This window comes from Pocillopora damicornis, chromosome 4 (assembly GCF_964200805.1).
Source record: "Pocillopora damicornis chromosome 4, jaPocDami1.2, whole genome shotgun sequence".
NCBI lineage: Eukaryota > Metazoa > Cnidaria > Anthozoa > Scleractinia > Pocilloporidae > Pocillopora > Pocillopora damicornis.
Window position 1 is genome coordinate 7,657,908 of NC_142673.1, and position 281,764 is coordinate 7,939,671.

Here is a 281,764-nt window from a genome sequence, read left to right on the forward strand (position 1 = left end):
TACCTTTCTATGCAGACTAAATGCCCACAATAGGTTAAGATTAGAAGATTTATCATGGCATCCGCGTATGATCAATTAAGTCTCCTCCCTCCACCCCTCTCAATCTCCAGTAACTAAAAAAAGAAGAAAAATATAATAATGCGTGTACTGTTGAAGTTAAAATGACCCTATGTTTATTCTGTAATTTTAGCATCTCTAAGTGAGGCCAGTTTATACTCCAGAATTCCTGTATTTAACCAAATTGTTCAACTCAGCAATAAATTTACTTTTCCAAATAGTAACAATTGCATAACTGATCACTCTTCAAAGGCAAATTGCGTACAGTCAAAGAATTAACTACATGCCGAGCGCAACTTCGCCAGTTAAGAGTTTAAGGTGTATGAACTAATTTTAGGTTCAGTAGTCGTGTCACTATTAATCAAATTTTTTTATTTAAGTTGTAGGTCGAACTCACTTGCGACTCTTAAAAACTCCTCCTAAAATAAATATATCCTTTCTCCATTACGAATGAGAGTGATACCAATTCAGACCTTACTATATTTTGCGTAATACGTTTGGTTAACATCAAAAATGATTTATTGATTGTCCATCCACTTCTGATGGTTAAAATCTTTTAATGGAATAGTATCCCTGAACAAAAACATTTTCGAAACGGAACAGTTGAAAAAGTTGTATACAGGTCATTGTTCTCCAACTGTCCGTCGCAGACGATGAATCTAGTGAAAGGTTTTTATATATGTACAACAGAATGTTATTCTATAATCACTAATTGATTTTGAAAAGTAGCTACACTTTTTGTGTTTGAGTTTACAACATTTTGATTGTGCAGTTTTAAGGTCACTTTAAGACCATGCCCTCCCTAACTCTCAAAAAATAGACAACTTATTCGAGTTGTGAACATTTCAGTTACTGAACCTCACCAAATGCCTGATAAGCCATTGAAAAAAATTCTTAAGGTAAAAGCGCGCACATTCAATTTCGGATTATGAATTCACTTTGAATTCTCTAACGATAACGTTGAGTAGAAAACTTAAACTAGCCTCCTATGTTTCTGAGCATTTGATTTTTGTGTATCAACACTTTTGCTTGAAGCAACTGTTCGCATTATCCGTGACATTACAGGAAGTTACATCCTCAGATAACTGACTTCCCGTTATGAGACGAAACAGGTGAAAGAAAATGAGAGAACAGGTGAATTGGGGGACGTCACATAACCTTATTAAGTGGTATGAGAAACGGTGAGGTTGTTGGAAATTTCTAACCATCCTTACTTTTTTACCCTCCTTGAAGTCGACATTTTTTGTGGAACGTTATATATTCACTCTTTGAATGGTGCGTCAACTGAGATCTTGGAGAGAGAATCGCTTCTAAATATAAGCAACAATTTGAACATCATGTTTTGAATAACAGGCTTAAAATTAAAAAAAAAGAAGTATACTAGGACCAATTATATCCGCGACCAACGTTCATGATTCTTCTCCTTTCCTTCATTGTTACTGAAGCTCAGACGAATAATTTTCTGATACTTAAAGCACCATTGATAATGGTCTTGAAGCAATAGGAATGTTTTCAGCTTTCTTGTATTTGATGTAGTCCCAGCGTTTTCCTTCTCTTCTTTTAATTGGATCATCTGCACGTTCGTCAATTCCAAACATCTAATTTCTTTTAGTTTTATAGTTGGTTAACTAGATGCCTAAGATCATTACCAGAGACAAGTACTCTAATATATTAGTATGCCAGGCACTGATAAATAAAATAATAAGAATCTTTTAAAAGTTCTTTTAAAGAAGCGTCACCCGAGCTATTACAGGTCCTCTTGCCTGGGTACTCGAAAGTATAAGTATTTGTATTTTAATCGTAAAATCCGAATCAATGATGATTACTTTGACTTGGCTACCCAAGCGGTTCACTGACTAAATTAAGAAATTTTATTTTACAATCTATTGATCTTTGTCGAAAAATTAGTTGTTTCAGTGGCTGATGCAACTGAGAAATGCAGGGGAATCGTTTGCATATTTTAAAAAGTTTAACTAGAACAATATTTCAGAAAAGGGTTTTTTAAGATCGTTCTCAAAAACTATTTTTTCCTGCATACCAATCCCACATATGTTTCGTTTCGTAAATGTCTATCAACATGCCAGAGGCATTAAGCTATGAGAACTGAATGACGAAAATAAGTTAATTTGACCACCATCTGAAACAAACCCAAAGGATGCTGATTTCTCAAGAAAGTAAATCCCGAGCCATGAAACATGACGGTTTCATCTTTTAAAGACCGGAAAATTTAGATAGTTTTGGTCCGTGGTGGATATATAAGAGTCTATGATGAGAAGGTTATACATCAATACTGAGCAAAGGAAACGTTCAAAGATACCTGTTTACGAGAAGACGTAAAACAATCACAGAATACAAAATGTTCATCAATCCAAAACAGGTGTGGTTATCACCGTTTTTTCTTTAGTCGATATTTTATTTATGTAATGAAACTTTGATGACATGAATCATCTTCTGTTACTTTCTCATGCATCTCAATTAACTTATTACCCGAAACAATATAATATAAAAACGATGAATACAGTCTTTTCTCTTCAGTGATAGGCCTCTCGTGAACAGGCCACTATAGTTCGTACCTCACCCCGTATTCGAACATTAGAGTGTCAATGTTGAATGATAAATGATCAATTAATTTTCTCGTCGAGACAAAGAGAAAATGGTCAAATAATAGGTGATTTATAAAGGAGGCATTGAGAAACGTCCGATGGGATCACCTCTGACAAATAGGAATATTTCTTCCACTAGAATCTTTCTGCAAAGTCTAATATCGCCCATCTAGTGTTTTTAGTAAGTAAATTCTAATCAGTATTTCTATGAAAATCTACGAGAGATCTCGATACTTTAAAATGTCAAGTTTTATGTGCAAAAGAACCAGTTCACTCTGAGATTTCTCAAGATTTTCTCTCCTTCTGTCGTAACGTTTGCTGAAGAAGAAAAGCAGAAAAGATGAAAACATTTAAGCATTATAAATATAACTACGCCCCGTAAAGAAGGGCATAGGGTAAAACGTGGACTGGACCATTAAAACCTGGCACTATTGGACTATTTTTGAGCCTTTTTTTTTTTGGACCATTTTTTGGCTCATTAAAAATCTTTCGACGTCTCTTTTAGGTCACGCTTTCGGAAAGCAATGGCTTAATACAATAAGTTAAGCTAGTAAAGAAAATACTAATCTCTTTCTTTGATTTTAATTGGTATCTGCTGAGTCTTGACTTAAGTCATAAGTCATAACTGTCGCATATATAATAAGGGTTGAAATATGATGAATATATTTCTTCCTTTTCTAAAAAATTTGCCATGAATTCGTGATCTAAAGAACTTGATTAATCATGACCCCGGAAGAGAAAAAAACAAAAATGTGTTTTGATCCACGTCTAAATGCGTCAGAGAAAGACATTCCTTGAGACAATTTCTCTCTCCCTGGAAATCTTTCATCTTATGTCCATTTAAAATTTACCTTTCAAAAAGCATTTGAGCTTTATTTCAAATTGATAAGGACTGCTTTTTATTTGCTTCTTTGACGGATCGGTTTCAACAATGAACATCATGTTATTTTGTCTATAGACTGGTCGAGAGAGAAATCAAAAGAGGACCTTAACTAGGCGCAGAACTTGACACCATCTCTCAACTAAATACACCATATATTCACATGAAACAAAAAGCCAAATATTTTTGTAACCATTGTGTTTTCTACTGGTTGTTTTAGATTGTTGTTACCATGTTGTTGGCTCTCTCATTTGGTGCTATTAGCCTCGTGGACGCCAAACCACCATCTTTCTCGCCAGGAAATGGAAAGGTTACTTGTGCAGCAATCGAGGCACAAATCTTGGCTCAAGCACCCATAGCTGTGACTGATCCGAAGTCGTATACTCAGACCGTTAGATCTCTTGCTGTGTGTAACATACCATACTTTTAGGAAAAGCATAAGCTGTAGACGGCTCTTGCCTGTGTATGCAATGCACAACTTTACCCATTGTTTTCCAAACAATAGCATAAAAACACTAAACTGCGGGTTTCCCATTAGCTGTTGCTAAATAGAAATAAAAGAAATGCAAAATGAAATTGAAACCAATTTATACCTATATTCCAAATGTATTTTAAGAAGTGTAAATGCGAATTTTAAAAATGTAGTTTAATATTGTTATCTAAATGTTTTGCAATAAAGTGTAAAGAGAAACTAAGCTTATTGCTCGAAAACTGACAGAAAGACGGCTTTGAAAACTGTAATTCCTCTATTAAAAATCGAATCTAGGAAATAAAGATCATGCAGTTGATTATCGAACGTTTTGCGTTTTGATGAAAACTGTAACAGCCACTTTTCCACTAATGGCCACAGTAATATTTATGCAATTCCTGAATGTCAGGAAAAAGGTTTTCGCGGCCATTAGAACCCCATATTCGATTCGAGCGTCATCTAGATGTAAGATTATAATTTAATGATGGGACACACTGTGAATATCGGCCCGAGGTCATGATAGTTCGGACATAAGGCCAATATTCTTTAGTGCAACTCGAGCAAGCGAGGTTATTTAGTAATTTATTTTATGGAACTCGACCAAAACTTGTTTCTATTCAATTAGCCTGCCTCAAAGAAAACACACGGTTTTAGACCGTTTCTATTTGTTGATCCGGAAAAAGTAACGGTACATCATTAGTAAGACTGAGAAATTAACCTTCATGGCATGCCTCTATCGAATTTATATATCAAAGAACATAAGACTTTCGTTAACTTGATAAAAGACTCCCATGAAGCCAGGTCGTTGGTATTCTTATTATGTAGCGTGACCTAAAAGAGACGTCGAAAGATTTTTAATGAGCCAAAAAATGGTCCAAAAAAAAAGGCTCAAAAATAGTCCAATAGTGCCAGGTTTTAATGGTCCAGTCCACGTTTTACCCTATGCCCTTCTTTACGGGGCGTAATTATATTTATAATGCTTAAATGTTTTCATCTTTTCTGCTTTTCTTCTTCAGCAAACGTTACGACAGAAGGAGAGAAAATCTTGAGAAAGCTCAGTGTGAACTGGTTCTTTTGCACATAAAACTTGACATTTTAAAGTATCGAGATCTCTCGTAGATTTTCATAGAAATACTGATTAGAATTTTCTTCAACTCGCGCTAAGCACGTGATGGTCGACGTTATAGCATCGCAATTAGCACCTTTCTTTACTTGAGCATGTGAGTCAGATCTCAGAGATGTTTTTCGTTTTTTACTGCCGTCTCTGTGAAAGAAGGAAGTGCACCTTCCAACTAGTTACATATTCAATTCACGTTTAGGTAGACTCTACTTGAAATGTTCGTCTCACCGCAGGAATGTTGATCATATATCGGATGTTATAGTTGGACACACGGGACAGGAGGCTCAATCAACAAAAACAGTGCAGTCAATGCCGTTGACTTCGCGTAGGGTATTCCTTGCACATTGATTGTTTACAATGAATCACGTTCCATGTCATCTCATGGTATCAAGAAAGTTTCTTATGGCTTCTAAGTTCAACTAAAGTTGCTAACTCTGTTCCCCTTTTAGTGGGCACTTGAGTCAAATTGTGCGTGGCGCTTCTTATCTCTGAATTCTTGAGCAGTACAACTCTGATTTCAGGTATCCGCTTCGGCGAAAGCCCCAATTATTCTTATTTCAATGTTTTGAGGGGTTCTCACAGAGAGGGGTTTTCACAGAGAGTAAACACATAGTGACACCACAAGTTATAAACATAGTTTTATTTCTGTTTGAGAGTATACACACTGAGCATCGTGGAGGTTTTTCTTTTCCCTGTTTCGGTTCGACAAAGAAAATTTTGAACAAGAAATAAACTAATAACTCCCTAAGAACGAAAATTCATCTTGTGCGTATCTTGCTTAATCATCGCTTAAAGTGTCAAAGCCCATACAAAAGCTGATCCCCCCCTTAAACACATACACAAAAATTTTCTTCTTGAACATTCGAACCCTTTTAAGGCCGTGGGGCGTTAGAAAACAAAATTAAATAGCGCCTTATTATGGAGCGTGTAGAATTTCATGTGAAACAATCCCCAAAAGCGTAAAAACTCCACGTTTACGAATGTACAGAGATGACAATGGGGAGAATAGATTGTTTGGATAATTACCCATAGCAATGAAAAGTTAAGAAACAGAATATGTCTTGAAAGGCAAAATCAATTCACATTTTGTCCCCATTTGTTTTGTTGCTGAAGTTGTACTTTTTTCGTCGGTGTAGAAAAGAAAAGAATTGCGACGAACTCTTAGTTACATATTCAGTTCACGTTTTGGTAGACTCCAAAGTACTCCGACAGTTGAGATGAATAGCTAATAATACCAGTGACACTGTTTTAGGAGCTCATTTGAGAGTCATTCTGGAGCCTTCTTTGCTTTATCCATTTCCCTGAAGGCTTTGTACTTTGACTTAAACCTTCAAGTGTCGATCAAGTCCTGAAAAACATGTTTTCATAGCCTTTGATTCGACAACTGACAAACTCATACTCCAACATGAATCGTTCATCTACCAGGTGAACTCCTGGACATATGTTGCGCCTGTTAAAGGTTAAAAAAAATTATGGGGAGTCCGATCACAAATGATTTAAAAATAATCCTTAGTAGATACTCTTTCCATAGCCAGTTTTGAGAAGTATCCCTAGTATCAACATGTCCTATCGATCGATCCTTTGGAAAAATGATCAAATTAAACAGACTTCGAGCAAGTAAGCACTGCTTCAATAACACGTATCACTTACAATCACTGTTATGTAACTTCACCCCCTGAACTCCTTTCACGTGTTTTCCCCCTTCTAAAAGCAACCATAGAAGTCTCACCATAAGGGGTTTGGGGCGGAGGGGCTGTGCTGATTCAATATTCTGTCCTTCTTTCACGATTCTAAGCCTTAAAACGTCAGAGTTTGTTAGCAGCGTAAAAACTTCGGTTTAAAATTGGTTTTCTTGACTTAGTGCCCTTCCAAAGAAAGAATATGCATATTATGATGTTAGAAAATGAATCTTCAGCTTTCCCGTTTCAACCTTTTTCTGTCACTGCCGAGGACAACCGTAAGAGATCTAAATTTCTCTTTAAAGATTATAATGGAGCGGATGTAAATAATAAAAAGTGCTGAGTAATAAACTTAAGACCCTTCTTATGATGAAGATATGATTTCTGACGCAGTCTGATTGATCATTTTGACAGCGAGATTAACTTAACCCTCGGCACTCGTATAAACTGGACTGGGATTCTAAACACAGCTTAGAGAACTCAGTTCCAGGTCTCAAAATTTCTATAAAACGTCTCGTTTAAACTCGAACAATGACTGAAATCACATTTTACTTGCCATTCTATGAGATAAAGGGGATGAGAACAAACTCCTTCTCTAAAACTGATTCCAGCTGTTTTTAAGTTTTAGCGAGTAAAAGCTTACATCAAAATACACACAAGCAAAATTAACGAAAAACAAATAAACTTTATCCAAATCAATTTTTATTAGAAAGGATTGGACAGATTTTATTTCCTGAAGTGAAAAAGAACAAATGTGAAAGTACAGTAGTTGTACTTTAATACAACTATTCCCTGATATGATATATAACTAAGCACTATTTATCGAGTCAACGTAAACAACGAGACAGCTTGAGTTCAACAGTCAAGAAACAGTTTGTTGCAATACAGACTTAGCTTTATAACTAGCAACTCCGGGACCTTATAGAGCTATTATTGCTGCCTTTCTCCATTACTGTTGTTCTTTTCATTTTAAATTTCCAAAATATATGCAACTTGAATGTCTCGCTCCTCCCATAACCAATAATCGCCGCATTTCCTGCGAAGTAGACTCACGGTGTAGGGGACCGCCTTGCAACGGACGTCGCAGCCACTGCATGTGGCATAGGAGACAAACCTCGGCACTGTGTCTATGAAATCTTTCATTGCGAACGTGAAAGGGCATCTTCCAGAGTAAATCGACCTCTTCGTATAAGAACCTTGCTTTTGAGTTGGGGGGTTGGACGGAGGGACGATCATATAACCACGTCGATGAATGAACCGGATGATATCATCCGAGAAACTTTTGTTTAAATCCATGCCAAGGCAAGTGGCAAGTCTGCTCCAATTTTTGCTGCATGGCAAACTGCACACAGCGACACAGTAAGTCAGCAGTGCTAAAACCTAAATTTAAAGATGATATGGTCATGTAAACTGAGTTTAAAACCATGACCCTATCCAACAGAAGGTTGAACTCTCAAAGAAACGTGTTAGTAGTATTGCTATGCTTTTCTAATCAGCAAGAAGGCTACGGAAAATGAAAATTTAACGTTGCAATGCCGTTTAAACCGACGTGCCGGCGATGAAGCGATTTCTATATAACTTGTGAGTTTTGAAAGTAGATGGCGGCTGCTTTGATATTACTTTATTTCTCTTTTTTATTGGCTTTAGGAACTCATTACATATTCAAAAACTCATCTAAAGCACCAAACCAATTGTTTCTCTTGCCCTTGACACTAGTATTTTGAATTATCCATTGACTTCTTACTCTCTCGAGTGGTGATTCCAATTGCTCTGGTTTCAGTTTTCTTCCGCTTTTCAAAAGGCTTTCTGTGTTTCAGGCTTGATGGAAGAATATACCATTTTGTGATTATGAAATAACAGCCGTTTCAAGAACCATGCGTTTTGGAGGACAAGCAACCACCTGTCAAATATGGCTAGCAATTAACATGTTCTAAATTGATTTGACTCAGAAAATTAAATGCGCTAAATCTGTTATTTGGCTTTGACTGCATCTTAGGTTATTGCCAGAAAATTTGGATAGATAAAAATAAAAACCAAAAAATATACCTCGAATAAATCCGCTTCCATATCTTAACCATTGTATAGAATTAGGTCTGAACACAACTTACCGCAAGTTTGTACATTGTTGTATGTATTTCTTTGTTTGTTCGCGAAGACTTGCAAGTGACATCTGGCTAAGCTGGGCATTTCAAAGCTTATATAGCCTTAAGCTTCGAGGCACAGCTGAAACGGCGCTGTAACCAAAGTGGAATTTTTCGATAAAATGATGCTATTTCTAAATCTAGGAAAGTTGTAATATCAAAGCAATAAGTACTCCGAGTCTATATGCCAATCTTTAGATTTGGCGACCTTCAGAATATGTTTACAAGATATTCCTACAGTGATTGTTGTTCTTCAATTCTTTTACTGATCTTTATCTGCAAATATTACAAGATCAATACCAGTGAACCCCGAGTGGCCTGAACTGTTCAGGAACACAGAAATAAAGTGAAAGCCTAAATGTACATGTACCTTGAATAGGTTTGATTCCTTGAGCCACATCTAAAGTATCACAAAACTTCTAAAGTAAATAAGCATGTCCGAGTATGTAGTTATTTTCCTTCTACCGTTTCCAAACACTGATTTAAATCAGCGTGGGTATGTCAGTTTCTAAACCACAATAACAAACAACGCCTTGATGAAAAGTTTAATGGTTCTGTATCAAGTAACATAATTGTATCTACTGCAGTGGCAGAGGCATTAATGCAGACGAACTCGATCTTCTGCGGGAGTCTCCTCACCTGTATCGGTGTAGCAAGCCATTTCTTCCCTGTCTTATCATGTTAATTTGTTGTGTTGACATGGTTACCAATGTAATCTCTCGACCCTAACCATCATCACAAGTTTCGTTTTAGAGGTGTTACACAGGCGGTATTCATGCATTTGGTGTTGAAGCCCGAGGCAAAGTATAATATCTGATTCTCTCAACCGATATCACCACGAACTCTAACGATCTTAGCATCCATTCATTTTAGTCTGATAGCGAAGAAGAACTCAACCCTCCTATTTCAGATAAACCAATATCAGATTTGTTTTACTCATTGCATATTTTAAATCGTCTAAATGCTCTGTCTCCCTCCAGAGAGTCACAAAATTCTTATATTGATATGAATTCCTGAAGAAAAAGAGTTTAAAAATATATCATCCATAAATGTCCACAGTAAACAAAACACATGGTAATTAATTCAGTTTAAATTTAAGTCATTGTAAGTGGATGTTGTTAATCTAGGTCAAGAGTTTCCCCTCTGAACCAAAAACAAACCGAACGTGGGGATACTTGTAACATCATATAAGTAGAAAAAGAGAAGATAGAAATCATGCAAAAGATAATATGACATATTTTGAAGTAATTTTAAATATTTTTGACATCTACTTCTCTTTCTCAGACATTGGGATCACAAACAGTTCGGCGCTGTAAAGCCACTCGATAAAATATTCAGACGTAAATTTATGACGTCATACTTCTTTCAAGGTCTACACCAGATTAAAAAAAGATTGTTTTTCAGTTTTCATACCTAATCAAAACTGAGCCACTTTTTTTTTGTAACAGTTTACACATGCACGCGCCTCGCTTACTATTTGCGTTAACAGATTTTTCTTTTGTATGTAGAATTACGCTGTGACTTTCGCGAACGAAACTAGGTCTTCATTAAGAAGGAGCAAAAGTTGAAGCGACTAGTTTATTATCAGTTCTTAAAAATCGAAAACAAGCCTTGATGATACATCGATATTAAGATACAAGGTAAAAGCGCCGTCCTTAAGCTTTAAGGGCACTAAATTGATCGGGACGGTATACCTTGGTCGAGTGTATATACTCTATATATGTGCTTGAAAGAACAATATAAAAAAAAAAGCCTTGACTTTGCTCTGTTCTGTTTTAAAGCACGCTGGAAGCGGCTAGAGCAAGGAAGAAGAGTAGGGGGAAAGATGACACGTAGTCGAGTGTTTCTCCTTACTTCTTGAGTGTTTTTTTCTGTTTTGTTTTTTAACACGAAGCGATATACACTATACGAGTGTTTGCAATGTTGAGTTTTATTTACCTATGTCAGGTTACAATATCACTGAGTGTGAAAACCTTTAAATCTCGCACGGTCCAGTTCTCTTTTGGCCTCTGTTCACGTTATGCGAACGTCAATTATCGAGCTTGGCATGTTTACAAACCTTTGTTCAGTTCTTCCGTTGCTACTGGCTCGCTTGTTCTGAAATTTCCCTTTCAATTAACAAAAAGAAAAAGCTGGAGTGACGCCCGGAAAATGGTCGGATATTGTACAAATTGGCAGATGGCGTGAAAGTTTTAGCTAAGCTTTGTGTTTTGTACTCTAATAAAACACACGCTCAGCAAACCAATGACACTTGATAAATTCAAGTGAATCGAAGCTAAAAGCTAAAAAATACAATATAAAGTAATGACTTTTTGAATCGTTGATAATGTATGTAAAAATTTTTTTTAATAATCCATGGATATGAAAGAATACTGAAACTTTCTGAAAAGCGATGAAACCCTTTCCCTGAAGACACATATATCGATATGTCTGTCACTATAATTATTTTGAACCGTGGAGAGGGAATTAGGGAAAGTATCATATTTTATGTTGGAAGGAATATTAACAACCAGGCTACAGTGGGCCTCACTTGAAGCAACAATTGACACTAATCAACGAAGGTTCTGTTGGCCTGGAAATGGCACGTTTCTTCGATGGCTGAGAAATAAAGATTTCTTAAAGCTACCTCTCACCTTCCGTATTTCATAGAGTTCACATCAAAAATAGTTACATCTAAAATATCTTTTTATAGCTATGAACTCAAACATAATTATTGCCACACTATCCATCAACCATCTACATCTAAACTGTCTTTTTATATTTTTTATTTATATCAAAATAAGTTAATTGAAATGAGTAAGCTTATGATCCTATTTCTCAGAGCCCATAACAACATTAAAACTGCTGTTTTTTTTTTGTTTTGGTTTTTTTGTTCTATTTTTTTTTGTAAAAAAATATATAGTCTTATACCAATCTTCTATAGTCCTAGAAGATTGGTGAATGCTCTAGGACAATTCGCACCCAATTCGTTGAATAGCTGTATACTATAGATTTCCTGTAAAAGAAAGTACATAGCAAGGAATGCTTTGTAAGCATGAGCTGTTCCAGAATGTTATTGATTTAGAAGATTACGAAGAGTAAGAAGAATAAATACTGGATGAAACGATGTCCCGACATCCTTTAAGAAGACCTTTGAAACAGATTTCGAGTGCTAGGAAATCGTGACGATTTCCTTTCACACGAGCTAAGTGCTGCCTTAGCGAGCTATTTCCCTTCCTCGAGAGTTCCCACAGAAGTCCAAAAGTGTCAGTGCAGCCGAAATAAAGAAAAATTCCGTCACATTTGGAGGAGAAACGCATTCCTTCAATAATCTTTTTAGGAACGTCTTTAGTATTGACCATGTAATGTTAGTGGATGCGGTTCAGTAAAAAGGACAAAGGACATTGTCCCATCACTTGAAAATGCACTCTCTCGTACTTGGGTACCTACACAGGTACACTGAAAGTGTTCATAGCACCGATATCTAAGTGATAAATATTTATGTCTAGGTGTGGTATTAAAAGGTTACTATTCGGCCAAGCTTCAAAAGACTTAGATGTCACGGGCAAGCCCTTGCGAAGAAATGTACACAACTGTGATAGGTTTTGATCAAATTGTGTCTAAGCTAATCCTAAGCTATTGTTCACATCTGAAACCTAATGCCATCTGTTCATTTTCATTGTTCACCATCTGTAAAATTAGGTAAAGTTTTAGATAGCGTTTAAATGCGCACAATTTTTAAAGGACATAGTGCTGTTCAACTTCTTGGAAAAATCATTGGCTAAACTTCATACCCCGCAACTGAAATGAACTTTCAAATCCTGCTACCGCAGTCCCGCAGTCGACATAATTTACATACTATCTATATCAAGTTCTTTCTAGAGTTACGCATTCTGCTTAAGAGTTTCATGGTTGTAAACTCACTTTCAAACAACATGATTATCATTTTTGAATTTTAGGTTTTCTTATGGCTGATTTCCTGCGTAGCAGTATGCAGTCTGCCATGTGGTCAAAATAGGAGCGGGCTATCAACTTGCCTTGACTTGGGTACCAATAAAACATCCTCAGATGACATCCTTCAGTTCATCCACCGTTATGGTTACATGATTGTTCCTCATTCGAATCCTCCAACTCAAGGCAAAGGTTCCAATACGTATACCTTGACAGATTTGGTTGACACAGTGCCGAGGTTTTTGGGCCATGCCACATGCAGCGGTTGCGACGTCCGTTGCAAGCCTGTCCTCTACACCGTGAAGGTACTTCGTAGAAAGTGCAGCACTTATTGGCTGTGGGAGGAACACGACATTCAAGTTGCTTATATTTTGGAGATTTAGATTGCGAGGACTAGTTGTAAACAAGTAAGGCAGTAAAGATAAATCGCTAAACAATTATTTTTTAGGCAAAAACTATCTTAATTGTTTAAGGAATAAATATGATCCTTAGTCCACAACGGCGAGATTACGAGAGCCACAAAGACAAGATAAAGGTCTAAGTTTCGCTATTTACGCTTTTTGATATACAGATTTAAAAAACATTTGTGGATACAGCTAGTTTTGCTTTTGTGTTTGGTTTTTAATTGCTTATTATAAGGCTCTCAGGTTAAATTGAATAAAATGTGATATGGTTTTGTGAAGTGCCATCACTTCTTCCTTGGTGCCTGTCACTGAAAACAAGAGTCAGATGCTGGGGATATACCTTCACAAACATTTGTGAATCAGGAATTTGCTCGAGCTTTAACAACCAGGGAAAAAAACAAGGCATGTACTATGCCGGAATTTATTAAGTCAGCATATACATTTGTTATGCAAGAGAGAATACTTCTTGAAAAATATCATGGGGAATGTTGATGCTTCAAAAGCCTCTAGAGGTCAGAGGAGACGTAATTAAATCATTTTTAGTAGTGGAATGTAACTGTAAAAAAACAAAAACATGTAACAAGCTAAAGTAAAACTGAAATTATGTTCAGACGTTCATTCTCTAGTGTGAATAACGACCCCAAACTATCGCCAGTTCCTCGCGCAGTCGAAAGAAGGGTACACACAAGTGAGCCGCACTTTACAAATATCTGTAGGATATATAAATTTCTTCAGTTCGCTCACTTAAGGAAAAGGAAAACATTCCAGTGGAGAGGAATTTCGCTGCGCAAAAAGAGATTATCAGCCGAGAAAAAGCAGAAAAGGAACTTATCAGTGACCACCCTCAAAGACTCTGAGTTTCGTTTCCCGGGAAAAGAAAAAAATTTCATCGCTTTATTTATAATTATCCTCTCGTGATTGCGCGCCGCATAAAAGGTTAAGGTTTGAAAGAGAGAACGAGGGTGATGACCTGTTCAAATAGCACACTCAAGCCATACCCTACGATTGCTACAAAATAGGCCCTATGGTAATAAATATGTAATAATAGTTAAATATTTGTCTTATTGACCAAAAATTAATGGCAATGATTAAACAGTAAGGGCCCCTGTCATAATGGCATTTAGCATGAAAATGTGTCACATCGTAAATATCCGGATAATTTTCCCTTTTAAAATTAAACCAAGCCCTGATGGATTTTTCAAATTTTGTTGTTTAACTAAGGATCGTTGCTTGAGTTAACATCTATGTTAGCGTAAAGAAAGTGGTATGTTGCTCGCATCAATCAGATCGTTTAGGGTATGCATCTCGCACCAATCAGATCGCCGCATTAGAGTATGTATCTCGCACCACTCAGAGCGTCGTTTTTGTTCTTTGGTTCAAGAGTTGTTCAAAGTTCAACGAAGTAATGGGGGATTCGGAGAGAGCGGGTCGTAAAATGGAATCATTAGAACGAGAAATGTTGGCTTTTCTGTGTTTTTAACGTGCATTTTGCCGCACTTTCAGAGAAATGCGATACTAGTGGACAGATGCAAGATATCAGATTATCTATAGTAAACATGTTACTCATGCTGTGAAAATGGTGGATAGTTGTTCGAGAGAAAATGGAGTTCTGTGCACTGTAACACGATCATGGTTATTGTTCCTTCATGAAGAGAGTGAGTGGAAAAATTTTGAATCAAATATTGCTTGAGGTGTTGATGAATTGCACCAAACATTTTGATTTGAGCAGTTCTTCAACTGCAAGCTGTGTTGCAAGATTCATGATTTGTTGAGTGTGCCGATTATATTTTTCTGGATCAGTTTGCTCGGTGCTATCTCTAGATAAATGTCTGATTAAAATTAACTATGGATGATTCTGCGTATGTTTCCGATGCCTGGAGAAAGTGATCTTGTGGAGTCGTTTGAGTTTGGCCAAGGACGAATTTAGATACCATCGTTAGCATGTGTATTTGTTATCTGGAATAAATGATTTACGGAGGTAAGTTAATATGATGTGATCTACTAACGTCGAAAATATATCAAGTCGAAGGAACAGTTTTGGTCTCGGTCCGCATTTTTTTCAAAAAAATAAACACATACCGCTTAAAAAAAAAAATAATACGGACCACGTGCAAAGCTGTCAATTGTTTCTCGAATGTTGCGCGTGTTAAATATTCAATAGTGACATCTCTACAGACAATAGTGCAAATAATCGTAAAAGCTGAACGCGGATTGCGTGAGCTCGTTAAGTTGTAAGATTACATGTTATCACAAACAAGACGAAAAAACTCTTTAGATTCTCAGTCTGCATTTTGTACCCACTCTACAGTCTGCAGTCCATATTTTGTACCTAGTCTACATTTTGTATCAGGTCTGCAGCCTGCAGTCTGCATTCTCTACTAACAAGTATCCGTGGCACCAATACACTTTATTTTTGGTTACAGTTATTTCCGTAACACACACAATCTACCACAAAATATCTGCATGTGAGTTAATTCGACATTTTCGTTCTTTTCCACGTTAATTCTCTTCTTTCCTTTGGTAAAAATGTAGACATCACTTACAATGTTTCAAGTAATCCACCCACGCCCAAAAAGTAACTGTTGCATGCATAGCATGCCTATGTTTTACTTTTAGGGGTTGGGAAGTAGATATTATTAACTTAAGAAAAATATTGAACCTGGATTTACAAAACATAAATGCAACTTGACCTATCGAGATCAACCTAAATTTGCCGAATGTGAAGGTGTTTTTTTTTTCTATTTTGTAAGTAGTTCAGGGAAGGGGGCAGAGTTCAATTTGGTTGAAGTTGAAGAAAGAGTAATCACCTGTAGCTTATTCATTTAATCATACCATTTCTGCTAACTCGTTGAAAACTGTTAAAAGGAAAAGCACAGTGCTTTCTTAATTTAAAAAAATGGCTTCAACAACAAAACGAATTTTCAACAGAATTCAAAAGCACCGAAATAAACAAAATGAAGAATGTTTGTCCAAGTTTTATATATCCGTGAGTAGAAAATGGTAATTTTGACAAGAAAACTAGCTGTTGTTATTGTGAGCGGATCTTGACCGTCATCAAGTCATTTGTTTTTGCTCCGATAGTCAATTATGCTAATACAATCACTCACCCAAGGCTCAATGAATATTGTTGAATATTTCCAATTCTAAAATCTCAACAAAATTAACTCCACCTTTCGGCGAATAATTGTTACTGAGTTAATCAAGATCACTGTCTATTGATACTTCAACCTAAATTGCATTGGAAGATCTCTGAGTGAGCCTAAGTCCATTATGCCATGGGTTTTCCTTACGATCTTTCCTACTATAACCACCTACTATTATCGGCTACGGAGACTACCCGATAATCATTTCCGTTGCCCTTGAGAACGAGTCTGTGAGGTTCGAACGCTGAAACAAATGTTTCATTCCGAGAAAAAAAGATTTAACATGCTTTCTTCGTTTGTTGACAGAGATAACACCTCTACAATCTCTTTTTTTGTTCGTTTGTTTTTCTTTGTATTTACTAATTTGGAAGCGATTTGTTGAGCTAACATTTTGCATTGTGATTAATGTTTTAGAGTTTGGTGAGGAACACGTATTAAAACGCCTTCCGGCTAGCCTCAAAAATTAAAATAACCTTTTTATTACGAGGAAGCGAATTTGTAAGTTTCATCCTGTTAATACAGCATGCTACTGTGCATTCAGTTTAGTCAGTAATCACAGCGTGTGATGAGTTTCGGAACGGTAGATGATGAGTTTTATTTCACAGTAAATGTGAAAACTCCCGTGTGCTGGATTGCAAAAAGCCGAGTGGTGGAAGATAAAACTGTTGCTTTAATAGTTACTGAAACATGTAACATCACCTACCAAGTGAACTCTTGAATAAACTTTGTAGCTCTCCAAGGCAGGTTATAAATGATTTAATATGATTTGGTCCACAATTTTCTCATGGTTTCTGTTTTCTTGTCGGAGAAGGATACTTTTGACAATAACTCTGCCAAAAATCATGGAAATTGGGAAAAATTTGAACTAGATCACTTTGGAGTGCTTCATCACTCACCATCATGACCATACATATTTTAAAATCTTTTTCTAACCTTCCCCTCCCTTCCTGATATCCAATTATTATTGGGTCAATTAGTAACGAAAATTATTTTGAGCGAAATTATTTACTGCTCTCCTGTCTGTAACTCAACAACATTTGTTTCAAGTTTTTAAAATATCTAAAGATCTAAAAACAGGAAGTGTTTCCTCAATATTCTACATGTTGTATTTTGCTCTTCTGCCAGAAAAAGATAGTTTTCAAAGTAAACGACGTCTTCTCACCCTCAATTTAAGTTTCAGTCCATAAAAAACTGACGCCCTTCAATGTAAAAATTAAAGGTTACTACCACGATGTTCTACATCATATCTCACAAGTCAGTGCCAACATAGTAACTGGAAGAGAGCCCCCCGTCGGTTTCAGCGCAAACAAGAAACTGTTTAACATATAGGCATAACCTCTTTTTTTCCAAATTGAAAGTCCCTTAACATATGATTTATAGTACGTTTAATATGGTATGACATCTTTGCAACACTTATCCATTCCGTTGCTTAAGAAAACCATGCATGGACTAATTTTAATAGATAACATCAGTTAAAATGAGGTGATGTTAAACAATAAAACACAATTTGGAGCTAACCACTTCCGCATTTTCTATGTACCTAAAATATCAATTAATAAAAATATAGCTTTCCTCTTGCAAGAAAAGGGAAATTCAAGAACAAAAGGTACAGTTAAAATTCATAACTGATCTGTATCGTAGCTCAGTTTCAGTGACTTAATTTTGTTGTGTTCTTAGAGTAACCGGAAAGTAAAGTTCTATATTCGTCCGAACATTTTAATAAGAGATGGACCGTCATAAGCCTATGAAGCACAGGCAAAAAGAGGATATTTTAAGTTTATTTTCGAGCGTATATAAGGGCATGGGTTCAGTAGAGTCCACAGCAAAAGCCGCCAGAGGTTGACAAAAAGATACCCATATTCACGAAGAACTCAAAGAGGGACAAAATGGTCTGTTATCCAAAGCAAGTAAGGCTTTTAGTTATTTTTGTTTCTTTTTAACACAGATGCTTCTAGTTTAACTAGTGTCAGTTACTTCCAAATTAGGGCAAACGCTGACATTACTTTGGATTTGTAGAGAGGTTTTACCGCAAAAATGTATGTTCGCCGAGGTAGAGTTTTTTTTTTATTGAAAACAGTTTAATCTTGACGCGATTAATCCTGACCCTTAGAGAGAAGTGCATGAGAAATATAACGGGATGTCAGACATTTCATATCGAGTTGATCTTCTTCCTTCCCGTTTTTTTTTTCTGAACGGATTTCTACTTTTTTTCTGTTTCTGTTTTCATTCCCTGATTCATGCTCGCCAGCCGTGAAATAGACCCTTCATAATCACTCAACACAACACAGGGCTAGAAATTACGAATCTAATCTTACCGTGTCTTCTTCGTGTTCTACTCTAGGTCCAAGCTTTTACAGTCGTTATGACAACCGCTCTCCTACTTTGTACCTTTAACTACGGTGACGCCAGACCACAGTTGAGTCCAGTACCTTCTATGTCGGTTGTGAACGGAAGCGTCACTTGTAGAGTAATAGAGGCACAAATACTGTCACAAACACCCTTATCAGTAGCTAACTCGTGTACTAAGAAGATCAGGGCTGTTCGTGTCTGCAACACACTTGTAGTGCACCATGAATGCAAAAGAAATCTTCATTGTTCACGGCCGACGACTGTAGCTTACGACTTCAGTTGCTTAAAACCGAATCTGTCTTGCGGGTTTCCTATCAGCTGTTGCGGCACAAAGCGATCAAGACAAAGTCCTGGAAAATAATTATTTTTCTCCTTACCATGGATATAACCTGAAAATTTTATGGATGACCAGAAGCGTAATAGCTGTAGTATGGTAGAAAAGAAAATTAAAATGAAAGATGTATGAAATTTAGCTTTAAACTAAATGAGAGAATCTGTTCAGACCGATTATTCAGTGCAAATAAATATTTAAACCTTCATTTGAATATAAAACGTTTTTTTTCCGGTAACGATTTGTAACCCATTTTTCTTAGGTTTCTCAATAACCAGCCTTTTCCTTCATTGGTGGATGCAATCCCTAACAACCATCGGATATTCGATTAACAATTTCTTTACCAGCAGGAAGTAAAAAGAGTTTACATCGAAGAGACCAGTTTTTTATCGACTGAAATTTAAATTTTGGCTGAAAAGAAGTTGTGTACTTTGAAAACTTTCTTTGTCCGGCAGAAGAACGAAACATAACATTAATTCTAACGAAGAAAATATACCCACTTCTAACACAACATATCTTTTAAAGTATAAGTAATCACATGATTTCGAGTACAATTTGGAAAAAATAAGCACGAATAATAAAATTGCAATTTGCAATTTGTGGTCTTTGAACAAAATTTGTAAGTGCTTATTTATTCCAAATTGCGCGAAAAGAAGCAAAGCGCGCGCATTAAGTGAAAAAATAACTTATTCAAAAGTGTGCGTTCGGTCAAAACAAACGCGTACTATCAAAACAATAATATACAATGATATTTTCACATCTTTAAGGCGCAAAAAAGTTCAAAGTCCAGCCAAAATAGTTCAAGGAATTGTTCAGCCTGGTTTGTTACTTCTTTGCACTGAATTAACCCTTTTCTGCATTGAATTACCTGAAAACTGCATTTATCTTAACCAATCAGAACTGAGTAATTCTTTCATCTTATTAATCACCTAATAAGATACATGAAATAAATTACGCAACGAAGCCCTATCGCAGTGACAAGAAGCTCAAATAACTATATTTGGAACATTTCAGTACGTTTTCCTTATCTGTATATCCTATGTTAGCGCAATTAACAGAGAAAGACTGACAAAGATATTTACAAAGAAATTTCCTTATAACAAAATTTGCTTCACAATGCACCATTATTTAATGAATGAATAAGGTAGATAAAAGGAAAGGAAAAGTGAGAAAGAAGATACCAATTACAATGCTCACTTGTTCTGAGTGAGCCAATTGACGATTTTTTTTTTTCAATTTGTGGAAACGTTAGAGGTAATTTTTATGAACTTAATTAAATTTTATTTCTGTCAGCTTATATGCACTACGATAAAATCGTGGTTAGAGAGTCTACATGTTAAAATCCTTTTTTTCAGTTATTAAAGATTCATTTGATCATTAGGAATTTCATATTCAAAAAGCACAAAGTTACATATATGTCTGCAGTCCTAAATACACATATATCTTTTGATGAGGATTACTTTGAGGCATGATAAATACACATACATCTGTTGATCAGGATTATTTTGAGGCATGATTATTCTCAAGCATTTTTGGCGTTCACATGTTTCCCTTTATTTGTTCCCTTGAATCCAATATAAGGAAAAACTTTCTGACAATTAAACTCGCTCACCCACTTTAAGCTAGCTAGTATATTTTTCCTAAAATGTCGATTTCATGGATTAATCAGCATCCATCAAGGCGGTATGTGCGTAAAGCAGCCCACTTGAAATCATGAAAGATCGAATAAATCAAACTTCTCAACCATGAAATACTGCAAAATTTATTTCTTAAATACATGTCGATCCTGGTTACCTATGCGTTTTCTAGTAAAGTGTTTTAAAACGTACATTCCATCCACTTAATTAACAACAATCATAGGTAAACTTGCATGTCAGAGCTTGATGAAAGCAATTTGAAAAGTCGATGGCGACGTTTTTCCCTCGACAATTTTTCTTACAAACACGGTGGATTACAGGTATGTTGCAGACTCTCATGGCTCTTATACTTTCAGTGCAAGAGTTTGACACGTCCAGCTGCAGAGTTGTTTGAGTTTTGATGAATGCTTCGATTATTCTGCAAGTTACATTTCCTCGTGCAGATTGCAATGAACTTTGAGGTCTGGCGTCAATATTTCCAATGGTACCAAAGGATAGAACCAACAACAGTGTAAGAGTAAACGAGTGGACGACCTAAGGCGCAAGTGGTGCAAAGATTGGTTAGTGTCTTGATGAATCTGGAATCAACAAAGTCCTCACTAAAACTGAGCTGGGGACTGATTCCGCTCAGAAAGTGACCAGGTCACTCCATTCATTATAACCTTACCACCAGCCTACTTGACAGAAAATTACCTTATTCTAATATAAAATCACATTTGAACCGACGCGGTGCCAGTGCACTAGGCAGGAGGTGTTCTGCAAGTCTAGATATTTACTTTTTTAATGAATTCGTATAGGTCTTTCCTGTGGTTCTTTCGAATTCTTTCATAGAGATTGTCCCTCAGGAACTGAAAATTTGAGAGAGTATCTTTACCTTTACCAATTGTCCTATGAAGTCCTATGTACTTAGTGCAATAGGTTACAATTGCAAAATCACAACATTTAAAAATATGATGCATACGACAAAAATGACAGCAACTTGTTGCGAAACTTTTTTCGATTAAAGAAAAATTATGACTGGGAAAAATGGATCATGTAATAGGTTGAACATAAACAAACCGTTCTGAGAAACCTTAAAATCAACAAACAAAAAACAGAATGAACTGAGGGCCAGTGACCCAATAGGTTATTTAATTGCAAGACAGCCGTCTGGAAAATACGAAAAGCCTGCAAAAATATTTTTATTAAAATGGGCATGTATGTACTAATCTAATTCATCGTTTGATGAAGGAGCATCCATCATCGGTTTGTATTTTTCCGGCGAAGTCAATTTAAATCTGCTAAATCATTAACTAAAATTTCAACGAAGGTACAATATTATTCTTAGATAGGGACTGATTCTCAAAAAAAAACAGTACCACTCTCACCATATTCACGCGTGTTAACTTCTTGGATACAATGTCTTCGGTATTCTTCTCAAATGCTGTCAGATTTCACGGATGATTTTCATCTAAATATTGCTGTTTATATACCCCTCAAAATTAAAAATATACCAAAACCTCCTGCAGTGCCCTTGGGTTCACTACGCCATAGCGAACTATTTAGACCACCCGCTATTCTGAACCTTTTTTTCCTAAAAGGGTTCGAGTCAGTCAGGTTCAACTGCTGAATCAAACGTTCCGCTTAAAAACAAATCATTCAATGCTCATTTTTCACTAAGTAATTAAGATAAAATTACTGTATCTAAAAGTTGCCTTAAGATTGTTCATGTGTATGTGTGGGCGAAATATGTTTTATGCCACTCTCGGATAGCCTTCAAAATAATAAAGAGCTATACGTACGGGGAAGTGGATATATGAGGTTATTGCCTCATCGGTAGATATAGCACGCAGCTGTGCATGCAGACTGCTTGACGTCAGTGAATCACCGATCCATGAAAACAGGGAAAAGGGGGGTTTCGGAACGGTAGTAGAAAATTTTGAAGTAGAAATTTTTTAATAGGCTTGGATTGCGGACAGCTGCTGGTAGAATTATAAAGTTTTCGCTCCTAAAGCATGCCACATCACCCAACACATGGGCTCACAAATATATTCTAAAGCTTTTAAATACCTGTAGCCAAGTGACGTTTTTATTACTTGACCCACAACTTTACACAAAAAAATTGTGACAGAGGGTCTGTGACGCTTCGATTCGTTTTTACTTGGTTGCTCAGCACGTTATTTGTTTCGATTTTGATTTAAATAAAGATCATCATAACAGGAAGTGTTTAAGATTGTCAACTCAATTCACGAATTAGTTCCGAAAGACACCGGGTTAATCGCATATATACTACTTTGAGGTGTTTCGGCGAAAAAAAAGATTGCCCTTACTTTAGGTCTAGATTCGTTTTGTCAACTTTGAAATTCCCCTTTTCCATTACTGAGGACAACCATGCATGGTTTAATTGGTAAATGGCATAACAGGCTGGATGATGATGGGAATAAAGTGATTTTGTAAGTGTTTAATCAATACCCGAATAGAAAGAACTCAATTTTCAATTGACTTCTTCCGCAGCTTTTCTGTTTCTAAATTGGTTAACAATTGACGAAGGAAAATAGAAACATTGAAAAGGCAAATGACTGTGGTAACTGATTGTTATAATTGGTCGATTTATTTTTTATAACTTTGTTATATTCTGAAAGGAAGCCAAAAGGGAAAAAAGCTTTTCGCTAACGTTTAAACGCCCCAGTTAGCGATGAAACATTATTTATTCCCAGTTGTTGGCCTACAACTAAAATATTTTTAGTATTTTTCTAGCGTATATAAAGCTATGAGTTTACGACGAGAACCACTCTCCAGAAGTTGAGATAAAAGATTACTTTTTGCCAGAAGAACCCAAAGAAAGACAAAATGGTCCTCCATCTACATCAAGTAAGGTTTTCAATACTTTTTTTTCTTTTGAAATCTTTAGCCTGAGTTACGTTAAGGAAAAGCACTTTTGACCTATAGGTAAGTAACGTGGGTCAAAAAAGATGTGTTTGCCACATCAATGTATATTCGTCGAGTACAACTTTTGATTAAAAACTTTGTAATCTTGACATAACAGATTTTAAGCCTTAAAAAGAACTGGTGGAAAGTTACCGAGATGCCATACATTTTACTAACAGGCGGTTCTTCCTTTGCCTTTTTGCTGCTTTAAACTTCTCTTCCTTTCTCGGTTTTCTATTTTTTTTCTTTATTCTTGCTGAACACCGATGAAATAGATCCTTTCAGAATCATGCAATACAACAAAGAACTTAATGAAACGAATCAAATCTGAATCCCGCCGTGTTTCTGCGTTCTTTTTTAGATTCATTATTTCACAGTCGCCGTAATGTTGGCTCTCTCACTTGGTACCATTAACTATGTTGACGCCAGACCACAGTTAAGTCCAGTACCTTCTATGTCGGTTGTAAATGGAAGCGTCACTTGTGGAGCAATAGAGGCACAAATACTGTCACAAACACCCTTATCAGTTGCTAACTCGTGTACTAAGAAGGTCAGGGCTGTTCGTGTCTGCAACACACTTGTAGTGCACCATGAATGCAAAAGAAATCTTCATTGTTCACGGCCGACGACCGTAGCGTACGACTTCAGTTGCTTAAAACAGAATCTGTCTTGCGGGTTCACTATCAGCTGTTGCGACGCAAATCGACCAAGAAAAAGTCCTGGAAAGTGATTATTTTTCTCCTTCTTATGGATATGACTGAAAGTTTTTGGATGACTAGAAGCATATTATGCTACTATATGGCAGAAAAAAATTAAGAATGTAAGATGTATGAACTTTAGGCTTTAAACTTAACGTGAGAATCTGTTCAGGCTCATTATTTAGTGCAAATAAATATTTAAACCTTCATTTCAATTTGCAACGTTTTTCTGCGGTAACGATTTGTAACCCATTTTTCGTGCGCATTTCGATAATCAGTCCTCAGCAACACACTTGTAGTGCACCATGAATGCAAAAATAAGCTGCATTGTCCACGACCGACCACTGCAACTTATGACTTCATTTGCTCAAAAAAGAATCTGTCTTGTGTGTTTGCTATTAGCTGTTGCGAGACAAATCAAACACGACAGACAACAAGAAAATGAATGAATAATTTCCTCGGTAGCGTTATCACTATTAAATGTATTTGTCGACCAAAAGCATATCATGTCATAATACAATGGACAAAAAGAGAATGTTTAAGAATATTCCAATAACAAGTTTCAAATTTAACAGGCAGGTCTGTTCCAGACCATTGGCATAGAACAGATAAGTATTTTGACCTTACTTGCGAATTTTTCCTGTCATGACTTGTAATGTTTTCCCCAGACTTCCTAGTTAAATCTTACTGATGTAGACTTTGATTGCATTTTAAATTTATCGAAACTATTGTTTTCCTCATCATTGGAACGAATCACCTATTAAAAATAACTGTACTTTCAATAGTGATATGGCAAATGAGTTGGAATCCTTACATAAATTTAAGTATTATAATAAAATGGACTTACGTCGCGAATCCAGACGATCATACTCATCTATGAATAGATTCACCTTGATGACCTTTTTAATAAATCCAAGATTTTAGCATTTTATGCAAGAAACATCGAGAATTTGGAGGTTACTTGCGCTCGTTGTTACTGAGTATGTTATTGACAAGAAACATGCACATGATCAAGTCATTAGATCACAATGGACAATTGTATAGTTGGGTTTTTTTAGGTCAGTTATTTAGAGATGGATCACTCGATTTCTGCCAGGGGAGTAAAAAGGTCTTAAATCTAAAAGTAGAGCAAAACGTGCTATTGCAAGAGATCTCTTTACTGATTAAATACCATCAAACTTTATCAATTGACGCATATTCCTTAACTTCTCTACAGTACTGAGGCAAAATTCACGGTAAGGTAAAGAATTATAGTGGGAATTTAATTCAGCGAAAGTTGAGAACATTTACTCAGCAACGTTAGCAACAGGAATTCAACGAATCCATCAATTTGTAGTTTTAGTACTTACGGCGTTTAACAGAAGATGGTGGGGTAGTTACCGTTTAAATTGGTTACAGCAGGGGAAAGAACTAAAAGATTCTTTGAGAAATTCAATTAAAAATCCAGAGAGCAACGGACCCTTTCGCAAGGCAAGAGCCTCACTGTCTCTCCTCAGGACATCTCGGTTCTTTTTTCTTGCATTATTTTCTGTCCGCTGGAACAGGTCAGAAATGATCTATACTTTCAAACTGATACTGTACTTTTTCAAGATATTTGCTTCGGCTTTATGCCGGCCCCAAGCAGAGTAAGAAAAAAATTTCAGCCAGCTCATGATGTAATGATTAAGAAAATGATTAACGAAGAGAGTGAATAAAATAATGGAACATAGAAAAAGAAGAAATCTCAATGAAGATGCTGTGGTCCAAATTATCTTTAAAATTTCAACTTAAGTATTGAAAAGATCACGTCGACCATTAAGGGAAAACCATCGTTATTCTCTTAAGTAGAAGAATTAAATTTAGAAGCAAGTTTTAATCCATTTGGGCGCGATGTCCGATCAAATAATTAAAAGCACTTCCTTGGAGAACGAGCAATATCCGAAAATACACCTAAAACGCTAAATAAGCATCATTTCATTTTGTCCAAGACATGAAAAAAGTAAGAGAGTACACCAGTTTTCATGCAAACGTACAAGTTGTTTCCTTCTATAAGACTCACAAGGAAAGGTAAAATCAACAGTATTCATATTAAGTTATTTTAATCTTCAATCGATTCTGAAGTTTGCACAGGTAATTTGTTGAAAAAGCGTCGTTTTCAACTACGAAAAAAAGGAAAAAAATTTGATTTACATGAACCTTTTTTGTGATTTCTTCTATGGGTGTTGGGTTGATCAGCTTTATGACCAGCAGAGGATAACATAAACTTTCTATAAAATATTTGTTTTCTTACTCAAATATCATTTTCTCCAGTCTCATAAAATTCTCTCCCAGTTTTGTTTTTCAATCAATACATTTTTCAAGTTATTTATGTGAAAATTTGTACTCAAACATTTCGATGCGTAGCCTTTGGCTCTGAGGGCCAGCTTTACAGCAATTATTTTAAAAAGTTTTTGCCAAACTTGAAGTCCTTGTAATAAGCGACATCGCCTTGCAGTTTGATGATAATATTGTCATAGAGATTTTAAAAAGTCACGATAATTCTGTATCTTCATAAACAATGATATAATCATTACTTAGCACAATTTTCAAAATAGTTTCCTTAACACTGCATATTAATACTTTTATTTTCTTTAAGAGAACGTCAAATTTTAAGCTAAAATGTAGCCAGAGATGGAAATTTACTGAAGAGAGAGGTTTTCCTAATTTAAAACTCTCAGATGGATTGAGATAGCAAAGTACTTCATCTTTTCAATTAAAATCAATATTGATATGAGCAAACATAGGTATTTAAAGCGTTACGTGAATTCTCTTCCTTATATAAGTTAGTTAAAATCAAATATCTATTGATTGCGTTCCTTCAAAAGCAGAAAAATGTTTTTTCTTCAGACTCTTTTAAAAGGAAACAACATTTTACCTCAGTAGTCACAAAAAGCCGCCATTTTGAATGTAGGTGCACAAAGCGCAAGTGAAATCATACACAGCAAAGATTTGCAATGCAGAACCATTGACGATGCATATTTTCCTAAGAAGCCTGACTCGACAAAAATAGTGAAATATCATCAATATTATTGCATGCTACCGTTTTGATTATCTTTATCACTTCCTACTTATAATCTAAAAAAAAGTATTTAGATCCATCCCGTGATATTACCAACAAGAGAGTGGGTTGCATCGGGGACTAATATTTCCCTGATATCAGCTCTCTTTCCTTAAATTTTTCATAATCCCTGAAGTTATACTCAATTCAGTGGAAACTTTTTTGTATTTTGGGCAGCCCTTTGCTCCATTAAAAGGTTTGAATACCATCCTATTCCTTTTCTTTTCCCTTCAGTTGCCGTGCGTTTCATAATGGTCCCGTATAGGTTTAGCGAGAAGAATAGGCTAGATTCTCCTACGTTATGTTGGTCACGTCAATGTGTAATAGCAAACCTAGAACATTACTATTGCTCACGATGATCTCTCATCTGTAAGCAATGCTGCTTTTGGAAATGCCTGTGGTAATTCGATTTCAAAAAAATTTTTGCAAGCTCACTAGTCAATTGCTGTATAATTTTGAGCTTTTAAGTTGTATAAGCATATAAACATATGCTATATCAATTTGATATTCATAGGCGGTAGTTCGTTTAACTTAATTCATATACATATCTGGTGAAGAAAATGCCTGAAGCCAGATGATTGTAATTAGATACAAAGTATTCCTTTGTCGTCCTAATTAGGTAATATGTGAGAAGGGAATTAAATACAACGAAGCTTATCCTTTCTCCTAATTTTTTGTCTTTCCCAATTTTTACTGTTTTCAAAATGAGTATTTTCAGAATTTCCTTTCGCCATTCTCAATAGAAATCGGACTAAACTAATAAAAGCAAAATTGGAAATATGAAAATTAGGTAATATGTGCGAAGCAAATTAAATCAACGATGCTTATCATTTCTCCTAAATTTTTTGTCTTTCCCAATTTTTACTATTTTTAAGATGAGTCTTTTCAGAATTGTCTTATGCTATTCCAAATAAAAATCGGACTAAACTAAAGCAAATTTGGAAATATGAAAGTTAGAAAGAATAGGTCGGCAGATTTTAAGTCAAGATAAATGAGAGAATTCTAAAGAAAGTACGTTAGATAACGAGAGGAACACAACATTTGAAGAATGTTCTGTTTTAATGTATCTTAAAACTGCTTTCTCCTTAAATTAAAGTTTGAAGTAAGCTTCCTCATTAAAACTTCAAAGAGGTAGATAAAAGTAAAAGTTTTGCTACAAGTACAGCCACCTCGATATTGATTGATTGCGCTAAATTCAAAATGACGCACACCTTTTCTCACTGTAAATTCTTCCCAAAATATGGTCGATAAATAAACTAGAAATTATAGAAAATACACGAGGAGTAGTTGGCAAGAAGGTTCCTGCACAGAAATCAAGACAGGCAGAGATAATTACATGATCATGGTGTCACCGAACAGATTTTCGTCTTCTCTGAAATGGAACCTAATTGAAACATAGCTTACTAAACTGCGAATACAGTTATCACGATAAACAAAGATCTTTTCTACGCCACAGACTTTTGATTACAAACTTTTGTTTATTACCAAATAAAAACAAAATGTCGTGAATAATGTATCAAATAACAAACTGAGAATTGGTTAAAAAGCCAACAGTTAGTCCTCCATCTACAAGACAAAGGCGACTTCCAGTGTCTTTTCCGTCCACATCCAGTAGTCACTGCATTTGTTAAATAATACCTGATGAGTGTACATCACGGGCTTACAGCGTGCATCACAACCATCACAAGTGGCTTTGCTCAGAAACCTCGGAACGGTGTTAACAAAATCAACAACTGTCATGTTGAATGGACATCTATCGGAACTACGCTGCTTAACGGAGGAGCGGAGGTCTCTCCTGTTCTTTCCAGGAGTCTTTGATAAAGGCGGTACAATTATTTGTTGAGGTGCTGGAGGATTTGATGGTGGCACGATGAGGTAACCATTCCGGTGAATGAAGCGCAGAACGTCACTTGCGAAGGAAGCGTTTGTGCGTCGAACAGTACCTGCACCGGCTATCTGGAGACACTTTGCAAGACCTCTCCAGGTTTTTAACTTTTGTTTTCTTTTAGACGACATTACAAAACAAGTACTGGCTAAAAGGATCCCCAAGACAATCTGTAAATGAGTAAATGAAAATCTGCATTTAAGCGCATTGTGTGATCTCTAACAAGAGTAGTCCTGGAAAGGCCTGCTATTGGGAATAGTGACAAACGTTTCGATAAGTGGCTGGAACTGAAATTCATCTGCAGAGTCAAATCAAAAGTTCATAGAGAGTGAAATTTTAGAGGAAACCTCGAATGTTATCACTTTTCGGCAACATGTTTGGGCTGCAAAACTCAAGAGGTGTTCCTCAGTTTATTCAAAGCTTCTTAATTGCATTTATCTGTGTTTGTCTTGTGTCTGTGTTCGTTTTCTCAGCCGAATAAACATATATCTGAGGTGGGAATACTTTTGTGTGTAAACATGAGACACTTATTTAAACTAATTCTGCTGTATACCTCTACCTTAATTGCTAAACACTTGGCATCACATCAATCGAAAGATTCAATCATGTTTACTTGCTCACGAAGAATGATGCGATGAGAAAGGGAACGATGAGTCAACAACAGCGTTTGATAAAAATTGCCCAACTGTATGGATCTTAGTTCAAACTTCAAAAATTAGATAAACTTTACTACCTCTGGTTAAGAGCTATCATTGAATAACAGGAGGTGCAACAATCTCTTCTTACTGAGTTTTAGATAAGCGTATCTAACGCTTTCAGTTAACAAATTTGTCAGTCAGTTTGAGCGATTGTTGTACAAGAACAAAGAGTGGAAATATAAAGATGAAATCTAACTTCAATGTAAATTACTTGGTTCAAAGGAAATTACTTGTCCAAAATATATTCTAAACTTACCACAAAAAGGGCTTTAGAAGACATCGTTCAAAGCCTGGGTAACTGTTAGTTGACGACTTCAAGTTCTCGGCGATCGATTCAGTGAAAGCGTGGTCGACGACTAAGTTTGTAGTCTGAATTTTGGCGTGGTCGACGACTAAATTTGTAGTCTGAATTTTGGCCGATATTGGTGCGCCAATGGCTTTTTCTTCCTTTTATGAACTATACGTCATTTTTAAACGATATATTTAGTCGAAAGAAGAATTCACTGGCTCAGCAAGTTTGTAATTACAGAGATAGTTGACGGTTTCGAAACGAAACTACCCAAACGATGATTAAGCAAGACACGCAGCGGTGTCTTTTCTTTTCTAATGAGTTAGTAGATTATTTTAGGTTAAAAATAGTTATTGTGGAAAGCAAAAGCAGAGAAAATAAAAACCTCTCGAAAACTCAATGCACATGTTCCAAAATGTAAATTAAAACAATGTTTAGAACTCTAGTGTCATTAGGAATCCGCTCTGTTTGAGAATCCCTTAAAGCATAAGCCACTGAAAACCTCCAATTAAGAGTAATTAGGGGTTTCCCCGAGGTGAGTACTTGACATCAGAGTTGTACTGCACGAGAATTCGAAGACAAGGAGTGCCACGCACAATTCAACTTAAGTGCCCACTAAAAGAGGAACAGTTGTGAAATGACATGGATTGTGAAACGATAAAACAATCAATGCGCAAGGAAAAAACTCAGGTGTTACCTTTCACCGCTGTATGATCGACATTCCTGCGGTTAGACGTACTTTGGAGTCTACCAAAACGTGAACTGAATATGTAACTAGGTGGAATTTCTACTTCCTTCTTTCAGCTGGTCTAAAGAACGAAAAAACGTCCTTCCATCTTTTTCCTTTTCTAAGAGAACATCTGCTTCCGTTCTGTGATCATAAAGTGCGCGATTATAATCATGCATGCGATTACCGACAATTGCATGTATCATTATACATAAAACTGTGTTTCTGAGATCTGATCAACTTGCTTTCAAGACTAATGTAAGTTGCGGTCGTTACTTCTTTGACCATCATGTAAAGCGCGTGTTGAAGAAATTCGTCTCTCATCCTCACACTATAACACTGATATTGTCCTGTTTCTTCATCCGTTCATTTCTATTGTCATGATTGTGAATTAACATGCTCTGAACATTCTGATGATACTCTGTCATTATGTCGTAGCGCTTGCTTGCATTATAAGCAGTAGCAATAACGAAGAAAACTACAAATAGAGATAAATGACTTAATAGATAAAAACAAAACAAAAAGGAAAAAGAACCTGCGAAGGCGCAGGTGCTCATCCACAGATTTTATCTCTGTAGGAATAGGAGAGGTATTTACCAACTCCACGAAGCAGATAAACTCGTGTAAAAATCAGAAAGAAACGTCACAGCCATCACAAAGAGAATCCATTCGAGAATGCTGTTTGTTTTTAAAACGAAATTATAAATGGATACTAATTTATTTCATCACTGCAATCTCTCGATCCCATCATGGCTACTACTTGCTCCTTCAAAAAAGGCTAAACATTCCTGCAAAATTGTCTTCTAATCATAAGAAAACCTCGGTCACCAAATCAGGCAGAAAGTATTGAAAAGCAGAAATACCTAATTTAGGCGAACAAAGCAATGAAGCGGTGTCTCTTACTCTTTGATGAGTCGCTGGTGAGTTTAAGCAATACTTAACTTCGCGTGAGAGTATATTGTGAGTATGGTCCTCGACATTAATAGCCCTTAATTGCTTGCCTTTTTTGTGCCCTCTCGAACCAATTTATTTGAAGTATGCCGCAAAATCATTTGGAGTGTGTTGTCAATTCAAATACCTAGCCGACTTACGTGGGCTTGTTCCTACCAAGGGACTCATTAAAGACCTTTTGGTTACTCTTTTAAGTCACGCAAGCATTAGATTCCTGACACCCTGGGATGTTGGTAATGTTTTACGAGCTGGCTGTAAGTATTTTCTGTAATCTGAAATATTGCATTCCATAAAGGCAAAGCTCAATGATAAAAAGTTAAATTTCTCAGTCCTACTGACATATAACTTCCGTACCATAGGGTGACTTTTTCCCCTTCGCACCATGACAATAGTATATATCGTAACACTGATTTTTATCTTCATACCAAGTGATAAATATCCATATTTACCCGAATTAATTTCTTTAATTAATTCCTATATCCACAACCGAGAGTCATCCCTTATCATGCTATTTAACCCTATTTAATCGTAAACGTCGGTATGTTCACCATCTCAGCTACGTCTTTAGTTGCTTACGTCAGTTCCAACCATCGTGGCACGCATGTATTCATTACGCCAAATACTTGAACTTGACTTCTAAAAATACTTATATTTATAAGGTTTTGAAAACCCATTGTCAAGCGTGGGTGACTAATGTTTTACTGATGATGTGTGTAATATGGTAGATTAACGTCTCATCGAAAGTCATGATGCAACATTCTAATAAGACAACTTTCTCTCATTTTGCAGTCGTTTCATATCTTCTTCCTAGCCTATTAGCCAGGCCTCTTACTGCAGCTGGTCACAATGCTCGACGCTGTTTACAAAAATGCGCAAGATTGGTTGCAAACAGCGAAAGCCAGGTGAAAGAAAGCCTGATTCAACAAAAACGGGAAAAAATCGTTGACATCACACTGCATCCTATTGTTTTGACATCCTATGTCAATACCATCATAGAGTAGGAAGTATTAGATAAGATCGAAGACTGAAAATAATGCGTTTAATTATATGACTAAACACTTGCCGATAAAAGCCAGCTAAACTTTCAATACGAAAATGCGAAGACCACTGGAAGCAACGAAGGAGACGGAGAAGAGAGTAAGCTGGACTGAAGATTAGCAACAATGTGGAAACTATTCATCCCAGTAAGCTTCGTCTCTTTATCTTATATTCTACTTTTTTTCTCTTTTACATATATCTTTTCATTTAGAGCCTTTTGTAGTGGGCTTCCCAAAATTAATCACCTGGTAAGTTCTATTCCGGTTTATATAGGTGATTACTATCGTTAGATCATTCATTTTCTAAGAGCATCAGCTTTGCAAATGAAAATTTCACTTCAATCAGCAAAGCTTGGTATACATAAACGTGTCATCGCTGAACATATCTGGAAATGATGCTCGTAATATGCAAAGGAAGAAATAGTGCTTCGGGAAATTTCAATTCCACGAATTTTCGCGATAATCTAGTAGTACTTGCACGTTATTTATATCATGACAAAAACGGATGACATCGCAATTTTTTCCTCTGTCGACTCCGACAAAAAAAGTACAACTTAATACAAATTTAATTGATTGTGCCTTTGAAGGCATGTACTGTTTATCAACTTTTCTGTGCAATAGGTATTATCCAAATAATCTAATTTCCCCATTTTCATCTCTTTTTACTCTCGTTGACGTGGGGTTTATACGCATTTCAGGGAATTTTTCTATATTAAATTCTACGTGCTATAATTATAATTAGGAGCTATTAAATTTTATAATCTAACGCCCCGCAGCGTTAGAAGAGTTCGACTGTTCACTAAGAAAATATCTGTTTGTTTGTTTTTTCGTGTGCTTTGTTTTACGGGAGAAGGATGGGGGAGGAGTCAGCTTTTTTACAGGCTTCAAAAAAACTCTTATGTTCTCAAGCTGGTAAATCGTGTGTTTTATGCTCTTTAGAAAACACACATTTTTTTCGCCTATACTATAAATTGGAAGAGGAAGAATTCACTGGCTCAGCAAGTTTGTAACTATGAAGAAAGCGGAAAAGTAAATTCATCTGACGGTTTCGAATCAAAACTATCGAAAATATGTTTAAGAAAGACACTCAAGGGATGTCTTTTCGTTCCTAGGGAGTTATTTGTTTATTTATTGTTAAAAATGAAAAAGGGAAAAGAAAAACCTCCTCGAGGCTCAGAGTGTATACTCTAAAACCGAATAAAAAACAGTGTTCGGAACTTCAGGTGTCATTGTGTCTGCTATCTGTGGGAGCCCCTCTCAGTGAGAACCCCTCAAAGCATGTGCTCCCAAAAAGCCTTGAAATAAGAATAATAAGAGCTTTCCCTTACATCAGAGTCTTTACTGCACGAGAATTAAAAGACAAAAAATGACGTGCACAATTTAACTCAAGTGCCTACTAAAAGGGGAACAGAGTTAGCGACTTAAGTTGAACTTAGAGATCGATACGAAACTTTCTTGATACCGAGAGATGACATGGAACGTGATACGTTCAAAACAATCAATGTGCAAGGGAATATCCCACGCAGAGTTAACGGCATTGACTGCACAGTTTTTGTTGATTGAGCTTCTTGTCCTGTGCCTAACTATAGCGTCCGATATATGATCAACATTCCTGCGGTGAGACGTACATTTCAAGTGGATTCCATCAAAACGTGAACTGAATATGTAACTAGGTGGAAGGTGTACTTCCTTCCTTCAGCTGTTCTAAAGAGAGGACAACATGTCATCTCACCTTTTTGCTCTTCAGTTAAGTACCTCGAAATTGAGACGGCAGCAAAAAACGAAAAACGTCTCTGAGATCTGACTCACTTGCTCTAGTAAAGAATGATGTTAATTGCGATGCTATAACGTCGACCATCGCGCGTCTGTTAATTTAAGGTGTGCCGCCAATTTATTTGAAATATGTATACAGCCGACTTATGTATTTTCTTTGCCCTATCAAGGGACTCATTAAAAATCTTTCGACTTCTCCTTTACGTCACGCTACATTTAAAATGCTGACAGCCTGGCCTCATTTGCTTTTTTTGTCGAGTTAACGAAAGTTTTATGTTCTTTGAAATATCAAATTCAATAGAGGCATGCCTAAATAAAAAAGATTAATTTCTCACTCTTACCAACAGTATACTTTCACTGGCAATTTACTGTACCCTAACTTTTTCCTTCTCCGTTGGGAACACCTCACAATAGCGGAACTCGGTTTTTTTAATCTTAATACCACGTGATAATTATCCTTTATTATAAGAATTATTGGATTAATTCGTATATCCACGACCGTTAGCCATTCTTAATAAAACCATTTTGCCCTATTTAAACGTAAGTGCCTGTAAGGAACCCATTTCGGTTATATGTTCAGCCGCTTAAATCAGTTCCAATCGTTGTGGCACGCGTGTTGACATTACTTCGAATACTTAGACAATATTTCTGTAATTACGCCAAATTTTGGCAAGAAGTGCGGCATTGCTTGACTAATAATGCTTTCATGCTTATGGTTTCGAAAGCGTGTTGTCAGGCGAGGGCGTTTCAAAGTTTACCAGAGCAACGTAAAGTATACCGTAGTATAGTTAGTAATATATTTAAGTGTTCTTATTATTTACAAATTGTAATGTGTTTAATGTTTGTTTAAAAATCCTATAAGTTAGCCAGGGAGTACCTATTTGGAAAAAATGAAAGGTAGATATTCTGATAAGGACCGGATGTCGCTGTTGGAGGAAAGGATGCGAGACTACCTCAATAAAAACTCTGTAAATATGTTCTCGAAAATTTTTCCAGCCAGAATTTCGTTATGTTTGTGTTTCTATATGTGTGTATTTGTGTGTTTTGCACCTTTCAGATCCCTCTTAACCTTTACATCTGTTAAATCAATTGTTAGCAGCCTCCCACAGAATGCTCCCCTTCAGATTATTACTGAAGACGAATTACGATGGGCTCTTGTGATTTCAAAATGTTATCTTTGAATGTAAGAGGCTTGAGTAACTTAAAGAAACGACGTTCAATATTTGCATGGTGTAGAAAACAAAATGCGAATAAAATTTTTCTTCAAAAATGCATTCCACGCGCGATAAAGAGAACAAATGGAAAACTGAATGTGGCGTTCCTTTAGAGCTCGCTCATGGGAGCAATAATGCAAAAGGTGTTGTGATCTTATCACGAAATGGTTTTGATTGTAAAATAAAACAAAATTTCGTGGATCCTGCCGGTAGATATATTGGTGTTCAAGCACAAATTAACGATGAAAATTATTATTCATTTAACGTTTACGGTCCAAACAATGATAATCAAGCTGCACAATTTTATGATCATCTCCTTGCCGTCCTGAAAAAAAAGACCTCGCTTATGAAACCAGAGGTTATTGGAAGGGACTTTAACTGTCCAATGAATCCGATGTTAGATAAACAAGGTGGGATAATAAGGACCAGAAAGAAAATCGTTGAAGGTATTGAAGAAATTTAAATGACCTTTAATTTGCATGATATTTTGTTAAATGATAAAATTACAATTATAGTTAATCTACAATATCGTAAGGGTTTTCTGTATTGGTGTTAGAAAGAAAAGGAATGGAAATATTATATTATTCTAAGTCATTTAATGTAAATTATAAAAAGGGCAGGTTGATTACTTCGTACGCCTTCTTGGCGGTCTTATCTTAAAGGTTGAGTTTAATCACGTTCTTCTTGTGAGTTTGGCCGCGTTCACCTAGTGAGTTGAATCACGTTTTCTTGATCGTGAGGTTGACATGGAACTCGTGATAAGCCGTGTTCTTAAATAAGTTAATTTGTTAGTCCAGGAAGAGTAAATCTCCCTGGCAATAGGTCGCGTTCGACGCCTTCGGTTCCCAGAGGTAATTTAAGGGTAAACAGGTGATGCCCCTCATGTTTTCTCAACAAGAAGCAATTTGGGGGCGGTACTTGTGAGCGCCTTTCTTCTTTAACTCTTGTGACCAAGATGTTGTTATGTAACAATCTTTAAAGGTGATTTTCTCTTAAGATACACTTTTAGGTATAAATAACACTCTACACCAAGGTTATTTTTAATTTTTATATTGTCGATCTCGTTTCTGTTCTGGCCGATCTCAACCGTAAAGATATGAAAATTAGGGAAGAAATTGATTTTGTAACTGCGTAGACAACCCTAAGGTGCTTACTCAGTATGTGGGAACTATAAGACGTAGTCAAGCGTGATTCGCTAGTTGAGATGGTACGATGACGACACAAGAAGATCGACGGCTTAGAAATGTCATCCGCAGTGACACCTTTATAAGCGGAGACACTAGTTTTCCCTGAGAGATTGAAGCTAGTCCCCATTGTAGCAACTTGAGAAGAGGAGCAAATAAAGAAGGATCAACCAACCACAAACGAGTGTTAGAGAAATCAATTCTAACAATTTGGAGTTTTCGATCCCCTATAAAGTTGCAAGTGAAACTTATATCTGGCCTTTTCAAAATAAATTATTAAATAACATTCTGTTAACAAATACCAAATTATTCCAAATTGGGTTAATTGTGTAGGAGAAGTGTTCCTTTAGCGCAATTTACAAAGAATACCTATAGCAATGAGCATCTCTTTTATGACTGCTCCTATGTGCGCGTCTTTTGGAAGAGGTTTTGCAATTGGTGGTCTAATATTCTGAGTTAAAACCTAAGCTTATCTGTCAAAGATGTTATTGTTGGTATTTAAATAGAAAAGATATATTAAGCTATCTGATAATTCTAAGTAAACTATGTATATGGGATTGTAGAAGAAACAAATCAGTCCCAAAGTTCAATCTGTTTCTACACAAATTAAAGTAGAAGCCAAGCAAGAGACTGAAAGGCTCATTGCCACAAGAAATAAGAAACTTCAAGACTTAAGGAAAGGATGGGAACCATTATCGTGATATTTTTCATATTTATCTATTTTGTTTTATACCACACGGAGAGAATATGTAGTTGACTCATTCAAAGTCAGTACTACTTTTTTTTTTCTCTTTTTTTGTTGACGAACTTAAGCTCCGAAATGTAACTGAAGGATCTGAATTGTGTCTATGTTGTGCTGTAGTCTACCTCTCATAAAATGTAAAAGGCCTCACCTAATGTGAGTAAATATTATTTAGTATGTAGAGTAAGCTAATTATTGATTTAAAATTCGTAATGCAATTAGGGTAAGCAGCATATAATTTGTGATGTAAGCTAGTTTAAGAGAAAAGTCCTTCTGTAAGTGGTCCTAAACGTGAGAATCGATAAGTATAAATAGATATAGGGGTAGTAATGTAAGTAACGTGTGCATTGTTAGTATCGTAATTACTGTAAGTGTTTTTACGTAGTGTTAGTATTTCTCTGTTGTATGAAAGTTAAAAGCTAGTCAATAAAGACAATTTTAGAAAAAAGAAACGTAAAGTAGTCAGGTTAAATTCAAATCAGAAGTTACGATGCGTTACTCTATTTGTAACTGCAACACTCTAATAAGGAAATATCCTCCCATGTTGTAACTGTCTCACATCTGTAGCTTGAGCGATAACCAGACGTCTATCTGGACGCAATCAGCTCAAAACTGTTTACATATCTTTTTCATCCAAGCTTTGTTGTAAATTGCAGTAAAACCCAGGCGAAACGTTAACCGGATTTAATAAAAACTGGAGCACGGTTATGGAATTTCTAGCCTTCTGATTAGCTGAACGGAGCCTTGTTATGAGCTTGTAACCAAGCTCAAAGCTCATAACCTAGCCCCGACAAACATGGTCAATGAATTCGTCAGCGAAGATCGTTTGTCGTAAGAAATTAATTTATGCTATCAATTCCTATTTAGATTATTTACTCTTAATTATAACTTTTGTGCACTACGAAAAACTCGAGTTTGTTAATTTCAATTAATTTATTTAATTATCTTTTATAAATAAAAAGAGACCTACAGGCTAAACTACGTACGTGTAGGAGTCGGTAAGTGTAAAACCGACCGGCGATGGGAATAATATTTAAAATAACAGGAGCCATAAAAGGTCACTGTGTGTAAACCGCACAACCTCGTTCCCATGGCCTTTCCCTTACTTGGGCCGCCACCCCTTAGTAAGGGGAAAGGCCATGGGAACGAGGTTATAAACCGCACAAACAACGATAAAAGATAATTAAAATGTGACTGAAATTAACTTATTCAGAGAACGAAAGGTTGTGTGCGAGAGAAACAGAAGATTTCGAACGACAGCAGCGCCAACCTGAAGAAAATTTAGCCTCCGGGGAGCAAACTTTCTCGCGCGGTGGAGGAGGTGTAGGAGTAATTTTACAAAATCATCCCCCACAACCAGGGAAGGCTTGCTCACAAGCTTATTGTGAAGGATCAGCTAACCCTAAGTTCGACCTATTCTTGGTCTAGTCATCATTGATGGAAGCAGATCACCGCACTGAGTCTGTTCGGGTTACAAGCCAAACTAAGATACCCTCTCCCCTTCGCAACTGTAAGCAATCAAACTTCACCAAGTTTTGATGGATTCCTTCCTTGCTCCCCGCCCACCTCCATTCGTGCATTGGGGAATATTAAAAAGAGTATCGCGCCGTGGGGTTACCTTCTAGGAGTTTAATTCCGTTTTCTTACAAAAATTTTCTTTGTTGCAAAGTCTTTACTATCAATTCTGAGCAAATGTCACGGTAAAAAAAAAATGTAAATTAAAGAACGGAAAGTATAATAAAGTACTTGGAAATATTTCTCGTTAAACATCAGTTTACTTATCTATTTAAGACAATCTGCAAAACAGGCTTAATATTTCTCTGATTGCATGATTGACTTTTTTAATCAAAGAATATTGCAAAAACAAAATAAAACAAAACAAAAGAGCGACAACAAAAGGTCTAACATCTAATTAAGCGCATAAATAGAGTCATTAATGCTGGCGACCTGAGTATAATGCAATGTTGTTCGTTCGAAACTAATAGGGGAATATTTCATGAGATTTGCTCAGTGCCAAAATGATTGATAAATCGGCTTTCACTTGGCAGGAACATAATGAAACTCAGGATGGATCTCAAAATGGCTCGGGAGACGTCGATGGGGCTGCATGAACAGTGCGCTCTTGTTTGTGATGAAGTCTTCGGTGGCATTCATGGAACGTCGTTTGGAGTTCTTGCTCCTCGTCAGGGTTGGGCATTTAACTGCTTGTTTGTCTTTTGACAGCTTTTGGCGAATGTGATCGCTAATCGCATTTCGACCAGCCCTGAGAGAGATAAAAATAAAAGCAAAAATCCTAAGAAAGGTTCAGCATAGAATCGTGCGGATGGTAAAGCAGCTGTCAGGAGGCCTGAAGAATTGATAAACCATAGACCAGAAACCTCATCAGGAATGGAGTGCGTAGCTGTTTGTGTCGCTGCGGGGGTGGGGGAGGGGAAACGGGGGGTGGAGGAATGTTTGGGGGACCATCTGGTTTTCAGGGGGAACGGAGGGAGAATCGGTCGTCACCAACAGAGTAAAGGGTCGGATTAAAGAAAGTCCATTGCCAGTTCATTGCCACTGAGGGAGGGGGGGGGGGGTCATAAGAATGTTACAGAGCTAATGGGGGATCAGTACATGTCATCGTGGCATCGTATGTTTCGTGTTCGATTTCATCCTTTTCATCCTGTGTAGTCACCTTCCCCTCTGACATGCACATTCTCAAACTGAAGACGACTCGGCTTCTAAACTTTTGTCTAGAACTGGGTGTCCGATGGGCTTTCCTTTTCAGGTCTCCTAACCAAACCTACCTGGATAACTCTGCCGTCCTGTTCTTGTCGATACAGTTCGGCAATTTGCAAGATTTTTGATCCATCTCCCAATCCTGACGGTTTCTTTTCAGCTTGTTAAGAAACCTGAATACAACATCGCGATCTGAAAGGTAAAAAGGCAAGGCCATTGCAAGGATCTCCAAATTTGAAATTTTTTCTTCGTCCTCAGAGCTTCCTGATCATTTTCTTGGTTTTCGTATAAAAGGTCTAGTGATGCCGCCCTAGGCCAGAATTCAAGGCTCTTAGCAGGGTGAGGGTGTCGCAAGTGGGTGTAGCGAGCCCTTACACTTTCAGCGAGCCAAGTTTGAGACTGAATTGAAAAATTGTCTCAGCTTTCTGTGTTTTTGCCTCAGTAGATTTTATTCCGATTCGCGCTTAGCTGAAACTGAACACGAGCCGCCCAAATGCTGAACCAATCGAAATCAATAAGGGTCCACTTGCTTTGGCGTTTCAATTTAAAACGCTAACGGGGCCTCATTTGTTAATTGATTTATAAATAAAATTCTTGAAGAAAAAAAAACCGCGAGGCGACCGTTATCCTTCGAGTTAGCTGCCAAGGAAGGCTAAGTATTGCAGCACGGTTATTATAATCGTCGCTATTCCACCCGTAAAAAAAGATGAGAAAAATAAAACCAACAAACAAACGGCAAAAAAAAAAAGAAATAAATAAAGAAAATCAGTCATCACCTGTCTCATCTTGAAACTTTAGCCACTGGTGTATGGCAGGTATCGCCTCTGGGCGAACAACGTGTGCAAAGTTCTGCGGAAAATTCTTTTTATTAGTATTATCATTATCAGATTATCATTTTTAATGTTGCAACCATTGTCATTATCATTTTCATTATTATTGCTATAATCATTTTTTAAAGCGTTACTGATAAATTAATTAGCGAAATATTAAACCAGCAGCATCAAACCTTGTCTAATAAAACGAATGAAGGTTTAAGAATTAAATAAGATTTTAAAATTCAAAACAAAAAAGACAACAGAGCGTAATGATTAATCGTTTACCCTTCCCATGTATCCGATATCTCCAGCGTCTAAACAACTCTCTATAATGTTTTTTTCTAAAAATAAGGAAAGAGATAACGTGACATAAAATGTATATCACGTATATATGCTTGTGAGCTCGAGTGGTATAATATGAAACGTCAAGACAATATCAACTGATATTCTTGATCGATATTGATACTCTTTTCAGTAGAAATATCCAATAGAGGCTCTACTGTTTCATACTCAAGCCAGCGTTCAGGCGAGTTTTTATCACACTTAGCAGCGACATAGTTGGACTTGAAAAGCGTAGAACGGATTTGGCATGGTGAGGAACGAGGACGAGAATTTGATATGGGAACCACTAGCTTAACCTTTTCAAAAAGATCGTTTTTTTTGCCAAAAAAATAACTTTGCCTACAGCTTGTGTTGCTTAGCCACTAGAATCACCCTCCTGACGATGAAAGAAAGAAGACTTAATTCATCGTTAATTTGGTCAAGTCTTACCTTTTGTGGGTGCTCTGGAGACTAGAGAATCATACTCGTTTCCTGCGTCTTTAGAAATACACAGAGGTCGCATCGTGCGCTGGAAAATAATACACATGTTAACCCCGGTTTCGATAAAAATTATAAGATAAGGCAATGGAAGGCAGGAGTTGTTGACTAAATTTACGTTCTCATAATTTTTTTTTTATTGTTGTGATAGGCGTGGTTGACTAATGGTTACTGCGCTGTAATCCGGTGGGATATTTACGTCCTGTTCCTGGACAAGACACTTTGCGCTTTCAGTGCCTCTCCACAGTTCAGAGTATCAATGCATGAGTACCAACCGATTTCTAGGGAACCACGAAAACACAAATGCTAGAGGATAGTAATACAAATGCTAGAGGATTGAATCTCATCTGGAGGAAAGAAAAGCATCCCTGTGAGTATGGAAGCGACCTTCTCAGTAGTGAACACAACTAACTGAAAAAATTCAGACCTGTAGGGGATTTTAACGCATGACATCTGAGATACCGGTGCAGGAAAAGTATCCCTAGTCGCTTACAGTCAAGTTTTATGAAACTTGAACCGGTAAAAACTTCGGCCAGATGAGCCTATGTGCTCACAAGGTGACTTTTACTACCAACAATAATGATAATGTCGGAGGGCCTAACACAATCAGTGGTCTTAAGCAACCCGAGTTCCAACGGCAATAACTGCGCTTTAATTCAACCAACCACCTGGAAAACCATTCTCGAAGCAGTTCAGACTAAAGGGCCTCAGAAGCCAAAACTTTCGAAAATCTCTTGTTTTCCAATTTCAAATTACAACTTTTCTCTTCCTCTGCCCCTTTGTAGGGGTAGAGGAAGAGTCACGTCAAAGAACTCTAACCTTGGCATGGGAAAACTGACGTGGACATTTTTCGCTTGCTTTTGCTGTTTGTTTTCACGGAGTTTAGTTGGTTGTTTTTCATTTTCATTCGCGCAAATTTGTTACCCCTTTTTTCGGAATTTTAAGAAGATTCAGAGTTACTTATTTTCTACGGAGTTTGGACGCTAGCCTCTTTTTTTCTTTAGCCAGAAGTATCTCTAAAGTTAAAGCTAATATTTATGATGAGAAATTAAAGTCAGCAATTGTATGTTTTTATTTAGAATTATAACACCACTCACCCTGCGAGGGCAACGGCGTTCCTCGTTTAGTTTGTCCTGTAGGCCAGCTCTTTGAAGAAGCCTATGTCCTATAAAATAAAGCGTTGTTACCAAACCGAAAGTGATATTTTTAAATTTGCGGAAATGATTTTTTCTGAATTTCGCTTCTTAAGTAGGAAGGTGAGGTAATTCTATAACAACAATACAATAGCCTTTTTCAGGTTCTGATCTTACTTGGAAGACGACAAGGAGGAATAGGCCCAACTTCCTCACAAAGCTCTTGCTTATCCAAATCTGAGAAAAAAAATGAAACTGATACGTTGATGTAATCAGTGCACAACGAGATGTCAGAAGCGATGTTCACACTGTGATAACCAGGTTAGTGAAAACTTAGTTTAATTAAAAGAATTGACCTGTGATAATGTTTATCTCAACCAAATAATCCCCCCAATCAAAAGAATGCCAGAGAATACACAAGAATGCTAAGTTTTGTCACAGCTTGAAAGTTGAACTCGGGTTTCCGATCCTCTTTAATAACCTGAAGACGGGTGCAACATATTTAAGGGCGGGAGTCGAGAGTTAAAGGGGCACAAAATTACGGGAGGCGGGAGACTCTGACCCCCTATCCCCCCCTCCCCCCCCCCTCCCCTACAACATAACAGATCATCAACCAGAAGTTTACAAAGGTTGTTAAACTACTGCAGAGAACGCGTTTTAATCTTTCATCCAAAAGAGAAGCACACTTACCAAAACTGCCAACATAGTCGTCGTAAAATCGTTCCTTGGTTTCCAAGACTGCCAAATTCAGGAAAGCTTCGTCTGCGTCCGAAGTTTTAGGGCCCGTTAGTGGTCTTGAAGGAATGCGCCAGTTGAGAAAATTCTATGTAATTAACAAATAGATTGTGATCTGTTCTGTTGCAAGGCACGCAGAAAGAAGTGTAGAGAGAAACAAATACCAGAGTAAGCTCTTAGTTGTTTATTGGAAGGGCGGCCGATGTAATTTCTGAGGCTTGATTCAGTACGATGACCGAAGAAGACCATGATGAGCTATCCGCGATGAACTTCAGCACGATTGCAGTCGCTCTGACACCGTCATGATTAGTATGAACTTAAACAGTTATGCCCGGTCTGGCTATATTTTTCATTATTCCTGTTTTGTTCTGTTTCAGTTGTTTTTTAAGTATTATATATACTACACGAGTGTTAGCTGTGTTTGATTTTTATAACCGTACGTAAGCTTGCAATCTAACTGAGTGTGAAAACCTTCAAAACTCGAACTGTCCATTTCAGATTTTACGATAAAATAACATCAATTACGGCGCCTGTTTATAAACTGTTGTTTGGTTCTTCTCTTGCTATTTCCCGGCTTCCTTATTCCAAAATTTCACTTTCAGTGAGTGAAAAAAAGCTAGAGAGAAGTCCGGAAAATGGTTGGACTTAGCACATAATTTGGCACATGGCGTTACAGCTTTAGTTGCCTTGCTCCATGTTCTGTACTCTGATAGAGCACGCTGTTTCAACCAATGACAGCGCGCGCTATATCCGAACTTTATTATAAATGATAGTAGAGTATTGGAAAGTGTATCTGTTTTTATTAAGTTTTCATACGAAAATATTCCCACCACTTTTTCGACGTAAGGCTTTCAGAGTTCTGACTAAAACTGAGTATAACGCCCTCCTCAATTATGATATTTAGTTTTAAGTATCTCAAGATTTCATTGGAAATTTGGAAATGTTTTTTGTTTGCCGCTGAGACGCATTCATTAAAAAAATACTCAGGTATCTAGCCAAGGTTTTAGGATGAATTAAAATTCCTGCCTTATAGTCGTTATGGATAAAGAATAGCACACGTATACTGGGAAGGTAATTCAATTTTCTTTTTTACTGCCACCGGAGGCGTGAAAGTTTCTTATTACGTCTGTTTGTGATTCAGTTCCATGGTTTTAACAAAGAGTGATTATTAAATTGGTCAACAAACCTGAGATGGATGTGGTCGGTTTCTTCTTGTGGCAGAACAAGGTCTGGGCAGCGCTGGTTTTCCTTCTTTTTTGGCGAAGTCGATAACGTAAGACGTGATTGCACTGTTCATATCATCACTTTTTCTGCTACTAGGATAGATATGCGCCGAAGAATCGTGGACCTTTTTCCGCTGCTGGGCAACGAAACGTCCGGGGGGATTAAGCAACGCCGTCATTTTGGTGATAGCGGAAGGAATTAGAGTTTATGTCCTGGCTTTTGTACTAGCGGCATGGTCTCACTGCAATTAATCTTTGCGCATAATTATTGCTTTTTACAAAGGCGTCATAATATATTAAGTTTACGTCATCAGTTCGATTTTTCATTGTATAATTAGCTGGCGGATTCCATTTTTCAGCATTTCTGTCCAGTTTTAGGTCGCAGAAGACGTCAAAATGCTGATAGAAAAACGAGAGACTTAAAAGTGGTACTCATGCCGTTGGCAAGTGAATCACTTATCCTCTTTACAATATTTTGACGCCGCGCCCACCGTGATTTGTAACCGAAGAGACACGGGAAATAGAATATACCTGCTGGTTTATGAGGAAAAAAATTTAAAATTCGCTTATTTTACAGAAATTTTCCAAACTGTGGGCCATATTGGGCAAAAAAAACGTCGTCAGCCGTGTGTCTATATCCTTAGAAATCATAGGCAACTGCCTATCACACAGTGTGATACTTATTTGCGGTGAATGAAAACAGATTATATTTTTTCCTAGTTGTGAAACGACTGAACATTTACCGAGAAAATACGTGTTAGGGCACTTCACGTAAGATATGTCAGAAAAAGAAGAGAATTATGTTTTAAATTCATAATTGTATGCTTACTTTCAAAGAAGTCAACCACGCGCATATGCCGCGTTCAGACCGCGCATACACAACGTGGCAAGTAGCATATAAGCCCGCGAACGCAAAAAAGCCAGCGGTTAATGTCATGGCAGTAAACATTACCTTACTGTACTATGGATTCAGTAAGAATGGCGACTACCTCCTTGGTTGAAAAGTTTCGTGAAATTCAACTATTTCCCGAAGTTTCGGTCAGTTAAAGTGTTTATTAGATATTATAATTGTGTATCAGCACAGTAATGGTGTTTAAATTTGTTGTTTCAGGTTAATCTAGTCATAGGAATTGTATTTATTACTGCAGTCATCATTGCTTTTTATTGTATCAAGACATATAGAAGAAGAGGTGAGTACTTCACATAGCCTTTTTTTTTACCTTTTCTCGAAGTTTTGTTCGATTTCGAACTTCCTCTTATTTTTTCCTTTTTCTCTCTGGTAGTTGAAGTCCCAAATGAAGTTCCGATGAATCAAGAGCCGAGATTTCGCAAACGCGATAAGATGATATTTTACGGCAAAAAATATCTGCGCAAGGTTTGGATGACTATATCTTGTATCATTAACATACTGATTAACTTGAAAACATCTATGGAGGCTCACTATTAATTATATTGTTGTTTATTTAGCGTGCAGTCTCGGGCTTCGTTTAGTTGTTTGCCATCTCGAGAGCCAATCGGCTTTGCTGATCATGTTATGTTATTCTCTTAACACAAAAATCATCAATTGACTTGTACTCTCCGGGGAATGCCTGTTTGGGTAAAAACAGCTTTTGTTCTCTAAGAATACTTTATTAAGAGTTGCGTTGGCCGTCTCCTTTTTCATTTTGGTGGCTGGCTGCACGTACAGCACCAGTGTGAGAACCAGACGGAAAGCATAGTATACCCTTTTAATGAGGATAAATACCAACAAATATTAAATAAAGAAACATGTAAGTTTCCTTCGCGATCAAATCTTAAGGTTTCGCTTTCACCCACACTTTTAGTGCTTTTGTTTATGGAATGAGAAATTGGTGGATGCATGCAGTGAGCACATTTTGCTCTCTAAACCTACTATGTTAGTTGACGTCAGGTAGTGATACAAGTTACCTGATTTTACTGAAAGTGATGTGAAATCCATCCTCCAATAAAAACTTCCCGAAAGAATTAGTGGCAAGCCTAAATAGTCATTTCATGTGGCTGTTAAGAACTTGGTTTTACATGTACCATACGTGCCGTCATTTCTGTAAATATACCACTTGGTAGTAATATACCACTTGGTAAAAATGAAACAATGATGTGTCAAGTAACGAGTCTCCAAGGCCTTGTCTCAGTCAGTAAACACCCCAAAGCAGCATGACCTCCAGATAATCAAAGATAGATTAAGCTGTTTGACTGGGCTCTTACAGAAGGAATAAAAAGTAGTTATCTAACATTAATTGATACAAATTGACCACCTTCCTCATAATCATGAAAATATCAATGATAAAATATGTATGACTTTTATACAAAACCAAATAAATTTTTTAGGACTCACTGTCCTGATCAGATCAGTTTAATTTCAGAGAGTGTTATTTAACTATGCCCATAATATTCTCATTTGCACAGATTTTTTACATTTTTATAAGGTTCAATAATAGGGTTCATTAACTCTGTAAACCCTAAGAGTGATCTGTTTCTTAATTCTCTATACAGCAATAGTGCTGAATCATTCATTACAATTGTGAAAATAAAAGAGAAGCTTGGATTGTTTAACAAATTTTCGTTGTCAGTCCTAGAGGAAATGTATGAAGAAGACCTGATAGAAGGGTTAAAGGCTTCCTAAATTCTCTCTTAAATATGTTTTTACATTCTCATACCTGTTTGTGCTTCCTGATCCCATTACATGTAAAACAGGGTAATTAAGTATTATCAACTGAGTTGAAAATGTAAATTGGCCACCCAAAAGAGTTTTAAAACTGACACTGAAGAAATGTAAAATGGTTTCCGTGTTTACATAGCCTGATGCAAACACGTGGGAGGTTGGGAGAACATGAGATAAGTGTAGGAAACCACGACATGAAGTGGAGTGGTTTCCAGCTTATTGAGTGTTCTCCCAACCTCCCAAGTGTTTACATCAGGCTATGTAAACACAGAAACCATTTTACATTTCTTTTATAAAATAACTAATGAAAGAGCCTCTTCTTGCAATGAAGGAAAGTGACGTGCTTGTTGTTGTTGTTCATTTGGCTTTTTGGCCGTTTCTTAAATACTGGGAAAATTAAACTCCAAAGAAAAAATTAGGAAAATCTTCTTCTTCCATTACTGTACTCAAAACAAACTTAAAGAAACTGAGTTACTGCTAAATAAATAGCAGGGAGAACTCCACAAGAAGATTCAGTATGAAAACCGTGTTTACATACACTCATGTAAAATGGTTTTTATGGCCAATCAGAGCACACATACTATTTGAATTATTTTATAATTCAAGAGTTAGCCCTTTTTCAGGGCATACAGGGGCCAAGTTACGTTATCAACTTAGTTGATAATATTAAATTACCCTGTTATACTCTCTCGTTGATGCAGCTCTACAGTTTCTTTAGAAAGTTACCCTGTTTATCCATTACATGTAAGTTACACTGTGGAGACTGGATAGAGATCCCAGGTAAAAGTTGTTGTTCAATCAAGATACTGTATCGCTATCAGGAGTTAATATTACAGTGTGTGATTATGTTGATTTGTTTTTGTAACAGGTGAAACAGCTCTCACAACCACAAGATGGTGGATATAGAAGGACTATAAGAAAAAGACAAAAAGTCATGTTTAACTTTGGAAAAGAGTAAGAACAGAAGTTATAATTTAAGTAATTATTTTTATTTTCACTCAACACCTTTTATCTACAGTGTATATAATACAAGTATTGGTGTAATGATCATATTATTCCCAGTCTGACCTGTTGAGAGAAAGACCCCTTGCATGCTTATAAAATTTTCTGACCAACACAGTGATTATGAATTTTCTCTTTTCCTTTTTTGATCCTATTTGGTTCATTTGATAGGAACCTTTTCTAGTTACACCCTTAATCAGTTCTTATGACTACTGAAGGAGGTGTGGAAAGGGAAAGGGAGGATGTTTTCACCCCTCAAGAAGAGCAATTTATTTCTAAGGGTTGCCTTAGAGTAAAATCGGTTAATTTGGTTTATAATTTTTCCACCAACAAATAAATATTGAAATATAATCTAACCATATCTGAAGCTCATCCTAACTTTTTAAAATGATATGGTGTTGTCTAGCTGTAGGAAGGTTAAGGACTACTTCTGAAAAAAATGTAATATTTCTTGAATTCAGAGGTACAGTGCATGATGTTTCGGGTGTAAGTTTTGTGTATTACTTAACTCTTGTCAGAGTCTCCCTTTTTTAACGAGTCACCAACACATTTTTTTTTTCAAAGTGAATGTGATTCAATAACCATTTCAATGCTGTATTGGAGCAAAGTTATCAGCTCTATTAATTTTATTGATTTGTTTGTTTTTAACATAATGGAGGAAACAAATTAAGAACAAGAAAAACAACATCTTATTGCATGAGTGAGGATGGACAACATTCTCAAATTTTCCCTTTATATTTATATTAAAGAAAGGTGATCACTTGTAATGGCATATTTAATTAGGCCCTGTTCTTTCAGTTGTTCTGCTCAGAACAGTGTTCCCTTATAGGTGTTTGCTGCTTCAAGATATAATAATTAATGAATTTTATGAATGGGCAGCTAAAACACACATGTTACTCTTAATGTCTGTCTGATGAGAAATCCCATAAACTTTTTCTCAAAATTATTTTTCAGTTCCCATGTTACCTGAGAAAACTAAACTTTTACTACAAAACCAAATTTGATGAAAATTTTATAGGATGTGTTTAACTAGTTCTTTTTTGGATGCACTTGACTACTAGATTTAGATATTCCAACTGCTGGTTGTTAGGGGTGGGGTTTTTATGGTGTTTAAAGAATATTAGAAGCCTTTACCAGTTGTTGAGAATGTAGCACCTGCTGTATTGTGTAAACTTACCTTTATGTGCAAAATGTTGGAGCTTAATGCAATTAATTATTGATCACCCATCAACCAGCTGTCCACAAGCTTACTTGCTCAAAGATTTCCTTACATGCTGAATCTGGGTTTCAGAAACAAATCTTTGGTTGCTATTTTGCAACCTTTGTAATTTGAAATCAAGGACATTTGCAGTGCTGCATTGAAACAGCATTCTGGTTACTACTATAGACAGTTGTGTTTGCACCTTTGAAAATTAGACTACCAGTCATGTAGAAAAGTGGCAAATCTAGCTGTGTCTGTGAGTCCATGGAATCAATTCCAGATTTCACCTGGGATCTCTTTAGTACTTGCTTGGACTTTAATGTATTTGAAACATGTGTTACATGGCCCTTTAGGTAAGGAGGGAACAGTTTTAAGTAACAATACTTTAGTTGTGGCCTTATCTTTTAAGCATTTACCTTATATTTAGTTTTAAGAGGCAGCTGCTCTCTTCAGAGCTGAAAATGAATTTAGGGCTAATGAAGGATAACCCTGCTCTGAGGCTGTTTCTTGCAAAAATTCCTAACAGACATTTAATTTTTAAAATGCATAAGTTGTACTACTCTTCATTTATGGAATAACATCATATACTCTGTGTACTTACTGTGCATTATCCTTAAAATATTATTTTAATCAATATGACTAATCAACCGACTGGTATTTAAATCATTTTAAGACAATATCTAAAACACATGGAGTGTAGTGGACTGAGCTGGTACTGTGTGTTTTTTCTTGTGATAATCAAATGATTGGGTCCCTATTACCTGGAGATTTATGGTATTATATTCATCCTGCAATTTGATATAAGGGTTACTGTTCCTTTAACTCTGTGATTTTCATTGAGTTATAGATAATTTTCCTCAGTCTGTTAAAATTTGCTTTACATCTTGTTCTTTGAAAAGTTTATACTTACATTTTCTTGAAAACGATGTCTAATCTCTTCTTTTATGGTGCTGAATTTAGGTGAAAGGGTCTCATAAAATAATGACAGTTTTTTTTGTTTTCTCTGCAAACAAACAATTTAAATCTACATAAATTAAAGCAATTTAAATCTACATTGTGTTCTGTAGCTCTGAACATTGCATTTGTGCCACGAAGTAGTATGTTCGGTCAGGTTATGAAAAGTTTTCTCAAAAAGTTTACGATAAATGTTTTGAAGAAAAAATACATGCAATAGGAACTTTGTATGTATGCGTGAGGCATGGGTAGTATTCCTGCTTAGTCTCCCATTTCATTTTCAGGCTTTTAAGGTTCGACAATAATGAGCCTGGAAGGCAACTTAAACAGCCACCAGCAGCATTCCTGGAAGCTGACTTGGCTGAGGTGAGACCTGAGAACCCCTTTTTTTGAAAACCTTCAAATCAGGATTTCTAAAATTGATGAATTGCCTTCCTATGTGACAGAATATATACAGAATGTGTATGTGCAATGGAATGTTACTAGTTGTAGGAGTCAGTCCTCATCATGTAGCTAATCTGTGAACAAGTATGTGTAAAACCTGAAGGGTGTTCATGTGTATTTTTGATTACTTTTTTTGTTGTTTTTACACGTAGGTTGATATCAATGAACCTCGTCTTCCCCCAGAGGTTGTGTACATGCTGAAGAGCGTAAGGTAAATTCTACCATCCTAAACCTTCTATTCCCTCAATGTTTAGGTCCAAGGTTTCTAAGGAACCTTTTTGCAATAACGAAAGATTGTTTCACTTGAGTTGAGAATCTTTAATAGCCTACTGAAGGTATATGGAAGAGGAATTGAGTTACAGCTTTGCCATAATCTTGCTTACAGTTAAGTTGTTGTCATCCACAATGTATGTGCTTTCTAGAAGGGAAGAGAATAATGGAGTTTAATTTAAAGCTTACATTATGCTGAAAAGACTGACTTGGTGTGTTGCAATTAAATGAAAACACATGCAGCACACACTTTGACAACTACATTCACAAACCTCATAGCAATTGGAAGGGCTCCAATGTCTCTTGAATTTGGGAGTTCAAATGAGTCCTGAACTTTACCTAGAAATTAGGGATAAAAATCTGTTCAACTTAAAAGTTCTAATTCTACTTTCAGGTCTCATTTGAGTTTCCAAAATTTGTATTTCCAAATTATACTTAGTGAAAATTTTCCACTTTCTTGTTTTTGTTGTCTTAAAGAGTATTTGGTCATTTTGAGAAGCCCCTTTTCTTTGAGCTGTGCAAATACATTCAGACTAAGTTGGTTCCAGCCAATGCTCTTCTATTTAAACCAGGGCAGGTAAGACAATTCATAAGTACTAGAAATTGCAAGTCTACATACAATAAGTTATAGTTAGTCTAGTCTGCTGATTCACCCCAACTTCTCTATTATCAATGATGCATAGTGTACATGAAACAGCCCCACAATCTAAAATCACAGGTGGACTGAGGGGTTTGCCATTTGCAATGATGACTGTAAGTCAACATAGTTACATGCAAAGAACACAATAATTGTGTATTTAAGTGTTGACTACTAGTCCATTTTCGTAGAATTTTGCCAGGTTTCTTTTATAGAACGTGACCTCGCATTCTCACACCAAGGTGCATTAACTTAGCAAAGAGGTGCATTGCACCTTGGGGAAAAAATGTTTTTTGTGTCATATTGAAGAAGGCTCATTGAATGACAAAGCTCAAATCATTTTGTGCACTTGCCTCCTGCATCAAAATTTAACCTTTTCACTCCCAAAGATCTTGTTAGTCTTTCTCTTTGCTGTCTGTCATACAATTCTAATGATGTTGATTCTGAAAATTTGGTATTGGATCAACTAATAATCAACTAATGGATATTTTTCTTTATTCTCATCACTTGTCTGCTTGATATGGTATTAATATTGTAAGGAGAAATTCTGTCTCAATCACTAATGGAAGTGAAAGGGTTACCATATAAGTATGTAACTGTGAGACATGATCTTAAAATAGTGAAGAAGATATAATTTTTTTCAGCATGATGATAGCATATACGTAGTCCAGAGTGGAAAGCTCTCTGTCTCTATAATTGAAAAGGTGAGTGCTAAAGATAAAACAGGTTAAGTCATATGCCGAAATTAGTCACCAGACCCAGCTCCTGGTGTGGCTCTGAACCTGCCAAAATGTCCCAAAATATGACTTACACAGTCAAGCATGTGTTTGTAAATCAGGCCGTTAAAAGATGATGGGATAGAAATGAAGAGTATCGTGTGTATCAGGCAGCCTCAGTCGATATAGTGGATTTAGTTGTTACAACATGTACTCCGCCAATCGGTACATCGGACGATAATCGGTCGTTTATTGTGTGCCCCAAGACGATCGATAGTCGAATGACACTCGACCAGTACTCGGTTGATGTTCGGGTGTAGTTGTCGGCGAACTATCGCCACACCGAAATATGGATCGACTATCTATCAAGTGTCGGTTGACTATGAACGGACTGTCATCCAACTGTTACTCGACCATTGGCTGACTATCGCTCGACCATCGACCTATTTATCGACCGACTATTGACTGATGAATCGACCGACTATCGACAAATATATCGACCAATTTATCAAAAGAAGATCCCCGATGGGTTACCACACCTGCTAATAAGTAATTTTAACTGATCGTCAACTTGCGTCTCGCATGCTGTGTTTTTACATTAACAGGATGGCACGGAGGTGTGCATGAAGGAAGTTCTCACTGGAGAGAGCATATACAGCGTGCTTACTATACTGGACGTTCTTACGGTAAGTCACGGGATTGTGTCGTTTTTAACTTAATAGATGTTACAAGATAATGCGGTTTCATCAACTGAGTTGAAACCAAGGCAGAGGTTTCGAGCGTAAGCACTTCGTCAGAGCTTCAACCTCCCATCCACACAGCATCACAGTTTCTTTAGAAACTTCCCCCCCCCCCCCACCTTACTCATTCCTATTAGACATTGAAAGGGACATTTCAGGAATATATAAGGTTTTTTTGTTGGCATTTTTCACCATAACCAAGTTTTGTGTGGCTGTGTTCCCACAGCAGTACATTGTGTGCGTTTGCGTAACCGTGATCTGTTGGTATATGTGGGTAATCGTGATCTTTTGATGTATGTAGGTAGTCGTGATCTGATCTATTGGTATTTGCAGAGAGTCGTGATCTGTTTTGGAGGCTTTATGAAGTGATAAGACGTAACGTGAGATCTACTTCATGTATCATTCCATGCAAAAAGAGTGGCCTTGTTGATGTGAAAGATCTGCCCATAAAACAATCCTTTATATCCTAATATCAGTATGCATATTCTCCATACTGTTTTCCATACATTTCCTAGGGTGCTTACGAGGAGAATTTGTTTAGCAATCAAGAGCTTCTTCAGTTGGCGATCGTTTCCGTTATCCTTGAAGCCTTAATGTTCGATTCAGGAGTGATATTGTAAAGAGAAATCAGATGTTAGTCACTCTGAGAGGTTAAAGGGTCAAAAGACTAAAACTTTAAAAAAAACTAACTGTTTTTATTCGTCTCTTATAGGGTCATCATATGACCCTTCCCCAAATATGCTGTCGGGCAGTTGTGGATACTCATGTTCTTAGGTGACTACTTTTTAACCATTACGTTTACATACAAATATTTCCCCTTGTCAGTGCAGCAAATGCGAGTCTTACAAGGGGATAGATATTTGGCACTTCTGTTTCTCAAAGGGATTCATCCTCAAGGTTGCGACGCCGAAATTAAATGTTCACTCCCCTTTCAAGCATTCACTTTTTGCCATTCGTTGTGCCCTTATAGTACGCTTTGGCGCTTACTGTTAAGACTGTGGTATATTTTTTCCAGCTGTCATGTTGAGACAATCATTGCAGTCATGCGTGGGTCATTTGTTTTGCACCAATATTATGTCTCAACCCTAGCACAGTTTCATGAAGCTATTTTGATGTATTGTGCATCAATTTTAGTTTAATGATTTTCTCTTTTTAATTTCCTGAATGTATTTTCCAGGTTGCCGGGCAAAGCTTTTCAAACAGTGTTTGAGCAGCATCCAGATTCCTTGGTCAGAGTTGTGCAGGTTTGTCAAACTCTCATGCTAATTCCCACTGCCAAAGTTTCAAGATAAATGGCAAAAATGTTTCAGCAGAAAAACAAATCAGAACTTAAGTGTTCTGCTTAAATAGCATGGAAACGTTAAGTATTTAAAGGAAGAAGGTTTAAATTCCAGCCTATTTGCGTGAAGCTTGTGTGTCGCCTCTCCGCAAATTATGTAATTATTTTTAGTGTTATCGGTTCCTGTTTTATTAAACAAGGGAATATTAAAAATGGTTTTGATGTTCCCTAGATTTTACTAAAGAAACGTATCACCTTTACAGGGTATTTTTGTTAGTGTGTGTAAAGTTTCAAAGGAGCGTCAATCGTTAGACCAATTTGCCTGTTCTGCGTTTAAACTGGAATGTCACGGCTGAAATCTATTTCTTTTTTTCAGATTATTATGCTTCGTCTTCAGCAAGTTACATTCATGGCGCTGCACAACTTCCTGGGACTTAGCTACGAGCTCATTGCGAGTGTAAGTGTACATGTACTAACCTTCACTGAAAGTTCGCGATAAACTAAGAAATCTTTTGCGACGACAAATTACTTACAGGCTTTTTGTGACATCTTCGCTTTTTACCAAAAATTCTGTTACAGGGACAAAATATAGTCCTTACCTTGAATTTCATTGAATAGTTCTTGGGCTACATATGTTTATGATTTTCACCTGCGTTTGTATTGTCTGTGATTTTACCAACACTCGAAACACCGACTGCATGCAATTTTCCTCAAGTCGACGATTTTTTCTTCCTTGAACAATTTAACTCCCAAGATCTGATTGATAATTCTTCCCTTTAGCTGCCACACATTTCCTTGTAAATTAGCTACGAGAATTTGGTGTCAGATCAAGATAACAATCTCTATCTGATTAGTTTGTGTATTCTCATTACCTGTTTGCTGGATTATGTATGGATGTTATGAGGAGAAGTTACATGTGAATCACTTCTGGGAATTTAAGGGTGAAAGATCGGCCAGAGAGCCATTTCTGTTTTCGAACTTTCACCGGACCCATTTAAGTTCCCTGATTGGTGCGGTCGACGACAAAAATCAATTCTAAACGTGTGGTGGAAATATTATTCAACAAATTGATTTTGTGTACATTTGTTCAGAGCCCAGCGTCGCGACGGAGGCCGTCAATTTATGGAATCACATCAAGTCCAGTAAAAGGAAAGACGACAGAAACTCCTGCGGGGAAAGAGAATCAAACGAAGACGACCAAGAAGATTCCTCTAGAAGTTGACTCTGGTGCGAGCAGCGCTGCAAGTAGTAAAACAACGACACCTGATTCAGCCGTCGGTAATCCTAAGGAGAAGGAGAATAAAGGTGCTTAGCTCAGAAGTCTGTTTTACTTTATCTTTTGTCTGAAGTGTCAGCTTTGTTCACGGCCCAAGTTAGTCGAAGGCTGTATTTAAAAACCATGCAGAAGTAACAACAACGCATAAATTTGCCTAGTCAGTATTGTGGATGTGAACGGGAAGACGAAATAAACTTGAAACTCTTCGAAATTACTCTACGTCAAGCATGGCGCCTTCGGGGGTTTAATAATAATAATAGTAACTTCTGCTTTAAATTCCATGTTCATCCGAAATCGTTTGTGTAAGTGAGGTTTTTCCTTCCGGTACCGTTCCTAAGTTTGTTTACTTGAAACGTCAATGTTTTGTGTCGTGTTCGACTTCAACAGAGCCACGGGGAATCTTGGGAAAGGAAAACAGTAAGCCAATCCCAGTGAAGAAAGTGCCGTTACACAGGAGTGTTAGCTTCACGGAGCCTGAGCACGAGCGAAAAGTTGACAAACAAATTGGACGCTGTAAGTCAGCTGCCACCCTGGAAACCATGTTGGGTTTTGGAAGCGATTCAGGTGAGTGCTGTAGATCACGTTTTCCTGAATTCGTCTCAGACCAAGACTGAGAAAGGAGAGAGTCCCCTTTCTCTCTCTTTGTCTGATCGTCGGTCTGTGTTTTTGGACGGCTTTTTTGTCTCCAGGTTCGGCTACCGGTCTATAAAGAAATTTTCAAATCCTTACTTTTACGGCAAACGGTAAAAATTGACTTTCAGTATTCAGCCGCTTGGTACTGGAACGAAAATGTTTGCTTTTGTTGTGTAGGGTTGATGTAGGAATTATAAGAAAAGTGAATGAAATAAGGTTTAGTTTTGCAAGGTGCTGTAGCCCTAATGTCATGCATGAAGTCCCAATGGTTAAAATAAGTGGAATAATATGAGCTTATTAACTCCTATATTAAATTCTACCCCTCAAATTGAACAAAACGTGACCAATATTGTTACACCCAAATTGCACAAAAAAAGTCCTAGGCCTATTCCCATAGCAGGATTACCTGCCTACCGAGAGATGCTAAACCGTTTCTTCTTGCTTGCAGACCTTTCTGATTTTGACGCGGCCCTTGGCCGTGCGCGCTTAACTGGTTTTCCAGAGTCACCCAGCCGCACAGCCATGTTCGACTTGGAGGCCAGCGACACAGAAGGCAGCCCCTCTTCCTCCTTGGAGGGTCGTTTTGACTTCCCTGCAACTCCAGTAACTGAGGACCTGTCCAAACAGTTTCTCACTATGGACCCTGAAGAAGAAGATAAAATGATGAAGACAGCGGCAAGCGAGATCGCTAAAAGTCTTGATTTACCGGTACGAAAATTGTCATCAGGGGAATACAATAGTTGTCGTGTCAAATTATGAAGTGTGACGTTATTGATGTGTTGTCGCGGCCGTTCCTCGGCCCGTGGACCACCTTCGGGGAGGGGTGGTGGGGTGGAATGTTTTTCCCCAACTCGCATTCATCCAACATGGCAGCCACAATTTTCGATATTATTTTACCTCCTGGAAGTTTGCTAATAAATGAAAAATACTGACCTGCGTCATTGGCTCATCACTTTTAACTTCATCCGCACGATATTCAACCAGGCATGCATGTGTTACTAGCTGAGTATTGAATTTTTTTGTTGGTTTTTTCAGGACTCCTCACTACTGGAAGGACTTCTTTCAGTTGCATGTATTCCTTCTGGAACGGTCCTTATCAAACAAGGGGACGTGGTGAGTGAAATTTAATTTTGTTCCTTCTGTCTGAAACCCCTCTTTTTATTTTACTTTAGTTTCTTCGTTGAAAATTGTCCGATAGAATTCCAACAAGGCCCGCTTTTCTCACCGACAGGATTGCAGTTTGTATTTCGTGGTGACCAACTCCTTGGAAGTAACACAGAAGAGTCTCAGTGGCGACCAAGAGGTAATTAACATGTTCAGTCTGTTGTGGGTATGGTTGTTTGTACCTATCGCCTTTTGCGTTAGTGATCTACATAGTCTAAGGTATAAGCGTCCCCCCCCCCCCCCAAATGCATTCGTCTGTTTTTCCTCTAAGTTTGGTGTTACCGATTTGTACTCCCGGTGGATAAAGACATTGTGAGAGTAAAGTTTTTTGCCTAAGAATACAGCAAAATTATCAAGGGGCTGTCCCTGATTCCATCTAGGTGAGTGTTTCTCAAAAAAAGAAGAAAGAGAATTATCTTCCATACATTCCATACATTTTATTTGCTTTTGGTCTTAAATTTTATTCTCAGTACCACCTGTACACGGCCCTCCCCGGTGAGTTTGTTGGCGTCTTGGCAGTTGTCACTGGAGAACCTTCCTTCTTCAATGTCAAGGCAACCAAGCAATGTCACGTGGTTATAATCAGCAAGGCCAACTTTTACATGTAAGTAACAAGAATGACTTGGTTGGAAACTTTTGACTTTAGTGTCCATTTTATCTCAGCTCCAAATGATGTCTAGGTGTTTTCGAGGTAAGGAATTGGGTACAGATTGATACTTCCACCTCACTCCCTTGCTGTTTGCCTCGACACTCGTATCCAATTCTCTCACGGTTCTTTCAGAGTACAACGTTCAAGCTTTTCGGGGGTGGGGAGAACAGCTGACTACTTCCACCCTACCCAATAACTCTTGGTTTCCTTTACTCTCTGGCTCATTTCTTTCGTGATTCTATTTACTTATCATCAAACTAAAATCAGTAAAATATGAGAAAAAATTTTAACAGACAGATTGAACATGATCAAGTCACTGAGTAATCTCAGCCTGATTACCGAAGCCAGTTATTGGACGGTGATAATGATTTCGCGATGTGTGATATGAGGTTGCATGAGTTTTTGAGATGCCCATGGGTCTTTTTGTCAGCGGCGGGGTTCACTTCATAAACCTATTCATTTATTTTCTTCTTCTTTATCGTGTGACGAGGTCAGGCGTTCCATGAGCCAAGATTTATCACCGATTGTGTATCGCTGGTTAATAATCAAATTCAGAATGTTATGTTTTATTATTTGCCAACAAGGAATCGGAATCAGTACTTCCGACACGGAAACATCTGATTGATTTCTCGCCCCAAGCTTTCGGTAGCGCAGATTAAAGTGCCGCTCAGTAGTGACTTTTAAAAAAAACGTTATGAGCATTTTGAACAAACGTTATTGGCAAAGAGTTCCCAAGAAAAAAGAGTTTGCCCGTCTCTGTTTTTCTCATTGCGGAATTTTTTTTTTTCTTTTTGCTTCGTACGTGCCATTCAAGGTCGTCTTAACGACTCATTCGTCTGTGGACCTCCGGTCATTCTACCTGACTGTTTAAAAACATCAACGTCAGATCCATGTCTGGCGTTTGAACACTTTAGTCGAATGACCACCGCCATTAGGTAAATGTTTGCTAATTCTAAGAGCCGATGTCCGCAAGTTGTCAAAGACGTGCTCAGAAAACAGACAAAAAAAAAGGCCCAACCATTGATTTCAGCATTACTTGATAAAGCATTTGTGATATTTATAGCAGGGTTTTGTCCGAACGGTTGTAATCAGCATATCTTTCAATCACTAACCGGACTGAATTTTAAAATGAAAGATAATCTCGTCGAAGCTGTAGAATAATTTGATTAGGATGCGTCATTATAGCGTAGACGCTCTTACCATTTATGATACAAAATATATTTGTTGTGTATTTTTTGCTTACAGAAGTTAAAATAAGATGAGGTCTGAAGACAGAAACTAAGATTTAGTGAAATAAATGAGTTATCTTGTAAGCTAGTTAAATTTTACTTGAAAAATAAGCTTTTATGATACATATCCCGGGTTAAGAAAAAATGCAGCAAATAAGATTTTAAACGAGGGAATGGCTGGTTTCTACTTCACGTCCACTCTTTTCGCATTTTTTTTTCGTAAAGAAATTCGTTTAGTTGCGAAAGCGCGTTTCATTCCCTTCCTGAATTCGTCGTTTCGTAGTGAATATAACCATGGATTTATTCCGGATGAAGAGAACGCTATTAGCTCGACCCATAGCCACACTGAACGCATTTGTCGCTTCAAGCAATGATCACTCGTTGTCAAATGGATAAAGGACGTAACTAGACTTGGTAGCCACGAGATGATAAACAACGCTACGACAAAGCCTACCGTGGTAGCTGTCTTTCGGTTCCGAACTCCCTCGATGACGAGCTCTACGCCTCGCTGGACGTTGTGCTTCGCAATTATTACATATTTTTTTTTGGCAACATCCAAAATCCGGTAGTAGCAAAAAATGATTAAAACCATCGGGATAAGAATTGTCACAACCGTCACACACATCCATAGTGCCGGCAAATTTGCAGGGTTTGTAACAAAGATCCTTGAAAGTCCAAACGCCAGAGATGCCAGCCATACAAATACTACCGCCATGCAGCATCTTCTTGTTGTGACGATCTGATTGTACAGAAGAGCCGACCGTACTGCGATGTACCTGTCCAAGCTCACAATACACAAGCTAAATGTTGTGGTTACACTCGTTTGAATCCATAGCGAGTCGATGGCGATTTTAAACGGATTATGATACGGACGCCGTGGTAAGACGCACCTTGCGATCCACAGTGGATCAATGAGTAGCCCCACTAAAAGATCCGCCGTTGCTAACGAGCTCAGTAGAAGGTTGGAAAAAGTTCTGATAGTGCGAGCTTTGTAGATAACCCAAAGAAACACTACGTTTCCAAGGATGGCGGGTAGCGCTACCACGCCGTATAATGAAGCCAGAGTAATCGATGTAGAAAACTTTAGTTCTGTTCCAAAACAGGGATTCGCCATCTTCTATTGATCCAACTTCATTTTAGACTGGTCGATGTTTCAGTTAACGCGAGACCACCTGCCAAGTCGAGGAATTGAGCGCCTGACTGTGGAAATGACACCCTTTTCTCTCAGCGCTTTCTGTTTTCTTTGATTAACACGGTTCGAATAAACCGTCTTGAACGCTTAAACTGCCCAGTCTTTAGTCTGACTTAAAATATCTTTCCCTGCAAACATGAAAGGCAAACAGGGTTCCAGCTGATACCTTCCATCTATAACACGATGCAGAATTTCGTCCTCACAGAACTCATTTAGTTGCGTCTTGTTGGCGGTTTTCGCTCAATGAACTCTTTAAAACTGGCGTTGGCGTGGGTGTTTTTCGGTTAAGTAAAAAAAAAAAACTCGATCATGATTTCCATATAAAGACGTCACAGTGAAAAAAAGGGCCCATTAACATCTGCTTAACTGGTCACACGCTGGGGTTTCGCTCTCCGAAAATTCACAGGTAGCCATATTTCTTCCTGAACAGAACATACTGTGTCATATTTCTTCCTTTCGAATGGAAATACACGAGTGTTTCGTTTTTTATTTAACAAGAACAGATCACTCGATAAAGCTAACAAGATACGAGTTTGACGTGCTAAGTGGCTCCTAAAGAAAGGGTTTTGCTTTGAGGTTTTATTCTCAAAATTCATATTTGGAATCTTTCCTTTGAAGAAAACTTAGTTTCATATGTTTTCCATTTTAAAGATTATATTCCAGCGTTTCCTTCCCACATTTACGCGAGAACGTGTTGCTTAAAATAGATCAATAAATTTCTAAGAAAGTTGCTCAATGGCTTTTAAATGAGTGATGACACATTGGGATTTCAATCTCAAAATTCATGCTTTGAATCTTATCTGAAATTACGCCCTCACACTTTTTTCCAAGAGTGCAGCACTTATATTTTAAACAGTACAATTTTCAGTGAGATTTGCTGGATAGTATTTATTGGGCACCGAGTCGTTTCAATAAAAAATGTCTTGTTGGAAATTTTTCCTCAGCATAATGAAAAGTGCCAAGTTACTCCCATTTAAATGATGTTCCGACATTAGTGCCTCACTCTAAGATTGGCATAATGGACGGTATGGCACTCAGTGTTATATAGCGAATGGAGAACGCCTTACCCCTTGACACCGAATCCGTTCCTCGTAAAGGGCGTAAAGGTCCTTTGTAGGATGAAAGTCCAACTTTGACTCGATTAAAGTGAAAAACATCTAATCTTTTTTTAATTCAATAATAATTTTGTTCGTTTTGTTGTAACGGACGTTTTAAAACGTGAGATGAGAATGAGTAAGATTACTCGCAGACAGACGGGTTGACAGACAGTTATACAGTTACACTGACTGACTGACTGATAGATTAACCGATGATTGATAGACTGATTGACTTCCTGATTGATTGATTGATTGACTGATTGATTGATTGACTGATTGACCGATTGATTGACCGATTGATTGACAGATTGATTCATTGGTTGATTTAATTCTGTGTTTCAGCGTTATTCGTCACAAGCCCAGAGTCATTCTGAACGTGGCTCATTCCCTTATTGGTCATCTTTCTCCTTTCCTGAGACAAATCGACTACGCTTTGGACTGGATGCATGTTGAAGCCGGTAGAGCAGTTTACAGGTACACTTGTTGCATATAACAGGTTTTTTTTTTTTTTAAATTAAGCACGTGTGTTCAGAGCTCATGACCGACACTAGTGCTCTACTTTTTCAAGTCGGTTACGCGATGAACGACTTCTCGCTGTCTGTTGAAGTTTGTGGCGTAAACTCCCTTTTTAAACTTGCATTTTTCCTTGCATTTTTTCTTTCAGTTTGTATTAGATTTTGGTCGGCAAGCGTATTCACGATTCTGTGCATGCGTTGTTAGTTTATGCAAACCGCGATATTTCTTTGGCGTACTTTTAAAGGAAAGTGAATCCACGTATTCTGTAAATTGTATTTCAGGCAAGGAGAACAATCGAACTGTATTTATATTGTGTTAAATGGCCGCCTTCGTTCAGTCGTGACGTCAAGCAATGGCAAGAAAGAACTCGATCGCGAGGTTGGCCGCGGAGAAATGACGGGAGTGGTGAGTATCGTCCACTTACGTCATGTACACAATTGTCACGAATCTCGTTCCCAGGGCATTTGCCTCTTCTACCTACATGGATAGGATTGTGAATATTGAACAAGGAGACTCAAAAGCCCCGTGTGAATCCCAAAGATTCAAACCCTTTTAAACTATTTCTAGATTATTCCCTGCTTTAGAAAACTCCAAGGAATTTTTATCACGTGAACATCGCATCGTACGTTTATTTGTTTTCCACGCGATTTTATGTGTTTTATTCGCTATTCCCACGCGAAAGCCAGATACATTCAACTATTCAAAGGATTCGTTCTCTTTTCTTCCTGATTTTGGTGAAAGGGATCGTAAATGCTGTTGTTGGTAGACTAGCAGAAAAAAAACTCTCGTTTATTGATAGAATTTCCGACTTTCGCGTTTTTACCTTTCAAATTTCTGTTGTTTTACCATATTTAGTTCACCCCACTGACATCCCCCTCTCTAACTTCATAAAGGGTCTCGCATACCAGAACAGTCTAGGCAAAGCTATTCACTCGATAGCATGGTCGATGTTGTTAAAAACGAATCTTACCACTCTGCCGGTTTTGACATACCTATGTCAATGATGTAGGTTTATTCCTTGTTTATAGGTTGAAGTGCTGACACAAGCTCCGAGGGCGACAACAGTTCATGCTATTCGGTTTGTAGATCCTTTTGTATGTATGATTCTATGAAGGGCTGTTTATTTTCTACAGATACATCTAAATTCCTTTCGAAGACAGCGATTGCGATCGTATACAATACAAATACAACAAAAGAATTGAAACAAAAACAAAAAACTGAACTACATTAAGAAATTAATTCACCAATGTAACAGATCAATATAAATGAAGTGTGTTCAAGTGCTATCTGTACTTTTATTAATCGGATGTCACTGAAAATAAGTTTTCTAATTATGTTGTCTGACGTTTGGTTGACATCAGCCCATAAAATGTTTGGGTGACGTCTCGACAACCTGAGCAGTACTCATCATGGATCAATGTCAGTATTTGAGAAACTGCGCACCTACCCCTCCCCTAACCTTAGCAGTTGCTCAGATTCTGACATTGATCCGTCATGGATCAATACTGATACAGACATTAATCCGTCATCACCGGAGTCACCTTATTTTAATGATGACTTCCGTTTAAGTCGTCGAGTCGTCAGACATTGTCAATGGCATCAGTCCTTTTCAGGACTACGCTCAAGCAGAAGATTTGACCTCAATATCAATTTTTACCATCAAACCATCTATTAAAGGATGGTTGTTTTTAATAGTTGCAACCGCTCAATAGGTATAAAAACCGTCAGTATAGCTCTCAAGACTGCAACTGAGGTATTTTGTAAACTCGTGCTCATTGGGCCTGTTATTTAAACAAAATTTAGCCGTTGTTTCTCAAAACAGCGTTGTAAGCCATCTTCGATTGAGCAGAACCTTTTAGCTGAACATTTACTTTTGTGAACAGTGTTAAGAGAGCCGAAAACTAACAGTGGAAGGACATTTATTTAATTAAATCAACCCTTTTATATAGAATCTCTTAGGCCCACTGCGTGCGTAAAGCCGCCGTATAGGTTAGACCTCGTGGAAATAACCGGTCTTTCATGTTTCCACACACAGGGACACTGAGCTGGCAGTTCTTCCCGATGGGTTGTTGAACACAATCAAAAGACATTTCCCTCAGGTAAACTTGTAATTATCGTTAAACAAAATGACCAACACCGTTTTATTCTGCTGTCAATTGTATCTGTGCAATGTACTTTATAGCCCATGCTGTCCTCTAAGACTTAACAACATGCCTATTTTTTCTACTTTCGAGTGGGATCTATAATCATCCCCTAAAGAAAGAAATCGTAAAAACGTTTCAGTTTGGTTTCTCTTTCTTTTACAGGTAGTTACTCATCTGATTCATTTACTTGGTGAACGGCTGCTGGGACAGTACAGACGAAGTTACGCAAGAAGCGAAACATTGCTTGGTATGAAGATACTTCTTTACTGTGTTGTGAAGCGTACGTGTGAGAACGAAGATAAAAAAAGTTAAAAGTATTGTTCACAGCACCGAAGTTACTAATTAACGGCAAATTCTAATCACCTCAGCAGATTGGACAGTCTGGTCAACTCTTGAATGTTACTTTTTGATTTTGTAATAAACTCTTTGAGCGCTTTGACCAAAAATAAATACCTAAAGAGGCATTAGTTTGTTCATTTCCAGCTTCACTAGTTTACTGGATTTGGTTGTACGTTCGAGTTTTGATCTCTTCGTTCCGTTCTCCGTTGTTGGGTCGAATACTCGTTTGCGTGTTCGTATCGTGATGGTTGCCGTACTTGTTCTTAGATTGTCTTTGTTAGTGGTTAGCGATTTTGCTTCCTGCTGTGCTGGGGTGTTTTACACGCTCAAGGAAGCATTTTTAGATCTATGTTTGTAAGATGCTTGGAATACTCTTTTCAACTCATATGGTAAACACGTTTTGATACGCAGAAAATCACCTCCCGGTTGATAATCAGATATTCGGAGGCTCAAATCTCGGCACAGTTGCCATCATCCCTGCGTCAGAGGATGTCCCAGTCTCAAACTTCTCATTTGAACTCAGCTTAGCTCTTCATACTATCGGTAAGTACCTAATGAAGGAGAAGTTGGTTTTGCTCCACCATACTCTCTGATTGGACAGCAAATTTCGCGCCAAAACTGAAAGCAATCGCGACATGGTCACTCTTGTTTTCCCGCGCTTAAGGCAGTTTGCTTGTTCTACATCGAGTTCTCATAGGCCGCTTAAGATGTTTTTCGGCCAGTGTGATTACCTTGATTGTAGGTTTACGGTACTCGGTCGAAGTGACATATAGAAAGTAAGCCAGTGGACTGAATTGCTACATACAGATGGTCTTATTCCAAAGGTTAAAGTTATTTTAAATTTTAGGAATAACTAGAAAAGATGTTCAGGGTCAACACCGGAAAGACTGTTACTCTAAAGTGTAAAACCATCACAAAATCTCGGTGTGGGTTTGTTATTCACCTGCATGCAGGTTTACTGATTTGGAATTTGTTTGTTTGTTTGTTTCAGGCCCCACCTTGTTGCTGACCAGTTCATTGGTCCGAAGCAGGCTTGGTAGCTCAGCGATGGACAGGTATTGAACTGCTTGGAAACTTTTTCGTGGCAAGTGTGTTCTTCAAGAAAGAAACGTTCTTTTTTTCATTCGGAAATGAAAGTTTATCGACGACAGCAGCGGGAGTAGAATTTAATCTTTCTTGGTCTAAATTATTAAATTCCCAAAGAGTGTGTGTGTGTGTGTGTGTGTGTGGGGGGGGGGGGGGGGGGAGGGGGGGTTTAACCACATTTTTCCCTGCACAAGTATTTTTGTTCAAAAATTTTCATTTCGCCGTTCGGAAAGGGCGACTTTTCTCTGAGGAAATCTTTTATGTATTTGAGTGCTGCGTTGGAAAGGAATCGTGCTAATAGAAATTTGGCCCAATAAATGTTATTATTAAAAGTAGAATTTCCTTTTGCGTACTATTTAACTTTCTTCTGTTTTGTGTTCCTAGCATGAATGAGTACCGTTTGTCCAGCTGGCTTGGACAACAAGAGGATCTTCATCGTATTGTGTTGTATCAAGCTGATACATTTATGTCTGCCTGGACAAAACGCTGTATAAGACAGGTAGAATGTCGGAAAGAAATTTTTTATTTTATTTATTTATATATAACGATTTAAAACGCTAATGTGGTCTTATAGAAAATCGAAAAAAAAGGTATATAGATAATGGTAAAAAAGGCGTTTTTTTTATATTAGTCCTATTCTGTGGAACTTGTATTTAGCGTTCACCCTTTATTAAGTGGTCACCCTTTATTGAGTGGTCACCCTTTAGTAAGTGATCACCCTTTATTTAGTGGTCACCCTTTATTAAGTGGTCACCCTGTATTCAGTGGTCACCCTGTATTCAGTGGTTAGCCTGTATTAAGTGGTCATCCTGTATTAAGTGGTCACCCTGTATTTAGTGGTTACCCTGTATTAAGTGGCGACCCTGTATTAAGTGGTTACCCTGTATTCAGTGGTCACCCTTTATTGAGTGGTCACCCTTTATTAAGTGGTCACTCTGTATTCAGTGGTCACCCTGTATTCAGTGGTCACCCTGTATTCAGTGGTCACCCTGTGCTCAGTGGTTAGCCTGTATTAAGTGATCAACCCGTCATTCCCCTAGCTTTTATCAACTTAGTTGATCAAACCGAATTATCTTGTCATACTCCCACCGACGCAGTTCTTCAGTTTCTTCAGAAACGTACCTCCTTTACTTGTAATGAATCAGATGTTGTTGATTTTTATTCAACTTTTTCAGTTTGAAGTCTGAACGTTTTTTAGCTTAGTATTGAGGCTGCAATTAGTATTCTTCCGAAATAGACACTGAAGTACGATGGTGGTCACTGGGGTTGGTAAAAAACCTTAAGCACCTTAATAGGAATTAGAATTAAGCAAATTAAAAGCTATTGAAATTTTTAGAAGCTGCGAAGGTCAGGTGAATGTGACTCCCAGCGAAAAACATGAACTGACTTTGACGCACGGGAATGATAAAATGACAAGTTGAACAATAGGCAGTGTGTGAAATGACACCGCAGCTTCTAGTGGCGTGCCTGAGGGGATGGTTAATTAAAATTTTTAAAACATCTTGACCACAGTAAGTATTAAGAAAACTGAACACTTTGCCGATACCCTTTACTAACGTTCAGCAAATGGCTTCAAATATTGGAAATTGGCAATTTGGAAAATATTGAAAACTTCACTAGGACTCTTAATGGAAGTTCGACGAGCGTCTCAAAAACTTGAAGAAGTTTATATTTCATAGACACATGGGCAAGTAAACAAGGAATAAGTCAATGAACCGTCACAAAGAATTCAATAGAGCATTTGTGAGAATATTGAGAAATGATAGTCAGTCCCAAGCAATCGATTTTTATTTGTTTTTGCGAAACTCTCTTGGATGAAGAAATTTAAGGGAAAATAGTTAGAGGTTCCATCAACTCAATTACGGGAAAAATTTTTAAAAGTTTGTAATTTCGGCTTATCCTCGGTTCTCACCTAATTAGATATGCAAATTTTTGTGTTTCTTTTAGCGTTCACCAGAAACAAAAACTATCTTAAAAACATGACTTTGCGTACAAGATATGCTATCCTTCTACATTAAGATGATGCGATTATCATTCGCAAATTTTGTTTCAAACTTCTGTAAATCATCCTACTTTCGTTTGCGGACTGTCACCGAGGACCGAAACTCATCTTAATCTTCCATAGTGTTGAAGTTGATGTCAGCATTGCGTTTGCCCAAGGGAGGAATTAGCTCATCTTTGTCTTCAACAGTGTTGAAGTCCATGCCGGCACTGCGTTTGCCTGGGGGAGGAATAAACTTATCTTGGTCTTCCACAGAGTTGAAGTTGATGCCAGCACTGCGTTTTCCCTGCGGGGGCGGGGGAACAATAAACTTATCTCGGTCTTCCACAGAGTTGAAGTTGATGTCAGCACTGTGTGTGCCCGGGGGAAAACCGAACTTATCTTGGTCTTCCACAGTGTTGAAATCCATGCCGGCACCGCGTTTGCCATTGGGAGGATGGAACTTAGCAGGCTTAGAATCCATTGTTGGAAATGCGATGAGGAAAAAGGGGAGCGAAATCACCAAAGGGAACTTCATGACTTTAAATTATCGTGCCACCTGGTACAAATGCAAATAAACATGTTTCTTTTGTAATAAGCTTGCATCTTGCTGGGTCGCTTGAACACACTCAACAGAATTAGTACTGGCGGTATACATCTAGCCGCGTAAGACGCAACATTGTGCCGAAAGGAACGATAAGAGTTAAGATGCTCTTTGTTTATTTGTTTTCCTTTAAGTTAAGTATTTAGTCATTCAGCCGTGGTATGACCAACAATTTAGGCCTTCGTGAAATTTTATAAACGTTCAATGAAAGATTACTCGAGGTTGGGACAGGGAGATAAGGCCCGTGTAGTTATTGAGGATTCTGAACCACCCGAACGGTCACGGTTTACAGTCGGATACTTTACTAAGTGAACGACAGTAGATGGCGAACAGTATTGTTTGAGGAATTTTTAACTTAGAGTCTAAACACTGAAAGACGCCATGAACATTCAAGAGTTTGACGATGCCCAAGCGTAGCCAGACTCTCTCCTAAACTTCCCAAATTATGCTTCTTATTAAACCTTTCTTACCTTTCGATGCTGTACTTCAAAGCTTCTAGCTTAAAGTTTATCTCAACTCAGTTCTCGTCGACGAATATTTGGTCTTTGTGAGAGAACAAATCCTTTACATATGCTGGAGAGCAACACGCTCGCGTTGCGTAGCTAGACCAAATAACGCTGGAAGGAGACTTAAGGGAGTGTTCTTGCTCTGGTTCAATGATATTGTAATTTTTGTTTAATTAACATGGTTTTTAATTTAACATGCATAATATGCTTGAAATGCTTTTCAAGTCCCGGCCGTCCTTGAACTTGAAAGAGTCTTAATGTCTGAACTGTCAAAATAAGTTTCGGTGTTCTGTTATTAGATTTCATCAGACAACTATGGAAAGTGGATTCCTAAATGATGTGAGCTGTCTGAGGGACACTTGCATTGTCACACCGCAAGTGATCACATTTTGGCCACCCCTAACCGGTGTCCATTTTCAGAGTAATTATACGAAAATAAGGTTTCTGTGACACAGAAATGAGATTGTGAACGTGACTCAGTTTTAAAAACTGTCAACTCATTGCTCCTTCATCAAAAGGAGTTTTTACTAACATAGACTGTGAATAACTCACTTTTAATGAGCGAAGGGCTAACGCTCGAAACTTTAGCTGTAGAAACTCTTTACAGTGGCCAATTTACATTATCAACTCACACCGAATTATCTTGTTACTCCCCCACTGACACAGCACCACAGTTCCTTGAGAACTTACCTCCTTTGCTTTTAATGAAACAGTTTTTGTTGATTTTGTTTACCTTTGCATAGACAAGATTTATAGTTTGAAGTCCGAACGTTTTTAGCTTAGAACTGCAGTTAAAATTAGTGTTCTTCCAAAATCGACACTTAAGTACGATGGCGGTAAAGCGCCTTATTAGGAATTAGAATAATGGTGTGTCTGATGGCATGACTGATTAAAATATTTAAATTACCTTGTCAAGAATCAGTGTTAAGAAAGCTGAAAACTTTGCCGATACCCTTTAGAGACGGTACCCTTTAAATCCTGGAAATTGGCAATTTGGAAAATATTGAACACTTCACCAGGACTCTAAATGGAAGTTCGACAGGGGTCTGAAAAACTTGAAGAAGTTTATATTTCATGGACAAACGGATAATTTAACAAGGAATTAGTCAATGAACCGTCACAAAGAATTTAATTGTGCATTTGTGAGTTTATTGAGAATTGATAGACAGTCCCAAACAATCGATTTTTATTTTGTTTTGTCAAAACTTCCTGGATGAAGAATTTAAGGAGAAATAGTGAAAAGTTCCATCAACTTAGTTACGGAAAAAGTTTTAAAAGTTTGTAATTTCGGCTTATCCACGGTTCTCACTGGCAGGTTTTCAGTTTGAAGTCCGAACGGTTTTTAGCTTAGTATTGAGGTTGAAATTAGTATTCTTCCGAAATAGACACTGAAGTACGATGGTGGTCACTGGGGTTGGTAAAAAACCTTAAGCACCTTAATAGGAATTAGAATTAAGCAAATTAAAAGCTATTGAAATTTTTAGAAGCTGCGAAGGTCAGGTGAATGTGACTCCCAGCGAAAAACATGAACTGACTTTGACGCACGGGAATGATAAAATGACAAGCTGAACAATAGGCAGTGTCTGGAATGACACCGCAGCTTCTAGTGGCGTGCCTGAGGGCATGGCTAATTAAAATTTTTAAAAATATCTTGACCACAGTTAGTCTTAAGAAAACTGAACACTTTGCCGATACCCTTTACTAACGTTCAGCAAATGGCTTCAAATATTGGAAATTGGCAATTTGGAAAATATTGAAAACTTCACTAGGACTCTTAATGGAAGTTCGACGAGCGTCTCAAAAACTTGAAGAAGTTTATATTTCATAGACACATGGGCAAGTAAACAAGGAATAAGTCAATGAACCGTCACAAAGAATTCAATAGAGCATTTGTGAGAATATTGAGAAATGATAGTTAGTCCCAAGCAATCGATTTTTATTTGTTTTTGCGAAACTCTCCTGGATGAAGGTATTTAAGGGAAAATAGTTAGAGGTTCCATCAACTCAATTACGGGAAAAATTTTAAAAAGTTTGTAATTTCGGCTTATCCTTGGTTCTCACCTAATTAGATATGCAAATTTTTGTGTTTCTTTTAGCGTTCACCAGAAACAAAAACTATCTTAAAAACATGACTTTGCGTACAAGATATGCTATCCTTCTACATTAAGATGATGCGATTATCATTCGCAAATTTTGTTTCAAACTTCTGTAAATCATCCTACTTTCGTTTGCGGACTGTCACCGAGGACCGAAACTCATCTTAATCTTCCATAGTGTTGAAGTTGATGTCAGCATTGCGTTTGCCTAAGGGAGGAAAGAACTTATCTTGGTCTTCCACAGTGTTCAAGTCAATGCCGGCACTGCGTTTGCCTGGGGGAGGAATAAACTTATCTTGGTCTTCCACAGAGTTGAAGTTGATGCCAGCATTGGGTGTGCCCGGGGGAAGACCGTACTTATCTTGGTTTTCTCCAGTGTAGTCCATGCCGGCACTGCGTTTTCCCGGCGGGGGAGGAAGAAACTTATCTTGGTCTTCCACAGTGTTGAGGTCAATGCCGGCACTGCGTTTGCCTAGGGGAAGAATAAACTTATCTTGGTCTTCCACAGAGTTGAAGTTGATGCCAGCATTGGGTGTGCCCGGGGGAAGACCGAACTTATCTTGGTTTTCCCCAGTGTTGTAGTCCATGCCGGCACTGCGTTTTCCCGGCGGGGGAGGAAGAAACTTATCTTGGTCTTCCACAGTGTTGAGGTCCATGCCGGCACTTCGTTTGCCCGGGTGAGGACGGAACTTATGTTGGTCTTCCACAGCGTTGAATTCCATGCCGGCACTGCGTTTGCCTGGGGGAGGACGGAACTTATGTTGGTCTTCCACAGCGTTGAATTCCATGCCGGCACTGCGTTTGCCCGGGTGAGGACGGAACTTATGTTGGTCTTCCACAACGTTGAATTCCATGCCGGCACTGCGTTTGCCTGTGGGAGGACCAAACTTAATTTTGCTTACGACAGTGTTGAATTCCATGCCGGCACTGCGTTTGCCTGGGGGAGGAATAAACTTATCTTGGTCTTCAACAGTGTTGAAGTCCATACCGGTACTTCGTTTGCCTAGGGGAGGAACTAACTTATCTTGGTCTTCAACAGTGTCGGAGTTGATGCCGGCATTCAGAGGACGGAACTCGTCATTTTGGTCTTCCACAGGGTTGAAGTTTATGCCGGCGAAACGTTTGCCCGTGGGAGGTTTAAACTCATCATGGGCTTCTACACCGTAGAAGTTGTCGCTTCCCTATAATTTGATTTCAAAAAAAAGAAAAAACTATTGTTTAAAGACAAATTGGTATCTAGCGAGAATTTTCATAATAGGTGTTTTTTGACTTATTTGAACGTTTAAAATGAATGGAAATAATATATTAGCACAAGCAACACAGTAAAAGTTATAATAAGCCAATTGATCATTTCTTATTCCTTTTGGCGGTCTTACAGGTATAATTTAGCACGCTCGACACCTCTTTTACTTAGAGGTGACTTAAGGTGTAAACATATAGTAATTTTCATCTTCCGCACTGAATTTATAATCAGGTAATTTATACGCATAGCACGTAGCTCTTTTGGGGGCGGAACCTTGGGTACGCCCTTTCTTCTCCGAATTTTCTGTTTGTTCTGTCGTTATGTGACAGTCTTCGAGGACCATTTTCTCTCAGGATATTTCCTCAACTTTGATTTTAATTCTGTCAGTAAGTTTATTGTAATTTTTATATTATCAATCTGGTTTTTGTTTCGCTCAACCTTGACCGTAAGACTAAGAAATTTAAGGTAGAAAGTCATTTTGTAAAGCGTAAACATCGCGAAGGTACCTACTTAGTATGCGAACTCCGCTCTGCATAGCTTAGCGTGATTCGCTAGTTAAGTATAAAAGTATGACGAAGGTTAGAGATTGACAGCACAGTAAGCGTCACCTTAATATGCGGTGACCCACACTTTCCTAGAGAGACCAGAGCCAGTCCCCGTTGTATTGACTTGCGTAATAAAAGAGAGAATAAAAGAAATAGTCAACTGAACGACGAGTGTTAGGAAATTACTTCTAACACTATAAAGCATCTTTTTAGTGAAACAAGTCAAAACAGCGATCTTACCAGATGAATTTAAGGACAGTCCACGGTTGTTAGATTTCTTACCTCTTCGTTGAGTGATGCCCGTTTCGAACGCTTAGAATCCATTGTTGGAATTGCGATGAGGACAAAGAGGAGCGAAATCACCAAAGGGAACTTCATTTCTTTAAATTTTCGTGCGACCTGGTACAAATGAAAATAAAAACACGTTTCTTTTGTAACGAGCTTACATCTCGCTGGGTCGCTTGAGCGCACTCAACAGGATTACTACTGGCGGTACACATCTAGCCGCGTAAGACGCAACATTGTGTCAAAAGGAACGACAAGAGTTGATATGCTCTTTGTTAATTAGTTTTCATGTAAGTTAACTATATAGTCATTCAGCCGTGACACGACAAGGCCTTCAGGCCTTCGTGAAATTTTATAAGCGTTTAAAGAAAGATTTTAAGCATAATGCTCGAGCTTAGGACAAGGAGAAAAGACCTGAGTAGTTATTGAGGATTCTGAACCGTCCGGACCGTCACGGTTTTCGGATATTTTACTAACTGAGCGATAGTCGATGGCGAACAGTATTGTTTGAAGCATTTTTAAGTTAGAGTCGAAACACTTAAAGACGTCATGAACATACAAGAACTTGACGATGCCCATGATCCGATGATCTCCTAAACTTCCCAAATTATGCTTGTTATTAAACCTTTCGTACTTCAAAGCTTCTAGCTAAAATTTTATCTCAACTCAGTTCTCGTCGACGAATATTTGGTCCTTGTGAGAGAACAAAGTCTTTACATGTGCAGGAGAGAAACACGCTCGCGTTGCGTAGCGGGACCAAATAACGCTGAAAGAAGACTAAAGGGAGTGTTCTCGCTCTGGTTCAATGATATTGTAATTTTTGTTTACTTAACATGGTTTTTAATTTAACATGCCTAATATGCTTAAATGTTTTTCAAGTCCCGGCCGGCCTTGAACTTGAAAGAGTCTTAAGGTCTGAATTGTCAATATAAGTTTCGGTGTTCTTTTATAAGATATCATCACAAAACTATGGAAGTGGATTCTTAAATGATGTGAGCTGTCTGAGGGACACTTGCATTGCAGACCGTAAGTGATCACATTTTGGCCACCCCTGACTGGTGTTCATTGTTAGGGTAATTATGCAAAAATGAAGTTTCTGTGACAGAGAAATGAGATTGCAAGCGTGAGTCAGTTTTGGAGGGTGGTTTTAAGACATTTTTAAATTGCTCCTTTACCTAAAGGCGATGTCACTGACACAGACTGTGAACAAATCACTTTTAATGAGCAAATGGCTAACGAAGGGCTAACGCTTGAAACTTTAGCCGTAGAAACTCTTTACAGTGGTCAATTTGCATTATATATCAACTTAGTTGATCAAACCGAATTATCTTGTCATACCCCCTACCGACGCAGTACTTCAGTTTCTTTAGAAACTTTCTTTAGAAACTCCTCCTCTACTTGTAATGATAAGTTTTTGTTGATTTTTCGTCCGAACAGTTTTAGCTTAGAATTGAAGTTAAAATTAGTATTCTTCCAAAATAGACACTTAATTTCAATGGTGGTCACAGGGGTTGGAAAAGAACCGTAAGAGCCTTGATAAGAATTTGAATAGTGGCGTGACTGATGGCGTGGCTAATTAAAATTTTTAAAATACCTTGACATGAATTAGTATTAAGAAAAGTGAACACTTTGCCCATACACTTAACTGATGTTCAGCAAATGGCTTCAAATCTTGGAAATTGGCAATTTGGAAAATATTGAAAACTTCACAAGGACTCTCAAGGGAAGTTCGAAAAGCGTCTTAAAAACTTAAACAAGGAATAAGTCAATGAACCGTCACAAATTCAATAGAGCATTTCTGAGAATATTGGGAATCGATGCAGTGTTAGTGTTGAAGATGATACCAGCACTGCGTTTGCCTGCGGGAGGAAGAAATTTATCTTGGTCTTCCACAGTGTTGAAGTTGACGCCGGCACTGCGTTTGCCTGCGGGAGGAAGAAATTTATTGTGGTCTTTCACAGTGGTGAAGGTGATGACAGCACTGCGTTTGCCTGCGAGAGGAAGAAATTTATCTTGGTCTTCTACGGTGTTGAAGATGATGCCAGCACTGCGTTTGCTTGCGGATGAAAGAAATTTATCTCGGTCTTCCACAGTGTTGAAGTTGATGCCAGCACTGCGTTTGCCCAGGGGAAGAATAACTTATCTTAGTCTTGCACAGTGTTAAACTTGATGTTGGCACTGATTTTTCTTGGTGAGGAATTAACTTATCTTGGCGCTCCATAGTGTTTAAGTCCATGACGGCGCTGCGTTTGCCTACGGAAGGACTTAACTCGTGTTTCTTTCAGCGGTCACCAGAAACATAAAAACTATCCCAAAAAAACATGACTTTGTGTACGTGATGCTACTTTAAGATGATGTGATTATCGTTAGAAAATTCTATTTGCAACCTCTTTAAATCATCCTACTTTCGTTTGTGGGTTGTATTGGAGGACCGAAACTCATCTTAATCTTCCTTAGTGTTGAAGTCTATGTCAGCATTGCGTTTGCTTCTGGGAGGACGGAACTTATTTTGGTCTTCCACAGTGTTGAAGTCGATGCCGGCAACTTGTAATTTAGGTCGTCCACAGTGTTGAAATTTATATCAGCGATACGTTTGCCTATGGGAGGTCTAAACTCATCATGGGCTTCCACACTGCAGAAGTTGCCAAAAAAGAAAAAAAGTATTAAACATCCACCAAGAGAAACAAGTCCAAACAGCGGTCTAGCTCGGTCTTACCAGATGAATTTAAGGACAGTATACGGTGGTTAGAATTCTTACCTCTTCGTTGAGTGGCACCCACTTCGCAGGCTTAGAATCCATTGTTGGAAATGCGATGAGGACAAAGAGGAGCGAAATCACCAAAGGGAACTTCATGACTTTAAATTTTCGTGCCACCTGGTACAAATGCAAATAAAAACATGTTTCTTTTGTAATAAGCTTACATCTTGCTGGGTCGCTTGAACACACCCAACAGAATTAGTGCTGGCAGGATACATCTAGCTGCGCAAGACGCAACACTGGGTCAAAAGGGAACGACAAGATTTGATATGCTCTTCGTTTATATGTTTTCCTGTAAGTAAAGTACTCAATTATTCAGCAGTAGTATAACCAACACTTCAGGCCTTCGTGAAATTTTATAAACGGTTAAAGGAAGATTTTAAGCATAATACTCGAGCTTGGGATAAGAAGGAAAGACCTGAGTCTTCATTGAGGAGTCTGAACTCGGATCGTCACAGATTTACGGTGGGATACTTTACTAACTGAGCGAAAGTCGATGGCGAACAGTATTATTTGAAGCATTCTTAAGTTAGAGTCTAAACACTTAAAGACGCCATGAAGATTCAAGAGTTTGACGATGCCCAAGAGTAGCAAGACTCTCTCCTAAACTTCCTAAATTATGCTTGTAATTGAACCTTCCTTCTCAACTCAGTTCTCGTCAAAGAATAGTTGGTCCTTGTGAGAGAGCAAATCCTTTATATCTGTAGGGGAGCAGATCATCAGTTTCCCTCATTGGCCAATGTTAAACGATAGAAAAACGAATCCACAGAGAGATAGGATGTGCAGTGATCGAGTTTTTCTATTACTTTTTGATGTATATTGAGCCCGGTCCAAGTTACGATGGAGTAGGAAATAAGGGGGGAAATCACCCTCTCTGAGAAAGCTTACTCACACGTTAATTTGAGGGTCGTTGTCCACGAACTGAGCTGTGCATTAACTTCTTTGTAACTAAATTCTGCCACAACAATGAGCCAAGAATGCTAGCACAGTCATCAAACGTTAAGTGTTGTGTACAAGGTCGATTGCATGATTTAATAATAATATTTCTTTGTTTTCCTTTCTTAATTGAACGTATTATTTTGTCTTCCCCTCTCAGGCGGATTCCATTGTCATTGTTGGTGTGGCAGACGGAAGCCCAGCAGTTGGTCAGGTATCAGCTCCAGCAATTTTATTTGGTTTTTATCGATTAATCCTCTCATATTTCAACTTTCAATTGAATTTTGGCTATATAGAGGACTACTTCGTTTTCTCTTTATTACGCCCTCTCACTTGTCTTAAAAAAACTCGATGCCCTCTCGACCAAAACTAGTCAGGATTTTCCCACGCTCCAGGAAGTCTTCTTTGTTTTTTCCTTAAGTTCTTATTAACCCTTTACACCCTAACATCAGTATTCACATTCTCCATACTGCTCTCTGTACAGTTACTAAGGTGCTGACAAGGAGAATTTGTCTAACAATCGAGAGTTTCTTTAGTTGGTGATCATTTCCTTCATTCTCATGACATTGATGTGTGATTCAGTGGTGATATTGTAAGGAGAAATTCGATGCTGGTCACTCTTGGGGTGAAAGAGTTAAGTTCTGATATTTTCCTCTCTTCTGATAAACCTTGTGATAACCTCGGTTTTTGGTTTTATCACACTCGATCGAAAAGCGCTCTGATTTGGAACAGTTTGTTCTTTAAGCACTGCTTGGAAAACTTCTATTCTGATAAAGCATATATACCTTACCTGTTTTGCCATTTCACATATTTCTCAGATTCAGCTTGGAGTTTCGAATGCACTTCTTTCGAGTTTCGCTTAACCAAAGCTTGTTGTTTCTCCCTCACCCAAGTTTACCCACGCTTTAATCCGGTCGAGAGTGAATATTTTGAGTTCCTGTAAAGGTTCGCTAAGATCATGTCCTTTATTCTGACTAGCGGTTTAGATTATCTTAGTTTGGCTCACGGAACACTTAAAGGGCCCACATTGATTGCAAATATGCGAAAATCATGTATGTGAAGTAATATATCAAACACGAGGAAGAGTGTTTCATCCGATATCCAAACACAGAGAAGTGGTTGAGAATACGAGGTGCAGCCGAGTTTTTTTTAACCAACTTCAAGGTGCTTGGATATCGGATGAAACACCCTTTCGAATGTGATATAGCTTCTCAAACCATTAATAATTCTTGGAGAAAAACGGGATTTGAACTCATGACCGCGGCGATACCATTGCACGCTCTAACAACTGACTGAACAAGCCAACTGGAACTGGTCATTATGTTGGTTTCCAAATAAACCCTTGGAGTGGTGTGAAAATGACTGTAGAGATATGAAAATCATACATGTGAACTGCGGACAAAGAAATGAACGTGATCTTCGCAGTAATGAACAGTACTTAAGCAGTAGTGAAAATAAGGCCCTATATTTTGCGCAACAAACAGTGTAAATGCATCAAACTATTCAACTCTTTGACATACATGCTTACTTGGGGTATCCTGGATTTTTAATCTCCCGTTTAAAGGCTTAGACAAGATATAAAGTTCTGATGTACATGTACATTGTAGAGTTAATCGTATTTCAGTGCGTTGTGATCATTCTGTTATATTTACCTCCCTTTTCAGCTTGAAAAACAGCTGGAGAATATTGGTGTACGATCCCAAAAGGAGCTTATTCTCTTACACCGTGAGGATGGCGCTAAAGGTTTCCGAATTTCACACACAGTAGATTGGTTGAACGCGCGCGGCTGGATCTGCGCTCATCATCATGTAAGACCACATTTAAGAGCAATTTATTTTGAAATGAGTGTTGGAAGTAATTCGTGGTTGCTTTGGTCTCACTTCACAACACTCTTTAATGATCTAAAAATTCCGCATTGTCCTCCCGACCAATCAAATGTAAAACTTACACAAATCGAATCGTTTCCCTTATTTTCCTGCGCATTCGACAGTTTGCTTGTTTTAACTTTGAGTTCTCAGTTAAATTTCCCTTTTCGCTTCTTTTCAATCTCAGATAAAATTACTTGCGTTAGATTTTTCCAGCTCACAATGGAGTACACTAGTTGAAGTATAAGTTCACTTTCTAACGAGATATAGTAGTTCCACTGTGCCTTGTTGATTGTTAGACTCGTATTGATTACTTCCTCACTTGTTATTTCTAGGTTCGATGCGCAAAGAAAATCTTTGGACGACGCCCGTTGTCTGAAAGGGTAGGAAGGATTCAAAACTACCGCATCAGTCATTTTGTTAGCGTATCATGACCGTTTCGATTTGATTCATTGTTGATGTGTCATTTATTTGTTTCTTCATTCATTTTAGTATGCACAAAATCCTGCAGCGTACCCATTACCAGAAAGGTGAGTGTTGCTCTACCTCGATATTATAGTGAGAGCGCGTTTTGATAGAGGCTCGTTAAACCAGAATGCCAAGTGATCACAACAAAGTAGGACATTTAAAAGTATCACAAGGTGCCAATGAGCTCTTAGAGCTAAGGCGCGTGACCGGAGTCAAACACGAGAAAACACACGTCATCTAGTCGCCATCGGTTCAACGGGATAATTAAGTATTATCAACTGAGTTGATAACGTATAAATTGGCCACCATAAAGAGTTTTGAAGCTGACGTGCGTTCGCCCTTCGTAAGAGCGTATGACATTCGGTCTGACGAAGGGCTAACGTACCAAACGTCGGCTTTAAAACTCTTTCTGGTGGCCAATTACGTTCATTTCAGTTGTTAATACTAAATTACCGTGTCCCTCTCCCACCGACGCAGCATCACAGTTTAGTTAGAAACTTACCCCCTTTATTCAGCTGTCGGTTTAAGTTTTAAATCTGATTGTTTGGGAAGATGGTGCGATATTTCGATACCAATGACAGAGGTGAGCAAAGCATAGCAGAACCTATGCAATCTCTAAATACTTTCGACTCTCAAGAGAAAAATTTTTCTTTGAACTCATTAATCTCTTTGTTGGAAATCCATACTATCCTCATCTCACTTTATGTTGGAGCCTAAAGCTGATTGCGAATGTGCCCTAACTTTCAATCTCCTGATAAGATAAAGTAAGATTTCTCTTAACAACTTGGGCTAATTTCTTTTTATTTTACTCTCAGAAATTCTGATTTTTCCCGACTTGCGCGAAGACTTACAGGGACCTCCATTGGATTAATTCTCGGAGGAGGCGGAGCCAGGTAAAATTTTATAGTACAAATTACTTTTTCTTTGAGGATTTCCTGATAATAGTACATTTGCGCGGGGGGGGGGGGGGGTGACAGGGTTGCGCGCGCCTCCTCTGGTCGAGGAAGACGTGGTATCTTTCATAAGCCATCTCGTGTGAGGTGATTATAGCACTTACTTTTCGGTTTGTCAACCTTAGGATTTTTTCGATGCTTCCTAAAAACAAAAGTTAAGGAAAATGCATTCATCAAGATATTTGATAACACAGGGCAGCAGTTAGTACCGAAATAAATACTTTAACCTGGCTTCCAGAGTCCAAAAGCGCACATCGGTCTAGGTATAAGAGAGAGACCGGAGTATGCAGCTTTTTTCCTTATGTAAATGTCTTTAACCTAAGAATTTATTTCCCAGGGGATTATCTCATGTTGGAGTCATCAAAGCATTAGAGGAAGCAGGTTAGACCTTTCACCTGCTTTGTACGTTTTTCTTTACATGTATGTGGACTCTTAGACCAGTGAATTGAATGAGATAGATAATTAATTTTGAGTTCGGTCTTAAAATAAAGAAGGAAGATGTTTCCCTTAGCGCTCGAATACCAGATTTTTGTATTTCACCATCCAGTGTTCTACTACTGAGCAACAGAGAGCTCGGTGACGACCTAGGCCATTCCTAAATTCAGTTGTGATAAACTGCATACTACTCCGATCAGTGATGTTAAAAGCGTCGTATGTGTAAATGTTATATCAAAGATGATAAACTTTGAGCTCAATTGTGACAAAACGAACAGTATCTTTCTCTACCTTCTATTAAAAAGCCTTTTAAGTTAGAAAAAGCGTCGTGAAACGTGTGAAAGATGTTACGCTGTGAATTTCTGTAGGCTTTGGAAAGCTTGGTTGTCAGGTATTTTGTCACTCCCGAATCACACTTTCAGGTTACGAGAATAAAGGAAATGATCAACATTTTAATAAGCTTTTGATTGTTAAACAATTCTCCTTGTCAACGCCTAAGGAAATGTATAGAGAACAGTATGGAGAATATGCATACTGATGCAAGAGTGTAAAGGGATTGAGCCACTAAAAGCAAGTTGTGCATCCTTTCCGTAACTGCTTTAATTTCCTTTCGGCTTATGTTCTGGGACTCTATACCCTGAGATCACAAACAGTTGCAATACCTGAGGTCAGGTCTGAGGTCAGCAAAGTCCAACAAGCGGTTGACGAACTCGCGACGCAAGCTTCTGCTGACAAGTTCCAATTAAATGAAACCAAGTGCAAGGAACTGCGCATAACATTCAGTCACTCTAGAAAGAACTTTGATCCAATTAAGGTTAATGATCAGGACTTAGAGTGTGTAGAGCAAGCAAAGATCTTAGGTTTGCAGATATCTTGCGATCTTACGTGGAATAATCACGTATCCGAAGTTGTAAAGAAAGTAAACAAGCGCCTGTATTTTTTGCGTCAGCTTAAGCGTGCACAGGTCAAGTCGGGGGAACTTTTGCTCTTCTATTTGACTTGTGTTAGGCCTGTCACTGAATATGCATGCCCTGTTTATCATCATAGCCTCCCGCAATACCTTTCAGTAGATCTTGAGAGATGTCAAAGGCGAGCTTTACGTATTATCTATCCAGATTGTTCGTACAATGAGGCACTTCTTTTGACTGGTCTAGTTCCCTTACACAACCGCCGCGAGTTCTTATGTGATAAGCTTTTTAATTCCATCCTGTCTAATCCCTCGCACAAGCTCTATAGCTTACTACCTCCCAAGAATGAGTGCGAAGTCAATTTAAGGAGTCAGCACTCTTTTACTACACGGCGCCTCCACACCATTCGTACTCGAAATAGTTTTATCCATCACTATGTCCATAAAGCAATGATGTAATATTGGTTTCCTCTTAATTATATATTTTTGTCTTTTTAATTAGTTCTTCTTAGCCATGTATTTTTTTGTAGTATATATTGTTTTTGTAAATCAAACGTAATTCAGCCTGTGGCTGCAAGGTTCTTGATAATAAACTATCTATCTATCTATCTATCTACCCAAATATTGTGAATCGGGAGTTGACATCAGATGTATCTCATTCGTGTATGCTTTTCTTGTAGGTATACCTATAGACATGGTAGGTGGCACCAGCATGGGATCCTTTGTCGGTGCAACATACGCCGAGACTGCTGACGTCAATAGGATGTGTCAGAAGGTCCGCGAGTGGTCAATGGTAAGAACTTGTAGAGCAACACTTGAGTGAAACCCAAATAGACATATAAGGATTAACCATCTTTTCCTTACAACGTGATTTGTAACCTAAAGGTTTGGTGTAGTAAGCTGTGAAGAAATTCGCATTAAACTTTGTCTATTCACTTTGAGTTAGTTTTAGTCTTAAGACTAAACAAACGAGAGCTATTCGTACAAATTCCTACCTTTATTGGTTCAACAACCACCTTCTCCAAGGCTCGTAACTCGGCCATACCCTGAGGGAGGAAAGCGTTACGAGTCCTAGGCTGATCTGTGGGTTGTTTGCTAACAAGACAATGTTACTCTCTTTACACTTTGCAGGACATGACGTCCTTATTTAAGAAGATCCTTGATCTAACGTATCCGTTCACCTCCATGTTTTCTGGTGAGATTTTTCATGTAGTACACTTAATTTGAATCTGAGAAAAGACTGAGCCTGATATCTTCTGACATTTTAAAATTTTTTTTCCATTTTATATATTTTATTGGTTTGTTGTTGTTGTATTTCTTTTAAGATTAGTTTGATGTAATGCAGCCATTTATCCTTTCTTCTATTGCAGGAAGTGGATTTAACGCGAGCATTAGAAGTAGTTTTGGAGAGCGTCAAATAGAGGTACAAAGAAAAAGATACCTTGATTGTGTTATCGCGATAATTAACTGCATACAAACTGTATGGTAAGAGATTATTCTTTACCTATCGAGTAACTCTTAAATAGAAAGAATAACAGCAAAACAAACTGATGTTCTTTGTAAACAAACACAAAATCACGTGGAGGAAAGTGGAGTTAAACACGACATATCTGGCGGGTAGTCTTCAATACTGACTTTGAAAATTTACCATTAATGTGACCTGTGTTTATCATTTATTTGCAGGATCTCTTGTTGCCATACTTTTGCATCACAACTGACATAACGTCTTCGAGAATGAGGGTACATACCGATGGTAAGTAGTGCTATATTTGTCTCATTCCGCATCTTTCAATATATTCAACTTTTTTTTCGCTTTTTTTTTTTTTTTTTTTTTTTTAGCTTCTTGACAGACCCAGATCCCAATTGGTTGGATCATTGAACCCTTTAATTCTGCGATGTAGCTCACACCACAAAAAATACTCACTCCCTCTGAAAAATCTTTACCGACCTATGAAAACGCAATTAACCTACCAAACCAGATTAACTCCGCATGAAGCACATTTAAGACTACCCTATTATTTTTTCTTTCTTTCCTTTTTCCTTTTGTTTTTTATGTGACACAATGAAATTTGTGCTTTCAAAATATAGGCCAATTCCCAGTGCAGAGGAATTTAAAATCGTCGGAAATGTAGTAAATGTAGTAAATGCTCTTAACCGTTGCCAATTGTGCGCCACCGATCCTTTACAACCAAGTGGGTCTTCCCTTTTTTATTTCAACATTTAAGTTCCTGTGAAGTTTATATGAAATAATTCATATTTGTACTGCGGTTGTAGATGAAAGTGAAATGTGATCGTCGCAGTAAATTTTCCAATTTAAGCAATTGGAAAGAAGAAGCCTGAAAAAAAAAAAAAAATCAGGACTTCAACGGGATTCGAACCCGTGACCTCCGCGATACCATTGGTATCGCGGAGGTCACGGGTTCGAATCCCGTTGAAGTCCTGATTTTTTTTTTTTTTTCAGGCTTCTTCTTTCCAATTGCTTAAATTGGAAAATTTACTGCGACGATCACATTTATAAGGTATCGCGGAGGTCACGGGTTCGAATCCCGTTGAAGTCCTGATTTTTTTTCAGGCTTCTTCTTTCCAATTGCTTAAATTGGAAAATTTACTGCGACGATCACATTTTAGGTATCGCGGAGGTCACGGGTTCGAATCCCGTTGAAGTCCTGATTTTTTTCAGGCTTCTTCTTTCCAATTGCTTAAATTGGAAAATTTACTGCGACGATCACATTTCAGGTATCGCGGAGGTCACGGGTTCGAATCCCGTTGAAGTCCTGATTTTTTTTCAGGCTTCTTCTTTCCAATTGCTTAAATTGGAAAATTTACTGCGACGATCACATTTCACTTTCATCTACAACCGCAGTACAAATATGAATTATTTCATATAAACTTCACATCATTTCACTGCACGGGAAGATATGAACTCAATAAATTGACCTCGCTCCCAATGTGTGGCTTCATAGCTCAGTTGGTAGAGCATCGCACCGGTATCGCGGAGGTCACGGGTTCGAATCCCGTTGAAGTCCTGATTTTTTTCAGGCTTCTTCTTTCCAATTGCTTAAATTGGAAAATTTACTGCGACGATCACATTTCACTTTCATTTAAGTTCCTCTGAGATGAGGAGTCATTTGGTTAACAAAATTGAACTACTTACTTCAAAAATCCTCTTATAAATTATATTCGAAGGGAATGAATTTAACGTAACAGCCTCTTCCCTTTACAGGCTGTTTATGGCGTTACGTTCGTGCTAGTATGTCTCTGTCGGGTTATCTACCACCACTTTGTGATCCCAAAGACGGACATCTGTTACTGGACGGTGGATACGTCAATAATTTACCCGGTGAGCAAGAGTTACCGTTTTAATTAAACCACTTTTCCTGTTATGTTTTTTGAGGAGCCTGTAGCTCGCATAAACCTCTCGGTTTCTCTACGAGTTTCCTCGCCACGTTATAATTACAAAATGGCAAAATAAACAAATAGACAAATTTACAGCCGACTCACGTGTTATTTCAATTTGTAGCGGATGTAATGAAGACAATGGGAGCACAGACGATCATAGCAATCGACGTAGGATCGGAAGATCCCGATGATCTCACGAACTATGGCGATCAGTTATCAGGCTGGTGGCTTCTGTGGAACAAATGGAATCCTTTTGCTGAAACTGTCAAGGTTGGTGAAATTATACGAGAAGCGATTTTTGTTGTTTGATATTCAGTGCAATATGCTCTTAATTTTTTTCACTTCGAAAGATTCCAGACATGGCCGAAATCCAGTCCCGTTTAGCCTATGTATCTTGTGTTAGGCAATTAGCGGAAGTTAAAGAGAGCAGTTACTGTGAATACATAAGACCGCCAATCGACAGGTATGTCTATGGAGAATCCTTCACACAATTCAAAACACTTGGAAAGAATAGTCAAATATGGTTTTAGGGTCCGTGCAGTACATGAAAGTGCATCGAGGTTTCTCTGTCGGTGATCGATAATGTGCGACTGAGCTGTTTGGTTGATCGAATGAGTCAAAACTGACTGGTGGACAGGCTGACTGAAGCTGACCAATTGACTGATCAACTGATTTCCTGACTCACCAAACGACTGGCTGCCTCACTGACTGAATCTGAAAGACTTGGCGACTGACTGATTGACTGACTGGCTGACTCACTGACTATTTGACTGACTGATTTATTGATTGCAACTGATGGACAGACTGATTGGTGTATTAATTGATTGGTGACTAATTTTTAGATTGGTTGAATGATTTATTGTGTGCTTGCCTGCTTGCTTACTTTCTCGTTTGACGGCTGAATTGATAGATTGATTTGATTAATGTTCGACAGATTTAAGACTTTGGAGTTCGGCCGCTTCGATGAGATAGTGGTGAGTTGAATTTGATACATCAAAAACGTTTCATTACCTTGTTATTTTCTACCAATTAAGCTCTCATCTCCCTGATTGTTGCTGTTTCATTGAATTTTCTCTGCAGGATGTGGGATACCATCACGGTAAGACTGTTTTTAAAGGTTGGGTCAGAGGAAACAAATTACCCGACATCTTCAGAGAGCATCCATCTAGGAGTCACATGACCCACGCGTATGCTACTGGGCAACCTGTGGGGAAGGTAAGAAATCAAACTGGAAAAAATTATCTCGCTCGGCAGGGCGTGATACTATGCATCGTTCTAACCCTATTAAGTTTTATATTCAATGAGGCTAAATTTGATCATTAAGATATATTGTCGTAGAAAAGGTTGTGGTTATTCATCGTGGTGAATAACAACAAAAGCTAAGTTTTTTCGTTTGTCTCACGATGTAGTCACGTGTGATGTAGATCGCGACGTCTCGACTGCATACTGCTAGTCTTCCTTAGGCGATGAAGAAGACTAGACACCGTTTTTTCTCTTTGAAGCACACTTGACACGATAAAACTAGTTTTGAACATGCACTTTGAATTGTTTTCGAAGGCGTCAGAGCACAGTACCTTCACTAACTTGGCGGAACAGATTTCCCGGATTGAACCTCCGTACACTCACGAGTGGTTACCATTCTCATCCTCGGATGAACTGCTAGGTTCCAGTTCCCCACCCGGTCACCACATGTACTCGGCCTCTGAGGAAGACGACGAGTACGATGAAGAAGAAGAGAATCTTGTTCGTGTCAGACCAAGAACAGGTTCTCTGTCAGAACACGAAGATTTACTGGCCCTTAAGACGGCTCAATTCCAAGTTGTTCGGCGCGAAGAGGCTGGATATGATGTTAGTTTCATAGTTTTGCTTAAACCTTTAACTCCCATGAGTGACCAAGACAGAATTTCTCCTTAAAATATCAATACAATATCAAGTAGAAAAGTGATGAGAATAAAAAAAGTATTAACTAGAGATTACTAGTTGATCCAATACCCAATTCTCCAAACTTACATCACAAGAACCATATGGCAGACAGTAAGAAGAACTACTAATGAGATCTTGGGAGTGAAAGGGTTAAAGACGTCAGTGTCGTGTACGGTAGATCTATCAGTTTCACGTAACAACTCGTAAGTTATCATCTTGAAGCCGATATAGTCCTTTTTACGTGCGAGTAGATACTGCAGTGCGTCAGTGTACAAATGGAAGCGACCTCCTGGCTCTGAGTGGTTTTATACTTTTATTTGGCCTGATTTCTTGTTGTTCTTTCTCAAGTTTAGTTATGGTTTTGAAGCACTGAAAAATACGCCTTATATAATCATTGTAAGGTTTATCTTGACTGATTTTTTTCTCAAATGTTTTTATTTTCTCAGTCGGATGACACTCATGTGAGAAGAAGACTGGGCTTGCATCATCAACCGAACAGTGAACCATAGAACAAATACATGGACTCTTAGGGATGGTAGTCATGGAAACGCCAACGCAACCCTCTAAAAGAAAGGAATAGCACCTGATATATAGTGTATTTAGATGACGAGTGTGATTTGGGAATGAAATTCAAATTGTTTGTGGCATGCATTCATTGTCAAATGCAATGCGTGTAATAGTGATAACAAAGCTAACACGGGCGATAGACAGGTCCAAAATATTTTGCACGACCAACAAGGGGGCCTCTCCCCTCAACTAAATCATAAATAATCGATTAATGGCGATCGGACCATTTGCTGTTAAATCCTAGGCTGGGTTAAGAGTCAAGTCAAATTTACCCCTGTAAAGTGTATCAATTTTGTGGAGAACATTAACCGTTTTAATAGGAAGTATGGCAGGTTTGGCAGAGATAATTCACCTCTCAAGTTACGGTGTGCGTGTGAACTCCAAGTTTAGGAGGTTTGCCATAACATTTACGTAATTTTGTTCTCTTTGTAATAAGGGAGTGTAGCTCATAATGCCATTGAGGCAACGTTGAGAACTTTTAAGGAAATAATCAGGAATAATAAATAGTCCCCCCCCCCCACCCTTATGGAGATAGTGATGCGTTTCCTCCAAGATAGGAAACTTGTATTTGCATAACAATCATTAACTTAATCATTAACTTATTTGATATTCGAATAAAACCTTTTCCAAAAGTGCATGACACTACCCAGCAAAGGTCTTCGTCGCAGCTGTTATATGTAAGTAATACGTTGAGTACAGTTGAGTCCTTAAGTACCAGAAGAACGACATGAAATTAGTTCAGTTTTAACAGTTCCAGATGCAGCAATCTTAAAACCCTTCCCTCCTCTTTCTTTTTCTTTCTCTTTTTTTTCATAACAAAATGTATTGTGTTATCAACGGCTTGACTACAGTTAATAGTAAGTATTGCATTTATGCATTTATTCAGTATCGTTGTACTCAGTGACAGTTGAAAACTGACTCGTCTCCAGTCGTCCACGCCTGGTGCAGTAGATCAAAATAGGGGAGGAATGAGTGATGGGAAGGGGTCTTTGTCTCTTTCATTTTCTCCTCACACAGCTTGCGTTTCCGTGCCGCCCATCTTGGCCGTTTTCGGTATAAAGAGAATTGGGAACGAGTATGTGAAAAAAGTGCTGTGTTGACCGTAGAAATCATATTTTACGAAGCGAATCTGTGTCAGCCTTTTGTAAAGTTGATAAGACAGGGTCAACAGATCTGTAGTCCTCAATGTCGCTAGTGAATCGGCAAGTGTATTCAACAGCGTAGCAACAGCTGTAAACGAGATTCCTAATTTCTTAGCAAAAGAATCAGAATAACTTTTCCGTTTTTAAAGTTGAAATGCAAATTCGAATCATGAATAAGAGAATATGGATTTTTTCTGACTTATCTCCACGGAATTTGTAGCACTTTTAAGGACAAGTTCATTGCTTATTGATAAAAATGCCCTTTAAGATCAGTTTATTTTTTCTCATTCCTGCATGAATTTTTTTCACTGACATGCAAAGAGAAGACAGATGCTGACTTATTTTAGTACTAAATGTGGGAAAAACATACTAACTGAAGTAGAAGTGGAAAATTGCTACACATCACTTGAAATGTAAATGATTGATATTTGTAGTAAAGAATTTTGTTTGCTTATTGTTGGTTGTTATTATGAGTTGTAACCCCATGGAGTGAGTCAAAATGAAGTTATGAAATGCATCCATCTCCAGTTGTTTCCTCGTTATGGATGAGTTTTATCGAACACAATGTAAACTTACTGATGTATTCGTGAGTTTCCCCTAAGGAAAGATTGTAATAGGTATAATGAGGTAACATGTGGCTACTATGCCTAGAGTGCATCAGTTTATCGAAGGTTTCACCCTGTAGTGAAACATTTAGCAAGATGTTGCTTGACTCTTGGTCTCTTGGGATTAATTTTTTTTTCTAAGATCGCTGCAGATAATTAAGATTTGTGTATTGATAGCCGTTTCAAGCTGTTCCTCTAGCGTGCCGATTATTTCTCACGACTTGCAAGGGAAAACGAAATATCACGTGAAATTTAGTAGATGCCATAATTTTTGCCTTATCTTCGAAGGGTAATTTCCGTCTAGAGAGAAGAAGAAATTCGTAAGAAACACAAGGTGCTATTTTTATTATTCACGGTTTGTTTACGTTGTGGTCGTCTAACACAACGAAAGTAAGTGAAAACAAGTGATTATATTCTTCTGGTAAAAATTTCAATCTTTTTTTTACTTATTTCAAAACTTGAGAAGGAAAAGTAACATGGAGGGAAAGTTCATGTTTCCAAACCGCAGGCCTTTCCGGAAAAAGTGAATCGCGTTCCAAGGAAACATGCAAGGCTCTGAACCTCCTGATTAATTGTACAAACAGATGGGAAAAAAGGGGGATTTGTAAAATACCAACTTACACTACATGATAAGTTTTAGTAACGAGGCAGGTGAATTTTGAAGTTAAAACCAGTTGATCGAACTCTTGGTAATATTTGAATCACCGTATATGATCGGATATTGCATGAAGAAAAGATAAATTTAATGTGTTGACTTAAATAATTGTGGCGTCTTTGGGGAAGTACTTCACTGCATTGTTTGACGCTGAATGAGACAACAACATTTAATGCGCTTTCTGTGCATGTTGTACGTATCAGACTGGTTTATTCCCATCGGCGAAAAAAATTAAGCTGAGTAAGATTAATTACAAGTCTGATGAAAAGGTATTTGTTTTTGCAATATGACAATGAGAAACAACTTACAACAATTTCGCAATTTTCAGTAAAATTAGAACTATGATTTTGCTGACTCCAAATTATCTTAAACACTGAATAATTTTCATTTAAACAGCTGCTTTCTTATGTTTCTTTTTCACACACAAATGAAAATCTTGAATAATTCCCAGCTCGTATCTGTAGTTAATACCCAACGGTGAATGTTTTACTTGGAATACCATAAGCCATCTAATTCATATTTGAACCAATTTTGCTTCGAAACGAGTTTGTATGTCATATATTCGATCTTCATTTGCTCAACGCTGATTACAAGTCGAGATCAAAACAAAGGATACATGAACAATATGAAACTAGAAGTAATAAAGTTTGTATTGTGTTTTCAATTTTAAAATGAATCCTCACGCTGAGCAGACATTAATCATTTCTCACTGTTAACTCGAGCATGAACAGTTTGCATAGTTTGTTGTTCAAAGTGGTGCACGATCAGCCTCAATCGACATTGCTGAGTAGATTCACCCGTGAAACTAATGTCTTCCCGAGTTCAACAGAAATTAAAGCTAACATTTTTGTTAGTTAACGTATTTGTAACAATAGTGCATCTAGTTTCATCCAGCCCCGAAAGGAATAGTAGCAGTGATAATCCAGGGCTAAATGAAGCTCAGTTTAGTAACTTGATGAGATACACGAAGGATGGTAGGTTTCTCCACGGTATGTATAATAGATTTCCTATTTTTTTCAGCAAATTTAAACCATGCTTGAATGAAAAGCTCGGTATTCTGTAACGGGGGAAACGGTATAAGGAAGCATTTAGACATGTTGAAGGAGTTAAATTGTTCGCGTTGGACAGAACAGGTGTCTCGATGCGCACTGTTTCTGATTGTTATGAAAAAACAGCGCTAAATTTCTAAATGAGCTATGGGCTTATTATACTGATAGTTTTTTTAGAAACAGGGAAAGTTTTCCACTTTTAATTTTTCTGGAAGGTCTTGATTAGGACTAAGCCTATAATACGTAAACTTTGCCCGTCAAGACCGCAGCGCATACTCATTTTCAAATTTTGGGTCGCAAAGAAAAGCAGTTTGCGTTTTTGCTGTCTCTTGAATTCACTCAATTATCACTGATAATTTTATCTTTGTAGAGCGCACACACATTTTCAAAGTTTGGGTCGCAAAGTTTGTTCTGTCTTTGCATTCATTCAATGATTATTGATAATCTTGTATGTGTAGATCTTGAGCCACAAGAGAAGTCTACGCAGTTTTCTCACAAAGACAAACCTAGGACTAAAAGGGATATCACTATAGGAAGTAACAGGTCAGTGGATGAGGATCCTTTAAGTTGTCGGCGTGAAACTTCTTGCGTTGGCAAATGCAGGAAAGGGAGAGACCCAGGACTAACCACTGAAGAAATCAAGTGCTTCTGTGATGAATACTGCACAGTATTCCTCGATTGTTGCGCAGATTACGAGCAGTTTTGCCTTCTAGGCAAGCATTCCAACTCATCAAAATCTCTAAACCATGAATTCTGGAAGTGTCATGACAGAGGTGGGTCTACGGTGCCCTTTGCGAAAGGTGTGAGGATGATCTCTGCTTGTCCTGCAAACTGGACTCATGATGAAATCGCTACAAAGTGCACAAGAGATATGCCAGAGATGTCCGAAGGCTCTCAAAGTCACACTACACCGTTGATCGATGCGAAAAATAACACATACAAGAATCGCTTTTGTGCAGTTTGTCACGGCGTTGAATTCAACACAAGCCGATTCTACGATCATGAAACACGGTCGATTCAACCCGTTAGCTATACCAAACGGGAGAACACTACTAATTCGACATCTGTGGTCTTTAAATCTTCAATTGTAAAATGGAAGCCACCTTTAGGCGCTCCCAGGCGTTACTGCCTTGACTTAGAGACAAACGCGTCGTGCTTGAATACCTCACTGACGCCAGAAGTTCAGCGTAAGTGTTTATCAAAATCACCGGGAGTTGTCGGCGCGAAAAGGGGAACAAGGAAGCTGTATTTGAATAGACACTGCGCCCAATGCGCCGGTGTTGCACTTGGCGAGATTGTGTGTGGACCCATTAAACAAATTGCTCCATTGAAGTCACATTCGTCAATTAAGGTTAGCCGAGTAGTACCTCCCTTGATCACCTTGTTTCGCCCAGATTCTCGAAAACCAAACTCCTGTGAGATTGGTCACTCACTGGACCCTGTTTCTAAGGAGTGCCGAAGGGTAATCAGCATGAAAAGGGACATCGACAAGAAACTAACTTTACTTTTCTTTAACAGATATAAAGTTTCTATCGAATTTGAATCTCAGTTTGGTAAAACAGATGGGAATCAATCAAGAAAAGTAATAACACAGACTCTAGAGTCTGCGTTAAGAAATTGCTCTGCAGAAATACTTTCCATAAACGTTCTAAACGGCACATCTATATCTGCAAATATAGTGGTTACCTTCCCGCAAAGTTACCTGAGTCAAACTAACGGCTCAATTACTTGCAATTTAACGGTAGGGAATATGCCTTTCTCTGTTGTCAAGGAGGAGTGGGTACCTTTGTTATGTGTCACAATTGACATTTACAACCCAAGTGAATACTTGGTAATCACGAACGCTGACTCCGCTATTTATGTTAACAGCACGAAAGACAAAATTCTCAAGACAGACTACTGGTCAAACCAAACTGAGTCTAGAAATGGATCTGTTGTTCCTGTGGGTGACGTTCATGTCTGTCGAAAAAGCGTCATATTGAAGTGTTCTGGTGTCTTAATTCAGCTCAAGGAAGAGGAATACGTCATTTTAGGAAACGGATCTTTGTACAGAAATAACTCAAAAGAAGTATACGGCATTCATGATTTCGTGATGATAGACGGAGAGGCTACAATCTGCATCATCCCTTCGTCTGCTGATAGCAACACTTACACGGCACTTCTGATTTTAACTTACGTTGGAATCAGTCTTTCTATTGCCTGCCTTTTGCTTGTGCTCTTTACGTATTCCATTTTCAGGGAACTGCGTACTTTGCCGGGTATTAATTTAATGAATTTGTCCATCTCTTTGCTTTTCGCCCATTCCTTTTTCATGATTGGGGGTGTGAATCAACAGCAACAGATTTGTACATTGATTGCTGTTCTAACCCATTACTTTTACTTAGCATATTTTACTTGGATGTCAATTATCGCATTTGATACCTACTATACTTTTTCCAGAACCTGTTGCACCCGTCAGAGAACAGCCAATCGGAAGGGTTGCTTACTTGCCATTGGTTGGATTCCTGCCCTTTTGTTTGTTGCTATTTGTTACTACCTCGACCAATCAGGGTTAGTTGCTATAGGATACGGTGGCACGAGTCACTGTTGGATCAACAATGCCAAGTCTAACATTTTTGTTTTTGTCATCCCGGTGGCTGTCTCCATTTTGTTAAACGCGATCCTGTTTTCGTTGACGGTTATTTCCATTAACAAAATAAAAAAACAAGCACGGGTAATCGGAAACGCCGCAAACAATCGAAAACAGGTTGAGTTGTTTTTAAAGCTCTCAGTCTTGATGGGATTATTTTATAACAACTTTATTGGGTACGTCTACGGATAGACAGACGCCAAATGGGTTAGTGCAGCGGGACATGGAGTCCCATACGGGGCACTACCCCTCTTAAATCCACCCAACCCAACCCAGGGGAGGACATCCATCACACAGTAATCTCGTGCGTGGGAAATTAACGTCTCCTACCCCAAACCCTGCAGGAGACGGGACCTCCGGCTTAACGTCTTATCCGAGAAGACGAAGCAAGGTGAGTGAAGCGGCTTGAGGATTCACGTGGATTTTTGGATATCTATCGATTCTTGTTTCTAGTTACTTTGATTATCCATTTGTTGTATTCAACTCACTTCAAGGAGTTTTTATTGCTTTTGGGTTTGTGTTCACAGGCAGAGTGAAGAAAATGTACGGCGCGTTGTTAACAGCCGACAAAGTATTATCATCAACAGCACAAACTTACGATACCCAGATATAGGAATCGTGCCTGGCTCGTGAAAACAAAGACACGAACGAAGACAAGCCAATATCAGAAATCGAATAGCGTGTACTTGTGTTGCAATTAGCAGACGAAGAGTGAACATTATTTTCACTGCTCACAGTCCCGGCGTAATGTTCAATAGTGACTCTTGTGAGATGATTTGGGGATTATTTGAAAATTTTTGCGTAGCTCTGGAAAAATTTCGCTTCCATACGCCAATCGTAAAAATGCTGATGTTCTTTCAAATGAATTTGTATACCTTCCTAGGTATCTGACATGAACCGGTGAGTTACAACTAAAATATGAAAGGCTTTCTTCGCTTGTATGTATCGGTTGGCTCCCTTATACCCGGCAATGTGCAACCATGCATAAGTCAAAAAAACGCGATCCATAAAATTGAGTCTGACTCTACTTCGTGAGACGCGATCAAACGTTCATTTATCTTCAAATGAATAAAGGGGGAAAGTTTCTGAAGAAACTGTGACACTGCGTCGGTGAGAGAGTATAACAGGATAATTTGGTATTATCAACTGAGTAGATGACGTAAATTGGCCTTTGTAAAGAGTTTCAAAGCTGACGTTTCGAGCGTTAGCCCTTCGTCAGAGCGAAACGTCAGCTTTGAAACTCTTTACGGTGTCAAAATTACTTTACTAACTCAGTTGATAATGCCAACTTACCTTATTTATCTACAAAACCACAAAGGAGAGCAGATCGATTATTTACCGAATGTGCAGGCTAAAGCAAGTAATTTATGACAGAATTCAATAATTGTTCGACTAGTCACTCTGCCAGTGCAAGGAGGTGATCTGCCCTTTTTCAAAGAAGTGCATGCATGAAACTCGGTATGAGCTGAAAATAATTTAAAGTAAAGCAAGGGCGCTAAATTCCGAAATGGCTGCTCTCCTTGCGTTTTGCCAATGTCACGCAAGAAGTGTTTAACGAGATAAAAGAAAATACAATTGTGAAGAGCACAAAAGATGCTATTGAGTTTAGCCAACAGTTTTCAAAAGATGGGAGGTTTTTGCTGATTAAATTAGATAAACCTGTTAAATGCTTGCCTCGATAAGAGCAATGAGATGAATTGTAACAAAATAATTTCAACAACAAAACGAATTTACAAAAGAATTCGAAAGCACATGTAGTGAGTATGTACTAAAATTATTAGCTGGTCACATAGAGGACTCTCCTCAGACGAAAACAAAGAAAAACACTTTTGATAATAACCTACAACAATGAACAATGATTATGAACTATATTTCAGTAAAACAAGTTTTTAATATATTATCATTTACAACGGATAAATTCTGAGATAAATAAAAGTATAGATTAAATATCTATAAAGTAGAAATAAAGTTCAAAACTATCTGGGAAATCAGTAGATGCATATAGATACCCAGGTCCCAGTTATACAGTGGCATTAACTGTCAAAATATAGAAATAATCAAAATCAAAATGGGAATACCAAGGACACATTTTAAAAGCAATTATTGTTCACAGTTAATAAAATCATTCAATACCACAGGTATCATAAGTCTTGATTTTTCTTGGAAATTTACAGTATTATATAGATTATAAATAGAAAAAAACAAACTCCAAACCAAGCATTGTGATAGCAAAATCTGATCTCCAATGGAATGTTTCAGTCACCCACACCAACACTATCTAAAGTGCAGAGCTTGTCAAACAGGGTTCTTGTCAGAAAGAGGGAATCAGGTACAAAGATCTGATGGTTATTTCTCTCTTCTAGCTTGCCATTCATTTGTCTTAAAATAATCAAGACTGTTTGATGGTTTAACAGAACAACAACCTCTCTTGGACTGCGTCCTTAACTGTTTGCAAGATAATGTATTAAAATATAAAATAATCAAGATTGTTTGATGGCCTATTGGAATAACAACCTTTCTTTGACTGTTCTCTTAAATTGTTTTCTTGATAATGTACTAACATTATAGGGATCCATCTGGAGGATTTATGAGTTAACCGCATGTCTAACTGACAAAATGGGAGTAAAAAATATAACCAGTAATGGAAGTGACCTTTTCTTACCATATATTGCCCTAAATTTATGATACATTAAAGGTTTCTTCCTTGTGCACTGTAACCCTATCACTAATAGGAATGACCAAGAAGTACTTTCTCCATACAGAATCAACACATCGCCAAGCAGACAGGTGAGGAGAATAAAGAAAAATATCAATGTCGGGATGTTGTTTGATTTAAGACTGAAGGTCTTTAAGACCAAATTCTCAGAATTAACAAGACAAGAAAATTATGGTTGATAATAACAACTGAGTTACTTTTGAGATCTAGGGAGTAAAAGGGTTTAAAATTTAATAAACAAACTAAAATAATTTTTTAGGCACAATGTGCTCGAACACAACAAATCTGCTCAACATCCTTAACAGCTGAGCCTAGCTCCCTGATCCTTTCAGTTTGCTCTCATCATCAGCAGTAACTACAATACATGGACATCATGCTTTTGTCCTCTTTCATACACTGGTTTCCAGTTAAGTTCAAACAGCCTAAATGCCCTCAGTAAGGAACCCAGCTGTGCGATAAAGACACTACTGATGTCCATTAATGGTTGTTGCTGGGGTTTCGCTCTCCGAAAATTCACAGGTAGCCATATTTCTTCCTGAACAGAACATACTGTGTCATATTTCTTCCTTTCGAATGGAAATACACGAGTGTTTCGTTTTTTATTTAACAAGAACAGATCACTCGATAAAGCTAACAAGATACGAGTTCGACGTGCTAAGTGGCTCCTAAAGAAAGGGTTTTGCTTTGAGGTTTTATTCTCAAAATTCATATTTGGAATCTTTCCTTTGAAGAAAACTTAGTTTCATATGTTTTCCATTTTAAAGATTATATTCCAGCGTTTCCTTCCCACATTTACGCGAGAACGTGTTGCTTAAAATAGATCAATAAATTTCTGAGAAAGTTGCTCAATGGCTTTTAAATGAGTGATGACACATTGGGATTTCAATCTCAAAATTCATGGTTTGAATCTTATCTGAAATTACGCCCTCACACTTTTTTCCAAGAGTGCAGCAAAAAACAGTGTAAACAGTACAATTTTCAGTGAGATTTGCTGGGTAGTATTTATTGGGCACCGAGTCGTTTCGATAAAAAATGTCTTGTTGGAAATTTTTCCTCAGCATAATGAAAAGTGCCAAGTTACTCCATTTAAATGATGTTCCGACATTAGTGCCTCACTCTAAGATTGGCATAATGGACGGTATGGCACTCAGTGTTATATAGCGAATGGAGAACGCCTTACCCCTTGACACCGAATCCGTTCCTCGTAAAGGGCGTAAAGGTCCTTTGTAGGATGAAAGTCCAACTTTGACTCGATTAAAGTGAAAAACATCTAATCTTTTTTTAATTCAATACTAATTTTGTTCGTTTTGTTGTAACGGACGTTTCAAAACGTGAGATGAGAATGAGTAAGATTACTCGCAGACAGACGGGTTGACAGACAGTTATACAGTTACACTGACTGACTGACTGATAGATTAACTGATGATTGATAGACTGATTGACTTCCTGATTGATTGATTGATTGATTGATTGACTGATTGATTGATTGACTGATTGATTGATTGATTGACTGATTGACCGATTGATTCATTGGTTGATTTAATTCTGTGTTTCAGCGTTATTCGTCACAAGCCCAGAGTTATTCTGAACGTGGCTCATTCCCTTATTGGTCATCTTTCTCCTTTCCTGAGACAAATCGACTACGCTTTGGACTGGATGCATGTTGAAGCCGGTAGAGCAGTTTACAGGTACACTTGTTGCATATAACAGGTTTTTTTTTTAAATCAAGCACGTGTGTTTGGAGCTCATGACCGACACTAATGCTTTACTTTTTTAAGTCTCGGTTACGCGATGAACGACTTCTCGCTGTCTGTTGAAGTTTGTGGCGTAAACTCCCTTTTTAACCTTGCATTTTTTCTTTCAGTTTGTATTAAATTTTGGTCGGCAAGCGCATTCACGGTTCTGTGCATGTGTTGTTAGTTTATGCAAACCGCGATGTTTCTCTCGCGTACTTTTAAAGGAAAGTGAATCCACGTATTCTGTAAATTGTATTTCAGGCAAGGAGAACAATCGAACTGTATTTATATTGTGTTAAATGGCCGCCTTCGTTCGGTTGTGACGTCAAGCAATGGCAAGAAAGAACTCGATCGCGAGGCTGGCCGCGGACAACTGGTGGGAGTGGCGAGTATCGTCCACTTACGTCATGTACACAATTGTCACGAATCTCGTTCCCGGGGCATTTGCGTCTTCTACCTACGTGGATAGGATTGTGAATATTGAACAAGGAGACTCAAAAGCCCCGTGTAGGCTGAATACCAAAGATTCTAACCCTTTTAAACTATTTCTAGATTATTCCCTGCTTTAGAAAACTCCAAGGAATTTTTATCACGTGAACATCGCATGGACAGTCAATTTGTTTTCCACGCGATTGTACGTGTTCTGTTCGCTATTCCCACGCGAAACTATTCAGGGGATTCGCTCTCTTTTCTTCCTGATTTTGGTGAAAGGGATTGTAAATGCTGTTGTTAGTAGACTAGCAGAAAAAAACTCGTTTATTGATAGAATTTCTGACTTTAGTGTTTTTACCTTTCAAATTTCTGCTGTTTTACCACCTCACCGACGTCCCCCTATCTAACTTCATTTAAGGGAACCTAAAGGGTCTCACATACTAGAACAGTCCAGGCAAAGCTATTCATTTGATAGCATGGTCGATGTTGTTAAAAACGAATCTTACCACTCTGCCGGTTTTGATATACGTATGTCAATGATGTTGGTTTATTCCTTGTTTACAGGTTGAAGTGTTGACACAAGCTCCGAGGGCGACAACAGTTCATGCTATTCGGTTTGTAGATCCTTTTGTATGTATGATTCTGTGAAGAGCTGTTTATTTTCTACAGGTACATCTAAATTCCTTCCGTAGGCAGCGATTGCGATCATATACAATACAAATACAACAAAAAAATTGAAACAAAAGCACAAAACTGAACTACGTTAAGAAATTAATTCACCAATGTAACAGATCAAAATAAATGAAGTGTGGTTAAGTGCTATTTGTACTTTTATTAATCGGATGTCACTGGAAATAAGTTTTCTTATTATGTTGTCTGAAGTATGGTTGACATCAGCCCAAAAAATATTTGGGTGACGTCTCGACAAGACTGCTACTGAGGCGTTTTGTTGTAAACTCATGCTCATTGGGACTGTTATTTAAACAAAATTTAGCCGTTGTTTCTAAGAACAGCGTTGTAAGCCATCTTCGACTGAGCAGAACCTTTTAGCTGAACATCTATTTTTGTGAACAGTGTTAAGAGGGCCGAAAACTGATGGTGGAAGGACATTTATTTAATTAAATCAACCCTTTTATATAGAATCTCTGAGGCCCACTGCGTGCGTAAAGCCGCGGTACAGGTTAGACCTCGTGAAAATTACCGGTCTTTCATGTTTCCACACACAGAGACACTGAGCTGGCAGTTCTTCCCGATGGGTTGTTGAACACAATCAAGAGACATTTCCCTCAGGTAAACTTGTAATTATCGTTAAACAAAATGACCAACACCGTTTCATTCTGCTGTCAATTGTATCTGTGCAATGCACTTTATAGCCCATGCTGTCCTCTAAGACTTAACAACGTGCCTATTTTTTCTACTTTCAAGTGGGATTTATAATCATCCCCTAAAGAAAGAAATCATAAAAACGTTTCAGTTTGGTTTCTCTTTCTTTTACAGGTAGTTACTCGTCTGATTCATTTACTCGGTGAACGGCTGCTGGGACAGTACAGACGAAGTTACGCACGAAGCGAAACATTGCTTGGTATGAAGATACTTCTTTACTGTGTTGTGAAGCGTACGTGTGAGAACGAAGATGAAAAAAGTTAAAAGTATTGTTTACAGCACCGAAGTTACTGATCAACAGCAAATTCTAATCATCTCAGCAGATTGGACAGTCTGGTCAACTCTTGAATGCTACTTTTTGACTTTGTAATAAACTCTATGAGCGCTTTGACTAAAAATAAATACCTAAAGAGGCATTAGTTTGTTCATTTCCAGCTTCACTAGTTTACTGGATTTGGTTGTACGTTCGAGTTTTGATCTCTTCGTTCCGTTCTCCGTTGTTGGGTCGAATACTCGTTTGTGTGTTCGTATCGTAATGGTTGCCGTACTGGTTAGCGATTTTGCTTCCTGCTGTGCTGGGGTGTTTTACACGCTCAAGGAAGCATTTTTAGATCTATGTTTGTAAGATGCTTGGAATACTCTTTTCAACTCATATGGTAAACACGTTTTGATACGCAGAAAATCACCTCCCGGTTGATAATCAGATATTCGGAGGCTCAAATCTCGGCACAGTTGCCATCATCCCTGCGTCAGAGGATGTCCCAGTCTCAAACTTCTCATTTGAACTTAGCTTAGCTCTTCATACTATCGGTAAGTACCTAATGAAGGAGAAGTTGGTTTTGCTCCACCATACTCTCTGATTGGACAGCAAATTTCGCGCCAAAACTGAAAGCAATCGCGACATGGTCACTCTTGTTTTCCCGCGCTTAAGGCAGTTTGCTTGTTCTACATCGAGTTCCCATCGGCCGCTTATGATGTTTTTCGGCCAGTGTGATTACCTTGATTGTAGGTTTACGGTACTCGGTCGAAGTGACTTATAGAAAGTAAGCCAGTGGACTGAATTGCTACATACAGATGGTCTTATTCCAAAGTTTAAAGTTATTTTAAATTTTAGGAATAACTAGACAAGAGGTTCAGGGTCAACACCGGAAAGACTGTTACTCTAAAGTGTAAAACAATCACAAAATTTAGGAGTGTGGGTTTGTTATTCACCTGCATGCAGGTTTACTGATTTGGAATTTGTTTGTTTGTCTGTTTCAGGCCCCACCCTGTTGCTGACCAGTTCATTGGTCCGAAGCAGGCTTGGTAGCTCAGCGATGGACAGGTATTGAACTGCTTGGAAACTTTTTCGTGGCAAGTGTGTTCTTCAAGAAAGAAACGTTCTCTTTTTTTCATTCGGAAACGAAAGTTTATCGACGACAGCAGCGGGAGTAGAATTTAATCTTTCTTGGTCTAAACTATTAAATTCCCAAAGAGTGTGTGTGTGTGTGTGTGTGTGTGTGTGTGTGTGTGTGTGTGTGTGTGTGTGTGTGTGTGTGTGTGTGTGTGTGTGTGTGTGTGTGGGGAAGGGAGGGTGGGTGGGGGGTTTAACCACATTTTTCCCTGCACAAGTATTTTTGTTCAAAAATATTCATTTCGCCGTTCGGAAAGGGCGACTTTTCTCTGAGGAAATCTTTTATGTATTTGAGTGCTGCGTTGGAAAGGAATCGTGCTAATAGAAATTTGGCCCAATAAATGTTATTATTAAAAGTAGAATTTCCTTTTGCGTACTATTTAACCTTCTTCTGTTTTGTGTTCCTAGCATGAATGAGTACCGTTTGTCCAGCTGGCTTGGACAACAAGAGGATCTTCATCGTATTGTGTTGTATCAAGCTGATACATTTATGTCTGCCTGGACAAAACGCTGTATAAGACAGGTAGAATGTCGGAAAGAAATTTTTTATTTTATTTATTTATATATAACCATTTAAAACGCCAATGTGGTCTTATAGAAAATCGAAAAAAAAGCTATATAGATAATGGTAAAAAAGGCGTTTTTTTTATATCAGTCCTATTCTGTGGAACTTGTATTTAGCGTTCACCCTTTATTAAGTGGTCACCCTTTATTGAGTGGTCACCCTTTATTAAGTGATCACCCTTTATTGAGTGGTCACCCTTTATTAAGTGGTCACCCTGTATTGAGTGGTCACCCTTTATTAAGTGGTCACCCTGTATTAAGTGGTTACCCTGTATTCAGTGGTCACCCTTTATTGAGTGGTCAGCCTTTATTAAGTGGTCACCCTGTATTCAGTGGTCACCCTGTATTCAGTGGTCACCCTGTACTCAGTGGTCACCCTGTATTCAGTGGTCAACCCGTCATTCCCCTAGCTTTTATCAACTTAGTTGATCAAACCGAATTATCTTGTCATACTCCCACCGACGCAGTTCTTCAGTTTCTTCAGAAACGTACCTCCTTTACTTTTAATGAATCAGATGTTGTTGATTTTTATTCAACTTTTGCACTGGCAGGTTTTCAGTTTGAAGTCTGAACGGTTTTTAGCTTAGTATTGAGGTTGCAATTAGTATTCTTCCGAAATAGACACTGAAGTACGATAGTGGTCACTGGGGTTGGTAAAGAACCTTAAGCGCCTTAATAGGAATTAGAATTAAGCAAATTAAAAGCTATTGAAATTTTTAGAAGCTGCGAAGGTCAGGTGAATGTGACTCCCAGCGAAAAACATGAACTGACTTTGACGCACGGGAATGATAAAATGACAAGCTGAACAATAGGCAGTGTGTGAAATGACACCGCAGCTTCTAGTGGCGTGCCTGAGGGGATGGTTAATTAAAATTTTTAAAACATCTTGACCACAGTAAGTATTAAGAAAACTGAACACTTTGCCGATACCCTTTACTAACGTTCAGCAAATGGCTTCAAATATTGGAAATTGGCAGTTTGGAAAATATTGAAAACTTCACTAGGACTCTTAATGGAAGTTCGACGAGCGTCTCAAAAACTTGAAGAAGTTTATATTTCATAGACACATGGACAAGTAAACAAGGAATAAGTCAATGAACCGTCACAAAGAATTCAATAGAGCATTTGTGAGAATATTGAGAAATGATAGTCAGTCCCAAGCAATCGATTTTTATTTGTTTTTGCGAAACTCTCTTGGATGAAGAAATTTAAGGGAAAATAGTTAAAGGTTCCATCAACTCAATTACGGGAAAAATTTTAAAAAGTTTGTAATTTCGGCTTATCCTCGGTTCTCACCTAATTAGATATGCACATTTTTGTGTTTCTTTTAGCGTTCACCAGAAACAAAAACTATCTTAAAAACATGACTTTGCGTACAAGATATGCTATCCTTCTACATTAAGATGATGCGATTATCATTCGCAAATTTTCTTTCAAACTTCTGTAAATCATCCTACTTTCGTTTGCGGACTGTCACCGAGGACCGAAACTCATCTTAATCTTCCACAGTGTTGAAATCCATGCCGGCACTGCGTTTGCCTGCGGGAGGAAGAAATTTATCTTGGTCTTCCACAGTGTTGAAGTCCATGCCGGCACTGCGTTTGCCTGGGGGAGGAATAAACTTATCTTGGTCTTCCACAGAGTTGAAGTTGATGCCAGCACTGCGTTTTCCCTGCGGGGGCGGAGGATCAATAAACTTATCTCGGTCTTCCACAGAGTTGAAGTTGATGCCAGCACTGTGTGTGCCCGGGGGAAAACCGAACTTATCTTGGTCTTCCACAGTGTTGAAATCCATGCCGGCACCGCGTTTGCCGTTGGGAGGACGGAACTTAGCAGGCTTAGAATCCATTGTTGGAAATGCGATGAGGAAAAAGGGGAGCAAAATCACCAAAGGGAACTTCATGACTTTAAATTTTCGTGCCACCTGGTACAAATGCAAATAAACATGTTTCTTTTGTAATAAGCTTGCATCTTGCTGGGTCGCTTGAACACACTCAACAGAATTAGTACTGGCGGTATACATCTAGCCGCGTAAGACGCAACATTGTGCCGAAAGGAACGATAAGAGTTAAGATGCTCTTTGTTTATTTGTTTTCCTTTAAGTTAAGTATTTAGTCATTCAGCCGTGGTATGACCAACAATTTAGGCCTTCGTGAAATTTTATAAACGTTCAATGAAAGATTACTCGAGGTTGGGACAAGGAGATAAGACCCGTGTAGTTATTGAGGATTCTGAACCGCCCGAACGGTCACGGTTTACAGTCGGATACTTTACTAAGTGAACGACAGTAGATGGCGAACAGTATTGTTTGAGGAATTTTTAACTTAGAGTCTAAACACTGAAAGACGCCATGAACATTCTAGGGTTTGACGATACTCAAGCGTAGCCAGACTCTCTCCTAAACTTCCCAAATTATGCTTCTTATTAAACCTTTCTTACCTTTCGATGCTGTACTTTAAAGCTTCTAGCTTAAAGTTTATCTGAACTCAGTTCTCGTCGACGAATATTTGGTCCTTGTGAGAGAACAAATCCTTTACATATGCAGGAGAGCAACACGCTCGCGTTGCGTAGCTAGACCAAATAACGCTGGAAGGAGACTTAAGGGAGTGTTCTTGCTCTGGTTCAATGATATTGTAATTTTTGTTTACTTAACATGGTTTTTAATTTAACATGCATAATATGCTTAAAATGCTTTTCAAGTCCCGGCCGTCCTTGAACTCGAAAGAGTCTTAATGTCTGAACTGTCAAAATAAGTTTCGGTGTTCTGTTATTAGATTTCATCAGAAAACTATGGAAAGTGGATTCCTAAATGATGTGAGCTGTCTGAGGGACACTTGCATTGTCACACCGCAAGTGATCACATTTTGGCCACCCCTAACCGGTGTCCATTTTCAGGGTAATTATACGAAAATAAGGTTTCTGTGACACAGAAATGAGATTGTGAACGTGACTCAGTTTTAAAACACTGTCAACTCATTGCTCCTTCATCAAAAGGAGTATTTACTAACATAGACTGTGAATAACTCACTTTTAATGAGCGAATGGCTAACGAAGGGCTAACGCTCGAAACTTTAGCTGTAGAAACTCTTTACAGTGGCCAATTTACATTATCAACTCAGTGTATCACACCGAATTATCTTGTTACTCCCCCACTGACACAGCACCACAGTTTCCTTGAGAACTTACCTCCTGTGCTTTTAATGAAACAGTTTTTTGTTGATTTTTGTTTACCTTTGCATAGACAAGATTTATAGTTTGAAGTCCGAACGTTTTTAGCTTAGAACTGCAGTTAAAATTAGTGTTCTTCCAAGATCGACACTTAAGTACGATGGCGGTAAAGCGCCTTAATAGGAGTTAGAATAATGGTGTGTCTGATGGCATGACTGATTAAAATATTTAAATTACCTTGTCAAGAATTAGTGTTAAGAAAGCTGAAAACTTTGCCGATACCCTTTACAGACGGTACCCTTTAAATCCTGGAAATTGGCTATTTGGAAAATATTGAACACTTCATCAGGACTCTAAATGGAAGTTCGACTGGGGTCTGAAAAACTTGAAGAAGTTTATATTTCATGGACAAACGGATAATTAAACAAGGAATTAGTCAATGAACCGTCACAAAGAATTCAATTGTGCATTTGTGAGTTTATTGAGAATTAATAGACAGTCCCAATCAATTTTTATTTTGTTTTGCCAAAACTGCCTGGATGAAGAATTTAAGGAGAAATAGTGAAAGGTTCCATCAACTAAGTTACGGAAAAATTTTAAAAAGTTTGTAATTTCGGCTTATCCTCGGTTCTCACTGGCAGGTTTTCAGTTTGAAGTCCGAACGGTTTTTAGCTTAGTATTGAGGTTGAAATTAGTATTCTTCCGAAATAGACTTTGAAGTACGATGGTGGTCACTGGGGTTGGTAAAGAACCTTAAGCGCCTTAATAGGAATTAGAATTAAGCAAATTAAAAGCTACTGAAATTTTAAGAAGCTGCGAAGGTCAGGTGAATGTGACTCCCAGCGAAAAACATGAACTGACTTTGACGCACGGGAATGATAAAATGACAAGCTGAACAATAGGCAGTGTGTGGAATGACACCGCAGCTTCTAGTGGCGTGCCTGAGGGCATGGCTAATTAAAATTTTTTAAAATATCTTGACCACAGTTAGTATTAAGAAAACTGAACACTTTGCCGATACCCTTTACTAACGTTCAGCAAATGGCTTCAAATATTGGAAATTGGCAATTTGGAAAATATTGAAAACTTCACCAGGACTCTTAATGGAAGTTCGACGAGCGTCTCAAAAACTTGAAGAAGTTTATATTTCATAGACACATGGACAAGTAAACAAGGAATAAGTCAATGAACCGTCACAAAGAATTCAATAGAGCATTTGTGAGAATATTGAGAAATGATAGTCAGTCCCAAGCAATCGATTTTTATTTGTTTTGGCGAAACTCTCTTAGAAAATAGTTAAAGGTTCCATCAACTTAGTTACGGGAAAATTTTTTAAAAGTTTGTAATTTCGGCTTATCTTCGGTTCTCACCTAATTAGATATGCAAATTTTTGTGTTTCTTTCAGCGGTCACCAGAAACAAAAACTATCTTAAAAACATGACTTTGCATACGTGATATGCTATCCTTCTACATTAAGATGATGTGATTATCATTCGCAAATTGTCTTTGCAACTTCTGTAAATCATCCTACTTTCGTTTGCCTGAGGGGTGAGGAGGTATTCCGGCATTGGGAACACGGAACTTATCTTGGTCTTCCATGGTGTTGAAGTCCATGCCGGCACTGCGTTTTCCCTGCTGGGGAAGAAGGAACTTATCTTGGTCTTCCACAGTGTTGAAGTTGATGCCAGCACTGTGTGTGCCCTGGGGAAGACCGAACTTATCTTGGTCTTCCACAGTGTTGAAGTCAATGCCGGCACTGCGTTTGCCTGGGGGAGGAATAAACTTATCTTGGTCTTCCACAGAGTTGAAGTTGATGCCGGCACTGCGTTTGCCTGGGGGAGGAATAAACTTATCATGGGCTTCTACACCGTAGAAGTTGTCGCTTCCCTATAATTTGATTTCAAAAAAAAGAAAAAACTATTGTTAAAAGACAAATTGGCATCTAGCAAGAATTTTCATTATAGGTGTTTTTTTTTACTTATTTGAACGTTGAAAATGAATGGAAATAATATATTAGCACAAGCCACACAGTAAAAGTTATAATAAGCCAATTGATCATTTCTTATTCCTTTTAGCGGTCTCATCTTACTGGTATGATTTAGCACGCTCGACACCTTTTTTACTTAGAGGTGACTTAAGCTGTAAACATGTAGTACTTTTCATCTTCCGCACTGAATTTAAAATCAGGTAATTTATACGCATAGCACGTAATTCTTTTGGGGGCGGTACCTTGGGTACGCTCTTTCTTCTCCGAATTTTCTGTTTGTTCTGTCGTTATGTGACAGTCTTCGAGGACCATTTTCTCTCAGGATATTTCCTCAACTTTGATTTTAATTCTGTTAGTAAGTTTATTTAATTTTTATATTATCAATCTGGTTTTTGTTTCGCTCAACCTTGACCGTAAGACTAAGAAATTTAAGGTAGAAAGACATTTTGTAAAGCGTTAACATCGCGAAGGTATCTACTTAGTATGCGAACTCCGATCTGTGTAGCTAGCGTGATTCGCTAGTTAAGTTTAAAAGTATGACGAAGGTTAGAGATTGACAGCACAGTAAGCGTCACCTTTATATGCGGTGACCCACACTTTCCTAGAGAGACCAGAGCCAGTCCCCGTTGTATTGACTTGCGTAATAAAAGAGAGAATAAAAGAAATAGTCAACTGAACGACGAGTGTTAGGAAATTATTTCTAACACTATAAAGCATCTTTCTAGTGAAACAAGTCAAAACAGCGATCTTACCAGATGAATTTAAGGACAGTCCACGGTGGTTAGATTTCTTACCTCTACGTTGAGTGATGCCCGTTTCGAACGCTTAGAATCCATTGTTGGAATTGCGATGAGAACAAAGAGGAGCGAAATCACCAAAGGGAACTTCATTTCTTTAAATTTTCGTGCGACCTGGTACAAATGAAAATAAAAACACGTTTCTTTTGTAACGAGCTTACATCTCGCTTGGTCGCTTGAGCGCACTCAACAGGATTACTACTGGCGGTACACATCTAGCCGCGTAAGACGCAACATTGTGTCAAAAGGAACGACAAGAGTTGATATGCTCTTTGTTAATTAGTTTTCATGTAAGTTAACTATATAGTCATTCAGCCGTGACACGACAAGGCCTTCAGGCCTTCGTGAAATTTTATAAGCGTTTAAAGAAAGATTTTAAGCATAATGCTCGAGCTTAGGACAAGGAGAAAAGACCTGAGTAGTTATTGAGGATTCGGAACCGCCCGGACCGTCACGGTTTTCGGATATTTTACTAACTGAGCGATAGTCGATGGCGAACAGTATTGTTTGAAGCATTTTTAAGTTAGAGTCGAAACACTTAAAGACGTCATGAACATACAAGAACTTGACGATGCCCATGATCCGATGATCTCCTAAACTTCCCAAATTATGCTTGTCATTAAACCTTTCTTACCTTTCGATCCTGTACTTCAAAGCTTCTAGCTAAAATTTTATCTCAACTCAGTTCTCGTCGACGAATATTTGGTCCTTGTGAGAGAACAAAGTCTTTACATGTGCAGGAGAGAAACACGCTCGCGTTGCGTAGCGGGACCAAATAACGCTGGAAGAAGACTAAAGGGAGTGTTCTCGCTCTGGTTCAATGATATTGTAATTTTTGTTTACTTAACATGGTTTTTAATTTAGCATACCTAATATGCTTAAATGTTTTTCAAGTCCCGGCCGGCCTTGAACTTGAAAGAGTCTTAAGGTCTGAATTGTCAATATAAGTTTCGGTGTTCTTTTATAAGATATCATCACAAAACTATGGAAGTGGATTCTTAAATGATGTGAGCTGTCTGAGGGACACTTGCATTGCAGACCGTAAGTGATCACATTTTGGCCACCCCTGACTGGTGTTCATTGTTAGGGTAATTATGCAAAAATGAAGTTTCTGTGACAGAGAAATGAGATTGCAAGCGTGAGTCAGTTTTGGAGGGTGGTTTTAAGACATTTTCAAATTGCTCCTTTACCTAAAGGCGATGTCACTGACACAGACTGTGAACAAATCACTTTTAATGAGCAAATGGCTAACGAAGGGCTAACGCTTGAAACTTTAGCCGTAGAAACTCTTTACAGTGGTCAATTTGCATTATATATCAACTTAGTTGATCAAACCGAATTATCATTTGTCATACCCCCTACCGATGCAATACTTCAGTTTCTTTAGAAACTCCTCCTCTACTTGTAATGATAAGTTTTTGTTGATTTTTCGTCCGAACAGTTTTAGCTTAGAATTGAAGTTAAAATTAGTATTCTTCCAAAATAGACACTTAATTTCAATGGTGGTCACAGGGGTTGGAAAAGAACCGTAAGCGCCTTGATAAGAATTTGAATAGTGGCGTGACTGATGGCGTGGCTAATTAAAATTTTTTTATAATACCTTGGCATGAATTAGTATTAAGAAAAGTGAACACTTTGCCCATACACTTAACTGAAGTTCAGCAAATGGCTTCAAATCTTGGAAATTGGCAATTTGGAAAATATTGGAAACTTCACAAGGACTCTCAATGGAAGTTCGACAAGCGTCTTAAAAACTTAAAGAAGTTTAAATTTCATAGACACATGGACAATTAAACAAGGAATAAGTCAATGAACCGTCACAAATTCAATAGAGCATTTCTGAGAATATTGGGAATCGATGCAGTGTTAGTGTTGAAGATGATACCAGCACTGCGTTTGCCTGCGGGAGGAAGAAATTTATTGTGGTCTTTCACCGTGGTGAAGGTGATGACAGCACTGCGTTTGCCTGCGGGAGGAAGAAATTTATCTTGGTCTTCTACGGTGTTGAAGATGATGCCAGCACTGCGTTTGCCTGCAGATGAAAGAAATTTATCTCGGTCTTCCACAGTGTTGAAGTTGATGCCAGCACTGCGTTTGCCCGGGGGAAGAATAACTTATCTTAGTCTTGCACAGTGTTAAAGTTGATGTTGGCACTGATTTTTCTTGGTGAGGAATTAACTTATCTTGGCGCCCTATAGTGTTTAAGTCCATGACGGCGCTGCGTTTGCCTACGGAAGGACTTAACTCGTGTTTCTTTCAGCGGTCACCAGAAACATAAAAACTATCCCAAAAAAACATGACTTTGTGTACGTGATGCTACTTTAAGATGATGTGATTATCGTTAGAAAATTCTATTTGCAACCTCTTTAAATCATCTTACTTTCGTTTGTGGGTTGTATTGGAGGACTGAAACTCGTCTTAATCTTCCTTAGTGTTGAAGTCTATGCCAACATTGCGTTTGCTTCTGGGAGGACGGAACTTATTTTGGTCTTCCACAGTGTTGAAGTCGATGCCGGCAACTTGTAATTTAGGTCGTCCGCACTGTTGAAATTTATATCAGCGATACGTTTGCCTATGGGAGGTCTAAACTCATCATGGGCTTCCACACTGCAGAAGTTGCCAAAAAAGAAAAAAAGTATTAAACATCCACCAAGAGAGACAAGTCCAAACAGCGGTCTAGCTCGGTCTTACCAGATGAATTTAAGGACAGTCTACGGTGGTTAGAATTCTTACCTCTTCGTTGAGTGGCACCCACTTCGCAGGCTTAGAATCCATTGTTGGAAATGCGATGAGGACAAAGAGGAGCGAAATCACCAAAGGGAACTTCATGACTTTAAATTTTCGTGCCACCTGTTACAAATGAAAACAAAAACATGTTTCTTTTGTAATAAGCTTACATCTTGCTGGGTCGCTTGAACACACCCAACAGAATTAGTGCTGGCAGGATACATCTAGCTGCGCAAGACGCAACACTGGGTCAAAAGGGAACGACAAGATTTGATATGCTCTTTGTTTATATGTTTTCCTGTAAGTAAAGTACTCAATTATTCAGCAGTAGTATAACCAACACTTCAGGCCTTCGTGAAATTTTATAAACGGTTAAAGAAAGATTTTAAGCATAATACTCGAGCTTGGGATAAGAAGGAAAGACCTGAGTCTTCATTGAGGAGTCTGAACTCGGATCGTCACAGATTTACGGTGGGATACTTTACTAACTGAGCGAAAGTCGATGGCGAACAGTATTATTTGAAGCATTCTTAAGTTAGAGTCTAAACACTTAAAGACGCCATGAAGATTCAAGAGTTTGACGATGCCCAAGAGTAGCAAGACTCTCTCCTAAACTTCCTAAATTATGCTTGTAATTGAACCTTCCTTCTCAACTCAGTTCTCGTCAAAGAATAGTTGGTCCTTGTGAGAGAGCAAATCCTTTATATCTGTAGGGGAGCAGATCATCAGTTTCCCTCATTGGCCAATGTTAAACGATAGAAAAACGAATCCACAGAGAGATAGGATGTGCAGTGATCGAGTTTTTCTATTACTTTTTGATGTATATTGAGCCCGGTCCAAGTTACGATGGAGTAGGAAATAACGGGAAAAATCACCCTCTCTGAGAAAGCTTACTCGCACGTTAATTTGAGGGTCGTTGTCCACGAACTGAGCTGTGCATTAACTCCTTTGTAACTAAATTCTGCCACAACGATGAGCCAAGAATGCTAGCACAGTCATCAAACGTTAAGTGTTGTGTACAAGTTCTATTGCATAATTTAATAATAATATTTCTTTGTTTTCCTTTCTTAATTGAACGTATTATTTTGTTTTCCTCTCTCAGGCGGATTCCATTGTTATTGTTGGTGTGGCAGACGGAAGCCCAGCAGTTGGTCAGGTATCAGCTCCATCAATTTTATTTGGTTTTTATCGATTAATCCTCTCATATTTCAACTTTCAATTGAATTTTGGCTATAACAGAGGAGTACTTCGTTTTCTCTTTATTACGCCCTCTCACTTGTCTTAAAAAAACTCGATGCCCTCTCGACCAAAACTAGTCAGGATTTTCCCACGCTCCAGGAAGTCTTCTTTGTTTTTTCCTTAAGTTCTTATTAACCCTTTACACCCTAACATCAGTATTCACATTCTCCATACTGCTCTCTGTACAGTTACTAAGGTGCTGACAAGGACAATTTGTCTAACAATCGAGAGTTTCTTTAGTTGGTGATCATTTCCTTCATTCTCATGACATTGATGTGTGATTCAGTGGTGATATTGTAAGGAGAAATTCGATGCTGGTCACTCTTGGGGTGAAAGAGTTAAGTTCTTCTGATATTTTCCTCTCTTCTGATAAACCTTGTGATAACCTCGGTTTTTGGTTTTATCACACTCGATCGAAAAGCGCTCTGATTTGGAACAGTTTGTTCTTTAAGCACTGCTTGGAAAACTTCTATTCTGATAAAGCATATATACCTTACCTGTTTTGCCATTTCACATATTTCTCAGATTCAGCTTGGAGTTTCGAATGCACTTCTTTCGAGTTTCGCTTAACCAAAGCTTGTTGTTTCTCCCTCACCCAAGTTTACCCACGCTTTAATCCGGTCGAGAGTGAATATTTTGAGTTCCTGTAAAGGTTCGCTAAGATCATGTCCTTTATTCTGACTAGCGGTTTAGATTATCTTAGTTTGGCTCACGGAACACTTAAAGGGCCCACATTGATTGCAAATATGCGAAAATCATGTATGTGAGGTAATATATCAAACACGAGGAAGAGTGTTTCATCCGATATCCAAACACAGAGAAGTGGTTGAGAATACGAGGTGCAGCCGAGTTTTTTTTAACCAACTTCAAGGTGCTTGGATATCGGATGAAACACCCTTTCGAATGTGTGATATAGCTTCTCAAACCATTAATAATTCTTGGAGAAAAACGGGATTTGAACTCATGACCGCGGCGATACCATTGCACGCTCTAACAACTGACTGAACAAGCCAACTGGAACTGGTCATTGTGTTGGTTTCCAAATAAACCCTTGGAGTGGTGTGAAAATGACTGTAGAGATATGAAAATCATACATGTGAACTGCGGACAAAGAAATGAACGTGATCTTCGCAGTAATGAACAGTACTTAAGCAGTAGTGAAAATAAGGCCCTATATTTTGCGCAACAAACAGTGTAAATGCATCAAACTATTCAACTCTTTGACATACATGCTTACTTGGGGTATCCTGGATTTTTAATCTCCCGTTTAAAGGCTTAGACAAGATATAAAGTTCTGATGTACATGTACATTGTAGAGTTAATCGTATTTCAGTGCGTTGTGATCATTCTGTTATATTTACCTCCCTTTTCAGCTTGAAAAACAGCTGGAGAATATTGGTGTACGATCCCAAAAGGAGCTTATTCTCTTACACCGTGAGGATGGCGCTAAAGGTTTCCGAATTTCACACACAGTAGATTGGTTGAACGCGCGCGGCTGGATCTGCGCTCATCATCATGTAAGACCACATTTAAGAGCAATTTATTTTGAAATGAGTGTTGGAAGTAATTCGTGGTTGCTTTGGTCTCACTTCACAACACTCTTTAATGATCTAAAAATTCCGCATTGTCCTCCCGACCAATCAAATGTAAAACTTACACAAATCGAATCGTTTCCCTTATTTTCCTGCGCATTCGACAGTTTGCTTGTTTTAACTTTGAGTTCTCAGTTAAATTTCCCTTTTCGCTTATTTTCAATCTCAGATAAAATTACTTGCGTTAGATTTTTCCAGCTCACAATGGAGTACACTAGTTGAAGTATAAGTTCACTTTCTAACGAGATATAGTAGTTTCACTGTGCCTTGTTGATTGTTAGACTCGTATTGATTACTTCCTCACTTGTTACTTCTAGGTTCGATGCGCAAAGAAAATCTTTGGACGACGCCCGTTGTCTGAAAGGGTAGGAAGGATTCAAAACTACCGCATCAGTCATTTTGTTAGCGTATCATGACCGTTTCGATTTGATTCATTGTTGATGTGTCATTTATTTGTTTCTTCATTCATTTTAGTATGCACAAAATCCTGCAGCGTACCCATTACCAGAAAGGTGAGTGTTGCTCTACCTCGATATTATAGTGAGAGCGCGTTTTGATAGAGGCTCGTTAAACCAGAATGCCAAGTGATCACAACAAAGTAGGACATTTAAAAGTATCACAAGGAGCCAATGAGCTCTTAGAGCTAACGCGCGTGACCGGAGTCAAACACGAGAAAACACACGTCATCTAGTCGCCATCGGTTCAACGGGATAATTAAGTATTATCAACTGAGTTGATAACGTATAAATTGGCCACCATAAAGAGTTTTGAAGCTGACGTGCGTTCGCCCTTCGTAAGAGCGTATGACATTCGGTCTGACGAAGGGCTAACGTACCAAACGTCGGCTTTAAAACTCTTTCTGGTGGCCAATTACGTTCATTTCAGTTGTTAATACTAAATTACCGTGTCCCTCTCCCACCGACGCAGCATCACAGTTTAGTTAGAAACTTACCCCCTTTATTCAGCTGTCGGTTTAAGTTTTAAATCTGATTGTTTGGAAAGATGGTGCGATATTTCGATACCAATGACAGAGGTGAGCAAAGCATAGCAGAACCTATGCAATCTCTAAATACTTTCGACTCTCAAGAGAAAAATTTTTCTTTGAACTCATTAATCTCTTTGTTGGAAATCCATACTATCCTCATCTCACTTTATGTTGGAGCCTAAAGCTGATTGCGAATGTGCCCTAACTTTCAATCTCCTGATAAGATAAAGTAAGATTTCTCTTAACAACTTGGGCTAATTTCTTTTTATTTTACTCTCAGAAATTCTGATTTTTCCCGACTTGCGCGAAGACTTACAGGGACCTCCATTGGATTAATTCTCGGAGGAGGCGGAGCCAGGTAAAATTTTATAGTACAAATTACTTTTTCTTTGAGGATTTCCTGATAATAGTACATTTGCGCGGGGGGGGGGGGGTGACAGGGTTGCGCGCGCCTCCTCTGGTCGAGGAAGACGTGGTATCTTTCATAAGCCATCTCGTGTGAGGTGATTATAGCACTTACTTTTCGGTTTGTCAACCTTAGGATTTTTTCGATGCTTCCTAAAAACAAAAGTTAAGGAAAATGCATTCATCAAGATATTTGATAACACAGGGCAGCAGTTAGTACCGAAATAAATACTTTAACCTGGCTTCCAGAGTCCAAAAGCGCACATCGGTCTAGGTATAAGAGAGAGACCGGAGTATGCAGCTTTTTTCCTTATGTAAATGTCTTTAACCTAAGAATTTATTTCCCAGGGGATTATCTCATGTTGGAGTCATCAAAGCATTAGAGGAAGCAGGTTAGACCTTTCACCTGCTTTGTACGTTTTTCTTTACATGTATGTGGACTCTTAGACCAGTGAATTGAATGAGATAGATAATTAATTTTGAGCTCGGTCTTAAAATAAAGAAGGAAGATGTTTCCCTTAGCGCTCGAATACCAGATTTTTGTATTTCACCATCCAGTGTTCTACTACTGAGCAACAGAGAGCTCGGTGACGACCTAGGCCATTCCTAAATTCAGTTGTGATAAACTGCATACTACTCCGATCAGTGATGTTAAAAGCGTCGTATGTGTAAATGTTATATCAAAGATGATAAACTTTGAGCTCAATTGTGACAAAACGAACAGTATCTTTCTCTACCTTCTATTAAAAAGCCTTTTAAGTTAGAAAAAGCGTCGTGAAACGTGTGAAAGATGTTACGCTGTGAATTTCTGTAGGCTTTGGAAAGCTTGGTTGTCGGGTATTTTGTCACTCCCGAATCACACTTTCAGGTTACGAGAATAAAGGAAATGATCAACATTTTAATAAGCTTTTGATTGTTAAACAATTCTCCTTGTCAACGCCTAAGGAAATGTATAGAGAACAGTATGGAGAATATGCATACTGATGCAAGAGTGTAAAGGGATTGAGCCACTAAAAGCAAGTTGTGCATCCTTTCCGTAACTGCTTTAATTTCCTTTCGGCTTATGTTCTGGGACTCTATACCCTGAGATCACAAACAGTTGCAATACCCAAATATTGTGAATCGGGAGTTGACATCAGATGTATCTCATTCGTGTATGCTTTTCTTGTAGGTATACCTATAGACATGGTAGGTGGCACCAGCATGGGATCCTTTGTCGGTGCAACATACGCCGAGACTGCTGACGTCAATAGGATGTGTCAGAAGGTCCGCGAGTGGTCAATGGTAAGAACTTGTAGAGCAACACTTGAGTGAAACCCAAATAGACATATAAGGATTAACCATCTTTTCCTTACAACGTGATTTGTAACCTAAAGGTTTGGTGTAGTAAGCTGTGAAGAAATTCGCATTAAACTTTGTCTATTCACTTTGAGTTAGTTTTAGTCTTAAGACTAAACAAACGAGAGCTATTCGTACAAATTCCTACCTTTATTGGTTCAACAACCACCTTCTCCAAGGCTCGTAACTCGGCCATACCCTGAGGGAGGAAAGCGTTACGAGTCCTAGGCTGATCTGTGGGTTGTTTGCTAACAAGACAATGTTACTCTCTTTACACTTTGCAGGACATGACGTCCTTATTTAAGAAGATCCTTGATCTAACGTATCCGTTCACCTCCATGTTTTCTGGTGAGATTTTTCATGTAGTACACTTAATTTGAATCTGAGAAAAGACTGAGCCTGATATCTTCTGACATTTTAAAATTTTTTTTTCCATTTTATATATTTTATTGGTTTGTTGTTGTTGTATTTCTTTTAAGATTAGTTTGATGTAATGCAGCCATTTATCCTTTCTTCTATTGCAGGAAGTGGATTTAACGCGAGCATTAGAAGTAGTTTTGGAGAGCGTCAAATAGAGGTACAAAGAAAAAGATAACTTGATTGTGTTATCGCGATAATTAACTGCATACAAACTGTATGGTAAGAGATTATTCTTTACCTATCGAGTAACTCTTAAATAGAAAGAATAACAGCAAAACAAACTGATGTTCTTTGTAAACAAACACAAAATCACGTGGAGGAAAGTGGAGTTAAACACGACATATCTGGCGGGTAGTCTTCAATACTGACTTTGAAAATTTACCATTAATGTGACCTGTGTTTATCATTTATTTGCAGGATCTCTTGTTGCCATACTTTTGCATCACAACTGACATAACGTCTTCGAGAATGAGGGTACATACCGATGGTAAGTAGTGCTATATTTGTCTCATTCCGCATCTTTCAATATATTCAACTTTTTTTTCTCTTTTTTTTTTTTTTTTTTTTTTTTTAGCTTCTTGACAGACCCAGATCCCAATTGGTTGGATCATTGAACCCTTTAATTCTGCGATGTAGCTCACACCACAAAAAATACTCACTCCCTCTGAAAAATCTTTACCGACCTATGAAAACGCAATTAACCTACCAAACCAGATTAACTCCGCATGAAGCACATTTAAGACTACCCTATTATTTTTTCTTTCTTTCCTTTTTCCTTTTGTTTTTTATGTGACACAATGAAATTTGTGCTTTCAAAATATAGGCCAATTCCCAGTGCAGAGGAATTTAAAATCGTCGGAAATGTAGTAAATGTAGTAAATGCTCTTAACCGTTGCCAATTTTGCGCCACCGATCCTTTACAACCAAGTGGGTCTTCCCTTTTTTATTTCAACATTTAAGTTCCTCTGAGATGAGGAGTCATTTGGTTAACAAAATTGAACTACTTACTTCAAAAATCCTCTTATAAATTATATTCGAAGGGAATGAATTTAACGTAACAGCCTCTTCCCTTTACAGGCTGTTTATGGCGTTACGTTCGTGCTAGTATGTCTCTGTCGGGTTATCTACCACCACTTTGTGATCCCAAAGACGGACATCTGTTACTGGACGGTGGATACGTCAATAATTTACCCGGTGAGCAAGAGTTACCGTTTTAATTAAACCACTTTTCCTGTTATGTTTTTTGAGGAGCCTGTAGCTCGCATAAACCTCTCGGTTTCTCTACGAGTTTCCTCGCCACGTTATAATTACAAAATGGCAAAATAAACAAATAGACAAATTTACAGCCGACTCACGTGTTATTTCAATTTGTAGCGGATGTAATGAAGACAATGGGAACACAGACGATCATAGCAATCGACGTAGGATCGGAAGATCCCGATGATCTCACGAACTATGGCGATCAGTTATCAGGCTGGTGGCTTCTGTGGAACAAATGGAATCCTTTTGCTGAAACTTTCAAGGTTGGTGAAATTATACGAGAAGCGATTTTTGTTGTTTGATATTCAATGCAATATGCTCTTAATTTTTTTCACTTCGAAAGATTCCAGACATGGCCGAAATCCAGTCCCGTTTAGCCTATGTATCTTGTGTTAGGCAATTAGCGGAAGTTAAAGAGAGCAGTTACTGTGAATACATAAGACCGCCAATCGACAGGTATGTCTATGGAGAATCCTTCACACAATTCAAAACACTTGGAAAGAATAGTCAAATATGGTTTTAGGGTCCGTGCAGTACATGAAAGTGCATCGAGGTTTCTCTGTCGGTGATCGATAATGTGCGACTGAGCTGTTTGGTTGATCGAATGAGTCAAAACTGACTGGTGGACAGGCTGACTGAAGCTGACCAATTGACTGATCAACTGATTTCCTGACTCACCAAACGACTGGCTGCCTCACTGACTGAATCTGAAAGACTTGGCGACTGACTGATTGACTGACTGGCTGACTCACTGACTATTTGACTGACTGATTTATTGATTGCAACTGATGGACAGACTGATTGGTGTATTAATTGATTGGTGACTAATTTTTAGATTGGTTGAATGATTTATTGTGTGCTTGCCTGCTTGCTTACTTTCTCGTTTGACGGCTGAATTGATAGATTGATTTGATTAATGTTCGACAGATTTAAGACTTTGGAGTTCGGCCGCTTCGATGAGATAGTGGTGAGTTGAATTTGATACATCAAAAACGTTTCATTACCTTGTTATTTTCTACCAATTAAGCTCTCATCTCCCTGATTGTTGCTGTTTCATTGAATTTTCTCTGCAGGATGTGGGATACCATCACGGTAAGACTGTTTTTAAAGGTTGGGTCAGAGGAAACAAATTACCCGACATCTTCAGAGAGCATCCATCTAGGAGTCACATGACCCACGCGTATGCTACTGGGCAACCTGTGGGGAAGGTAAGAAATCAAACTGGAAAAAATTATCTCGCTCGGCAGGGCGTGATACTATGCATCGTTCTAACCCTATTAAGTTTTATATTCAATGAGGCTAAATTTGATCATTAAGATATATTGTCGTAGAAAAGGTTGTGGTTATTCATCGTGGTGAATAACAACAAAAGCTAAGTTTTTTCGTTTGTCTCACGATGTAGTCACGTGTGATGTAGATCGCGACGTCTCGACTGCATACTGCTAGTCTTCCTTAGGCGATGAAGAAGACTAGACACCGTTTTTTCTCTTTGAAGCACACTTGACACGATAAAACTAGTTTTGAACATGCACTTTGAATTGTTTTCGAAGGCGTCAGAGCACAGTACCTTCACTAACTTGGCGGAACAGATTTCCCGGATTGAACCTCCGTACACTCACGAGTGGTTACCATTCTCATCCTCGGATGAACTGCTAGGTTCCAGTTCCCCACCCGGTCACCACATGTACTCGGCCTCTGAGGAAGACGACGAGTACGATGAAGAAGAAGAGAATCTTGTTCGTGTCAGACCAAGAACAGGTTCTCTGTCAGAACACGAAGATTTACTGGCCCTTAAGACGGCTCAATTCCAAGTTGTTCGGCGCGAAGAGGCTGGATATGATGTTAGTTTCATAGTTTTGCTTAAACCTTTAACTCCCATGAGTGACCAAGACAGAATTTCTCCTTAAAATATCAATACAATATCAAGTAGAAAAGTGATGAGAATAAAAAAAGTATTAACTAGAGATTACTAGTTGATCCAATACCCAATTCTCCAAACTTACATCACAAGAACCATATGGCAGACAGTAAGAAGAACTACTAATGAGATCTTGGGAGTGAAAGGGTTAAAGACGTCAGTGTCGTGTACGGTAGATCTATCAGTTTCACGTAACAACTCGTAAGTTATCATCTTGAAGCCGATATAGTCCTTTTTACGTGCGAGTAGATACTGCAGTGCGTCAGTGTACAAATGGAAGCGACCTCCTGGCTCTGAGTGGTTTTATACTTTTATTTGGCCTGATTTCTTGTTGTTCTTTCTCAAGTTTAGTTATGGTTTTGAAGCACTGAAAAATACGCCTTATATAATCATTGTAAGGTTTATCTTGACTGATTTTTTTCTCAAATGTTTTTATTTTCTCAGTCGGATGACACTCATGTGAGAAGAAGACTGGGCTTGCATCATCAACCGAACAGTGAACCATAGAACAAATACATGGACTCTTAGGGATGGTAGTCATGGAAACGCCAACGCAACCCTCTAAAAGAAAGGAATAGCACCTGATATATAGTGTATTTAGATGACGAGTGTGATTTGGGAATGAAATTCAAATTGTTTGTGGCATGCATTCATTGTCAAATGCAATGCGTGTAATAGTGATAACAAAGCTAACACGGGCGATAGACAGGTCCAAAATATTTTGCACGACCAACAAGGGGGCCTCTCCCCTCAACTAAATCATAAATAATCGATTAATGGCGATCGGACCATTTGCTGTTAAATCCTAGGCTGGGTTAAGAGTCAAGTCAAATTTACCCCTGTAAAGTGTATCAATTTTGTGGAGAACATTAACCGTTTTAATAGGAAGTATGGCAGGTTTGGCAGAGATAATTCACCTCTCAAGTTACGGTGTGCGTGTGAACTCCAAGTTTAGGAGGTTTGCCATAACATTTACGTAATTTTGTTCTCTTTGTAATAAGGGAGTGTAGCTCATAATGCCATTGAGGCAACGTTGAGAACTTTTAAGGAAATAATCAGGAATAATAAATAGTCCCCCCCCCCCACCCTTATGGAGATAGTGATGCGTTTCCTCCAAGATAGGAAACTTGTATTTGCATAACAATCATTAACTTAATCATTAACTTATTTGATATTCGAATAAAACCTTTTCCAAAAGTGCATGACACTACCCAGCAAAGGTCTTCGTCGCAGCTGTTATATGTAAGTAATACGTTGAGTACAGTTGAGTCCTTAAGTACCAGAAGAACGACATGAAATTAGTTCAGTTTTAACAGTTCCAGATGCAGCAATCTTAAAACCCTTCCCTCCTCTTTCTTTTTCTTTCTCTTTTTTTTCATAACAAAATGTATTGTGTTATCAACGGCTTGACTACAGTTAATAGTAAGTATTGCATTTATGCATTTATTCAGTATCGTTGTACTCAGTGACAGTTGAAAACTGACTCGTCTCCAGTCGTCCACGCCTGGTGCAGTAGATCAAAATAGGGGAGGAATGAGTGATGGGAAGGGGTCTTTGTCTCTTTCATTTTCTCCTCACACAGCTTGCGTTTCCGTGCCGCCCATCTTGGCCGTTTTCGGTATAAAGAGAATTGGGAACGAGTATGTGAAAAAAGTGCTGTGTTGACCGTAGAAATCATATTTTACGAAGCGAATCTGTGTCAGCCTTTTGTAAAGTTGATAAGACAGGGTCAACAGATCTGTAGTCCTCAATGTCGCTAGTGAATCGGCAAGTGTATTCAACAGCGTAGCAACAGCTGTAAACGAGATTCCTAATTTCTTAGCAAAAGAATCAGAATAACTTTTCCGTTTTTAAAGTTGAAATGCAAATTCGAATCATGAATAAGAGAATATGGATTTTTTCTGACTTATCTCCACGGAATTTGTAGCACTTTTAAGGACAAGTTCATTGCTTATTGATAAAAATGCCCTTTAAGATCAGTTTATTTTTTCTCATTCCTGCATGAATTTTTTTCACTGACATGCAAAGAGAAGACAGATGCTGACTTATTTTAGTACTAAATGTGGGAAAAACATACTAACTGAAGTAGAAGTGGAAAATTGCTACACATCACTTGAAATGTAAATGATTGATATTTGTAGTAAAGAATTTTGTTTGCTTATTGTTGGTTGTTATTATGAGTTGTAACCCCATGGAGTGAGTCAAAATGAAGTTATGAAATGCATCCATCTCCAGTTGTTTCCTCGTTATGGATGAGTTTTATCGAACACAATGTAAACTTACTGATGTATTCGTGAGTTTCCCCTAAGGAAAGATTGTAATAGGTATAATGAGGTAACATGTGGCTACTATGCCTAGAGTGCATCAGTTTATCGAAGGTTTCACCCTGTAGTGAAACATTTAGCAAGATGTTGCTTGACTCTTGGTCTCTTGGGATTAATTTTTTTTTCTAAGATCGCTGCAGATAATTAAGATTTGTGTATTGATAGCCGTTTCAAGCTGTTCCTCTAGCGTGCCGATTATTTCTCACGACTTGCAAGGGAAAACGAAATATCACGTGAAATTTAGTAGATGCCATAATTTTTGCCTTATCTTCGAAGGGTAATTTCCGTCTAGAGAGAAGAAGAAATTCGTAAGAAACACAAGGTGCTATTTTTATTATTCACGGTTTGTTTACGTTGTGGTCGTCTAACACAACGAAAGTAAGTGAAAACAAGTGATTATATTCTTCTGGTAAAAATTTCAATCTTTTTTTTACTTATTTCAAAACTTGAGAAGGAAAAGTAACATGGAGGGAAAGTTCATGTTTCCAAACCGCAGGCCTTTCCGGAAAAAGTGAATCGCGTTCCAAGGAAACATGCAAGGCTCTGAACCTCCTGATTAATTGTACAAACAGATGGGAAAAAAGGGGGATTTGTAAAATACCAACTTACACTACATGATAAGTTTTAGTAACGAGGCAGGTGAATTTTGAAGTTAAAACCAGTTGATCGAACTCTTGGTAATATTTGAATCACCGTATATGATCGGATATTGCATGAAGAAAAGATAAATTTAATGTGTTGACTTAAATAATTGTGGCGTCTTTGGGGAAGTACTTCACTGCATTGTTTGACGCTGAATGAGACAACAACATTTAATGCGCTTTCTGTGCATGTTGTACGTATCAGACTGGTTTATTCCCATCGGCGAAAAAAATTAAGCTGAGTAAGATTAATTACAAGTCTGATGAAAAGGTATTTGTTTTTGCAATATGACAATGAGAAACAACTTACAACAATTTCGCAATTTTCAGTAAAATTAGAACTATGATTTTGCTGACTCCAAATTATCTTAAACACTGAATAATTTTCATTTAAACAGCTGCTTTCTTATGTTTCTTTTTCACACACAAATGAAAATCTTGAATAATTCCCAGCTCGTATCTGTAGTTAATACCCAACGGTGAATGTTTTACTTGGAATACCATAAGCCATCTAATTCATATTTGAAACAATTTTGCTTCGAAACGAGTTTGTATGTCATATATTCGATCTTCATTTGCTCAACGCTGATTACAAGTCGAGATCAAAACAAAGGATACATGAACAATATGAAACTAGAAGTAATAAAGTTTGTATTGTGTTTTCAATTTTAAAATGAATCCTCACGCTGAGCAGACATTAATCATTTCTCACTGTTAACTCGAGCATGAACAGTTTGCATAGTTTGTTGTTCAAAGTGGTGCACGATCAGCCTCAATCGACATTGCTGAGTAGATTCACCCGTGAAACTAATGTCTTCCCGAGTTCAACAGAAATTAAAGCTAACATTTTTGTTAGTTAACGTATTTGTAACAATAGTGCATCTAGTTTCATCCAGCCCCGAAAGGAATAGTAGCAGTGATAATCCAGGGCTAAATGAAGCTCAGTTTAGTAACTTGATGAGATACACGAAGGATGGTAGGTTTCTCCACGGTATGTATAATAGATTTCCTATTTTTTCAGCAAACCATGCTTGAATGAAAAGCTCGGTATTCTGTAACGGGGGAAACGGTATAAGGAAGCATTTAGACATGTTGAAGGAGTTAAATTGTTCGCGTTGGACAGAACAGGTGTCTCGATGCGCACTGTTTCTGATTGTTATGAAAAAACAGCGCTAAATTTCTAAATGAGCTATGGGCTTATTATACTGATAGTTTTTTTAGAAACAGGGAAAGTTTTCCACTTTTAATTTTGCTGGAAGTTCTTGATTAGGACTAAGCCTATAACACGTAAACTTTGCCCGTCAAGACCGCAGCGCATACTCATTTTCAAATTTTGGGTCGCAAAGAAAAGCAGTTTGCGTTTTTGCTGTCTCTTGAATTCACTCAATTATCACTGATAATTTTATCTTTGTAGAGCGCACACACATTTTCAAAGTTTGGGTCACAAAGTTTGTTCTGTCTTTGCATTCATTCAATGATTATTGATAATCTTGTATGTGTAGATCTTGAGCCACAAGAGAAGTCTACGCAGTTTTCTCACAAAGACAAACCTAGGACTAAAAGGGATATCACTATAGGAAGTAACAGGTCAGTGGATGAGGATCCTTTAAGTTGTCGGCGTGAAACTTCTTGCGTTGGCAAATGCAGGAAAGGGAGAGACCCAGGACTAACCACTGAAGAAATCAAGTGCTTCTGTGATGAATACTGCACAGTATTCCTCGATTGTTGCGCAGATTACGAGCAGTTTTGCCTTCTAGGCAAGCATTCCAACTCATCAAAATCTCTAAACCATGAATTCTGGAAGTGTCATGACAGAGGTGGGTCTACGGTGCCCTTTGCGAAAGGTGTGAGGATGATCTCTGCTTGTCCTGCAAACTGGACTCATGATGAAATCGCTACAAAGTGCACAAGAGATATGCCAGAGATGTCCGAAGGCTCTCAAAGTCACGCTACACCGTTGATCGATGCGAAAAATAACACATACAAGAATCGCTTTTGTGCAGTTTGTCACGGCGTTGAATTCAACACAAGCCGATTCTACGATCATGAAACACGGTCGATTCAACCCGTTAGCTATACCAAACGGGAGAACACTACTAATTCGACATCTGTGGTCTTTAAATCTTCAATTGTAAAATGGAAGCCACCTTTAGGCGCTCCCAGGCGTTACTGCCTTGACTTAGAGACAAACGCGTCGTGCTTGAATACCTCAGTGACGCCAGAAGTTCAGCGTAAGTGTTTATCAAAATCACCGGGAGTTGTCGGCGCGAAAAGGGGAACAAGGAAGCTGTATTTGAATAGACACTGCGCCCAATGCGCCGGTGTTGCACTTGGCGAGATTGTGTGTGGACCCATTAAACAAATTGCTCCATTGAAGTCACATTCGTCAATTAAGGTTAGCCGAGTAGTACCTCCCTTGATCACCTTGTTTCGCCCAGATTCTCGAAAACCAAACTCCTGTGAGATTGGTCACGCACTGGACCCTGTTTCTAAGGAGTGCCGAAGGGTCATCAGCATGAAAAGGGACATCGACAAGAAACTAACTTTACCTTTCTTTAACAGATATAAAGTTTCTATCGAATTTGAATCTCAGTTTGGTAAAACAGATGGGAATCAATCAAGAAAAGTAATAACACAGACTCTAGAGTCTGCGTTAAGAAATTGCTCTGCAGAAATACTTTCCATAAACGTTCTAAACGGCACATCTATATCTGCAAATATAGTGGTTACCTTCCCGCAAAGTTACCTGAGTCAAACTAACGGCTCAATTACTTGCAATTTAACGGTAGGGAATATGCCTTTCTCTGTTGTCAAGGAGGAGTGGGTACCTTTGTTATGTGTCACAATTGACATTTACAACCCAAATGAATACTTGGTAATCACGAACGCTGACTCCGCTATTTATGTTAACAGCACGAAAGACAAAATTCTCAAGACAGACTACTGGTCAAACCAAACTGAGTCTAGAAATGGATCTGTTGTTCCTGTGGGTGACGTTCATGTCTGTCGAAAAAGCGTCATATTGAAGTGTTCTGGTGTCTTAATTCAGCTCAAGGAAGAGGAATACGTCATTTTAGGAAACGGATCTTTGTACAGAAATAACTCAAAAGAAGTATACGGCATTCATGATTTCGTGATGATAGACGGAGAGGCTACAATCTGCATCATCCCTTCGTCTGCTGATAGCAACACTTACACGGCACTTCTGATTTTAACTTACGTTGGAATCAGTCTTTCTATTGCCTGCCTTTTGCTTGTGCTCTTTACGTATTCCATTTTCAGGGAACTGCGTACTTTGCCGGGTATTAATTTAATGAATTTGTCCATCTCTTTGCTTTTCGCCCATTCCTTTTTCATGATTGGGGGTGTGAATCAACAGCAACAGATTTGTACATTGATTGCTGTTCTAACCCATTACTTTTACTTAGCATATTTTACTTGGATGTCAATTATCGCATTTGATACCCACTATACTTTTTCCAGAACCTGTTGCACCCGTCAGAGAACAGCCAATCGGAAGGGTTGCTTACTTGCCATTGGTTGGATTCCTGCCCTTTTGTTTGTTGCTATTTGTTACTACCTCGACCAATCAGGGTTAGTTGCTATAGGATACGGTGGCACGAGTCACTGTTGGATCAACAATGCCAAGTCTAACATTTTTGTTTTTGTCATCCCAGTGGCTGTCTCCATTTTGTTAAACGCGATCCTGTTTTCGTTGACGGTTATTTCCATTAACAAAATAAAAAAACAAGCACGGGTAATCGGAAACGCCGCAAACAATCGAAAACAGGTTGTGTTGTTTTTAAAGCTCTCAGTCTTGATGGGATTCCCGTGGATTTTTGGATATCTATCGATTCTTGTTTCTAGTTACTTTGATTATCCATTTGTTGTATTCAACTCACTTCAAGGAGTTTTTATTGCTTTTGGGTTTGTGTTCACAGGCAGAGTGAAGAAAATGTACGGCGCGTTGTTAACAGCCGACAAAGTATTATCATCAACAGCACAAACTTACGATACCCAGATATAGGAATCGTGCCTGGCTCGTGAAAACAAAGACACGAACGAAGACAAGCCAATATCAGAAATCGAATAGCGTGTACTTGTGTTGCAATTAGCAGACGAAGAGTGAACATTATTTTCACTGCTCACAGTCCCGGCGTAATGTTCAATAGTGACTCTTGTGAGATGATTTGGGGATTATTTGAACATTTTTGCGTAGCTCTGGAAAAATTTCGCTTCCATACGCCAATCGTAAAAATGCTGATGTTCTTTCAAATGAATTTGTATACCTTCCTAGGTATCTGACATGAACCGGTGAGTTACAACTAAAATATGAAAGGCTTTCTTCGCTTGTATGTATCGGTTGGCTCCCTTATACCCGGCAATGTGCAATCATGCATAAGTCAAAAAAACGCGATCCATAAAATTGAGTCTGACTCTACTTCGTGAGACGCGATCAAACGTTCATTTATCTTCAAATGAATAAAGGGGGAAAGTTTCTGAAGAAACTGTGACACTGCGTCGGTGAGAGAGTATAACAGGGTAATTTGGTATTATCAACTGAGTAGATGACGTAAATTGGCCTTTGTAAAGAGTTTCAAAGCTGACGTTTCGAGCGTTAGCCCTTCGTCAGAGCGAAACGTCAGCTTTGAAACTCTTTACGGTGTCAAAATTACTTTACTAACTCAGTTGATAATGCCAACTTACCTTATTTATCTACAAAACCACAAAGGAGAGCAGATCGATTATTTACCGAATGTGCAGGCTAAAGCAAGTAATTTATGACAGAATTCAATAATTGTTCGACTAGTCACTCTGCCAGTGCAAGGAGGTGATCTGCCCTTTTTCAAAGAAGTGCATGCATGAAACTCGGTATGAGCTGAAAATAATTTAAAGTAAAGCAAGGACGCTAAATTCCGAAATGGCTGCTCTCCTTGCGTTTTGCCAATGTCACGCAAGAAGTGTTTAACGAGATAAAAGAAAATACAATTGTGAAGAGCACAAAAGATACTATTGAGTTTAGCCAACAGTTTTCAAAAGATGGGAGGTATTTGCTGATTAAATTAGATAAACCTGTTAAATGCTTGCCTCGATAAGAGCAATGAGATGAATTGTAACAGAATAATTTCAACAACAAAACGAATTTACAAAAGAATTCGAAAGCACATGTAGTGAGTAAGTATACTAAAATTATTAGCTGGTCACATAGAGGACTCTCCTCAGACGAAAACAAAGAAAAACACTTTTGATAATAACCTACAACAATGAACAATGATTATGAACTATATTTCAGTAAAACAAGTTTTTAATATATTATCATTTACAACAGATAAATTCTGAGATAAATAAAAGTATAGATTAAATATCTTTAAAGTAGAAATAAAGTTCAAAACTATCTGGGAAATCAGTAGATGCATATAGATACCCAGGTCCCAGTTATACAGTGGCATTAACTGTCAAAATATAGAAATAATCAAAATCAAAATGGGAATACCAAGGACACATTTTAAAAGCAATTATTGTTCACAGTTAATAAAATCATTCAATACCACAGGTATCATAAGTCTTGATTTTTCTTGGAAATTTACAGTATTATATAGATTATAAATAGAAAAAAACAAACTCCAAACCAAGCATTGTGATAGCAAAATCTGATCTCCAATGGAATGTTTCAGTCACCCACACCAACACTATCTAAAGTGCAGAGCTTGTCAAACAGGGTTCTTGTCAGAAAGAGGGAATCAGGTGCAAAGATCTGATGGTTATTTCTCTCTTCTAGCTTGCCATTCATTTGTCTTAAAATAATCAAGACTGTTTGATGGTTTAACAGAATAACAACCTCTCTTGGACTGCGTCCTTAACTGTTTGCAAGATAATGTATTAAAATATAAAATAATCAAGATTGTTTGATGGCCTATTGGAATAACAACCTTTCTTTGACTGTTCTCTTAAATTGTTTTCTTGATAATGTACTAACATTATAGGGATCCATCTGGAGGATTTATGAGTTAACCGCATGTCTAACTGACAAAATGGGAGTAAAAAATATAACCAGTAATGGAAGTGACCTTTTCTTACCATATATTGCCCTAAATTTATGATACATTAAAGGTTTCTTCCTTGTGCACTGTAACCCTATCACTAATAGGAATGACCAAGAAGTGCTTTCTCCATACAGAATCAACACATCGCCAAGCAGACAGGTGAGGAGAATAAAGAAAAATATCAATGTCGGGATGTTGTTTGATTTAAGACTGAAGGTCTTTAAGACCAAATTCTCAGAATTAACAAGACAAGAAAATTATGGTTGATAATAACAACTGAGTTACTTTTGAGATCTAGGGAGTAAAATGGTTTAAAATTTAATAAACAAACTAAAATAAATTTTTAGGCACAATGTGCTCGAACACAACAAATCTGCTCAACATCCTTAACAGCTGAGCCTAGCTCCCTGATCCTTTCAGTTTGCTCTCATCATCAGCAGTAACTACAATACATGGACATCATGCTTTTGTCCTCTTTCATACACTGGTTTCCAGTTAAGTTCAAACAGCCTAAATGCCCTCAGTAAGGAACCCAGCTGTGCGATAAAGACACTACTGATGTCCATTAATGGTTGTTGCTGGGGTTTCGCTCTCCGAAAATTCACAGGTAGCCATATTTCTTCCTGAACAGAACATACTGTGTCATATTTCTTCCTTTCGAATGGAAATACACGAGTGTTTCGTTTTTTATTTAACAAGAACAGATCACTCGATAAAGTTAACAAGATACGAGTTCGACGTGCTAAGTGGCTCCTAAAGAAAGGGTTTTGCTTTGAGGTTTTATTCTCAAAATTCATATTTGGAATCTTTCCTTTGAAGAAAACTTAGTTTCATATGTTTTCCATTTTAAAGATTATATTCCAGCGTTTCCTTCCCACATTTACGCGAGAACGTGTTGCTTAAAATAGATCAATAAATTTCTGAGAAAGTTGCTCAATGGCTTTTAAATGAGTGATGACACATTGGGATTTCAATCTCAAAATTCATGGTTTTAATCTTATCTGAAATTACGCCCTCACACTTTTTTCCAAGAGTGCAGCACTTATATTTTAAACAGTACAATTTTCAGTGAGATTTGCTGGATAGTATTTATTGGGCACCGAGTCGTTTCAATAAGAAATGTCTTGTTGGAAATTTTTCCTCAGCATAATGAAAAGTGCCAAGTTACTCCCATTTAAATGATGTTCCGACATTAGTGCCTCACTCTAAGATTGGCATAATGGACGGTATGGCACTCAGTGTTATATAGCGAATGGAGAGCGCCTTACTTCATGACACCGAATCCGTTCCTCGTAAAGGGCGTAAAGGTCCTTTGCAGGATGAAAGTCCAACTTTGACTCGATTAAAGTGAAAAACATCTAATCTTTTTTTAATTCAATAATAATTTTGTTCGTTTTGTTGTAACGGACGTTTCAAAACGTGAGATGAGAATGAGTAAGAATACTCGCGGCTGAATGACGGGTTGACAGACAGTTATACAGTTACACTGACTGACTGACTGATAGATTAACTGATGATTGATAGACTGATTGACTTCCTGATTGATTGATTGATTGATTGACTGATTGATTGATTGATTGATTGACTGATTGATTGACAGATTGGTTCATTGATTGATTTAATTCTGTGTTTCAGCGTTATTCGTCACAAGCCCAGAGTCATTCTGAACGTGGCTCATTCCCTTATTGGTCATCTTTCTCCTTTCCTGAGACAAATCGACTACGCTTTGGACTGGATGCATGTTGAAGCCGGTAGAGCAGTTTACAGGTACACTTGTTGCATATAACAGGTTTTTTTTTTTTTAAATTAAGCACGTGTGTTCAGAGCTCATGACCGACACTACTGCTTTACTTTTTTAAGTCTCGGTTACGCGATGAACGACCTCTCGCTGTCTGTTGAAGTTTGTGGCGTAAACTCCCTTTTTAACCTTGCATTTTTCCTTGCATTTTTTCTTTCAGTCTGTATTAGATTTTGGTCGGCAAGCGTATTCACGATTCTGTGCATGCGTTGTTAGTTTATGTAAACCGCGATATTTCTTTGGCGTACTTTTAAAGGAAAGTGAATCCACGTATTCTGTAAATTGTATTTCAGGCAAGGAGAACAATCGAACTGTATTTATATTGTGTTAAATGGCCGCCTTCGTTCAGTCGTGACGTCAAGCAATGGCAAGAGAGAACTCGATCGCGAGGCTGGCCGCGGAGAACTGGTGGGAGTGGTGAGTATCGTCTACTTACGTCATGTACACAATTGTCACGAATCTCGTTCCCAGGGCATTTGCCTCTTCTACCTACATGGATAGGATTGTGAATATTGAACAAGGAGACTCAAAAGCCCCGTGTGAATCCCAAAGATTCAAACCCTTTTAAACTATTTCTAGATTATTCCCTGCTTTAGAAAACTCCAAGGAATTTTTATCACGTGAACATCGCATCATAGGTTTATTTGTTTTCAACGCGATTTTACGTGTTTTATTCGCTATTCCCACGCGAAGGCCAGATACATTTAACTATTCAAAGGATTCGTTCTCTTTTCTTCCTGATTTTGGTGAAAGGGATCGTAAATGCTGTTGTTGGTAGACTAGCAGAAAAAAAACTCTCGTTTATTGATAGAATTTCCGACTTTCGCGTTTTTACCTTTCAAATTTCTGTTGTTTTACCACATTTAGTTCACCCCACTGACATCCCCCTATTTAACTTCATAAAGGGTCTCGCGTACTAGAACAGTCCAGGCAAAGCTATTCAATCGATAGCATGGTCGATGTTGTTAAAAACGAATCTTACCACTCTGCCGGTTTTGACATACTTATGTCAATGATGTAGGTTTATTCCTTGTTTATAGGTTGAAGTGCTGACACAAGCTCCGAGGGCGACAACAGTTCATGCTATTCGGTTTGTAGATCCTTTTGTGTGTATGATTCCATGAAGGGCTGTTTATTTTCTACAGATACATCTAAATTCCTTTCGAAGACAGCGATTGCGATCGTATACAATACAAATACAACAAAAGAATTGAAACAAAAACAAAAAACTGAACTACATTAAGAAATTATTTCACCAATGTAACAGATCAAAATAAATGAAGTGTGTTCAAGTGCTATCTGTACTTTTATTAATCGGATGTCACTGAAAATAAGTTTTCTAATTATGTTGTCTGACGTTTGGTTGACATCAGCCCATAAAATGTTTGGGTGACGTCTCGACAACCTGAGCAGTACTCATCATGGATCAATGTCAGTATTTGAGAAACTGCGCACCTACCCCTCCCCTAACCTTAGCAGTTGCTCAGATTCTGACATTGATCCGTCATGGATCAATACTGATACAGACATTAATCCGTCATCACCGGAGTCACCTTATTTTAATGATGACTTCCGTTTAAGTCGTCGAGTCGTCAGACATTGTCAATGGCATCAGTCCTTTTCAGGACTACGCTCAAGCAGAAGATTTGACCTCAATATCAATTTTTACCATCAAACCATCTATTAAAGGATGGTTGTTTTTAGTAGTTGCAACCGCTCAATAGGTATAAAAACCGTCAGTATAGCTCTCAAGACTGCAACTGAGGTATTTTGTAAACTCGTGCTCATTGGGCCTGTTATTTAAACAAAATTTAGCCGTTGTTTCTCAAAACAGCGTTGTAAGCCATCTTCGATTGAGCAGAACCTTTTAGCTGAACATTTACTTTTGTGAACAGTGTTAAGAGAGCCGAAAACTAACAGTGGAAGGACATTTATTTAATTAAATCAACCCTTTTATATAGAATCTCTTAGGCCCACTGCGTGCGTAAAGCCGCCGTATAGGTTAGACCTCGTGGAAATAACCGGTCTTTCATGTTTCCACACACAGGGACACTGAGCTGGCAGTTCTTCCCGATGGGTTGTTGAACACAATCAAAAGACATTTCCCTCAGGTAAACTTGTAATTATCGTTAAACAAAATGACCAACACCGTTTTATTCTGCTGTCAATTGTATCTGTGCAATGTACTTTATAGCCCATGCTGTCCTCTAAGACTTAACAACATGCCTATTTTTTCTACTTTCGAGTGGGATCTATAATCATCCCCTAAAGAAAGAAATCGTAAAAACGTTTCAGTTTGGTTTCTCTTTCTTTTACAGGTAGTTACTCATCTGATTCATTTACTTGGTGAACGGCTGCTGGGACAGTACAGACGAAGTTACGCAAGAAGCGAAACATTGCTTGGTATGAAGATACTTCTTTACTGTGTTGTGAAGCGTACGTGTGAGAACGAAGATAAAAAAAGTTAAAAGTATTGTTCACAGCACCGAAGTTACTAATCAACGGCAAATTCTAATCATCTCAGCAGATTGGACAGTCTGGTCAACTCTTGAATGTTACTTTTTGATTTTGTAATAAACTCTTTGGGCGCTTTGACCAAAAATAAATACCTAAAGAGGCATTAGTTTGTTCATTTCCAGCTTCACTAGTTTACTGGATTTGGTTGTACGTTCGAGTTTTGATCTCTTCGTTCCGTTCTCCGTTGTTGGGTCGAATACTCGTTTGCGTGTTCGTATCGTGATGGTTGCCGTACTTGTTCTTAGATTGTCTTGGTTAGTGGTTAGCGATTTTGCTTCCTGCTGTGCAGGGGTGTTTTACACGCTCAAGGAAGCATTTTTAGATCTATGTTTGTAAGATGCTTGGAATACTCTTTTCAACTCATATGGTAAACACGTTTTGATACGCAGAAAATCACCTCCCGGTTGATAATCAGATATTCGGAGGCTCAAATCTCGGCACAGTTGCCATCATCCCTGCGTCAGAGGATGTCCCAGTCTCAAACTTCTCATTTGAACTCAGCTTAGCTCTTCATACTATCGGTAAGTACATAATGAAGGAGAAGTTGGTTTTGCTCCACCATACTCTCTGATTGGACAGCAAATTTCGCGCCAAAACTGAAAGCAATCGCGACATGGTCACTCTTGTTTTCCCGCGCTTAAGGCAGTTTGCTTGTTCTACATCGAGTTCTCATCGGCCGCTTATGATGTTTTTCGGCTAGTGTGATTACCTTGATTGTAGGTTTACGGTACTCGGTCGAAGTGACATATAGAAAGTAAGCCAGTGGACTGAATTGCTACATACAGATGGTCTTATTCCAAAGGTTAAAGTTATTTTAAATTTTAGGAATAACTAGAAAAGATTTTCAGGGTCAACACCGGAAAGACTGTTACTCTAAAGTGTAAAACCATCACAAAATCTCGGTGTGGGTTTGTTATTCACCTGCATGCAGGTTTACTGATTTGGAATTTGTTTGTTTGTTTGTTTCAGGCCCCACCCTGTTGCTGACCAGTTCATTGGTCCGAAGCAGGCTTGGTAGCTCAGCGATGGACAGGTATTGAACTGCTTGGAAACTTTTTCGTGGCAAGTGTGTTCTTCAAGAAAGAAACGTTCTTTTTTTCATTCGGAAATGAAAGTTTATCGACGACAGCAGCGGGAGTAGAATTTAATCTTTCTTGGTCTAAATTATTAAATTCCCAAAGAGTGTGTGTGTGTGTGTGTGTGGGGGGGGGGGGAGGGGGGGTTTAACCACATTTTTCCCTGCACAAGTATTTTTTATTTTAAGCAAATGAAGATCATCGCAGTATATACTCAACTTAAGCAGTTGAGAAATAAGGCCTGAAAAAAATTCAGGCCTGAACGGGAATCGAACCCATGACCTCTGCGATACCGGTGCAGCGCTCTAACCAACTGAGCTATCAAGCCAACTGGGAGCTGGTCAATTGTGAGTTCGTTATATACCCGTAGATGGAGAAGGTGTGATAAGAATACATGAAAGTCATATATTTGTACTGCGGAAAATACATTTTAAGCAAATGAAGATCATCGCAGTTATATACCATCTACGGGTATATAACGAACTCACAATTGACCAGCTCCCAGTTGGCTTGATAGCTCAGTTGGTTAGAGCGCTGCACCGGTATCGCAGAGGTCATGGGTTCGATTCCCGTTCAGGCCTGAATTTTTTTCAGGCCTTATTTCTCAACTGCTTAAGTTGAGTATATACTGCGATGATCTTCATTTGCTTAAAATGTATTTTCCGCAGTACAAATATATGACTTTCATGTATTCTTATCACACAAGTATTTTTGTTCAAAAATTTTCATTTCGCCGTTCGGAAAGGGCGACTTTTTTCTGAGGAAATCTTTTATGTATTTGAGTGCTGCGTTGGAAAGGAATCGTGCTAATAGAAATTTGGCCCAATAAATGTTATTATTAAAAGTAGAATTTCCTTTTGCGTATTATTTAACCTTCTTCTGTTTTGTGTTCCTAGCATGAATGAGTACCGTTTGTCCAGCTGGCTTGGACAACAAGAGGATCTTCATCGTATTGTGTTGTATCAAGCTGATACATTTATGTCTGCCTGGACAAAACGCTGTATAAGACAGGTAGAATGTCGGAAAGAAATTTTTTATTTTATTTATTTATATATAACCATTTAAAACGCTAATGTGGTCTTATAGAAAATCGAAAAAAAAGGTATATAGATAATGGTAAAAAAGGCGTTTTTTTTTATATTAGTCCTATTCTGTGGAACTTGTATTTAGCGTTCACCCTTTATTAAGTGGTCACCCTTTATTGAGTGGTCACCCTTTATTAAGTGATCACCCTTTATTGAGTGGTCACCCTTTATTAAGTGGTCACCCTGTATTCAGTGGTCACCCTGTATTCAGTGGTTAGCCTGTATTAAGTGGTCATCCTGTATTAAGTGGTTACCCTGTATTTAGTGGTTACCCTGTATTAAGTGGCGACCCTGTATTAAGTGGTTACCCTGTATTCAGTGGTCACCCTTTATTGAGTGGTCACCCTTTATTAAGTGGTCACTCTGTATTCAGTGGTCACCCTGTATTCAGTGGTCACCCTGTATTCAGTGGTCACCCTGTATTCAGTGGTCACCCTGTATTCAGTGGTCACCCTGTACTCAGTGGTTAGCCTGTATTAAGTGCTCAACCCGTCATTCCCCTAGCTTTTATCAACTTAGTTGATCAAACCGAATTATCTTGTCATACTCCCACCGACGCAGTTCTTCAGTTTCTTCAGAAACGTACCTCCTTTACTTTTAATGAATCAGATGTTGTTGATTTTTATTCAACTTTTGCACTGGCAGGTTTTCAGTTTGAAGTCTGAACGGTTTTTAGCTTAGTATTGAGGTTGCAATTAGTATTCTTCCGAAATAGACACTGAAGTACGATGGTGGTCACTGGGGTTGGTAAAAAACCTTAAGCACCTTAATAGGAATTAGAATTAAGCAAATTAAAAGCTATTGAAATTTTTAGAAGCTGCGAAGGTCAGGTGAATGTGACTCCCAGCGAAAAACATGAACTGACTTTGACGCACGGGAATGATAAAATGACAAGTTGAACAATAGGCAGTGTGTGAAATGACACCGCAGCTTCTAGTGGCGTGCCTGAGGGGATGGTTAATTAAAATTTTTAAAACATCTTGACCACAGTAAGTATTAAGAAAACTGAACACTTTGCCGATACCCTTTACTAACGTTCAGCAAATGGCTTCAAATATTGGAAATTGGCAATTTGGAAAATATTGAAAACTTCACTAGGACTCTTAATGGAAGTTCGACGAGCGTCTCAAAAACTTGAAGAAGTTTATATTTCATAGACACATGGACAAGTAAACAAGGAATGATTCAATGAACCGTCACAAAGAATTCAATAGAGCATTTGTGAGAATATTGAGAAATGATAGTCAGTCCCAAGCAATCGATTTTTATTTGTTTTTGCGAAACTCTCTTGGATGAAGAAGTTTAAGGGAAAATAGTTAAAGGTTCCATCAACTCAATTACGGGAAAAATTTTAAAAAGTTTGTAATTTCGGCTTATCCTCGGTTCTCACCTAATTAGATATGCACATTTTTGTGTTTCTTTTAGCGTTCACCAGAAACAAAAACTATCTTAAAAACATGACTTTGCGTACAAGATATGCTATCCTTCTACATTAAGATGATGCGATTATCATTCGCAAATTTTCTTTCAAACTTCTGTAAATCATCCTACTTTCGTTTGCGGACTGTCACCGAGGACCGAAACTCATCTTAATCTTCCATAGTGTTGAAGTTGATGTCAGCATTGCGTTTGCCCAAGGGAGGAATTAGCTCATCTTTGTCTTCAACAGTGTTGAAGTCCATGCCGGCACTGCGTTTGCCTGGGGGAGGAATAAACTTATCTTGGTCTTCCACAGAGTTGAAGTTGATGCCAGCACTGCGTTTTCCCTGCGGGGGCGGGGGAACAATAAACTTATCTCGGTCTTCCACAGAGTTGAAGTTGATGCCAGCACTGTGTGTGCCCGGGGGAAAACCGAACTTATCTTGGTCTTCCACAGTGTTGAAATCCATGCCGGCACTGCGTTTGCCTGGGTGAGGACGAAACTTATGTTTGCTTACGACAGTGTTGAAGTCAATGCCAGCACTGCGTTTGCCTGGGGGAGGAATAAACTTATCTTGGTCTTCCACAGAGTTGAAGTTGATGCCAGCACTGTGTGTGCCCGGGGGAAAACCGAACTTATCTTGGTCTTCCCCAGTGTTGAAGTCCATGCCGGCACTGCGTTTTCCCTGCGTGGGAGGATGGAACTTATGTTGGTCTTCCACAGTGTTGAATTCCATGCCGGCACTGCGTTTGCCTTGGGGAGGAGCTAACTTATCTTGGTCTTCCATGGTGTTTTTTGACTTATTCGAACGTTGGAAATGAATGGAAATAATATATTAGCACAAGCCACACAGTAAAAGTTATAATAAGCCAATTGATCATTTCTTATTCCTTTTGGCGGTCTTATCTTACTGGTATAATTTAGCACGCTCGACACCTCTTTTACTTAGAGGTGACTTAAGGTGTAAACATGTAGTACTTTTCATCTTCCGCACTGAATTTATAATCAGGTAATTTATACGCATAGCACGTAGCTCTTTTGGGGGCGGTACCTTGGGTACGCCCTTTCTTCTCCGAATTTTCTGTTTGTTCTGTCGTTATGTGACAGTCTTCGAGGACCATTTTCTCTCAGGATATTTCCTCAACTTTGATTTTAATTCTGTTAGTAAGTTTATTATAATTTTTTTATTATCAATCTGGTTTTTGTTTCGCTCAACCTTGACCGTAAGACTAAGAAATTTAAGGTAGAAAGTCATTTTGTAAAGCGTAAACATCGCGAAGGTATCTACTTAGTATGCGAACTCCGATCTTTGTAGCTAGCGTGATTCGCTAGTTAAGTTTAAAAGTATGACGAAGGTTAGAGATTGACAGCACAGTAAGCGTCAACTTTATATGCGGTGACCCACACTTTCCTAGAGAGACCAGAGCCAGTCCCCGTTGTATTGACTTGCGTAATAAAAGAGAGAATAAAAGAAATAGTCAACTGAACGACGAGTGTTAGGAAATTATTTCTAACACTATAAAGCATCTTTCTAGTGAAACAAGTCAAAACAGCGATCTTACCAGATGAATTTAAGGACAGTCCACGGTGGTTAGATTTCTTACCTCTTCGTTGAGTGATGCCCGTTTCGAACGCTTAGAATCCATTGTTGGAATTGCGATGAGGAAAAAGAGGAGCGAAATCACCAAAGGGAACTTCATTTCTTTAAATTTTCGTGCGACCTGGTACAAATGAAAATAAAAACACGTTTCTTTTGTAACGAGCTTACATCTCGCTTGGTCGCTTGAGCGCACTCAACAGGATTACTACTGGCGGTACACATCTAGCCGCGTAAGACGCAACATTGTGTCAAAAGGAACGACAAGAGTTGATATGCTCTTTGTTAATTAGTTTTCATGTAACTTAACTATATAGTCATTCAGCCGTGACACGACAAGGCCTTCAGGCCTTCGTGAAATTTTATAAGCGTTTAAAGAAAGATTTTAAGCATAATGCTCGAGCTTAGGACAAGGAGAAAAGACCTGAGTAGTTATTGAGAATTCTGAACCGGCCGGACCGTCACGGTTTTCGGATATTTTACTAACTGAGCGATAGTCGATGGCGAACAGTATTGTTTGAAGCATTTTTAAGTTAGAGTCGAAACACTTAAAGACGTCATGAACATACAAGAGCTTGACGATGCCCATGAGCCGATGATCTCCTAAACTTCCCAAATTATGCTTGTTATTAAACCTTTCTTACCTTTCGATCCTGTACTTCAAAGCTTCTAGCTAAAATTTTATCTCAACTCAGTTCTCGTCGACGAATATTTGGTCCTTGTGAGAGAACAAAGTCTTTACATGTGCAGGAGAGAAACACGCTCGCGTTGCGTAGCGGGACCAAATAACGCTGGAAGAAGACTAAAGGGAGTGTTCTCGCTCTGGTTCAATGATATTGTAATTTTTGTTTATTTAACATGGTTTTTAATTTAACATACCTAATATGCTAAAATGTTTTTCAAGTCCCGGCCGGCCTTGAACTTGAAAGAGTCTTAAGGTCTGAATTGTCAATATAAGTTTCGGTGTTCTATTATAAGATATCATCAGAAAACTATGGAAGTGGATTCTTAAATGATGTGAGCTGTCTGAGGGACACTTGCATTGGAGACCGTAAGTGATCACATTTTGGCCACCCCTGACTGGTGTTCATTGTTAGGGTAATTATACAAAAATGAAGTTTCTGTGACAGAGAAATGAGATTGCAAGCGTGACTCAGTTTTGGAGGGTAGTTTTAAGACATTTTCAAATTGCTCCTTTACCTAAAGGCGATGTCACTGACACAGACTTTGAACAAATCACTTTTAATGAGCGAATGGCTAACGAAAGGCTAACGCTTGAAACTTTAGCCGCAGCTTCTAGTGGCGTGCCTGAGGGCATGGCTAATTAAAATTTTTTTTAAATATCTTGACCACAATTAGTATTAAGAAAACTGAACACAAATTGCTCCTTTACCTAAAGGCGATGTCACTGACACAGGCTTTGAACAAATCGCTTTTAATGAGCGAATGGCTAACGAAAGGCTTACGCTTGAAACTTTAGCCGTAGAAACTCTTTACAGTGGTCAATTTGCATTAAAAATCAACTTAGTTGATCAAACCGAATTATCTTGTCATACCCCCCCGCCCCCCACCGACGCAGTACTTCAGTTTCTTTAGAAACTTTCTTTAGAAACTCCTCCTCTACTTGTAATGATAAGTTTTTGTTGATTTTTCGTCCGAACGGTTTTAGCTTAGAATTGAAGTTGAAAATAGTATTCTTCCAAAATAGACACTTAATTACAATGGTGGTCACAGGGGTTGGAAAAGAACCGTAAGCGCCTTCATAAGAATTTGAATAGTGGCGTGACTGATGGCATGGCTAATTAAAATTGTTAAAAAAACTTGACATGAATTAGTATTAAGAAAAGTGAACACTTTGCCCATACACTTAACTGAAGTTCAGCAAATGGCTTCAAATCTTGGAAATTGGCAATTTGAAAAATATTGAAAACTTCACAAGAACTCTCAATGGAAGTTCGACAAGCGTCTTAAAAACTTAAACAAGGAATAAGTCAATGAACCGACGCAAATTCAATAGAGCATTTCTGAGAATATTGGGAATCGATGCAGTGTTTGTGTTGAAGATGATACCAGCACTGCGTTTGCCTGCGGGAGGAAGAAATTTATCTTGGTCTTCTACGGTGTTGAAGATGATGCCAGCACTGCGTTTGCCTGCGGATGAAAGAAATTTATCTCGCTCTTCCACAGTGTTGAAGTTGATGCCAGCACTGCGTTTGCCCGGGGGAAGAATAACTTATCTTAGTCTTGCACAGTGTTAAAGTTGATGTTGGCACTGATTTTTCTTGGTGAGGAATTAACTTATCTTGGCGCTCTATAGTGTTTAAGTCTATGACGGCGCTGCGTTTGCCTACGGAAGGACTTAACTCGTGTTTCTTTCAGCGGTCACCAGAAACATAAAAACTATCCCAAAAAAACATGACTTTGTGTACGTGATGCTACTTTAAGATGATGTGATTATCGTTAGAAAATTCTATTTGCAACCTCTTTAAAACATCATCTTACTTTCGTTTGTGGGTTCTATTGGAGGACCGAAACTCATCTTAATCTTCCTTAGTGTTGAAGTCTATGCCAGCATTGCATTTGCTTCTAGGAGGACGGAACTTATTTTGGTCTTCCACAGTGTTGAAATTTATATCAGCGATACGTTTGCCTGTGGGAGGTCTAAACTCATCATGGGCTTCCACACTGCAGAAGTTTCCAATAAAGAAAAAAGTATTTAACATCCACCAAGAGAAACAAGTCCAAACAGCGGTCTAGCTCGGTCTTATGAGATGAATTTAAGGACAGTCTACGGTGGTTAGAATTCTTACCTCTTCGTTGAGTGGCACCCACTTCGCAGGCTTAGAATCCATTGTTGGAAATGCGATGAGGACAAAGAGGAGCGAAATCACCAGAGGAGATTCAGAGAGTCTTTAAATTTTCGTGCCACCTGGTAGAAATGTAAATAAAAACATGTTTCTTTTGTAATAAGCTTACATCTTGCTGGGTCGCTTGAACACACCCAACAGAATTAGTGCTGGCAGGATACATCTAGCTGCGCAAGACGTAACACTGGGTCAAAAGGGAACGACAAGATTTGATATGCTCTTTGTTTATATGTTTTCCTGTAAGTAAAGTACTCAATTATTCAGCAGTAGTATAACCAACACTTCAGGCCTTCGTGAAATTTTATAAACGGTTAAAGAAAGATTTTAAGCATAATACTCGAGCTTGGGATAAGAAGGAAAGACCTGAGTCTTCATTGAGGAGTCTGAACTCGGATCGTCACAGATTTACGGTGGGATACTTTACTAACTGAGCGACAGTCGATGGCGAACAGTATTATTTGAAGCATTCTTAAGTTAGAGTCTAAACACTTAAAGACGCCATGAAGATTCAAGAGTTTGACAATGCCCAAGAGTAGCAAGACTCTCTCCTAAAGTTCCTAAACTACGCTTGTAATTGAACCTTTCTTACCATCCTCTCCTTTTCAACTCAGTTCTCGTCAAAGAATAGTTGGTCCTTGTGAAAGAGCAAATCCTTTATATCTGTAGGGGAGCAGATCATCAGTTTCCCTCATTGGCCAATGTTAAACAATAGAAAAACGAATCTACAGAGATAGATGTGCAGTGATCAAGTTTTTCTATTACTTTTTGATGTATATTGAGCCCGGTCCAAGTTACGATGGAGTAGGAAATAACGGGGGAAATCACCCTCTCTGAGAAAGCTTACTCACACGTTAATTTGAGGGTCGTTGTCCACGAACTGAGCTGTGCATTAACTCCTTTGTAACTAAATTCTGCCACAACAATGAGCCAAGAATGCTAGCACAGTCATCAAACGTTAAGTGTTGTGTACAAGTTCTATTGCATAATTTAATAATAATTTTTCTTTGTTTTCCTTTCTTAATTGAACGTATTATTTTGTTTTCCTCTCTCAGGCGGATTCCATTGTTATTGTTGGTGTGGCAGACGGAAGCCCAGCAGTTGGTCAGGTATCAGCTCCAGCAATTTTATTTGGTTTTTATCGATTAATCCTCTCATATTTCAATTTTCAATTGAATTTTGACCATAATGAAGGACTACTTCGTTTTCTCTTTACTACGCCCTCTCACTTGTCTTAAAAAAACTCGATGCCCTCTCGACCAAAACTAGTCAGGCAGTCTTTTTTTTTCCTTAAGTTCTTATTCACCCTTTACACCCTAACATCAATATTCACATTCTCCATACTGCTCTCTGTACAGTTACTAAGGTGCTGACAAGGAGAATTTGTCTAACAATCGAGAGTTTCTTTAGTTGGTGATCATTTCCTTCATTCTCATGACATTGATGTGTGATTCAGTGGTGATATTGTAAGGAGAAATTCGATGCTGGTCACTCTTAGGGGTGAAAGGGTTAAGTTCTTCTGATATTTTCCTCTCTTCTGATAAACCTTGTGATAACCTCGGTTTTTGGTTTTATCACACTCGATCGAAAAGCGCTCTGATTTGGGACACTTTGTTCTTTAAGCACTGCTTGGAAAACTTCTATTCTGATAAAGCATATATACCTTACCACTTTTGCCATTTCACACATTTCTCAGATTCAGCTTGGAGTTTCGAATGTACTTCTTTCGAGTGTCGCTAAACCAAAGCTCGTTGTTTCTCCCTCACCCAAGTTTACCCACGGTTAAATCCGGTCGAGAGTGAATATTTTGAGTTCCTGTAAAGGTTCGCTAAGATAATGTCCTTTATTCTGACTAGCGGTTTAGATTTTCTTAGTTTGGCTCACGGAACACTTAAAGGGCCCACATTGATTGCAAATATGCGAAAATCATGTATGTGAAGTAATATATCAAACACGAGGAAGAGTGTTTCATCCGATATCCAAACACCAAGAAGTGGTTGAGAAAACGAGACGCAGCCGAGTATTTTTTAACCAACTTCAAGGTGTTTGGATATCGGATGAAACACCCTTTCGAATGTTTGATATAGCTTCTCAAACCATTAATAATTCTTGGAGAAAATCAAAGCAAAAAGTCACCAGATTTTATGATAATTAAGATCACATGTCCAAATCTCCTTCACGGTTGTAATTTCCTTTGTTTTCTCAGCATGAATTATTAATGAGTTTGAGAACTGCCGATAAAGAAATGAATATAGAAGCGATCTTCGCAGTAATAAACACTACATAAGCAGTAGTGAAAATAAGACCTGTGCGGGATTTGAACCCTGACCGCGGCGATACTGTTGCAGCACTCTACCAACTGACTGAACAAGCCAACTGGAACTCGTCGTTATGTTGGTTTCCAAATAAACCCGTGGAGTGGTGTGAAAATGACTGTAGAGATATGAAGATCATACATGTGAACTGCGGACAAAGAAATGAACGTGAAAGTGATCTTCGTAGTAATGAACATTACGTAAGCAGTAGTGAAAATAAGGTCCTATATTTTGGCGCAACAAACAGTGTAAATGCATCAAACTATTCAACTCTTTGACACACATGCTTACTTGGGTAATCTCCCGTTTAAAGGCTTATACAGGATATAAAGTTCTGATGTGCTGGCAAATGCTTGTTTGTTTAACGTGTACATCGTAGAGTTAATCGTATTTCAGTGCGTAGTGATCATTCTGTTATATTTACCTCCCTTTTCAGCTTGAAAAACAGCTGGAGAATATTGGTGTACGATCCCAAAAGGAGCTTATTCTCTTACACCGTGAGGATGGCGCTAAAGGTTTCCGAATTTCACACACTGTAGATTGGTTGAACGCGCGCGGCTGGATCTGCGCTCATCATCATGTAAGACCACGTTTAAGAGCAATTTATTTTGAAATGAGTGTAGGAAGTAATTCGTGGTTGCTTTGGTCTCACTTCACAACACTCTTTAATGACCTAAAAATTTCGCATTGTCTTCTCGACCAATCAAATATAAAACTTACACAAATCGAATCGTTTCCCTTATTTTCCTGCGCATTCGACAGTTTGCTTGGTTTAACTTTGAGTTCTCAGTTAAATTTCCCTTTTCGCTTATTTTCAATCGCAGATATAATTACTTGCGTTAGATTTTTCCAGCTCCCAATGGAGTACACCAGTTGAGGTATAAGTTCACTTTCTAACGAGAAACGACGACGACTAACGACTTGTTGATTGTTAGACTCCTATTGATTACTTACTTACTTATTATTTCTAGGTTCGATGCGCTAAGAAAATCTTTGGACGACGCCCGTTGTCTGAAAGGGTAGGAAGGATTCAAAACTACCGCATCAGTCATTTTATTAGCGTATCATGGCCGTTTCGATTTGATTGCTTGTTGATGTGTCATTTATTTATGTTTTTTCTTTCATTTTAGTATGCACAAAATCCTGCAGCGTACCCATTACCAGAAAGGTGAGTGTTGCTCTACCTCGATATTACAGTGAGAACGCGTTTTGACTGAGGCTCGTTAAACCAGAATGCCAAGCGATCACGTCAAAGTAGGACAATTAAAAGTATCACGAGGAGCTAATGAGCTCTTAAAGCTAACGCACGTAACCGGAGTCAAACACGAGAAAACACACTTCATCCAGTCGCCATCGGTTCAACGGAATATTTAAGTATTATCAACTGAGTTGATAACGTATAAATTGGCCACCATAAAGAGTTTTGAAGCTGACGTGCGTTCGCCCTTCGTAAGAGCGTATGACATTCGGTCTGACGAAGGACTAACGCATCAAACGTCGGCTTTAAAACTCTTTCCGGTGGCTAATTTACGTTGCAATTCAGTTGATAACACTAAATTACCTTGGCCCTCTCCCACCGACGCAGCATCACAGTTTAGTTAGAAACTTACCCCCTTTATTCAGCTGTCGGTTTAAGTTTTAAATCTGATTGTATGGGAAGATGGTGCGATATTTGCATACCAATGACAGAGGTGAGCAAAGCATAGCAAAACCTATGCAATCTCTAAATACTTTCGACTCTCAAGAGAAAAATTTTTCTTTGAACTCATTAATCTCTTTGTTGGAAATCCAACTATCCTCATCTGACTTTATGTTCGAGCCTAAAGCTGATTGCGAATGTGCCCTAACTTTCAATCTCCTGATAAGATAAACTAAAATTTCTCTTAACAACTTGGGTTAATTTCTTTTTATTTTACTCTCAGAAATTCTGATTTTTCCCGACTTGCGCGAAGGCTTACAGGGACCTCCATTGGATTAATTCTCGGAGGAGGCGGAGCCAGGTAAAATTTTATAGTACAAATTACTTTTTCTTTGAGGATTTCCTAATAGTAGTACATTTGTTCGGGGGGGTAACAGGGTTGCGCGCGCCTCCTCTGGTCGAGGAAGACGTCGTATCTTTCATAAGCCATCTCGTGTGAGGTGATTATAGCACTTGAGCTTTACTTTTCGGTTCGTCAACCTTAGGATTTTTTTCGATGCTTCCTAAGAATAAAAGTTAAGGAAAATGCATTCATCAAGATATTTGATAACACAGGGCAGCAATCAGTACCGAAATAAATACTTTAACCTGGCTTCCAGAGTCCAAAAGCGCACATCGGTCTAAGAGAGAGACCGGAGTATGCAGCTTTTTTTCCTTATATAAATGTCTTTAACCTAAGAATTTATTATTTCCTAGGGGATTATCTCATGTTGGAGTCATCAAAGCATTAGAGGAAGCAGGTTAGACCTTTCACTTGCTTTATACGTTTTTCTTTACATGTATGTGGACTCTTAGAGATAGATCTCTTGAGATAGATAATTAATTTTGAGCTCGGTCTTAAAATAAAGAAGGAAGATGTTGCTCCTAGTGCTCGAATCCCAGATCTTTGTATTTCCCCGACCAGTGTTCTACTACTGAGCAACAGAGAGCTCGGCGACGACCTAGGCCATTCCTAAATTCAGTTGTGATAAACTGTACACTACTCCGATCAGTGATGTTAAAAGCGTCGTATGTGTAAATGTTATAGCAAAGATGATAAACTTTGAGCTCAATTGTGACAAGACGAACAGTACCTTTCTCTACCTTCTATTAAAAAGCCTTTTAAGTTAGAAAAAGCGTAGTAAAACTTGTGAAAGATGTTACGCTGTGAATTTCTGTAGGCTTTGGAAAGCTTGGTTGTCGGGTATTTTGTCACTACCGAATCACACTTTCAGGTTACGAAAATAAAGGAAATGATCAACATTTAAGTAAACTTTTGATTTTTAAACAATTCTCCTTGTCAACGCCCAAGGAAATGTATAGAGAACAGTATGGAGAAGATGCATACTGATGTAATAGTATAAAGGGATTAAACCACCTAAGAAAAGTTGTGCATCCTTTCCGTAACTGCTTTAATTTCCTTTCGGCTTATGTTCTGGGACTCTATACCCTGAGATCACAAACAGTTGCAATATCCAAATATTCTGAATCGGGAGTTGACATCAGATGTATCTCAGTCATGTATGCTTTTCTTGTAGGTATACCTATAGACATGGTAGGTGGCACCAGCATGGGATCCTTTGTCGGTGCAACATACGCCGAGACTGCTGACGTCAATAGGATGTGTCAGAAGGTCCGCGAGTGGTCAATGGTAAGAACTTGTAGAGCAACACTTGAGTGAAACCCAAATAGACATATAAGGATTGACCATCTTTTCCTTACAACGTGATTTGTAACCTAAAGGTTTGGTGTAGTAAGCTGTGAAGAAATTCGCATTAAACTTTGTCTATTCACTTTGAGTTAGTTTTAGTCTTAAGACTAAACAAACGAGAGCTATTCGTACAAATTCCTACCTTTATTGGTTCAACAACCACCTTCTCCAAGGCTCGTAACTCGGCCATACCCTGAGGGAGGAAAGCGTTACGAGTCCCAGGCTGATCTGTGGGTTGTTTGCTAACAAGACAATGTTACTCTCTTTACACTTTGCAGGACATGACGTCCTTATTTAAGAAGATCCTTGATCTAACGTATCCGTTCACCTCCATGTTTTCTGGTGAGATTTTTCATGTAGTACACTTAATTTGAATCTGAGAAAAGACTGAGCCTGATATCTTTTGACATTTTTAAATTTTTTTTTTCCATTTTATATATTTTATTGGTTTGTTGTTGTTGTATTTCTTTTAAGATTAGTTTGATGTAATGCAGCCATTTATCCTTTCTTCTATTGCAGGAAGTGGATTTAACGCGAGCATTAGAAGTAGTTTTGGAGAGCGTCAAATAGAGGTACAAAGAAAAAGATAACTTGATTGTATTATCGTGATAATTAACTGCATACAAACTGTATGGTAAGAGATTATTCTTTACCTATCGAGTAACTCTTAAACAGAAAGAATAACAGCAAAACAAACTGATGTTCTTTGTAAACAAACACATAATCACGTAGAGGAAAGTGGAGTTAAACACGACATATCTGGCGGGTAGTCTTCAATACTGACTTTGAAAATTTACCATTAATGTGACCTGTGTTTATAATTTATTTGCAGGATCTCTTGTTGCCATACTTTTGCATCACAACTGACATAACGTCTTCGAGAATGAGGGTACATACCGATGGTAAGTAGCGCTATATTTGTCTCATTCCGCATCTTTCAATATATTCAACTTTTTTTTCGCTTTTTTTTTTTTTTTTTTAGCTTCTTGACAGACCCAGATCCCAATTGGTTGGATCATTCAACCCTTTAATTCTGCGATGTAGCTCACACCACAAAAAATACTCACTCCCTCTGAAAAATCTTTACCGACCTATGAAAACGCAATTAACCTACCAAACCAGATTAACTCCGCATGAAGCACATTTAAGACTACCCTATTAATTTTTCTCTCTTTCCTTTTTCCTTTTGTTTTTTATGTGACACAATGAAATTTGTGCTTTCAAAATATAGGCCAATTCCCAGTGCAGAGGAATTCAAAATCGTCGGAAATGTGAATGTAGTAAATGCTCTAAACCGTTGCCAATTTTGCGGCACCGATCCTTTACAACCAAGTGGGTCTTCCCTTTTTTATTTCAACATTTAAGTTCCTCTGAGATGAGGAGTCATTTGGTTAACAAAATTGAACTACTTACTTCAAAAATCCTCTTATAAATTATATTCGAAGGGAATGAATTTAACGTAACAGCCTCTTCCCTTTACAGGCTGTTTATGGCGTTACGTTCGTGCTAGTATGTCTCTGTCGGGTTATCTACCACCACTTTGTGATCCCAAAGACGGACATCTGTTACTGGACGGTGGATACGTCAATAATTTACCCGGTGAGCAAGTGTTACCATTTTAATTAAACCACTTTTCCTGTTATGTTTTTTGAGGAGCCTGTAGCTCGCATAAACCTCTCGGTTTTTCTACGAGTTTCCTCGCCACGTTATAATTACAAAATGGCAAAATAAACAAATAGACAAATTTACAGCCGATTCACGTGTTATTTCAATTTGTAGCGGATGTAATGAAGACAATGGGAGCACAGACGATCATAGCAATCGACGTAGGATCGGAAGATCCCGATGATCTCACGAACTATGGCGATCAGTTATCAGGCTGGTGGCTTCTGTGGAACAAATGGAATCCTTTTGCTGAAACTGTCAAGGTTGGTGAAATTATACGAGAAGCGATTTTTGTTGTTTGATATTCAATGCAATATGCTCTTAATTTTTTTCACTTCGAAAGATTCCAGACATGGCCGAAATCCAGTCCCGTTTAGCCTATGTATCTTGTGTTAGGCAATTAGCGGAAGTTAAAGAGAGCAGTTACTGTGAATACATAAGACCGCCAATCGACAGGTATGTCTATGCAGAATCCTTCACACAATTCAAAACACTTGGAAAGAATAGTCAGATATGGTGTTAGGGTCCGTGCAGTACATGAAAGTGCATCGAGGTTTCTCTGTCGGTGATCGATAATGTGCGACTGAGCTGTTTGATTGATCGAATGAGTCAAAACTGACTGGTGGACAGGCTGACTGAAGCTGACCAATTGAGTAATCAACTGATTTCCTGACTCACCTAACGACTGGCTGCCTCACTGACTTGGCGACTGACTGATTGACTGACTGGCTGACTCACTGACTATTTGACTGACTGATTTATTGATTGCAACTGATGGACAGACTGATTGGTGTATTAATTGATTGGTGACTAATTTTTCGATTGGTTGAATGATTTATTGTGTGCTTGCTTGCTTGCTTACTTTCTCGTTTGACGGCTGAATTGATAGATTGATTTGATTAATGTTTGACAGATTTAAGACTTTGGAGTTCGGCCGCTTCGATGAGATAGTGGTGAGTTGAATTTGATGCATCAAAAACGTTTCATTACCTTGTTATTTTCTACCAATTAAGCTCTCATCTCCCTGATTGTTGTTGTTTCATTGAATTTTCTCTGCAGGATGTGGGATACCATCACGGTAAGACTGTTTTCAAAGGCTGGGTCAGAGGAAACAAATTACCCGATATCTTCAGAGAGCATCCATCTAGGAGTCACATGACCCACGCGTATGCTACTGGGCAACCTGTGGGGAAGGTAAGAAATCAAACTGGAAAAAATTATCTCGCACGGCAGGGCGTGATACTATTGATACGTAACCGTAGCAAAAATGTCAAGAAACAAATTGTTCTTACATTGATAAAGAGTTCAAATGCTGGCAATGCATCGTTCTAACCCTATTACCTTGTATATTCAATGGGGCTAAATTTGATCATTAGGATATATTTTCGTAGAAAAGGTTGTGATTATTCATCATGGTGAATAACAATAAAAGCTAAGTTTTTTCGTTTGTCTCACGATGTAGTCACGTGTGATGTAGATCGCGACGTTTCGACTGCATACTGCTAGTCTTCTCCAGGCGATGAAGAAGACTAGGCACCGTTTTGTTCTCTCTGAAGCATACTTGACACAATAGAACTAGTTTTGAACATGCTCTTTGAATTGTTTTCGAAGGCGTCAGAGCACAGTACCTTCACCAACTTGGCGGAGCAGATATCCCGGATTGAACCTCCGTACACTCACGAGTGGTTACCATTCTCATCCTCGGATGAACTGCTAGGTTCCAGTTCCCCACCCGGTCACCACATGTACTCGGCCTCGGAGGAGGACGACGAGTACGATGAAGAAGAAGAGAATCTTGTTCGTGTCAGACCAAGAACAGGTTCTCTGTCAGAACACGAAGATTTACTGGCCCTTAAGACGGCTCAATTCCAAGTTGTTCGGCGCGAAGAGGCTGGATATGATGTAAGTTTCATAGTTTTGCTTAAACCTTTAACTCCCATGAGTGACCAAGACAGAATTTCTCCTTAAAATATTAATACAATATCAAGTAGAAAAGTGATGAGAATAAAAAAAATATTAACTAAGAGATTACTAGTTGATCCAATACCCAATTCTCCAAACTTACATCACAAGAACTATATGGCAGACAGCAAGGAGAATTACTAATGAGATCTTGGGAGTGAAAGGGTTAAAGACGTCAGTGTCGTGTACGGTAGATTTATCAGTTTCACGTAACAGCTCCTAAGTTATCATCTTGAAGCCGATATAGTCCTTTTTATGTGCGAGTAGATACTGCAGTGCGTCAGTGTACAAACGGAAGCGGTTTCCTGGCTCTGAGTGGTTTTATGCTTTCATTTGACTTGATTTCTTGTCGTTCTTTCTTAAGTTTAGCTATGGTTTTAAGCACTAAAAAATACGCCTTACATAACCATTGTAAGGTTTATCTTGACTGATTTTTTTCTCAACTGTTTTTATTTTCTCAGTCGGATGACACTCATGTGAGAAGAAGACTGGGCTTGCATCATCAACCGAACAGTGAACCATAGAACAAATGCATGGACCCTTAGGGATGGTAGTCATGGAAACGCCAACGCAACCCTCTAAAAGAAAGGAATAGCACCTGATATATGGTGTATTTAGATGACGAGTGTGATTTGGGAATGAAATTCAAATTGATTGTGGCATTCATTGCGAAATTCAATGCGCGTAATAGTGATAACAAAGCTAACACGGGCGATAGACAGGTCCAAAATATTTTGCACGACCAACAAGGGGGCCTCTCCCCTCAACTAAATCACAAATAATCGATTAATGGCGATCGGACTATTTGCTGTTAAATCCTAGGCTGGGTTAAGAGTTAAGTCAAATTTACCCCTGTAAAGTGTATTAATTTTGTGGAGAACATTAACCGTTTTAATAGGAAGTATGGCAGGTTTGGCAGAGATAATTCACCTCTCAAGTTACGGTGTGCGTGTGAACTCCAAGTTTAGGAGGTTTGCCATAACATTTACGTAATTTTGTTCTCTTTGTAATAAGGGAGTGTAGCTCATAATGCCATTGAGACAACGTTGAGAACTTTTAAGGAAATAATCAGGAATAATAAATAGCCCCCCCCCCCCCACCCTTATGGAGATAGTGATGCGTTTCCTCCAAGATAGGAAACTTGTGTTTGCATAACAATCATTAACTTAATCATTAACTTATTTGATATTCGAATAAAACCTTTTCCAAAAGTGCATGACACTACCTAGCAAAGGTCTTCGTCGCAGCTGTTATATGTAAGTAATACGTTGAGTACAGTTGAGTCCTAAAGTATCAGAAGAACGGCATGAAAAATAGTTCAGTTTTGACAGTTCCAGATGCAACAATCTTAAAACCCTTCCCTCCTCTTTCTTTTTCTTTCTCTTTTTTTTCATAACAAAATGTATTGTGTTATCAAAGGCTTGACTACAGTTAATAGTAAGTATTGCATTTATGCATTTATTCAGTATCGTTGTACTCAGTGACAGTTGAAAACTGACTCGTCTCCAGTCGTCCACGCCTGGTGCAGTAGATCAAAATAGGGGAGGAATGAGTGATGGGAAGAGGTCTTTGTCTCTTTCATTTTCTCCTCACGCAGCTTGCGTTTCCGTGCCGCTCATCCTGGCCGTTTTCGGTATAAAGAGAATTGGGAACGAGTCTGTGAAAAAAGTGCTGTGTTGACCGAAGAAATCATATTTTACGAAGCGAATCTCTGTCAGCCTTTTGTAAAGTTGCTAAGACAGGGTCAGCAGATCTGTAGTCCTCAATGTCGCCAGTGAATCGGCAAGTGTATTCAACAACAGCGTAGCAACAGCTGTGAACGAGATTCCTAATTTCTAAGCAAAAGGATCAGAATAACTTTTCCGTTTTTAAAGTTGAAATGCAAATTCGAATCATGAATATGAGAATATGGATTTTTTTCTGACTTATCTCCTCGGAATTTGTAGCGCTTTTAAGGACAAGTTCATTGCTTATTGATAAAAATGCCCTTTAAGATCAGTTTATTTTTTCTCATTCCTGCATGAATTTTTTTCATTGACATGCAAAGAGAAGACAGATGCTGACTTATTTTAGTACTAAATGTGGGAAAAACACTAACTGAAGCAGAAGTGGAAAATTTCTACACATCACTTGAAATGTAAATGATTGATATTTGTAGTAAAGAATTTTGTTTGCTTATTGTTGGTTGTTATTATGAGTTGTAACCCCATGGAGTGAGTCAAAATGAAGTTATGAAATGCAACCATTTCCAGTTGTTTCCTCGTATGAATGAGTTTTATCGAACACAATGTAAACTTACTAGTGTATTTCCCCTAAGGAAAGGTTGTAATAGGTAAAATGAGGTAACATGTGGCTACTATGCCCAGATTGCATCAGTTTTTCAAAGGTTTTCACCCTGTAGTGAAACATTTAGCCAGATGTTGCTTGACTCTTAGTCTTTTGGGATAAATTTTTTTTTCTGGGATCGCTTCAGATAATTAAGATTTGTGTATTGATAGCCGTTTCAAGCTGTTCCTATAGGGTGCTGATTATTTCTCACGACTTGCAAGGGAAAACGAAATATTACGTGAAATTTAGTAGATGCCATAATTTTTACCTTATCTTCGAAGGGTAATTTCCTTCTGGAGAGAAGAAGAAATTCATAAGAAACACAAGGTTCTAGTCGAGGTGCTATTGTTATTATTAACGATTTGTTTACTTCGAGGTCGTCTGGCTCAAGTAAGTAAAAACAAGTGATTATATTCTTCTGGTAAAAATTTCAATCTTTTTTTTACTTATTTCAAAACTTGAGAAGGAAAAGTAACATGGAGGGAAAGTTCATGTTTCCAAACCGCAGGCCTTTTCGGAAAAAGTGAAGAGCGTTCCAAGAAGGAAACATGCAAGGCTCTGAACCTCCTGATTAATTGTACAAACAGATGGAAAAAAAGGGGGATTTGTAAAATACCAACTTACACTACATGATAAATTTTAGTAACGAGGCAGGTGAATTTTGAAGTTAAAACCAGTTGATCGAACTCTTGGTAATAGTTGAATCACCGTATATGATCGGATATTGCATGAAGAAAAGATAAATTTAATGTGTTGACTTAAATAATTGTGGCGTCTTTGGGGAAGTACTTCACTGCATTGTTTGACGCTGAATGAGACAACAACATTTAATGCGCTTTCTGTGCATGTTGCATGTATCAGACTGGTTTATTCCCATCGGCGAAAAAATTAAGCTGAGTAAGATTAATTACAAGTCTGATGAAAAGGTATTTGTTTTTGCAATATGACAATGAGAAACAACTTACAACAATTTCGCAATTTTCAGTAAAATTAGAACTATGATTTTGCTGACTCCAAATTATCTTAAACACTGAATAATTTTCATTTAAACAGCTGCTTTCTTGTGTTTCTTTTTCACACAGAAATGAAAATTTTGAACAATTCCCGGCTCGTATCTGTAGTTAATACCCAACGGTGAATGTTTTACTTGGAATACCATAAGCCATCTAATTCATATTTGAAACAATTTTGCTTCGAAACGAGTTTGTATGTCATATATTCGATCTTCATTTGCTCAACGCTGATTACAAGTCGAGATCAAAACAAAGGATACATGAACAATATGAAACTAGAAGTAATAGAGTTTGTATTGTGTTTTCAATTTTAAAATGAATCCTCACGCTAAGCAGACATTGATCATTTCTCACTGTTAAAAAATATTCGATCTTCATTTGCTCAACGCTGATTACAAGTCGAGATCAAAACAAAGGATACATGAACAATATGAAACTAGAAGTAATAAAGTTTGTATTGTGTTTTCAATTTTAAAATGAATCCTCACGCTGAGCAGACATTAATCATTTCTCACTGTTAACTCGAGCATGAACAGTTTGCATAGTTCGTTGCTCAAAGTGGTACACGATCATCCTCAATTAACATTGCTGAGTAGATTCACCCGTGAAACTAATGTCTTCCCAAGTTCAACAGAAATTAAAGCTAACATTTTTGTTAGTTAACGTATTTGTAACAATAGTGCATCTAGTTTCATCCAGCCCCGAAAGGAATAGTAGCAGTGATAATCCAGGGCTAAATGAAGCTCAGTTTAGTAACTTGATGAGATACACGAAGGATGGTAGGTTTCTCCACGGTATGTATAATAGATTTCCTATTTTTTCAGCAAACCGTGCTTGAATGACAAGCTCGGTATTCTGTAACGGGGGAAACGGTATAAGGAAGCATTTAGACATGTTGAAGGAGTTAAATTGTTCGCGTTGGACAGAACAGGTGTCTCAATGCGCACTTTTTCTGATTGTTATGAAAAAACAGCGCTAAATTTCTAAATGAGCTATGGGCTTATTATACTGATAGTTTTCTTAGAAACAGGGAAGGTTTTCCACTTTTAATTTTGCTGAAAGGTCTTGATTAGGACTAAGCCTATAACACGTAAACTCTGCCCGTCAAGACCGCAGCGCATACTCATTTTCAAATTTTGGGTCGCAAAGAAAAGCAGTTTGCGTTTTAGCTGTCTCTTGAATTCACTCAATTATCACTGATAAATTTATCTTTGTAGAGCGCACACACATTTTCAAAGTTTGGGTCACAAAGTTTGTTCTGTCTTTGCACTCATTCAATGATTATTGATAATCTTGTATGTGTAGATCTTGAGCCACAAGAGAAGTCTACGCAGTTTTCTTTCAAAGACAAACCTAGGACTAAAAGGGATATCACTATAGGAAGTAACAGGTCAGTGGATGAGGATCCTTTAAGTTGTCGGCGTGAAACTTCTTGCGTTGGCAAATGCAGGAAAGGGAGAGACCCAGGACTAACCACTGAAGAAATCAAGTGCTTCTGTGATGAATACTGCACAGTATTCCTCGATTGTTGCGCAGATTACGAGCAGTTTTGCCTTCTAGGCAAGCATTCCAAATCATCAAAATCTCTAAACCATGAATTCTGGAAGTGTCATGACAGAGGTGGGTCTACGGTGCCCTTTGCGAAAGGTGTGAGGATGATCTCTGCTTGTCCTGAAAACTGGACTTATGATGAAATCGCTACAAAGTGCACAAGAGATATCCCAGAGATGTCCGAAGGCTCTCAAAGTCGCACTACACCGTTGATCGATGCGAAAAATAACACATACAAGAATCGCTTTTGTGCAGTTTGTCACGGCGTTGAATTCAACACAAGCCGATTCTACGATCATGAAACACGGTCGATTCAACCCGTTAGCTATACCAAACGGGAGAACACTACTAATTCGACATCTGTGGTCTTTAAATCTTCAATTGTAAAATGGAAGCCACCTTTAGGCGCTCCCAGGCGTTACTGCCTTGACTTAGAGACAAACGCGTCGTGCTTGAATACCTCAGTGACGCCAGAAGTTCAGCGTAAGTGTTTATCAAAATCACCGGGAGTTGTCGGCGCGAAAAGGGGAACAAGGAAGCTGTATTTGAATAGACACTGCGCCCAATGCGCCGGTGTTGCACTTGGCGAGATTGTGTGTGGACCCATTAAACAAATTGCTCCATTGAAGTCACATCCGTCAATTAAGGTTAGCCGAGTAGTACCTCCCTTGATCACCTTGTTTCGCCCAGATTCTCGAAAACCAAACTCCTGTGAGATTGGTCACGCACTGGATCCTGTTTCTAAGGAGTGCCGAAGGGTCATCAGCATGAAAAGGGACATCGACAAGAAATTAACTTTACCTTTCTTTAACAGATATAAAGTTTCTATCGAATTTGAATCTCAGTTTGGTAAAACAGATGGGAATCAATCAAGTAAAGTAATAACACGGACTCTAGAGTCTGCGTTAAGAAATTGCTCTGCAGAAATACTTTCCATAAACGTTCTAAACGGCACATCTATATCTGCAAATATAGTGGTTACCTTCCCGCAAAGTTACCTGAGTCAAACTAACAACTCAATTACTTGCAATTTAACGGTAGGGAATATGCCTTTCTCTGTTGTCAAGGAGGAGTGGGTACCTTTGTTATGTGTCACAATTGACATTTACAACCCAAGTGAATACTTGGTAATCACGAACACTGACTCCGCTATTTATGTTAACAGCACGAAAGACAAAATTCTCAAGACAGACTACTGGTCAAACCAAACTGAGTCTAGAAATGGATCTGTTGTTCCTGTGGGTGACGTTCATGTCTGTCGAAAAAGCGTCATATTGAAGTGTTCTGGTGTCTTAATTCAGCTCAAGGAAGAGGAATACGTCATTTTAGGAAACGGATCTTTGTACAGAAATAACTCAAAAGAAGTATACGGCATTCATGATTTCGTGATGATAGACGGAGAGGCTACAATCTGCATCATCCCTTCGTCTGCTGATAGCAACACTTACACGGCACTTCTGATTTTAACTTACGTTGGAATCAGTCTTTCTATTGCCTGCCTTTTGCTTGTGCTCTTTACTTATTCCATTTTCAGGGAACTGCGTACTTTGCCGGGTATTAATTTAATGAATTTGTCCATCTCTTTGCTTTTCGCCCATTCCTTTTTCATGATTGGGGGTGTGAATCAACAGCGACAGATTTGTACATTGATTGCTGTTCTAACCCATTACTTTTACTTAGCATATTTTACTTGGATGTCAATTATCGCATTTGATACCTACTATACTTTTTCCAGAACCTGTCGCACCCGTCAGAGAACAGCCAATCGGAAGTGTTGCTTACTTGCCATTGGTTGGATTCCTGCCCTTTTGTTTGTTGCTATTTGTTACTACCTCGACCAATCAGGGTTAGTTGCTATAGGATACGGTGGCACGAGTCACTGTTGGATCAACAATACCAAGTCTAACATTTTTGTTTTTGTCATCCCGGTGGCTGTCTCCATTTTTTTAAACGCGATCCTGTTTTCGTTGACGGTTATTTCCATTAACAAAATAAAAAAACAAACACGGGTAATCGGAAACGCCGCAAACAATCGAAAACAGGTTGTGTTGTTTTTAAAGCTCTCAGTCTTGATGGGATTCACGTGGATTTTTGGATATCTATCGATTCTTGTTTCTAGTTACTTTGATTATCCATTTGTTGTATTCAACTCACTTCAAGGAGTTTTTATTGCTTTTGGGTTTGTGTTCACAGGCAGAGTGAAGAAAATGTACGGCGCGTTGTTAACAGCCGACAAAGTATTATCATCAACAGCACAAACTTACGATACCCAGATATAGGAATCGTGCCTGGCTCGTGAAAACAAAGACACGAACGAAGACAAGCCAATATCAGAAATCGAATAGCGTGTACTTGTGTTGCAATTAGCAGACGAAGAGTGAACATTATTTTCACTGCTCACAGTCCTGGCGTAATGTTCAATAGTGACTCTTGTGAGATGATTTGGGGATTATTTGAAAATTTTTGCGTAGCTCTGGAAAAATTTCGCTTCCATACGCCAATCGTAAAAATGCTGATGTTCTTTCAAATGAATTTGTATACCTTCCTAGGTATCTGACATGAACCGGTGAGTTACAACTAAAATATGAAAGGCTTTCTTCGCTTGTATGTATCGGTTGGCTCCCTTATACCCGGCAATGTGCAACCATGCATAAGTCAGAAAAACGCGATCCATAAAATTGAGTCTGACTCTATTTCGTGAGACGCGATCAAACGTTCATTTATCTTCAAATGAATAAAGGGGGAAGTTTCTGAAGAAACTGTGACACTGCGTCGGTGAGAGAGTATAACAGGGTAATTTGGTATTATCAACTGAGTAGATGACGTAAATTGGCCTTTGTAAAGAGTTTCAAAGCTGACGTTTCGAGCGTTAGCCCTTCGTCAGAGCGAAACGTCAGCTTTGAAACTCTTTACGGTGTCAAAATTACTTTACCAACTCAGTTGATAATGCCAACTTACCTTATTTATCTACAAAACCACAGAGGAGAGCAGATCGATTATTTACTGAATGTGAAGGCTAAAGCAAGTAATTTATGACAGAATTCAATACTTGTTCGACTGGTCACTCTGTCAGTGCAAGGAAGTGATCTGCCCTTTTTCAAAGAAGTGCATGCATGAAACTCGGCATGAGCTGAACATAATTTAAAGTAAAGCAAGGGCGCTAAATTCCGAAATGGCTGCTCTCCTCGCGTTTTGCCAATGTCACGCAAGAAGTGTTTGACGAGATAAAAGAAAATACAATTGTAAAGAGCACAAAAGATGCTATTAAGTTTAGCCAACAGTTTTCAAAAGAAAGATAGGAGGTTTTTGCTGATTAAATTAGATAAACCCGTTAAATGCTTTTCTCGATACGAGCAATGAAAGGAATTGTAACAGAATGATTTCAACAACAAAACGAATTTACAACAGAATTCGAAAGCACCTGTAGTGAGCAAGTATACAAAAACAACTATTAGCTGGTCACATAGAGGACCCTCCTCAAACGAAAACAAAGAAAAACACTCTTGATAATAACCTACAACAATGAACAATGATTATGAACTATATTTCAGTAAAACAAGTTTTTAATATATTATCATTTACAACGGATAAATTCTGAGATAAATAAAAGTATAGACTAAATATCTTTAAAGTAGAAATAAAGTTCAAAACTATCTGGGAAATCAGTAGATGCATATAGATACCCAGGTCCCAGTTATACAGTGGCATTAACTGTCAAAATATAGAAATAATCAAAATCAAAATGGGAATACTAAGGACACATTTTAAAAGCAATTATTCTTCACAGTTAATAAAATCATTCAATACCACAGGTATCATAAGTCTTGATTTTTCTTGGAAATTTACAGTATTATATAGATTATAAATAGAAAAAAACAAACTCCAAACCAAGCATTGTGATAGCAAAATCTGATCTCCAATGGAATGTTTCAGTCACCCACACCAACACTATCTAAAGTGCAGAGCTTGTCAAACAGGGTTCTTGTCAGAAAGAGGGAATCAGGTGCAAAGATCTGATGGTTATTTCTCTCTTCTAGCTTGCCATTCATTTGTCTTAAAATAATCAAGACTGTTTGATGGTTTAACAGAACAACAACCTCTCTTGGACTGTGTCCTTAACTGTTTGCAAGATAATGTATTAAAATATAAAATAATCAAGATTGTTTGATGGCCTATCAGAATAACAATCTTTCTTTGACTGTTCTCCTCAATTTTTTTCTTGATAATGTACTAACATTATAGGGATCCATCTGAAGGATTTATGAGTTAACCGCATGTTTCACTGACAAAATGGGAGTAAAAAATATAACCAGTAACGGAAGAGACCTTTTCTTACCATATATTGTCCTAAATTTATGATACATTAAAGGTTTCTTCCTTGTGCACTGTAACCCTATCACTAATAGGAATGACCAAGAAGTACTTTCTCCATACAGAATCAACACATCGCCAAGCAGACAGGTGAGGAGAATAAAGAAAAATATCAATGTTGGGATGTTGTTTGATTTAAGACTGAAGGTCTTTAAGACCAAATTCTCAGAATTAACAAGACAAGAAAATTATGGTTGATAATAATAACTAAGTTACTTTTGAGATCTAGGGAGTAAAATGGTTTAAAATTTAATAAACAAAGTAAAATAAATTTTTAGGCTCAATGTGCTTGAACATAACAAATCTGCTCAACATCCTTAACAGCTGAGCCTAGCTCCCTGATCCTTTCAGTTTGCTCTCATCATCAGCAGTAACTACAATACATGGACATCATGCTTTTGTCCTCTTTCATACACTGGTTTCCAGTTAAGTTCAAACAGCCTAAATGCCCTCAGTAAGGAACCCAGCTGTGCGATAAAGACACTACTGATGTCCATTAATGGTTGTAAAAGGTTTCTAATGCCAGTTAAAACATTCCGTGTGAAAATCAAGGTAGGTTGAATAATGCGGTTAAAAACCAGAGCCAAGTATGGTTTTAAGAAATGATCTCCAACCACAATGATGATTCCCCCAAGTATGCGGAGCAAAACATAGTGGAAGACAAACCGTAATAGTTCCAATACAAAGATGAATGCAAAGTCAGTGATGATGCGAACTGCACTGAAAAACTCCTGCCAGAAATAGTGAAGCCATTTTTCAGATCTACAAAAGAAAAATTGATCATGAATGTATCAGTAAACCTGGATGATCAAAATATTAATTATAATTATAATAAATGTATTACCAATTATCACTGACATATTACATTCACATCATGTTCTTTTTTTGGTCTCTTATACTGGTTGTCTCAGTCATACAAAACACACATCCCATGCAGTGGCCATTGTATACTGTGCACACTATAATTGCTGATAAAGAAACAGTTGAACACTGACTTAAATACATCACTCTTTCATAATATGTAAACCTAATAGGTTGAATTAAAGAGGATGTCAGGTTTCAAGAGGTTTTGAAGTAACAATTATAGGGGTGGGTGATCTAAAAGTCATGCACACACGTGCGATTTTTTTGATGTGCACGATTTTTTTTATTTGCAATTGCATGCGATTTTTTGCACGTTTTATTCGCGGTTTTCAGTTAACATATACGCAAGCAGTACTGTACATGTATAGCAAATTAACTGCCACTAAAAAAAGGGATTTTACCTGTCTGCTACTCCTTTCATGTAAGCTTCTCTCCATTCTGGTCTAACATCAAGATGATGGTTGTGACCGTGATCAAAATAATATGAACACCTACAGGTAATCAATTGTTAATCAATTTTATATTACCTCAAAGCACGATAATTTCCCTCTACTGATATCAAAGTCTACCACATGCATATTGAAAGCTGTATGTTCAAATCCAATCCATCTTACTGCTGTAAAGCCACTTCTAGAGATGCATGAGTCTGCATAAGGAAAGATCACCTATGACAAACAGAAAACTCTGCAGAGCACATCTCTCTTGTGTGGGTTATGTGACTTTCAGTGTGAGGGTAGTCTTAAGAATAACAACACTTCCTGTCTGATACAGTGTCTGATGTTTTGATGACCCAAGCCACAGTCAATATCACAATCATCTGATGAATTGTCCTCTATAACTGTCACACATACAATAAGATAGACAACATTCATCTGTAATATTCAAACAACTTAAAAGTAATTTTGCATAATTATAAACAAATTGTATTCATGAATGAACAGGAAAGCAATTGCGGATTATTACACAGACATCAACCACTTACCCACTTATTTTTCTTTCCCTTTCCAGAGGCACACAGCATGTTTCTAAACTCAGAACCTTGTCTTGATTCTCTACTATGGCTGTTTCATGTTCTGGGTATACACTTTTTTCTTCATGGTTATCTGCTTTGGAATTTTTTTGGCGGGGTGTCAATGGTTCTCTGCTATGTGACACCAGTTCTTGCTCTTGTTCACTGTCAGAATCCCAAGAATGGTTCCCATGATTTGCTTGCTTGGTTGTCAAATAAGATGACTTGACTTTTCCCACCTTAGGTTTCTCACTTTGTGTAAGTTTTCCAGCATTTTGTTTAGGGAGATTGGCTGACGTAAAAATTTCAAGAATAAACCACCATTATAAAAGAATACTCAGAGGATGAAAAAGATAAAAATTCTACTCCTGGTGAATTAGTTATTGAGTTTTTCTCTGGGGTTGCTGCCTGTGACTTAATCTGAGGTCTCTTCTGAGAAACATGCCCCTTTGGAGAATGAGCTGGCTGACGTAAGAATTTGAAGAATAAACCACCATTACAAAAGAATACTCAGAGGATGAAAAAGATAAAAATTCTACTCCTGACAGTAAAATAGTTATCAATGACCAGCAGAACAGAAGTCATTTTGGCATTTTAAAAGCAAGAAGAGGCAAGCACGAGGAAAGTGCAACCGTGAGACACACAAAAGCAGAAAAGCATAATTTTTTTGGCTTGCCTCTCTTTGCCTCTAAGATGCACAAAAATGTGGCCTATTCTGCAGGCTATAGCCTGTAGCTTTTTTAGCGCTACAGTACCTTGAAAATCTGTAAATGGTGGATTATGTCCATAATGATCCACTTCATTCATTTCTAAATGGATTCCTTCATTTTGTCTTCCCAGTCTGTCTTGCTGCAATCTATTCTCATTCATATCTGGGCTCAGCTCCTTGTTCTGACGATTCTCCAAGCCACTGTCAGCATTCAAGCTCCTGTCAACAAAGGTGGTAATTCCAGGTTTACCATATAGCTGACTTGGTCTGTTTGATGCAGGTGTCCCAGGTTTGGATATGGGCTGTGTTACTGGTGAATTAGTAATCGAGTTTTTCTCTGGGGTTGCTGCCTGTGACTTAATCTGAGGTCTCTTCTGAGAAACATGCCCCTTTGGAGAATGAGGTGGAGGGGCTGGTTGGTGTCTGGGAGTTGAATCAGGGCTAGAGGTTGGTTCTTGGACATCTCCAGGAAGGCTGTCCCAGTCAGAGTCACTTTCAACTTCTTCTGTTTTCTTTGGTTGAAACTGAAACATAACAGCAGTATTTAAAATTGTGTGAAAGAGAAAGACAACTTTAATTGACAGTTGATACCAAAAAAGGACTCTCTCACTACTACTATATATGAATATTTACATGTTGTTGTATGAATCTGAGAAGGTATGCACAGCTGTAACAATATTTTGTAACGGATCTTTCACTTCAAGGTCAAAATTAAAACACCTTATCATATGGCAAGGTAGTCCTGAGGTAAATCCAAATGTTCTGATAGGTTCTTACTAGATAAGGATTTTGCCATACAGACCATTTCTACAGAAACAGTCGTGAGCCCACTTATTTGCTTCCCTTATGAGAGCTGTACCTGTAGGGGAATGTTGGCCTTCAGTCGTTTTTGTACAGACCTCGCTGTGTTCTGTCGGCCTTAAAGCCAATATTCCTCGGTACAGCCCTTGCGTGCGGTTAATAAGAAAGTTAATATTCTACAAAAAAAGGTCCCATTCACCACCTGTTGTGAAACGGTTGTGCAGTTACAAATTGAAGAAGAGGAAGAATTCGGCCTCGTAAATGTATGACTCAACAAAAACTTGCTATACGTCTTTCAAAATGAGACTAGATATTGCAAGAGCATGTGCGTATGATATATAAGTATGGCATCGCACACGTGTAAGGGTGATGTTTCATTTCAATTCCTCTTTTTTCTGTACTTGTCGTGATGTAGATGAGTTTACTGCACCTTTGAGTAACATAACCACATCCGAAAAAGAACTCAATAAATCACATTATCATGCGCCAAAGATTAAGTTCACCATAATTTACCGCTGTTTAGAGAGCGGTTGCTATTCACTGACCATGAACAGATGCTATGAAAATCACCTTTGGCAGTCCCGCTCGCGATCACGCAGTCAGTTAATATACACAGTAATTTTCTTCGTAAAAACTGACGTATTTTCAATGTGAAAATCATCATCACGACATTGAAAATAGCTTTAGGAAGTATACCATTATTTAATATACAAGAAAAGAGAAGAGACCTACCATAATTCCACGATGTTATAGCAAATGAATCCTGAAGATTTCAAGTGTAACACTATTGCAGAACCGGTGACAACGCCAGATTTCGCCAAAAATGAATTGAATTTTTTTTCTATCAAGACATACCATCAGTCTTTAAAATAGATCCGCGCAAACAGCTTTTCATTCTCGAGGAAAATGGTACGCTAATGGTGAAAAATTAAAGAGGAATACGGTGTTAAATCTCACACCGTACTGTTTTAGCAACAATCATCGGCAGAAGTTAACGTGCATTCTGGGTAGCTTTGATAAGCGAAAAAACTGGGAACTAATTACTATCCGCGCGAATTTCTGTCAAGGAAAACATGTCTACCTTTTGTTTATTTGTTTTGAGATTTTTGTTCGGGTTTTGTGAGTTTTCTTCGAGGTCATCCTAGTCAAATAGGTGCAAATAATTTATTTGAAGTATTGAGCTACTTTATGAAAGCACATGCGTGGTGCCATGGGTACATAGACGATTTTGGTATCCACAGATGCTCATGATGTTAAAGTTATATTATACTTCCTCCAAATCTTGAGTCAGCAGTATTCCACAATGATAACATGGCAACAGCATGGAGGAAAAAATGTTTGGATGGCTTTGAAAAACTTTAAGGAGCAGAAATGTCTGTGGAAGTGTGACGACGATTAGGGTGATCGACTCTGGTTGATGCATAAGCGTAGTCAACAAAAATTGATCAGGGCCATAAATTAATAGACGCTAAAAGAACAAGCATGGACAGCACCAACAGGTTAGTTGGGTGCATAAATGTAAATTTATGATGAGTAGAGCTATGAGTTGATTTAGAAACAGATGTGTCGTCATTAAAGCATCATGACAGGTGTCTGCAACAAATGTACAACTGCCATGATGAATATAAATGAATAAAGGGGTAAGTTTCTAAAGAAACTGTGGTGCTGCGTCGGTGGGAGAGTATAGCAGGTAATTTAGTGTTAACAACTGGGTTGAAAACGTAAATTAGCCACCGTAAAGGGTAAAAAAGCTGACGTTTCGAGCGTTAGCCCTTCGTCAGAGCGATTGGCGAAGGGCTAACGCTCGAAACGTCAGCTTTTTTACCCTTTACGGTGGCTAATTTACGTTTTCAACCCAGTTGTTAACACTAAATTACATGATGAATATAGTCTCACAGCTCCGTTAAATTACAAAAACTATATGTTGATCAGCTAATTAGCACTCAAACTGATAATAAATTCTAGGTTTGATTTTTTTTTCATTTTGTGCCCAGCTACGATACAGTTTAGAAAACCAGGAAGTGATCAGAGTAATTTTGCATCCTTTAAATGGTTATCTTTCTTGCTTGTTACTGCAGAGCTTTGAGGGAAAAGATGAAAAAGAGAAGGGCTGCAATGGAGGTAATTGATGTTTAGTATATTTCATGATCAGTGGTGATGTATTCAGCTGTTTAGGAAGAAGCATGCATTAATTGCCAGATAATTCTGGAAAAAGTTTTCTTTCTAGTAACATTTAGTAAAATGTAGTTACATCTCCATTATCTTTTAAATACACAAACAGGCCACAATTATGTCAGATACAGGCTCGTACAGATCTGATGCTGAGGATACTCTACAGCGCACAGTGACTCCAGCTCGCAACACAGACACGGTTAGTTTCTGTAGTTGTTACCCCTTGCCCATGTCAATAGAAAATTTTTGAAAATTTTATATTTGCTATAGAAGAAATTTGCTGAAAGTATTAAAGTAATGATTTTCTTATCCATTCACTTTTCTATTTTTTCTAATATCTAGCTTTCTTTTCCATATAAATCAATACTACTATAGCATGAGCCTATTGCACTGTGTTCAGGGTATAGATTATTGATCAAATGTGTTGTGAGGATGGCAGGATATCAACTAAGTTTTTTCTCCGCAATTTTTGTGGCTGATATGATGTCAAAGTGGGTATCACCCTTAACATGTCAGATAAGCCCATCTTGCCGGCTTGGACAGCCAATCAGAACACAGGTTTCACTTTATTTCACCCTCTTAAATACCTAGACACATTATGATATTCCTTTTTGGGTCACTTGTTAATTATAGCCTGTAAGACCAGTAACTGGGACAGAGGTAGAGACTCTTAGTCCGGCAGGAGACACTATGGTTGAGGTGAGCCTTTCAAAAAAATTTAACATGAATTATTTAATTTATACATGTATATTCATTTACTAAATTTTATCAGCAGTAAAATGAAAAAAAAGAAAGGACATAACCTCTACCAATAATTATATTGATTAAGTGTAATTGTTTCTTACATGACTCAGTCACTTCTAATCAGGATCGCAACATTTTTATAATTGCATACTGCTAGTCTTCTTTTACTGACAGTCTTGTAAATCATGGATGATGAAGTTAAATATCAGAGTTGCCTGGGCTGCTCTTCACCTTCCTTCTGTTTCTTCCATTCCTTTTATCCTTCTCTATGTTTGCAATTTTAAAAAAGGCATTTACTAGGAAGGTTTTGCTTACAGTCCTTACAGGATCTTGAAGATGATGGGGATATGTTACAGGACCTTCAGACAAGAAGGCAGCAGAGAAAAGAGGAGGTAAAATGTTTGTTAATATTTGTAGGGCTGTGAGAGTGCAGTGTATTTCGAGGAAAGCAAATACAGGTCAAGATGGTTCTCAAGATGGTTGGAGGTTGCTAATTATGGCCTTAGTTTATAATTAACTGAATTTGACTTTTATTAGCATAAAAGTGAACTTTTAGGTGAGATTGGAGTAAAACCAAGCTAAAACATTAGTGAACAATTTAATCATTTTTGTCCTTGAGGAGCGGAAAATTTGCAAGGAGTCATGGACATCAGTCATTATCTTCACACCAGAATATTTATTTTAGCAGGAAACAGTGTTTGGTAGCTACTGTAACATGTGCCATATTGTTATAGTAAATGCTGTCCAGTTGTGAAGATCCATTTATATACAGTTTTATAGATGTCATTTATCTAATTTTGCATGTATTATAACTCTTGTCCTTCACTTAAAGCTGTATTTCTATCACTATTTCAGCTTTCCAATACCTTTGGTGGAGCATGGGGAGAAGAAAGGACCGATCCAGAATCACCATCTGCAGGTTGCCTCTTTTTCTAATTTTTACAATTACAAGTGTGGTGGGTTCATAATTAGCCTAATTACTGGGGCTTCCTGTGGAAAAGCCAAACTTTTTAACTACCTTGTAGTTGTTGTATATTATCCAAAGAGGTAATGTTGGCATGTCTGTGCAGGTGCTGATTATAAAAACAAACTGTAATAGATTACAAAGAAACTCTTCATAGATGAATGAATAAAAGGGGGTAAATTTCTCAAGAAACCATGGTGCTTTGACAGTGAAGTGGGTATAACAGGACAATTTGATTTTTAAGTTTATTTGGTCTGCAACCTATGCATAGAAAATGAACAGTCAGTCAAAAAAAAAGCAGAAATGCACACACATACAACTGACTGCTCAAAGGGATGATTTTTTTTTGAGGTTTCATGAAGTGTTGGAAACATGGACAAGTTACTGTGTCCTGACGTAATCAACCTCTAGTTGATAATCGTGTAACCTAGAGAAGAGGCTTTTTCTTTTGAAAATTTGGATAATGTATGCAAATTGTATATTCATTTCTTTTTTCCCTTTCCTCAACCAACACTCCTTGATTAGTCTGTTTTGATTATGTTTAAAGGTCCCTCCAGGCTCAGTGAGCCAGGCCCTAGACTTCAGCAAATGATGGATTCTGGCAAGTCCTCAAGTCTGAATGCCTCCATAAGAGAAAGGCTTAGAAGTAAAGTGCGAGGAAAGCAGGTATTTCTAAAACACCACATGCAATACCATTTGTATGGTCATGGCAAAGGAGAGTCATTGTCTACAGCTTATAGTGTGGTTCAATTTCCAACTTCAGCCAAGCTTCATTTAAAGGATACATGAGCAATGAAAGTCCTCTCTAGCACAAGTATCCTAAAAAGTTCCAATAATGCTGTAAACATGTATGAGGGGTCTCCAAATTTATATCAATTTGAATTAATGCACATGTCATGTTTAGTGTTTATTTATAACTTAATAAAATAAGAACTTTTCACCCAAGAAAAGGGAAGGGGGCTACTAGTGGACATCCACCACTAACCACTGGCACTGAGATGAATAGTTGCTTAGTATACATTGAAACAGTTACTAAAGATAAATTAAATGTAGCTCAAAAAGATGTTTTTGACTCATTTGTTCCTGCAGTGATTTTAGCATTTTTGGCATAAATCCCACTTGAGTTACCTGTGGGTGAATAGCAATTGATATTTGGAGTTTGAGTAGAGAGTGCACCTTCAAAGCTATCCACTCCAACTGGTTTTTTCTTATATGTACGGAATGAATATACATATTGATAGACACACCCAAAATTGTAATTCTCTGAAGTCTGGTTATACCTCTTGTTTTAGGCAGTTCCCAGATCTGGAGATGGAGAGGTAAACTTGTCTGATTACTCTAGATTTATTAAAAGATCTGAATAATAATAATAATAATAATAATAATAATAATAATAATAATTATAATAATAATAATAATAATAATAATAACTTTATTTAAGTGTCAGTGTATTTTAGCACTGCTGTGCTAATTGGGGACACTGTAAATAAGGAAACAAATATCGTAAATGAACAGAAACTCGTTAAAAACCCCAACTGGTAGGAGGCAGACCAGTTGGCTATTTACAAAGCATGCAGGAGTTGAATTCGGGACCACCGAAGACAAATCCATCCAGTGGCAGGGAGGAGGACTTGAACCCAGGACCTCCGGCTTACAAGTGCAGCGCCCTAACCACTAGGCCACGCTCGCCTCCTCAAAAAAAACACTGTAATAAGGCAGAAAAGCTTAGTTGCATAAGAGCAAGAACTTTTATCTTTTTAACCCTTTTACTTCTAGATCACATTTGTAATTCTCCCTACTGTACATACAATTCTTATAATGTTAGTTCAGAGAATCTAGTATTGGATCAACTAAGTATCTCCAAATTGAATGATGTTTTTTTTATTCTCATCACTTATCTGATTGATATTGTATTGATGTTGTTAGGAGAAATTCTGTCTTGGATACTCATGGGAGTTAAAGGGTCAAGGGCAGTTCTCAGCCATTTTAAACTGATTTGTTTTTAATGATAACATTTCTTTTGGTGGAATTTTTTCAGTCATTTAATATAAAATTACATTCCTCCTTTTTGTTTCCATCAGGGCACACCAGAACGAAGACTGCGTGGCCTAAGAGACAGACCTCTACCAACAAGATTTGGTGATGCAGGGGTAAGGTGGTCTGAAGACGAAGGTCCATTTAGTCAAATTGCTTATTTTATGATGACATGAATTTCTATGTTTAAGAACACTTTCTAATATATGTATGCATAACAATGTGTCTCAGCTGACAAATGTGAGGAGTTGAGGTTGAAATTTGTTTGGTTTATAATTCAAGGCAGTTGTATGTTCCACATAATAATAACTTATTAAACATTTTTGGGTGCATTTTCTCTGATTATATAGTGTATAGTGTTTGTAAGAATATTGTGTAACTTTTCCTTGCATCATAAATTTGTTACTCTCTTTGGCATACAATCCTGAATTCATTGTGGTGTACAGTTTTTCCTAATACAGTTTACAGACAGTATATGAATATTGCTTTAATTTGTATTAATGAGCATACTTTTGATGATATTGTGATTTAAGATTAATGATTGTGGTATTGTCACTCTCCGTTCAGTCATTGATATCAAGGCTTTCTTGCAGAGCCAGTCATGTTAATCACAAGACAATCCCATTTCAAGTAAATGAAATATGTTCTCAATGACTTTGATTTCCCTTAGCTTTTAGGTGATGTTCCAGAAGAAGATGACACAGAAGATGCTGAACTTCAAGCAAGCATAGCAAGTGCGAACAGGTGGAGAAAGATGGCTGCACTGACAAGACAGAGAGCCACAGAGGTATCTACATTATTTTGCTACTTCCTAGTTAGTGTCTGGTATTTTTGTTTTGAGCTGAGTCTTAACACTGAATGACAGAAGAACCTGACCCTACACTGTACACATTCGACATGAATAAAATTTAAAATTGACCCTCAAAGAGCTAAATTTGATGATTGTATAATTTGCTTTTGAGACTGTTCAGGCATGAAAAACATAGTGTTAGTAAAATTTACAACTGATGGAGCCAAAAGAATAATTCATACCTCAAAATGAAGTTAATTAATTGTTTGGGGTGCCAATTTTAAATTTTCAAAGGCACTGAGTTACAGAGATGTGATGCCCACTCTTCCCAGTTTTCAAATACATTCATAGTGGTGGTATTAAGAGTTTCTCACAAATGGTATCTTAAAAGGGGTAAGAGTTTTGAACTCGGGGCCAAGTAACTGCAAATAAGCACAATACAGGATGCCCCCTGCTTAAGAAGTTGCAATATTTATTCAGCTTTTCGACATATTTAGAAGTTAAACCCCTTATTTGAATGTATACTGTTGAATCTGATGTAATAGTGTAAGGGAATTTCAAGTCAAAATGAATTAAATATACTTTGATTAGTATTTTCCATCATTCCAGATAAATCAGCATTCCTTAAATGTGGAAAATTATGAATCTAACTAATTTAAAATTGTTTTTTTTTTCAATTACAACATGCACACTTGATATTTATATTGTAAGTGTGGTTTTACTGCACTTTTGTCAGGGTATTCCCACAGAAGAAGAAGCATTCAATTTTTTTGTGGGAAAAGAGACAATGGACCAAGACAAGAAAGGGGCAGAAGACACTGAAGAAGAACCTGAGGTAATATAATTATTTGCAGTGCATCAGATCACCCATTCTAATTATTAATACTTTGGGCATTTTGATATGATAGTTCTGCAGAATGGTGTTTATAATTAATTTGTTCACACATTTGATTAATGAATAATTGTTAAGTATACAAAGTACTAATTCAAAAATTGATTGTCTTAGGAGCCAACTGAACAACCACTAAGAGAAAATGAACTCTTGACATTCTGGGGCAAGCCTCCCTATAAACCACTGGCAAAACAACTAGAGGATGAGATGAAGCTTTACAATATACCCAGTATGAGATCTGGTAAGATCCTATACTGCTCTTGTAAAGATGTGGTAAAAAAAAATACATGTTGTGCATTTTAACTTAGTACCTACAGAGTTGTGATGTTGCATGACATTGTATTTCATTAATGAAGTCTAATGCCATCACCATTGGACTGTGTAGTAATTAACTTTGTTACAATGCATGTAAGTTGTTTTACTCACATAGTTGATCCAGAGAAGACAGTTTTCAGTTTCAAAACCGACCAGTTTATTTCATACAGTTAAAATCATTCCTACATAAGATCCAGGATATTTGCCCTAGTAGGTGTGCACCCTCACACCTCGAATTACAAATAAACAGTTCCTATTGTAACAAAAGAGAATCATAATTTAATGGTGCAGTGGAAGAGTGCCCAGCCCCTACTCCCACAACAAATCCTAATCTTAGAATCAGGTGTAAGGTGACTTTTTTGGTTCACTTGTCATCCTTTCTTGAAGGAATTTTTCTCAAGGTTTTTGTCCCTACACAAAAACTTACACTCTAACTAATGTTTTGAGGAGGAGATAGCAGATAAGAAGAGATACCTAGTGGATTTAAGTTTATTAAATCTGATCTGTTTTTAATCCAGATTTATTTTCATACGTGCCCATGCTATGTCATTTTGTTAAGTGTAAATCATTTCCTTAAAACTGGCAAAGAACTGATTTATAACCTACAAGAAACTACATTAGTTGTACTCCTTTTTCAGTTCCATTGGATGAAAAAGTGCCTGAAGGTGCTGAGCCTCGATTTTGGGAAGAAGAAGGTTTCTATGTGGGCAAACCACCACAAGTTTCTCCTGCCAATTTGAACATCATGGAAAACAGGATGAAGGAGGGTAATCAGACCCAATGGTTTGGAGAAGATGGCCAACTAAAGAGATTATCCTCTCCCCTAAAGGAAAAACCAACCAGGCCCCCAGTTATAAACTTTGAGGAGATTGATCCTCTGTTACAAACAGAGTGGATAAAGGTATGATTTTGTAAAAGTATAACTCTTATTTTCAAACATTAAGTTCTTCCTAACTGAGCATGAGGGTGGTACTAGAGGATATTGGCCTGAGGTGTGAGGCCTGTAGAAAAAAATCATATTTCCTAGTGCATGTTGAGGAAGCAAGGTTGGTAAGTAGTTTATTACACAGCACTTCGACTAAACTTGTTTATTTTTAATTTGTATCAAAATGGTCTGTATGGCAAAATCCTGACCAAAACCAATCAGAATTGCAATGAGCAGGTCTGAGGTTCAATTCCTCATGGGAACACAAAGTTTTTTCTTCATCCCACACTCGTGACAAGATGAAAAACATCTTTCCTCCAAGGTCTTGCATGTTGCTTGTCAAAAAAATTTAGTTGCCTGTGGCTGTGCTATGTTTTGGGTCAGAGTCTTTTCTTATCTCCTTTGTTTAGGCCCAAGTGGAACCATTTGATGGTAGATTCATAGGCTTAACAGGTAAGATTAAGAACTTGGTTTTGTATGTATTTCTGCATACATTGAATGGCTTTTTCTGCTTCACTATTTTTGTGCTCTGGAGGTTTTAGTTGTATTGTGTTTTGCTGGACCTCTCATTCTTTTTCTTATGTAGAGGACATTTATTCAGATTGACTGGTTTGAATTTGATCTGGTTTGGTTTTATTTATTTATTTTAAAACACATGACTGGGAGAAGGTCATGTTTTGTTGGAGCAAGCATTTCTTTTTGTTTTGTTGGAGTAGACATTTCTCCATTTCCTCTTTATTCAGCCTTGATCCTGTTTTTGAGAATCTAGGATTAAAGAATTGAGTTTTGTGGGTTTTTCAACTAGCATTTTAGTCTTAAGGTAATTTACATTTTATGTGGTTACTATTATTTATTAATCATTCATAAATATATGGGTGAAGAACATGAGTTTTTCTTTATTTTCATAGACGAGGGAGATGCTCAATATCAGCTTGATGTTGATTTATCCACTCTGACTTTCACCCATCATCCATTGTTCAGCAAGGAACATGTCTTAGCCTCCAGACTGCAACAGAACTATAAACAGTATACAGAGAGAAGGAGAAAAGCTCTTTCCTTACACTATTCTGACAAGGTGTTGTTCATGTTAACAATTGCATACAAATATGATTAACATGCTTCTTTTGACTGCTTTGTTTTTCAACCCGTTACACTCTATACATTTCCTATGGTGCTGTCAAGAAATAGTTGTTTATTATTGCTTTCTCAACCAGTAGTCTGTCTTTCAACTAGTTTTTTTATGATGAAGTAAGAACTCCACATTGTAGGTGAGGGTAGTCCTGAAGAAGGACTGTTTTGAGCAACCTTGTGACCAGGATCCTGTCTCTTCCTCCCTCAAGTAAGAACACTGGGAATGAGGTTATGCTTTGACATGCACTGTCAATTATGTTTTGGGTGAATTTGACTTAGATGGTTGAAATGTCATCCTATGTCACAGGACTCCCCTCACCAAGATGCTTACAGAATACAGTCTGTTTTTTCAAACCAGTTCCTCAAAAACTGATTTTACACTTTGCCTTAATATTGATACTTTTCCTTTCAGCTGACAGCATTAAAGATTGCACTTCAACAGCTTCAAGAAAATGCAGAAAAAGTGGTAAGGTTGCCGTTAGTCTAATTTGATACAGTCTCAAGTGTGGTACTTTAACCTCCTCAACTCAGACAGCTTGATAATTATTGTTCTGTCTGCAGTGACATTAAACCTTAGCTGTGACACTTGAATGATTTTATGAATTCTTTAAATCACACAGGGAAAAGGAAAAACAAGGGCAATATCAATATCAGATACAAACAAGAGAATAAAAGAGTACAAAAATCAAATCAGGTTTGAGATAATTTTTTTTTTTTTACTAACATGATTTTTTTATATAAAAGCAAAGGGTGTCATATACTTTCTGCACCTTTCAACGTAGACATAAAATTTTGACAGACTGCACTGTTTTGATATTTTAACGGGTAATGTAATCTTTTGGAAATAGCCTTAAACTTTACTTAAAAAGTCTTGCGTGGAGCCCACCAGTTTGAATATTGCTCAGCAGACCTGCCACCTAATTGTATTGCAACAAAGTCCCATTTCTCTCTCTCAACTTTTGACAATTTTTTGGAACAAGTGAGAACAATGGTAACCAGAGAGCACTTCCTTGCAAGTTCGATTGTGGGATATCATGCACGTGGGACCAGGTTTCTGACTTTTATCCAAACTAGCGGTCTCCAAAGTTGAATTTTAAACTCAAAGAAAATTTTGGAACTTCTAGTTTGCTCTTTGGAATATCATAATTACATGGTTACTCAAGCGTTCTTCTCATTTGAAGTTTTACCACTCATAAAAATATGCAGCCTCTCAGAGAAGGACCCTAACAAAAAATTTAGCTTAAAAAAATGCATTCGTTAATTCATCTTGTTTTGGAGAAGACAGCTCTCTCCTTCTCTTCAGTGGGTCTTCAATAACAGTCCACTGTAGCGCAGTTGAGCACTCGCTCTCATTTTAGCCATTTGTTTGTGCCATTTTACTTAGAGGATGTGGAGTGCAATAATTAAGAATCACCATCACTGATATATGAATCACCATGACCACTGAACCCGTGGTGTTAAATGTTTCTTTTTTTTAATTAATTGTTGATTTTCATTTGCATTGTTTAACAGACAAACAAGGAAACTAAGAGATGCAGAGGACCACAGCGATAGAATTTTACTTAAGAACATGTTAAGGTAAGTTGGGATGTTTTTGTCTGATACTGATGTCTGAACCTAAGAATATTTCCTTAAGTGTTGTTAGTACTGTAGATGAGTATTTTTTTACCATTTCTTATTCTTTGTTTGTGTTAGGTGTTGGCGTGAAATTAAGACTCTTAGAGAATACCAGGGTTACGTGAACACCCAGTTAAAGCTGACGATAAAAAGGTATTGAAATTGTTTGACATTGTTTAGAATACATATTGTACATACCTCTTACTAACTGAGCTCAAGGTCCGTAAACAGGTTTGGGAAACAATTCTGGTTATACACAGGTCGTCCTCGGACTGATGCACGTGAAAAGCTGAAGAAGTCAGTTTACACAAAGAAAACAAGATATTCAAACTCTTACTTACTCATAGAAAATGAAGGAAAACTGGCGGTTGATAACGAGATTTTAGCAACTAAAATGGCCAGTAAAGTGAAACCCTTCAAATTAACTAATCACAGCACACTTAGCTTGACTGAGTGATGTACCAGTTGAAGTTTGTGTACAAACACCAAAATATAATCAATTTGTTTAGCTGTTAATCGCATCTGTCTACAGCTTCTCTGTCAAGGGCATTTTCTACATTTCTTGTCAAATAAGAATGGTAACAACACAATGTAACAACTGAGGGCTCTAATGTCATACAGTACAACGCTGCACTAAATGTACACCAAACTACACCATTTTAGAAGACTTTTGGGCTAATGCTCTCACTAAAACCTGAAACTCTTAGTCAAAAATGACGTAAATAACTGAAAAGAAAAATTTTTAATCTTTCTTTTTCTGTTCGAAAGGCACTTACTCTAATAAAACATTCTGAGTCCTGGGTTTCTGTGTTATTTTCGTAGAGAGGAAACCAATAAAGATGAGGATCAAGCATTTTTTGAGGAAGAATTAGCTGAGGAACTGCAAGAAAAAAGGTTCGGACGACTTTCACTAGAAGAATATTAATTAATTCGTATTTCTTGATTGATATTTTCTTGATGTCACAATTTTTAATGAAGTGAATTTCATTTAAAAATTTTTATCACAATCCTATAAGGGAAAGGTGAACCATTTAAAATTTGCCTCACTCCCAACATGTGGCATCGTAGCTCAGTTGGTAATAGCGCCTCACTAATACCCAGGGACGCGCGGAATTAGCGCACGGGTCCGAATCCCATCAGTCCACCTGCGAGGATCATTTCTTTGCTTGCTTAACTTTTTATGTCCTTCACCATTATGAAAACCGCAACCTTTTTTGCTGACAATCTTACGTTTTTTCCACGCAAGCGCCGATCGTTTTGTTACAATGGCGACTAAATTTGCAGCATTAGTCGCCAATCTGGCGAACTGCATATGTTTGACGGTGATATAGAAAATTATGATTTTATTCATACATACTGAGATTTAAAAGCCTGCGTACATACACAACCAACCAATCAGAAAAGCGAACGACTTAGAAAATACATCATTCGTCCAATCAGAGACACGAACGATAGTGCTTCACAGAGGAGGGCAACAAGCGCGAAGCTTTCAATTAAAACAGAATGGAAGAAGACGAATCAAGATTTGCTATCCTTGAAGGACCAATAGATGACTTCATAGATGAACGAGAAAACGAAAACACTAGAGCAAAGACCGGCAAGCATGATTTTTTTAAATGAGATTCTCGCATTGGTTATTTTTAAACCCGAGGTTGTCCTATTTTCTTTGCAAGTTTTCATACTTCATAATTGTAAGAATCCGCAATTCGCGATGCCATTTATAAATTGAATGAATTTGATTTGGCGGTGTTTACAATAAAATTTGCTCTCGCGCCTGAATGGCTTCCCATCTTTGAAATGCGTCGGTCAGTAAGAAAAAATCTTAGTATGTACGAAATAAAAACATTATACCATAGAAAGTGCTAAACGATTTTTATACTCTCGTTGCGATGCATCAAAAAACTCACTTTTTCATACCGCTCACTCGTTCGTTTATCTTTTATGCATCACAACTCGTGAATGAAAATCGTACTTTCCATGGAATAATCTCTATTTACATCTTAGTTTTACTGGTCTCATCTTTCGTCGTTTTCCTTTATGAAACTTTGCGTTCCCCTCTTCAGTTGCCCTAATATTAAGTTTTAAAATGTTGCGTGAATCTCTAAAAACGGATATCAAACATGCTGCTTTATACAAGACTAGCGGTGTGGTTCAGCTTTCGTGTGGTATTGTGTGAAGTGTTACTTTTTTCATTTGGTGACCATTTTATTATTTTAATTCGCCAAATGGCGACTTTGAAAAAACTTGTACTCGAAGAACCGGACGAAAGGGAGGGGTGACAACAGAGGGTCATGGCGAGGCTGCTAAAAGGGGAGATCAGCAAGGGTGGGATATTCCCTCAATACATTACAACTTTTTGTACCCAACCGGTTTACAATCCTCCTCCTCCTGCGACTTTAACAGTAACTCTTTGGAGATGTAAATTAATTCCCCCAGGAAATTCTATCAATTTCACTCAATTATTTTTACCCAGTTTTGCTGAGATTTGAAAAGAAGTACATATTGTAACTGAATTATTTCTTTGCTTAGGGAGGAGTTTGATGAAGAATATCGAAGCAAACAAGATGAGTACGAGGAGGAATTAAGAGAGTGGAAAAAAGAAGCAAAGAGAAGGGTACATGATGTCTCATTGTTACCCACTTAGCCACTGATTCCCAAAGGCCCGGCCAAACGCGCGCAACATTTCAACTTGACATCTTGCGATATATTTCGCTTGCAACGTGTTGCACAAGTTTGGCTTCCCTTTAGCAACATGTTGCAAGATGTTGGATCAAGTTTGAAAATGGTCAAATTTTTGTTGCCACATTTTTTAATGTTGCAAGATGCTGTGTGCGTTTGGCCAGTACCTTCACAGTATCTCACAACATGTTCCAACAATGTTGCAAGATGTTGCATGTGTTTAACCAGGCCTTAACGTATGCATCTTTGTAACGAGTAAAGGTAGGGTCTGCACGGGGGCTCGGTGGCTGGGACTCGTTTTTCACAACACACATTTGACTATGATCATTGCCATTCCCGCCCCCACCCCCCCTGGATAAAATGCTGTTCCATCGCAAGTTAACTCCAGTGATTGGTCCACTTTTCCTCTTAGGTATCGTAGTTATAGGGAGATGCAGCGACGCAGTGGTTAGCGCGCTAGACTCCTGATTTAGAGGGGTGGGTTGGGGTTGGGTTTACTTTTGTGTTCTTTAGAAATCATATTTGCTCTGTATTTTGACACTGAGTCTGCTTACCTATCGATTCTTTAAATTTAGTTTGTTGTAATTGAAATTTGTGAAACAGAAAAGAGCACGCCAGGAATCCCAAGAGACCAGCCTAGTTGAAGACGAAGGTGGAACGGATGGACGTAAGTGAAGTTAATCTGTAAAATCAACAGAAAAATAATCCTCTTGATGCAAAGTGTTCTTCTTAAAGGCCGTAGGGAGTCTATCATTGAAATTTAGAATAATTGTTACGCAAAATTTATGCAGACTTCCTTGTTGGTGAATTGTCGGAATAACTGATGGAGCACTTGCAGCGCAAGGCCCACTTTCCGGTGCCGTACTCTTGTGATTGTGCGCTTCCGCAGAGAATGTGTCAATAGCAGGATTAAGATCCACAGTTTCGAATTTTTCATTAGATTTTTTAATTTGGTTCGAGTGCTCCTGCGTCACCGCAGCCTTATGATCAAGTGAAGTGTAGTGAACCAACTGCTTCCGTTGTCGCGCAATCGTGCAGGCGATGATTATACTGATGTCCTCTGGCTTTTGGTCTTAAGTGTTAAGAACGACTCGTACACGATATTTCACTTGTGACGCTTCTACACCTTATGACTTTTCTTATGTTGCTTATTTACTCGCACTGGATTAAGAGAAGAGAATTTGTAACCTTGCGACTTTTGGTTTGACATTGAAACAACAAAGCATATCGGTACACCTTGCAATCTCTAGGTTATTCATGTAAAAACGAGGGACTACGGAACGGTCGGAACAGTCGTTGAAAACGCGTAATAAGTGTGCCAGGTATCTGAAATCTGTTGTTGTATTCCTCAGTCCCTCCTCGGCCCACCCGTCCCCCGAAGTTTGACGAGGCAGGAGAGTACGAGAAACTTAAGCAGAATGCCTTGGAAAAGAGACGCGCTCCAGGTACAATGTGGTAACAGCAACATGAAACATCCGTAGCAGTTTTGTTTGTTTTAAACAGTGTGCCTTTCGTCACCTGGATTTGCGATAGTAAATGGTATCAGAGAAATCTTCTAAAGTGTTTCAGTTTCTGGGAAAATTTAGTTTTCAAGATGGCATATCTGAAATAAATATGATATGGAATAGGTAGTAGAATATTAATTTTGATTACACTATGGTGGATGTAATAATTGTATCAATGCATTTTACTTCACATATCAATTTACTTTAAAAAAAAATTGTTTCCGGAAAAACTGTTGTCCTAATCAACGATATGGATCAAAATGAAGATCCTTCCTTATTACTTGAAACCTACTTTTCATGTGGCAGGAACTACTCAAAATGTTACGAAGTGGCTCGTTTGATTAAGATTTCAATGAAATTTAAGTGATTTTTAGTTGAGTATCGTAATTAATTCAAGATTGCATTGTTTTTCTTAGCTTCCCTCTTTTATTCATCTGAAAATTCACGCTATCCCCTCTGTCAATCAGAAACAAAACCAGTCGTGGCGTGGTTATCTTCGTTTGCTCTCACTTGTGGAAGTTTGCATGTGATCACTTTTCCTCTGGTCGTTAGACACAGTCGAAAAGGGCCTTAATATTCCCACAATTGCCTTTGCAGGAGAACCTGTCCTCATCCCTGAACTTCAAATGGCAGCAAATGTTACCCCAACTGATCAGGTTACAAGGTATTGCGGCATTCTTGGTTTTGAGGAAGCACCCATCTTCAGGGCATTTCGTAGTCCACAGTGGTTGACTGTTTAAAGTCTCTTAGTCTTCGTAGGAAGAATTTGAAATAGTAAGAATAGCAAAAAGGGAGCGGAAGGTATTAGGAACTGACTGTACATGCTGTAGTTATTGTTAGGTCTTGCTTTATTTGTGACTGTTTTTTTATATTTTTACTATTCAGACCTGAGAAACAGAGGCGCACTGAAATGCAAAACTGGTCTGCATTCATTAAGGTTTTGTTCAATGGCAAAGAGGTGTCGAGGACAATCGTCAAGTAAGTTGAATTTTCCACACTTACGTAGTGCACATGCTACTCTATGTCATCAAGCAGTATGACGAAGAGAAACCTTCAACCAGAAGTTAGCTCGTCATGCCTTCAATTCACTCATGGCTAAAACGAGAGCTAATGTGGCGATAGTTTTGAGCTTTGCTTTGTAGTCTTGTCCCCTTCTTTTGATTTTGTTTTGTTGTTGTTGTTGGTGGTGGTGTTATGTTGAATAGGAGACTGTCAAATGACTTTACTATCCACTTTGGTGAGATACACAACATTCAGATTGTCCAATGGCCAGAGAACATCAAACTCCAGGTTAGAAACTTTCTACTTTGTCCATTGTTTCAATTGTTTTTTCAGTGCTTCGTCGTTGGGCTTTGAAAGGGGGTTTTTGTATTTATTTTTCGTTAAAGATGCTCTGAGCTATAGTCAGTAAATAACATGCGTTTTCAGGGAATGCGCCTACTGTAGGAGGTAAGACGTTGCATGAGTAGAATGACCGCATTCGGGATGGCAAAGACTTAGGCCACCTATAGAGGAACCATTTGGTTATTAAATTTAAAGTGTAAAGGTTTCAAATTCAGTTGTAAAAGGGAAAAAGATACAAAACACAAGACACAAGCTATTTGATTAGTTGTGAAATTTTCAGTTTTGACAAGGAAACCGTTAAGAACAGTAAGCATTACTATTAAAATGGTGAGCACTTCCATTCATTTATCTGTAGTAGAGCATCATTGCTCTTGTAATTTTTTCTTTTGTTCTCATTTCTTTCTTTTTCGTAATTTATTAGTTAATGGAATCTGGTATGCAAAGCAAGCTTGTTGCCGAGTTGTTCTTACCGATTCCTGAACCGAGTCACATGTCTGGGAGAGTGGAGCTGGGTTCTTATGAGTTCAGTAGTGATCATCAGGTTTTCTACAAACATGAAGGTGTTGGAAGTGGTGAGTACAGAACAGTTGCCTCGGAATATGCCTCATCGCTACCGTGCACAATCGGACGATTTCCATTCTCGGGTATTGTTTATCACCTCGTGGGATACGTGTCCTATTAGTGACTTTCTACACTAATTTTTCCATTCAATAACAGCCACACACTTCTCTCTTCAAAGGTTAGACTTTAGAAGCCAAGTAGCCCATACCTGCGAGTGGTTATCCGGCTGTCAGCAGCATAGGTTGAACAAGAGAATGTCTACTTCTCCAGGATGAAGATGAGTGCTAAGTCCGTCGCAGTGTGGTGCACTCCCCCTTTTCTTCACCCTTCACCCTCCCCCCACCCCCCGTGCCCACTCTTCGCCCCCCTAACAATTTGTTCAGTTTCTCTGAAAGTTCATCTGTACCCAAGGTGGGTTTGGAGAAGCACTGCTTGTCTCGCCCAAGATCACAACACAGACTCAGCCAGGGGTTGAACGTAGGTCGTTTTATCCAGAGTCTATCACAGAAGGCGCAAGCCCATCGCGTCGGTTACACACTGCATTCGTTTTCTTATTTCAAAATTCGCTTGGTCTTTTCCAGGGCAGCCGCTGGACTTCACCTCAAACAATGCAGCTGAGCCGCAGCCCCCAATCTATCTTCTGACCTCTGGTACTGTCTTAGCGAGTGTCAGTTGGGGTGTAGGTAGTGACGGCAAAGCTATGGCTCCACCCTTACTCACTACAAAACCATCTTCCAATTTAAGGTACTGTAGGTCAGATTTGGTTCCTGCACAGTCTAATCCAGCTTTTAACTTGGTGAGGTGAATGCGCTACCCTGTTTTATAGTCGAAGGCTTCAGTCAAAAGAGAAACTAAGGCTACTCTTTACTCTCAATCTCTTTACCTCTTTTTTTTCCCAATGGGTGATGAAATCAATACTTTTGTAAAGTCCCTAAAAATGAAATAATAAAACGGACAAAACAACAGATCAAAGAACAAAATTGGCAGACTTATGAACTTAGTAGAAAGCTTGCTTCACCAGTGATTTTTCTCTGGCTCAGTCGTAGATCATCGGAGCTCGAAATCCGAATGTTACGGTTCAATCCTCGTTTGGGAATCATATTCTCTCTCGTAACAAAACGAATGACATATTTCCCCATTCAAAGAACGAGCTCAAAATTTGACATCTGTGGTGTCCTATTTACAAAGTTGACGTTTATCATTCTGGGTTTTCGCTCGTTTTCGCTTTTAAGTTTGTTTTTAACGTTATAAGAGATTATCAGTTTGCGATCTCTTGATTTTACTCGTATCTTGTTTTGCTCTTTTATTTCTCTGCACATTCAATTTATTTCTTCCCATCAGTGCCATGAAGCGGTACGATGCATTGGCAGCTTTGGGAGCAGCAGGAATGGTTGACATACAAAATGTAATCAAATGGATTGGTAAGTGGAAATTGTTGGTAGAAAAAAAGATTTCTGCTTGTGTTTGACGGTGGTCGATAGAAACTGCAAGTCTTCAGGGTGTTTTGCTAGAACGGCTGTAAATTGTAATTGCTGTCTTGTTAGTGGCGTGATCTCTCTAGTCCATAAAGTAAGTTCTTCCTAATATCTTTACGGCAGAACTCTCAGCCTTCTGGTATTTATGCTCTTCTCTTTCCTTCAGAGCAATCTCATCTGGATCCTAATGACCCCGCCAATGCTGATATCATGAACATTGTCAAGGTATTTGGTTTATTTTCTGAATCGATCGTTTAGTCCGATGGTCCGGGTGAGAGTAATCCTGAGAAAAAGACTTTTGTCGATAGTTGTCACTGACTTTGAACAATTACTGGTGAAAGCAAACTACATTAACCTGTAATTACAGGTGAAAGCATACTAAAAAATTGACTTTTGTCGGTAGTTGTCACTGACTTTGACCGATCACTGGTGAAGGCAAACTAAACCTACGCGATCTGGGACTGGTTCTAAGGAGTAATTGAAAAATGATCTAGGCAAAAATGGGTAAATTAGAGTAACGACTCGGAGGTTGTAGTGCACTGAAATGACTGGACTGAATTAGTTCTAGGTCTAAAACAGAGATGTTGATAGCAGAGTTATGGTTTTGCTTTGGTTTATAGTACCAAAAAATAAAAGGATATGTTTTCAACGCAATTTATTTTCTTTCTTGTACTTCAATTCCTTTTGCAGCTCACTCAGGGAGTACAGGATGGACCAAATGCTCCACAGTACTTTCGACTAAACCAGTTGGAGGAAGAGTGTGAATTTGTCAGTCAAAAGGAGTTTGCAAAGTCTAAGCGATTCAAGCTTATTCAACTGAGAGACAAAGGGGTGAGATGAGCGACCTTCCATTGACAGAACGTTCTGTTCAGTTTAGGATTTAACCCTTTACACTCTAACATCGGAATGCATCTGCTTCATATTGTTTGCCAGATATTTCCAATGGCACTGACAAGGAAAGTTCGTTTTACAGTCTTAATTTAACGTTCATTTCCTTTCTTTTGATGACCTTAGTGTGTTATTCGTGGGTGATACTGTGAGGAGAAATGAAGTGCTTGAGTCACTCCAAGGAGTTAAATGATTAAATAGATTTCCATTGCTACAACCTCTTCAAAAGATGTTTGCCGACGAGGTTAATCCCGTCGGAAGAATTAGACCAGCTCTTTAAATATTTTGAATTTAGAACGGTTTGTATGACCTTGATCAATCACGACTTTCTTTTCAGGTGACCGAGTTCAAGAATTTCAAAATGATCCCATCACGGGACAGAGAAATACCCGACAAAGTGTTTGACGTGAGGATTTTTATGGTTTTGTTCTCGCTAACTACTGTTTGAAACATTACATTTGTTTGGCACCTAAGCCGGATACCTTTTCGCTGCGCGAAAATCAACAAAATGTGCTATTTTATCGTCAAACCGCTTATAAGTTCGTTGTTTGAATAGCGAAGCCTAAAAAACGCGGGGGGGCGGGAGGAAACGAGGTTCGAATTGTTCAGTGCGGCCATTTTGTTGCTCCGTTTCCTTTCTGTCTTTTTGCCCACATGGTGTTATGTCTTGTCATCTTTTGTGCATTCCAGTGCCCTAGTATGATAAAATGGCGAAATTTTGGAGTGACAGAGTTACTTCTTATATAGGAACGAGCCATAAACTAACCAAGTAGATAGTAGATAGAACATGGGAAGATTACATCAAAAAGGAACGAGGGTGGCTCGAGATAGATGCGATTTACACAGATTGAAAATGCCTGTTGAGAAATCAAAGCTACATTTGTTTTGAAATGTTCGAATGGTGACTCAGCTCATCTGAGCGCTCTTTTCTTTGTCTTAAAAAGGCTTATGAAAAAAGAATGCGGGGCGAGCAGGAGGAAGAAGAATCTGAAGATGAAATATCATCGCACAAAACTGTTGTTACCAAGTTTCTTAATAAGGTACAGTTTCAATTAGCTTTTTACCGAAAAGGGTCTATTTTCCTACGCCCAACTCTTTTCACTATTTAGTCCCTAGACTATGAAAGCACTCACACCATTTTTAGACGATCGAAATGTAAACATGATAACTGTTGCCCACTTTGTTTCTACCCCAAAAATTAAACATAAAAAAAGAATGGATAATTTACACAGGCCTTGCCGCGACAGACCAAGATCGCAGGATTGAACGCGGACAAACACGGCACATTTTATAACTAGCAGATAATCGGCACAGAACAACTTCCTCATGGTCTCTCAAGTTGCTATCTAAGCGCTTTAGCCAATGTCAGGGCTGTGTATTTCGACGAAAACGTCGACTTTGGTAGGCTTGGTTGGTAGGCATTGCCTTAATTTTTGCTTACATCTTACAAGATCCGAAATGAGGTCACGCAGCGTTCTCTGGTCGCCCAACGGCAGCTCGAACTAAAGGACATGATCATAGAGGACGAAGTGCCGGACATCGGGTGAGTGTTATTTTTGGCCAATTTTAGACTCAATTGGTTTGAATTACCTGTAGCAGTGCTTGCTCTTAACTTTTGTGTAACTTTTTAAGACAATTCTTTGTAAGATACGAATTATTAAAAATTTAGTTTCAGAAGTTTTTAAGACCTTGTGATTTAGCTTTTTTCCAAACAATTGCATTTTGATTATTTAAACCTTAAACTTATTGTCATTGGCTTAATGTCTGTATAAAAGAGATGCGACGAATGAATAGTCTCTAAATTTTCACATCTCCGTTCTAACAATTAAAACCCTTCACTTATGTTACAAAACAAACCGTAACTCCACAGGATTCTAGGTAATCTTTCAGTCGTTGCTTTATATTTTTTCAGTGAGATCGGAGTTCGCCTTGGACAGTTCTTCGCTCCCAGACGGCCGCTTCGTCCTGTCCGTAAGGAAAGAAAAGTAGTAGGAGCTCAGGTAGTTGGCAACCATAAAATTCCCCTTCAACCTTACCGCACCGCATCACAGAGGCCATTGTTTTAAGAGCCTCTTCGAACCTACTTTCAGGCATCACTAAAAGTTGCTAACCGTGTGAACAAAACTTTACCGTCAAGCTGCCCTCATGGCATCCGATCGAGTCAACGAAAAATCTCCTCATTCATCTAATTGAGTTATTTATGCAGCAGTCATTACGATAATACATTGTGCACGAACACTCCAACAACCCACAATCCTTTACTGCGCTGCTCCAACGAAAGGCCAACATCAACTTCTCAAAATTTACTTTGGCGGCTAATCTATCTTTATCAAATTCTAATTGATTATCAACAAAGCATTTCATTTTTCTCGTTAGAAACTGATAACTTTGCTTCTTCTCAGAATCTGACTGTCAGTGATGTTAAAGTATTTATAAACGTTGTGCGTGCTTTGGATATCCCTGTCCGGAATGATGTGCAGCCGGCAGGGTAGGTGTTGGTAATGATAGAAATTATTGATTGATGGTTTTTAGGGGGAAGGAAAGGTTCTGTTATTTACCTTTAGGTGCACAAAATGAGAGTAGCAAACCAGTCCTACTTTAAGAAATACTATGATCCCTCAGTTCTCGATCCCACTGCCGTCTGTCGTGTTCTCCAAAAGGGGATGTGTTGTAACAGAAAATATCCTTATCACTCTCGCGTAGGATGTTTGCTACAATACCCCCAACCAACTCTTTAAAATTCCTGTTTTCCTTCATATTTTATTGAAAAAGTTTGTTTTTCTTAACTCCCTTCCCATGGGAACGTCTTATGAACCCTGCTTGAGCTGTAACTGCACAACAATGACAAGACTTTTCCTCTTCCTGAAACAGTGGTTCTCTAGGAGCCGGAGCTCGTTTTGGCGCTGGAGGCTCATTACGCGCTGGGGCCCCTAATATGTTTTCAGGAAGTGGTCCTGGTTATGGCGGGGCTCCTCCAAGTGGTCCTCAGGGAGCCCCCCGAACGACAAGTGACCCGTGGGGGAAGGTAATGTTAAATCAAACATTTCTCCCGTTACTCAAATGTAACGTTGCATTGTGTCACGTGGTTGTTGTATTTGAAAACGACAGCTGCTCTGCACTACGACGGCTTGTAAATTCTGTTCTAAATGAAAGAAAAACGATGTATTTTGGCAAAGAAGGAATAACATGGATCCAAACCTTTAACAACGGATCCAAACTTCTCGGCTCGGGTACAAAGCTATAACTACGAGTGCAAAGTTCTAACTACAGATGCAAAGTTTAAACTACGGATGCAAAGTTCTAAATACAGATACAAAGTTGTAACTACAGATCCAAAGTTATAGCTACGGGTGCAATGTTATAACACGGATCAGAAAATAACACCATGCTGATCCAAAGATATCGATGCGGATCCAAAGATAACGATACGTATTCAAAGTTATAACTGAGGATCCAAAGTTGTTATAGAGAAATTTGGGTCTTAGTTGTAACTTTGGTGCCGTGAATATACCTAAGGATTTGTAAATGTATCGTTTTGTTGTTGACCATAATGTCTTCAAGAGTGTTTCTACGTAACAGACCACAGAATTGGGTGCCATCTCACACGAAGTAAGATTCAAACATTTAGTGGGTTACTTAAAGATTGTACAATGAGCGCGAAGTGTATTTTGTAAATGAATCCTGATTATGCTTTAATCTTTGACAGCCGCAAGTCCGTCCCTTCGTGGAGGCAGTGTTTCAGGGACAATTTGCTAGTACTTCAGTAGCTGATGGTCCTAATCCAAGCTGGAATGAGGAGCTTATGATACCCTTCAAGTAAGTGTGAAAGTTTCTTAAATCTTCTGCACCTGGTTCAACTTGTACAGCCGTGTTAGTCGTAGATTGTTAAGTATAGAAGGCAACATTTCAACCTTTTTCTTTCAGCAGAAATTTCCTTCAATATGCTCATGAGGCTCACTTACATTTTAAAAGGTTTGTCCAGATGAAGTTGGCCTCACTGATATGTTTTTCGTTTTGTTCTTGTTTTGCAGAGCTCCTAACAATGACTACTCGCCTGAGAATCTTCAAACCGTCAACGATGTGGTTTATCTTAATCTGTTCGATGAAGTCGTATTCAACATTTTACAAGTTAGAAATCAGTTTTGCACCACGGCTCGTTTCATGAATTTTACGCGGTTATTTAACTGCTTGTTTTTCCTTGGCTTTTATTTTTTACCTCAGTCTTGATTCACGTGCTTCTTTGCGTTCCCCCGCTCTAGGATGATCGCCAACAATCCACGAATATTCATCAACGACTTGAGCGCCACTGGCTGGGAAGTGTTGAGATTCCTTTCTCGACTATTTATTTCAATAATAAGGTATTGTGGCCATTGTACAATCACTTTTACGGGCACCCTCTTTTGTCTTCATCGAGAAATATCATTGGCAACGTAAGTGAAGATGATCTCTTTTAAGCCCGACAATTGCGTGAAAGGCGAATATTTTAAGTCTGTGGTATAGACTTATGTAGTTAAAATAATAGTTCAAATTCCTGTAAGAGAAGTTAGACTTGTAACCTTCCGATTAGTGAGATAAGTTGGTTTTATCAAATGAGTTGGTAATGTAAATTCGCCACCGTAAAGAATTTCTAAACCTGACTTTTCGATCGTTAGCCCTTCGTCAGAGCGAATAGAGGAGTTGTGGGTTGTGTGTGTTTATATGCAGAAAATGGAGCTACGGTATGGGCGGGAACATGGTAACGAGAAAAAACAAGGATAAATTAGTAGAATGAAAAGCGTCTGTTGATACCGCGGGTACTAAGAGTGCCAATTTGCAAGGTAAATTTTTGCTCTAGAGTTTTCCTACTAGTAGTTCGACTGCTCAACCACTGAGATAGAGGATTCTCCCGGTATCTACTGACGCCATGTAAACAAGTAGCTTTTTAAGGGTCTACACTAAATTACCACAAGTCAACTTAAGCTCAGTGATTACGCATCCAGATTACTATTTAAAAGTGATATAACGCTCGACCATTGAGTTTCTTACTGTTTCGTTTTCACTGAAAGTTCCCGCAAAAAGTTACTTGCAAAGGTCAACACTACGTGGAACCTATGAGAACTGAGAACTTAAACGGCCACTCTAACGCTATGGTAGATAACTGATCGTGATGGGAAGAGTGGGAATTACCTATATTAATAGCTGTCTAATATCTGTCATTTCTGCATTTCAGGTAGAGGGCACCTTTCGTGTGAATACTCCCCCAGTCCTCCTCGGTTATCACAAACGGGGACGTCACTCAGGGGCACCAGCGGACCTGGGTATTATATCCAGAAATGACACTTTGCTGACACTGTTTGTGACAATAGAACCACCACTACAACCTTCACAACCTATGGCTGAAAGGGTAAAATCTGCGACCGCTTGGTGACTCTCCTTTTGACATGCTAAACCAACCTTTTAATTTGGTTTGTTTGTTTGCCTGTATGTTTTCTTCTTTAGTTTGAAAGCAACGAGGATGATAAACTTTTACATAACGCTCAGTTGTGGCTTGAGGGCCTGAGGAAAAAGTTTCCAAAAAGAGAATTCAAGGTTTGATCTTGAAAGTGACACGTCTTCTTTCCGTTTTTTTTTCCAAATATCTGTCTCGAATGTTATTTATAGAGGTTTTTATTTTTTACTTTCGTCATTTTTGTTTTCAGCTTCAAAGGTATCATCACCTTACCAACTGATTTCTTTTTATTTATATTTTACACATCTTGATTGAGTGGAAAGACCAGATGAGAGCCAAATATTTCCTCGTTCGGATCGATTATTTCGCATCTAATCATACGACCACTACGCTTGCTTTACCATCCTTACCTATCTCTGCTTTTTTTTTTGGTAGAGCCCCCTACGCAGAGCCGTGCGGCTTTCCCCTTTCCCCCCCCCCCCCTCTCCACCTTTGCGTTCGATTATTTCGCATCTAATCATACGACCACTGCGCTTGCTTTACCATCCTTACCTGTCTCTGCTTTTTTTTGGTAGAGCCCCCTACGCAGAGCCGTGCGGCTTTCCCCTCCCCCCCCCCCTCTCCACCTTTGTGACCTCGCTTGCTGCCTCTAAACGAGGATTTTTTTTCCAATGTTTATCAACACGACACTCTCAAGCTGACAGAGTGTTTTACTTTAATCATTCATTTGCTCGATGTACCGAAATTGTGAAGGGAAGTTACACGTTAATCAGTTAAAGGTCGCTCTATTTCACAGGCACTGGCAACTAACCTGGCAGGCAAGAAAGTGTTTTTGACCCGGTACATCAGATCGCAGAATCCCCCTGATGAGCTCCTTGAAGAAACACAGTACAAAATGGTGAGGGTAAAATAAAATGTTGTTTAATTCCCTTTCAAATTGCTGTTCACGTAGGAAATGTAAGTTGAACAAAGAGCGACCTTTCAAGTGTAGCCACGCGACAGCGTAGAATGTGCGTATAAGCTAATTTCAAGCGCGCTTATGGAGATCTTTGTCGCAAAAACCGAGCACAAGTTGCTTTCAGTGTGGCAAGAACAAGACTCCAATTTTAGCAACTCTTTTGTGTTTTCAGGAACGTATTGCTCGTTTCGTTTCCATGATTCCCTTTGTATCTGACTCTGCTGCGTTTCCGGATCTTTGCGATATCTGGTCCACATCCGAGGTAGGTACAACGCCTAAAAAGGAACAAGCTGTAGGTAATGGCAGCCAGAATAAAAAGGTGTCTTTTCTCTTTAATTTGTGGTAGGAATTTCTTCGAATGTTGGCAGGGGACGAGGAGGAACATGCTGTCCTACTCTGTAATTATTTCTTACATATTGGCAAGAGAGCTTACGTTGTTCTCGGAAGAGGAATACCTGAAGGTTTGTATACAATAGATCACTAAAATATCACTATGGACCGGGTTTTTCAAAAAAGACCTAGCGAATATAACGGATCGATTGGTGCTAATATTTGACTTAGTTTATGGCTTTGCATAAAATTTTTCTGGTTTTGTTTTAGTTTCCTGCAATTTTCTCACACTACTTGACGAGGAAATAGCCCAAGACTTTAGCCCTAAAATATGCCTTTGATGGAGAAGTGATGAAAACTTGGTATTACTTTTGTACTAGGATAAGCCTTAACCGTCTTCTACACCAACAGCCATTGTCATGCCTCTTATCTGTTGAACATGCGTTCGCTTTAATTGTCTGTGGGCTCAATTTCTTAACTTAAGCTCTTTTCCAGGCTCCACGGCTTATGTGCTGACGTTGGATGGATCCCCTCTGTTGTGGAACGCTCACACGGGACATAAATACGATGTACAGGATACAAATTGCCCGTTAAAGAGCATTGGTTGTGTCTTTAATCACGAAAATGTACGTTTACTAGTACATGGGAGTTATTTTATAAGGTTACTCCTTATACTTAATAGGGAATTCCTGGTTTGCTTGTACTTACCACAGAAGAACACTTACATTTTAGTGGAGTACTGATTCATGTTTTTGTTTTCTCTTTCTATGAGTCTTGTACGTGTCTTCGAATCGTCTCCTGCTTCAATTTGGAAAGCGAAGTCTTATAGAATCTAAATTGCTCATAATAGCAACGTCCCTTTTTTAACGTACTGGCTGAAAGTGAATTGTTAGCTTATCAGATCCTAGAACTGATTCTTAATTCATTTTGTTTCATTTTTTCCTTTGATAGATCTGGGCTAATATCCAGGTGTCCGAAGAGCCGTATCGACTGATGTTTGACCTAACAAAGACCAACTCGTGGCAGCCTTTCTTTACAAAGTCGTATCCAAGGCCGGGGTTACTAAGCAACCAGGTAGAAACCTCTTGAGGACATTTTAAGAGCAGTTTGCAGTTGTCTGTTGAAGTAATTCTGGATTGCTATGGTTTTTCTTTACTTCTTGCGTTTGATTGGTCAAGAAAACTGGCGCCACTCTCTCAACCAATCAAACGCAAGATTTCAAACAACTCATCGTGACGGGGTCACTCGTGTTTTCCCGTGCTTCAAGTAATGCGCTTCTTTATACCTCAGCTGTCATGGCAATATTGAGATATTTTTCCCTTTTTTGTGATTTGCTCTTGTGATTACTCGGATTTTGGTTTAACTTCACTCATCAAAAAGCACTCTTACTGTAACCTTCGATACTTATACAAACTCTGAGAGACCAGAGGGCGGAGTGAATACCAGTGAAACCCAACTGATACAGTATACAGTTTTGTTAGAGCGGTAGAGGGAAAAAACAATGTCTCGAGTTTTAGCTCGCCTAAACTTCAACTAATCACAAAAGAATGTATAAAGGGAGTACGTTTCTAAAAAAACTGTGGTGCTGCGTTGGTAGGAGAGTATAAGAGGTAGTTTAGTGGAAACAACTGAGCTGAAAACGTAAATTGGCCACCATATAGAGTCTAAAGGCTGACGTTTCGAGCGTTAGCCCTTCGTCAGAGCGATTAACAATGGACTAACGCTCGAAACGTCAGCCTTTTAACTCTTTACGGTGACCAATTTACGACGCTTTTCAACTCAGTTGTTAATTAAAAGAATATAGTCTTCTTTGTTTTTGTTGGTAGCGTTGAGCAGAGGACTACCCGTGATTATTTATTTGATCAAGCAGAATATCGTTGTGTTTGTTTCCTTCCTCAGAGGGAAATCCTTGATTACAAGCGTGTGGACCAGGAGTATGTTACTGGACTTCAAGAAAAGTACGTACTCTATCCGTTTAAAAAAGACCGAAATAAAAACACTTGAACATGTATTTGCAAACCGTTCTTCGATTAAATTCTGAAGATAGTCTTCACTATGATGGCCGACACGGTATCATGACACATAATTTAGATTACGTTCTTTCTTCGCTTTTTTCAGGATTGAAAAGATGTTGCGAGAGAAAATTATGTCTTGGAGACCTCGCTTTGTCACCCGATGGAACAGGTAACGACTGCGTTAAATGTTTCACTGTGTTATTTTTTGCATGGGAGCTGACAACTGGCAGCCACTGGTCTAAAAGCCTCTGTTTCTCGTCATTTGGCAGCCTTATGGAGATTTTTCTTCCGGATTGTGTGTGAAAACGTAGAATGATATATTTATTTTTCCAACAAGATGTGGAAAAGTAAAAGATATTCTCATTGGAATTATTCGAAGCTTATTATCTTAACCTCAGTAATTGAATTCTCCAAAGAAACATCATGCTAGGTTTAGATTTGGAATGATATTCGTCTTTCTTTGCCAGATATTGTACACAAGCATTCAGGAGTCTTTTAGCCAGGTAAAAAGGAGTTAATTTAACATACAGCAGAATTATGCTATTGCACGTTACGAAAGCAATGAACTTATTGCCTCATCTAAGACCTCGTCCACACTAATGCGTTTTCAAAACGCTCCGTTTTCGTCATATTATAAACGCATCGTTTTCTATGCATCCACACTAGCGTTTTCATCGCGTATTTGACTGTCCGCACTAAAACATTCCAAAACGCATATTTGACTTGAAGTAACGTACCCGTTAATCTGCGCATGCCTGTTCGTCCTGTTCGAATCCAAAATATTCTCAGTCTTTGATATGGCTTACTTGCCTGAGTCTTGCGTTGCGAACCATTGGAGAGAACCAATGCTCTTAGAATAAATATTCCTCTTCGAAGAGTTATCAGCGAAAGGGTAAATAACGCAATATTAAGTTCCGAACGAGCGATTAAACAGGTCAATAATATCAAAAATGTATTTGCTCGTTCGGCATATTTGTTTTAATTTTAGACGAGAAGCCCGGAAAAGAGGTTGCACGACGCTTTGACGTCATCCAAAGTCGTAGTTTTGAAAAGGCTGTTTTCGACCGTCCACACTAAAGCGATATGCCTGCCTTTTCAAATGTCTCCACTTTTTTGAGAGCGTTTTCAAATCAGTTCGTCTTCATTTGGAAACGCATCCGTTTTCGAGCGTTTTTCTCTATCCTTCCCATTTATTACTTTTAAAAAGCCGTTTCATAACATGACCATGCGCAGATACGAATTTTTCTTCGAGTGTTGATGAACCCGGTTTCTATGACACTTTTCACTTGTGAGTTTGTGAATGGTGCGTTCACTGCGCACGTTGAAGATATTATGTTTTGAAACAGAAGAAGCTAGGGTATTTCCTCAATGTATACAAAATAGAAACCGTTTGGTTATAAGTCTCGACCACTTTTCAGTATATTAGCAGAAATGACTGATTTTTGGGTCTCTCTGTGGTATATACTAAAACAGTTATTAACCTCGGTGTCGGTGAAAATGACAGATGTTAACCTCGCATATTTACTTTTCACATCCACGTCGGTGAATTATTTATAATTGTTTTAACAGTGTTGTATGTTTTTTTGTGTTCAGCATGGAACAGAGTGTCAGTAACACTGCTAATGTAAATCATGCGGCTGAGCTGGACCAAATCCTCGCCTCTTACAAGGTGCGTCGGCTTAGGTATCTTAATGAACGTCCTCGCGTAAACTCAGAGTTTAAAAATAGGATAGAATTATGTTAAGATAAGGCACTCCAGCTTTATTAGAATCATCGAGAGGCAGCCCGCTGTTACTTTGCCTCTTAAGGTGAACCAGGTACATGTACCGGATCAATATCAGTACCTGGGCAACAGCCCTCCTACCCCTCCCCTAACCCAACATTAACCCTAACTTGTTATTAATTGACTGTGATCATGATCATGATCACTCTTTGAATATGTCAACTGGCAAGAAGGTGATGAGAATTGACGAACCTATCAGTTGTCTTAAGATAACATCAAGCTATCTTGACCAAGTTTTTGACAGACGTAGGGAACAATGGTCATTACTCAACCAATATTGTGCGTGTCAGGGTTAGTTAACCAACTGCAGCCACATGGCGTTTGTAATTATCACTGTATTGACTCAAGTGTTTTGATTCCATTCAGTTGTCTGGCTTTCCCATCAACATGTCCTTTACCGACATGCCTCCGGTATCGGAAGCGGTGTTCAGCACTGGCGTGCACTCAATAGAGGACCCGGATGTAGAATTCGCTTTGGCTGTACACATTCACCCCTACCCCCAGGGGGTGTTTTCGCTGTGGATTTATGTGGGAACCTTAAGAAGAAAAGCTGGTTATTAAACGTGGCCACGCACCTTGTTCCTCTTCCTGGCCGCCTCGGGAGTGGCTGAGAGAAATTCCTTTTTAAAAAAACTATTCAGGAAGGCTCGCATTGTATCAGGCTTTGTACACTGTAGTTGAGGTCATTGTAAATAGTTATTTATTTTTCCTTCTGTGGCCTGCTGCTCTTCGAACACTGTTACGTAACCTTTTCACCAACAGGTTAAGTTCTGTCCTTCATTTATACTGGAAAAAAGATTTTATATGAAAATAACGACAATAAAGGCTTTTTGAGTTATAAAAGGGTCAGCAAAAAAGCTTTCTGCTTTCAAAAAAGGTTAAAGAAACGCACCAAAGCAGAGAAAAATGGATTTTTTGCTGGAAAAGAAAATAGGAACTTTCTCTACAACCGGTTCATTTGAGAGTGAAAGTCTAAAAGTTTGTAAGGTGATCATGGCCTGTGCAAGCTACCAGTATTTAATTTTTTTTCTCTTCTTCTCTTTCCTTGCTTTCGTGGTGCGAACAGTTGGGGCATATCTGAAACATTGCGATCTAAGGAAAAACCCGCTTAAAAACAAAAAGAGGGCGGAAAAGATTCGAGAAAAGTTCCCTATAAATTAGACTTGAGGTCAACATTTTAGCAAAAGAAGTAATGAAGTAATCATGCTTAATTAAGGCATGAATCAAACCACTAAACTAAGGAAATTGACTCAATTCACGAAGGTCCGCCATGTTGCCAGATGCAACGATTTAGGCCAACTTCACGAATGTGACAAATGCCATCCTTGCTGTTTACCACGGGGCAATTTCCTCCAATGCGCAATTTTCGCCATTGCGTGCATTTCTTGAACATTTTCCTGGCGCCAGATTTGGCTATGAATAGATTATCGTGTATTTCTGTTTTTTCGTTTCAATTAAGATCTGGCAAAATAATATGGCTTTGAATAGAATATGATGTACTTCTCTTTTTTTCATTTTTCATTAAGATCTGGCAACATTATGCTATCTGGTGCCCATTAACTTTCCCAAATATGATAGCTTATTGCAAGTAAGAGCGCAAAAAAATAATCGCCCTCTATGAATTAAATCTCTATCTATATATATGATAAACCTGGTGGAGTATATCGGGGAAAAGAAAACTTCGCGCGAAACGTGCATTTTCCGTCGAAAGAAATATATTAAGAAGCAGTGATTTTGAATCACTGCATATGAATATTCATTTTTGCTTTGTGCGCCTGTCTTGGGTGTAATCAAGAGAAAATTATTATTTTCTCATGGTATGACACCTTAACAATGCGCAAGGTAGGTGAAGTTTCTCGAATCACGTTTCTTTGAAATTACGTTGTGGTTTATCTCGCTTTTGTCTCTGCTCTCTTATTTGTAAGTGCTGGAAAAGCTTTTCGACTCGGACTAAAAGCTAAAATAAGATTTTAACATTTTGTATGGCCTTTGACACTTACCTTGTGTAGGATTCGAAGGTCTTTTGTTTCAGATGTAAAGACGTCGATTGTTGACAGGTCAAAGTGATTCATTCAAATTAATCTAAAAGCTACCTTTTTGTTTTGGTGGTAACCATTTATTTTCCGGTGCACTCCTTAAATGGCGTATCACGAGGTTTTGCGCTAAAAAAAGCCTTTTATATTATCTGACTCAGCAGACTTAGCAAAACATTTGTCAATTTGCTAAACGCAGACTGAGTCAATGTATATTTGACTTTTATCTGTCTGATACGGAGTCGCAAACCTTCAGATCAGGACCGGTAAGTTTTTCAGAAAATACAAAGTTTGTCCAATTCAACTCTGTCCGATTGATAGTATCATTAACGGATTTTTTTTAACTCGACTGACCCTTTTTCCATGCGATACGAAGCACTTTCAACAAGTCCATACCGTTAAGAGCGCATCCGAGATAACCGGCGAAGTGTAACACTGTTTTTGAGTATTCAATTCGTCCTGCGTCGAAAATAAATTGGATTGACTCAGAGGTAAATATTACTATTATCCTCTAAAGGTAAAATCAAACTGGATGCTACTTGAATGATACCCATGTCGAGTAAATAAATAACAGCCAGGCCAATCTTAACTACATTTTGTTCTGACTCTAGCACACTCTGAGTAACTTTTTTAATGGTTTCAAAGAATTTAACTTGAATCGTTTTACGTTTTGAGCAAGTACCAGGCTTCAGTACTCTTAAGTCGGGAAAGAGAGTGAAATTTTTAAAGAGAAAAATGAAGATGTCTTCATTACTGGAAGATAGCGGCTAAATTGGAGATACAGAGAAAACCGTGATAAAATCTTACTTTGCGTCAAAACCGTTTCAAACGCCGTTTCTGAGCATGTTTTTAATTCATACGTTCGTTAGAGCATGCAGGTAAATTTGGTTCCTTGAAAAATTATTTGCAATCCATACAGATTCATAATGTACTGAACGATCGTTACACTTCAGTGTAATTTAGACCAGTTGAGTTTTTTCCTGTCTTCCGGTAATTTTCGAGAGACTAAATAGTTTTTGGTGAAAAGGAAATTTGATTTGATTCGACAAGCAGAGAGGATGTATTCAATTCATGCTCGTTAGAGGTTATTTTCATGACCATGCGCGGTAGAAAGTCTAGAGCCCTTTCAACAAGCCCATTACACTTCTCTTGAGCTTCAAAATTGCTTCTGGCTTATTGTTCTATTCTAGAATGAAAAAAAGCTACATTGTTTTCAAAGTAATTTCGTGTTATTAAGTGTTCCATTCTGTTGCACCTGTTCTTGAAAACATTTAGCTCTTATTTGTTGTTTTTTAGTCCACTTCAGATAATTTAAGATACTCCAATATGTCTCTTCTTTAATACATTTATGCCAACGAATTTGATTGTTTTGTTTTTCCAAAGATTAAAATCAAAAAGAGAAAAACCTACTCATCTCCTCACTACGTCCGTTAGTTGACCGATAATCCAATATCCATCTTCTCGAGATATCAAAATCAGTTCAGAAAGCTAAATATAGGATGAAAAAAATTGGGGTGTAATTTGATTCGAGGTGATGTCTTTTTTTTTCCTTCAATCGCACACCAAAATTAACTTGTGATAAATCTAGCTCGTAGAAGGAAAAAGTCTATGATCCAATTTAAGGCTTGCAACAATCTATACTTCAGCATAGTAAGAATCCCCAATCAGATCACCTTTGTATGAAAGATCATTCATAATCCACAGGGCAACAAGGTTTTAAATTTGTCATTTAAAAGCTGTGTTGAAAGTGATCCACACCATATATCTACCTGTGACGTTCAAACGCTCTATTGATTGGACATGGATGAAGGCAAGCAGATCTTACAATTAGCATACGAATTTAGATTCTTTAGAGGAGGAGAGAAAAACATGGAAAGCAAGATCATCTTTATCAGTCCATGAACTGAAAAAGGGAGCGTTCTAATTCAGCCCTTCACTTACGTTTGTGCGCTTTATATTAATAATCACTCTACTGTAAAATAATTTTATTTATTGCAGGTGAACTTTCCGATTACCATTTCTATGCGGCTTTGTTCACCTCTTAGAAACACAGCAACGTGTGGTTAATTAAAAATATTGAGACAACAGCCAACCAAGATGAAATAAATATTCTAATTGAAGCAAGCGCTTGTACTTTTGAAACTTTAAATATCACATTGTTGTTTAATTTCAAATGTAAATAATTTCTCTCGTTCTTTGCCTCTTGAGCACTAAAATTCACCTTTTCTCATTGAATTAAATAAGTTTTCTTAGTTTTGGTTTGAAAGCTATACTGACCTAATGAGATAAAGTGAATAATTTCCCTTCGATTTTAAAATCTCTTCCGCACCTTGAAGCATAGAGATATTAAAGTTGTTAAGAAAAAAAATCTTTTTTCTATTTTTAGAAAACCAACTCCATGTTTCTGTGCACGCGCGAGAGTGAATTTGATTCATTCTCTGGTTGATGGCTTTTATATCCAAAAAACACAAACACCCGTTAAAATTTAGACAGCACTTTGTTGTTCCTTTTAAAGATCCTACCGAGTCAGAGTAAATAGGCCTTCTTTTGTCTCTGATTTTAATTTTAATAATTGATCATAGTTTTCACACAACATCTGTTTGTGTCTACTGCGTAGGCTTTGCTGCAGCCGTGCGCATGAAGAGGAAATATTATGATCGCTTCTGCCCTTGTGCTCTTAATAAATAGGCATTAGTCTTACCACCAAAGGTGTAAGCTTTCAGGGAGGTCTAAAAATATGTGTAATTAGAGACTCGTAAACACCTTTTCCTTCGTGTCTAGCGTACATTTCCCACAGTGAAATACGTCGTGAAACGCAGCTTAGGTATGTCAGGAAGGAATTAAAGTTAAGAAATTAGCTGGAAAGTCATATCTTACCGGCCGATATTCCTCAATAATTAACAGTACTCTAGTGTAATAGTAACGGGAAACTTTCGGTAAATAAGCATTAAAAAGAGAGCCCTAGTCAGGTACATTACGAAATTGTCTTAGACATTTAAAGAGGACATATATGCGCTTCTTACGTCTCGCTCTCAATGTGATTGTCCTTGCTCACTATATGTAGAGTTACTAACGCAATCTCCGATATTTTTTTCATCGTAACCATGTTATATCTATACTCGTTAGACCAGTGAAATTGAAGACATAATTTGTTAAAATAAGTTCCTGAGAAGCGACGAAAATGTCTAATGAAAGTAAAAAGGGATGGCATTAAATAGACGGGGGAAAGGAAATTCAACAATCGCAACTAATTTTTCAAATTGTGCGTGAAGATTCTACCGGACAATTGTGCAATACGCAATGCTCAATATCCGTTCATTTAAGACCTCTTCCTTTAAATAAGGAACTTTTTGAACTGTGGGTTGCATTATCCACACTCGGTGACTGTTTATTACAGTTTGGACCCTCAGCTTGAACTGCAATAAACTGAATACGCGCAAAGGTCTAGAGCGAATCTTCTGATAAATAATTGATTTATCTGCTATTTCATAGCAGACTAGGCATGATCCAAAGGATAGGGGCGATATGATGACCACAAGACTGAAACAGAAATTCCTTGAAGGAAACAAAGGCGGGTAAGAAAAGGGAAGCTGGGGTGAGAGAACGAATGCTTCAAACGCTGTGGAAATTTATGCTCCATCTTTGCTAGGCCTAAAAAAACTTTAAAACGCCACTTTATTTGTTACGGGTACCCGTTTGTCTCTCGTCCACACAAGTTCGGATGAAATTTCAACAAATTGGAGCACTCCTCAAACGGGATGAATTTGTTAACGCGTATCTTTTTTCTTCGCTAAAACAAACCGAACACAACAATCCAGTTCATAAACGGAGCGATAGGAAACATCACTTCTCAAATTATGCGCACGCTCGAGGATGACAGCGGCAATATTGTTGTGATTTCGAATTTATTCAGCGTCGTGTAAACAAAAAAAGATTCATTCGTTTTTCTCTGTGTACAGCAAACCTTTGGGAAGAAAACGCTGTTTTCAAAATTTTAAGGAGTAGTGTACATTTCCCTGCAGAGTAAATAGTTACATTATGATAAGATTCCATTATAATACTAGATTTAACAGCAAAAAAAAGAGCGGGGCTCTGGACATTGGAATCCCTCGACCCCACATGCTGCATGCCGTGTGCTGTTACATAACAACAATATTTATTACATAACCATCTCAACACTTGACTTTGATATGTTGGAAAACGAATAAAATATGTTTGCGAAAAGAAAAACCTCTTTCAGTCGTTAAAAAGAAATTGATGATTCACTCACAGATGACATAGCTTTCACCCTACATTACTATTTAAAGAATTGGTCCAAGAGGGTAATGGGAAAATTTCAAGGATCTTCCACCTTTTCCAGATTTTCGACTGACCTACATTCTTTAGTAAGGTTTTATCGAAACTATTTGATCCACAAAACTATTGCGAGCTGTAACGCTAGATTTTGTCTTTGTAGGAGAATCTATGCACAACAGATTGAAGTTTCCTTTAAAAAATGAGCGAGATTTGCTCCTGGAGTAGTTTGCTTTTAAAAAAATGTATTTTATCCTAATGTTTCATCTCAGCATATTTGTCTAACACGAGAGCCATTTCGAGTGCGGAGAGCTTTCTTAAGTGCAGATGCTCTTACCAAAGTCCTCTAACTAAAGTTCATAGTCAAACATTTGGGTCAAACGAAACGAGAAATATAGTGTCTCTAGGGACTTTCACGTCAAAAGTTATTTATACAGAAGGTTTTTTTGAAGATGAAATATTGAAAGATGATATTTTAAAGCATTTCATTTTCGTTTGACATCGTAATCCAAAGCTTCATTTTATTTTCGACACTAGGTAAGTTCATAATAAGGGGTTTGAATCAAAATTTCCTGATTTGCAATTATGTTTGGGTTTAGCTGTTTCGATGTCACACTCGGCCCACACTCCAGCTAAGGTGACGACCAAACAAAGAGACCGATATGGATGTATTTGTTGCAGCTATTTAAAAATATTTAAGGGAATACGAATCTCATCGACACCTACGAAGCACTTTGATAACAACATCAGGCAGCTGATCCTTCCACAGAATTTCCATTGGCTTACAGGTGTTCACACTTCACGGCCGACTCAAACTTTTTTTCTTCAATGTTTGCCTTCTCATTTTAGACACTATCGTCTCACTTCTTTGCTGATTTAATTTTCACCACAGATGAAATCATGGATAACCTGCAACAACTTCAAAATCACGTTAGTGCTGAAAACTCCAGCAATACAATCGCGAGGAATGAACTGGCGCCGCATTCACCTTGGGGTCCAATGACTATCATCATAGCGAGTTTCCTCGTCATGGTGATATGCCTTGCCACAGTTGGTAATCTTGTGGTATGTCGACTTGTCTGGGTTTGTCGGCGCATGCAGATCCCGTCACTATACTTTGTGGCTAGCATGTCATTTTCTGATTTCCTCACGGGTTTGCTGGTTTTGCCGCTAAGTTTGGGCTACCACATTAGTTATCAGAATACAGGTAAATATTTTACTTAATCGAAAATAGACAACACAAATTTAAGAGAAGGGAGGTAGGTTTCTAAGAAACCCTGGTGCTGTGTTAGCGGGGGATATTCACGCAAGATAATCTGGTTTCATCAACTGAGACAGTTGATAATGCAAATTGGCTACTGTCCTTCCGCCCTTCGCCAGAGAAAAATTTTTAAAGTAAATCAAAGCCGGACTGTCCAAAAAAGCGTTTCTCTATCTTGAAAAAACAATGGGTTCAACAATAGCGTGGGATGAAAGCTCGCCTTAACTGATAGAATAAAAAGATGATAATGATAAATCGATCCACCGATTTGTTGAGCCAAAGCTGATCGAAATTATGTTTGCTAATTGCAAACGCTCAAAGAAATTTCACTTATCGCATAGTCATCGCCCATTGCTAGTATGATTTTTCCCCACAAACGGAAGTCGTGAAAAACGAGATGATGTTGAACAGATTTGAGACTTGACCTCTCACCACATGGGAGACACGATTGAGCTGTCATGGGAAACTTGACAAATGTTCTTGAAGCGGGGGGGGGGGGGAAGGGGAGGGGGAGGAAGGAAGGAAGGGGTAGTTGAGGCGGGGTTAGGGGAAGGAGGGAGGAGGAGGTAGATGGTCAGAGACAAGCAAGAGCTGGTTAGATTGTAAATACGTTTACTTTCGTTAATTTTAATTAATAGTTAGGAGACAAACCTGTCTTCTTTTATTTACTTTAGTTTACTTGATCTCTAGGTCGATGGACTTTTGGTCGATTCACCTGCGACCTCTATTTATTCCTGAACTTTATTCTGTGCAGCGCCTCCATATACAACTTGTGTGTGGTCAGCGGAGACAGATACTTGGCTGTGACTTCACCACTAAATTATCTGTCACGCATGAACGAAAGCAGAGTCAAGCAAATTATCGGAGTGTCCTGGTTTTGCGCGCTGCTACTAGCCGGTTTCGTCACGTACGGCACGCATGCTTCCAAGGAAAACGGCGTCAACTGTTCGATCTGGGGTTTGCGATATGAGTACTCTGTTTTTGTACTGGTAATAGCTTATATTCTACCGGTATTTTTTCTTGTATTCGTGAATATGAAGGTGTTTCTCATTGCGCATGCTCATATGACCAGAATACACGTGCAAGAGACATCGCTGGCTCCTGTTTCGACGTTTACGGAGAACGCCCTGAGTCCAGAAGGAGCACCTAAGAAAACTAATCAAAGAGCACGACTGAAACGGGAGATCAAAATATTCAAAACGTTTCTCATTGTCACATGTACTTTTCTGATTTCCTGGACACCATTTGTCGTGATTCTCTTAACAGATTCAATCTCACCTGTTCCGGGTCTTATCAGACACTCCTCCATCATCCTTTTATACTGCAACAGTGCACTGAATCCATTCATATACGGCTTTTTCAATTCCGAGATAAGGAAGGCATTGTCCGAGACTTTTAACTGTAAATGTATTCTACCTTTTGAGAGATAGTGGCAGAGCGGAGTCGGCCTTGAGTTGGAGACTTTATAAAGACCATTTTGGGGCTTTTTACAGCTTAAAAAAAAGGGGAATAGTGGCATTTTCACAGTGCTGCCTCAGTTCCGAGTTCACGTATCTACCGCGACAAAGGGCAACACAAATACAAGAGCCTCTTCGGTTTAGCCTTTGAAACAGGTTTCGATCGAATGAGCAATGAAACAGTTACAACACCTACAGTTCATCAGTGGTCTATTTTCTACGTGGCACTATAGATGATAACTCGCGTTATATTTACTTGATCTACTGGTAGATGATAGAGACACCTCATTAAAAATAATTTTCCAAAGACAGTTAATGCTGTAAATAAATTAAAACTTGTTTGGAACATATTCACTGTGGGGGAAAAGGTGGGCGCCAATACTTTTATATAAGTTTGCATATCTTCAGCAGTATTATTCCCCTGACAACAGAAAGTCGAGTAATTATTCCCATAGCTGCGGTCAATATCTGAAACGGATCCAATGAATAAAGGCGTAATGATACTCATATCAACTTCTATCAAGAATAAACAACTACCTCTCCAACTGGTGTGAAAATGTGCTCGGATACTTATTGGAGTTTGAAAAATGAAAGCAACGAGCTTTACCCCTCAGTTATCCATTGTTTAAAGACTCAAGTGAACAAGAGTACAAAAGGTGAAACCTGCGTTTTTGTGTCGGTAAAAGTGACTGAATGTAAGAAACTTCATAAGGAACGTGCATCTGGGTATTTCAAGTTTTCTTTTATAGGATAGTTATGGTGTTCGTGATGCGAACTGACGTGGAAAATCTCGTTTCCAGGGAAACACAATGAAAAAAAACATCAGTCTACGAAAACATTGTATCGAGTATATCAAAGTCTCTTACTCTTAGTCATTTACTCTATCTCAATGCACTTGTTTGATGATTTTTTTAAGGGGCGTTACGTTCACACGAAATTTATAGGCGCAGAAGTTGGACCTTACACTGATAACAATGACGGTCATAAGAGCTCACGTACGCCACGTGTCGAGTGTCAAGTGTATGAGTGGCACCAAACATTTTTCCCTTCCATTGTAAAATTATTTATCTCCTTCTCCTATTTTGAATTAAGATCTCACTTTGGAGACGGAATAAAAACACTTAAATAAAAATGCTTTAACTCTGAAATCTTCCGCAGAGTTCACGACGTAATGGTGTTCATCGCTATGATGTTTCTACTGAAAGTTAAACCACGAATCTTGACTGAATGGGCTCCTGATTAGGAAGAATCATCTAATTATTATAAATCACCATTGTGTTGCGGTTGGTGACCTTCAAATTCAAGTGTGTCAAATTCATTTGAGGATAGGCCTTTTAATTCACTCTCAATAGGGCCAGATAACTACTACATCACCTCGAACAAAAAATCATCATAAGTTTATTAAATTTCTATTGGATATTTCAATAAAAAGTGTCATTGCATCATATGCCTAGAAGATTCAGCTACGGCATAGTACAAATGTTTACATTCAGAATATCTAAGAAAAAAAAGGCAGTACACTGTTTTCATTTTCAATTTTTTAAACTAAAAGAACACTAATGCCATGATGATAGGGTTTCAACTCTTCCGAAGTAAAGATTTGGAAGCGAGCAGACCACCCACTGTTCCAGCGGATTCTCGTCTTTGAATCGACTGAACTGAATGGCCTCCTGTTTCTTTTTCAAGGCCTCCAGGTTTGTTTGACAGGATGACTTCTGCCAGTAAAGGTTCGTCTCATTGTCGTGAAGAAGACTGTAAAAAGAGATAAAAGATATTTACAGCCTGAAGTGATTTTTTTCCTGATTTGCCCTATTTGAGAGCACTAGCTTTCGTTTTCCCCCTCCCTCCCCCTCCCTCCTTACTTGCCAATCTCCATGCGCTGACCGAGGACTGTTATAGAGTTATTTGAGAACTCACAATCTTTTAGTGTGAAGAATTAAAACTTCGGATTTAACCTTTTAAGAACGCCATAGTGTACGGTTATTAAACAGCAATTTAGTTACCGGTAGTTGTTATCCAGAAAGTCACATCTATTTTCTGTAACATTCAGAGCAACTTGCTCAAAGAAAAGCTTTCGCTCCAAAGCTTCAACTTCTTTCATCATTTCAGTGGCTGCTTGATATTTCTGTGTTCCATGCCCTACGTTGGGGGCGATGTGTGACCTTTGAAAGGCCTCAAGTAATCTATATAAAATGTCAAAAGAGAACGAACAAGAATAATTAGCCCACACAAGTAATGAACAATAACGGTGAATTGCACTAGCAAGTACTAATTTTTAGGTTTACAAGATAAAACTCTGAAGAAAAGAAAAAGCTGAGAAAAGGTCTCAGATAGAACAAATTATCCACTTTCTTTGCGTCTACCAAGAGCTAGAAATACTGGTCCCTCTCTTTTTGTCGGAATAACCCAGATGAAGCCCTCCTAGCTAAAGACATTTACATAACTAGAGCATATGGACTCTCTACTCGGTTTTTACGATTAGGTAACTAAGGGAGAAATTCAAAGAAGCGAAGTTTAATCGAGAAAGAATCAGCCACCCCAGCAAACATTACTCGAATCAACTTACTCATTTTCACACTGAAGTTGTTCCTGGAGACGAGCTATGTGTTCTTGTGCTCCTTTCAGTTGCTCTCTCAGTTTCCTACTCGACGGAAAAAAAAAATACAAATTTGAACAAGATAGACGATGTGATCAATGTCCATGGAAAACAAAATCGAGTCGCAAGTGCATCTGAATGTTTTCCTTCAAGCGGAAGAAAAATGTTTACTCACCTCTTGTATTCTTTCTTATCTCTTCTTTTGGATTTGTATGAACTTAAAGCAGAACCCATTTTAAGCTTTTGCTGGGTTATATGTGAACAAAGTTTACGCACTTTGAAATATAAGTCTCTCTGGACAGTATTTTCATGCGAATGGATTGTGCAGATTGTGACATAACAAAAGAGAGTCAAGCGCGCGCGATATGATAAACCAATCAGATTCAATTTAAGGCACTGTCATTTAAGCGCGAGCGAATTTATAACAACGACAATAATTTTCGTTAGCTTCGTGTCAAAATGGCGACCCTTGATTGATATTTAATAAATAAAAAAGAGTTATATCTTTGAAACCTCTGGTCCTCTTCCTTTGGCCACAAGCTCGAAAATTACAGAAGTGGTCAAAGTAAAAATAGATTAGGGCCTTTCAGTGGTAACTGGAAAAAAAAACACGCACACACAATAACGAAATTAATAGGTTTAAAAGTACGTTTCAACTACCAGGTATACCAAAATATGAACTAGGTAACATTTAGTATTAAAGCACAAGTGCACAGCACAGTAGAGCAAACGCTGCTTCACAAACAAAGTATCAAGTGAGGTCTACTGTAATGGAGGGCTGTCCATGCCTCAAACGATTTATCCACTTGTTGAGAGCCTTTTAATGGATCTCAACTACCTTATTACAAGCAACGACTTTGCAAACGTATTTTCATCGGAACCTGTCGGTTCCAACAACATGCGAACTTATATTAAAGCGAGGAAATACCAGATGTAACCACAATTCAACTGACCAATGCGCATTTAGTAATTGTTTGCGACCGAGGTATCGAGGTAACTGGATACTAATCAAAAGTTTAACTAGCAAGTGCTGTTGGGATATGTAATCAACAAAATGGCGCCGACTTCAAGTTGTAGTTTCACTTTAAAAATGACCGTTGTTTCATATCCATGAACGCCGAAATATGATCAAAACTAATAAGCCACTAAGGTTAAAAACGAAAACAGGCCGACCTCTTGATGTTGTGCGGGAACACTATTTGCAGAAAGATGTTCCTTGCCGCAGTGAAGTTTGTGCAGTTTGCGAACAAGGTAAGTAAGCGTTTGCAAGCAGAGTAAGCTACAGCCAATCTTTGGAAGTTGTTATCTTAGTTACAGCATAATGTAGTTCAGTATCACACACTTTAATTTAATTCGTTATTTAGGCAACGGAACTTTGCTTTCTATATCACTGACTCATTACGTTGTTCCTGATTGCCAGGTAAGTTGAGTTTGTTTACCGCACTTTAACTGATCTTGGCCTAAGCGTTGTTAGACTTGTGCAGAGTAAACCTTTCGGCAATATTTCCGTATAACACCATACTTCATTGTGCGAGCAGTTCTTTGATGAAATAAAACTATGGCGCAAGATAGCATTTGAGACGAAGGCTTTGTAGAAGTTAGTAGTCGATTGTAGTATGAAGTTGAATCTTTCAAAACTGTAGCCAGCTTTTTTTGGTTACTAACTCGAAAAATACTTGTGGGGGTCCAAGTATTATGCCCTGACATATCGCATGAGCCTTCCGAAGCTATGCTTTTCTTGAGGCTTAAACTTTTTCCTGACAGCCATCCATCAAAGGTATTAAGGGTATTAGTAACACATTGCCAACAGGTCACCAACAGACGGCCAACTGCTGGTCAACTGTTGGCCAACGGTTGACCATCTCTAGGCCGTCTGTCGGCCGATGGTCAGCCAACTGTTGGCCGACAGTTGGCTGACAGTATCTTTGGGAACTGTTCTTCACTTTTACCGGTGATTCTACAGTCACTGTGTGAAAAGGATGGTGAGAAAGAAAAGAAACCACAAATGCTTTGCAAATGCCCATGCTCCGCAAACAGGCACTGGGCATTTGACGAGGTTTGATTTGGAATTCAAATTGATATCCTTAGATCCTCAGGTATTTTAGTTTGCAAGAATTTACTAATAGTTAATTACAAGCACTGATGTGATGGTTGAACGGTGAGGACATTCAAGTTTTGAATTTAAAAAAAAATGAAGTATAAATAATTGTGTCAGGACAAGAACAACACACAATTAAGCCAAACTATGTGGTTAATTTCCTTGAGTTATCATTCTTTGGTGTTTTATTTCAGGTTTCTTGAAATATTTGAGAGTGCAGAACTTCAAGGAGTAATTTTTTTTTGAAACCGTGGTCAATTATGTAAGCACAGAACACCTTTTTGTGTATTTTGCAGAATGTAGATGGATATTTTGTAGCAGATAAGTGTTTAATTAATTATAAGTCAATCACTGCACTTGTACCTGAAGCACTTCTGTAAATGTTTTCATAGGTCCAGCCTCAAGGAGGGAGAAAACTAAAAGATATTGTGAACGATAACAGGTAGTAGAGCATCATATTCAGTAATGAGTTCTGTGATGGGGCCTATGTTCCCAGGGAGCCCAGGAAGACTTTGGAAATTGGCAATGGAGGTGAAGCTATGTTGAGGACATAGACTGATATAAAATATGTGACTTTTTATTTTTTGTTGTTGTTGTTGTTTTTTTTTTCACTCAAGATGAGAAGTATGGTCAATTATTAAAAATTTTGTTTAAAAAAAAAACTTGTCAGTTTTGACAGCAGAGTGATTTCATAAGCTTTCAAGGCACAGCAATAATTTTTGCAGTCAGAACTTCTATAAGAAAAAGAAAATGCCCAAAAAAAACAATTCAAACCACAACATTATTTTTTTTATTATCTTTTCATATTCATTTAATGTACAAAGTTTTCTAGTAAGCCTTGACTTTTGTTTTGTTGATTTTTTTTTTATCTCCATACTCAAGAGGGGTTCCTTTTTCTTTGAAGGTGCATTTACAATGGTATTATTATAATCATTTAAACCAAGCTATGCCCCTTGTCATCTTAACAGAAGACGAGCAGGTAACATATACACCGTACATGTATAGCTCCATTTCCTTTGTGCATGATGTAGTAGAACACCAACAATTTGGTTTCTCAGCAATGTCCAAGTTTTATTTGTATATTGATTTAAAATCCTTAATATACAATATAGAAGTTGATTTAGGAATTGCATCTTTGTTAGATTCTGTAATTAGGCTTAATCATCTCTGAAATTTGCACCCACATATAAATTATTTCTCAAAATGGTCAGTAATTTGGAAGAAAAATATGACAACTATGTAATGTGATGGGGGCTTCCCCTTTGGTGACTTTTATGATGAACCCTTCATGCCCTTTACATAGCAAATTTTGCAACTTTTGTTTTCAAAACTCTTATTTTTTCCTGCCAAAAAATGGATGAATTCAATTTCAAACCAGCTCAGTATTGCATTAATAAACTATTTGAACTGACTAAGTCCTGTATTTGGTTGATTTCAAAATAGATGTTATAAAGTGGTAATTGATCCTCATGTCATGCAATTTTGGTCTGAAATCATACTTGTGATTTCAAATTGACCTTGACCGTAATGTTTGATTCAAGTGTGATATTGTGTGGACAAACAAAAAGTTAGTCACTCTTTTAAAGCCAACAGATTGAATTTATAATCTAGGTAAACAGACTGGATAAAATTTTCATTTAAATACAGCTAGTTATAAGTGTGTATGTTTTTTGGGAACATTTTCTTATATGTATGTTGGCAGATTGTAGAAAAGTATGGAAACAAGTCAGCTGGAGTGTTTATCATTAGGACTGAGGACTACCTTACTAATTTTTATCCCACTTTTCAATCAATTCTGAAGTTGTACTATTCCCTGGCTGCTGTAAATAATGAAGCAAATGAATCAGGTAAGACTGAGTTCACCTTAAATTTGATTTTAAAAAAATTAATTTATCAGCCTTGAGCACCCTTTCCTTATTTTTGGGAACAGCTTACACAGCTGGAATGATTTCAGGTCAGGGAGTGCTCAATATTCTAATTGAATTTTGAAGCCATGATATTAGTTTCAGATTGATAAGTGAAGATTAGAGTGAGCAAAATAGTGTATGACAAACACCAAGGGAGGAAGGTGATTGGGAACAAAATCTTGGCAGTGGAGCATTTTCTGTACCAACTCTAATGATGAAATGGGTTCTGCACTTTGGTTCTTAGTGTTGACAACCAAATTTCCCTTGTCTAAAATCTCAGTTGAAAAACAAAAGAAAATGATATGCCTTAAAGAAACATTATTGATTTGTTTGTTGTTGTTGATGGTTGATTTTTTGAAATAAATGTTTTAAAAAAATTTCATTTTAACTTTATATACTCATTGTAGTGAGTGAAGCATCCACAAAGGAATATCAAGAATACTTACCAGCCAAGGTTCTTGAAGCTGGAATTAAAGCTGTAAGGGAGAAAGATTTTTTAATGGAAGAGTTATTATTAATAATGATGATTAATTTTAACCAGCATTCTGTCACAAATGCTGCAATGTAATTAGCCTTGCTACTGGCCAACTATTCCATGATAGATGTACATGTCTGCATACCTCAGTGAATAACCCTTTAAGCCCCAATAGTGACCAGCATCTAATTTCTCCTAACAATATCACTGCCTGATCAAATGTAAGGATCACGAGAATGAATGAAATGACCACCAAAGATGAAATGTTGTGATGTTTGAACAAATTCTCTCAATCAGTAAAATGAGAGACGTATGGAGAACAGTGATGGGTATATACATGTTGATATTAACGTGAGTGGCCTATTGGTGTGCTGTTGTAAACAAACCAAAATGACTCTACTCTGTTTTACATGATAGCTGATCAACTATGCAAATCATGCCACAGAAACCTTAAGATTTTAATCCCATTGTTAATTTAGAAATGTCTTTCCTTACCGAGGGTTGTTTCTTACAGGGATGTCTCAATGTCAACAAACATTGTGCGCAAGATAAGGCATTTGTTCAAAAGTGAGGGTATGCTATGTTTCCTCTGTTGTAAATCTATGATATCATTACATTCAAATGCAGCTTATTCCAGTGCATGAAGTTAAGGTTTGCACTAAACAAACTTGAATACCAAAAGACAGAGGACTGAGGTCCTTGTAAAATAATGCTTACCTTGAATTAAAATAAAGTTTACAATCTCTCATTTCAAACTGTTACACATACATTTGTACATATGCTATATTTATTCAGCTATAAGCTGATCTTGGTAAGAAGTTGAGACCCTCAATGCTTGGAATCAACCTAACCAGCATGAAAAATAAAACAAAAACACCAAGCCTATTTTGCAAATAAATCAATTGCATTACATCATTGTTTAACAGTGGTTTTCTTCGTTCTTAGCAAGAGAATGTCAGACAGCAAGGACTCACTAGACTCTTATGTACTCATCGCTGGCATGGTGAATAGGTGAGCAAGTGTTTGCAAACCTGCAGTAACTGTCAATCATGGGTCACTATTAGTATTACTAATATTAACAAAAGTGCGACAAAATTTTGACTGAGGCTTCACATAATGCTTGGAAAACCTTTTTTAAGTGATAGGTGAAATGGAGACTCAGTTGCAGAAAAGAAAGAAGATATCAGAAATGTCTGATAACATTCTTTTTTACCCTTTACGGTGGCTAATTTACGTTTTCAACTGAGTTGTTACCACTAAATTACCTGTTTTTCTAAACTAACGGATTTCCAAAACGACGATTTTTTTTATTCGCTTTTGAAGAACGGGAATTTCTTTGGTTTCCCCTTTAAGAATAAAACTTTACTCGTTCTTTTATAGGGTGTGTTAGTGGAATTAGAAACACTCGCCTTTTAGGTTCCCTTGGTTCTTTGTACTGATTTATTTTGTTTTAATAAGCTGCCTAGTAGGCGTTCGACATAACACATGAAACGCGCGCGAAAGGGAGCGTATACGTGGATGAAAGAGAGAACTCCTTTTGTCTTACGTGCGTCTTAATCCAAAATACTTGCATACTATTTTGCTTTATGGACTTTAATGACTACTTTCGTTTCCGTTTCAAGACATTCGATCGAGAAATCGAGGATAAAAACATCTGTCCAAACATAGTCAAGTATTGGGGTCGAACGAAACGATAAATATAGTGTCTCACGTCAAAAGTTCATGAAACAGAATGTTTTTTGAAGATGAAATATTGAAAGATCGTATTTTGAAGCATTTCATTTTCGATTGACACCGTTATCCAATGCTTCATTTCATTTTCGACACTAGGTAAATACATAACAAAGGGGTTTGAATTAAAATTTCCTGATTTGCAATTATGTTTGTGTTTATCTGTTTCGATTTCACACTCGGCCCACACTCCGGCTAAGGTGACGACCAAACAAAGAGACCGATATGGATGTATTTCTTGCAGCTGTTTAAAAATATTTAAAGGAATACAAATCTCATCGATACCTACGAAGCACTTTGATAAAAACTTTAGGCAGCTGATCCTTCCACAGACTTTCCATTGACTTACAGGTGTTCACACTTCACGGCCGTCTGAAACTTTCTTTCTTCGACGTTTGCCTTCTCATTTTAGATACCATCGTCTCACTTCGTTACTGATTTAATTTTCACCACAGATGAAATCATGGATAACCTGCAACAACTTCAAAATCATGTTACAGCTGAAAACTCCAGCAATACAATCGCGAGGAATGAACTGGCGCCGCATTCACCTTGGGGTCCAATGACTATCATCATAGCGAGTTTCCTCGTCATGGTCATATGCCTTGCCACAGTTGGTAACCTTGTGATATGTCGGCTTGTCTGGGTTTGTCGGCGCGTGCAGATCCCGTCACTGTACTTTGTGGCCAGCATGTCATTTTCTGATTTCCTCACGGGTTTGCTAGTTTTGCCGCTAAGTTTGGGCTACCATATTAGTTATCAGAATACAGGTAAATATTTTACTTAATCGAAACAATCAATCAACTGAGACGGTTGATAATGCAAATTGGCTACTGTCCTTCCGCCCTTCGCCAGAGCAAAATTTTTAAAATAAATCAAAGCCGGGCTGTCCAGAAAAGCGTTTCTCCATCTTGAAAAACGATGGGTTCAGTAATATACTTCCAGGTAAATTGACCGTAATAACGAAAGCTCGGTTGGAAAGTGTCTTTTCAGTGGCCTACACTCGAAAAATAATAGCTCGCCTTAACTAATAGAAGAAAAAGGTAATAATAATAAATCAATGAATCGATTTTTTGGATTCCATTTAACCACAGCCAAAGCTGATCGAAATTCTGTTTGCTAATTGCAAACGCTCAAAGAAATTTCACTTATCGCATAGTCATCGCCCATAGCTAGTATGATTTTTGCCTAGAAACGGAAGTCGTGAAAAACGAAATGTTGTGGAACAGATTTGAGACTTGACCTCTCACCACATGGGAGACACGATTGAGCTGTCATGGGAAACTTGACAAATGTTCTTGAAGCGGGGGGGGAAGGGGAGGGGGAGGAAGGAAGGAAGGGGTAGTTAAGGCGGGGTTAGGGGAAGGAGGGAGAAGGAGGTAGATGGTGAGAGACAAGCAAGAGCTGGTTAGATTGTAAATACGTTTACTTTCGTTAATTTTTTTCAATAGTTAGGAGGTAAACCTGTGTTCTTTTATTTACTTTAGTTTACTTGATCTCTAGGTTGATGGACTTTTGGTCGATTCACCTGCGACCTCTATTTATTCCTGAACTTTATTCTGTGCAGCACCTCCATATACAACTTGTGTGTGGTCAGCGGAGACAGATACTTGGCTGTGACTTCACCACTAAATTATCTGTCACGCATGAACGAAAGCAGAGTCAAGCAAATTATCGGAGTGTCCTGGTTTTGCGCGCTGCTACTAGCCGGTTTCGTCACGTACGGCACGCATGCTTCCAAGGAAAACGGCGTCAACTGTTCGATCTGGGGTTTGCGATATGAGTACTCTGTTTTTGTACTGGTAAATATATGTTATTTGCCGGCTGGGAGGTCCGTATGGTGAAAAACTGTGACCGAGGTCTTGAAAATACTGCCCGAGGCCGTAGGCCGAGGGCAGCATTTTCAAGACCGAGGTCACAGTTTTTCACCATACGGACTGACCCTTAGCCGGTAAATAACATATTTATTGTTTTTAAACTTGACGAAATTCTTTCTGAAAGAACGCGAATGATTTATGGCCGTAAATACGGCAAGATCTTCCATAAACTGAACAATTTTTGAGTGAGTAAATGGTAGTTGAAATAGAGGTGATGCAAATTTAAGAGAGATGCCTCAGCGAAACATTTTCATTTCCGTAACGATAAAGGTGATTTAAAAGGCTTCCAAGCAAACTTTGAAACATTATTTTTACAAGTATCTGTCACAATCTGACACCTGTCAATTAGAGAGCGCGCAAGAAAAAAAAGAGTAGGAACATTTGAAAACCAACAGAACTAGTTTGGCAAGGACTGTCACGACAATATTTTCTTCAAAATCAGTCAATGATCTAACTGAAAGTATTATTCACTCTCATCGACCATTCATTCATATACGAAGATTTACCTCTGTTCATTAAGTAAACGGCGAGGAAAGTAATTGTGAGTAAATTCAATTTTTTTATTTTGAAGTTGTGAGAGTTTGCTCGTTTGTTTGCTGTAATGGCGTGTTTAACTCTGGTCTTTCCTTCACAAAAACTAAATTCGAACGGCACACTCCAATGAGACACAAGAGAATTTAATGCGGCCTTTTCTCAAAAAATTCCTTCAATTTCTGTTGTGCAATTTACGGTACAAATGTCCAAATTGAACGGAATTGGAAAGACTCACCGGGAGCGTATATTTGTTATAGAACTTAAACTAAAACTTCGCTCGATTTTTCACTATGAACAAATTGCTCGAGAAAATTCAGATATTAAATGAATGAAAGTTCCATCGTTCAGTTTAACTGTAACCAAATACCTCACGTTCCAACTTTCTGGGTACTTTTTGCGAACGATTAAAATTAATTGCAGACGATTTTAAGGCCGCTTGTCAACCAACGTAATGACACTATTGTTTATACAAATTCATTCTGAAACCAATATTTTTCTGTCAACCAAAGTGATTTGATAGAGAGAAAAGAGAGGATTCATAAGTTATTTATCGGCTTGAGGTAGTGACCGACGTGTTTGCTTAAAAATACTGCCCAGCCGGAAAACGAGGTATATTTATGAAAAATGACAACGAAAGTTGGGATGTACTCGGCGACTCACGAAAGCGTTACCGTGGCCCGTGGGCAGAGATAGGAAAATACTGACCGGGTAAAGAACCAATCAGATTGCAAGATTCGTTACCGTGCCCTCTAAGAAAACAATAATAGCTTATATTCTACCGGTATTTTTTCTCGTATTCGTGAATATGAAGGTGTTTCTCATTGCGCATGCTCATTTGACCAGAATACACGTGCAAGAGATATCGCTGGCTCCTGTTTCGACGTTTACGGAGAACGCGCTGAGTCAAGAAGGAGAACCTAAGAAAACTAGTCAAAGAGCACGACTGAAACGGGAGATCAAAATATTCAAAACATTTCTCATTGTCACATGTACTTTTCTGATTTCCTGGACACCATTTGTCGTGATTCTCTTAATAGATTCAATCTCACTTGTTCCGAATCTTATCAGACACTCCTCGATCATCGTTTTATACTGCAACAGTGCTCTGAATCCATTCATATACGGCTTTTTTAATTCCGAGATAAGGAAGGCATGGTCCGAGATTTTTAACTGTAAATGTACTGTACCTTTTAAGAGATAGTGGCAGAGCGGAATAATTTTAATAAATTAAAACTTGTTTGGATCATATTCACTGTGGGGTGAAAAGGTGGGCGCTAATACTTTTATATAAGTTTGCATATCTTCAGCAGCATTATTCCCCTGACAACATAAAAACTTTTTTTAACTATTCCCATAACTGTGTTCAATATCTGAAACAGATCCGATGAATAAAGGCGTAATGATGCTCATAATAACTTCTAGCAAGAATGAACAACTACCTCTCCTACTGGTGTGAAAATGTGTTCGGATACTTGTTAGGGTTTGAAAAATGAAAGCAACGAGGTTTTTCCCTCGGTTATCCATTGTTTAAAGACTCAAGTGAACAAGTGCACAAAAGGTGAAACCTGTGTTTGTGTTTTGGTAAAAGTGACTGAATGTAAGAAACTTCATAAGGAACGTGCGTCTGGGTAAGTTTTCTTTTATATGATAGTTATGGTGTTCGTGATGCGAACTAACGTGGAAAATCTCGTTTTCAGGGAAACACAAAGGAAACAAAAAAACGGTCTGTATCGAGTATATCAAAGCTTCTTACTCTTAGTCATTTACTCTATCTCAAGGTACCTGTTTGATGATTTTTTAAGAGGCGTTACGTTCACGTGAAATTGATAGGCGCAGAAGTTGGACCTTACACTGATAACAATAACGGTCATAAGAGCTCACGTACGTCGCGTGTCGAGTGTCAAGTGTATGAGTGGCACCAAACATTTTTCCCTTCCATTGTAAAATTATTTATCTCCTTCTATTTTGAATTAAGATCTCACTTTCGAGACAGAATAAAAACACTTAAATAAAAATGCTTTAACTCTGAAATCTTCCGCAGAGTTCACGACGTAATGGTGTTCATCGCTATGATGTTTCTATTGAAAGTTAAACCACGAATCTTGACTGAATGGGCTCCTGATTGGGAAGAATCATGTGGTTACTATAAATTACCATTGTGTTGCGGTTGATGACCTTGGCTTTGAGTGGTCAGATTCATCTGAGGCTAGGGCTTTTAATTCACTTTCAATAGTGCCAGATAACTAGCTACTACTACATCACCTCGCACAAAAAAATCACCGTAAGTTTATTAAATTTGTATTGGATATTTCAATAAAAAGTTCAATCACATCACATGTCTATAAGATTCAGCTACGGCATAATAAAAATGTTTCATTCAAAATATCTAAGACAACAAAGGCACTACATTGTTTTCATTTTCATTTTTTTAACTAAGGGAACACTAATGCCATGATGATGGGGTGTCAACTCTTCCGAAGTAAAGATTTGGAAGCGAGCAGACGACCCACTGTTCCAGCGGATTTTCGTCTTTGAATCGACTGAACTGAATGGCCTCTTGTTTCTTTTTCAAGGCCTCCAGGTTTGTTTTACAGGATGACTTCTGCCAGTAAAGGTTCGTCTCGTTGTCGTGAAGAAGACTGTAAAAAGAGATAAAACATATTTATAGCTTGACATGATTTTTTTCCTGATTTGCCCCATTTGAGAGCACTAGCTTTCGTTCTCTCCCCTCCCCTCCATACTTGCCGATCTCCAAACACTCTATGCACTGACTGAGTTCTATTATAGAGTCTTCTGGTTATTTAAGAACTCACAATATTTTGGTGTGAAGAATTACAACTTTTGTATTTAACTTTTTAATAACGCCACAGTGTAAGGTTATTTAACAACGATTTGATTACCGGTAGTTGTCATCCAGAAAGTCACATCTATTTTCTGTAACATTCAGAGCAACTTGCTCAAAGAAAAGCTTTCGCTGCAAAGCTTCAATTTCTTTCATCATTTCAGTGGCTACTCGATATTTCTGTGTTCCAGGCCCTATGTTAGGGGCGATGCGTGACCTTTGAAAGGCCTCAAGTAATCTAAATAAAATGTCAAAAGAGAACGAACAAGAATAATTAGCCCACACATGTAATGAACAATAATGGTGAATTGCATTAGCAAGTGCTAATTTTAGGTTTACAAAATAAGACTTTGAAGAAAAGAAAAAGCTAAAAAAAAGGTCTCAGATAGAACAAATTATCCACCTTCTTTGCGTCTACTAAGAGCTAGAAATACTGGTCTAACAAGAGCTAGAAATACTAGGTAACCACCTCAATACACAGTCCCTCTCTATTTGTCAGAATAACCCAGATGAAGCCCTCCTAGCTAAAGACAGTTACATAACTAGTGCATATGGACTTTTACTCGGATTTTACGATTAGGTATAAAAAGGAGAAAGTCAAAGAAAAGAAGTTTAATCGAGAAAGAATCAGCCACCCCAGCAAACATCACCGTCAATGAACTTACTCATTTGCACACTGAAGTTGTTCCTGGAGACGAGCTACGTGTTCTTGTGCTTCTTTCAGTTGCTCTCTTAGTTTCCTACTCGACGGTAAAAAAGTATAGACGATGTGATCAATGTCCATAGAAAAAAAAACCGAGTCGCAAGAGCATCTGAATATTTTCCTCCAAGCGGAAAAATGTTTACTCACCTCTTATATTCTTTCTTATCTCTTCTCTTGGATTTGTATGAACTTAAAGCAGATCCCATTTTTAGCTTTTGCTGGGTTGTATCTGAACAAAGTTTACGCGCTTTGAAATATAAGTCTCTCTCGACGATCGACAGTATTTTCATGCGAATGGATTTCCCAGATTGTGACATAACAAAAGAGATTCAAGCGCGCGCGAGATTTGATAAACCAATCAGGTTTCATTTCAGGCACTGTCATTTAAGCGCGAGCGAATTTATAATAACGGCAATATTTTTTTCGTTAGCTTTGTGTCAAAATGACGACCCTTGATTGATATTTAATAAGTAAAAAAGAGTTATATCTTTCAAACCTCTGGTCCGCTTACTTTGGCGACATGCTCGAAAATTACCGTGCTCTAAGTAAAAAAAGATTAGGGCCTTTCAGTGGTAACTGGGGAAAAAACACGATAACGAAAATAATAGGTTTAAAAGTACGTTTCAACTACCAGGCATACCAAAATATGAACTAGGTAACATTTAATATTGAAGCACAATTGCACAGTAGAACTTCACAGACTAAGTATCAAATTAGGTCTACGGTAATGGTGGGCTGCCCATGCCTCAGACGATTTATCCACTTGTTAAGAGCCTTTAAATGGATCTCAACTACAAGCAACGACTTTGCAAAATTATTTTTATCGGAACCTGTCGGTTCCAACAAAATGCCAACTTACATTAAAGCGAGGAAATACAAGATGTAAGTACAATTCAACTGACCAATGCGCATTTAGTAATTGTTTGCGACCGAGGTATCGAGGTAACTGGTTACCAATCAAAAGTTTAACTAGCAAGTGCTGTTGGGAAATGTAATCAGCAAAATGGCGCCGGGTTCAAGTTGTAGTATCACTTGAAAAATGGCCGTTGTTTCATATCCATGAACGCCGAAATATGATCAAAACTAATAAGCTTCTAAGGCTAAAAAGGAAAACATGCCGACTTCTTGATGTTGTGCGGGAGCACTATCCGCTGAAAGGTGTTCCCTGCCACAGTGAAGTTTGTGCAGTTTGCGAACAAGGTAAGTAAGCGTTTGCAAGCAATGGAAGCGACAGCCAATCTTTGGAAGTTGTTATCTTAGTTACAGCATACTATAGTTCAGTATCATTCACTTTAATTTATTTTGTTATTTAGGCAGCGGAACTTTGTTTTGTAAATCACTGACTCAATACGTTGTTCCTGATTGCCTGGTAAGTTGAGTTTGTTTACCGCACTTTGACCGATCTTGGCCCAAGGGGTCCGTGTGTCATTCGTCCGTTCAATTTTTTTTTTACGTTATTTTTTATCATAAAAAATGCGAAAGTGCCAATCGAAAATTTTTGACTTTTTTTCCTTTTAATAGAATATTGAAACGCAACTTATATTTTTAATTTAATCCTGTTAACAATAAAGAGAAAAATGAAACAGAGCGGCAATTTTGCTTTTCCGACAATGTTTCAGTCTGTGGCATGGTTTAGTTTTTCTGTTTTCAGTGGCAGTATAAAAATTGAAAATTGATTGCAATTCTCAATTTTTGTTTTTCAGCCAAAACACTCAAAATAGTAGACAGAACTACCCAAGAGGTAGGGGGAGGGGTCCATTCACACGGTAATTTTTGCCCCCAGCACCCTGTCCCCATGGTCAGGTCCGCTTCCTTGCTTAAAGGGATGGGAATGAAGTGAGAGTTTAGCCTTTAGTCTTCCTCAGTCCTGTCCATTACAGCAAGCAGCCAGTCTTTGGACGCTAGCTAAGAAGTTAAAATCTTAGACTTTGTATTGGAGCATATTGGTGTGGGTAATGTAGCCATATCGACTTTTTCACCATACTGTCAAACATGGTTGGAAGGAAGGTGACGGAGAGGGAGTTTCTGATACCACCCCCTCCCTAATGGCCTGCCTGGAGTCTGTGAAGGAAGTAAAAGTTTCGTGCTCTTTTGGACTGTCCGTTCGCTGACATCATGGCAAGCAGTAAAACCTTTGATTTGACGAGGGACAGAAAAGTGCTTAAATTATGAATAGCAGCTGGGGATATGACAGTTTCAAGGCTTTGTCAAGCTTTTCAGGCAAGTACACATTGTATCTACATTTGGAGTCTTGCAAAATCACCCGATGACATGACTGCAACAATGCAAAATTAAATAATCTTAAACAAAATTTAAATCGTGTTTAACTGTGGTTACCCTGCAAACAGTTGTGTTGGGGGTGAGATCTTCAACACTGAAAAGAGCAAATGAGAAAAATTGTATTTCTCAGGTGGAAACGAAATTGTTGTACTTAAGGGATGAGTTTGGAGACATGATGTACTGGCTGACTAACTCAGGACAATTTAATATCTTGCACTTAGACGATGGATCTTCTCTTCTTGTCATGGGGGGAGATTTGACCAATTTGCCATCAAACATCCCACAGATAGCTGAACAACATATACAGGGCAATTAAGTCATTTGTTAACTTATGGTGGCTCACTCTTACTGGCTCTCAAGCAAGTTTTTCAAGGACACCACTTTTTGGTAATGCAAGACAAAAAGGTGGCGCTCTTGCGAAGATTATTCATGCAGAAATAACACACAACAATGTGAAGGGACCTCCTATGTTCCAAGAACTAGTGGCAGATACATTTTGGAAGAAGCCGCTCGTGTAATTTACGTTCAGTCCAAGGCAAGAGATACATTCAACAATTCACCTCTAGTGTTTGTGATCATGCTTGAACAAACACTGAAAACTGATTGAGCTGTTCACTATGTTTTGGTAGAAACGGAATTTCTGCAAGAAAACATGTTGACCAAAATAAAGATTCTGATGCTGTTACATACGCATTCAGTGTTTAATTCCTTTCAGTACTGTTAATAAACCATGTTGAGTGTTAAAGACGTGTGCTGACTGCTCATTTATTATTGACAGCTGGGAAAAAAATGAGCCTTAACAAAAGCCTAAATTCACACTAAAAGCTGAAAAAGTATTTTGAACTCTGAAGGGTGCTCATACAGACGGCTATACAAACAAGGAAGTGAAGGTAGAAAAAAGAAGAAAATAGTGAACAACAAGCACTTAAGTCTAATAAACTTATTTTATTTTTATTTTTGGCCGAAAAAACAAAAATTGAAAATTGATTGTAATTTTCAATTTTTCCAAGCCATGCCACAGACTGCAACATGGCCGGAAAAGCAAAATTGCCACTCAGTTTAATTTTTCTCTTTATTGTTGACAGGATTAAAGTAAATATATGTTATGTTTCAATATTCTATCAAAAGGAAAAAAAGTCAAAAATTGGGCACTTTCGTATTTTTTATGATAAAAAGTAATGAAAATCAAAAATTGATATATTTTCAATTTTGATTTTAAACGAAAACTGAATGGATGAATGACACAGACCCTATGGCCTATTAGACTTGTGCAAAGTAAACCTTTCAGCAATATTTCCTTATAACACTATACTTCATTGTGCAAACAGTTCTTTGACAAAAAAAATAATCTTGAAAGCAATAGATTGCATTTGAAACCAAGGCTTTGTAGCAGTTTGTAGTTGACTGTAGTATGGAGTTACACCTTTCAAACCTGTATCCAGCTTAGCCAGAAAATTACTTGTGGTGGTCTAAGTATTATGCCCTGACATATCACATGAACCTTCTGAAGTGATGTTTTTCCTGAGGATAAAATTTTTTTCCTGAGGGTCATCCATCAAAGGCGATTCTACAGTGTGAAATGGATGGTAAGAAAGAAAAAAATCACAAATGCTCTGCAAATGGCCATGCTCTGTGAACAGGCACTGGGCATTTGATGAGGTTTGATTTGGAGTTCAAACTGATATCCCTAGATACTCAGGGATTTTAGTTTGCAAGAATGTACTAATAGTTAATTACAAGCACTGATGTGATGGTTGGACAGTGAAGGCATTGGACAGTGAAGGCATTCAAAGTTTGAATTTAAAAAAAATGAAAAATTAATGGTTGTGTCAGGACAAGAACAACACACAATTAAGCCAAACTACGTGGTTAATTGCCTTGAACTGATTCTTTGGTGTTTTATTTCAGGTTTCAAGGCTGTTTCTTGAAATACTTGAGAGTGCAGAACTACAAGGAGTAATTTTCTTTGAAACAGTGGTTAATTATGTAAGCACAGAACACCTTTTTGTGTATTTTGCAGAATGTAGATCTATGGATATTTTATAGCAGATAGATGTTTCATTTTCAGAATCAATGCTTAAAGGTATAATAAAACATCTCACATAAGAACAAGCGAGAACAAGCAAGTACAACATTTGTTGATATGCCTTCTTTTTAACATATTTTATTGTCTTATCATGAGTGAATGTCATTTTTAGTTTGCTAACTTTATAGCACCGAGCTAAAAAGGCCAAGAACACATTTATTTTTAGTTATGAGGGGATATTCCTTTACCAGATAAGTCAATCAATGCTCTTGTACATGAAGCACTTCTGTAAATGTTTTCATAGGTCCAGCATCAAGGAGGGAGAAAACTTCAATCTCAATTAAAAGATATTGTGAACAATAACAGGCAACAGAGCATCATATTCAGTAATGAGTTCTCTGATGGGGCTTATGTTTCCAGGGAATCCAAGGAGTCTTCAGAAGAGTGGCAGTGGAGGTGAAGCTATGTTGAGGACATAGACTGACTTAAAATATGTGACCATTTTTTTTTCTTTTTTTTTTCACTGAAGATGAGAAGTATGGTTAATTATTAGAAATTTTTTTGAATATAATCAGCTTTAATACTGGCTAACTATTCTATGATAGATTAACATGTCTGCACACCTAAGTGAATAACCCTTCAAGTCCCAACAGTGGCATCTAATTTCTCTTAACAATATTATTGCCTGATCAAATGTACAGTTTATGAGAAGGAATAAAATGATCACCAAAGATGAAATGTCTTGATGTTCGAACTAATTCTCTCAATCAGTTAAATAAGAAACATATGGAGAACAGTAACGAGAATATACATGTTGATATTGGGGGTTAAAGAGATAAAGTGAGTGGCCTATTGGTGTGCTGTTGTTAACAAACAGAAAGGACTCTTGTTTGTTTTACATGATAGCTGATCAACTATGCATATCATGCCATAGAAACCTCAAGCTTTAATCCCATTGTTACTGTAGAAATGTCTTTCCTTACCAAGGGTTGTTTCTTGCAAGGATGTCTCAATGTCAACAAACATTGTGCACAAGATAAGGCATTTGTTCAAAAGTGAGGGTATACTATGTTTCCTCTGTTGTAAATCTATGATATCATTACATTTAAATGCAGCTTATTCCAGTACATGAAGTTAGGGTTTGTACTAAACGAACTTGAATACCAAGAGAGGAAGGACTGAGGTCCTTGTAACATAATGCTTACCTTGAATTATCTCATTTCAAACTGTTACACATACATTTGTACATTATGCTATATTTATTCAGCTATAAGCTGATCTTGGCAAGAAGTTGAGACTCTCAATGCTTATCAACCCAACCAAGGTGAAAAATAAAACAAAAACACCCAGCTTATTTTGCAAATAAATCTATTTCATTACATTATTGTTTAACAGTGATTTTCTTCATTCTTAGCAAGGGTATGTCAGATAGATATGACTCGCTAGACTCTGATGTACTCATCACTGGCATGGTGAATAGGTGAGCAAGTGTTTGCAAACCTGCAGTAACTGTCAATCATTGGTCAATATTAGACCAATATTGACAAAAGTGCCACAAAATTTTGACCGAGGCTTCACACAATGCCTTGAAAACCTTGAAATGGAGACTCAGTTGCAGAAAAGAAAGAAGATATTAGAAATGTCTGATAACATTCTGTGTTGTTAGAAATAAATGGGACTTGATAATAGACATGTTTGTTTTGGAAAAGAAAATGAAAAAAAATATATTTGTTGCCCTGCATCCAACCTCATAAACTAGACTCAGTAAACAAGTGTAAAACAAATGAAAAAAAAACTTTGCAAAGAAAAATCTGACTCATCCGTGAGGCTCAAGAATAGGGATGATATCAATTTGAAGACTCTATTCTATGGAACTTCCCTGAACATTATTTTGGGCTTTTGGTTGATTACTCTCACAGTACAGTTGTATTTTTTCATTGCAACCTTAAAAATTTGAGTTTCCTACAATTTAGAATGATTACATACTTTGTGTATCTTAATATACCTGTTGATGCAACCCAGTGGGGTGTGGTGAGTGACCAAGACAGATTTTATCTCTCCTAAAAATATCAATACAATACCAAGCCGCAGCATTTTCAAGACCGAGGTCACAGTTTTTTACCATACGGACCGAGACTTAGCCGGTAAATAACATATTTATTTTTTTAAGACTTGACGAGATTCTTTCCCAAAGAACCCGAATGGTCTAGGGCTGTAAATAAGGCAAGATCTTCCATAAACTGAACAATTTTTGAGCGAGCAAATGGTAATTAAAATAGAGGTGATGCAAATTAAAGAGAGATGCCTCACCGAAACATTTTCATTTGCGTAAGGATAAAGGTGGTCTACAAGGCTTCCAAACAAACTTTGAAACATTATTTTTACAAGTATCTGTCACAATCTGACACCTATCAATTAGAGAGCGCGTAAGAAAAAAAAAGCGCAAGAACATTTGAAACACAACGGAACTAGTTTGGCAAGGACTGTCACGACAATGTATTCTTCAAAAACATTCAATGATCTAACGGAAGGTATTATTCACTTTCATCGACGACTCATTCATGTACGAAGATTTACCTCTGTTCATTAAGTAAACGGCGAGGAAAGTAATTGTGAGTAAGTCAAATTTTTTATTTGGAAGTTGTGAGAGTTTGCTCGTTTGTTTGCTGCAATGGCGTGTGTAAATCTGGTGTTTCCTCCACAAAAACTAAATTCGAATGGTACACTCCAACGAGACACAAGGGGATTTATTGGGGCCTTTTCTCAATAAATCCCTTCAGTTTCTGTTGTATAATTTATGGTACAAATGTCCAAATTGAACGGACTCGGAAAGACTCACCGAGGGCGTATATTTGTTGTAGAACTGAATTTAAAACTTCGCTCGCTCTTTCACTACAAACAAATTGTTTGAGAAAATTCAGATACTAAATGAATAAAAGTTCCATCGCCTAAACAAATTCATTCTGAAACCAATATTTTTCTGTCAACCAAAGTAATTTGAGAGAGAGAAAAGAGAGGATTCATAAGTTATTTTATTGAGGTAGTAACCGACGTGTTTTGTTAAAAATACTGCCCAGCCGGAAAAACGAGATGTTTATGAGAAATGGCAACGAAATTTGGGATGTACTCGGCGAATCTCGAAAAGCGTAACCGTGGCTCGTGGGCAGAGATAGGAAAATACTGACCGGGTAAAGAACCAATCAGATTGCACCGTGCCCTCTAAAAGTGAAAAATGAAAGCAGTGAGCTTTTCCTCTCAGTTATCCATTGTTTAAAGACTCAAGCGAACAACTGCACATAAAGTGAAACCTGCGTTTGTGCTTCGTTCAAAGTGACTGAATAGAAGAAACTTCATGAGGGACGTGCTTCTGGTTATTTCAAGTTTTCTTTTACAGTATAGTTATGGTGTTCGTGATGCGAACTGACAAGGAAAATCTCGCTTCCAGGGGAACGCAAAGGAAAACACATCAGTCTGTTTGTGAAAACGCTGTATCGAGTATATCAAAGCTTCTTACTCTTAGTCATTGACTCTTTCTCAAGACACCTGTTTGATGATTTTTGTAAAAGGCATAAAGTTCACAGGAAATTGATAGGCGCGGAAGGTGAACCTTACACTGGTAACAATAGCGGCCTTAACTCACATACGCGGCGTGTCAAGTGTATCATTTTCCACTTCCGGTCTGAAATTATTTACCTCCTTCTCCTATTTCCGTCCTTGACGGAATTAAAACACGTAAAGAAAAGTGCTTTAACTCTAAAATCTTCCACAGAGTTCATGACCAAATGGTGGAAATCGTTATTATGTTTCTATTGAAAGTAAAACCACGAACCTTGACTGACTGGGAAGAATCATGCGATTATAATAAATTACCATTGTGTTGCAATTGATGGCCTTGGGTTTGAGTGGTCAAATTCATCTGAGGCTAGGCCTTTTAATTTACTCTCAATAGGGCCAGATAACTACTACATCATCTCGAACAAAAAATCACCATAAGTTTATTAAATTTCTATTAGATAATTCAATAAAAAGTGCCATCGCATCATATGTCTAGAAGATTCAGCTACGGCATAGTAGAAACGTTTTCAATCAGAATATCTACGAAAAGAAGGGCACTTCACTGTTTTCATTTTCATTTTTTTTTAACTAAGAGAACACTAATGCCATGATGATAGGGTTTCAACTCTTCCGAAGTAAAGATTTGGAAGCGAGCAGACGACCCACTGTTCCAGCGGATTTTCGTCTTTGAATCGACTGAACTGAATGGCCTCTTGTTTCTTTTTCAAGGCCTCCAGGTTTGTTTGACAGGATGACTTCTGCCAGTAAAGGCTTGTCTCGTTGTCGTGAAGAAGACTGTAAAAAGAGATAAAAACATATTTACAGCTTGAAATGATTTTTTTTATTTGCCTCATTTGAGAGCACTAGGTTTCGTTCTCTCCCCTCCCCTCCATACTTGCCGATCTCCAAACCCTCTATACACCGACAGAGTACTATTATAGAGTCTTCTGATTATTTGAGAACTCACATTTTTTGCGTGTGTGTGTGTGTGTGAAGAACTGAAACTTCTGTATTTAACTTTTTAATAACGCCATAGTGTACGGTTATTAAACAGCAATTCAATTACCGGTAGTTGTCATCCAGAAAATCACATCTATTTTCTGTAACATTCAGAGCAACTTGCTCAAAGAAAAGCTTTCGCTCCAAAGCTTCAATTTCTTTCATCATTTCAGTGGCTGCTCGATATTTCTGTGTTGCAAGCCCTATGTTAGGGGCGATGCATATAAGATTCATTGTCACTGTTATCGCCGTAAAGTAAGCTGGGCCAATGACTGTACAGCAATCATAAAAGTAGCTGAAACCACCACCAAAGACTCCTTCGACTAGAAGAGACTGTAGAATGATGAGAGGCGAAGAGAAGGAGTAAAGTTCTCTCCAGAACAGAATGTATCCTACATGAATACATCCAAACATGAAGACAGCGAATACAACCGAACACTGAACGAGTTCCCGTGTAGATACTTTCATTACATAAAATAAATGCCTCACGTGGGAATTCAACTTGAGCAAATAAAGCAACTTCAAAGTGTTCAAAAACATCAGTAACGATACTAATAGCGTTTCCAAGTCTTGCAGAAGAATGCCTTTATCAAAACTGATAAACTGAAAAGTATTTTCTCTGAGTTTCGCTATGGTAGCAAAGAGCTGTGTTTCTTTCATAATGTGAGAAATGAGAAAGCCAATGACTGCAAAAGTCTGCGTAAGTTCCACCCAGTTTAGAAACTGAGAGAAATAAATTCTAATTCCCGCAATCATTTTCCTCGTTTCCGTGACAACAAAGTATATAATATAAGCCACTAGTAAAAACTGGCACGTTATGGTTACAGCACTGTAGCCCCCGCCAATGTCATATATGTGCATAGTATGAATCACGTGATTAGAGACCACGAGACCACTTGGTGAAAATTCAGTAAGGATCCAAATTACGCTGAACAAATTCACTTGAGAGTTAAAAACCGTGAACTCAAAAATTATAGCGCTGGTAAACCTGTCAGTCCAGTTAAACAGGTTGAGTTCAGAGATGACTTTCAGTGCTGTAGTTTTGTCATAGCCCAACTCGGCCAGGTAACCTCCTTCGCCATAAAAGTTTAACAGATGAAGTTTTCCCCATAAAGGAAGACTTGATGTTTCTTGGGCAGACGAATAGTGCCAAGCACTTGGACAGACACGATGAGGACTAATGAGTGACTCATTCTTGGATGAGGAAAATAGACGCCACCTCGTTTCATGGAAGCTGGCTTTGTCCTCGTTACTAAATGTATATGAAACCACACATGAATTGAATTGGATGGTCAGTTCCTCTATGCTGACGTCACAAGGACCTGGGAGCGAAAAGTTTGTGTAGTCATTGTGATAGTGGACATACCGTGCATGAATCGTGTCATTATTTTATGCAGGAACCATGATAAATTTAGTTTTGTTCCCGCCTCAAAAGAAAGTGGGTAAATGGGTTTTAAGTAACCTTAATGAAGGGCAATTTTTTCTTTCGTTTTATTTACTTAGCAATTAAGCAAATCAAATTCATAAACCTTACGATGGCTCACCCGAAGGGTAAGTCTTAGGCTAGTCACTGTCACCACTATCATTCCAATACTTCAGCCTTTATGCGAGCTGCCCTTTAGAGGTTGGTTTTAGGGAGTTTTCACACAACTTAAAACTTGGGATTTGCTTCGTGGAATATTGACGGAACGTTTACAGCTGACCATTAAATCGGTCTCGTCGACGCGGTTAACACAAGCAGCATTTTTTTTGGTATACGTTGATACAATTCCTTAAAAATACCTTCTTTGACTCGTAGCTGCCTAAGACGAGGCATCCCAACGAGAACAGCGTCACCATCTCCAATGTAAGGCCTGGAACTATTTAGTGTGAAGTATTTTCCATCCTCAAAAAGCCCTGGTACCAAAACGTCACGTACACAGTCCCATGTATTGAAGTGATTTGAAATCTACATGATTCGGCGGGACAAATAAAAAATGGATGTAAATGTTCAAATAAAAAACATAAAAAAAAATATTTAAACATAAGAATATATAAATAAAGAAATAACTATAAATTACACGAAATACTGAAACTGAATAATAAGTGCGTTGACATTAGTCGGTGCCTGTGAGATATTCTCCCATCTGAGTTAGAACCACACGGCCGATGGTATTTCGTTGTTAAATCGCATAGTAAAGGAAAAATAAACACATGGTAAACGAGGGCGTGTATTTTTTTACGACAGCTTTGATAGTTATTCATTTCTTTGGCGCCTCTTTATGCTTTGATATACAGAAAAACTGTAACCTCCCTAAGTCTGCTATCATTATGGTGTTATTACATCCTTTCGTATCAATGTAGCCAGCTGTGATACAACAAGATTACTCAATTCACTTACCATGTCAAGCTCTCCAAATGTATTCTTCATGGATGATGTCATCAGTTACCCATGCTTGCTACGCCCACCGTAGCAAACAATCATAAGAATCAATAAGTAAAGCAAGTAGGATCCTATTTTCCGAAAAGCCGAATATGTTAGTATCTCTCTTATCCGACTTTTCCTTGCGCGACGTAGCTGTTTTTTGCTTAGAGGTTTTGGTATTTCAACTTCTTCCTCTTCGGCCTCATTATCTCCTAGCCCGCCAACTTTAATATCTTTAAGATCGACCTCGGGGTCGACAGAGCGAGGCATCCACGTAGATCTGTCAGTTTCTTCTTTAAAAATATGAGGCAGTATGAAGGCAACTACGATAATTTGAGTAGGTTCTACTACAAATATGTCCACAAAAATTGATATTGCAACCGACGCCAGCCATTGCTCACTTGTATCTGCACCCCACTGTAGACTGTAGAAGAGAACAAAAGCCGCCGCACAAGTTGAGAGGAGGAAACACAAGAGCCAAGGAATGAAAATAAACCAGTGTGGAAAAGAAAAAGATTCTTTTTCTGCGTTAGTTTTGAGAGTCATTTGTTTGTTCTCATCTGACGATCGAGTATGGGCAAAAAGTTCTACAGTCAAAACATAGGTAGGAAAAATGACTATTAGGCTTTGAACTCCAATAATGAATCCTTTAAGGTTTACATCAAAACGACCCATTCTGAGGGATCCTTGAGTGTCGTCTACCATTGCTTCGTGCTGGTAAAACATAGCACTTGCCAGTATTGAGGTTAGCAGTAGTGCCAGACAGCAAGATAAACGTTGGACGCGAGTAAACCGATACCTTGGCGGTCTTGTTGCCACAGAAAGCCAAATATGTGAGTCACTGAGTTCTTCAGCAATTTTATTCTGAACATATACTGCAGAGTCGACTCCTTCATCGGTCGCGGAAGTACAATGAAGGGTGCGGTCTATTAATCCTTCACCTTTGTCAACAGCCAGCCACGCAAAACACATAAAGTTCCATTGCTTCTTTGTGGACAGATCGCAGACCTTGATGTGGTTCAAAAACCACGATGGATTGGTGCCCGAGTTGTCGTGCCACACGCGGACAGTTCTTACGGGGCCAATGCAGTCAGGAATTGAAAGAATAAAGGAAATAATACTGCCTCTTGCGAAAGAGATGCACGAGTCGTGCTTTAAATGGAACGGTCGACTGGCACCTAACTCTCCTTCTAGTACAATAAAAACGTTAGCAGTAGTGCCCGAGTTGCGCCAAATGCCCGTAGATACTTGAATCTCGACGAAGTAAGACAAAGGCGACGGAACTCCTACGAGTGCACTCTCGCCCACCTGTAGGAAGAACAGAAAGGAAAGCTCGTTTAACCATGCTCAAAGTGAACACAAACTGTAACTGTTGGAAAAAGGATATAAATTGAGTTATGGAGAAGATATTGTTTATTTGCTACCAACTCTAAGAAGGTGCAAGCGTGCAAAATGCAAGTCCATGATAAGCTTCCATTTGACTTCGGAAATTTTATTTCTTTATAGGAATTTGCTCTCCCAGGGGTTAACTAAACTTCTCTTACCACAGCTGAATTCAACTATCAACGAATCGCAGCTCGGCGTAAAATTTTCAAAGTATTCCGTATTTTCCGCATGATTTTTTGCCTCCGTATTTGAGTTGAGACTGCTAATTTCTTTCATTGCTTCATTCGGAGAATATAAAATACTGCAGGTCGAAACTTAAAAAAAAATTCCTCGTGAATGATTTTCCTGCGTCAACACTGGGATTACTCTTATCATTAAAAACTTAAAAGATGAATAAGCAAGAAGCCTGTTTTCAGTCACTTGTGGCCCGGTGAGCGCGACTTTGCGAGAGGCTGGTTTTTCTGTTTGTTCATCGTACATTTATAATGATTAGGCGTTATGTTCTTACTTTCATAAGATCGCGTTTGTCACTCTTTCGAGCCCACACCAACAGCACCAGATAAAACCCAAACACACAGCTAATAGCTATTATAACAGCTATGTATCCACTATCTGGTACACCAGCCAATTCGGTGAAAACTTTATCAAAATCGATGGGAGTAGGCGCCACAAGTAAATGACCTCCAAAAGAACTTAAGTGATTACAAGAGCAGTGAATAGAATCCTGAGTTGTCATCTCGGTTACCTGCAAGTAAGTAGTGTATATCAGCCACAAGACCAAGGGCAAATGATAGAGCATGATTGTATGTTTCAAGCTCTGTATTTGAGGTGAGACTAAAATAAATACTACATAACGACTGGAATAAACAATTAATAAATAAACTATTTTACACTCAATACAAAGCCGTTTAGTCTACAGTTTACGTAACTTTTCTAATCTCACCCTGCACCCCTCTGATGTCCACTGGGATATTTCCGCGTTCCAGAACAGGCAGGCAGCTGGCGTCACCTGTATGTTATAATATTCATCACCTTCTCGGTACTGAGGTACACTAAAACTTGCACCCTTGGTGGGCGGTTCCTTGTACTGCACACAGGACTGCTTTGAGCAGCGCCTCATACGAGAGATCGCAGAAACTCGTGACACAGCTGCTAGTCCGACGAAGTAGTATCCAAGACCTTTCTTGTTGATAAATTCCTGGTTAACAAAAACCAGGTGCGGATCGCGTGAACAGTTGAAATACCCATCTGGCATCTTATCGCAAGATGAAAGGTCAGGTATTGTAACATTTAAGTCGTTATTACTTAGAGAAGGCCGCTCTCGATACTTAACAGTCACCAGAAAAACTGTCTTGTTGCTTTCTGGACGAATCTTGAGCACCAAGGCCATCCCTAATTGAATGACATCTATCTTATAGAAAACAGTTCTGTTGGCTCCAATGTAATGAGGCTGAGATGTGTTTATGAAGGTCTGGAGGTTCTGAAGTTCAATAGTAACACGCACATTCAGTTCTGTCGTATTCAAGAGATGCCCAGAACTGTTCCTAAGTTCAAAGCTTGAAACAGCAGTCGTCACTCTTGCTCCTGTAGGGTCCCAAGAGAATGGTGTAAAGTCTGCGGTTACCATCTGTAGACATAGATGACAAATTTTAAGGTTGTATTTTAAAAAGCCATCATGACCGTTGGTTCGGAACAAATTACAAAATATGTCGTGTTCTAATGACTGTAAATATATGAAACTCATTTATGTGCGCTGCGGTCGAAGAAACGAATATCAGCGCTCCTCGCAGTTATGAACACTACTATATTAGTAGTAATGTTTAAAAAACGAGCAGGAGTGTTTTATCGGGCTTAAAACCACGAGGCATAGCCGAGTGGTTTTTCACCCGATAAAACACGTGCTGCGAAATTTTTGAACGGCTTCAAAAACATTCTTGGAAAAGCGTGTGTCAAGAGAGTTCATAACAATTATGCTTTTGTGAACGTTAGAAATTAGCATACGAAAAGGTCAAACGCAGAGGTTAGCGAAAACGAGTTGGAGTCACTTCTGCCAACTGATCTTGAATTCGAAGTTTCAGATGATGTATTGTCTAATATGCCTTTACCAGATTACTGTACTAATGGAATAGAGAATTTTTCCAGATGTAACAAGAAAAACATTATGCAACTTCGGCAACGCGATACAATCCCGCTTTTAAATTTTGCGTGCTGAAAGATGATTCTTTTATCTTTTTGAAACTATTGTTTTTATCACCATGTAGTTTAATACCTCAAATTTTATTTCTTGGCCCGCAAAAGGCCGCGCGTCCAGCTTGAAAAGAATTAGGGCTAAAATAAAAAATGTAACGCGATCCGTTAATCGGCTGTCACGCAGGAGGTCACGCTTGGCCAAGAATGTGCCATTTACTTGACCTCTTGCGCGAGAGCTGGTCAACGGATCGCGATGCGTTCTTAACAAGAATCGCAGTTCTACGTTTTTTCAAGTTGCTGGTGATCTCCCGGCAAGATAGGCTCCGGAAATATCGTCCTCTGAAGGCGCACGTGCAGCCATTCATAAGAGTCAAAACACAGGGAAAAGCCTGGCCTCCCTGACTTCGCTTTCGTGCAACTCGGCCCGGGCCGTCCGAGTGATCCGCCATATTTGCATTCGGTGTACAGCCCAAACTCTTTACTAAAGTTGCATAATTAGTCATTGTTTTACGGGGAGGACAACGGCCATCTAGAAGTATTTTGACATTTCGATTTTTCAGAGAAAGTAGAGCGCAATAAGACTTTTTGATATAATTTTTAAAAATGTTTATGAAAAGGGTCCTTTATGAAAAATAAAATGAGTTACGTAATTTTGCAACTATCGGCGGATTCACGATATTTATGGTCAGTGGCTCTTAAAAGCGCAGAAAGAAACTGCATACTTTGAGGAAGCCATTCAATGCTACAACTGAGTGCACTGTTCGTTCGAAACGATAGATCACCATGATAACTTAGCAGTGAAAACGAGGTAGCTCAGTACAACAGGCGACGACCGTGAGGACAATCTCCTCGTAAGCCAAAACTTTCACAGCGAGCACTACAACATAAATAGAGAGGAAATACTTACATAAAATTGTGTTCTGTGCAATATTATAGTAGTTCTCATTCCTACCTGGCTATCTACAAAGTAGGCATTGTCTAACTCGATGGGTAATGAAGTAAGCTGAAAACTGTTCCCTTTGTTCAACAGAATAGTCCCAGCGAGCAACTTGGGTTCCTCTCGCAACACTAACAGCGACATGGCCTGCGCTGGAAGCTTTCTCGGCTCCTCACCAACAAGAGTTCGGGATAAGATCGTGCTTCCGACATCCTTCAAAGAATGGAGTAGTTTTCCAACATGGATTCGAGCCTGAAACATAAATATCCATAAAACAGTAGTCGCTGCTACCAGTTCTTATAGTCAGAACTTTTGATAGCTTTTTTAATTATGTTGTGAGGTAATTTGAGATGCTGCCTTAATTTTTCGAATTTTACCACTAGATTCTGTCATGAATTTAGCGCTACTTTTCGGACAGTTCGTTTTTAATTATAACAACTCTCACACCCAAAAATAAATTAGAAAAAATTCAGAAAATTAGGTAAAGACAAGCTTGGCAAAATTCTGCAACGGATTAGCACACTATGAAGAAAAGAAGATAGGGAGCTTTGCTTTAAAGTCGTATGAAACCAACAGAGCGAAGCTGCAGATATACCCTTTATTCATATCTGATATATCTTCCTGTTAGGTTTGCACTCGTAGTTCTAAACAGTTCTTCACCTGTAACTGCGCGTCATTAGCGTCTCTTTTAGTCCTTCTGGCCAATGAATACGGCAAAGAAGTTCTTGACCTGAATGTTACCCTATGGCTCTTGAGGGAGAGTCTTTCGTTTGCATTTACGAAGCTGGCTTTGAATGGGAAGTTCCCCTGTGATTGCGAATCGTATACTCTAGCTCCGCGTGCTGCTACCTTAAGTATGCTACCAAGACCATTCACAAGACTTTTTGCGCCATCATAAAGCAAGTCGTAACTTTCCCCAGCTGTACTCTCCGCTTTTAACACTGAAGTCATCTTTTCAAGCGCATTCGTTGCACATTTCTGAAAAATATTCAAAGGGCCGGAATAATAGACGATTTTCGCTGATTTTAGCCATGAAAGTGATCCTACTGTAATAAAAAATGCATTGCCTGTTCACTAAATTTATACCTGCGCTTCGACGGTAACCTCGTCATTGACCGAACTGGCGGAGGCAATAACATTTGATACCTGCTGAATTCTGACGACAGTCTCCGCTGGTATAGCTGATAGCTTCTCTATGATGTTTGATTTCATCTGTAAAAATTAATAAAAATGTAAAGGTGAACTAAGCTACTCAAAACATACTGAAAAGAATCAAACAGAAGGTGCAGTTTCCAGTATGTGAGAAACCTCTCAAACACGAAAATGAAAGTACTCTCCCACGGGGGTGTTTCAATTCAAATTTAATTAGAGAGCTCAATAGGTAACTGCCCCTTCCTGGAAAGCAGTAAGATATTCTTAAGAGTCTTTATGGAAGTATTGCAGTTTGAAACCTCAATGAACAACGGATAACTTGAAATTTAGTATTGGTCTGACCTCCACTAAGTTTTAGCCATCGTTTAAAATCCATCCTAAATGTGAACAAAATTTAATACCCCATTTAATTTATTTAAGTATACTCATGTTACGGCAAAGTAAAATCTGTGCAAGTCAATTGCATCAAACAAGCCTTAAAAACCTAAGCCTATCAGACTATCGGATATCTTCGAATGGTATGGGTGGAGAGAGCTACCGTGTGAATGCAGTATTGTTCGCAGCAAATCAAACTCGGCCCAGACTCTAAAAGGAATTAAAAAATAACTAAAACTTTAAACTTGGACTTTCTGTCAGAGACAATTCAAGAGGTTCTTCGCGTTAAGTTTCGCTGGAAAAGTTTAATTACAGCAAATGTTTACCGTACGTCTCTCTGCCAACTCATAGGCCTGCCTTTCCGTTGACTTCGCATCCAGAATGACATCAATGACCAAAATCACTGCTGCCGTTAATTGCACAGCACGTGAAAAGTCACCCGACTGAATCAGGTAATTCAGTTCACTCTCGTCTCCAGTTGTGAGGTTTTTAACAATGTCTAACAGATTTTTTCGTTCAATGCTGGGTTCTAAAACCTATGATTAAAATGAATGGAGTAGACAATAGACACTTTACATGGACTACATCCTACTATGAAGGAAGTTTACTGAAACTATGAAATTCATAGTAGCAAAGAAAAAGGAGGCGATAGATGAATACTAATGTAACGATGTTCTGTTTCAGTTACCCTTTCTTACCTGCACGGGAGTCCTCACTTCAGTGTATGCCCCCAAAATGTCAGCTACTCGCACCCGAAAGTCGATAGTAAAATTATTTTTACTCTCTCCAGCAGGAAGTTTGGTTGTTACACTAGTTTTCACTCCTTTGTATGCCACATTGAGGAGATATTTATTTGTGACGTAAACAAATTCATACTGCAACCGAAGGTCTGAATCCTGCCAATTCATACACGTAAAAGTAAACTCTGTTATTAGAGAGACTCCTGATGTTGGGCTTACATTGCACTCTCCTCCAACAGGGGGGCTGTTTGAGGTCACGTGGTACTCAGAATACCCGCGGTATCCACCTGGTCGTTGTACAGTCAATATAAACTTATACCTGGTATTGGAAGTCAGTACTCCAGGCCTAGTGACGAGAGATTTTGATGAAACTCGAGTGCTTATCAACTCTTGTACCTCTAACACCTCAGTCCACTGAGAACTGTTTGAAGAGTTATTCAAGTCTTTTAAAACTGTCCAATTGAAGGTAAGGTTACCGTGACATGAATCACCTGTACACATGCCTTGTAAAGCCATTCTCCCGGATGGATTCAGTTTGGCATCGCAGTTTTCTACACACCTGCAAGTCATACAAGGTTTCAGTTAATGCTGATTCAAGTCAACACGTCAATACTCATATATATACGTATATACATCCCCAAAAAAGGCAACCTCACGATCACCATGAATTACCGCAGAATAACATTGACAGCAATTGCAGCAAAGATTTACAACCTGATGCTCCTAAAAAGGAGAAGACCCAACATCAACCCAGTCTTGAGAAAAAAACCAAAACAGGTTCCACACAAACCGATCAACCTCAGGACAAATACTCACCATCAGATGTATCTAATGGAAGGCTAAAATCTAAAAACCTTCCAGCTACTCTCCTTAGTTCATCAACTTTTCAAAAGCCTTTGTTTCGATCCACCCCAGAATGATGAAAGAGATCTTATCCGCCTATGGAATATACCCAAGGAAACAGTGGATGCCATCATGATACTGTATCAGGACACCCACTGTATTGTTCACTCCCCTGATGGAAACACAGACTTCTTTGATATCAGTGCTGGAGTCCTCCAAGGTGATAAACTAGTCCCATACATATTCATTATATGTCTTGACTATGTACTGCATAAAGCTCTGGACAAGAACAATGAACTTGGCTTTACACTCGTGAAGCGGAAGGGAAAATGCTACCCAGCTATGAAAATAACAGATGCAGACTATGCTGACAACTTAGCAGGGCTCTACCTCAATGCAGATAAAACAGAGTTCATCTTCTTCAATCAAGATGTGTCAGAAGGGATGAAGAGTCTCAATGGTAAGATAAAGTAAATGGAAGATTTTAAATACCTGGGAAGCTACATCACCTATACCAAACATGATGTTAACATCAGACTAGGAAAGGCGTGGGTTGTTCTAAATCAACTGGACAAGATATGGAAATCAAACCTTCCAGACAACCTGAAAAGGATCTTCTTTTGAGCAGCAGTGGAGACTGTCCTTTTATTTGATTCAGTCTCCTGGACCTTAACAACACATCTGGAAAAGAAAATAGACAGAGCATATACTAGAATGCTATGCACTACCTTAAAAAGATCGTGGAAGGACCACCCCACAAACAAAGAGCTCTTATTATGGCCACATCCCACCAATCAGTAAATTGCTACAGCAACAAAGAATGAGATTTGCAAGGCATTTTTGGTGCAGTAAAGAAGAACTAGCAGGGGATGTATTACTCTGGAAGCTAAAACATGGACATCAGCTGAGAGGACGCCCAAAAAAGACCTACATTGACCAATTGATGGATGACACAGGATGCAGACTTGAAGAACTACCAATTGCAATGGAAGACAGAGAAAAGTTAAAGATTAGCATGTCATGGAATACCGAGCAAGCTCGACCTGATGATGATCATGATGGTACTACAGCCACCATACAAATGACTCCTTCATGACACAAACATTACAAACAAACCAAACAGAAGGACCTGACTTTACTGACTCATCGAACCTGACCAATCATGCCCTTCCTAAGCCACTTGAGTTTTACAGCCAATTGCATCAAGGTAAAACTGACCAATCAGTTTATACAAACTGGTGTTAGAACAATCCACTGACAACAGCTATTCACTTGACTCCGATGATGACTTCTGCTCAGGTTGGCAAAAAGTCAGTCACCACTACCAATGACAGTTCTTAGGACTACACTCTCCTGGATGATTAGACTACACTATCACACAAAATTTAGATACCCTTATATCGCTGACAGCAAGCTATGATTCTTCTTATATACTTTTGAATTGTCCCAAAAAGACACTGTTGATCCACACCTTGATGAGTGACATGATGAGTATTGTTTTTTTTTAATTTAGAAGTGAGAGATGTAAATTAAAAACTGATAAATAGATGAATGAAAACATACAAGACAGTAATTTAAAGTTTGAAGCAGGAAGATGAAGGCCAATGGGGATAACATAAAAAATTATCACCTTGATGCAATAACATATAATATAACATCCTGCAATGCTTTTGAATGCATGACTTTGTCATAAAGGTCAAAATCTGGGCTAGGTTAAAGTTGCTTTATAGTTTTCTCCAACTATAACTGGTTTTGGTTATGCAATATATGAATAGGCAGAATTATGTCTTTTATTCTTTACTTACCACTCATAAAGACAGCACAAAGTTCACCAGTAAAATTAACAGCACATTTACAATGAAATGAAGTGACCAACTGGTTTGGAGGCCCAACACATGATCCCCCATTTAGACATGGGTAAGAGTCACAAGGACCTGTAATTTTATAGGGGAAATCCATTAAAGTTCATTCAAAGCTAAGGTTCCAAGACAATTAAAATCCAATTTTGATATGTCAGTATCTCAATATATAGCTTGCAGAATTGGACCTAAAAGGATTATACCCTTGTGAAATGGCTCTTGGAATTCCTAGGAATTCCTGGGAATAAAGGTGTGAATTTTCACCGTAAATTCGAACTGGGAATTCCCAACCATAACAACTCTGGTTCTAAAAACCTAGAAATTCCTAGAAATTCCTAGAAATTCCCAGAAATTCCAAGTTTATAGCCAACAGGACTTAGAATTCCTTGGAATTCCTTGCAATTCCAACTCAGAGAACCAATGACCTTCCCTGAAAAGCTGTAAATCTAAAAAATTCCTAGGAATTTCTGGTAATTTTTGGAAATTTTTAGGAATGTTTAAGAATTACTGGGAATTTTAAGCAAAAATTTGAGGCTAATGATATAAAAAATAAATACTTTAAATTAAAAAAACCCAGCTAAAATTCAAGTATTCAATGAAATTTATTTAGAAGCTTAATTAAGGCTTAGATGTAAAATATTTTTGATTTATTATTAACATCAATGTGTGGTAATATTAGGATGGAATTTGATTTATTTTTCTTTTCTTGAAAACTTCATATGGATTAATCCTCAATTACAGCTATTCATTTAAAATAGTCCTACTCAATCATTAAATTTGGTTTGACACAAGTTGTGAATAAAATCTGTTGATTCTTTTCCATAAAATACAATATCTTAAATTATATTTGAAAACCAAGCACTCTTAGGAGTGAAGGGGTTAATTACAGACAAATAAAATTGATTTTTTTAAAATTAAAATCTTGTTGTATCTGTAACAATAAATTAGAATGAAGTTATCCTAAACTGCAAACTTAGCTGCTGTTTGCATTTTTTTCCTGGGCTCACAATCCCTTGCGAAATGGCTTTTGGAATTCTTAGGAATTCCTAGGAATAAAGGTGTGAATTTTCACGGTAAATTTGGACTGGGAATTCCCAACCATAACAACTCTGGTTCTAAAAACCTAGAAATTCCTAGAAATTCCAAGTTTATAGCCAACAGGACTTGGAATTCCTAGGAATTCCAACAAAATTTGAGGCTTTACAACTACTCGTTTCAGTAGTGTTCTTAGCGGTGAGGATCTCTTAATTTCATCTCTCCACTGCATTCAAGTATTCAATGAAATTTATTTAGAAGCTTAATTAAGGCTTACATGTAAAATATTTTTGATTAATTATTAACATCAACTTGTGGTAATATTAAGATGGAATTTGATTTATTTTTCTTTTCTTGAAAACTTCATATGGATTAATCCTCAATTACAGCTATTCATATAAAATAGTCCTACTCAATCATTAAATTTAGTTTGACAAATCTGTTGATTCTTTATATTGGAGTTAGTACATCTCTCTCATAGATTTTACTAAAAAGGGGCTGAATACATTATTTTGTAGATTTTAGATATATGAAAATTCATATATTTGCACTGCGGTGGAGAGATGAAATTAAGAGATCCTCGCAGCTAAGAACACTACTGAAACGAGTAGTTGTTAAATTTGGTTTGACAAATCTGTTGATTCTTTTCCATAAAATACAATATCTTAAATTATATTTGAAAACCAAGCACTCTTGGGAGTGAAGGGGTTAATTACAGATAAATAAAATTGATTTTTTGATTAAAGTCTTGTTGCAAATGTAACAATAAATTAGAGTGAAGTTATCCTAAACTGCAAACTTAGCTGCTGTTTGTATTTTTTTCCCTGGGCTCACAATGAGTTGGCCTTGAATGAGGTTGTCTACAAGAAGCTTGACCATTTTGTATCTGGATTCCAAGACATCTGAATTTGAAAAAAAACATTATATTTAAATATATATATTAATGGCTCAGACCAGGCCTTTAAGATGGCTATAAGGAAAAGGGCATTCGTTGGATTCTCAAATTGGGAAATCTCTGTTATATTGAGTGACTTTTATATTGGAGTTAGTACATCTCTCTCATAGATTTTACTAAAAAGGGGCTGAATACATTATTTTGTAGATTTTAGATATATGAAAATTCATATATTTGCACTGCGGTGGAGAGATGAAATTAAGAGATCCTCGCAGCTAAGAACACTACTGAAACGAGTAGTTGTAAATAGGACCTGATTTACAACTACTCGTTTCAGTAGTGTTCTTAGCGGTGAGGATCTCTTAATTTCATCTCTCCACTGCAGTGCAAATATATGAATTTTCATATATCTAAAATCTTCATTCACTTGGATGTTTATTTGGACCAAATTCATTGACCAGCTCCCAGTTGGCTTGTTAGCTCAATTGGTAGAGCGCTGCACCGGTATCGCAGAGGTCATGGGTTCATATCCCGTACGGGCCTGAATTTTTTTCAGGTCCTATTTACAACTACTCGTTTCAGTAGTGTTCTTAGCTGCGAGGATCTCTTAATTTCAACATTATTTTGTTTTTATCAAGGAGGGCTTCTTTATGTAACAAGGTTTGTTTAATAACAGTTCCTATTATGAATCTTGAATGTTCCCAAACGTGACTAAAGGAATCTTGAAACCTTACTGATAGGTTTATTTGATTAAAAAGCATAAGCTTAAGTAACTGCGGCATGCAAGTGACCGATTCAATTCTCAGAATTATTCTAGTTTCAGTTGCGCCGAGCGTTATGTAAGCTTAATTCAACCCGCTACATCTCTTCTTTTATACGATTTTGATCACGTAACGAATATCACAATTTTTACTCACCACAAACTTTCAAAATTGTAGCTTTACAGATGGCCACTCGACCCTTGTTTGTATCGGTCAATATGTCAACTGTTGTCCCTTCTTTTAACTCCACGGCGCCAACGACTTTCTTTTCTTTTACAACACTCACGCTGTTCTCATTTTTCCATTGAACCACAACAAAAGCTATCTTTATAAATGTTATATTAAGCAAAACAGTTGAGAAAAGCGATCAACCAATGAAAAGTACATTCAAAGATGAGCGCCAAATGGAGTCTTCTTTGTTTCCGATCAGGGGCATGATCACGTGGATCGTTTAGGACTTGTTATTGGCCAGCATTAAGTGAATCCGCTGGCTTGCCGATTACATTGTTAAGAGAAGCGCACAACTTTAATCTGACTTCTCCGACCGGTTCTCTGCTTCTAGACGATGGATACCTTGGTGATATAAATAATGATTTGAGCTCACTCTATGTAGAAATAATCGACACGAATCGAGCGTATTACAAATGCACGATTTGTGGCCGAAAGTTGTCGAGGAAACAAAGACTCGAAACTCACTTGAGTTGTGTTCATGGCAAATGTGAGAAATAACACAAGCCAATCACAGTTTTGAATGCGACTACAAATCGTCTTTTAACCTCATATTTATAAAAGAAGGATACCACATTAGGAAGTATAAGAGATACATAGATGATCCCAGTGTACCAGTACCTAAATCTACAAAGCTTGACCGTAGCAAGCGTTCAGCAACACGTTCCAACACCGCCATCTCGATTCCTCAGTCAGTCGTTTCCATTGAACTTAACGCAGTGGTGACAAGAGAGTAGAGTGCGTCTTACAAAGGAGAAACATTTGTACAAGAGACAGAAGTAACTATATGCGATTACAGAGGTGCGTTGGAACTCTGGTCCACAAATAGTTATGCACTGTCCGAAGTATAAAACAATTTTGTTGATAGCTGACAGACAGAGAAGAACAACAAGTAAACTTTAGAGCTGTTATTATTTAAGTGTGACTTGCACTTTTCATTTTTATATAAAGAAGGACTTCTATTTTGCACCAAAAATAAAAAGATGTAATATTTTTTGGGAGATCCAGTGATTGGGACATTTAAAAAATTAAGTTATGAAAGGAAACTTGGTCGGTACTTCTCACTACTAACAAGTCTTGTTGACAAATATTTTCATATCAGAGTTTCAAATAAAGTAAATTGAAGATGTCATTTAAAAGGTGTTTTTTCTCAAAGGGAACATTGACTACCTGTCTTGTCTGCATGCCAAATGTTTGCAAAGTGTGTGGATGATCCACAAGTATTGGAACTCTTACAAAAGTGTTTTGTAAGAATAAAAACACCAAAACAAATTACAGCAATTAGTCACGAAAACAGAGCAAAAAACTGAAAAAAAAACAGCACATTAACAATCATGAAAAAAAAAAAAGATTAATTAGGTGTTGAATTTGTTTGTCTAAGGCATGAAATTTCTAATAAAAATATTGTCAACAAAAAGTCCCAGACAGTGTTTGAGGCAACTGAGCTTGACTGTTCCAAGGTTTTCTAACAAAGGCAACCAGTAATGTAGTTTAGGGAAGTAACTTATGTTCATAACTAAAAAAGTTCTTTAAGTGTAGATAACAATGTAATTATTGTTAATTATTGTGGAAGATGTGTACCGAGGAACAGCCAATGAATGTTTGATGATTTTGGCACATCAGTGAACATGGGACATTAATTTGCATCACAATAAAAATATTATTTGATCATGGAATCCAAGAGTCCTTCGAGGTTAGAAAGCAAATCTGTGATATGAGTACATTGAATTAATTGGCAATTTCCATTTAACATAACTGACAGCTGGTTCATGAGAAAATCCATATTAATGAATGTAAAGATTTACTAAAACGTAGTTTGAATAATAAATTTCGTGATCTTTAAGTTATAAACATATACATGTATGTATATCTCTTGGTAAGTTTTGTATAGCATACCTTTTATTGAGCTAAAGTTTTAAGTCTCTGAAATTACTCCTTTTCTTAAAACCTTCACATCCAAGGTATTGAGAATTTCTTAGAATTTATGTGGACCTCAGGGTATTAAAATTGCCTCAAATTCAATTCCCAGAAATTCCCAAGAGTTCCACACTTCTTAAATTATAGGTAGTTTGTAAAGCTGAGAATTTCTAGGAATTCCTAGGGATTCCAAGTCCTCACAAAACTGGAGTCTTCCTTTCCCAGAAATTCCCAGTAATTCCAAGCTTTTTAAATCAGAGTTAATTTGTAGAGATGGGAATTTTTTAGAATTCACAGAAAACTGGGAATTCAGTTTGCAAGGGTCATTTGCATAATTGGGAATTTTTGAGAATTCCTAGGAATTCCCAGAAAACTGGGAATTCAGTTCGCATGGGTAATAATAAACTATATTCAAAGTTTGGGCAGTTTTCCCTTTGTTCCTCTTACTTTTTTTTAAGTCTCAATTTAATTTAAGAAAATTATGCTATTTTCTCATCATCCTTCAATTGCTGCTAGATTAATACTGATGCTACCTCCAATGTCTAAATGGCTTAACCACTACCAATGAGGGTATGGTCTATAAAAAGAAGTTGAATTTCTTTTCTTCACATTTACTACAGATATGACTGCTAACCTCTTTTTGTCCTTTCTGTGATTCTCTTTGCATAGAGTCCTGTACCACCTTCTGAATATCCAGCTACACTTATCTCATATAAAGTGTTGCTCTCAAGGCCAGATATTTTGGCTGTGAGCTCCCACTGACTCAATTTATGATAAGCATATTCTTTGTTGCCAAACTTTCTATATCTTATCTTGAATCCTGAAAGATGGTCTTGTTCAAGACTTACAGATTTCTGCCACTGGACAGTGATTGACGTCTGGCCTTTTTCAACTACAATTAAGTCTTCTGCAGCAGTACTGAGTGCTTAAAGTAATATTCAATGTTAAAAGCTAAATATCTGTATGAAAATATAAATATTGTACCCCTTCATTAAATATGTACAGACACTGAAGCTCAATTTATCTTCAACATTATTAAACAAAAGATTTTGGGAAATTTTTATGCCTCTAGAATTATACATTTAGTTAGTGTAGAGGATTGCGGCCATGCTCTTTTAGGTAGTGTGAACATTTGCTCTAAAAAATGTCCTCAAAACAATTAAGCAGACAGCTGGAAACTCTGTGTTTACTAAATAGTGTTCTTGGTTTAGGAAACACAGCAAGCATGTTGTCGGGGAAATCTGATTAAATGTTGGGAGGTGTTTAATTACCTGCATAATTGGACTAACAATATCCCATTCCTAGGGGGTAGCAATATTCCAGGTACATTTATGCTATAAAAACCAGGATATTCTCGCATTGTGTATTAGATTGTGGGCTCAAGAGCATTTTAAACTTCAACCAGACATCAAGATGTCACAGGCTACCCTAACAATCTGTAATTCATTTGGATAGTAATAACATGTTTTCCTGAAGTGAACAAGTAATCAGATGGTGGTAATTAACCCTAGAGCCAGCCATACACTAGTAGAAAGATATGGTCAATTTTGTGAGGAAAAGAGGAGGGAAGTAAACCTCTCGAGGATGAACGAAAAAAACATCTCTTTGAGGAAGAAGTAGACGTCAGCGAAGTGCAATCTATCTATGAGGAGGAAGTGGAAATGCAAAGGGTCAAGCTAAAAGAGGACGGAGACCCTTCTGAAACTAAGGATAATGTCGTCAGTAGTACGCCTACTTTTGAAGAAGAAGTTGAGATAGCAGCACATGGAAGCACTATTCAAGCGGAAGAAGGCAGCTTTGAAAGCCAGACGGCTGACAATATGCAATTAAGACCACAGTCAACGGAGTTTGAGGAGGAATTGGAGGTATCTACACTACAAGAAGTTCAAGAAGTGGGCTCAGAGGATTTTGATCCAGAAGGTCATTCAGTAGCAGCGGTATTTGAAGAAGAGGTGGAGATTTCTGCTTCAAGAGAAGAGTACCAAGAACCCATGATGGGTAAAGACGAGGAAAGCAAAACAGTTTACTACATGGAAAGTTCAGAGCAGTTTGTTGAAGAAGGACGTGCTAAACTTGTTGAAAAGAGATCTACACGAAGGCAGCCGCTTGATTTGAGCCAAGTTGATCTGTATGAGGATGAAGGAGCAGCAACACGGTATTACGTTGAACTGTCATCAACAGAGAGCCTGGAACGAGCTTATGAGGAGGTAGAAGATGAAGCACCGTTCACCGAAAAATTCGTGCGACAGGGAGATCCATTGGAAGAAAACCTTGAAGAGTTTATTCTCGTACGATACGGTGATGAATTTGAATCTTCTGGTGAGGAGGACCTTTCTGAGCAACGAGAAATCTACGTCATTCCTGAGGAGGATAATGATGGTGAAAACAACAACCTTGTAGAATACCCGAAGGAAGAGCTTAAAATTGAAAAGGAACCACTCGCGGAGAGTTTTTACGAGAGAGAATACAAAGACGTTGGTCTAGAGGAAATCCGAGAATCCCCAGAATTCGGAATCGACGATTCTCCAGAAGACGAATTGGATGAAGAGGAACAGCGTCAACTCGAAGAATATGAACGGCTGGAGTCATTTGTTATCTTAGAGGAGAAATTGAGCCAAGTGGAGTCCGATGAAGACTGTGATGATGAGAATGGGGGTTTCAGAGGGCAGGAAGGGGACGAAAATGTCTTCCATTCAGATGTACATTCTAGCAGTGAAGAAACTTTGCACGAGGATGAATTAGGTGAGACCATGACGACTTCTTCGATTAGACATGCAGCAGTGTCTGCTGATACCGAATCAAATGAAGATAAAAATACGGATCATCAGAGTAGCGGCACACACCAAGAACTCGCTGAGGATTCCTTTGTAGTAAAAGATGACGAATTAAAAGTTCAGGAGGGTTTTGCTGAGGGTGCAGTTAAAGATTTTTCCAGTGAGGAATTTCAAACGTTACCAATACAGAAGGGTATTCTTTCTGATGAAGGAGATCGAGAGAACGTGAAAGCAACTCCAGAATCTGTTGAAAAAGAATTACACCCCGAATCCAGAGAAGGAAAAGACAATAAAAACGAGCACAATCTAAGCAGTGACTCTTCTGGTGAACAAAGTATTTCAAGTGAAGGATCATTGTCCTCCACGGCCTCAGTTGATCTTGAAGGTGAGAGAGAACTTTGCTTTTCCTTTCAATTTGACATAAATGGGAATTTTTTTTCCTTTCACTTTCAAGGTATAATGCTCTCTACTCTTTTTCTTGATGATTTTCTGTTCCTTGTATTATACATAATCACGGAGGGTTTCTTTGATAGAGCAATATTGTGACTAAACAAAATATCCTTGGAAATGTATTTTTTAGGATTAAATGACTTTGAGCAAGATTGTCTTTTGCAACACAACTTCTACCGGCGGCAACACCGATGCAAACCGCTGAAATGGTCTGAAGAACTCGCCGCTGGCGCAAAAGAGTGGGCAGAATATTTGGCATCGGTGAGCTCCCTCGAGCGCTGCGACGGGAAAGAATTTGGTCAAAATCTCGCAACTTCGCAAGGAAAAGAATTTAGTGGCTCCGAAGTTGTTGACACTTGGTATGGAGAATCATCAGAGTACAATTTTGATGATCCTGCCTTTAACGCCAAATGTGGTAATTTTACGCAAGTTGTTTGGACTTCGTCCTCTGAGTTCGGTGTGGGGAAGTCTGTGGCTGATGATGGAACTCAGTATGTCGTGGCGTGGTATAAACCTTCAGGAAACGTCGTTGGAGAATTTAAAGACAATGTAAAACCACCTAAAGATTCTTCTAGCCGAGTGCGAAGACGAAGGTCAAGTGCCAGGAGACGTTCCCGGTCAGGAATTCCGCCTTCCACTCCAGCGGAAAGAGGTAGTGACCATGATTAAATTAGAGACTTACTTGAGAACTTCAACTGCCGGTGGATAACTTGTTTGTCTACCGCGGCATTCATGGAATGAAAATTTTGAGGCATGCGGTTTCAAGCATGTCGTTATGTGTATTTTTTCTAAAACAGACAGCTGCTTAAATTTACTTAAGAACAGAGCAATTTTGGCAGATAATGGCGTAGCACACCAACTAGACAGAGGAAGTGAGACTATATGTGAGAATGGAAGGCCACATCTAGTTGGAAGACTAAGCTCGATTACCGATTAATTAAGACTACTCTTAAATACGGATTGATAACCAAATTTATCGCTTCATTGCCCTCATGAGCATCCTCTTGCGCTGTTAATACATTGCGTTCATGAGACAAAGACCATCCTTGTTTTTTCATAACCTTATTTTGTGTTGCTTTTTTTCGTTTCTGTTTGCCATTCTGCACAAGTTTATATCATGTTCTGTTGTTTTCCTTTACTCACACTTTTCATTTTTGTAAGCTCATTTCCTCATTTTTTACGTCATCAGAAAAATTTAAAACCGAGTGCGTCATCTCACATAATTACTACCGTACATTTCACAATGCTCCTCCTCTGCGTTGGTCTCCATTGTTGGCTGCCGAAGCGCAGAATTACGCAGATCGCTTGATTAAGACAGGCTCACTTACTCACAGCGGGCAAAAGGACCGCGGGGAAAACTTGGCCTACACATGGGATAGCCCGCTTTCTGCTCGAGGAGCGGTAGACTTGTGGTATGATGAAGTTCAAGAATACGACTTTGATTGCCCAGGTTACACATCCAATACGGGGCATTTCACGCAGTTAGTCTGGGTAGGAACAGAAGAATTTGGAATGGGAATGGCTGTAGCTCCCGATGGAAGACATGTGGTCGTCGGAAGATACTATCCTCCGGGAAACATCGTAGGACAGTTTAGAGCAAATGTGCATCCAAGGGAAATTGCTGGAATTCCATAGTGGGGTTTACAATGATAATACATGGTGAACAGTATTAGGAAAGTGATCTCGGACTTCGAAAAAGCGACAGATGAAATGGCCCGTTTTTAGTTGTTGTGAAGTCTTGGAAAGAGTATTTCTTACACGTGATATTTGGAATACGTCAGTTCTATTTGTCATATTTATCGTTTCACAATATTATAAGTCTCAAGAGAAGTCTAATGGAAGATAGTTGAAACCTCTGTTAGACAAAATTGAGGTTCATTTTAATGTTTATGTACCATGAGGGCCAGCTTATGTTGAGCGAAACAGCAATTTAACCTGCCAAATTTACGTTATGAAGAGCCTTTCCGATCGAGATGCGAAAATGCAGGAAATGAGGTGATAAGGTGTATGCACGTGTTTAATTTTTTGCGTAATGCCTCTTTTTCTCTAGAAGACTGAGGAAATCCGTCACTAAATTAGGGACAATGAGGAAGTTCCCACGCCCCCGTAAAATTCTGAATTTTATTACACCCATTTTGAAATCACTTATGGTCCCTGTAATCTGATTGGCTCTAATTGGTGCCATTTATTCACAAATTGCAGCATTTTTTGCTTTAAATCGCATCTTTTCCCCAGCCAGTGAGGAGGCTACACTAAAAACAAAACAACCAATCAGACTTCAAGGCTTGTTTAAAGTAACCGATCATATTGCAGGAAGATGAAAGACATGGAGTATCATATGGCAAATTTTGCAACTTTTGTTTCCAAAACTCTTATTTTTTCCTCCCAAAAAATGGATGAATTTAATTTCAAACCAGCTCAGTATTGTATTAATAAAATATTTGAACTGACCAAGTCCTGTATTTGGGCGATTTCAAAACGGATGTAATAAAGTGGTAATTGAACCTCGTGTTGTGCAATTTTGGTCTGAAATCATACTTGTGATTTCAAATCGAACTCGCGCTGCGCGCTCGTTCAATTTTGGAATCACGCGTATGATTTCAGCCCAAATTGCACTCCACTCAGTTCAATTACCATTATTAATCAGATATGCAGCCTTAGGAATGTCAACTATTCAGCTTTTGCTCAATTCTAACTCTATACTTGATCTTGACGGTACTGTCCTGTCAGACTAATCTTGGTAGTTACTCTAAATCATTAGTTAACTTGAGCCAAGAGCGCATCAACCAAACAGACAGGATTCTTGATGATTTTTTACCTTAAAAATTTTAACCCGAGGCTGAAAAATTATCAAAAAGGAAGTTAAAAGCGTTACCTTTGAGCCATTTCAAGTGACGATGCAGGCACGAAAGACTAATTTAAAGGTGACACAAAACTAGATTTTAATTTAATTTTAAAGGTTTTCGTTTCGTAATTTCTTAAAGTTATTTTTAGTCTCGTTTTGAATGGAAAATCGCTTCAAAATGTTTTATAAGTCTGTTTTAGGTTATTTTTGTACTGGGTAAAGTATATGGGATAGAAGGAATAACTTTGGACATTTCCGAATCAATTTGCGTTAGGATAGATAACTTCTAATGGCATATAAAAAGACAGTGAATAAATTTGAAGGCGCGCTCTGATTGGCGAGTCAAACTCCTAATATCCTTTGTCATTCTCCATCGAGTAACTCACGCGGGGAATTGCTACCAACGACTATCGTAATCGTTACCGGAATAAATGAGTTAAAATCATCTTTTTGTGCTATATTATTTCACTGTTTTGGTATATCTGATACAACTATGCACCTCAGTGTCGGACGCTAGTGATATTTTCCTCGCCGCCTCGCGGCACGGTAAATATCACCACATGCCACCTCCACTTCGGAGAGTAACTGCTAATTATTAATAAGGTTTCAAAAGGATATTGAAATGCAGTTTGCGTCTGCGTTAGGATCGAGAACATTTAGCCACTTATTGAATAATAATTAGCCTTACTTACAGGCTATCTTTCTAAAAGATTCTTATAAATACTAAACAGCAAGCGTTTGTTGCGTTAAGAAATATGAATTAGAATTCTCTTAATTTATTGGAGCATGTGGGCTTCCAGGGACATTTAAAGAATGTATATTTGATTCCATATTTATTTTGTATTATAACCTTTTAAGAATATTTCTTTGTTAAAGAGAAATTATAATATATTTATTGTTAGATAGGCTGTTTAAATTGAGTGTTATAGAAATTATGAACGTAAATAAATTGCAGAGTTTAAGCAGGAATGCAACTGTTTTGATTAACTGATATCCACTGCCGATGGTTACTTATTCTACTTTTGCAATTTGAAATAATGTTGGAGTATCGCATTTTTGCTGCTTGCTAGGAATCACTTAATGAAAAAAATATCCGAATATCCTTATGCCTGTTATTATCTTTGATGGGTAGATATTCCCTGGAAGGTTTAATCCACAAAAACTGCAGAAGTTTAAGTGAAGCTTAAAGTAGTTTCATAATTGGACGTCACGTGACCCCAAGGTAAGCTTTGAGATAGCGAGATAAAGCACATCATCGGAAAGTAAGTTCTGATAATCCTGCGTGGCCCCTTGCTGAAGCTTTCTGCCTTGGTTAATGACTAACTTTAACGTGGAGGAAACTGTTGATGCCCTAAACTGCTGTCATTTTACTGAATAGCTCTCGACCGTTAGCTCCATAAGATAAAAGAAGAGAAAGGGCTTAAAAAATGAGTACCGTAGCTCTCGAGAGTAACACAAAAGGAATCTTACAATATCGAAATATTTCCAAACAGAAAAGTGACGAGTAGAAAGAAAAATATCAATCATAAACTGCCGAAGGGAAAGTGTTTGTTTGAACATCAAATTCTTAGAGGTTTTAAAAATTGTACGAATTTTTTAGCAGAGAAAGAGAAGAGAATTGTTATTTAGCTCTCGGGAATGACAAGGTTTAACGTCAACCTTTGTAAAATCACACCGAGACTCTTATTAATCAACGATACGATATTTCATCTGTTAACCTCCTTTAAGCTTCATTCCATAAGGTTTTTTTTAATCAGGCACTAGAATTAATTTGTAGCAATTATAGAACAATAAACTCCACTTAACGTAAATAATGAAGCTGTTTCAAACCAGTAAAATAAAACTTCCGAAGTGAACACAAATTACAGCACCTCTTTTAACAATTACCTAGCGGAGAAATAATCACTGAAGTGGTTCGCAAGTTTGCGCGACAAGTACTTCTGATCCTAAATACAGCAGCTTTATTTTTTAACAAAAAGTGATCGCGGTCGACTCCTGTTTGTTTGTTTGTTCTCAGTCTAGTCATACAGGCGGGCGAACTGCAAGCACCATTTACTACGCGAGGCTTAAGTATCCTTGTGCATCCTCTTAAACTTCTTCTAAATCATTCTCAAACCTTTCTTGTGCATCCTTAGCTTTTAAACGTTGAATGTGAAGATCAAACCACAAAGAAAACATGTCAAGGTCTTCACCGAATTCGTCAGCATACAAAATATTTAAATGGTGATTAATCTGATCCAACTTGGTTAATATCTCATCTACTTCAGGAAGTGTATTGTTCTCCTCCTTCTTTGTGTTATGATCACACGAACTGTCTGCATCCATTGCTGAACTATGAACCACAAAACCCATGAGTTCCTTTACTTTTACAATAATGAAGTTTCCGAGATTGAATTTCCCTCTGGTGAGGTCTCTGATATTGCCGTAATTGTAAACAAGAACTGAAATGAAAATATTGATGCATATGAGATTTAGTCCCAATTTTAATGCTGTAACGTAAACAGGGCCAATGACTGTGCAACAATCGTTAAAATAGTCCACTCCGCCTCCAACGACTCCTTCGACAAGAAGAGACTGTAGAATGAGGAAAGGCGAAGAAAAGGAGTAAAGTTCTCTCCCAAATAGAATATATCCTACATGGATACATCCAAACATGAACACAGCGAATACAACTGAACAGTGAACGAGTTCCCGAGCAGATCCCTTCATTACATAGAATAAATGCCGCACATGGGGATTGAATTTGAGCAAATACAGCAACTTCAAAGTATTCAAGAACATCAGTAACGATATTAAGACCGTTTCCAAGTCCTCTAAGAGAGCCCCCTTATCAAAACTGATAAACTGAAATGTATTGTTTTTGAGTTTCTCTGTGTTGACAAAAAGCTCTGTTTGTTTTAAAATGTGGGTGATAACAAAACCGACGACTGTTAAAGTCTGCGTGAATTCGACCCAGTTTAGAAAACGTGAGAAATAAATTCGAATACCAGCGATCATCTTTGACGTTTCCTTGACAACAAAGTATACAACATAACCCACTAGAAACAATTGACAGGTGACGGTAACAGCACTGTAGCCTCCACCAATTCCGTATACATGAATGCCTCGAATCACATGATCAGATACCACGTGACCACTTGGTGAAAACTCAATTGGGATCCAAATCACGCCAAACAAATTCACTTGAGAGTTAAAAACAGTAAACTCGACAATTACAGCACTGGTAAACCTGTCAATCCAGTCAAACAGATTAAGTTCAGATATGACTTTCAGTGCTGTATTTCTGTCATAGCCCAACTCGGCCAGGTAGCCTCCTTTACCATAAAAGTTTGACAGATGAAGTTTTCCCCACAAAGGAAGGCTTTGAGTTCGCTCTGCCGAAGAATAATGCCAAGCAGTAGGACATATCTGATAGAGAATGCTTAGCGAATCATTCTTCGATGGAGAAAATTGGCGCCATCGTGTTTGATAGAAGTTGGTGTTGTCCTCGTTATCGGATGTATATGAAGCCACGCAGGAGTTGAATGGGGCTGTTATTTCATCTATGTCGACATCGCAAGAACCTTACAACGAAAAAGAGCATGTTTGTAATCTATACAGATCACAAGATCGAAGTTTGCCTAATTATTCAAACTATAGTTGCCTCAATGACGATCCGCTTCGAGTTCAGTGAATATTGTCGAAATATTGGTGTGTAGCTCTTACGTGAAAATAGGAAAATGTTTCATAATTCATCAAATCAATCCGAAGCAAACAATAAATGTACGAGCTAATTACCCGAAAACTTTTTGCTGAATTTGGTTTCATGTAAATAGTGTCTGGAGCCACCTCCACGAGAGAAGTTCCCCTCAGCGAACTGCCGAAAATACATTTCAACTAAATTAAAACTTGAGACCCGCTGCATCAACTGTTTGAGGATCTTTGTGAAATGAGTTTTGACTTCATTTTACTTTTTACTTAACCGAATCTTTCGAAAGGTGGATAACACCATCTGCTGGAAAAGTCGTTATGCGGCGGGTAATAAATTATTTTTTGTCAACAATTATCGGCTGTATGGTAATTTATCTGTTGGATAGCATTATCCACACCTTGAACAACTGGGCTCGTTCTTTTAGTAGAGGGTGTAAGTTTTTAAAGAGACTGCGCTGCTGCTTCGCAGGAGGTATACAAGAGAATTTCCTTTTATCAACTGAATTGATAATGTAAATAAGCCACCGTAAAGAGCTTCTAAAGCTGGCGTTTCGAGTGTTAGCCCTTCGTTTTTGCTCTGACGGAGGGCTAACGCTCCAAATGTCAGTTTTAGGAGTTCTTTACGGTGGCAAATTTACGTTACAAACTCAATTGATAAAACCATACTGTTTTCTCAATAGCCTCCGTCAACAAAAAAATCAAATTTCCAAGATGGAATACACTTGAAGCACTTCTTTTAAGACACCTTCTTTGACTCGCAGCTGTCTGAGGCGAGGCATTCCAACGAGAACAGAGTCGCCATCTCCAATGTAAGGACTGGAACTATTCAGTGGGACGTTTTTCCCGTCTTCAAAAAGTCCTGGTACTAAAACGTCACGTGTCCAGTCCCAAGTGTTAAAGTGATTTGATATCTATATGATAAGAAGCGAAAAAGCCAACGATCAATCAGTAACTCCTTCTACTTTGAAAAGTTTTAGTTTGATTGTTTCTATCTACTGCCATTGTTTCTCATATAAACTTAAAGAGTAATCTAAAGGCTCGTACAATCACAGAGAGGTGTAGGTATTCGTTGTCTTTAAGTTACGCGTATATAAAACGAGAAATTGGCCGATAACATACCGAATCAAGTTCCCCAAATGTCTTCTTAATGGAAGATGTCATCGGGTACCCATGCTCGCTACGTCCACCGTAACAAACAATACATAGAATTAACAAGTACAGCATGTACGACAGTATATTCCGAAGGGCAGTATACATATACACCTCCCTTATTCGAGCGACCCTTGCGCGACGTAACTGCCTTTTGCTTAGTGGCTTTGGTATTTCAATTTCTTCCTCGTCAATCTCTTCGTTGCCTAACCCACTCAATTCAATATCTTCGACATCAACGACTGCGTCAACGTGATAAGGTTGCCACGTAAATCTTTGAATTCCTCCTTTAAAAATGTGAGATAGCATAAAGGCAACAACTATGATTTGAATAGGTTCCGATACAAATATGTCCAATACAACTGACATTACAACTGAAATCAGCCACTGCTCACTTATATCTGCACCCTACTGAAGACTGTAGAAGATAACAAAAGCTGCCGAACATGACGAGAGGAGGAAACACAAGAGCCAAGGAACGAATATAAACCAGCATGGAAAAGAGAAGTCACGTTTCTTCTTGGCGAATTTCCTGTGCGGGTCCCTTTGGAGAGCCATTTCCTTATTCTCGTTTGAAGAACGAGTGTGAGTAAAAAGTGCCACGGTCAAAATATTGACAGGAAGTACAATCATAAGACTCTGCCCTGCAATGACGAGCGCTCTGAAGTTCACAACAAAACGGCCCAACCTCAACGATCCTTGATCATCGTCCATCGCTGTTTCACGCTCGTAAAACATGGCACTGCTTAGCATGGTAGTCAGTAATATAGCTAGACAGCAAGATAAACGTTGAGCTCGAGTAAACCGATAACTTGGTGGTCTTGTTGCGACAGAAAACCATAAATGTGAATTACTGAACTCGCCAGCAATTCTATTCTGAACATAAACTGCAAAATCAATTCCTTTGTCGGCAGTGGAAGTACAACGAAGAGTCCGGTCTATTAATCCATCACCTCTATCAACAGCCAGCCACGCGAAACACACAAAGTTCCATTGCTTCTCATTGGTCAGTTCGCAAACCTTGATATGATTCAAAAACCACGATGGACTGGTGCCCGAGTTGTCATGCCATACGCGCACGGTTCTCATGGGACCAATACTGTCATGAATCGAAAGGATAAAGGAACTAATGCTCCCTCTTGCGAAAGGAATGCACGAATCGTCTTTCAAATGGTAAGGTCGGCTAGTGCCTAGCTCCCCCTCTAGTATAATAAAAATGTTAGCAGTGGTGCCGGAGTTTCGCCAAATGCCCGTGGATACTTGAACCTCGACGAAATAAGAGCCTGGTGAAGGAACTCCTACGAATGGCTTTTCCCCCACCTGTAAAAACCAAAAAGAAAAATAAATCAGTCTCAATTATTGTACTGTGCATGCTGTCCTGTGAATATCAGAGTGCACCAATGAGCTTTGTCATCCACCCCGTTATCAAAAAATTATATACTTATTGTCCGTCTTTGGGTTGTAAAAAATTCTCACAAAAAAAGAAAATTTAGTTGTGTGCTGACCTAAGTGTAAACTTTACACCTAGTTCAGCACTTTACAATTGCGTGATTAACATGAACACATCATGGGTTCTTCATAGAAGTGTCATATGTTGCTCATTTGTTGTACGAACAAATGAACAACATATGCCACTTAAATCTCCTTAGAAGCCCCAGTTAAATATCTATACTTTACAGAAAAATCAGAGTGAAAATAGATAATCATATAAAATTCGATTGTTAAACTAGTTGAGAAATTTAGAGATCATCTGCCTACCTTCAAGATATCAAGTTTGTCATTCTTTCGAGCCCACACCAATAAAAATAGGTAAAAACCAAATACACAGCAAACCGCTAATATGACAGCTATATTTCCACTATCTGATAGGCCAGTTAGTTCAGTGAAAACTTTATCAAAATCTATTGGATTCGGCGTGACAAATAACTGACCCCCAAAAGCACTCAAGTGATTACAGGAGCAGTAAATGGCATCTTGAGTAGTCAATTCGGCTACCTGCAAGAAAGCAGTTTAAAATGTTTCATTTTCAAACCGAAGCTACAGAGAAAGGAGATTTTTTCCTATTTTTCAGTGACACCGGCCTCTTCTAATTGAATAGTTTCCTATCAGATTGTGGTATCAAAAGGGTAAGTGCTTTTGATACTCGTAACTGAAGAGTACTTAGTCACCTCTGCGTTAAAGCACTGTTCCCTATATTTCATTAGTGATTAAATATCTACTATTTCTTCTCTTACCTGGCACCCCTCTGAGGTCCATTTCGATAACTGCGCATTCCAGAACAGGCAAGCAGCTGGCGTCACCTGAAAGGTGTAATTTTCATCCCCTACACGGTATTGAGGTACGCTGTAACTTTCACCAGTGGTGGGTGGTTCCTTGTACTGTACACACGACCGCTTCAAACGGCCGCGACCTGAGCAGCGCTTAACCCTTAGGATCTCAGAAATTCTTGACACGGCTCTTAGCCCAAAGTAGTAATATCCAAAACCTTTGTTTTTAACAAATTCTTGGTTCACAAACACTACATATGGATTGCGTGAACAGTTCATATGACCATCTGGCATCTTACCGCAAGATGAAAGGTCAGGTATTGTTGATTTTAAGTCGCTATTACTTGGGGAAGGCCGCTCTCCGTACTTAACAGTCACCACAAACTCTGTTCTGTTGCTTTCCGGACGAATGTTTAGCACCAATGCCATCCCTGACTGAGTGACATTTATCTTGAAGAAAACAGTTCTGTTGGCTCCCACGTAATGAGACTTAGCAGCGTTTGTGAAGTCCTGATGGCTCTGTAGTCTTATAGTAATCGGGTGTATTAGTTCCGTCGTATTTAAGAGATGCCCAGAACTGTTCTTAAGCTCAAGGCTTGAAACAGCGGTTGTCACTCTTTCTCCTGACGGGTCCCATGAGAACGGTGTGAAGTCTGTCGTTACCATCTGTCAGACCGGCAGCGAAAAAGAAAAGAGGGTGAAATTGTCATAAAAGGATGGTCGGAGCACATCACTGAAATGGCTTTTTCTCACAAAAGTAGCGCCGTTTCGGTAATTAAAATATAGTACTATGGGAGGAATTTGTAATAATGTTAATAACGCGATGTCTGCAACAGAGTTAAGAGTAAATATTTGAAATGTAAAATTCATTATCATCATCATCATCATCATCTTTTATCTGCCTTATTTACACAATACAAAAAATTTATTTACAGCGGTTATAGCTAGAAGGCGAGGAGACCCAGGAAGCCAACAGTCTTGTGGGAGCGCCACTACACTTACATTAATAAATAAAGTAAAGAAAAAGTGCTGTGAAAGTGCGGCTAGGCCAATTCAGTGATTATTTAAGTAAACACTCTTGCATTTTTGTCTTAAAACTAAGAAGGTTTCTTACAAACCTGGCTATCTACAAATTGGCCTGAATTGTCAAACAATTTGGAGGCCGGAGGAAGCTGAAAACTGTTCCCTTTATTTGACAAAACAGTCCCAGCGAGTGAATTAGGCTCTTGTCGCGACACTAGCAGGGACATTGCCTGGGCTGGAAGCTCTTTTGGCTCTTCTCCAACGAGAGTCCGGGACAAGATGGTGCTTCCGACTTCCTCCAAGGAATGAAGTAGAGTCTCAACTTGGACACGAGCCTTAAAGAAAAAGATTAAAAAATAATTGTTGTCACTCAAAGTTTTAACTTTTAGAGCAATTAAAGCTTTTTTTTCTTTGTTTTTTGAGGAATAGCTACCCAAAAGCTAGATTTTTAACATTAATCTTTTTACCAACTGAATCTAGCTTTTGTTCCCAATTATCGGTCAAAATGTTGTACTTTCAGTGTCTCCTTTCTAGAAATATGGTATTGAAGACATGGCAAGTGAAATTGTGTTTCAGATCAGCGCTCCAATCAGGAAGTGGAAAATGTGGGTAGAATTCCAATTTAGCGTGGCTTTTTTTCCTGTGGAACCATTATAGAGGCGCTTTGCGGATTTAGCACATGTCTAACTTTAATTTTCGATTCAGGTTTTTAACTTGAATTTCTGTCCGATTCCCTACCTGCAGCTGTACATCAGCACCGTCCCTTTTGGTCCTCCTACCCAATTTATTAGACAAAGAAGTTCTCGATTTGAGATTCCCCTTTCGATTCTTAGACAAGCGTCCTTTATATGCAGTTATAAAGCTAGCTTTCATTTGAGACTCTTCATGTGACACAGCATTTTCCACACTAGCTCCGTGTGAAGTTAGCCTGAGCATGCTCCCAAGTCCAGTAACAAGACTTTTCACACCATCAAATAGTGTGTCGTAACTTTGTCCAGCTTCACTCGCCGTCTTCAATACTACAGCCATCTTTTCGAGTGCATCCGTTGCATCTTTCTAGACGAAAAGAAAAGTGTAAAGGATCAGGAAAAGCATTTTTGTTCTTTCAAGCGACCTGATCGTGTTATTTGTAATTTTAGCTAACAAAGCGATACTGGCGTGATTAAAATGAAGTGATTGGTTATTAAATTACCTGTGCTTCGTTGGTAATCTCGGCGATGACTGAGCTGGCAGAGGCTATCACATTCGATACCTGCTGGACTCTAACGACAGTATCTACTGGGACGGTTGAAAGCTGTTGTATGATGTTTGATTTTATCTACAAAAAATATAAATGTATTCTTAACATGGGCACAAATGGAATAGTTCCAATCCCATAACAGGTATACAAATATCGTTATGGACGAAGTAACACGGTCGGGTAAAGACAATTCTGCGCTCAAGCCGGCAACAACAAGACACGGAGTTGGAGTCTATACAAGTTATAATAGTATTGCGTCTTCCTCTAAATACTAGCCATGCCAGGTTTATCTTTCAAACCCGGTGAGAAAAGACCCAGAGACTTTTCAGTTCCAAGCTTGGCACAGCGTGCGGTAACGTTGGTGTTACCAGCAACAAACTTTGCTTGGGTTCAAGTCCCGACCAAGTGCCCAAGGGTACAGGAGCCCAGGAGGGTGGTGACTCAAATTGAACTGTGTCCCATTAGGCCTCTAATAAAAAAAATTCCTTACAATTAGGTAGTTCGCTCTGAAAAGTTCCATCATTAGTTTTTCTAAGTATGTAAGAATTACCATAATTTTTCTCTCTGTGAGCTCCTGCGCCTGACTTTCTGCAGATTCTGATTGCGTAACAAAATCAACGGCCGAAAGGACTGCTGCGGCCAATTGTGTGGCACGTGACACATCACCTGACTTGATCAAGGAGTTCAGTTCACTTTCATCGCCAGACGTGAGGTTGGTGACAACATCGACAAGGTCTTTTGGATCAATACTGGGCTCAGAAACCTAAAATTTAAAAAAAAAATTTTCATCAACTACATCTGGATGTCATAGACAGTGCTGAATAAAATAAGAAGTGAACAGGAAAAAGAGTCAAAATAAACTAGTGAAGGTGTTCTTTGCCGTTACGGTTACCATTTCATACCTGCACAGGAGTCCTGATTTCAGTGTATGCCCCCAAAATGTCAACCACTCGCACGCGAAAGTCGATGGTAAAGTTTTTTTCACTCTCTCCAGCAGGAAGTTTGGTTGTTAAACTAGTTTTTACTCCTTTGTACGCCACATTTAAAAGATCGTTACTTCTGAGGTAAATAAATTCATACTGCAACTGAAGATCTGGATCCTGCCAATTATCACAAGTAAAAGTAAACTCTGTTATAAGAGCAACTCCTGATATTTGGCTCACATTGCATACTCCTCCAACAGGGGGACTGTTTGAGGTCACGTGGTACTCGGAATACCCGCGGTATCCACCTGGTCGTTGTGCAGTCAATATAAATTTATACCTGGTATCGGGTGTCAGCACTCCAGGCTTAGTGACGAGAGATTTTGATGAAACTCGAGTACTTATCAACTCTTGTATTTCTAAAACCTCAGTCCATTGTGAACTGTTTGAAGAGTTATTCCAGTCTTTTAAAACTGTCCAGTTGAAGATAAGGTTACCATGACATGAGGCACCTGTACACATGCCCTGTAAAGCCACTCTCCCAGATGGATTCAGTTTGGCATCGCAGTTTTCAACACACCTGTGGGTCATTTTGATGATGCAGTTTAAACAGATTTCAAAGCAAAGTTACACAGTGCACCCTTAGCCCACCTCGTTTACTTCTGTCATTTGTGAACCATTTTTCTTCAATATAAAATTTAGTTCCCTCAATTTTTTCAAAATTGTAAACTAGATAGGTAAACGTTTACATTTAAAAGTAGGAACATATTTTTTAATCCTTCAATGGATGTATTACTTGAAATGATACAATAGTCTAAAGACCAAGGAATAGTCTACCTACAACAATACAATATGGTATGCTCTGAGAAACTTGTCATTGTTCCATTAAAAGTTTTATAAATGCCTAAGGTTGTCGCAATTAATTTGTCAAAGTTGATTTTGTTAAGATTGTCAATAACAGGTGAAGTTCAGCTGCACCTCGTGTCTTAAGTTTCAAATACCTGATTTGCACTTCCGGTGGGTCACCAGGAACGATAAACACTTCCTGAGTGTACTCAGCTCTCCTTTCATCCCTTGTAACCTGTACTGTTATGAAGTATGAGGTGTTTTCTGTCATAAGACTGTTGTTTACTCTAAGTTCATGTCCAACATATTCTTTATCACCAGCCCTATAATAACATCCTGCCTCATCTGAATTATTAAGATCCAAAGGCGACTCTCCTCTGCATAGCCAGGTAAAGTTGAGGCCTAAAAAAGCACAATAAGGTTAAATGAAGGGGTTAAATTGTGTCAATAGTAACGATCAGTTAGTCAAGAGGTTATTTTCATCCTTCCTGAAAAGTTTCCTTCGTCTTTTTCCGATTGCTCATGAAATTTTGTCAAAAGACCTATGATGTACTTGGTTACTAACCTGAAAATTGCAGATTCTCTTCATCAGGATCATATGAAAGGGATGCATCAAAAATCAATGTTCTTTCCAGTCCTCTGGCCACTTTGCTTCCTCCAGTGATGGATGCCACTAAAGGGCTACTCACCACCTCGAAATAACCCTGGCTGACCCCAAAAATTGCTGGTCCTATCATGCTGACATTGAGTTGAACCAAGAATTCACCAACTGGCAACAAGCGTGGTGTGATCTGTAATTCTGAGAAGCTATTTCTTGAAAGTAATGGTGTATCTTCTTCACCCAGTTTATAAACACGCCAGAGGAATGATGTTTTGTCAGATAACTCACAATGCAATTTGACTTCAGATTGTATTGTAAACTGTCTTAATCTTTGAATGCTCACGTCGGAAGATGCGTTTGGTGAGATATTTGGCAGGCTCACATCCGGACTTTGGCATGGAAAGTCTGATTGAAAGATAAACCACTCTCAGATCTCCATGTGGAGGGGAAAGGGAGAAGGAGAAGGGGAATAAGAGGGAGAGGGGGACAAGGTCTAAGAAAAATTCAGCATGAGGTGTAACCCCTTCTTTAAACTACATGTACTTGCCACCATGCAACTAATTGAGGGCTAATTTAGCATCACAGTACCTGAGCAACCATACAACTCCACTCTCATTGAGATGTGCCTTGACCAAGTCACTGGTCGAAAACGGATGTAACGAGCCGTAATTGATTCGTTGAGGACATGACTGACAACTGTGTTCGGGTCGGTGTTTCCATCAAAAACCTAAAGGAGAAAAGGATTTAAAGTGCATCTCTACAATTGAGACTGGAAAGTAGTAAAGGTAATGATTGAAAGTGTTATTTCGTAGCGAATTCCGCACTTGTGTGGTAGATTAGCGGCGTAAAAATGATAATCCTTCTACAGTGCTTTTTCAAAGTAAACAACAAAATTCAAAACGTTTAGCAGGCTGGAGGATGAAATAGTCAGAAAAAGTGGAGCTCAAGAAACCCTGTTAATGAGCAAGAATTTTTCATCCTATTTGACCTTGTCTGAAGCTTGTTCAGGGTCTTTGTATGAGGTGAAGGTAGAACCATCCTTACTGTACTGCAGCTTGTACGTTGTCACCCACTGGTTATAGTTGTATCCACCTTGAGTTGCAACACCTGTCACCCTGGTGAACACACTTCCCAGATCAATCTGAAGCCACTGATTTTTATCGTTTTCTTTGGCAGACCATGCTCCTTGTTTGCCTGACGGTGGTTTGTAATGGAGCCGTCCCTGAATGGCGGCATGGCTGGAGTTCCATTCCGAAGATGCTCGCACTTGTTCGTTGGGTATTCCATAATCTTCCATACCTAGTGCTTCCTGACAATCTGAAAAGTTTAAAAGCGATTGAAACAAGAATCTAAGCATAAATATTACTCATAAAACACGCAAGTTGAATATTCCTTAGGAATCGATGATTTTTATTTTTACCAGTCATCCACGGCAGAAACCTTGCAACATGAACATGAAAGTCTGATGTTGACATCAAATGCTGCCCTTAGAGAGCCTTTTTTAAACTAATTGTGAGAGGAGCTCTTTAAGATATCTCGCTCAGTCCTTGTTTTCTAGAGATATCGATGAAGAGGTTGACGTAGTAGCGCTGTAGAGCAGACGAGTCAATCAATGTTTCCATCCTTGTATAAAAACATATAAAAAATTAAAATCGCACACGCTACAGTAGACAGAATTGGTACTTCATCACAATCATTTTCCACAATTCTGTTTATCTCAGAGAATCTTTTACATGCTTGAAATTTATTTTATACTTTGGGCCTTGAGATTTCTCGTTCTTGATAATAAAACGCTTTCGTTAGGGCTTACAAAATTACCCCACAAGGTTTTCCGGTATCGCACGCACCGAAGCATACAGATATCAAATGATTTAAGTAGCCACTGATGAAAAAACGGGCACTGTCTCAGCTAGCTTGATAATTTCCACGGATTAAATTTTTTTGACCGAGTGATCTCCTTTTTCTTTAATTCTTAGTGAGTGTCAACCTCTGAGGGAAATTAAAGAGTCCTTTGACTTCCTCTTGTGTAAAATACCGAGCGATCGCACCATTTTTATCTTTTTTCTTTTTAGCTTGTAAACGATATCCTGGAAAAAAACCAAAATTGTGGAAAATAATTTTGATGAAATCGCTTTTTTAGCAATCCATTTTACATATTAACTATGGGGAGTTTCGTTCCAGTTACGTCTTACGATTATGCACGCGGACAATGAGTAGTTTGAAAGGTGGAATTATGAGATAAAGATTCAATTTTTTCTTTATTTTGACATCATAATTTGTTTTACTTTTCAAGTCAATGAAGGGCTCTACATCGGTAACACGTCAACCTCGTCTTTAAGACCACAAGTGTTCAGATGATTCGAAATATCTCAATTCCTATCACCAAGAAATAAAAACTGCATGACCTTGTTATTGCAAGGAGATACTCATATATGTCTTTCAAATTGCTATTGTCACAACTCGGTTTTCCATGTAGCACTACCGCTGCCTGCTTGCGATGTACACCCTCGTGATTACTTAATCGTGGTTTTCCTAACTATCTTTTTCTAAGATAGTATGTTTCTTCAGAATGCCCAGAAATATAGAAAAATATCCGGTTCTCGTCTTCTTTGAGGCGAACGATAGAAACCTCATGGAGAAATACAGCGTCACGCCGTCTTGATAATGCATATGTTTATTAACCAAAGATCGGAGTTGAGATAGTTCGTCAGAAATAAGCCGACTTTAACATGTTGCAAATGACAGAAGTATAGCAGTGTACTGGACGTCAAAGAATTTAGGATTGCTCAGCTGTCATTCATGAAAGTAGATCAATTTCTTTTAGAAGATGACAGCCAGAGGCGAATATCCTCTTCAGGATATTGCTTATAACATAACATTCCTTCAAAGCCATGTATATTACATTTGTCTAAATCTTTTGTTGCTGAGAATGTCAGATGAAAACATCGCCAAACTATGCAACAACTGATTTTTCAGCTTTGTTCGTCAGCTGCCCCTATGAGAAATAGCGGCCTCCCCTCCCAGATTTTTACATATTTCGCAACTAGAATATTATAATCAATTCAGTGCTTAGAAAAGTTTTCCCAGTTTTACCCTACAGCCAAAATGACCGAAATTGCACTGAGATAAATAATCGAGTAGTGTGTTCACATTCACTCTTAAGGAAAATTGAGTGTATGAGAATATCTAAGGCGAATAATGTCACTGCGTATATATAATGGTAGATGTGCCAATGTGCCAATGTTGTAGAGAACTAAACATTTTACACTTTTTGGCAATTTTTTTGTGAAAATACACATTTTCTTGCTGACCAGTATTCTGATAAGTTATCATGCAATTAAAGGGTGCTGTCCTGATACAAAATAAAATTCACAGTGTTACTCACATTTAGTCATTAAAGACTTACGAAAAGTGTACCAGTGACCACCAAATTCTAAATCTAGCTCTCTGGTAATCTGAATAGACACGCCAAGTACAGTGTCAACTGATCATGTTTCATATAACACTTCTTATATGTTACCTCCATTTTTTGGTACAGCACAAAATTCACCAATGAAATGTTCAGTACATTGACAGTAAATACGAAGGGAAGAATGGCTAGGTCTCTGATCATCAACTTGACATGTTCCTCCATTTCGACATGGATTGGGATCACAAGGATCATCTGCAAGGCAACAATCAATTTAAGGGAGGGTACTCTCACATCAAAAAGTAACAAATTTGATACATGTATAATCAAAATTGTCATTAAAATGACCCATTTTACCTTTGTGTTCTTCACTGCCAAAGCTTACACAGAGGTGATGACAAAGGCTAGAGGTGTTGACCTTAACATAATAAATAGTTGCTAGTTTTTCTATGCTAATCTGCACTCCCATCATGCAAAATTTACCTTTTTTATCATTATCGTTTTGAATAAAGTTAACTTCTAGCCTCACTTTCAGTCACCGTGGGCTTAATGGCAGTTAAAAATTGGTTGATGCAATTTTAGACTACTGGACAAATATGCAAAAAACTCATCAGAAAAGTATTTTGTGACTCAAATGTATGCTAGTCTTTAAATTGATTAAATATCATAATTCACTTTGTCTTAGTGGCTACTATACAATGTTTGCACCACTGTGAAGTGGTCAACAACTGACCCAGCCTAAGAGAAACCTGTATGATTATTCACTAGCTGAGCTATCTGCAGGTATTGATCAGCTGGCTGAATACAAGAAGAGCCATGCAGACCAAGGCTGTCAATTAGGAATTATTGGTTACAAAATTGGCCTTTCCAGTAATGCTAGTTCTACAGCCAAACTTCCTTGGCAGTTAAAACCTGCTCCTCAGAATAAGCTTGGCAGTAAATCAGACTAGCAAAGTAAGCAAAACAATTTAAATAATGACTGTGGTTTAGTTGTAACCATTTTCTTGATATGTGTGGTCTGCTCTCTGACCATTGCTATCTTGGTTGTAGTCAATTGCATGTTGAAGTAATAAGTATACTCAGTTTGGTTGAGTTTGTGGTCTGAAAACTGCAGTAGAAAATGTCTAAGTATCCAAAAAAGTTTCACTCATCACACTTTCAACAATTATCAAAGATAACTCCATATTAGGAAGTAAATTCTGATAGGCTACTCTTTAATGTTCTACTAAAACTGTCTGACATAACTATGCTTGTACAAGGTGGTTATTAATGTTTCTGCCCATATTATCAAGTGATCTAACTCTAATAGACCACTGCATGTCTTACACAAGGTTTATTCATAAAATCAACTTGAACTTGAATAACAATAAAGAGAAAAATTATAAAGCTTGTCCAGAATCTATAAACTGTCAAAAAGTGTCAGCATCTTTCATTGCAAAGAGGACCAGGACAAGATATTCTAGGGATTTCACTGTTCCTTGAATTTCTTTCATATAAGTGAGTTTTCTCTGACTCATGCAAAGTGAAACTCCCTGACTTATTCCCTAACCTTGGCAAAATATTTATTTCCAACTTTTCCCTGGCCTGTGACAACCATGAATTAAGTTAACATATATAAGTCACCAATTAAAGATAACAATATTATAGTATCTCTTGATCACGTTTATCATAAGACAAGGAAAGAGGAGGAGTGATGGGAGAAGTAGGAAGAGAAGGAGGAGTTACTTGACAATAATGATATCTGGCTAGAATATTGCTTAATTTCACATTCCATTACACCTAAATGGCCACTTTATAGATACAAAACATCAATTATTTCAACCCTTCCCATCCTTTAAAACATTTGTAGCTACACAAACTAAGCATCAAGCATTGTGTTTTATCCTAACTATTTGATTCAGTTAACACTTTAACCCCTAAGAGTGATTGACTTCTAATTTCTCCCAACAGTTTTACCCCTCTTTGTTTGTACCTTAGGAAATGTATGGAGATCAGTATGGAGAACTTGGATGCTGATCTTAGGGTGTAAAGGGTTAAACAGTAAACAGGAACTGTAAAAACAGAAATTTACCAGTATCTTCTTGCAATCAGCTGCAGGGATATCTTGTGACCACATTTAGTCTCTTCATTTAATTACAGCATACAGTTTCTCAGACATAACCATAATCACATTGAAGAACTCAATATACATTCCAGAGCAAGATTAATTTGGAATCTGCATATATCCACAGTTTTTCACTCAGAGTGTCTGCAGCTGTCTTACCTGTATAATTTGACCCATCCCATTAAACCTCAGCATAAAAGCCAGTTCACTCTGGGTTTGGGCTAAACCTTGACTCCACTCTTTCTTATTACATTAGTAAAGCAAGCTAATTGTCATACCATATTTATGTGACAATGTCCTGCCCTCCACGTTGTTTGAATATGGCCCATCTTTTTCATTTCCATCCGCAAAATATATTCCAGCAACCTGAATGTTATATGCAGTGTTCTTCTTGAGCTCAGTTATTTCAACCTCTCTTTGATCAGAACTTACGGTCATATACTTCTGATCATTACTATCAGATTTTGCATATCTTATCTTGTATCCTGAGACAGAAGAAAGCTGGTCCCAACTAACTGTGATTGAGTTTTGGCTTGTGGTAACAACTTTGAGCCCTGTGGGTTCTATGTAAATCATACAAAATGAGATGAATGACAATTAGTACTTGAAATCACATGGTCACTTGAAACTAATGAATAAAAAATTCATAATCACAATGACAAGGAATTATCTGACAATTTTTCCAAAATTGCAATCTCGCATAGATTCATCTACATAAATTATGCATAGTTCATGACACAGTCTGTGGTGACATTCTGAGGGACTCACTGTGTATAAGATACATTTTCCCCTTACTTATAAGTCATTGAACAGAAAGAACCATTAGATAGAATTCCAGACATGATTGGGTATTGCAGTAAACTATTCATGGGAGTAACATGAATTTTCATAGTTAGATTAATTAACTTACCAACAAAAAGAGGTATAAAGACATCCTCATGTAAATAAAATGGTATTCCCATATGCACACTGGATAAGTTTGTCTGTACATTACACTTTATACTTGTTTTTACCTGTACATTTTATTTGTTCAATAAGCACAATCAAAACAAATGTGATCAAAAACTTCTCCATGCTTTAAATCTGTGCACTCTTACAACGCACTCTCATCTACATCATCTCATGCCATGAACTAGAATGTAGATAAAGAGATATCTCAGTTTACAGTTTAAAACTATCAGGGTTGGGATTGAACTGTTTAGCCAATTCCATGTTGTGCATCTGTTCAGTAATAGATCGCAGACGATGTCAAAATGTTGCAAGAACAAAAAAACTGGCTCATAAGGGGAGTAGCCAAAGGTGTCATTGATGTTTTAACCACATTTTTAAAACTTTTTTACACCATCATTAACCAGTGCAGACGCACTGCAGTATAAATTTCACTTCTTTTGAACTGTAAATTAAAGAAACAAAATTTTGTTCATATTGACGGATCAGTGCGTCTGACCCGTCCTACGATTGTTTCTAAATTAGACCTCATCAAACTGTTTGTTTAAGTCAGCATATTGCATAAAGAGTAATAATTATTATTAGGCTTTAGAAATCTCGTCCAAATATTTTTTGTTTCAAATCGTTTCTTACGACTAAAGCCAACGCATCAAAAGTGAATTACCCGAAGCGAGCCCATAAGAAAGAATATATTTGATATGCAGTAAACGCATCATTTCTCTTCCAAATGTACCAGCTGAAAAACAGTTTAAGCGGCCTTTGGCGAGTCACCTGTGCGTAGAGCTGAATAAGTGAAATGTCAATGAAATTAAACTACAAAGTGGTCTGTTACTAAGAAGTTGTAAGAATTTGATTAATTGGGCTTTCAACCTAGGACTCAAAAAAGTGGTTGTAAAACAAGATTCTATTCAAATGACACCGGAACATGATATTTTTTACGACATAAAATACCGAGAAAGAGTGTAGATGAAATGACCAAAACAGCAGTTTAAGCTCTTAAACTTACCTCAAGAGAACCCAAGTATATATAGCGGCGGATTTAACTCAGGTAAGGAGTAGTAAAACGTTCAGGCTTGTTTTAGTTATTTACCACTGACAAGCTTGCACTATTAAATAAATCGAACGCAATAATTTTGAGTATTATCAGTTAAAAGAATGTATATAAAAGTAATTAATTCTCTTACATGAACCACAATAATTCGTCGGAAATCCTGTCCTAACAGTTCACACGTCACACGACTTCGTCAGCTATGACGCAGACGCCACACGGGGGAATATAGCGGAAAACTGGCGGGAAATGCTCCTTCTCGTCACCAGGGCCTTTCATGTGTGACGGGTGATTAGGCTTAGGTGCCAGTATTTCATGTCGCAGATGGTCTTTTTTTCTTACAAAAGAAAATTTCTGCACTTCAGATCGTTATTGTTGTGCATTTTGTTCGTGAGCGCAACTGGAAAACTTGTTTGTTCAATGCAGGCAGGACTTTCCTTCCAAGGCATTCAAGGGTACCTCGAGGCTTCGCCCAATCTTTACTAGTTCGCCGCCAAATCTTTCGTCTCGTTTTCCTCAATGAATAGATTTTTAAAATTTCTTGTTATGAAATGCATATTGACTTCGTAAGCAATATCCAAATTCTAAGCTATGCTTGTCCTCATGCGACTGTAGGAGTAATGAAAAGCCGTTACATTACACCACTCCTTCAGTAACTTAATTGACAGATTTATTGTTAATATATAGTTAGAATTGAAGCAAAAATAAAGGACTATTTCCCTCGCCTTACATCAGCACTTTGCACCAACCAAAAAGCTGAAACAAAAATTTTCTCCAAAAAAAGATTGGATCAGTATCAGTAGCTGACCGTAGCTCTCTGGGATAACTGGTCTTTTTTTAAGATTTTAATCCCCCTCGATCGACTTTACATGTTTAGTTAAAAAAAAAAAAAAAAAAAAAAAAAAAAAAATATATATCAGTAAAAAATGCTAGTTAGAACTAGTCTTCGTTGAAATTTGACTTGGGAAATTAAATTTTGTTTTCTGATTCCTAAAACTCGCTTCTGTGGTTCTTACTTTGTTGAAGTTCGGACGAAATTTTATCAAGTTTATCTCCTGCTGATGTGCATTCCACACTTTAATCTCCTTAAACATATTAAGCAGCATGACAGTTTGCAACCTTTCCCTACATCTAGCCGAAAAACTCAAGAACAAAAATTTATCTTTCAAATCTGCACTAGTGCGGAATCAATGAGCGCTTTTCATTCAACTAATTTATTCTTGTTTTCTCTCCAGCATATTCCCACCAATAGCGTTGCTCGATTTTCTGCATATAACACACACTCAACCCATGATTCCTCCAATCGCTATAATGAAGGGCTAGCACTCGAATCTGCAACTTTTAAACCCTTTACGGGAGCCAATTTACGTTCATTTATTATCAACTCCGTTGATAATACTAAATTATTCTGTTATTACTCTCCCACCAACGTAGCACCGCAGTTTCCTTAGAAACGTACCCCTTTGTTGTTGAAAATTATACTCATCAACGGATGCAAAAATAAAACGCTTAAATTCGCTTTATCGAAAAGCCGTTGAGCTCAATGGTCCTTGTTTCTCAACAAACAATCGAATTGAGCTCAGAAAGGTTAATTTCAAAATGTGCACCCGCTTATTTTCGTTTCATAGTAATATACATAGATTCTGTAAAACTTCCTTTCAGTCGTGTTTTTTTGTTTTGTCAGAACGGTAAAAGAAGTAGATAGCAGTCATCACTACTAAAAAAGGATGGAGTTGGCTGCGCATTCAACAAAAATACTTTCAAACCATCTGGGTCGCAGTAATCATCGGCTCTGATATTTTCAAGAGTTTCGTACTTGACGCGCAGTAAAAATGTTTAGTGTGAGCGTGCACAGGAGAAATGGTCCCTTGCACTGGGTGTGACCGTCCTTAAGTGTTCATGCGATCAGGTACTTTAATAAGTTCAATTCACGCCTGTCTAGATGAAGTCCAACGTTTCACCAGTTTAGTTGCATTTTCACGGTCATTAGAGGGACCTAGAGATCGTTTTCACAGGATATTCCGACGGTCATATTGGCTACCGAAACAATAGTGACTCACGGCCATGTTAGTACTGCACTAAAACATATATTTAGGAGCAGATTTTCTTTTTTACAATAACCACCAAGTAAAAACAACGACGCATTGATTTAGGAGGTTAATATATCAATCTTTAGCAATACTAGCGAAAGGTGCCCAAAATTTTAAAATCGAGCATTAGGCATGGTTGAAATTTTGAACGTTATCCGTTTACCGATTTACACACCTCGAGCCTGGTAAATAAATAAAATAAGCTCTGAATCAATCCCCATGAACGCAATCGGCCAACAAATACAAGTTGCATGCATGGATACCACTTTCCCGTGATCGTATTTATTGCAATCCAGCGAATAAATGTACAAAATCTACTACGTTAAATAACAGGTAGCGGTAAATCTGCTAAATGGAATCATCCTTCCTTTGAAGAATGTTTAAAATAATTACTTCATCAAAATGGCATAAGAATGCTATTAGTTAATTAACACGACAACTGAGACTGTGTTGGTCCCTCATGGTAAGATTCCAAGGCCTATAAGGTCCAATTGATGAAGTTGCAATTAAAGCTATCGCAATTATGAGTGTTTAACTACAATAAAAACCTAACACTGTAAAAGAAACCATTATCAAAATGGCGAAGTGAAATCTAATGAGTATATGCACTTGAAAGCAGCCCCTAATAAAACTATGCTATGAAAGAAAAATGACTGAAATTGTTCCAAAGTTAACATGACAATGATATCTCCTTCACACTAACAGCTTATTTTAATTCTGAAAGTGATTCGAAAGGTCGATTCAAGATGATTTAGTGGTTTTTTCGAACAGTCCTAAAGGCGAGTCGTTTATCAATTGCCCATGGTAAACAAGGAAAAAATTTCTTATTCCTTTGCATCCACCTGATCTTCCTCCTCAGCAGACTCAAAACTTTCTGGTGCATCGAACCAGTTTTCTTGTAAATCCTTGGATTTCCTAGCTTGCATGTGGAGATCAAACCACAAAGAAAACAGCTCAAGGTCTTCACAAAATTCTTCGGCATAGTGAACATTTAAAAGATGATTAATCCGATCCAACCTTGCCAATATCTCAGCTGCCTCAGGTAGAATATCTTCCTCAATCTCCGTGTTCGGTAAATCATACGCAGATTTGTCTTCATTCGCCCTTAAGCGGTCGCCCACGCAGCCTAGTAGTCCCCTCGTTTTCATTATCACGTAGTGTCCAAGACCAAATTCTCCTCTGGAGAGTTCCCTGATGCGGCCATAATTATAAACAAGAACAGAAACGAAAATATTTATGCATAAGAGATTAAGTCCCAATTTTAACGCTGTAAAGTAAACGGGGCCAATGACTGTGCAACAATCGTTAAAATAGTCCACTCCGCCACCAACGACTCCTTCGACTAGAAGAGACTGTAGAATGAGGAAAGGCGAAGAAAAGGAGTAAAGTTCTCTCCCAAATAGAATATATCCTACATGGATACATCCAAACATGAACACAGCGAATACAATTGAGCAGTGAACGAGTTCCCGAGCAGATCCCTTCATTACATGGAATAAATGCCTCACACGGGGATTGAATTTGAGCAAATACAGCAACTTCAAAGTGTTCAAGAACATCAGTAACGATAAAAATACCGTTTCTAAGTCTTGTAGAAGAACTCCCCAATCGAAGCTGATAAATTGAAAAGTGTTTTTCTCAAGTTCAGCTGCGGTAGCGAAGAGCTTTGTTTCTTTCATAATGTGAGCAATTAGAAAGAAAATGACTGATATAGTCTGGAGGATTTCCACCCAATTGATAAAACGTGAGAAATACAGTCGAATTCCCACGATCATCTTCCTCGTTTCCTTGATAACAAAGTATATAATATAAACCACTAGTAACAATTGACAGGTTATGGTTACAGTACTGTAGCCCCCACCAATGTCATATATGTGCATAGTATGAATCACATGATTAGAAACCACGAGACCACTTGGCGAAAACTCAATCAGGATCCAAATCACACTGAACAAATTTACCTGAGAGTTAAAAACTGCGCACTCGAAAATTAATGCACTGGTAAATCTGTCAATCCAGTCAAACAGGTTTAGTTCAGAGATGACGTTCAGTGCTGTAGTTTTGTCATAGCCCAACTCGGCCAGGTAACCTCCTTCACCATAAAAATTAAACAGATGAAGTTTTCCCCATAAGGGAAAATTTAGTGTTTGCTGGGCTGAAGAATAATGCCAAGCACTTGGACAGACCTGAGGAAGAATAACGAGTGACTCATTCCTAAATGAGGAAGACAAACGCCATTTTTTTCCAAGGGAGCTGGTTTTGTCCTCGTTATTAAATGTATATGTAGCCACGCAAGAGTTGAGTGGGGTTGTCAATTCCTCTATGCTGACATCACAAGAACCTTAAAGTGGAAAAAGACCATAGTGTTTATTGTTTCATCTTTGTGATAGAGATACCGCGTGCATGAGAAGCTAATTAATTCATAAATTGATGACTAATGATTAAGGTTCTCTCCTCAATGGAAGCTGCCTAATGAAATTAAATGATTTTGCATAATCTTAATGAAGCACAATTTTTCTGTGCAGGTTACCCAAAATTTTAAATATACTCATTCTTTTATAAATTATTCAAATCAAGCTCATAATCATTGGCACACCCAGCAATTCACGTTGACAGTTATTCAGTTTTTTTTACTCCACTCAAAATTTGAAGTAAGAACTTTTGACGACCCTGTTAAAGCTTATATAAACTGAACTGAAACCAGTTTGTCGACGAGATAAATTCAGGGAGCAATTTTGTTTGGTCTTCGTTTAAACACTTCCTTCAAAATACCTTCTTTGACTCGTAGCTGCCTAAGACGAGGCATCCCAACGAGGACAGCGTCGCCGTCTCCAATGTAGAGCCTGGAACTATTTGAGGTAACATCTTTTCCGTCTTCAAAAAGCCCGGGTACCAAAACGTCACCTAACCAGTTCCACGTGTTGAAGTGATTTGAGATCTAAATGTTCGGCGTGATGAATAAATAAATTATTAACTAAACAAATAAATATTAATGAAATTAAGTCGATAGTACTTAATTAACCTTTTATACTCTCTCACCGACGCAGCATCACAGTTTCTTTAGAAACTTACCCGTTTTATCCAAAGAAATATTCATACAGTTGACTGAATATTCGGCGACCGTAAATGGTTGTTGCTTGTGATCTATCAGATTATCAACGCATAGCTGACGTCAAACAAAAGCAATTTCCCTTGCTTTGTTTGATACGACAAAAAGTACTTTCGAGATTTCTCGTTAAAATTTAAAACTTTCTTCGCTCTTTTGCCGGGGAATGGAAATACTAGATTGAATTTTAACCTTTATCAGGGATTCTATCATGTGCCCATGTACTTAGCGCGCCGGTCTAAATTGGCGATTTGAAGCCGAGCTGACACACATCCATGCAGCTATACCTTTGCCATAGAAAACCAGTTCCTAGCAACTACGAAAATACGTTGACAGAAACTTGTCTATTTAAAAGTAGCTTTGATAGCTTTTTTTTTCTAACTACTTCGATAGTTTCCTTAAATAAACTTCACGGAACCGTTTCTCGAAAGTCTTGGTAATTACTTGTCCCGAAAAAGTTGATTTTTGTTGGTCTCGATCACATTCAAGATCGAGGTACGGATAGGTTCGAGAATCAGTCGGTCAGGAAATGAAACTAAATGTTTTAGTTGTTCAAGTCAAGACTCGCAACTCTGGCTCCTAGATTTAGATTGAAATTATGACCTCAGGCCCGTAAAGTCACCGACACCTTCGACAAACAAGCCTTTGCAAATTTCTGTTAACATTATAAGTTAATAGTATCCATTCTTACTAATGTACTGGTCTGAAACGAGAAGATTAGCCTATAATGAGAAGTAATTTACGTACCGTATTAAGTTCTCCAAATGTGTTCTTCATGGAAGATGTCATCATGTATCCATGCTTGCTACGTCCACCGTAACAAACAATAAGTAAAATTAACAAGTACAGTAAGTACGATACTACATTCCGAAGAGCTGTATACATATACATTTCCCTCATTCGAGCAGCCCTTACGCGACGTAATTTTCTCTTCGTTAAGGGCTTTGGTGTTTTAAGTTCTTCTTTTTCGACCTCCTCATAGTCTAGCCCACCAACTCTAATATCTTCGAGACTAACCTCTATGTCTACAGGGCTAGAAATCCAGGTGGACCTATCACATGTACTTTTGAAAAGATGAGGCAGTATAAAAGCAACGACGATGATTTTCGCTGGTTCAGTTACAAATAAGTCCAACAAAATTGACATTGCAACCGAAATCAGCCACTGCTCACTTATATCTGCACCCCACTGTAGACTGTAGAAGATAACAAAAGCCGCCGCACAAGTCGAGAGGAGAAAACACAAGAGCCAAGGAACGTAAATAAACCAGCGTGGAAAAGAAAACTCGCGTTTTATCTCGCTAAATTTCGTCCTTGCGTTGGTTTTGAGAGCCATTTGCTTATTCTCATTCGAGGATCGAGTACGAGCAAAAAGTTGCACGGTCAAAATGTAGGCAGGAAATACAACCATAAGGCTCTCCACTCCAATGATGAATTCTCTGAAGTTAACAACAAAACGGCCCAACCTTAGCGTTCCCTGTGTGTCGTCCATCGCTGTTCTATGTTCGTAAAACATCGCACTACTTAGCATAATTGTCAGCAATAATACTAGACAACAAGATAAACGTTGCACGCGACTAAATCGATATCTTGGTGGTCTTGCAGCGACAGAAAACCATAAATGTAAATCACTGACTTCCTCAGCAATTCTGTTCTGAGCATACGAGGAAAAATCAATTCCTCTGTCATCCGCTGTTGTGAAACGAAAGGTACGATCTATTAATCCATCACCTTTATCAACAGCCAGCCACGTAAAACATACAAAGTTCCTTTGTATCTTACTGAACAGATCGCTAACCTTGATCTGATTCAAAAACCATGATGGACTGGTGCCCGCGTTGTCATGCCATACTCGAACGGTTTTTATGGTGCCAATGTCGATAGGAATGGAAATAACGAAGGAAATAATACTCCCTCTTGCAAAAGGAATGCACGAATGGTGCTTCAAATGGTACGGACGACTGGTACCTAACTCTCCCTCCAGTACAATAAAAATGTTGGCAGTGGTTCCCGAGTTTCGCCAGATGCCCGTAAATACTTGAACCTCGACAAAGTGAGACCAAGGTACGGGTACTCCTATGAGTGCCCTCTCGCCCACCTTCAAGGGAAGAAAGGAGAACTGGTCAAAGTAGGTTCAAAATGGACACAAACTGTAACTATATTGGAATAAAATGACTTTTTAAAAGGCATCATTTTTATTTGCGACCGTCGTTTAAGAGTGTAAATAAGCTATATGCCCGACCACTATCAACAAACCTTGTACGTGGGTTTAGGGTTCACCTTTACTATATATAGCTTCCACTCGATTTCAAACATTTTTTTTAAGTGACAAATAAGCTCTCTGTAAAGTGTTTACACTTCTACCGAAGCTGAAATTAACTATCAACGATTCAACAGCATTTCATAAAGCATGGCTGGTGCCACACAATCGAAGTCACCTTTCGGCGTTTATTTCTCGCACCATTTCCTTTGATCCCCAAGAAATGGCTCAGTTGGCATTTTCAGCCTGAATTTTTTCCTATAAATTTGAGTTTTGACTGCCAATTTCTGCCATTATTTCGCGTAACGATCGGAGAAGATTCGGCGACTGAAAAATTGCAATTCAAACTTGAAAATGTTGGCTAGTGGATGGTTTTCTTTTCTCGCGATAACACTAAGCTTACCTTCGTTAAGTAAAATTCGTCGGATAACAAAGAAAGAACCAATCAGCTGGGCGACTGATATGGGTATTAGGAACTTGCAATCAGTCATCCAAGGCTCGCAAGGCTCACTAGTTAGTCAGAGGCCAGTTGTCTTTTTGGCCGCACATATTGGTAATAATTAGAAATTACATTTTTACCTTCACGAGATCAAGTTTGTCATTCCGTCTAGCCCATAGCAGCAGTCCCAGATAGAGACCAAACACACAGCCAACTGCTATTATAACAGCTAAGTTTCCACTATCCGGTAAGCGAACCAGCTCTGTGAAAACTTTATCAAAATCGATGGGAGTAGGCGCCACAAGTAATTGACCACCAAAAGCACTGAGGTGATTACAAGAACAATGTATGTGATCTTGAGTTGTCACTTCGCTTACCTGCAACGAAACAGTTTCCATCAACAGTTGGACATTGGTGTTAATTCCAAGTAAAGGTAAACATGTTAGTGGGCGGAAAATAAAGGGGAGCGAGCTAAATAACATGGAATTAAGGAGCCATTGGTAGAGAAGGTAACGCCCTGGGAGTTACTGGTCTTATGGCCACCATATGATCATATGTTGCAAGCTTCGTGGGAAATTTGAGGGTGAAATTATGAACTAAAGTAATAACTAAAACATTGTCAACATTATAACGTGTTTAAACATCATTACAACCCACCCATCAATTTTCGCGCAATTTTATTGGCTATTTTACGCCACGTGGTGCAACCGGTCAGTATCACGCAATAACCTCAAGTTTACCTCCATATTTGTCCTCCTACTGTTTCTGTTGAAAATTAAACAAAGCCGGCGGAAAAAAAACCTAAGAGTTTCACCCTTTCATCGTTATTACTTTACATGGAAGAAAGCGAACTCGTTTAGTCGAGTCCAGGGATAGTGACATTAGAAAGCTGTGCTCTAATGCCGTCCCGGAAAGTACAAAAGGTCAACAAAATCTGCTGTCAACGCGCGATCTAAAAATTAATGGAAAGGTTATCAAATAACTAAACTTTGGTTTCTGGTATGCTGGTTGATACAAGTCCTTGGCTAAAAGATTTTCCTAAAATTTCACGAGAGCCTTCGAAGCTATGCATCTTGGCCAAATCCTTATTTTTGGGACATTATCAACAGACATATCAGACGTATGAAGGGGCTTATTCAATAACTATTACGTCGTATGGTTTACAGTTTATAGCAAAGTTTATCATAACTTCTCATTTTTCACCTTGCATCCGTCAGACGTCCACTGCGATATTTCCGCGTTCCAGTATAGACAGGCAGCCGGCATCACTTGTATGGTGTAATTTTCATCACCTTCCCAGTACTGGAGTACAGTAAGACTTGCACCCTTAGTGGGCGGTTCTTTGTACTGAACACATGATTGCTTTGAGCAGCGTCTAACTCGAGAGATCTCAGAAATTCTTGACACGGCTGTAAGACTAATGAAGTAATAACCAAGACCTTTGCTCTCTACAAATTCCTGGCTCATGAAGACTTTGTAAGGATCGCGTGAACAGTTGACATAACCATCTGGAATTTTATCGCATGACGAAAGGTCAGGTATTGTTAAATTCAAGTCACTGTTACTTACAGAAGAGCGCTCTCCATACTTGACAGTCACTAAAAACTTTGTCTTATTTCTTTCCGGATGAATCTTTAACATCAGGGACATCCCACTTTGGTTGACATTTACCTTGTAGAAAACGGTTCTGTTGTCTCCAACGAAATGAGACTGAGAGGCGTTTGTGAATTCATGGAGGTTTTGAAGTCTTATACTAATTGGTGCTGTCAGTTCTGTCGTATTCAGGAATTGCCCAGAACTGTTCGTAAGTTCAAGGCTTGAAACTGCAGTCGTCACTCTTGCGCCTGAGGGGTCCCAAGAGAAAGGTGTAAACTCCGTTGTTACCATCTGGAGACATAAAGAAAAGAACTCATGATTTCCAAAAGTAAACGGCTCTAAAAGCAGTTTGTTCGAGAGTTTACAAAGAATTGGTCGAATAGGTCTCGAGCAAGGTACAGTCGAACCTGTATTAAGCAGTCACTCACAGGAAAGGTGCAGTGATCGCTTTTAACCTGCGTTAAAATACAAGTTTACCGCTAGTTTGAGGCATTATAAACGGAACAATACAAAACGCTACTTTATGCCATAATTGACCACTACTAAAATGTGCAGAATCTTGCTCGAAAATACTACTAGTGGAAACAATGAAAACAGGCTGATAGGACTTAGTAAAGAGTAACCGCGATCGTTTAATGGAGGTGAAAATTAGAGTGATTAAGGGGAAACAAATTCGGGGCTTTGACAACTAACCGCTTAACACAAGGTGACCGCTTAATACAGTTCCGCTTAATACAAGTTCGACTGTATCAGTTTCCCCGCTTTGTGACGGTAAGATTTGGGCATGTCGAAAAACTGACGTTAACAATGCGTTATTTTAACGAACAATATAGGGTGAGGGATTTTGATTTTGTGTAGCCTAGTTTCAAAGGAAACAGGTTTCATTAATGTAAAATTTTCGGGTGTATACTATTGTATTATGCTGAGTGTACTTTCCTTTCGCACCATCAAAATGACAACTTAGAAGTGTCAAAGAGGAAGCTTCTTCTTAAAGGACACACCCATACAAGTAATTCCCTTACCAGCCAGAACGTCAACACTCTTACTCAGAGGTGTATTCACGGTGCGCTCTTCAACTTCCGTAGATGCGCTATATTCACAATGAAGTTATGTGATGCACAAATCAATAGTTATTGTACCTACCTGGCTGTCAATATACTGGGTAACATTAGCCAACTGGATGGCTAATGAAGTTAGCTGAAAACTATTTCCTTTGTTTGTCAAAACAGTCCTAGCGAGCACATCCGGCTCCTCTCGCAACAGTAACAGAGACATGTTGTGGGCTGTAAGCGTTTTCTGCTCCTCACCAACGAGAGTTCGGGACAAGAGGATGCTTCCGACCTCTCTCAAAACCCCGAGTATACTCTCAGCGTGGATTCGAGCCTGAAATAACACATCAATAAAAAACAGCGGCCGTTGTCATCATTAGTTACTGATAGTTCATAACAGCTATTTTAATTTTGATTTCGGTACCGCGAAGTGCCAGCCCAATGTCCATAATTTTACCATCAAACAAATAAGCACGATTTGAGGGCTACTTTACGAAGCAAGATAAATTTAACTTAAAATATCCCTAATACCCGGAAATGCGGCAAGGATTTGATCTTGCGTCTAATATCCCTTTACTTTATTGTGGTTTACTTTCATGTACAACCTAGGTTTTGCGCAGTATTTCTGAACGATTCTTTACCTGTAGCTGGGCGTCAGAAGCGTCTCTTTCCCTCCTTCTGGCCCATAAATAAGGCCAAGAAGTTCTTGACTTGAATGATAACGTTCGGCTCTTACGTGAGAGTTGTTCATCCGTAGTTATGTGGAAGCCTCCAATGTGAGACCTCTTTTGCAAATGCCAATCATACACGCTAGCTCTATGTGATGCTACTCTAAGAATGGTACCGAGACCATTCACAAGACTCTTTGAGCCATCTAAAAGCGAGTCGTATCTTTCCCCTGCTGTACTCTCCATTTTCAAAACTGAAGTCATCTTTTCAAGCGCATCCTTTGCATTTTTCTGCAGGAGAATAGATGAAGAACCAGAATATCAACCTTTTAATTTTATTTCTTTTAGCTCGGGAAGAGATCCTTATTTGATACCAAAGCATTGCATGGTTATTAAATTACCTGCGCTTCGACGGTAACCTCGTCAATGACCGAGCTGGCAAAGGCGATCACATTTGACACCTGCTGAACTCTAACGACAGTATCTACCGGGATAGCGGACAACAGCTGTATAATGTTTGATTTCATCTATATCGATTGAAAGAAGACACAAGGTGAGCTTAGTTCAAAACGGCTGAAAAAAAAGCGAATGAACAAAGGGGGTAAGTTTCTAAAGAAACTGTGGTGCTGCGTAGGTGGGAGAGTATAACAGGGTAATTAAGTATCAGCAACTGGGTTGATAACGTAAATTGGCCACAGTTAAGAGTTTCCAAGCTGACGTTTGGAGCCTAGCTCTTCCTCATTCGCTGTCGAAGGGCTAACGCTGGAAACGCCAGTTTTGAAACTCTTTACTGTGGCCATTTTACGCTATCACCTCAATTGATAATACTAAATCACCCTGAAAAAAAGCAGAGGTAATGTTTTTAATGGGTATGAATCCTCTCAACTGAAGAGGTGAGCGACAAAGCGAGCTAAACAGGCAATCGCCACTTTCTGAGACGCAATACGGTGTTCTGAAAAGTTCTCTTGGTAATATCTGAAACCACTGAGGGATAACTTCATTAACCCACAAAACTGAAGTTTATCAGCTTACCAGATCGCCATTACAAACTTTAAAATCTTGGCGAAGGTGGGCACTGTGCAAAGGAAGGGTTGTTTCCGAAAAACCCTGCCTGGCTCTGCACTGTAAGTAGAGCTGTAATCCAGGCTGGCAACGATGCACCTTAACGATGCCCCTCTGTCAACTTAATTACTGAATGTACATAATCAAACCTTTAAAAGATTTCTTTGTCAAGGGGTTTCACATGAAGAGTCTCACTGGAAGTCGTTCAACAAAGTAAATCGTTACCATAATTCGTTTCTCTGTCAACTCCAAGGCCTGACTTTCCGTCGTTTTCGTAAGTGCAAGGGCATCAACGACTGAAATGGCAGCCACCATTAATTGCAGAGCACGTGGCACGTCACCTGACTGAATTAAATAATTCAGCTCACTCTCATCCCCAGTTGTGAGGTTTATGACAATGTCTGAGAGGTTTGCTTGTTCAATGCTGGGTTCTAAGACCTAAAATCAAATTAAATACAGCAATCTACATTTACTTTACAAGAGTTAAATAATCTCATTATAGTAGAAAGTGTTGAATGAAATGAATATCATGGTAGCACAGAAAAAAAGTGATGAAATTGCAACACTGTTTGCATTTCCGTTTCTTACCTGTACGGGAGTCTTCACTTCAGTAAATACTCCCAGCATGTTAGTCACTCTCACGCGAAAGTCGATGGTAAAGTTACTCACA

General features: G+C 38.2%; 24 protein-coding genes, 2 long non-coding RNA genes and 1 pseudogene across 40 annotated transcripts in view; 12 read left to right on the plus strand and 15 right to left on the minus strand.

Moving 5' to 3' along the window:
• Positions 1–28,464: 28,464 nt before the first annotated feature.
• Positions 28,465–30,409, minus strand: LOC113680811 (uncharacterized). The gene is made up of 2 exons (XM_027197864.2): positions 30,264–30,409; positions 28,465–29,479 (listed from the first exon to the last, which is right to left on the minus strand). Exons 1-2 carry the CDS (start codon positions 30,285–30,287, stop codon positions 28,991–28,993), a joined length of 513 nt encoding a protein of 170 aa, XP_027053665.2. The 5' UTR covers positions 30,288–30,409; the 3' UTR covers positions 28,465–28,990.
• Positions 30,410–39,539: 9,130 nt separating this feature from the next.
• On the minus strand, positions 39,540–45,664 carry LOC113680772 (uncharacterized). Its single transcript, XM_027197815.2, has 9 exons — positions 45,331–45,664; positions 44,100–44,232; positions 43,587–43,646; positions 43,374–43,441; positions 42,229–42,307; positions 41,743–41,798; positions 41,419–41,491; positions 40,711–40,834; positions 39,540–40,187 (listed from the first exon to the last, which is right to left on the minus strand). The coding sequence occupies exons 1-9, from the start codon at positions 45,544–45,546 to the stop codon at positions 39,962–39,964; spliced, it is 1,035 nt and encodes a 344-aa protein (XP_027053616.2). The 5' UTR covers positions 45,547–45,664; the 3' UTR covers positions 39,540–39,961.
• A 570-nt stretch (positions 45,665–46,234) lies between these two features.
• LOC113680814 (patatin-like phospholipase domain-containing protein 7) lies at positions 46,235–89,682 on the plus strand. Of its 4 annotated transcripts, none has more exons than XM_089203809.1 (43): positions 46,235–46,405; positions 46,479–46,557; positions 46,651–46,742; positions 48,916–49,001; positions 51,489–51,570; positions 51,801–51,859; positions 52,396–52,495; positions 53,200–53,259; positions 53,877–53,957; positions 54,724–54,785; positions 55,189–55,255; positions 55,667–55,747; positions 56,382–56,595; positions 56,954–57,130; positions 57,648–57,907; positions 58,235–58,312; positions 58,431–58,502; positions 58,834–58,967; positions 62,873–63,004; positions 63,328–63,451; positions 64,075–64,124; positions 65,082–65,145; positions 65,353–65,437; positions 65,941–66,072; positions 66,521–66,584; positions 67,000–67,114; positions 77,730–77,783; positions 79,234–79,377; positions 79,770–79,817; positions 79,927–79,964; positions 80,718–80,795; positions 81,193–81,236; positions 82,878–82,990; positions 83,329–83,392; positions 83,568–83,620; positions 83,881–83,950; positions 85,421–85,537; positions 85,718–85,866; positions 85,947–86,059; positions 86,531–86,570; positions 86,677–86,811; positions 87,154–87,444; positions 87,966–89,682. In XM_089203809.1, the coding sequence occupies exons 1-43, from the start codon at positions 46,331–46,333 to the stop codon at positions 88,026–88,028; spliced, it is 4,239 nt and encodes a 1,412-aa protein (XP_089059935.1). In that variant the 5' UTR covers positions 46,235–46,330; the 3' UTR covers positions 88,029–89,682. The 4 variants fall into 4 exon arrangements, with proteins under 4 accessions (XP_089059935.1, XP_089059936.1, XP_089059938.1 ...); XM_089203810.1 differs by having other exon boundaries at positions 46,293–46,405; positions 56,382–56,568; XM_089203812.1 differs by having other exon boundaries at positions 46,293–46,405; positions 56,382–56,517.
• LOC113680816 (trace amine-associated receptor 7c-like) lies at positions 60,315–61,687 on the minus strand. The gene has a single exon (XM_027197871.2). It carries the CDS (start codon positions 61,353–61,355, stop codon positions 60,426–60,428), a length of 930 nt encoding a protein of 309 aa, XP_027053672.2. The 5' UTR covers positions 61,356–61,687; the 3' UTR covers positions 60,315–60,425.
• LOC113680817 (uncharacterized) lies at positions 68,386–69,866 on the minus strand. The gene is made up of 2 exons (XM_027197872.2): positions 69,671–69,866; positions 68,386–69,155 (listed from the first exon to the last, which is right to left on the minus strand). Exon 2 carries the CDS (start codon positions 69,132–69,134, stop codon positions 68,727–68,729), a length of 408 nt encoding a protein of 135 aa, XP_027053673.2. The 5' UTR covers positions 69,135–69,155; positions 69,671–69,866; the 3' UTR covers positions 68,386–68,726.
• LOC149046668 (uncharacterized) lies at positions 71,967–74,146 on the minus strand. Its single transcript, XM_089202416.1, has 2 exons — positions 73,873–74,146; positions 71,967–72,983 (listed from the first exon to the last, which is right to left on the minus strand). Exons 1-2 carry the CDS (start codon positions 73,966–73,968, stop codon positions 71,967–71,969), a joined length of 1,113 nt encoding a protein of 370 aa, XP_089058542.1. The 5' UTR covers positions 73,969–74,146.
• A 1,359-nt stretch (positions 89,683–91,041) lies between the features above and the next one.
• LOC149046669 (uncharacterized) lies at positions 91,042–94,358 on the plus strand. The gene is made up of 2 exons (XM_089202622.1): positions 91,042–91,477; positions 91,996–94,358. Exons 1-2 carry the CDS (start codon positions 91,297–91,299, stop codon positions 94,356–94,358), a joined length of 2,544 nt encoding a protein of 847 aa, XP_089058748.1. The 5' UTR covers positions 91,042–91,296.
• Positions 94,359–99,025: 4,667 nt separating this feature from the next.
• Positions 99,026–121,443, plus strand: LOC149046670 (patatin-like phospholipase domain-containing protein 6). Its single transcript, XM_089202627.1, has 24 exons — positions 99,026–99,091; positions 99,615–99,664; positions 100,277–100,340; positions 100,548–100,632; positions 101,112–101,243; positions 101,694–101,757; positions 102,235–102,349; positions 112,172–112,225; positions 113,682–113,825; positions 114,218–114,265; positions 114,375–114,412; positions 115,166–115,243; positions 115,639–115,682; positions 116,462–116,574; positions 116,913–116,976; positions 117,153–117,205; positions 117,466–117,535; positions 118,126–118,242; positions 118,423–118,571; positions 118,652–118,764; positions 119,236–119,275; positions 119,382–119,516; positions 119,859–120,149; positions 120,671–121,443. Exons 1-24 carry the CDS (start codon positions 99,026–99,028, stop codon positions 120,731–120,733), a joined length of 2,190 nt encoding a protein of 729 aa, XP_089058753.1. The 3' UTR covers positions 120,734–121,443.
• On the minus strand, positions 103,540–105,014 carry LOC149046671 (uncharacterized). The gene is made up of 2 exons (XM_089203814.1): positions 104,830–105,014; positions 103,540–104,314 (listed from the first exon to the last, which is right to left on the minus strand). Exon 2 carries the CDS (start codon positions 104,291–104,293, stop codon positions 103,886–103,888), a length of 408 nt encoding a protein of 135 aa, XP_089059940.1. The 5' UTR covers positions 104,294–104,314; positions 104,830–105,014; the 3' UTR covers positions 103,540–103,885.
• LOC113680815 (uncharacterized) lies at positions 106,804–109,159 on the minus strand. The gene is made up of 3 exons (XM_027197868.2): positions 108,977–109,159; positions 108,340–108,456; positions 106,804–107,445 (listed from the first exon to the last, which is right to left on the minus strand). Exons 2-3 carry the CDS (start codon positions 108,433–108,435, stop codon positions 107,086–107,088), a joined length of 456 nt encoding a protein of 151 aa, XP_027053669.2. The 5' UTR covers positions 108,436–108,456; positions 108,977–109,159; the 3' UTR covers positions 106,804–107,085.
• On the plus strand, positions 110,377–110,944 carry LOC149046672 (uncharacterized). Its single transcript, XR_016185857.1, has 2 exons — positions 110,377–110,508; positions 110,775–110,944. It is a non-coding gene; the product is annotated as an uncharacterized LOC149046672 (long non-coding RNA).
• Positions 121,444–123,324: 1,881 nt separating the features above from the next.
• Positions 123,325–128,044, plus strand: LOC113680783 (uncharacterized). Its single transcript, XM_089202628.1, has 2 exons — positions 123,325–124,182; positions 124,694–128,044. The coding sequence occupies exons 1-2, from the start codon at positions 124,002–124,004 to the stop codon at positions 127,216–127,218; spliced, it is 2,706 nt and encodes a 901-aa protein (XP_089058754.1). The 5' UTR covers positions 123,325–124,001; the 3' UTR covers positions 127,219–128,044.
• Positions 128,045–129,803: 1,759 nt separating this feature from the next.
• Positions 129,804–153,101, plus strand: LOC149046673 (patatin-like phospholipase domain-containing protein 6). The gene is made up of 26 exons (XM_089202629.1): positions 129,804–129,842; positions 130,836–131,002; positions 131,327–131,450; positions 132,074–132,123; positions 133,081–133,144; positions 133,352–133,436; positions 133,940–134,071; positions 134,520–134,583; positions 135,523–135,637; positions 142,648–142,701; positions 144,344–144,487; positions 144,879–144,926; positions 145,038–145,075; positions 145,830–145,907; positions 146,303–146,346; positions 147,124–147,236; positions 147,575–147,638; positions 147,816–147,868; positions 148,129–148,198; positions 148,779–148,895; positions 149,076–149,224; positions 149,305–149,417; positions 149,875–149,914; positions 150,021–150,155; positions 150,573–150,863; positions 151,385–153,101. The coding sequence occupies exons 1-26, from the start codon at positions 129,804–129,806 to the stop codon at positions 151,445–151,447; spliced, it is 2,454 nt and encodes an 817-aa protein (XP_089058755.1). The 3' UTR covers positions 151,448–153,101.
• Positions 136,960–139,532, minus strand: LOC149046674 (uncharacterized). Of its 4 annotated transcripts, XM_089203817.1 has the most exons (4): positions 139,373–139,532; positions 138,736–138,852; positions 137,841–137,930; positions 136,960–137,771 (listed from the first exon to the last, which is right to left on the minus strand). In XM_089203817.1, the coding sequence occupies exons 2-4, from the start codon at positions 138,829–138,831 to the stop codon at positions 137,301–137,303; spliced, it is 657 nt and encodes a 218-aa protein (XP_089059943.1). In that variant the 5' UTR covers positions 138,832–138,852; positions 139,373–139,532; the 3' UTR covers positions 136,960–137,300. The 4 variants fall into 4 exon arrangements, with proteins under 4 accessions (XP_089059943.1, XP_089059945.1, XP_089059941.1 ...); XM_089203819.1 differs by lacking the exon at positions 138,736–138,852; XM_089203815.1 differs by having other exon boundaries at positions 136,960–137,930.
• A 3,885-nt stretch (positions 153,102–156,986) lies between the features above and the next one.
• On the plus strand, positions 156,987–158,213 carry LOC149046675 (adhesion G protein-coupled receptor E5-like). Its single transcript, XM_089203820.1, has one exon. The coding sequence runs from the start codon at positions 157,204–157,206 to the stop codon at positions 158,092–158,094; it is 891 nt and encodes a 296-aa protein (XP_089059946.1). The 5' UTR covers positions 156,987–157,203; the 3' UTR covers positions 158,095–158,213.
• Positions 158,214–159,360: 1,147 nt separating this feature from the next.
• On the minus strand, positions 159,361–164,549 carry LOC113680804 (uncharacterized). Its single transcript, XM_089203821.1, has 5 exons — positions 164,302–164,549; positions 162,815–163,292; positions 162,033–162,351; positions 161,452–161,541; positions 159,361–160,948 (listed from the first exon to the last, which is right to left on the minus strand). The coding sequence occupies exons 1-5, from the start codon at positions 164,302–164,304 to the stop codon at positions 160,561–160,563; spliced, it is 1,278 nt and encodes a 425-aa protein (XP_089059947.1). The 5' UTR covers positions 164,305–164,549; the 3' UTR covers positions 159,361–160,560.
• A 12-nt stretch (positions 164,550–164,561) lies between these two features.
• Positions 164,562–194,962, plus strand: LOC113680785 (coiled-coil and C2 domain-containing protein 2A). 2 transcript variants are annotated; one of them, XM_027197836.2, is made up of 52 exons: positions 164,562–165,068; positions 165,648–165,690; positions 165,851–165,940; positions 166,375–166,440; positions 166,803–166,877; positions 167,341–167,404; positions 167,997–168,115; positions 168,742–168,768; positions 169,531–169,599; positions 170,154–170,270; positions 171,010–171,108; positions 171,280–171,406; positions 172,119–172,381; positions 172,816–172,858; positions 173,314–173,480; positions 173,949–174,002; positions 174,157–174,230; positions 175,049–175,114; positions 175,232–175,306; positions 175,976–176,047; positions 177,683–177,767; positions 178,436–178,499; positions 179,185–179,277; positions 179,935–180,001; positions 180,223–180,315; positions 180,543–180,627; positions 181,103–181,253; positions 181,824–181,986; positions 182,584–182,663; positions 182,884–182,942; positions 183,408–183,548; positions 183,943–184,011; positions 184,550–184,645; positions 185,057–185,148; positions 185,518–185,605; positions 186,008–186,093; positions 186,477–186,630; positions 187,312–187,421; positions 187,637–187,733; positions 187,865–187,963; positions 188,815–188,988; positions 189,084–189,173; positions 189,830–189,931; positions 190,164–190,253; positions 190,338–190,452; positions 190,817–190,947; positions 191,273–191,395; positions 192,221–192,279; positions 192,440–192,505; positions 192,804–192,839; positions 193,930–194,005; positions 194,486–194,962. In XM_027197836.2, exons 1-52 carry the CDS (start codon positions 165,052–165,054, stop codon positions 194,678–194,680), a joined length of 4,956 nt encoding a protein of 1,651 aa, XP_027053637.2. In that variant the 5' UTR covers positions 164,562–165,051; the 3' UTR covers positions 194,681–194,962. The 2 variants fall into 2 exon arrangements, with proteins under 2 accessions (XP_027053637.2, XP_027053638.2); XM_027197837.2 differs by lacking the exons at positions 164,562–165,068; positions 165,648–165,690; positions 165,851–165,940; ... (4 more) ...; positions 168,742–168,768; positions 169,531–169,599 and having other exon boundaries at positions 170,192–170,270; positions 170,985–171,108.
• Positions 194,963–196,233: 1,271 nt separating this feature from the next.
• Positions 196,234–204,311, plus strand: LOC149046676 (dopamine receptor D4-like). Of its 5 annotated transcripts, none has more exons than XM_089203822.1 (3): positions 196,234–196,418; positions 201,338–201,652; positions 202,397–204,311. In XM_089203822.1, exons 2-3 carry the CDS (start codon positions 201,346–201,348, stop codon positions 203,134–203,136), a joined length of 1,047 nt encoding a protein of 348 aa, XP_089059948.1. In that variant the 5' UTR covers positions 196,234–196,418; positions 201,338–201,345; the 3' UTR covers positions 203,137–204,311. The 5 variants fall into 5 exon arrangements, with proteins under 5 accessions (XP_089059948.1, XP_089059952.1, XP_089059949.1 ...); XM_089203826.1 differs by having other exon boundaries at positions 196,348–196,418; positions 201,295–201,652; positions 202,397–203,513; XM_089203823.1 differs by lacking the exon at positions 196,234–196,418 and adding an exon at positions 199,660–199,727.
• Positions 204,312–204,542: 231 nt separating this feature from the next.
• Positions 204,543–206,156, minus strand: LOC113680812 (uncharacterized). The gene is made up of 4 exons (XM_089203832.1): positions 205,935–206,156; positions 205,730–205,804; positions 205,167–205,346; positions 204,543–204,915 (listed from the first exon to the last, which is right to left on the minus strand). Exons 1-4 carry the CDS (start codon positions 205,991–205,993, stop codon positions 204,720–204,722), a joined length of 510 nt encoding a protein of 169 aa, XP_089059958.1. The 5' UTR covers positions 205,994–206,156; the 3' UTR covers positions 204,543–204,719.
• Positions 206,157–206,905: 749 nt separating this feature from the next.
• LOC113680793 (DIS3-like exonuclease 1) lies at positions 206,906–213,782 on the plus strand. 3 transcript variants are annotated; one of them, XM_089203828.1, is made up of 8 exons: positions 206,906–207,010; positions 208,250–208,388; positions 208,762–208,836; positions 209,560–209,704; positions 210,172–210,242; positions 210,754–210,806; positions 211,185–211,250; positions 213,474–213,770. In XM_089203828.1, the coding sequence occupies exons 2-8, from the start codon at positions 208,323–208,325 to the stop codon at positions 213,751–213,753; spliced, it is 756 nt and encodes a 251-aa protein (XP_089059954.1). In that variant the 5' UTR covers positions 206,906–207,010; positions 208,250–208,322; the 3' UTR covers positions 213,754–213,770. The 3 variants fall into 3 exon arrangements, 2 of the variants coding, with proteins under 2 accessions (XP_089059954.1, XP_089059955.1); XR_016185858.1 differs by lacking the exon at positions 206,906–207,010 and adding an exon at positions 212,426–212,740 and having other exon boundaries at positions 208,174–208,388; positions 213,474–213,782; XM_089203829.1 differs by lacking the exons at positions 206,906–207,010; positions 213,474–213,770 and adding an exon at positions 212,426–212,547 and having other exon boundaries at positions 208,174–208,388; positions 211,185–211,292.
• A 2,866-nt stretch (positions 213,783–216,648) lies between these two features.
• LOC149046677 (uncharacterized) lies at positions 216,649–218,231 on the minus strand. Its single transcript, XM_089203830.1, has 4 exons — positions 218,074–218,231; positions 217,889–217,963; positions 217,282–217,461; positions 216,649–217,020 (listed from the first exon to the last, which is right to left on the minus strand). Exons 1-4 carry the CDS (start codon positions 218,214–218,216, stop codon positions 216,825–216,827), a joined length of 594 nt encoding a protein of 197 aa, XP_089059956.1. The 5' UTR covers positions 218,217–218,231; the 3' UTR covers positions 216,649–216,824.
• A 661-nt stretch (positions 218,232–218,892) lies between these two features.
• LOC113680792 (DIS3-like exonuclease 1) lies at positions 218,893–223,614 on the plus strand. The gene is made up of 4 exons (XM_089203831.1): positions 218,893–219,126; positions 219,240–219,295; positions 222,115–222,192; positions 222,537–223,614. The coding sequence occupies exons 1-4, from the start codon at positions 219,000–219,002 to the stop codon at positions 222,690–222,692; spliced, it is 417 nt and encodes a 138-aa protein (XP_089059957.1). The 5' UTR covers positions 218,893–218,999; the 3' UTR covers positions 222,693–223,614.
• A 2,590-nt stretch (positions 223,615–226,204) lies between these two features.
• Positions 226,205–236,575, minus strand: LOC149046678 (polycystin-1-like protein 2; annotated as a pseudogene). Its single transcript, XR_016185859.1, has 11 exons — positions 235,929–236,575; positions 235,557–235,766; positions 234,790–234,915; positions 234,364–234,681; positions 233,719–233,955; positions 231,520–232,203; positions 231,085–231,321; positions 229,167–230,498; positions 228,569–228,734; positions 226,854–228,108; positions 226,205–226,582 (listed from the first exon to the last, which is right to left on the minus strand). The product of XR_016185859.1 is annotated as a polycystin-1-like protein 2 (transcript).
• A 2,688-nt stretch (positions 236,576–239,263) lies between these two features.
• LOC149046679 (uncharacterized) lies at positions 239,264–241,777 on the minus strand. Its single transcript, XR_016185867.1, has 2 exons — positions 241,520–241,777; positions 239,264–240,609 (listed from the first exon to the last, which is right to left on the minus strand). It is a non-coding gene; the product is annotated as an uncharacterized LOC149046679 (long non-coding RNA).
• A 3,292-nt stretch (positions 241,778–245,069) lies between these two features.
• Positions 245,070–248,882, plus strand: LOC149046680 (uncharacterized). Its single transcript, XM_089203836.1, has 3 exons — positions 245,070–246,667; positions 246,863–247,384; positions 247,922–248,882. Exons 1-3 carry the CDS (start codon positions 245,170–245,172, stop codon positions 248,365–248,367), a joined length of 2,466 nt encoding a protein of 821 aa, XP_089059962.1. The 5' UTR covers positions 245,070–245,169; the 3' UTR covers positions 248,368–248,882.
• Positions 248,883–251,288: 2,406 nt separating this feature from the next.
• On the minus strand, positions 251,289–268,771 carry LOC149046681 (polycystin family receptor for egg jelly-like). The gene is given in 17 exon segments (XM_089203833.1): positions 251,289–253,140; positions 254,013–254,178; positions 254,387–255,736; positions 256,175–256,411; positions 256,651–257,349; positions 257,802–258,041; positions 258,445–258,762; positions 258,899–259,024; positions 259,497–259,709; positions 259,849–260,449; positions 260,871–261,117; positions 261,281–261,721; positions 261,905–262,043; positions 262,305–262,633; positions 264,837–264,980; positions 267,108–267,392; positions 267,843–268,771. Coding segments are annotated over 17 exon segments (7,071 nt in total). The 5' UTR covers positions 267,904–268,771; the 3' UTR covers positions 251,289–251,665.
• Positions 268,772–271,175: 2,404 nt separating this feature from the next.
• The window catches only part of LOC149046682 (polycystin-1-like protein 2), a 22,216-nt gene continuing 11,627 nt past the window's right edge, over positions 271,176–281,764 (minus strand). Inside the window, exons 6-15 of the mRNA XM_089202630.1 lie at positions 281,683–281,764; positions 281,320–281,532; positions 280,434–280,559; positions 280,006–280,323; positions 279,459–279,698; positions 277,923–278,606; positions 276,860–277,096; positions 274,769–276,118; positions 273,688–273,853; positions 271,176–273,256 (exon numbers count right to left, since the gene is read on the minus strand). The exon at positions 281,683–281,764 is cut by the window's right edge and continues 519 nt beyond it. Of these exons, the coding sequence (XP_089058756.1) occupies positions 271,740–273,256; positions 273,688–273,853; positions 274,769–276,118; positions 276,860–277,096; positions 277,923–278,606; positions 279,459–279,698; positions 280,006–280,323; positions 280,434–280,559; positions 281,320–281,532; positions 281,683–281,764 (4,933 nt within the window). The 3' untranslated portion in view covers positions 271,176–271,739. The remainder of the gene's footprint in view (positions 273,257–273,687; positions 273,854–274,768; positions 276,119–276,859; positions 277,097–277,922; positions 278,607–279,458; positions 279,699–280,005; positions 280,324–280,433; positions 280,560–281,319; positions 281,533–281,682) is intronic.

What these genes read in the sequence shown, in the direction of transcription:
- LOC113680792 (XM_089203831.1), top strand. Translation starts at nt 219,000, where the DNA reads ATGATCAAAACTAATAAGCTTCTAAGGCTAAAAAGGAAAACATGCCGA. An exon ending in ACGTTGTTCCTGATTGCCTG is followed by an intron (nt 219,296 to 222,114) that starts GTAAGTTGAGTT and finishes GTTTTATTTCAG; the next exon opens with GTTTCAAGGCTGTTTCTTGA. An exon ending in TTGAAACAGTGGTTAATTAT is followed by an intron (nt 222,193 to 222,536) that starts GTAAGCACAGAA and finishes ATGTTTTCATAG; the next exon opens with GTCCAGCATCAAGGAGGGAG.
- LOC149046669 (XM_089202622.1), top strand. Translation starts at nt 91,297, where the DNA reads ATGTCTTCCCGAGTTCAACAGAAATTAAAGCTAACATTTTTGTTAGTT. An exon ending in GGATGGTAGGTTTCTCCACG is followed by an intron (nt 91,478 to 91,995) that starts GTATGTATAATA and finishes TTGTATGTGTAG; the next exon opens with ATCTTGAGCCACAAGAGAAG.
- LOC113680783 (XM_089202628.1), top strand. Translation starts at nt 124,002, where the DNA reads ATGTCTTCCCGAGTTCAACAGAAATTAAAGCTAACATTTTTGTTAGTT. An exon ending in GGATGGTAGGTTTCTCCACG is followed by an intron (nt 124,183 to 124,693) that starts GTATGTATAATA and finishes TTGTATGTGTAG; the next exon opens with ATCTTGAGCCACAAGAGAAG.
- LOC113680816 (XM_027197871.2), bottom strand. Translation starts at nt 61,355, where the DNA reads ATGGCGAATCCCTGTTTTGGAACAGAACTAAAGTTTTCTACATCGATT.
- LOC113680815 (XM_027197868.2), bottom strand. Translation starts at nt 108,435, where the DNA reads ATGAAGTTCCCTTTGGTGATTTCGCTCCTCTTTGTTCTCATCGCAATT. An exon ending in GGGCATCACTCAACGTAGAG is followed by an intron (nt 107,446 to 108,339) that starts GTAAGAAATCTA and finishes ATCAAATTATAG; the next exon opens with GGAAGCGACAACTTCTACGG.
- LOC113680793 (XM_089203828.1), top strand. Translation starts at nt 208,323, where the DNA reads ATGAGTTCTGTGATGGGGCCTATGTTCCCAGGGAGCCCAGGAAGACTT. An exon ending in TTTGGAAATTGGCAATGGAG is followed by an intron (nt 208,389 to 208,761) that starts GTGAAGCTATGT and finishes TTTTCTTTGAAG; the next exon opens with GTGCATTTACAATGGTATTA. An exon ending in TCTTAACAGAAGACGAGCAG is followed by an intron (nt 208,837 to 209,559) that starts GTAACATATACA and finishes GTATGTTGGCAG; the next exon opens with ATTGTAGAAAAGTATGGAAA.
- LOC113680812 (XM_089203832.1), bottom strand. Translation starts at nt 205,993, where the DNA reads ATGGGTTCTGCTTTAAGTTCATACAAATCCAAAAGAAGAGATAAGAAA. An exon ending in CAACTTCAGTGTGAAAATGA is followed by an intron (nt 205,347 to 205,729) that starts GTAAGTTGATTC and finishes CATTTTATATAG; the next exon opens with ATTACTTGAGGCCTTTCAAA. An exon ending in TTTCTGGATAACAACTACCG is followed by an intron (nt 204,916 to 205,166) that starts GTAACTAAATTG and finishes CTCTTTTTACAG; the next exon opens with TCTTCTTCACGACAATGAGA.
- LOC149046671 (XM_089203814.1), bottom strand. Translation starts at nt 104,293, where the DNA reads ATGAAGTTCCCTTTGGTGATTTTGCTCCCCTTTTTCCTCATCGCATTT.
- LOC149046680 (XM_089203836.1), top strand. Translation starts at nt 245,170, where the DNA reads ATGCAAAGGGTCAAGCTAAAAGAGGACGGAGACCCTTCTGAAACTAAG. An exon ending in GGCCTCAGTTGATCTTGAAG is followed by an intron (nt 246,668 to 246,862) that starts GTGAGAGAGAAC and finishes TGTATTTTTTAG; the next exon opens with GATTAAATGACTTTGAGCAA. An exon ending in TTCCACTCCAGCGGAAAGAG is followed by an intron (nt 247,385 to 247,921) that starts GTAGTGACCATG and finishes TTACGTCATCAG; the next exon opens with AAAAATTTAAAACCGAGTGC.
- LOC149046670 (XM_089202627.1), top strand. Translation starts at nt 99,026, where the DNA reads ATGTACACAATTGTCACGAATCTCGTTCCCGGGGCATTTGCGTCTTCT. An exon ending in GGATCTGCGCTCATCATCAT is followed by an intron (nt 113,826 to 114,217) that starts GTAAGACCACAT and finishes TGTTACTTCTAG; the next exon opens with GTTCGATGCGCAAAGAAAAT. An exon ending in AATGAGGGTACATACCGATG is followed by an intron (nt 117,536 to 118,125) that starts GTAAGTAGTGCT and finishes TTCCCTTTACAG; the next exon opens with GCTGTTTATGGCGTTACGTT.
- LOC149046676 (XM_089203822.1), top strand. Translation starts at nt 201,346, where the DNA reads ATGGATAACCTGCAACAACTTCAAAATCACGTTAGTGCTGAAAACTCC. An exon ending in CATTAGTTATCAGAATACAG is followed by an intron (nt 201,653 to 202,396) that starts GTAAATATTTTA and finishes CTTGATCTCTAG; the next exon opens with GTCGATGGACTTTTGGTCGA.
- LOC149046668 (XM_089202416.1), bottom strand. Translation starts at nt 73,968, where the DNA reads ATGAAGTTCCCTTTGGTGATTTCGCTCCTCTTTGTCCTCATCGCAATT. An exon ending in GGGCATCACTCAACGAAGAG is followed by an intron (nt 72,984 to 73,872) that starts GTAAGAAATCTA and finishes ATCAAATTATAG; the next exon opens with GGAAGCGACAACTTCTACGG.
- LOC113680814 (XM_089203809.1), top strand. Translation starts at nt 46,331, where the DNA reads ATGGATTCAGTAAGAATGGCGACTACCTCCTTGGTTGAAAAGTTTCGT. An exon ending in AAGAAGCGAAACATTGCTTG is followed by an intron (nt 65,438 to 65,940) that starts GTATGAAGATAC and finishes TTTGATACGCAG; the next exon opens with AAAATCACCTCCCGGTTGAT. An exon ending in ATAAGACCGCCAATCGACAG is followed by an intron (nt 86,060 to 86,530) that starts GTATGTCTATGG and finishes AATGTTCGACAG; the next exon opens with ATTTAAGACTTTGGAGTTCG.
- LOC149046673 (XM_089202629.1), top strand. Translation starts at nt 129,804, where the DNA reads ATGGTTGTTGCTGGGGTTTCGCTCTCCGAAAATTCACAG. An exon ending in GGTAGCTCAGCGATGGACAG is followed by an intron (nt 134,584 to 135,522) that starts GTATTGAACTGC and finishes TTGTGTTCCTAG; the next exon opens with CATGAATGAGTACCGTTTGT. An exon ending in GCGAAGAGGCTGGATATGAT is followed by an intron (nt 150,864 to 151,384) that starts GTAAGTTTCATA and finishes TTATTTTCTCAG; the next exon opens with TCGGATGACACTCATGTGAG.
- LOC149046677 (XM_089203830.1), bottom strand. Translation starts at nt 218,216, where the DNA reads ATGAAAATACTGTCGATCGTCGAGAGAGACTTATATTTCAAAGCGCGT. An exon ending in GATAAGAAAGAATATAAGAG is followed by an intron (nt 217,964 to 218,073) that starts GTGAGTAAACAT and finishes ACCGTCGAGTAG; the next exon opens with GAAACTAAGAGAGCAACTGA. An exon ending in CAACTTCAGTGTGCAAATGA is followed by an intron (nt 217,462 to 217,888) that starts GTAAGTTCATTG and finishes CATTTTATTTAG; the next exon opens with ATTACTTGAGGCCTTTCAAA.
- LOC113680804 (XM_089203821.1), bottom strand. An exon ending in ACCATTTACAGATTTTCAAG is followed by an intron (nt 162,352 to 162,814) that starts GTACTGTAGCGC and finishes TTTTTACGTCAG; the next exon opens with CCAATCTCCCTAAACAAAAT. An exon ending in ATGAAAGGAGTAGCAGACAG is followed by an intron (nt 160,949 to 161,451) that starts GTAAAATCCCTT and finishes TTTCTTTTGTAG; the next exon opens with ATCTGAAAAATGGCTTCACT.
- LOC149046674 (XM_089203815.1), bottom strand. Translation starts at nt 138,831, where the DNA reads ATGAAGTTCCCTTTGGTGATTTCGCTCCTCTTTTTCCTCATCGCAATT. An exon ending in GGGCATCACTCAACGAAGAG is followed by an intron (nt 137,931 to 138,735) that starts GTAAGAAATCTA and finishes CGTTCGAATAAG; the next exon opens with TCAAAAAACACCATGGAAGA.
- LOC113680811 (XM_027197864.2), bottom strand. Translation starts at nt 30,287, where the DNA reads ATGTCTTCTAAAGCCCTTTTTGTG. An exon ending in CTTCTAAAGCCCTTTTTGTG is followed by an intron (nt 29,480 to 30,263) that starts GTAAGTTTAGAA and finishes ACTCATTTACAG; the next exon opens with ATTGTCTTGGGGATCCTTTT.
- LOC113680772 (XM_027197815.2), bottom strand. Translation starts at nt 45,546, where the DNA reads ATGACGGCGTTGCTTAATCCCCCCGGACGTTTCGTTGCCCAGCAGCGG. An exon ending in CGACTATGTTGGCAGTTTTG is followed by an intron (nt 43,647 to 44,099) that starts GTAAGTGTGCTT and finishes TTTTTTTCTCAG; the next exon opens with ATTTGGATAAGCAAGAGCTT. An exon ending in AACGCCGTTGCCCTCGCAGG is followed by an intron (nt 42,308 to 43,373) that starts GTGAGTGGTGTT and finishes ATTATTTTCCAG; the next exon opens with CGCACGATGCGACCTCTGTG.
- LOC149046675 (XM_089203820.1), top strand. Translation starts at nt 157,204, where the DNA reads ATGATAGACGGAGAGGCTACAATCTGCATCATCCCTTCGTCTGCTGAT.
- LOC113680817 (XM_027197872.2), bottom strand. Translation starts at nt 69,134, where the DNA reads ATGAAGTTCCCTTTGGTGATTTCGCTCCCCTTTTTCCTCATCGCATTT.
- LOC113680785 (XM_027197836.2), top strand. An exon ending in AAGAAAATGCAGAAAAAGTG is followed by an intron (nt 174,003 to 174,156) that starts GTAAGGTTGCCG and finishes TAAATCACACAG; the next exon opens with GGAAAAGGAAAAACAAGGGC. An exon ending in TTTGTCACCCGATGGAACAG is followed by an intron (nt 192,506 to 192,803) that starts GTAACGACTGCG and finishes TTTCTTTGCCAG; the next exon opens with ATATTGTACACAAGCATTCA.